This window comes from Mytilus californianus, unplaced genomic scaffold (genome assembly GCF_021869535.1).
Source record: "Mytilus californianus isolate M0D057914Y unplaced genomic scaffold, xbMytCali1.0.p SCAF_9, whole genome shotgun sequence".
In the NCBI taxonomy this organism is placed as follows: Eukaryota; Metazoa; Mollusca; class Bivalvia; order Mytilida; family Mytilidae; genus Mytilus; species Mytilus californianus.
This window is the reverse complement of record NW_026262745.1, coordinates 14,738,424-15,026,781: the sequence shown is the minus strand read 5'-3', so window position 1 is coordinate 15,026,781 and position 288,358 is coordinate 14,738,424. Positions and strand designations below refer to the sequence as shown.

General features: G+C 33.6%; 3 protein-coding genes across 12 annotated transcripts; 2 read left to right on the top strand and 1 right to left on the bottom strand.

The window, feature by feature from the left end:
* Positions 1-60,423: 60,423 nt before the first annotated feature.
* LOC127713928 (histidine N-acetyltransferase-like) lies at positions 60,424-216,622 on the bottom strand. 10 transcript variants are annotated; one of them, XM_052219879.1, is made up of 4 exons: positions 212,380-212,496; positions 210,526-210,743; positions 200,816-201,040; positions 60,424-61,181 (listed from the first exon to the last, which is right to left on the bottom strand). In XM_052219879.1, exons 2-4 carry the CDS (start codon positions 210,697-210,699, stop codon positions 60,621-60,623), a joined length of 960 nt encoding a protein of 319 aa, XP_052075839.1. In that variant the 5' UTR covers positions 210,700-210,743; positions 212,380-212,496; the 3' UTR covers positions 60,424-60,620. The 10 variants fall into 10 exon arrangements, 9 of the variants coding, with proteins under 9 accessions (XP_052075839.1, XP_052075837.1, XP_052075841.1 ...); XM_052219877.1 differs by lacking the exon at positions 200,816-201,040 and adding an exon at positions 61,613-61,837; XM_052219881.1 differs by lacking the exons at positions 200,816-201,040; positions 210,526-210,743 and adding exons at positions 61,613-61,837; positions 74,446-74,663.
* Positions 124,764-133,507, top strand: LOC127713929 (uncharacterized). The gene is made up of 5 exons (XM_052219885.1): positions 124,764-124,855; positions 127,087-127,262; positions 128,025-128,191; positions 131,055-131,221; positions 133,412-133,507. Exons 1-5 carry the CDS (start codon positions 124,801-124,803, stop codon positions 133,459-133,461), a joined length of 615 nt encoding a protein of 204 aa, XP_052075845.1. The 5' UTR covers positions 124,764-124,800; the 3' UTR covers positions 133,462-133,507.
* Positions 216,623-226,233: 9,611 nt separating the features above from the next.
* On the top strand, positions 226,234-253,284 carry LOC127714320 (uncharacterized). Its single transcript, XM_052220379.1, has 5 exons — positions 226,234-226,460; positions 249,104-249,279; positions 250,040-250,206; positions 252,188-252,354; positions 253,180-253,284. Exons 1-5 carry the CDS (start codon positions 226,424-226,426, stop codon positions 253,224-253,226), a joined length of 594 nt encoding a protein of 197 aa, XP_052076339.1. The 5' UTR covers positions 226,234-226,423; the 3' UTR covers positions 253,227-253,284.
* The last annotated feature ends 35,074 nt before the right edge of the window (positions 253,285-288,358 follow it).

Sequence of the window (288,358 nt, the reverse complement as noted above, 5' to 3'; positions counted from 1 at the left end):
AATCTGCAAATATTATTGATATGTTTAGTTAACAAAAAATACTGTTTATAGAACGATGAGTTATTCGGAACACTAAGAGGTTTTTTACCCCGAGCCATTGATTTGTCTTAACTGTTTTGGCACAACCTTATTGTTTTAATTTTAGCATCACTGATGAGTCTTGTTTAGACGAAACAAATCCTTTATGTTTTGAAATAGTATCTTGCTATTTTCGTAAAGTGTATCATTCAAAAAGAAGTAAACATGTTGTCAGTATTTTCGATTCTGTTTGATTGCCAATAAGATACGTACATTCTAGTTTTTTTAATGCACGCGTTTTTAAGCTTCAAATATAGCCTCATCGTTGATTATATAAAGCAAAATGTTCTTTGTCTTGAAGTACAAATTTAATTTTCGTAAGCGGCTTGCTTGATATTATGTAAATTAATATTGAGGTTCGTACGTTTTGTCCTATATATAATATCCGCAACATTTTATTATGTTTTTTGACTTGATATAAATATTCTTAATACTTTTCAGTTTGCCGAAATATCTTCCTTGTTCTGTTTTTTTGCAGGGTTGTGTTTCAAACGTAAGCGAGATAGCAAATCGATTTATAATATCGATATTGAAAAGAAATCATATACAATTGACAAAATGGTAACTGTATTATAATATCTTCCTCAGGACAGGTGCATATGGTAAATGATCAGTCCCTTTATCTATTCCAAACATTGATGGTTTTAACGCCCCGTATGCTTCTTACACTAACATTGCGCCAACATAATTATAAAGAAGAACGACTGATATATACACTTCATAAGTTTAACGGTCACCATCATAAATTGGTTTGAACAATAAGATATGTCTGTTTCTCTACTCACTAGCGGGATGTTTTCAAAGTCTTAGATCTAATCTGTAATCTAACTGAATGTGAACTATTCCCGATTGTGACATTTTGACTGAGTTTGAATTCGCAGGGAAGGTGATGCATAAAGGAGACTCTTACCCTGTTGGCGCACCCACTCGCACTCCTTTTTGGATTCGTGTGATTCCTTTAGTTTGTGTGCAACTTTGAATTGTTTTCTCGGTCATTTTATAAGATTTGAACATCAGTTAACTACTTTTGCCTTAATTCAAGATCATGTATCATATTTTCCACCTTTTTTAACAAATTAGTTGCGATAAGGAGAACTTCGTAGCTTTTTAAAGAAACAGAAGTATATCCAGAACAACTAATTGATATTGGAATCGAAAGGGCAAAATTTATACCCTTGACGGGACTCAGGGCCATAAAAACTCGAGATCAAAAAGATGGAATTGTACCATTCGTTAGAACACGTAACCATTGTAACCCGGATATATTTAATGTTATTAAAGCCAATTTACCGGCACTATACAAAGATTAAAACTTGAAGGATTTATTTCCCGAGATTATAAAAGTAATAGGCAACCGTTAAATATTTATAGAATTTTTTACTCGGGCTACATTTAATGGAGATAATCCCCTGTGTAATAAAATAAATGTGTGCAATGACTCAAGATGCGGCCAATTAAAAATATGTATTTGTTGGTTCGAGCGTAACTTTAAAGAACGACAAAATAATACACCAAATCAAGACTTAAATTGTAAAAGTCAAAACCTTATCTACTTCATCAAAGGCAATGGATGCTAGGAGTTTTTTATACTACAAACAGAAAATTATAATATATGCAAACGTGAACGTATTCACACACGTATAAAAATTGCGGTTTTTATCTAGCGCAATCATAGCTAGGTTTGAAAGTTGTTTTCAATTTAGACTTGTTTATATTTTTCGTTTGGGCTTGTATTATATTTGCCTTCGGGTTTACATGATCCGTTCATCCTATTTCGACTCTTTCAAAATCAAGAGTCTATCCTAAATTGAGGTAAATGATATGGCCTTCCAAATACCGTTTCGATTCCTAACATCACTGAAAAGACATTAATTGTCGAAATCCGGATATGGTGTACAAATTTTTGCACCTCATGTTTGCGGTATACAATCTTTTCCGCAAGTTTATTGTTTTCTGTTTGGTAATAAATTATTAATAAGATCCATTTTGTTACATCTTGTGATCTGTTTATTTGGCAATCGCCAATGGCAGTCAGCAGGGTTTAAGAACATGAGTTGTTCGACCTGCTAGTCAAATGCGTTTTGTTAAAATATACTTTTTCACTTTTTGGGCTTTTGGAAAATGTTGTTTGTGCTGTATTTAGACCCCACTACCAAGAAATTTGTTTTGCATGCATACGTATAAAAACTGCGGTTTTTACCCAACGCAATCATAGATTTGAACGTTGTTTTCAATTTAGACTTGTTTATATTTTTCGTTTGGGCTTGTATTATATTTGCCTTCGGGTTTATATGATCCGTTCATCCTATTTCGACTCTCTCAAAATTCAAGAGTCTATCCTAAATTGAGGTAAATTATATGGCCTTCCAAATACCGTTTCGATTCCTAACATCACTGAAGAGACATTATTTGTCGAAATCCGGATATGGTGTACAAATTTTTGCATCTCATGTTTGCGGTATACCATCTTTTCCGCAAGTTTATTGTTTTCTGTTTGGTAATAAATTAATAATAAGATCCATTTTGTTACATCTTGTGATCTGTTTATTTGGCAATCGCCAATGGCAGTCAGCACGATTTAAGAACATCAGTTGTTCGACCTGCTAGTCAAATGCGTTTTGTTTAAATATACTTTTTCACTTTTTTGGTCTTTTGGAAAATGTTGTTCGTGCTGTATTTAGACCCCAGTACCAAGAAATTTGTTTTGCATGCACACGTATAAAAATTGCGGTTTTTAATCAACGCAATCATAGGTTAAAACGTTGTTTTTAATTTAGACTTGAATATATATATATATATAAAACGTCTGAATAATAGTCAACGATTTTTCCCTAGAGGGCGCTGGATCGTTACGAGTAACGATACATGTACACAATAAATAAATTATATAAACGTCTAAAAAGTGTACACAACAACACCAATAACAAAAAATGAACTATAAATGTAATTATTTATAAATATTTCGGATAACAGATATCCTTCATCAGTAAATATAATTGTGATGTTGAATGAATCATATATCAGTCTACTTAGATTAAACTATAACAATCTTGAAATTTATACAATAAAAAGTCACACCGAACATCAGGTAAGACGCTTGCACAATTCTAAATATGTGTTAAACACGACATAGGTTATATGACTAATTACAACAGAGAGTTCAAATATATGCTTTTAATAAAAATAATAAGCAAGCCTTGCTTATATATATAAGTCTGAAAATTACACCCAACAGTGTAAGAATAAGACTTTTATGCTGACAAATTTTTGTCCCTCAACGGGATTCGAACTCACACCTTTGATACACTACAGCACCAATCACTATTATATATATATATAAAAGTCTAAATTGAAAACAACGTTCAAACCTATGATTGCGTTGGATAAAAACCGCAATTTGTTATACGTGTGCATGTAAAACAAATTTCTTGGTAGAGGGGTCTAAATACAGCACAAACAACAATTTCCAAAAGACCAAAAAAAAAAAGTGAAAAAGTCTATTTTAACAAAACGAATTTGACTAACACGTCGAACAACTGATGTTCTTAAACCCTGCTGACTGCCATTGGCGATTGCCAAATAAATTGATCACCAGATCTAACAAAATGGATCTTAATATTAATTTATTACCAAACAGAAAACAATAAACTTGTGGAAAAGATGGTATACCACAAACATGAGGTGCAAAAATTTGTACACCATATCCGGATTTCGACAATTAATGTCTCTTCAGTGATGTTAGGGATCGAAACGGTATTTGGAAGGCCATATAATTTAGCTCAATTTGGGAAAGACTCTTGAATTTTAAAGAGTCGAAATAGGATGAACGGATCATATAAACCCGAAGGAAAATATAATACAAGCCCAAACGAAAAAATATATAAAAGTCTAAATTGAAAACAACGTTCAAACCTATGATTGCGTTGGATAAAAACCGCAATTTTTATACGTATATATTATACACGTCTAAACATGTGACAACTTTATGACAGACATTCTCCATCGAATAACACGTAGTTATACAGGGCTCACAATATTATATATATAATTCGTCTCAAATTTAGCCCAACAATGTAAGATCTTCAAATTTGCAATAGCAAATTTGTGTTCTTCCCTCAGCGGGATTCGAACCCTTGCTTCTGTGACATCGTGGCAACACCGCCTGCACCGTGTTCGGTGCCCGAGACCACTCGACCACCTAAGCTACATAAAAATATAGCTTTCGATGGTCGATGTAATGCCTTTCTTCGTTGGCTTCTAGGGTTGTAACACAATACATGATGTATAGTGGCAAGTAGATGGTGTACCTTTCAGATCAGCTATTTTGACGGTTTTAAAGGATGATAATGTTAATTCCCATGCCACCACATCAAATTTTAATGTTATTATATACGTCTAAACATGTGACAACTATATGACAAACATTCTCCATCTATATACAATAGTTAATATATTTATGATTGTGTATGTCAAATATCAGGAATTCCCTATTATAAATATATTTCGCATTAATTTCATCCGTTTCTTCATCTCAGTGAAATAGTTTATTTATTAAATAACTGATCAAAGAATTCAAATATGGAAATATAAACAACAAGTGAACAAGCAACACATTAATTCACGAAGAATTTGTTTAACGCATGTGTTAATTATCAGTGTTGTTTGGTCAAGAGTTAAATACTTTTCAATATCATGAAATCTACGATTAGTTATTCTTTTTATTACATTGACCATTGGCTTTCTAATATGGATACAGTTTGAAATACAAGGAACGATATCTTTTTGCTACGTATTTCCAATTCGTTGTGATGCAACGTCATCGATACTGTCTTGAAAATACTCATTGTTGTATGACGTCAGCTGAGAAGTGAAGTTATTGGTTTTATTTTGCATGTGAAATTAATTGTTTTAACTCAGCTGAGAAATAACGTTATTTCATCAAAACCAATGTGATAAGTGCCTTTACATGTTAAACTATATTTCTAAAGTTAGACTTTACGAATACATGCATCAATGCTTGTTCATCTTGTTATGTTGTATAACATACGGTTAGATTTGAGCTTTTTGTCTGTCTTGTATTTATCATTGACTAACATCTTACTGTTTTAGATCACTTCGACATAAGAAAGTTATGTATTTTCCTGTGGACTGCCGAATTTCCTGACAGATACGAATTTAGACCTATGAATTGTGATTGTGATTTGAAAGGAGGACTTTGTCAAGGAAAAAGTATGTATTCTTTGCCATAACAAATATTCATATCATTACATAACAAAAGCTAGAATATCGTCGTCACCACTTCTCAAAAGCATTTATGAATAATTCATACACATGAAAAATGTCCATTTTGACCACTACACCTGGGATTAAATTACAGTGTTGACATTTTATCTGTTCTTTATTCTGGAATATATGCATGTAATATGTGTAAGTAGTAAAGTTTTTCTTTTCAAATTCGATACAATTGCTGAGTGATAAATTTCCTGCATAAAAAGATACAGTCAGGGTGGTTGAATTGTTGTTATTATTGTTTGGGTCATTAAAATTAGACTGGTTATCATCCATTATGTCCAATAATCTTTATCGTGTTTCATCAACAAGGATCAGTCCACAAAGAGTATGTTTAAAATTCATTTCACAATTTATTAGAGGCAGTACAATTCAGATCCTCTTGACAGCGGGCATCGGAGGCCGAGTTAGTAATGTTCAAGAAACTGATTATGGAAATTAAAATAGTTTGTAAAGACTTGTCAGCACTTGTTCATTACAATAATTAGCACTGACGATATCCTTCTATAAAATGGAAAGTAAGAACATTCAATGAAAATAATTAACAAAGAAAATATGCCATGTATACCACTAAGTAATTTAGATACCTTACGAAAGCTGTAGTATTTGACGAATGTTTCTTACGACATTTTTATTGAAATACCCGTTGATTTAATCTTTAAACGTTAAGAGCATCTCTAGAACTCGAAATTCTAAAATTGATCAAATTACAATCGTCTGATGCAAAGAATGTTATTTTTGTTAGAAGACAAGAATGAGTTCTTTAAAATAAAAGAATATAGCACATGGAGAGATTCACTTGATCGTTGCAAAACAAAAGGATCTTACCTGTTAGACATTTCTACTGTAACAGAAGCCAAGGGAATGATCAGTAGATCTACGTATACATTACAAGAGAAAACCAGTCTTTGGCATTGGATTGGTATAGCAAGACAAATTTATCTATCATCAGACACAGGTATTTAATTTGTTTGCATTAAGTTACCTTAGTACTTATCAACAGTTTTTTCGCGGATACCGATGATAATTTGCTTTACTGCGGATTCACTTATTTGCGTCGTTACACCTTTAAATTCGGGGTTTTCCAATACCAATTAAATTCACGAAAGATGGTATTCAACGAATAACAATAAAAAACACAGTAATTGACATAGTTGTTTTAATGCAGCAGAATGTTTATCTGACAAAAAATTTACTTGTAGAGGTAGTTGCTAACCGCTAGATATCATAAAGTCACCGTCGCCTTAAGGGCATACGATACAGTTACAAGGGAGATAATGACGTTGCTAACGTAAAATGTTGTTTTTCGCGACGTCAAACTAAGACTTATCGGGAAAAGATAAATTTTTCGACTGATTTTAAGCATTAGTTTGGAAACGAGTTCATGGACCCCTCAATTTGAAAATGATATTTGGCTTGTTTTTGTATGAAGATTATTTGTACCAATTTTCATGAATAATTCACCGATGGAATTTGTTTAAATTAGATAAATTTACGGCTAAAATACCGTTTTTATCTAAAATCTTAATAATTTGATAAAAATGAAATATATCAAAAGAATTGTTACACAAATTCGAAACATAATCACGTAAAGATGATATCCAAAATATTTTTACAAAAATCCGCTTGTGTTTATCTTTTGAAACAAAAAAGTTGGGTATGTTTATTCAAATGATAGAAATGTCCAGGAAACCTAAATTTTGAGTAAATCTCTAAAATTTTGACCCCATTCATCTCTAAAAGTAGCAGATGCAGGTATATTTTTGATTGCATATTTGAATTTTTTAGGTAAAAAATAGCGTTTATGCAAATTTTCGTCAAAAATTCACCGTTGGATCAAAACTGTATCGTATGCCCTTAATAAAATAATAAATTACAAACTACAATTTATATCGCAACTAGTTCGGCCTTTCCGCTACAAATTCTGTTTTGCTAATTAGCGCTTCTATTATCATTACTTACTATTGGCGTTAAAGAACACATTTTTGGTTTTTCATGGTAATTGAATAGCATTATAATACATGGAAATCGTGTTTTTTGAATTATTTGTATGATGGTACTTCCAGTGACGAATATTTCATGTATATTCAAGACGAGAAAAAAAAAATTCGAAATAAGCTATTTATCCGGGTTTTAACGAAATGTGGCATTTCCAAAACTCACTTTGTAGACAACATGTTTGTACAACAAACGATATGATTCATAGTATTACTAAACAATACTTTGATAAGAAATTCAATGCTTCACCTTAATGGGTTACATGTATGTATTAATGACGACTTCAGTATGTATACTAAAGAAATTTATCCTGTTGAACTTACTTTAAATAAAGCTTATACTAACAATGACCACTGCCCTTTCCTCGATCTTGATATCTATATCATTAACGGAAACCTTAATACTAAAATATATGATAAAAGAGATGATTTTTCATTTCTTATAGTTAATTATCCATTTTTAGATGGTTTTAGATTTTTACGAGAGAAATTTATGTATTACTGAAAAATTACACCAGGGTTTTCGATATCACAAACTAGTCAAAACATTTACTAAATTTTATCATCGGTATAAGGACATCATTCGTAAATATAGCTCAACATGCAGACTTCTTACACGTTCAGGTATTTCGCATCCAATTTTTTATGGAAATATTCTTTATAAAGCACAAAAATGTCAGTATTCACCTCTGAAGCTAACAAAACCTTTAAATAGACTTATTAAGAATGGATATAGTTATGATACTGTTGTCAGGTCATTAAAGATTGCATATGTTGGCGTTAATATTGATTCACTTATAGGGTCTTTGCATCGGCACTAAACACATTTATTTAAAAACCAGTTGTTGGCATGACACGGGTTATGTTCTTCTCATATATGTTATGATGGTATGATACTAAACCCCTAACGGGAAGGATTGTGCCTGATATTCATATGATGAAGACATAATCTTTCAATCAGTTTAATTGAAGTCTGGAGCTGGCATGTCAGTTAACTGCTAGTAGTCTGTTGTTATTTATGTATTATTGTCATTTTGTTTATTTTCTTTGGTTACATCTTCTGACATCAGACTCGGACTTCTCTTGAACTGAATTTTAATGTGCGTATTGTTATGCGTTTACTTTTCTACATTGGCTAGAGGTATAGGGGGAGGGTTGAGATCTCATAAACATGTTTAACCCCGCCGCATTTTTGCGCCTGTCCCAAGTCAGGAGCCTCTAGCCTTTGTTAGTCTTGTATTATTTTTAATTTTAGTTTCTTGTGTACAATTTGGAGTTTAGTAATGCGTTCATTATCACTACACTAGTATATATATTTGTTTAGGGGCCAGCTGAAGGACGCCTCCGGGTGCGGGAATTTCTCGCGACATTGAAGACCTGTTGGTGACCTTCTGCTGTTGTCTGTTCTATGGTCGGGTTGTTGTCTCTTTGACACATTCCCCATTTCCATTCTCAATTTTATTGATATCTTATTTCAAATATTCGTTGCAGTCGTATTTATGTAGGCCTATTTCTGAATTGTATAATAAAAATCTACAAAAAAAATAAGACTGTCTACTCACAATCTTATTGACATGTATTAAAACGTACAAGATTGTAAAAACATAAATGTGTAAACATAAATATCTTAATAACTGTATATTTTAAAAGAGCCATCAGTGTATAAATTCTGCTAAAATATCTGAACTGTGTTATATAAGACCATTTCTCTAATTCTTCGTCAATTTATCCCTTTCTGCACCCATTGTATAAAAAAAATTTAATCAAAGTGTGGTTCGTTTGATCTCAGTTCTTCATTGGTTAAAATCCGATTATGACGTCGAATTTTCTTGCTTTCCTCTGAATTTCCTATTGTGACGGCATGAAAAAAGGCGACCATGCCTGATGACGTCACAAAGAAAGAACACATCTTTTTGCAGATCATTCGAAAAGAAGGAATAAATTTGCCTGCGTATTGTTTGAAAATCATTAGAGAAACAGATTCCACCACCAAATCTCGTGTAATACGATATTTATCCACTCTCGGCAGTTAAATTTTAAATATTTAAAACGCTCGGCGAGCCTCGCGTTTTAAATTTGAAAATTTAACTGTCTCGAGTGGATAAATATCGTATCACACTCGATACAGTGGTAGAATCTATATATATATGTCATACATTGAACTGCGAATGATTGTTTTTGTTTCGTTAAAATTATAATTTGGAAGAGATTTTCTTATTAACTGTGTTCATTTACTATAAGTGTCTGTGTCTTATCAGGTTAATGTGTATCTTTATTGTAATTATTTGTTTTATACCTAAAAGTCGAAAAGTTAACAGTTAATAGATAATTTAATAGAAAAAAGGGCTGACATGTTTCCTTGCAGCAGGTCTGAAAATATTTAATGTAACGTTCCCGTTCCGACCGTGCGGGGCTGCCTGTTTATATTTCCCGTGCAGTTAAAGTGACTCTCCAACTTAAGCAATGGTTTAACTGCCGAACAAAGAAAGTCCAAGAAATAACGTCATTATTTAACCCCTAGTCATACCTTGGGATAAGTGTTTTTTTGGAAATCTTGGGTGAGCTCAGCTCCCTTGTCGAGGCCATTTTGGCTCTGTTAAATGTTATAAGTTCGTCCCCCACTAATCGAATTCGCCACACAACTTTGGCAGCCCTCAGTACTCTATAATAAGTTTTTGTTTCAGTAAATAATAATTTATCTTGATTATACATTTCCTTTCTATCTTAATTACATGAAAATACACTTGAAGGCCTTACGGTGAATTATAGTTGTTAATTTAGGTGTCATTTGGTATCTCGTGGAGAGTTGTCCTATTGGCAATCATACCACATCTTCCTATTTTTATCCTTATCAATTTTACAAATTATTAACATTCATTTTTCCATAATCAAGTAATATCTTTGTCTATAAAACAGCGCTGAATGATATCGTTTAATATATGCCTTTTTTGAGAGAAAACACGCACTATCACATGGCTATTAATGAGTTTTATATTCAACATTAGCTGAAGTCATCTCTTTAGTAGTATAATGGTAGCCGTCGCGTTTTGCACGATAATAATCAGATACGACAATCTATCAAATGAATGTAGACATATTATCCTATCATCTTCAAAGTGACCAGTACTTATGTAATGGAAGCATGAAATTTTGAAATAAAAATCCAAGAAAGAAATTTTGAAATAAAAATCCAAGAAAGAAATTTTAAATATAAAAATCCAAGAAAATAGAACTCATTACTTCATGAACTAACCTTTAGTATATATAATTATATGTAATTTAGATGATTAAAATCATTGATACAAATATGCAAATACATTTCTATCATATGAAAAAAACCGAGGAATAACATTATTACTTTTTGTTAATCTGTGACAGGAATATCCCTTGACAATCAGTCGGTAATTCGGTGTAAGAAGTGTGATGGTTCACATTGTAATTTAACGACTAATTGTGATAATGAGAATGAACAACTATTGGCTGTATGTAGCGGTGATAAGCGTCAACCACAAGACACCAAGGATGGTAGGAGTGTTAACAAAATCTTTTTATGTAGAAACTAATGTTACTTAAAGGAAGGTTGCTCGAATACGATGTAATAAAAAAAGCGGTTTTTATAGGTCTTATACACGTTTGTGTATAACATTTTAGCTTTGGGCATAGATTTATTGCTGACTTCAAGCAACTATAAACGTTTTCATACATTATTTTGATATCTGATTGAACCTAAGTTTGTTGGTCGAAAGACAAACTAAAAAAATAACTTATGAATTCGAATATAAATCGCTTCTAAAATGGTCTTATCTGTCATTCTTGTCTGTGTTTGTCATTTGCATTTAATAAATTTTATAAAAAATATTGTTTAAAAACTGTGTATTGATATTGATTGTGATTGCACAATATGAACTATATGTACATGTTTATCTACAATTTCTATATTAGTTTTAGAAACCAAGAATTACAACATAGTAATTCTCCTTTCTCTAATCGGATGTTGTATTGTCTTAAGCTTGGTAACGTTAGCAGTATGCTACATCAGGTAATATTTATATCCTACTAGCATTTTATTAATTTACGTCAATAATAAAAATCGTCATAAATATGTAAGATCTATCCTATACACATTTTGGTCACATAAAAACAAAAACAACAAACAACAACAAACATAAAGAAAAACAGATGATATAACGATAAGTAAAATAAAACGAAATCAATTAAAAAAGGAGGAATGAAAATTCTCCGTTAACGTCGAGTCTTACATGCTGTTTGTGCATTATTGTAAGAAATTTCATACAGAAAAAAAACGTCAATCAACATGATATTGACAGTTGACTAATTGATTGATTGATTGACTGTTGTTTAAAGCCACTGTCAGCACTATTGGCTATTTCGTGGTAGTCAGTTTTTATTAGCGGAGGAAGCAGGAGTGCCCGGAAAGTACCATCAACTTTCGGCAGGAAAACTGACAATCCCTGTCAATTACGATTAGGGTCCAGCGCACCTCACTAACTCAGTATTGACAAGCAAATGATACTGTAGTTGAACTACTTAGATCACTCGTCCACCGAGGCCCCCTGATATTGACAATGCTTCATTTATCATTTTTGTTAATGATTCGTTGCTACAATATTTTTTAAAAATGAATAAAATAAATTTATTCATTAAGCTAATTTTCAGAAGACGGAACGGGATGAAAGCAGAGAAAGACAGCAGCAGTATCAACAATTCATCACAATATACAAGTAGTCCTAGCAACTCTAGCAGTCTAAAGGCAATTATCACCAGCAAATTCAGTTTTTGGAATGACACCTCAAACTGTCAAGATAATTTTTCAGATGTATCGTCTGTTGTAACAGTCGTAAATTTGTTCAAAAATAGATCTTATGGAAGGGAATATAAATATTCGTAACTATGATTCGATTATAACGTGTACAGATGATTTCATGTTTATGGATCGACTATGCAACATCTTTCCTTGTTGTAATCTGAGAATATCAAGCCTATTCAGTTAAACGATACGTACATATTTTGAGTGTGTCATCATATACATCAGATCTAAACATATAAAATTGTACAAAGTGTGTAAATATAGACGTTGACAAATAACTGTATTAGTATTTCAATTATTTCTTTTGGTGCCGCATAACTGTCATTCAAGTCGTTTGCTTTGTAGATAATTATGTAACTATTTAGCTCTGAAATCTCAATTCATGGAAAATATTCAGATATCATTATTATGTATATTGTCTCTCGGAAGTAGTGTGTTGTGAAAAATTTATACAATTACTTTTTTAAGTGGATTCCAACGTTAGTAATTCATTCATGTACCTGTAAGCGAACATTATAGTCTTCGTACAGATGGATTTATGATGACATATGTTATGAAAATAAGTTACAAATAGGTAAAAAAAATACATGATAACTAAAAACGTAGCGAAGATACCGAGGGGACATTCAAAGCTCATAGTCGAATAGAAACTAACCACGCCACCATGACAAATTACGAAAGACGACAAAAAGACAAACAATTTAACAAATTGCTAAATAGAAAACTACGCCTGTGCAACACTAACCTCACAAAAATGGGGATAATATCAGTTGCTCTGGAAGAATAAGAAGATCCTGCTCCACAAGTTGCACCCGTCATGTGGCTCATGGGAAGAAATAATTATGTGACATGTCTCAAAGTGAACTTTGGGTACTAGTATTTGAAAAAAAGTAAATTTTAAGTAAGAAAACTATGTGAATCTTTTGGACACAATATTCAGAGTGAAGACATTTAGCATATCATACTATGTAACACGATTCCAAAGTTATATCGAGTTTTTGTATGCCAAATGCATATTTGTAAAAGCGGCTGTTTTGTCTGATTCATGTATGGTATATACACTGATATAAGCGGGATGAAATTGCAAACACGTCTGTATTATTACAGTGAGTTTGAACTAAAAACTATTGATTGAGAGAATGTTTCAGGTTTTTTTTTATATAAATTTCCTAAATTAAGCTAGATAATTAATATGAAAAAAATCACTTCAGAGATTTTATGAAATCCCAAATAAAAAAGCCATCACAGATACTAATCTTCCAAAAGACACATTAGTGGTGCTCTAATAAAACCGTTGGAAGGGCAACTTAAATACGAATTTGCAGTGCATTGAAAGCCAACGTTTCAGAAAAAGTGTTGGCAAAAACGACTTAGGTAGAAAAGGTGTAGAAAATAAAACTATTCAAAATTTTATAAACAGACATTTGACATAAAATTATTGTCTCATTGGTGGCTTCAGGTTAACACAGAAGTGCTGCCAACTTGGCTGGCGAAACAACTACCCAGCGGTGGTTTCGACCCAGTGGTTGTATAAACTCTTCCTAAGTATTTTTCGTCTTCATAAGACTGATCAGTGGCACTTGAATGAAATTAAGTGAAAGGCAAATTCCGATACAAAGTCCAAAAGTGGTGTAAACTTAAAATGTTATGCCTAGTAGTAGAACACAGGAAATGACTGTATCAGAGGTGCAAAAGATACCAAAGATATTCAAACACATTAGTCGAAAACAAACTGACAATGCCATTGCAAAACACAAAAAACGATCAAAAGACAAACAAGATTATACAAACAACAACATAGAAAAGTAAAGACTAATAAACTTGAACCCTACAAAAAGGGGTAGGGTGATATAAACTGCTACAGAAAGGTTATTAAATCCTCCTCCAAATCATTCAATTTGGGTGATCACGTCAATGCTGACTATAAAAATAAGGAGTGGTTTGATTACTATTGAGACAACTATCCACCAAAGTTCAAATGAAGTGGATGTAAGCAATTATAGGCAACCGTACGGCCTTCAACAATGAGAAAAACCCATACCGTATGGTCGGCTATAAAATGCCCCGACATGAAAAATATGAAACAATTCAATTGTAAAAACTAACGGCCTAATTTATAACAAAACAATTTACGAAATACAAATATGACAGACATGAACCAACGACAACCACTGAACTACAGGCTCCTGACTTGGGACAGGCACATAAATAAAGTTTAACATGTTTGTGAGCGCTCAACCCTCCCATAACCTGGAACAGTGGTTTAACAGTACAACATAAGAACAAACTATAAAAATCAGTTGAAAAAGGCTAACCTTATTAATGAATACAAATAGAAATACATCTTACAAAAACACAGAGTGGACGTGGACGGGTACTTATACATCCCAAAAACAAAAAGACACAAAGTACAGATCTGAGAGTACTCGCAGTTACTGACAGCTACTTCAAAGTCAAAAACAACTATTGAAAAAAATCATGTTTCTAAGACTTAATTATCAATCAGTACACATCTAACATCCAACGGATTTAGTGTAAAGATGTCATTAACATTATATTCAGAGAAGAACATGACCTTGTGCAATGCCAAACTATAGGTATCGACAGATTGTAGTACCGTGAAAGTACATATGTGTAATATTTAGTATGGTTTTAATTTACTGATAACAAAATCAATATTTATACCAATTTAAACAATATTCAAATATTTAATTACAGTATGGAATCGGTAACCTTTTAGAATAAGTTTATTTAAAGGATTGATAAGTTTACCTGGATCGTATCTAAATTTCCGGGCTCGGTTTACAACATCACCGTAAAATTTAGGATGTGCTATTCCGTTTGAAACAAGTTTTCTACAGGTATAGCCAATTTTGCAGACCAAAACTTTGTACCTATGAAAGAATTTATCAAAGGATATACTTGGTTTGTGAATGTGATACCCTTCGGGACAAAAAATCCACCATGAGTGGCATCGACCTAGTATTTACTTATCAAAGTTAACAGTCTTATAATTCAGGGGTAATATAGATTCAGTCATCAATTTAGTAATTATACAAAACTCCTGAAATTTCCAGGAAATAACAAAAAATAATATCAAATACACTAACTCATGGTAATGCATACGTTACTTGTAAAGTGGTGACTGTATGTAATCATCACTCATATCGTGATCGATATCCAAATAAGGAGATGTGGTATAATCGCCAGTGAGACAACTATCACTACAAACCAGTAAAAGTCTGAAATGGCCCATATCTGTACTCGACTGTACTGATTTTTACTCGACCAGTCTGAATTGGTCTGAAATTTACTTGATAATACTCGACAGTAGTCTGAACCATACTTAACAGTCTGAACTTGTACTCGACCCTTACTCGACCAGTACTTAACCATTTTATACGCGTCTGAACCATGCTCGATCTAGTCTGAACCATGCTCGACCTAGTCTGAACCATACTCGACCTAGTCTGAACCGTACTCGACCTAGTCTGAACCATACTCGACCAAGTCTTAACCAACCTAGACCTTTTTTTTGTATCTATCTATTGTATTTCATCAATTTAGGAACTGTTTTTAACAACAGCTATTTCCCCTGGCTAGAAATTTGAACAACAATTTGAAATTAAAAATATATTCAATATAACATTGAAACCAAAATTTCACAATAAACATAATATTACTTCATCACCATATTCATAAACACTTATATACATACATATATATATATCACCTTTAAAATAAAAATAAAACAAGCTGATCAAATAATCTCAAAACTGAATTGTGACTAATATTTTCAATGTTATTCAAAATTTTTTGAATGTTTCAGATATATTTTATGGTTACTGGACAATTTTCACCATTAACTTAAGCCTCGTATAGATTTATGGTGTCAGTTGAGTTTAGTAAATAATGCAGTGAACATTTTTTTGAATAAAATATATATAAAATAGCAACTTAATAAATTTAATAGAATGACACCTTTGTTTTGTTAAACCAAGAATTTAGTACAATCATGATAATAGAACTTCCATAGTAATCCTGTGATAAACTTTTAAAAAAGGAAATGTATTCCAAAGTAAACAGTAAAAATTTATTTCAATTAAATTTAAATAATTTTTGTCAAAATTAAAGACATGGCATACAAGAAGCACTTTAATAAGGTTTAATTACCTCAGTACATGTGTGCTTTACAGGTAAAAAGAAAGCCCTATTTTTCTTAAACTCGTGTATTACTTATCTAGTGAATTCAAAAGGCCTTGCGATTTAAGTTTCACAGGATGTTGCAATTTTGAATAAATGTTATTTAGAATTTAATACTCTCTGACCAGGTGAATCTTTTTCATGAGTTTGCCCCAAGCAGGAGGTATTACTTTATACTTCACCACTAATCAGAAGAACAATTTTATTAATTTCTTTAATTTTTATCCCTTTTTGATATATATTATATATAATATATCCCAAATTATAATAATAGATATATTTCTAAAATAAGGTTAAACAATTTCAGTGATTTTGTTGGCTGTTGTTACCTCATTAAAAAGATAATTATATAACTATTGTACATTTTTTGTATGTAAACATGAAACCTATGTAGTTTTTATTTAGGAATTTAGGAAAATTAATTAAAAAAAAAAACACATGTCAAACAAGAAGCACCTTAATAAGGTTTAATTACCCTCAGTATAGATGTGTTTTTTAGGTAAAAGAAAATCTTTTTTTAACAAAACTCTAAAACTTTAAAATTAATATAATTATATAAGATAATTTGATTTAACTATCTCTATTCGATAAATCTGAGAATCATGTAAGAATGTAAAAATCTGTTTTTATAATATATCTTAATTTTATTGTGGCTGTTGTCATGTCAGTTAAAAAGAAATTTATTTTAACAGTTAAAATTTAGAAAAGTAGAGGTTATTTGGTCAAGTATGGTTCAGACTGGTCGAGTATTGTTCAGACCTTTGGTCGAGTATGGTTTAGACTGAAAAAAATAGGTCGAGTACAGGTCGAGAATGGGTTAAGACTGTTTCAGACTGGTCGAGTAATAGTTCAGACTATTTTCAATGGCAAAGATAAGGGTCAAGTACAAATCAGTACAGTCGAGTATGGTTAAGACTGGGGTCGAGTAATGTCGAGTAAAATTCAGACCAATTCAGACTGGTCGAGTAAAAATCAGTACAGTCGAGTACAGATATAGGCCATTTCAGACTTTTACTAATTTGTAGTGTATCCTACAAAGTTCAAATGAAGTGGATGTAGGAAATTATAGGCAACCGTACGGCCTTCAACAATGAGAAAAACTCATACCGTATAGTCAGCCATAATAAAGGCTCTGACATGAAAAATAAGAAACAATTCACTTGAGAAAGCTAACGGTCTAATTTATAACAAAACAATTTACAAATATCAAATATGACAGACATGAAGCAACGACAACCACTAAACTACAGGCTCCTGACTTGGGACAGGTACAAATTGAATGTGGTGGGGTTAAACATGTCTGTGAGCGCTCAACACTCCCACGAACCTGGGATAGTCGTGTTACAGCATAACATAAAAACAACATCCAACGGATTTAGCGTTAAGACGTCATAAACAGTCTAATAAACGCATGACCTTGTGTAAAGCCAAAATATATGTAAACACTATCGACAAGATGTAGAATCATGAGTTCTCATAACTGAACACAAATAGAGACTACATATTTAGTTGTGTTTTTTTATTTTTCAAAAACAAAATCAATTTTAATACCAATAAAACAATATTTATAGATTTTTCTACTGTGTTAAATTGATTAACCTTTAAGAATAAGTTTATTCAAAGGATCAATTAGTTTACATATATCGTATTGAAATTTATGGACTTTATAAACAACATCGGGGAAAATATCAGATGATCCCGAAAGGTGAGCCCGATATTTGACCTTGATGAAATTACTATCATAAACAAAACGTAACAAGACAAATGGATAATCGCACAATTTTAAAATGTTCGTCTCCCCAACCCGCCCTAACATATCTACAAAATTGTAAGAATACAATGCAACATTTATCTTGAACGATGCTTCTCTTTGCGACCTGCATAGAAAAACTCTAAAAAAAAAAAACCCAAAACACTCGCAATTCTGTAAAAAGTTTTAACAAAAATTAAAAATATCCTGTCCTGATATGATTTTTCATCGAGAACAAGCTTTTTATTTTACAAATATACCATCAGCTGATCGTATGATTGCATTTCTTTCATTTCTTTATCTTAAATTTAAGATAAGTTATACGATCGAGCATTTCAGTCGTAAGATATTGTAAATATAATCAAAGACACTTTGTATTCAAATACAAATGTGATGGAACCGTACCTTCCCTTCATTTCAAAATATAACCATATATAACGTATATACACCATTCATGAGATTGTAAAATCAACAAATGCAATTTATCATCAGAAGTATATTTATCAAAAGTAAAATCACAGGTGTCACTAGTGAATTGGAATATGATCACTCTTCCGAAGCAAATGAGAACACAATAGATGTTTGGTGCAGTACGATTTGCTCAATCTAGATTTCCGTGAAATAAGTTGTATACTTCTGTTTTTTATTTTGTCTTTTTTTTCATTTTGGCCATGCTAATGTCTGATTTTCTTAGACTTGTTCCTCTGATATCTTTTTCCTCTTTTTTCAAAGGTAAAAAAAAATCCTTCATACATTAGTGTCGATATATGATAAAATGGCGTTTTTTTCTCGAATTTTATCATCGTAATGTTCGTTTCAATATCCCGATTTAATTCAAAAATGAGGGCTGTTGTAGTTTGATGATCTTCATTTGTTTAAAGGTGTGTTGGTTAAATAACTTTGTTCTTTTACATGTATCTGTCTCATTCCAGCATTTTAGACTTCTGAGTACAAACCCCAAGATCATATTGTCCCTCAAATGTTGGTTGATATCTATCGAGAAGGATGCAACTTTAAAAAAAACACGTTTTTGTTCACTTTAAACCATTAAACATGTATTGCTGTGATTGATCTTGAACTGTTTCACCAGTTGATCAGTTTGTGAAGGTGTTTCAAATTGCAATTAGGTAAAACGTTTTTAGCAATTGGTATTGTGATAGGACAAAGCCTTCTGAATAAGTACAGTAACATAGTGTAAAGGTGTTCTCTCTTGTGTAGTCGACTGGTAATATTTACCTGGCTTGAAAAAGAATTCACATTATAATAAAAATTGAATTTCTTACTTTGAAACCTCAATAACCGATGATGATACAATATTGATAAATACGGTTGATATACATGGTATACAATAAGTAAAACATTAGTTGTGCAATCTAAAATCAAATCAAATCAATAAAATTTGAAATCAAATCAATTATTCAAAAAGAAATCCTGAACTATCTCAGTTATGTTCTGTGTTCCTGCTGAAATAAATAAACAATGTGGAACTGGTCTTCTATCACTACACTGATAACCATCTTGCAAAACTGTCCTCCCAAACGATGCTATATTGCAGGTTCTGTAAAATTCTCCACTCAACATCTTTCCATATTATGAACATCTATTTCAAAAGCAAATCTGTTAAAATAACATACCCTTGGATCAATGTGAAAAGGTAGTTGATACTAGGATACTTAAAATCTGCAAAGAAATGTTGGATTACATACAATCAAAGTCTAGCCCTCATGCAATAATACAAAAAAAACTTTCTACTTCAAAAAAGAGTTACTCTAATACTAATATTTTTGATAGATCGACTGATTTGAAGCAATTTTATTCATTAAAAATCTAACCTTTGTGTTTGAATCATATCGGTTTTTACAAAGTGATTTTCGTTACCAAATTTTGAAGAATAAAATTGACCCAAATCTGTCGATCTGACATTGTGATGACTTTTTTCGACTTATGATTTTTGGTTGCCCCTTTGGTATATTTTTACTTTTGTAACTCTAACATAATGTCAATGATCGATAATAAAGATATGGGACATACAACAACGTGGCCAAACAGCTATAGAAAACATAAAAACGTTCAAATTACACCACTCTGAAAAACCGCCAATTTATCATTGATTGATAATTGCTAATCGTTGACCACTTAAACAGCTTAAAGTATTAACACGAATAAAAGCAGTTTTTGTTCCACTTTTTGAGACTTTTTCGTTTGGATAAGTTCCACTCATTCGTTGATAAGTCTCAAGGATTTAAATGATTATCACTAATAATATTAATTGAACATATTTATAATTTGAATTATTGATTAAAACAATCTCATATTTTCACAAATTGATAATTATCTCTTGATTTTTTAATGTCGTTGTGTTGATTTCACAAGAACATATATATATGTACTCTTAAGTGACGTTATTTAGAACTCTTACTACATACGAGAATTCATGATCACTAAGTAAAGAACAATATTAAACTAATAACATGAAACTTAAAAAGAATTTTGATGACTTACACAATATAAGAATTGTAATGTTTCCTAGTATTATTCAAACATATCTTAGTTATATGTACATTGACTATTAATAAATTATATTATAAAAAAGTGTTTTTTCGAAAAGAAATCATTTACTTTTGGTTTGAAACAATTAGAATTAAATAGAATATTCTGTTTCCGAATTAATTTCCTGAGAGCAAATTCCGTTCATTGTGTGAGAATTAATTTCATTTTAACGAATGGATACGTTGGTATTTAGGTTTGAAATTAAGATAAAATTTAATAACAATTTTGGTTGTTAAGTGCACTGTATTTTTAATATTGTTACATCTGTACAATTCGTATCTGGTTTTCTTCTGTGAATTATCGGTCGATTATATTCCAAAGGTTTTTATTTAATCGAGTTGAGTGATATGTTGCATTTAGGACAAACCACATGCATCTTTAAACCATGAAGTTGTTTCTAATAAGTATCAGTATACTTATAATCGTCAAAGAAGGTGAGTAAAATTCGGAAATTAAATTCATGCTCATAATGTAAAAAGACAATTGGTCTAAAACATTGATGGTGTGATGGATATCACAGAAAATGGCATAACAATATTTCTCGTCAATACTTTGGTTAAAATTTTTTTAAAAGTATAAATAAGACAAACACCAATATTTTATTAATACGTGGTATCTTTCCGGTTATAGTTGTGTATTAAATATCAGCATATTGATTTTTTTTAAATTTTATTTAATTGAATAAGTCAGCAAAAAACCAATTTATGTTTACTAAAATGTCAACTGTTAAGTGTAGTATTTGACAAAAGATGACACGTGAATGGGCATCAGAGTATGAACGCATATTGAAGACAGCATCATCGTACAGCAACGTTAGTTACATAGACGTTATCCCGAGTTTGAATATCGTTATAGAATACCTGTATCTTAGACGACCATGGGTATGTTCCAATTGTCGTAGCCACAATCCCGCCATAATTGCCTTAATGTGACATTTCAGAATGAGATTTATCAGCACATCTTTACTTCACAAACAGCACGATGTGTGGCACAAGTGGAGCTGCTCTTCTTATCTTGTCGTAGCCCCTGATATCCCCACAAGTTTTTAGTGGATTTGTGTTGCTCACTCTTCAGTTTTCTATTTAGTGTTTTGTTTAAACTTGTTTGTCTGTTCATCGTTTTTGATTTTAGCCGCTGCGTTGGAAGTTTGTATTCGACTTACGAGTTTGAATGTGCCTCTGGTATCTTTCAACTCCTTTTTTACAACTTCTTGATACAAAACTAATATGTCCACTAATTGAAAGTACTAGACAAGACAATCCTACAGGTTGTCTTCTTTCATAAACATTTAGGACCTGTCACACAGTCTTAAACAATACATATAGAAACATCCATGACGTTTACATGTCTTATACAGGTATACCTAACAACAAAACTATTTTCATTTACCTTTGTTTAAAGTTATTGCAAATGGATGGTATTTTTGTTCGAGCATATTGTTTTTCTTTAATTGTTTAACATTTCTTACCGATATAACATGTTACTTTTATTATTCTTCCCTTAGTTTATTTATTTTGTTTTACATTGTGTCATAGGTCAAATTTATTTGTTCAGTGTATGTTCAATGGTGTTAATATGTCCTTTGATTGAGTTAAGCTATTTCAGTTGATATTTTATAGTGTGTCTTTCTATGTTGTGATGTTACACTATTGTTTCAGAAAAAGGGTGAAGGTTTGGTACCATTAAAACGTTTAAACCCGCTGCATTTGTTTGCACCTGTCCTAAGTCAGGAATCTGATGTTCAGTAGTTGTCGTTTGTTGATGTGGTTCATAAGTGTTTCTCGTTTCTCGTTTTTTATATAGATTAGACCGTTGGTTTTCCCGTTTGAATGGTTTTACACTAGTAATTTTTTGGGGCCCTTTATAGCTTACTGTTCGGTGTGAGCCAAGGCTCCGTGTTGAAGACCGTACTGTGACCTATAATGGTTTACTTTTATAAATTTTGACTTGGATGGAGAGTTGTCTCATTGGCACTCATACCACATCTTCTTATATCTACTTATTATTCGTTATTTAACATCGCTAAAATAGTAGACAAGTTTAGCAATGATTAAATGAGGATAAGTAGATAATAGACACACACACACACCATTCCGAATGAATAAAATGCCAAAACATCGTCTTCTTTAAAGAAAGGTACAGGTATCTGCTACTTAGCAAACTCGAAGTTCTTAATTTGTTAAATCAATTAAGACAACAGTAGTTTAGTGATGTTTGAATCTTTAAAATAGATGAAGAGGATACAAACCACGGCAATAAACAAGACATGAAATGATAGTACGAACTCTAAAAGGAGCGAGACCGGATGCGTCGAAGGAGTATCCGTCTCCTGTTTTGCACACATCATCCGCCATGCAAATCCAGACGGAGCCAAAATGTGACGATTGGGAATAGGATGCAATTCGTAAAACTACAGATCAGAGATCAGTTTCAAAAAGTCCTACGACTAAAGTTGATCGTAAGTATACTTAATTGTTCATGACTTACGATCAACTTTAGTAATAAGATTGTTTTTCAATCTGATCACAGATGACTATTCTCACACTGCAAAAACATATCGCTAGTGAGATGAGACACAGAGCTATTGCATCGTATCGGTCAACTGATTTGTGTTGGTGACCTTAAGTATGTTGTATCGATGTTGTGTTAACAGGTACGAGCGGAGAGTATTCGTTAAGATATGTAAACGCCGTAGGAAGTAAGTCTTGTCGTTTTAGTACACAATGATAAATGGTTATAACATTGCTTATTATTGTTTATAAAAAGGTGTAAGTGAATGGACATCAGAATCTAGACTTACATGGAATGAAGCACAATTGTACTGTAGCGATAGTAACAGTTCCTTGATACAAGGACATTCACAACATACTCGCGGAAAGTACTGGACAGGAGAATACCAAAGGCTGTCTTCCTGGATGCATATCATAGGTACATGTTTTAATGAAACCGACATTTTGAATTGTTTTCATATAAACCATCAAAGAATTTAAGTAATCATTATAGGAAAATCACTTGTATTAAACTCTTTTATTTAAACTAAAGGAGATGTATTATGTTGCCTATCCAGCAGAGACCAAAGAACTGGAATGTAAACAACGACATGCCACTGAATTGGGGTACAGCAGTCAACATTGTGTTATAATCTTAATCACTATAAAACAAACAACTTATTGTATAAAAGGCTGGTATGAAAACATTCAATATAATTCAGAATAGAAAACCTACGATCTGATTCATGCTAAACACAATTTCACAAATAATGTATAGTTTTTTTTCCGAAAATGTTCGTAATGAATAATGCGTATCGTTAAAAAAGTCTATTTATTGCAAATGATAATTACCTGAAATCAGAATAAAATTTTAAAAAAAGAAATCAGTTTCGTTTAATAGTAACCAACAAAGTAAATATGTATCTTTTTTGTAAAGGATGCTACAGTTGGAACTACTTGAGCGAAAATACAGACGTACGGCGTACACTATATTTATCGACACCTTCTTTAGGAATATGCCAGGAACGCTGTTTGCCGGTCAACGTTTTTGCATTTTCAATAAAGGTAATTGTTTTCATTATCATTATACAATGAACTTTTAGATTAACTGAGATTTGATGGTTCCTCTTATGTGTAAGTATTACATTTTATACCTCATCAATATCATTTATAAAGCTGATCTTAAGCAAACCTTCTATTAACATATATCGGGGGCTGAAAACCACGTCAATTAGCAATAGGTCTATACATACAGATACATGGTTTATCTAAACATCAGAAGATGTGGTATGATTGCTAATGAGACAACTCTCCATCAGAGACCAAATGACATGGAAGTTACGGCCTCCAACAATGAGCAAAACCAATACCGCACAGTAAGTTATAAACGACCGCGACAATTGTAAAACAATTCAAACTAACGGCCTGATTTACTAGTATGTACAAAACAATGAACGAAAAGCAAATATAATATACGGCAACAAACGACAACCACTAAATAAGAAGCTCCTCTATTTTTGTAGAATAATAAGTGTTTGTGTTTGGGTAAAATCCCGGAAAGAAATGGCCTATCACCACAGACGTGTGATGGTAAATGTCATGAGTCGTCCCCTAATGATTGTGGAAGTAGCAGTGATCAAAACATTTACAATGTTTATACAACATCGCCTAACACGATGACAATAAGTGGTAGGTATGAACGGTATAGGTATAAAGTATTTTCTGACAGACGAATTGTGTTCCATTAATTCGTGTACTGTAAATTACTTATTTTTGCGATACTTTATTTCGTGTTTAGCCGTTCCTATTCGACTTCGCGGCAATTTATTTTCTAGATTTTCTTATTTCATTGATGTATTTATATAAGAGAAGATCAAATTTAACATATTAGCGACGATTTATATTCGCGTTATTTTTCTACTCGTGAAAGTCGCGAATATAAATCACTCGCGAGAATTAGTTGGTTTACAGTGATTGTAACCCATCATTATACTGCATTTGTGTTTTAAAAACATCTGCAAATTAAAAATCGTCGTATTGTTCGACTGCAATATGCATTACTGGCATATTTTTAGTGGCAAGTATGCTTAAACTCAAGCTACAATGAACAATGTTTGGTATGAAACTTAGTTTTCTTTAAAATAATGATGTAAAGTTTTCATATTATAGATCATATAAATGTAAAAAGAAGAAATTGACATAAAACATTTACAAAATATAAACATTGAGACTGATTAAGCCTAGTGAGACCCCAAACAACCGTAAACATTTTCATATTCATAACTTAATAAAACGTGATATTTCTAGAATCAAACCCTGCGTGACATGTTAAACCCATTGTGTCTTACAGAGTATTTCAATACGATTTTTATGCTTGGTATTCACCAGAAACCTAAAACAGATTGATTTGCACTAAGCATAATTTTATTTTAAAGACATTCGTTTTTGGTGTTGAAGACCGTACAAAGTGAAATCGTTATATCATTGTTAGTTAAAAAAATTATTTAAAATATAGAATTTGTCATAGGTGCATGATCGAGTAAATCCAGCGTAAAAGATCTTAAAAAAATATAGCGCTGGAAACGTTTAACTGAGAATATAAATAACTGTCACTTTATGACTCTGTTGTTTTATAGCAAACGTATGCTTACGTAACGAATAGTAATAAGATAAACTATTCGGATTCTGCCGACAGGCGGATTAACTGGATTCGACTTTTATATGTCATACATAAATACATTTTAATATTATTAAACATAATAAATACATTTCGACTGTCATGTATTTATTTCAAACATTTATTTTAATTTAGATAACTACAATGTAAAAAAGTTATGCCTGTTCCTTTACACTACTGACTTCCTTGATAGATACATATTTCGACCTTTTTCATGTGCATCAGCTAATAAAGGACTATGCCAAAGTAGTGGTATGTATTTTGTCCAATACCTCATCATTATCAGGTTAATATCTTTTCTATCGTCACTATCACTGCCAATGCATTAATTAATGATTCATATTTATGTTTATCTGATGATCTGCAATACATGTCTGAGTTTAATTTCGTACATGTAGACCTTAATTGAAATAGGAACGCACACAATAAATAGTAAGATTTCAAACTTAACAACCCTGAATTTCAGAAGAGTCAGTTACACTCCCAAAAAGTCTGTAACGTTAGTATATTTAGGATATTCAAAGGAGAAGGTGTAATAAGGCCACTATTTAGCCTTTGAATCCGGAAATCCGGAAATATTTTATTAGCCATTTTACTTTATAATGTTAATATCAATATGTATAATGTGTCCCAGTGACATCAATAATGAGGTTTCGGTACGAAAGTTTCCAAATGATGTAATCTTGTTCAATTATTGATATATCTAAATGATTTTGGGAAGATTGAGAAATTGAACTATTTTGCAATCTCAGGGGCAAATAATGGTTCTTATTAATCCTGCTCCTTTTGATATTCATTTTTGATTTTGCGGAGATTTACGTCATTTTTTAACCAAATGGTATTCACCTAGTAGGAAGTTTCTCTATTTGTATCGCTTGACGATGTTGTAGCTTCTGTCAAGAAGAACAGATCGGTCAATTTGCAAATCTTAACAAATGATTTTTGTTTTGAAAAATTATAAATATTTTTGTTTTTGACTTAAACATGATAACAAATATACCATGTTATAGATTTATTTCAGATAACCGTACAATGATCGAAATGAATTATGTCTTTAACAGATGATAAAGACGAACTGTTTAAAATAAATGACTATTCAAACTGGGAAAACGCCCTGAAAGAGTGCAAGAGAAATGGCTCGTACTTGTTTGGAAACATTACTAGTGAAGCAGACGCAAATGGTAAGATCAATGGATCTAAGTTGGAGGAAAAGACGAGCTTTTGGCATTGGCTTGGTATAGCAAGAAAAATATATCTAACAACAGACATAGGTAAAAACTTAGTTCATATTTCCTTTAGATTTAAACATTCACATTCGTATGTAGAAATTCGATATAGTTTATTCAGTTAATTAGAATTTGACATTGCTTCAAATTTTCTTAGTAACAGAATACATGTATTTATTAGACAAATACGTACTAATGTATACGTCGAATTACTTTTAAAATTTGATCGTTAATAAAATCGGTTCAACCGCAACTGTTTATAAAGCTTTTGAAAATCATAAGCTTTTACGTGTTTGTAACGACCTGTTTACGTGTTGTTACGAATAGTTAAGAGTGAGATACGAGTATTTACGAGTCCTTACGATTTGCAGCTTTTATACCTTTCCCCAAATCGTAAACAAAACATAAGAATACGTAACGTATTCGTATCTATTAGTAAAGTACCCATTACTACAAGGTAAGTGCTCGTACGTGTGTAATAGAGATTTCCAATAAAATGACATACGTACCTAACTCGACGTACGCACGTAACGGGACCGGTAATTGCTAACCTATTAATTTTGTTAAATGCGTCACTTAAGTTTTAACTTAGTATTCCTAAACTATTAAACCCATTCATGATAAATGTTATCAATATCAAGTATTTCTAAGATGATGAAAAACGAAAGAAATCATGATTTTTATATATCACGTGATTATTGAGATTCCCGCCAAAACTTCACTGTCATAAGACCACGTATATACACGTATCTTTACCTATCATACAATTGATTTGAGTCTTCTATCATGGTTTTGACCATGACTTTGTATTTCGATATAGTTAGCAAATGAACCTCTTATTATTTAATATTTGACATGCTTTTATTTTTCGTTATCAGATTGGTGTCCCTTTTTCCTTTCGTCTCTTAATGTTTTATAATATTTAATTTCCGTGGGTATTTATTATTAGACAGAGATTTTTCTAGCAATTTCAGAAATATCGAATTCAAAGTGTTAGTCAGAATTTGTCTCTGTTAAAGTTGATAACTGGGATTACATCATACTTTATTAAGCATCATTTCAACCGTTCTTTTCTTCTGCAGTTAATCTTGTTATTTTTTTACAATCTCCGATTTTTTTCCCAAGGAAAACATTCGACAAAGGGATGTATGTGTATATTTAAAGAAAATATTAACACAGTTCTTGTACTTCTTGAAATTTTAATAGTTAACATACACTTTTCTTTCAAATGAAAGTCAACATTAAAAAACGAGAATTTTGTAATCAATAATGATATATGTAAATAAATATGTACACCAATTCGTTATATAGATTTTAATTTGGAAGGTGTACTTGATTAGCAATTGATGACTAATCTGCATATAAACATTGACCGCTGTGGATAGTAAACTATCAATTTATAGTACATAGTAATTGGCTAAAAATGTCCTGTCCCCAAGTATCTCTGAAAAGTGGACGAGAATGCCAATTTGTATACTTGTTGCATTGTTAAGACAACTATAATGCCACTCCAGTCTTTACAGTAATTTTCTTTTTAAAATGTACTTTTAATTAGTAAGGCTTGATATTGTCATAGTTGTTTTTGGATTATGGATTCTAAAACTATCACACATTGATTGAGTTAAGCAAAACATTTTAGTTTCAATTTTTGTCTCGCCTTAGAGGTATATATTTATATATAAAAGTTAAACTCTACGACATATCCATGCATAGGATCACCAGTGAAGGTGATACACGGCTGAAAACACATTTTATATTAATAATTTCTTTAAATATGTATATAGTTATCAAAGGTACCAGGCTTATAATTTGATACGCCAAACGCGCGTTTTGTCTACATAAGACTCATCAGTGACGCTCAGATCAAAATAGTTAGAAAGCCATACAAGTATAAAATTGAAGAGCATTGAGGACCAAAAATTCCCTATGTAAACCAAGCTCTCTGAAGGAAGGTTTTTCCAGGTTGTTCTTATGTCGTGCTGTTGCACCACTGTCCCAGTCTTAGGGGGAGGGGTTTGAACACTCATTCCTTATGTGTCTGTCCCATGTCAGAAGCCTGTGATTCACTTGTTGACGTTGGTTCATATCTGTTATATTTGTTTTCCGTAAATTGTTTTGTTTTAAATCAGGCCGGTAGTTTTCTCAATTGAATTATTTCATATTTTTCAAGTTGGTTCCTTTTATAGTCGACTATACGGTATGGATTTTTCTCATTGATGAAGGCCGTACGGTTGCCAATCATTGCTTACATCCACTTCATTTCTTATTGGCAATCATACCATATCTCCTTATTTTTCTTATTTTTTTTTAACTAAATACGTTTGATATTCTCAGATAATTTAACATGTAAGAATTAGCTTTCAGTACCTGTGGGTACTTTAAGATCGGTACTCTTTGTGTTTCATTATAAAAATGTAATTGTTTTAGGCTTAGTTCAATAATGATTAGTTGAGCTGTTTCGAACTGAATTTTACAGGTTTTTTTCTTCTTATATTGTACTGTTACACCAGAGTGGTAAACGCGTTTAATCAGGCCAAATTCTATATTGGCTTTCCAAAGTCAGGAGCTTTCAATTCAGTGGATGTCGTTGGTAACTTTCTGTCATTTTGGGGTTAATTTTACTCTTGTAAAAATGTTTTTTTTCGTTTGACATGTTTACATTTTTCAAAGTCAATGCCTTATATACTATAGTATCTGATAATACGGTATGAGTATTTGCTTATTGTTGACGACAGCACGAGCCACTGTAGTCGTAATTCACGCCATTTGGACTCTGTTTGATAGTTGGACGCTCCAAACGCATCCAGGTATATACATGTCGGAGTGTAATGAATAAATCGAAAATAGAATGCATGCTAAGCATACTAATGCTTTTGAAGAGAAAATTGTAAATATTTGTTGAACCGGGATAGACTGGCGGACGGACAGACAGAGTGCTTGCAAAATGAGTGCAGGTACAATATTTTATCAGTGCATGTATCTTAGATGCTAGTGGTAAGGAAGTCTGGATAAAAACGGGGTAATATTTACTTGTTAAAAAATATTTTATACTATTTAGAATAATAATTGCATACCTACTGGATATTAATACAATAGCAAGTCACAAGGATAATGGAAACACCATTTTACAATAAAAACTAAGCTTTTTGATAAAAAGAAACAAGGAGAAAAACCAAACAAATTATGCAACAAAACAAGTGTTGCTAGAATAGTAATTTATGCACATAAAGCATGAAATATATAAACAGGTTTTTATTAGATATGGGATTGACTAGTAGCAGATTAGCCTCGATTACGGGTTCAATTATTTTGTTGGACCCCCTGATAGAATGATTTTAAAACTGGATTTTTCGGCTTCACCACCAAGCATGATGCATTCACAAGTAAGAGCAGGTGTTGGTTTAATCAAAGAAAGACAAGTGTGTCTTTGTATCGGGTACGCTAATTTACCTAGCATATAAAAATGCGCCTGTAAGTGTTGGTCATGTACAAAAAGGTATAATCATTTATCATTATCATTTCATCATCATTAATATATATGTAATATTAGTCGCTGGATATAAGACAAGCATCAGTATCATCATCATCATAAGTATTATAGCTTGAGGCTAAATATTCGTCGTATTCATTATAGCTTGTAAGTATCGTAGCTTGAGGCTAAATTCTTATCTGATATTTTAGCCAATTTATGTCGAGAACTTATTTTACGCATGCATCTCTTTTCTACATAGTTTTTATAAATGTCCAAGTTAAAGCTAATAGAGATCATAGAAGTATGTTTATTAAATGATCATGTCTACTCACAATTAAAACAGTTAGAAAGGGATTGACTCGTCCGACTAAAACGAAGCACAAAAACAGCAATTACAAGTATTTCCAAATAAACTCCATGTACCGATCTTAGAGTATATATTCACAGCTACTGAACACTATGATCTTAAAAACAACTACTACTAATAAATACAGAATAATTATCCAGTCTAGAATATTACTCAATTATTTCGTACTGTTACACCACTGTATTATGTAAGTGGGCCCGTTAACATGTTTAACTCTGCCACATTATGTATGGATGTGACTGTCCCAAGTAAGGAGCCTGTAATCCAGTGGTTATCGTTTGTTGCTGTGCTTTCGTTCATTTTTTTGTACATTATTTAGGCCGTTAGTTTTATACTTGTAGTTGTTTTACATTTGTCATTTTGTGGCCTCTTATAGCTGACTACTCGGTTTGGGCTTTGCTCATTGTTGAAGGTCGTACGGTGGCCAATAGTTGTTAATTTCTCTGTCATTTGGTCTCTTGTGAAGAGTTGTCGAATTGGAAATCATACTACATCTTCTTTTTTGTACACATCACAAATTAAGTAAAAAAGTACATAAACCTGTCCTAAGTCGGGAATCTGATTACAGTAGTTGTCGTCTGTTTATGTAGTTCATACGTGTTTCTCGTTTCTCGTTTTTATATAGATTAGACCGTTGGTTTTTCCGTTTGAATGGTTTTACACTAGTAATTTTTTGGGGCCTTTTATAACTTGCTGTTCGGTGTGAGCCAATGCTCCGTGTTGAAGGCCGTACCTTGACCTTTAATGGTTTACTTTTATAAATTGTAACTTGGATGGAGAGTTGTCTCATTGGCACTCATACCACATCTTCCTATATCTATAAACACTAGAAAAGCAAGACCTTGTGTCATGTCAAAAGCACAGAGTGCCTGTAGGACCATTAGTGTTCATAACTGTATAGCAGATTATATGTAGTTTCTATAAAATGTAATGATAATTTATCAGTAAAAGATACATGATTATTTGTTAGTGGAATTATATATAGCTAGATAAATGAATATTTATCTTAAAAGAAACATCAGAAACGAGAATATGTGTCCATTAGATTTCACGCCAGTATCACATTTCCGTGTTGAGTGAGCTCTAAATCTAGGAAAAAATCCAATTCAGTTTGTAGTCTTAAACTTTTAAATCTCGTGCGAGATGTCTAAATTAATGTTCAAACGTTGTTGTTTTTAAAACGTATTTATCAAAGTCAAACGACAATCATTTAATTTTTTTTTTGGTGCCATACAATTTGTGATTATAGCCGGATCCAAGATATTTGAATGAGGGCATAGTTCCCGATAATTGAATTTATACTGCCGAGCGGAGCAACGCGAAAAAGAATTAGACGATTTTATACTAAACATTTGTATAGATAACATGGAAAACGTGAGATTTTCCAAATTATTTAGCGATCGAAAGGGGGGAGTACGCCCTCTACCCCTGTATCTGTGAATGCACGTTTAGGTATACATGGACAAAAACCTCGTCCCATGCATTATTATAGTTGAAGACTAAAAAATACTATTTGATAAATGTATCAATGATATAAATTTCTGTCAAATTATCCTGAATTAAATTATAGAATTTTTATTTTTTTTTAAAGTTAGTCGCGTACACCTTTTACATTCGGGTGTGTTGGAATCTACTTTTTAAACGTTAAAACGTATAAAAAACAAAAAAAAGAGATAAACTTCTCGCTTCGAATTTCATTATTTTAATATTTTCATGCTAAATGTTTATTTGGTAGTTTTTAAAATTCACAATTTGAGAAGAACTGAAATATGGGTCAAGTGAAATGACAAGAAATGATGGGTGTATTTGATTACAAGTTGATAGCTTAAGTATTCCATTAAAATATTTTTGTCAATAAAATCATTCAAAATTTAATGACAAAATATTTAAAGATTAAAAAAAGTAGTTGGGATTGATTTTTACATTAAGTCTATATCAGTAAAAAATGCGTGTTCAAACAGCAAAAAGTGCATGCAGTGTATGCTCCCCTCCGTCATGCTTCAATGCAATAGGACGAAATACGTTGAGTTAGGTCGGTTATGTCGAGTAAAGTCATTTTATTGGAAATCTCTAATAACCCGTAACAATCCGTAAAGCCATCATAACCCGACCCGAATGAGATTGTAAACAACACGTAAGCACTCGCAATAATCCGTAAATATTCCGTAAACAAATCGTAAACTAATCGTAATATTCTTATTTTTTTGTCATGTACGGATTCTTGTGAGCAGTTTACGGATTGTAACTTGTTGTTGCGAAGGGTTTCGAGCGGTTTATGAAATCATTCGTGGACAATCTTGAGAAGATTTTGCACATTTTAAAATATTTACTTCTTCTTTCGCGGATCCTTAAGAATGTCTGCCAGTTGTTGCAAGTTGGGACGAGTAATTTACGGATACCAGCGAGGTATTTACGAATGCTTGCAATTGACCACGAGTTGGCGATCTGCAAGGACTCGTAAGAAAAATCAGTGTGTGTGAAGTGGGCATAACCAATTATGTCTTTTTGTGTTGCTCACACAATTTTGTCGTCAATATAGTACAAAGAAACTATATACAACTGTCTTACAAGGGTTCAACCAAGGAGGTACAACTAGCTATAAAACCATGTTTAATCCACCATTTTCATCGGAAATGTATGTACTAAGTCAGGAATATAACAGTTAATTTCTTGTCGTTCGGTTGGTTGATATGGGCGAGCGTTTGATTTTGTCAGGTTTTATGGACCTTCTCTTTTTAAATTTACTTTAGAATTTGTGTATTTTTGTGAATCAGTTTCTTATATTGAGTATTTTTAGACTTGAATAAACGTAAACTATATGTTGTTTCCTTTCCAAGTTCTGGTGTTTTATTTCTATATACGAGTACCCGACAACAAAGTTTGCAGTAAGACAATACTCAATATGATTTTCACTTAGTTCATTAGTGAATAAATAGTCTAAATAGTCTCATATAGTCATCAGGTTTTTGGTACAATACAAATAGAATTATGATTAACCATGCAAAAGATAAAGAGCCATTTAATTTTTACACCTGAATAAATGAATCCAAATTTGCTGTCGTGTTTAGGTCTATTAGAAAGGAACACAACGACACAAAAACAATCAAAGACAACAAAATTTCCATATAACAAGAATAAGGGGATGTGGTACATTTTAAAATAGGACAATCCAAAGGACAAGGATAAAACGATCATCTGTATTATTTAGTATATTTGCTTTGTAGAGTCCTTTAATATTTTTGCTTTGTATATTGTCAAGTTATTATCGTTTCAATTTGGAACTTATTAAATGTAGTTATCATCTCCAAATCAGTTTCTCGATGGCCACTGCGCATGGCTATGTGGAAAAAATCCATATACATATTATCCAACAATTTGACTTATTAACAAACTCTACAAATTGATTATTTGACGATAATTTCAAACGGAGCTCAAAATGTGGTGAATGTGAAGGGTATTGTACTAATGATAATTCAAATACCAGATATCCAGGTAAAAATACATATTTACAGGCTGAAAATATGCAGATTCGCATGAGCTCAGAACAGGTTGAGAACAAGGACATCCTAAACTCGCATAAATAATTAACTGTTATTCAAATCTTTCTCATATTCTGTTGATTCGCATATGAGTTGAACATCTATATGCACTTCAATCGCCTAGCGAGATAAACCGCAGCAACACGAGGTTAAATCAAAACACGAAAACTATTAAGTTTCAATCCAAACTTTTTTAAGTCTTTAAGTATATATTTTTGTAAATACTAGTAACTTGTCCAGAAATGTAAAGTCCCTAAACATCAGTTAGCCTTGTAAATACTCATGGCTGCTTAGATCACATTTTGGTTATGTCTTATGATGAAGACCATACATCATAATATACTTTGTAATCATACAAATTGCAAGAAGACGCATTTGTCATTTTATGTTACACAGGAATACCTACTAACACACGGTTGGTTATTCAGTGCAAAATGTATGATGGTTTAGTGGGGAATTTCGTGGATGATTGTAATAGTCAAGGTAGAAAACTACTAGCTGTATGCAGAGGTGATAAGCCTAAATCACTGACCATTCAGGTAAGAATGCTAACATACAAGAACGATTCTTCTGATACAAAATTGTTGTGAAGTCTGTTTGAAAATTTTTAAATATTAAAAATCAGATCTTTTGCGTATACAATTATTTACGTGATGTACGAACTAATTTACTTTCCTTTTTTTTTACTGAACTAAATTAAAAAGTTTTGAAATTTGAAATTATATTAAAAACCTATAACAAGATAGATGAAAGGCAAAGGAGTGAAAAAGTGATTCTGACAACTACAGGTGAGATGTTCAATATATAATTCTACACGACACAGTTTTAATATTAAAGCAGATCATCTTGTTCATATTGGTTTTTCATTTGTATTGGAGTGTATGGTACTGCTAATGACAGTTGAATTGTAGTTATGGTCCTAAACTAATTTTCTCTGCATTGGTTATATTGTGAAATACATATGTACTACAGAGACCTAAGGCACAATTTTTATTCATCGAATACCACATTCTGATATATATATATATATATTGTCTGAGTTATATTACAACGAAGAAAAGAGGAAGAAATGGGATGCAAATTGAGCCACAAATATTAGATTTAAATTTTAAATGATTTCTTATTTAAAATTTATAGAACTGAAATTAACTATAACCAAACATTACCAGTTACATTTAAAGAAATAAAAAAGTTATAGATATAGTTAAACATGATTATACATTAAATGCATAAGCTATATATAATTTATTTAATTTTGTTTGTTCTTTGTTAATAATTTTTTTAGTATTTTATTTTTATTTTAAGACCAAGATTTTATTCAAAAAAATAACAAAAAAAATCTAGTTAAATATCTGTGTTGTTCAGATGACTTTTACAAGTGAACTTCATGAAATCAATTCTCGGCAATAGCAACAAAACTTTTGAATAACGTTTCTGTGATACTTATTTCACATTTAAACCTGACGGCCAAATAAAATGTCAGGAAAAAGGACCAACATGTTAATATCAAGATAATTTTAAGGTAGAAAATAATCTTATGTTACAGAAGATCATTTAAATGAAATATAGTAATAAAGTGTTGTTTTTTTTATTGTCCTTTAACCGTTTGCTTGTTTATTTGTGATAATCAAAGAAGAAAGTCAACATAACTTCTGAATATAAAATGACGTGGATAGAAGCAAATCACTACTGCAAGAGTAAAAACAGCACCATGATACAACGTAAGATTGACAACATAACCAGTGATTATTGGAGAGGCGAATATAATAGACTATCCGATTGGATACATATCATAGGTAGATAAATATAAATTAAGAAGATACTTCACTTTATAAGGCAAACATTATTACAAAAATGCGTAATAAAGAGGCGAAAGATACCAAAGGGTAAAATAAACCGACAACGCTGTGGCAAAAAATTAAAAGACCAAAAGACAAACAACAGTATACAAAAAACAACATAGAAAACTAAGGACTGAGTAACACGAACCCCATCAAATACCGGGGGTGATCTCAGGTGCTCCGGAAGGATAAATAGATCCTGCTCCACATGAAGCACCAGTCGTGGTACTCATGCATGTACAAAGCCTTTACCCGTGAAAGGTCCAATATGGTAGGTCACTTTCAGTAAAAAGGAGAACAGGGTTGTGGTTACGACGATTAGTACATATCTGTCGTCATCTGTGAAATCACAGAACAATTAATGTCGAATGTTGTTCACATTACAAAGTAGTACTAGTACCTTACAAGTGTTAATTTAAAAAGGGAACACGCACTTATCTAAGATAGTTTTCTATTAAGACATTTAGTTTATGTAGAAGTTTGTATCACTGATATCTTGTAAAATAACTCTTTAAAACATGATTTCATTATTTTACTATTCGACAATAAGTTTACTTAGTTTATTTCAAAACTTATCGGGTGCTTTTATAACTATGATCCGATAAAAATCAGTTGAGTCTGCTATTCATTAAATATATCTTAAAGAAGATGAATAACTGAAAAACACGTTAAAATTCGGTCAGCTGTCTATACCCTATTGCAGGTTAAAGGTCTAAAAATAATAATATTAATCGCGTTTTTTTAAATGCTTTGAAACAATTGATTTTAACAATTTAAGAATGTTTCACTTGTCTGAGACACGAATACAGTGATTTTATCATTTTTGATCTCCAAAATAGTATTCAAAACTAGATTCAAGTTTTTCGTTTTTGTTTTGCGGTCTAATAACATCTTTACCTAAATATATCGTTCAAAACCTTACACAGTTATGGCTGTAAGAAACAAACAAAAAATGCATAGAGTATTAAAAGAGAGCTTATATGCGGACAATAAAGGTCAATTATCAATTTTATTTCTTCTTGAACGTGCCGACAAAATTCAAATATCAAATTCAATATGAGATGTCAACGCATGGTAAGGAATACGATACCGACCGTGCAAGACCCTCATGGGTAGTCAAGGACGTTTAACACCCACTAGTAGTTGGTAAAGAATAAAACCTATTCGCAACAAAAGATGTGTCACAAAAAATAGAAAAAGACAAAACCAATGTCAATATTTTCGGTCAAATAATTTTACTTGTAACGCGGAATTCATAATTAAAACATATAAAGGATAGAACACAGATGTTTAGTATACCATAAGGACAATGCAACAACTTTTGTACACATACCTTTGGTGAGATACAATCACCATAAATTAATGTAAGGCAATAGAAATATTCAAAGCACATATGGACGATTCAATGACCAACATCCTTCGTTTCGTTAAAGTTTGTGTTATTTATTAGCATTGTATAATATATATATATATCCCTAGGCTGTTATAATTGGAGTTACATAAGCTACCACACCGATCCTAGTAATACTTCGATGATTTTACCTCTGTCATCCCTAGGATTGTGCCAGGAGCTTTGTAAGCCTTTAACAACCTTTGCGTTTTCAATAAAGGTAAGTACCTCAGGAAACAACAATCGTTTCTTATGTGAGGTAATCTTATTGTAATACATGCTTTTATCAAATTAAAACAAATAGTCATATTTCTGCATTTTGACATATGAATGTCAAAGGCGATTTTATTGACTTTGGCATTGAGTGTAAATGTTTTACAGTTTGTATATGCTTTTTAGGTATACAAAAGAGGTTATATTATCACTTCTTCAATTGAAAAGTTTGGTATATGCATTATCAAAATAAATAACTATATACACGTCTGACACACAAAACATGCAGTTACTGGAATTCTGTATTAATCAACGAATAATTGCTTAAAAAATACGTTAAGTTTAAATACACAAAACGACAATGAAAATCGATTCTCATTTTGTTTCTGTTCAAATATTGTTTTAATTTTATTTTGTAGAAAAAGGAATGTGTTTGCTTGCGTCACATTCCTGAAGATAGTGGCATGTCACCGCATTTTTGCGATGGCAGATGTGAAACGTATCAACACCACTTCCAAACGTTTAACACTGTACCAAATGATTGCGGCAGTACATACGACTCGAGCATTTTTAATGTATATACATCGTCACCTAGAAATGTGACTCAGCATGGTATGCAATATAAAATCAACTACGATAACATAATGTAAAAGAAGTGTTCTGAGTATTCTGTTAGAATCGTCATTTTATCAATTATTTAAAAAACAGTATTCAGCAAATTTCGACTTTTTGTTCGATGTAATATTTTTGATAAGTGAAGAACATTTTATACATCTTCAGTATAAATATCGTCAAACAACATGTTGTGTTTCGGCAGTGGAATTCATAACTTATTTGCTGTATCCCAATTTTAGGCTCGAAATCAGGTACAGAATCAAAAATTTATACCAAACATTATTCAAAATCGTCCATGCATGTATCTACATATTGAAGTGAGACATAAATAAGATAATACTATTTGAAAATATCAATACCAAAATATTAGTTCATTAAGGTATATCGGGTGTCTTTTTCTGAGCATCCCTTCTGGACATGTTTCAAAAATACTTTTTTGTTTTTGGTTTAAAAATATTTACCAAGTATCATTCAATATACAACAAAGACATCTAATACTTGAATTTAAAAAAAAAACTTTCAAAAAACTTAGTGTCGTTAAATTTTTTTTAATTTTCGGAAACAAATCCATTAAAATAAAGGGCAGATATTTTTTAAAAGAAAATAGGGCCCAAGACCCCCTATTTTTTATTTGTTATTTCGAAATTATTCCTTAAAAGCAATTACCTCAATAAATTTTAACCAATTCTAAAGTTTGATGTTTCCTCAATAAGAAAAAAATAAGTGTCCCCTATATAGCAAGAATAATATTATTGAAATTTGAAAGTACATTAAACAAGAAGTTTATTTACAGAAAAAAGTAAAATAACAAAAATACCGCACTCCAAGGAAATTTCAAGACGGAAAGTCCCTTATCAAATTGCAAAAAGCTCAGACACATCAAACAAATGGAAAACAACTGTCATATTCCTGACTTGGTACAGGCATTTCCTTATGTAGAAAATGGTGGCTTTAACCTGATTTTATAGCTAGCTAAACCTCTCACTTGTATGACAGTCGCATAGAATTCCAGAAAAATCTATCGTCGAACATTTGGACACCCCAGTTACCCAAACGCTGGTTCCAAAATGCTAATTGAAAAAAAAATATGATGACAGCGTATCCTAGTCAGCACACAAAAATACCGTCAGAAAAGATTAGGAATTGCTTTTGGTTAATGTAAAACATCAACTACATCATTTAAAATTAGACAAGGCATGTGTAATGTTACCTTTCAATCTTTGAGAGGTTAAATTCCTGATTATTTTGAAAAATTAGATAATCTTTTTATTGAACTATCTCTCAAGATTTTCTTTGTAATATCAATCTAGAAGTACTGTGAACACTTCTCACTGGATATGCTACATTTCTTAATCAGTTGTTCGTTAAAGGATAATTTACATCACGCTATAATATTCAGATTTTACATGTCAATGTGTATTGATAAGCTTTAATGCACACCCATTGTACCTACTTTTACTACATAATCTTGCAGTTTCCTATCTCAGAGATACCTTTTAAAAAATGTTCAAGTGAAAATATTATATAATGTCAATATCCTGAAAATACCACCGGAAATTGTCATAGAACAATTAACCTGAATGGGTGTGCTCGACTTCTGGTATCAAAACATTAAGGTACTTTACAAAATTGCCACCAGGAAAACGCTGTAATATGAAATATGATATAAAGTAAGTTGCCTCTTTTTCTTCAACTTTCAATTTTGATTGTTCTTCACAGTACACCTTTATTAAAATTTCAAGAACAAAACATTCAGAAAAAAATGGCTGCAGATTATATCTTTAACATTCCTATCTTTCACATACAATCGTATTGTATCTCTCTTATGATAGCTGTAAATTATCTATGTACTTTCAACATTTTTGAGGTACGTGTAGCTTGATATCTAAACACTTTGAAATTCAGCTTGATATATTTGAATAAAGGCGATTAAGGTATTTCTTAACAGGAATCTTATACGGAGAACTTGAGCACACCCATACCTCTGGATAGGGTTTGTGTTCCTCAATAAATATTTTTCAAGTATTTTATGGACTTCTGTCTTTACCTAATTTTTTTTACGCCATGGTATGTTTATTTCTTGGACTTTCAATTCTTGACGGACCCATTGGTATCTTATCGCTATCTTTATACATGCATTCATATTTGTAACTTCTTGCTGTATTCTTGAAGTACAGTACGTACATAAAGAATCAAATCATTTGATGGATTTGGTCAAGCGCGCACTGTTCTTCTGTAAAAGCTTTTTGTGTATTTGTAGACAGATTTAATCTGTTGTGTATTTGTTGAGTGTGGTTTATAAGTATGAATATTAACATGAAGAGATGTGTTATAATTCCCAATGAAACCAAAGGATAAGGATTTAAACAACTACAGATCAATGTTCGACCTTCAACAATGAGCAAAACTCCTATCGTATAGTAAGCTATAAGAGGCCCTGACATGACAAAATATGAAATATTCAAAGAAGAGAACTTATGGCCAGATTTGTGCCAAAACATTTAATGTATTTTGTATTTGTAGACTGGTATAAGTTTTATGTTTAATTTGTAGACGGATATAAAGTTTGTTTTGTATTTGTAGATAGATATAATACAACTATGTTATGCCTTAGATTATGGTGTATGGATAAACTTAACGTTTGCAATCTAATTCCGTCCGCCTGTAGTCATCCATTTTGGAACCGAATTTGTGAAAACAAAGGTATGCATGTTAAATAATAAAGCAACGTATTGTGTGCAAGTTGTAAAATTGCATAAACTATAATTTGTACTGACTTTCTTTTAAAGTTTTGACACTTGCATTATTTTACCGGGTGATACATGTTTATCTTCGATAATCAACCCGCTTGATGGTTTACTCGCAAAGTTATATATTTCAGCATTTTTTAGAAATAGTACCCTTTTGCATAAAGCTGCTAATTAGAACACCATGTTGGGTTAGAGTCTATATCTAAAATTAAAACTGATAACCACGCAATATATTCATGTTCCAGTCCTTTGTTAGGAACTTTGTCAGTGGTAGTTCTCCCTCATATTCTTATGTTGTTTTTTTTAATTTTTTTTTTAATTTAAAGGACTTAATTTAGATTCTTTACGTCAGATCTTTCATATTTTCTTTTTGATTTATTCCCAACTTTTATAAACTGGGGACGATTGAGACCTTGATAAATTGTACAAACAACTGTTTATCATTTTTGTCAAATAATTGCAATTTCAACACAACCAAATGCCAAAAAGGCTTTTTCGTGCATTCCCATATATTCCGTTGAGAATTGAAAAATGAAATAACCCATACCACTTGTGGATTAGAGGGTAATTTCGACGTTCTGCCACTGAAGTCAAAGGTTTTATTAAAAAGATTATTAATCGTTTTAAATGTATGTGTCGTTCCTTTTTGTTAATAAAGTTATTTGCGTTCTTTGTCTTCGGGTTTAGTAAGCTTTTTAAGGAACAACAACAAGTGTAATCCCATTTACGTGTTGATACGCTGTGAAGCATTTTAATAATTTATACATGAGATTTGTATATTTTCTAAGGTAAAAACAAAGCAAAGACCTTATCATTATTTTGCACTACTGTGTTGTTAAATATTGACTCTATATGTTATATTGTCTTATTCCCCTGATTTAGGTCATAGTGATTAAGACGGCAAATACTCGCAAAGCTAGTTAAACCAATCACAATGTCTATAGCACGTGCTTGGTTTTAGTCATGACTGTCTCCAAGGTTTGCCGTAGAACAAGGAAAATTCAAATCCTGAATCAAAATGTGGTAGTAGGTGATTGCAATCCCTAATTTTACATATACTTTTGGGTTTCGTTCTGTTTTGAATTCCTGTCTTATCGTAAACGGTACACACATATACTTTATACCTTAATTAAATTAGGCATCTTGTTATTTATTCTTAATTTGCATATACTTCGAGATTTAATCAATCACAACGTGTGCACCATTCAGATAATTCCTCTTTCTATTTTATCATATATACTTTATGCGTCAATATACAATGTAGTTGTTATATTTTTTAATCAATTAACAGCGGACAAATATGTTCCACATCTCAGGGCTACTTGGGATGCCTCATTAGAAATTTGTAGAAACAATGGGAGCTATCTGTATGGTAATATGACATCGAATAGCCAGGCTATACAAACTATGAAGACATATAATTTGATGGAAAAGATTGAAGTGTGGTGGTTGGGTGCAGCCCGACAAGTCTACCCGACAGTGGATAGGGGTAACTGTAACATTCTGAATGTGGCGTTTTGTCATTTAATAATCACTTAATTACTTGTTATTGCAAAACAATATATGATTACAATCATAAATAATAATAATAAAATTAATAGACATTGTTTAATTGTTTGGAGCCAGCCTGTGTAAGCAGAAATAAACACGATTCGTCTATTTATTCATTAATAGGTAAAAGAAATCGGTATATTTCTATTAATCTAGTTTCTAAAGGCGTTTTATGGTGCGAGTTAACAAATTTCAAGACAAACCAAATTTGGAATCGTCAATCCAGGGCAGTTTTATTTTTTTGTTTCTTTCTGTGCGTTGACGAGACAGTCGCACAAAATTTGCATGATACATTTGCCGTTCATTGTATAGAATTATTTCCATATCATCGTCCTTTTTTTTACATAGGACGCGTCATTCATGGTTAATATATCAAATATATAAGATTGACTGACAGAATGCGTAAATTTTCAATTGAAAATACCAGTATACTAGCCCTACTCGTTCGTTATTGAAATCAAAGCAAATATATTGTCTGTCTCCATATTTGCGTATTTTTCTATAGGTCAGCTAGTTGAGACAAGGGAGGTCGTGCGATGCAACCTTTGCACTGTAAAATCTAGATGCGATTATACCACTGATTGTAATAATCGAGATACAACTGCATTTGCTGTATGCGAAGACAATAGAAACCAACCTAAGGTAATTAAGAATAACATTTACGGTACCAATTTTTCTGCACCAGATGCGCATTTCGACAATAATTGGCTCTTCAGTGATGATCGAGTCCAAAATATTTGAAAATGAAAAACTTATGAAAAGGAATAAGAGCTTATAATTCTAAAAGGACAAAAAGATATAGCCAAAGCCGGTCATTGAATCAGAGCATTGCATGGGGGAGATATATTCCTTATTAACAACAAATTTTAATAACACAATAATCGTATTTGCATGCCAGTACCAAAGTACTGGCTACTGGGATGGTGATACCCTCGGTGACTAACAGTCCACCAGCAGAGGTACCGACCCAGTGGTAGAAGTAACTTTAACGGTACCGATTTTCTGCACCAGGTGCGCATTTCGACAATTAATTCAGTGATGCTCGAGGCGAAAATACTTGAAAATCCAAATCTTATTAGAAAGATGAAGGGCTTATAAACCAAAAAAGACAAAAAGTAGAGCTAAAGCCTGTCAAGGAATCAAAGCTTTTCATGAGGGAGATATATTCCTTATTTCATAATGATTTCCAAACTTTTGTAACAGCAAAATGTTAATAATACAATATCCGTATTTTCATGCAAGTACCGAAGTACTGACTGCTGGGCTGGTGATACCCTCGGGGACTAACATTCTTCCAGCAGAGATATCGACCCAGTGGTAGTAATAACATTAAATGTACCCATTTTTCAGCACCATAAGCGCTTTTCGACAATTGCGCATTTCGACAATTGCGCATTTCGACAATTATCTCTTCAGTGATACTCGAGGTGAAAATATTTGAAAAACCCAAATTTTTTAAAAAGATGAAGATATAATAGACTAAAAAGGACAAAAAGTATAGCCAAGGCCGACCAAGGAATCAGAGCTTTGCATGAGGGAGATATATTCCTTATTTCATAATAATTTCTAAACTTTTGTAACTGCAAAGTATGATAACACAATATCCGTATTATCATGCCAGTACCGAAGTACGGGCTACTTGGATGAAACTGATTATTTAGTAAAAATGTAATATGTGTTGGTTTTTGTTTGTACATATGAAGACCATTGCATTTTGGAATTAGTTCATTTCACGACTTATGTAATAAACGCACCAATATTTAATTTTAATCTCTAAATGTTATTTTAGTATTTCATATCAGGAAATACATTTACATCAAATACCATATTTGATTTACATACTTAGAATAGTATATAAGGTCTTGTTTAGTTTACTGAGTTCAACATTAACATAAAGGACTTTTCTGACACATGTAAGTTTATTTTTCTTTGAATAGTTGATCGAACACTCCATTTCGACCTGGCAGACGTCTATGAGTGGTCACACAACTGCAAAAGGAACAGATCAAATCAATACAGCGATGACATCTACACCCCAACAGAAGTCTTCAAGATGGGCAACACCCAATAACATTGATAGTTTAACTATATCGAGAAAACCAGTACCTCAAACAAATTCAGAAGGTATGATATAAACAAAGCATTCCCATTTAGTAGAGAAATAGTTGGAAATATGTTTAGAGACAAATAAAAATAAGCAATGCTGTTTGTTTTTGAATCCCATTGATTATAATGTATTATCGTATAAAGTATAACTAGTTAATTGAGTAAAATAATTTTTATACGAAATATTGAAACAAAATAATTTGTTAAGAACATATTACAAAGGATTTCACATTTAGTGAAAAGCTAGTTCAAAGCAAATTACAAATTATAAACAAAATCATGTTTCCCAGACTGAAATATAAATCAGTACACATCCAATGAATTAAATATACAGACGTGAATATCGCATGTAACAGACTGAAAAAAAACACGACCTTGTGCAATGCCAAAATAAAAGCATCGAAAGAATGGTCTTTCAAATTTACGAAGGTTTTTCGCCGATTTTATGTGCTTTCTATACAAATGTTCACCTATTTTGAAAAAATTTAATCAGTAATATTTCAGATAATAAAAGAGATAAATGCATTTTTTTTTTCGATTTTCAGTTATAGTTTAACGATCCAAAGTTGTATGCAAAATTTTATCAAAATCTGTGACATAGCCCATTTACTGTAACTTGACCTTAAATGAAATAACAATATAAATATTGCGTCCGAAGCGTTTTCGAGATATACCTTAAATTATGAACGCTCAAACCTACACATTTTAAAGGCATGGATGTAGAAATACGTAGAAACGTTAGGAGCAAGTAGGACCTACAAAATATAGCCAAATTCATATAAAGTCAACCTTCCTGAGGGAGTTTCTTCGTGATTTTTTAATATATCAACGAGGAATTTTAGAAAAGTATGTTATAAATCACGACAGTTCCGAAGAACAGACTACTTGGGTGATGATCACCTTAGAGACTAACAGTCCACCAGCAGTGGTATCGAGCCACTGCTAGTAGATGAAAACAACACTTGATAAATTTCGTGCGTCAGAAGCGCTTTTTCTGTATTGAACTTCTTCAGCAATTCTCAAAACCAAACATTAGAAAATAAGGAATGTATAAATATGTAGAAACATTATGAGCTATATGACCAAAAGGGACCTAAAATAAAATAGTCAAATCATTCTACGGTAAAATTTGCCAGGACATTGTTGAAATATAGTGTTTCTCAGGTTTTACTTTAAATAAATTGCTTGACGTACCGAACAATTTGTGTTTCGCTTGAAAAAGTTATAATAAGTTATGAGTTCTTTCCTGAAAGCAATTTTTTATTTTTTTCAAGGACAATTTTTGTGAATTTAAAACCCATACCATATTTTCCCATCGGCATGCAATAATATTACATCATTTAAAACATAATTTAATTATATTGTTACAGTTATATCATACATTTAATGATGGGCTGTTTGATTTAAGAAAGCAATGGTCATTCCGTTCTAGATTTCATATTTGATTTGAAGCAACACTGATGGAATTTGCAACCGTATTTTTATATCTTGTATTACATACAATGGTTTTATGTCCCAGTTTGTTGTCTGTTAGTTAGAGTTTACTTAGTATCAATAATATTGACTGCATATTTTTATGCAGGCATGATATTACTTTATTTGTATACTGTCACCGGATATATACATTCAGTACAGTTGGCAATATGTATTTAGCATTTTGTGTTTTCTACGTTTCCATCATTATATGTTCATATCATTTTCATAATCCATATGCATAGTTCATTTGACGATTGACGGCAAATATATACTTATATCTATTTCCTAATTAGACTGACGACTTGTACGCTATATTTGTATACATGTAAGTGCTGAATATTTGAATAACAGCAATTGGTATTACAGAAGGTGAATGCACTGCTATATTATTATCTTTAGTGCATGGGCTATGCATGAACTTAAAGAACGGCAACACTAGCTTGATGTTTTCAATCTCATATAGCACTTTGTCAAGTGAGTTACGGGCAAGATGGACATCAGAATAGGCAGATGTTTAATTCTATCTTCTGCATATTTTTACGCTCCTCAGCTTGCGTTTGCATTGCATATTCGCTTTATGTGTAAAGTTGAATTATTCATCAGTACAGTTTTGTTTTATGAAAATGTTTTGCTTAAAAAACTTTACTGCAAACGGCTTGTACCATTCAATTTTACTCACAATGTAAATTGTTTGAAGGAATTACAAATTGTAATACGTTGTTTATGCAAAGAATTAGAATTAAATCCCGATGCAACATTCCTCAAGTTCAATACACTATCCTATTCCCCATGCACCTTACACCATACATCAAAACACCATACAGCTTAAATTGGAAAGTTTACATCATTCAAAGGTTGTGTCGTAAGTCCCGTTTGTTGTGGGGTTCGTTTTGCTCTGTCTTTAGGTACTTTGTAGTGTTTTGTAGGCTATTGCTTGTTATTTCGTTGTTTCTTGTTCATGGTCTTGTCGATCTCGCTTCGACTATTGAATTTTCATTACTCCGTTGGCATTTTCAACCTCTTTTTGAATTATTTTGAATTTTTGATACAAAAGGCAAAAAAACGCGGCCTTTACCGTGACCCCTTTCTTCTATTTTGGATATGCCATTTGACGTTTTAAAATCATACAACAACAAAATCGAGCCATCTATTTTGTTTGGTTTTATCTCGATTGTTTTGTTGTTGCCTATTATAAACTACATGTAAATATACAAATAATTTTGTAGAAAATGACAATGACAACATATTGATGTTGGAAATTATTCCTCTATCTCTACTAGGATGTACAATTGTTTTGGTTACAATGACAGTATTCTGTGTCAGGTAATATTTATCTAATGTAAGCATTTTAGTAATGAAAAAAAAAGACAATATGGTATGATTGCAACAGAGAGGCGAAAGATATCAAAGGGACATTCTAACTCATAAGTCGAAAATAAACTGACAACGTCATGGTGAAAAAAAAAAAAAAAAGAAAAAGAACAGTATACAAAACGTAACATAGAAAACTAAAGACGGAGCAACACGAACCCCACCAAAAACCTGTGGTGATCAAATGAGACAACTATCTAATAATTACAATTAATTTTTTTCTATGTACTTTCAGAAATTAATTGATAACATCTTTTAATACTATTTTCAGAAGACGAAAAGAAATGAAAGCAGAGATAGATTGCAGTAAGAATGTTCCAACAAAATATACAAGTAGTCAACTTGACAGTGAACCTTTTATGTCAGTTATCACGAGAACATTCGGTTTGAAGAATGACAGCTCACATTGCAATGATAATTTTTCAGATGCATCATCTGTTGTTACAGTCTTGAATTTTGTCAAAAAGTAAATTTCTTCAGAGAGGGAGTATTATATGTTATTCAGGTCTCAGACATGATATATAATGTGACATTCCCGGCTTAGAGTTTATATCCCCTCCGCCGACATTCCCGGCTAATTTGTTAGTCCCTGAGCCGACGTTACATGTATAAGACTTTGATTGATTTTGGAACGTTCAAATACACGTACGAAATTTTGGTCTGTTTTGTAAGGTTCTTATAACAACTCATTTTTTAAACAGGTACAGACTTTCCATAGAGAATTTTTCAACCCGAAATAGGTAACAGATGTATCTCTGATATTCATTTGCATAAGGTCGATTTCTATCCGACGCATTATTATTGTTATTAGATTGATCTTAATTTATGTCATCTGTATCGTTTTGTCTTTATGTAAAGCTGTTTTAAGAAACTTATTGTCTTTATACATTACAAATCGCAATGACTTAGTAGACTTATGAGAAGAATGAACAAAGTCAGTTACATCTCTTCCCAAAGAATCAACTAAAACAAAATAAAAGGACTAACATCGATAAATGACAACAAGACAAGGTCAACCACTGATATCTTATAACTTATACATGCATATTAATGTTTATCTTGATAGAAGTTTATACAATCGGTCTACGTTGTCGTATATTAATCATATCCATATTAATAAATGACATGTGATTACACGTCAATGAGAAAACAACCCAACGACAAAGAAAACCAAACGACATCCAGAGGACAACATTCAATCTTCAACAATAGACAAAATAAAGAAGTACAGTAAATTGTTTTTAGAGTATTGTAATTCAGACTCTGTAAGATATATTTCAACAAATTTCTGAGTTTTACACCTGGAGTGAAACATATACAAAGGAAATGGGCATTGTGTTTTATGTTGTGCTGTTACACAACTGTTCCAGGTATGGGGAGGGTTAAGCGCTCACAAACATGTTTAACCCCACCACATTCTTTATGTGCCTCAGTGTCCCAATGCAGGCGCCTGTAGCTCAGTGGTTGTCGTTGGTTTATGTCTGTCATATTTGTTTTTTTTTCGGAATTGTTTTGTTATAAATAAGGCCGTTAGTTTTCTAGTTTGAATTGTTTTACATTTTTTATGTCGGGGCCTTGTATAGCCTAATTTACGGTATATGTTTTATCATTGTTGAAGGCCGTACAGTAATTTTATTGTGACGTCAGATTTGGACGTCAATCTGAGTCTTACATATATACCTTGTATGGTTATTCAATATTGTACAAAGTGTGTGAGTACAGTTCATGGACAAAATTACCAAGTGTTTTGATTCCTGTTTAAAATACCAAAAAAAAAACATTGGAAAACCACGTGGTCTAAATCTCGGAATTAACCCTTTGCGTTGGAAATCTTTTTCACCACATACAGTACAGTAAATAAACGCATAGTCATGATCATAGATACCAGGATAAAATTTTGTATGCCAGACGCGCGTTTCGTCTACAAAAGACACATCAATGTAGCTCGAATAAAACAAGCTAATCTCCCTTAAAGTGAAGGTGTTAGGTCAATAGTGCTGAAAGTGGCGTTAAACAACAACAACAATCAATCAATCCATCACTCAAAAACAAAATAGAAATTGATTGTTTTTGTCACTATCTAGCGGCAAATATATTTAATGCATATTTAATGCAAACAACTAAAAAGATCTAAATGGATCATGTCTTAAATTAAAAAGGAAGCGAGAAAACAAATGTACATTTTCTTTTCGAATGAAATCACATTAGAGTAATTCAATCATTTATAAATTTAGTGATGTCCTTTGATTAAGAGACGAGTCATTTGACGATCCGCTTCTATATGAAGGTTTATCACCACATATAAATCATCAACAAATTTAACATAACCAGTGTCACTACTAGAGACGAAACTGCTTACCAGTCTTGGGCACCTACTTTCACGCCCTTTTTAGTAGGTTTCGCCTTGCCCAATCTTCTATTTTATGTGTAGTGTTTTGTCGACTGTTTTTGTCTTTTCATGAATTGTGATATTTGTTTGTCTGAGAATTACGGATTTTAAATGCTCCTTTGAGTATTCCTCTTTTCTTTTCACTAAATCGGTTAAAAGTGTGTTTGAGATTTTCTACTAAGTACTATGTTCCTACTCAAAAAGTCGTAGGAGTCTACAATTTGTATCCTAAAAGTGGAATCTCTTATATCCTCATTGAGATCCCTTGTCGAATATATTGAAACCCTATCAGAATAGAAAATAAATTTTATTTCAGAAATTCCATAACTTTCGATCATTATGTTTGCAAAACGTATCTTATAAAAAAAACGAGGTCAAACAACTTTTCTTTACTAAATAAGGGGATAACATTTCTTTTGCTTTTTCACCTTTTAACATCTGCATAGAAAAAAAGATTTCCCTGAAGTACGATCTATTCTTTGTTGACATACGGCAGCAATTTCCGAACATTGCGAATATAAACATTGCAAAGAATCATTCAAAAAGGACTTTAACCGGTATTCTACCGTATGAAGATAGTAGAAGATAACCCTTAAAATAGTGTTTTTCGATTAATATTCTTTTTAATGTGATTGATTTAGGGAACGTCCGTCTGATTTAATGTCTGTAGGAACAACTGATTGTCTAATTTTGACTTATATCTCAGATATAACGCTAGTTACTACAAAGTAAACTATGAAAGATTTTTTTTTTATAGTTTAAAGGGTCTTTTTGTGTTTTTTTTTATGTTTAGATTGGTATTCATTGATTTAGATGTTCAATGAAGTCTTGAGTGTCACGTACTTTTGTGAGATTTTCCTGACTTGTCAATATCATAAGTCTTTGGATTGACATTGTGTGGTAAAAATTTAGGAATTTGTCAACACTTTTTTGGGTTACCAGTTTTCAAACCGTAAGACATGACAAATTTTAATTTTTTTCTTGTAGTCCAGTACCATGTGATTTTTCAAAAAAAAAAAAATAATTTAGACGTCCGACTCAAATTCCATTTATATTAATTATTCATATATGCTATACTTTTACGTTAATGAGACGATTCACTTAGTCGAATATATGCAAAAGACAATTATTCCAAAATTAGATTTATATGCAATCCTTATAGATGTAACATCGCATACCATATCAATGGTTTCAGCGAGTCTTTAGAAAAAATGTAAAAACACATGAAAGAGATACCAGGTATACTTTGGGTAAGGTTGTCCTGCAAAGAAAATGTTTTTTGATGGTTAATTTGTCCTGCTCTGTGCTGTTTGGTACTGATTCTGTCCTAGTGGGTTTGTTTATTTGGTACAACGGCTACAAAACAACAATAATGTTGCTTTGTGTTTCATTAATACGTTATACGGTCCCATCGAAGTATATTACAATGATTTTTTATTTTCAAAATTTGTGCAAATTCTTAAAACGAATTTATCCTGATGATGTACTGTTGATGAGCAAAATGTCCTCGTTCAGTGCACCTATGTGTTGGCTATGTGCTCTTGGGTTTGAAAAAAAGTCTCTTGAGCTTTAAAAAAAAGTGGCTCAAATTCAAGATCATTGATGAAGGAAATGTGTGTAAATGACAGAAAAGATATCTAGCATACATTTTATGGCTGGATTATTTCAGATTAGCAAAATTAAGTCTACTTTTTACATTTTCAATTTTGATAAGAAAACATGCTTATGGTATAGGGGGAGGGTTGAGATCTCAAAAAACATGTTTAACCCCGCCGCATTTTTGCGCTTGTCCCAAGTCAGGAGCCTCTGGCCTTTGTTAGTCTTGTATAATTTTTAATTTTAGTTTCTTGTGTATAATTTGGAGTTTAATATGACGTCCATTATCACTGAACTAGTATACCTATTTGTTTAGGGGCCAGCTGAAGGAGGACGCCTCCGGGTGCGGGAGTTTCTCGCTGCATTGAAGACCCATTGGTGGCCTTCGGCTGTTGTATGCTCTATGGTCGGGTTATTGTCTCTTTGACACATTCCCCATTTCCATTCTCAATTTTATTATTCTTAGCAGGTGCATGATCACCAAATAAAAAAAACCAAAAAAAAACCACACACACCAAATTTATCCTATGGCTACATGCCCTGTCGTCATAAAAAAATATAGAAGCATCCAGCTAATACAAATAAAAACCACCCTTTAATTAACTTTGTTAATGGCTGGAGGTTGAACATTCTAAAGGCTTTTATGTCTATTAGATCTAAAATGGTACGATTACAATAACAAATAAAGACTAAACATTGGAGCAAGATGTCATCTTTAGAATGGTTCAATACGATTTTGAAAAGCCTTACTCTATACAAAACTTAAGGCAATAAATGAGATGAGCCATTCATAAACTGGATCTCGTTTCTCCGTCAAAGATACAAATTACGTGATGAACTCTTCATAATTTTTTTTATATTTCTTCATATAAATAAATTTCAACGTCTTAATTCCATGCATAAGCAATTCGTGCTCCGCATCTCTAATCTGATTTATTTGTAGCAATGTATTGATAAAAAAGAAACGACAATAATATTGTTCGGAGTAAAAAGTGGAGGTAGAACACCTAATCAAACCCATATACCATATATTAAAATAGATTCATACAGCATTATCATGTTTATCTTCTGCTGCAGTTGTTACACTGCAGTTGTTACACTGCAAAAGATTAACAGGCATTTTTTTAATTCACCTTATTCAATATGACTTGTAAGCTATGTTTATTATTTGGCGTCCGTCGTCGTCGTCTATCGTCATAAACATTAAACAAAACTTCTGACACTACTCAGCTAAATGTGATTAAACTTTACCTGAATGCTCCTCAGTATAGGGGGGGGGGGGGGGGGGGGGGCTGGGGCGATGAAACTTTACCTGAATGCTCCTTAGTAAATCTAGTTTAAATGTTATAGCCGGGGGGGGTTGGGGCGGGGGGGAGGGGGGTTGGGTTGATCCATCTGTAAACATTGCGTTTGTTGGTAAACTAGAACATAGGGATAAAACTGCAATTTTTGGCTTATATCTCAAATGCTGATGCAGTTAGAGAAATGAAGATTTCAAAAATTATTAACAGATCATATAGTTATCTAGCTTACAATTTTCAGATAAAATATGCAATCCATTATTACCCTTTAAATGTCAACGTTTTGCAAATTTCACAGTTTTTGGTTTTCATCTTGAAAATTTTCAAAGAAAGAAAGAAACATTAGCTACTAATATTTACCAGCAAAGTAGGATCTACTAATAAATCAACATGTCCTAAATCGTCAGTTGACTCCTTCTTGAAGTTATTGCCCATGAACGACGATTTGTATTTAATTATTTTATTTCTCTGCAAAAACTATAAAACATGGCGAGAAACTGTTATCTTAAAAACTATAAAAGATAATTGTCGCTAATATTTTTCTTCTTGTCGCTTCTTGGTGCTTCTTGTCGCTTCTTGACGCTTCTTGTCGCTTAATAGTGAGACCGGAAAAATACTTCAAGCAGCACAAATAATAAGTTATCAAAGATCTTCAAAGAAGTAAATATTTCCAGAACATCAGTGAACTCTTTATAGGAGTAATAGATCGACTGAAACCTGAATAGTAAAACTGATTCTCCAAACCATATCTACAAATAAGTCAAAATGGATTAAACTGTCAGTCGACATCGACGCCTTACAGTTGTTGTCCCTAGATCACAACTTAAACCAGTTTTTCAATTTTTGCTTTTTTATGTTTAAAACCAAATGATATATCGAAACTTGGCACAGCAATAATTAACAGCAATACAAAATGTTGACCAACACAGTTCCCATTCAACACCAATACTTTTGCTGCTTTGAATCATTTATTTTAACAGTATCCGTTTAGCAATACGTGCTCATTGAATTGGAGCCTCTTATTTTTTTTTCTTCAGTGCAAATATGAAGGGTAGCGACGAGTGAAATCCATGACATTTCGAGTGAACACTAAACATAGAAATAGGCATATAATTGCTACCTATTAAGAATGGGACTTAAAGTGATTTATAACTTTGCTTGTATTCCAATTTTGTCATACTGGGGCCTTTAATAGTTTTTACGGTCTGCATGTTGCTTATTGTTGAAGCCCATATGAGACATGTCGGTTTTTATCAGTCATGTATGAAAAGGAAGTTTAGAATTAGATCAGTTAATTGCAATACTCATAGAAGAAGACCCTAAAATAATACTGATCGAATAACAATAAGATGAAGAAAAACCATCAAGAGTTGTTGTCTTTTTTTCTTAACTATGCTGAACTATTTTCTTTAATCACAAAGTGATTACAATTATTATACAGTTGTCTCTCTTTGCTTGTTGTTATTGTAATTCACAGATACCAAGATTAAGATACTACAGGCTTTCTGTATACTATACTCAGTTGTGTAGAGGTTCCACCCTCTGTTATGCATTGATAACCTTTACCACTTAAACAAAAAACAATCATTCAAAGTAAACATACATTTTATTACACCAACTTGTATTTACATTTTCATGACTAGAATATACATTTTAACTATGTGGCATTACTTTGGCTACAGAGTATTCTATAATATTTTGTTGAGGCGCCAGGGTGACTACCGATTACCTATACACAATGGCTATCAGCTGACCTATGTTGACATAATGTCATAAAACACCTGGTAGTTTAACACGGTTACACCACCACCTACCATGGGGAGTGAACGGGGAAAACACTCGTATTACCAATGCTCCAGTTATTAGTGCGCCATCTGTTGGTAGGTGTAGGCCTCCCCTCTAAACGATGAGATGGAGGAGGTCCCAGAGTTACCCATCTGTAGACCCAACCGTTACCACTAAACACATTTTCCAAACCTGCAAACTGTAGAACTTGTCAGAACCAGAGCAAGGGCCGAGTGAAATAATCCCCCAATCACTACCAGTTTCCTGGACCGCCACATGAGAGCCCAAGTCAGCTACCAAATGATCTGACTTGGTTTGTCACCTCCACAAAATTTTAATTATTGAAGCATTGTGGAAAAGTTGATTTTGTTGTGCTTAGAAAAGACTTACCCCCCACCCCCCTTTGTATATTATTTAAGAAACCTGATTTCCAGTTTGAGATAAATGAGTTCCATCTGTTCTGTATAAAGACACTTCCCTTGCCCTAATGTTCTCATGTAATATAGCTTTTCCCCCATTTTCCATTACAAAGTTTTTGACCACTGAATTAACACTTTTCCTCTTCTGTTCGATTATTGGACCAGCATTTAAGGGTGCAAAATGCAAGTATCTGCGCTGTAGCATTGACGACCAGATTATTATAAAATTTTTGAATAAAGCCTGGTAACGTAGGATAGAATATTTTACATTTTCAATTAAACCCTTCCCTGTCAATTCTAAATCTGTCAAATCGTTAGCTCCACAGTGAATAATCATCAAATTAGGAGAAGGTAAAAATTTCCTTTTCGCATCCAGTAGGGAGTCCAAATCTTTTTACTGTAAACCAGGTTGACCAATCCAGTATAATTGTGACTCCTTTGGACTCCAGTCCAAGGTTGGTCCTACCATATTTCTTTGCCTCTACATTGGCCCAATGAACAAGGGAACTTCCAACAATCCATAAAATCTTGGGACCTGTGAAAACTTGTAGCTTGTTAGCCTTTTTTGTTACTAGAAAAGTTGCAACCTAATATAGCGAGAATAAGCATACGATTTCCATCTGCCTCATTTCATAATTACCTCCTTTAATACCCCCTGCCTGGTCAGTTCAGTGGCATCCCCAATTCTAAAACTCTGTGACATAAAATGACCTTTACTGATATGAAGAAAATTTAAAGCCTTTTCCAGTATACTGCTGAATTTGTATCTAGTTAAAGGCATACCATTATAATGTATAAAAAAATCTTTATTGTTACAGCTAGGTCGTACCTTTAAGTAGTCGTTAGTGAGTCGTAGCGGACAGTAGTTTTTTCTGTTCAGGGAAGCAATAAAGTAACGGACTTTCCCTTTTGGTCAGTTTTTGACCACCTTACTCTCAGCTCAGCTTACCCTAAGCAAATCAAAAAAATCAACTGAAAAAACTGCTGAAAATAAAGCTTCATATTTATTCTTACATACTTTATCTAAACAACTTATCACATCTGTAATTGGTGCTTTAATGTCATTGCGTTTTTCTCCTTGAGTTCTTTTTATTCCCTCTAATGCCTTGCCAATTATAAAGATTTTTGTAGTATCCTGTATGCCTTGTATTTTATGATTATATGAAACTCCTGATATATAAGATGATATGGTACCCCCTGAAAGACCTTGTACTGACAAAAAAGCTATAAAATTTAGCAAATCATTGACTGGAACTGGCCATAGCTGTTTCAATTTGGAAGATGATCTAAAATTACAAAGTTTTGACAGAGCCAAATTGTATGATTTTTGTGTATTTTTTTACACACCTTGGTAGACAATATAATCCGCCACCTGACTTAAATGTTCCAGATCTGTGTTGGAATTTTGGTTTGCCTCTGGTCTGCTTCTGGTGCTAGGCTTCTGAACTTTCCCCACTAAGAACGGGATAAACAATCAGCAATTTAGTTTTGTTTTGAAGGAACATAAATTGCCTTAACTGAGGCATTATTTTTTAAGTTCATTAAAACCATTTGTTTTACTTAAGTCATAACTCTACTTGATTTGCTAGTTTTCATATTAAAGATTTGAGCAACCGCCTGATTATCAACATGAAAAATAACTGTTTTTGTTAACAGAATGTGATTCCCAGGACATAAGTGCTGTTACAACTGGAAACAACTCTAAAAGTGTCTTATCCCTGGTGATTCCAGTTTCAACCCAATGTTTTGGCCGTATGCCTTGGGCCCACTGACCTGCGAAATAGATTCCATACCCACCTTTGGACCTCCCTGCACTATCCGTGAACAACACTAATTTTTCGTTTGAAACCCATACATTGTCGGTTATTACAGTCACACCATTGTATTGTTTTAAAAAGTCTAACGAAACTTCCAAATCTGCTTTCATCTGCTTGTTTACTCGAATTTTGAATTATGATTTCCCTACCCCCATTGTTGAATTTATGAGTCTGCTGCAGAAGGTGCGACCTGGAGCAACCACCTTGCAAGCAAAATTCATGAGCCCAAGAAGAGATTGCATGTCCTTAAGAGTAAGTTTAGAACTGTCTAAGGTATCTCTAATTTTTTGTGCGAGTTTGACAAGTTTTTCATTTGGAAGTCGCATGATTAAATTTTGCGTATCAAATTCTATACCCCAAAAAGTGAGTAATGTAGTAGGCAAAGTAGTCTTGTCACTATCGCATACCTCTTGGAATATCTTCAAAGTATTGCCAAATTCTGATGTTTCGCTCGACTCGACAAAAAGAAAATCAACTTAATAATGGAGGATATCATCATTTCCACTTTTTTGCTGTATTATCCAATGCACAACTTTTGCAAATTTCTCCCAAAGTGCACAACTGATTGAAGCTCCCCATTGGAAGCATTTTATTAAGATAATATTTACCCTGAAATTTTATCCCCAACAAGTCAAAATCCTGCGGGGCAATAGGCAATAAGCGAAAAGCCGCCTTTACATCACACTGGCTTAAACGGGCAAATGTTTTGTGTCTTTTGATCAAACATGCTGCTTCGTCCACTGAACTGAACTGCACTGAACAATGGTTTTTATCAATGAAATCATTTATTGAATTATTCTAGAGTAGGATAAATGTTGAATAAGTCTAAAATCCCCACCCTTTTTTGGCACTAGCACCATTTGTGATATTTGAAGTGTGGGAAAAGGCGGGAATCTGAAAGGACCAGCAATGCGACCAAGTTTAACTTCCTTTATTAATTTTCTTTAAAAACGTTGGATAGCTGTATTGCACTTTTTAAATTGGAACTTTCCCTTGGTTCCCTGGAGCCAACATATTTTAATGAAAAACCATATTTGAAACCAGATATAATTTCGTGTGCTACATTTTTATGTGGAAAAAATTCTAAATAATTTTGCAAGACAGATATTTTAACAGGAGTATTTCCTAATGAATAAAAATTTATACTTTTTGTAACTTCTTCCTTGGGCCCGGCTATTACATTGGGCCTTTCTGTGTTTGGCACTGCATATTTCACATACATGTTTAAACCTACAACGAGGGAGGTAGGGACAGTCATTACCATTATTATAGTATTTACAGGACATATTTATACTACCACTAGTAACCAGTGATTGCTGGTTTGTTCTCGTGTAAGTGTTGGAAAGTGTAACTGCATTTGAATTATAATGACCACGATTTTGTGTATTTGTTCTATAACCCTGTGATTGCATTGAAGTCTTGTTTTGTACTGTAGGAAATGTGATGTGTAATAGCCAATATTCACCGTGTATGTTTCCCCAAGATAAATTTGGATTCTTTTCTATGACCTCGTTGCAGCTAATCTAATATCACGCATATTATTATATTTTAACAATTCCTGTGCCCGAGTCCTGTATTTCTCAATGTAAACACTCATAAAACCTATGATTGCTGAAGTCCATTCTTTTAATGACAAATCAATACCCGACGATCTTTTTTCAATACAAATTTTCCCCCTTTTTTATTTCAAATCGCCTTCGTCACTCTCCTCCATTTCTATTTGCGTTCTCAAAAGAATATGTAGCTCAATAAACTTTCCCTTCCAAATTTTTCCTTAATTTTAAAAGGCACGTGTTCCCCCACTGTGTCATGAATGGTAGTCTCTTGTGTCGGGGTGAAATCAATTGTATTATATGCCTTTTCAAAATTTGTTGCATAAAAGGGAGGAATGCAAATGCATCCTCCTCCGACTCATTACCTGATAATATTTCAGCTTCTTCTTGTCCTTGTGTCTCCACGTGTTCCATCTTGGTCTCCTGTCTTTTCCTGCATATTCTTTTACGTCCAACTCAGACCATCTTTTGTGTCATGTCCACGGTCCTAACTCCCTGTCCATCTTCCCTGCTGGTCGTCTTCCTTTTCTTTCCAATGGCCCTTGATGGCGATCCCCTGGCATTTCTTTTGTTTGGCATCTTTTCCATTTTAATTAAATAAACTATTTCCTGCAGCACCTGCTTCATTGTTGACAACAAATTAACAAGTGCCAGATACAGGAATTCAAAATTCCATGTGAGAGCGCCATCTATGCCATATATGGGAATGAGCTACACAGTGCAACACCCACACACATATATGATTGAATTAAACCAGATTATTAAAAATATAAAAGTTTGCTAATCTCTATTATCTTGCCATATTTAGTGAAGACAACGTACATATTTAGAGGGAAATTAGAGACAACAGTAATTAGATTATCTAAACTCATTTGGAATATACCAATCAAACAAATCGATGCACTCTGTTCGGGGGGGGGGGGGGGGGGGGGGGTGGGTAGATATAGATAAAGCATATCCCGGGGTTCCCGCATCGAAAGATCTAATACCAAGAAAAAGTATCTAATTAGATAAGACACAGATCAAAGTATTAAGTGAAAAAGTTCAGTGTCGTTTAAACTGTTGTTTAAACTTGAGTACTTTCAAAATACGTTTCAGTAAGCATTTTATATGTTGATTAAAATTGGGTATTTGATAGGCTTACAATGCGGCCAAATATGTTCATTGTTAGAGGCCGTACATTAGTTGTAAACTTCTACGTCATTTCGTCTCTGTTTGGGAGTTGTCTTCTTGGCAATCATACTATACCTTCTTATTTTTATATTCTAATTTAATATGTTTTCATCTGATATTGACTTGATGATGCTGCCATTTTAAATAATATGTCGTTTCGATTATTTGAAAAAAGCTAGTTATACAGTCAAACAGATGTCCAAATTTAAAATAGGTGTCACAAGTCAGATTTAATGAAATTATTTACCGAATATAATTCCATTGATTCTACAGCGATGGTTTTGAAATAAGAATAACGTCTTGTCAAAATCATCAGCAACGTATCAAATCAACAACAGCACAGAATCAGGACATGTCAGAACAGTAAAAATGCACAAGAAATTAGTATGGTTTTTCCCCGAATTATTATATTTTTTCGGATTTTAGTACAGAAAGAGGACTCCATTTTTGTTTATTTTTTGTCCATTCCAGATGTACTAAAGATGAGATCTTGTACATGTGTTACGCATACTAGAGCCGCATAGAGGACCATTTTTTTAAAGCAGTTCGTCTAGAAACCAATGAGAAAAACAAAAAAAAATAAAACATTTGAAATATTTTTTCTCAAAAATCATCATTTTCATCTTTATTTACATATGTTTAACAATCGTCAGTACCGATAAATACCAACTCACCAACACAGACAATTCTTTGGCAGAACAGCATTACCTACCATGAGCTAAGAAAGATTAATTATGTTTGTCAAAGTATTAGAATAGCATTTAGCTAAAAAAAAAATGAGCATCGAATAATCAGTTGTTTGAAACTATTCACAATCTGGATTGTCCAGCATTTGGGTAAAATGAATTTTCAACGCATACAAGTTCTTTTCGGACAAATTTACCAACTGGGGCCAATATGAGTCCATTTTCTATCATTGCCGAATCAATAGTTGGCGATGATTCGTGACAGCGAACTTCAATCGTGAAAATATCCTTAATGTGCTCAACAAAATTTTGAATATGAATGTAAATATGGTGGGCCAATGCCTTTCCTACATCTCCATAGATATCCAAATTACAAAATATTTCACCATTGCTAAGCTTGAAATAACTTACGAAGGTTACAATACTTTTCTTATTGTCGTCGAGGTATGATGCGACAGCTTTTGTTCTTTCCATGAGTATCATCGGAATGTTCGATTCCATAAGTCGGTATGGAACAGTGTCTATAATAATTCGGTTATCTTTAAATATCTGTGAATACAAGTTTTGCTGTTTTATGATTTGTATTAAATCATTTTGATTCAGAACTTTAGTTTTTTCAAGTGTTTCCATCTCAGGTAAAGGTTCTGTTAATGAATATTTATTAGCTTGGTAATACAAACAAACCTAAAAGTAAAATACATGTAAACTTTAATAAAAAAAAAAATATACTCGGAACGGTATCGGTCACATCAAGTGACAATTACATTATCGACAGTATCGGTCACATCAAGTGACAATGACATTATCGACAGTATCAGTCACATCAAGTGACAATTACATTATCGACATTATCGGTCACATCAAGTGACAATTACATTATCGACAGTATCGGTTACATCAATCGACTATTACCTCCTGGACAATATCCGCCACAACAAGCGAATCTTATTTTCTAGACAGTAATAGCCACACTTATCGCTTTTACCTACTGGACAGGATCGGTTACATCAACAGACAATAACATACTTAACAGTATCGGCCACATCATTTTATGAATATGCTATTTAAATTTAAGATGCACAAAATAAAAGGAATTTGATATAACATAAAATTACCCTTTTTGCAACAAATCGATATATTCCTTTTCTTATATTCTGATATATAGTTGGTACATTTGTGCCAGTAGCAAATACAACATGTGTCAAGCTTGGATTGTGTTCCATAATGAATCCTCCAAATTTGCCCACTACACCTTTGCCTCGTGTGTCTTTTCGTACACGACCACTTCTCAGTACCCCAGTTATTCCACCGTCTACCAGGTAAAGACCCTGAAAGCCCGCCTTAAAAGAAAACATTACAGATAACAAACATCGAACGTTCATACAGGAAAACTAAGTACTTTAAATTACTAGCCTAAGGTTTTGCATATAAGGAAACAAGATAACAGGGGCTAGGGGAAATATGGCTTCCTGAGATAATCAATACAATTTATGGATTTAACTTGATATAATAATAAGGAGATGGGTATGATTGCCAATGAACTATCCACCAGAGTTCAAATGACGTGGATATAAGCATTTCCATTCTCAATTTTATAATACTGGCAACTGTTTTTCAAATAAGACGCCGATTGATATATTTTCAATCTTGATTTGCTAATGTGACATCTAATGGGAATCCAATTTTAGGAACGGACGTCAATTTGAGTTGAAAACAAAACAAAACATCTCCAACATAATCTTTCGATCAGTTTAATTGAGGTCTGGAGCTGGCATGTCAGTAACTGCTAGTAGTCCTTTGATAATCTATGTATCATTGTCATTTTGCTTAGTTTCTTTTGTTAACTATTCTGACATCGAACTCGGACATCTTTTAAACTGAGTTTTACCGTGGTATTGCTGTGTGTTTCTTTATTCTACATTTCCTAGAGGTATAGGGGGAGGGTTGAGATCTCACAAAACATGTTTAACCCAGCCACATTGTTGCGCCTATCCCAAGTCAGGAGCCTCTGGCCTTGGTTAGTCTCGTATGTCTTTTTTAATTTTAGTTCATTTAAATGTTTTGGAGTTTAGTATGACGTCCATTTTCACTGAACTAGTACACATTTTTATTTAGGGGCCAGCTGAGGCCCGCCTCCAGGTGCGGATTTTTCTTGCTGCGTTGAAGACCCATTGATGGCCTTCGGCTGTTATCTGCTCTTTGGTCGGGTTGTTGTCTCTTTGACATATCCCCATTTCCATTCTCAATTTTATCTCATTTTGTTCATTGATTTGTTGACAAAGGGTAACATGACCAAATTACTTGTATTGGGTTTTGAATTTAAATGGACAAGGCATCATCTAAAAGTTCTGCAAATTTAAAAATAAAATGATAAAATAGGGAATATAGTGTGTGGTCACATCAATATAAAACTCAGTACACATGTTCAATAAGTAGACATTTTAATTCATATGCCAAAAAGAGGCTGAAAACACAAATTTCAGCAACAACTGGGGGTGAAATTAAGTGCTACAGACTATTAGGGTTTTGAAAGATATATTTGGCTTCGTTTCACTGAACACGAACATGTGATATTGCAAGCGCGGCCTGATGTCATGTGTTTTAAGATATACCAGTATGAATATTTACTTTTTTTGGTTTAGAAACGGTGCTTAAATTCCAAACTGTGATTTATTTCATGAATTTGAAAATTATGTACGCAATGAAACTTTGTGTTAGTTTTTATGTCTATAATGCATCTGTTTGATACGGAAACGTATTAGGGCTATCCTTTTTTATATTTTTTTTTCCAATAGTCGACTTTAATCTTGGAATTATCAATTTTAATCTTGGAATTTCCAACTTGAATCTTGGAATTATCAACTTTAATCTTGGAATTATCAACATTAAACTTGGAAATTTTATACTTTAAGTATACGGAGAAACACAATAAATTATGGGCTAGAGGTAAAATATCAGTCATTTCCAAGATTAACGTTTATAACTCCAAGTTTTAAGTTTTAAGTTGGAATTTCAAAGCTTAAATGTTGATAATTCCAAGATTGAAGTTGGAAATTCCAAGATTAAAGTTGGAATTTCCAAGTTTAATGTTGATAATTCCAAGATTAAAGTTGATAATTCCAAGATTAAAGTTGGAATTTGTAAGTTTAATGTTGATAGTTCCAGGATAAAGGTTGATAATTCCAAGATTAAAGTTGGAATTTCTAAGTTTGATGTTGATAATTCCAAGATTAAAGTTGATTTTTCCAAGATTAAAGTCGACAATTTAAAAAAAAGGATGACTTTAATAAGCTTCCGTACAATTCAGATATTCGCTTGATTAATGAAAGTCGGAAAAAATCAGTGTCGGAGTAATGAGGGTCGGAAGATTAAAGTTGGAATTTCGAAGTTTAATGTTGATAATTCGAAGATTAAAGTTGATAATTCGAAGATTAAAGTTGATAATTTCAAGATTAAAGTTAGAATTTCCAAGTTTAATGTTGATAATTCCAAGATTAAAGATGATAATTCCAAGATTAAAGTTGGAATTCCCAAGTTTAATGTTGATAGTTCCAAGATTAAAGTCGATAATTCCAAGATTAAAGTTGGAAATTCCAAGATTAAAGTTGGAAATTCCAAGATTAACGTTGATAATTCCAAGACGAAAGTCGACAATTTGAAAAAAAAGGGATGGCCCTAATTCGTTTCCGTAGTTTGATTTCAAGTTAACTTTTTTATTACGGGTTCTATCGTCAGCTTCATATTGATAGTTAAACTTGTTTCTTAATTAAGTACCAGGCAGATTGCGATATACATGATATATGAGGGTTTCAATTTTTTCTGTGAATTGCCTGGTAAAAGTAGTAATTGAATACTGCTCAAAAATCAATTCAGAGCCTGATTATGAATAGAATCAAACTTTATCAATTTTCATATATAACATTAATATAACTTGGTTTAAGCCTCTCTTTAGTTAAGATTGCAGTTAAACAAAATATGTAGATTTTTTGTTAAAATATACTAAACAATGCATATTGTCAACTTTTATGAATCATGGATTTTGGTGAAATTATCAAATGTTCTGCCGTGTTTTTCTGAAAAGTGCAAATGTGTATAGCATAGAGAGCATTGTAGTAATTAAGTTTGAATACTACTTTACCAAATTAAATAGAAACAGTCTTGAGACACTCATTAATTTTATCACCATAGCAACCTATTTTTCCTTGGAAACGGAATTATTATTTGCAGAATTCTGCAGTTTAAGATCTTTAATGTCTTCAATTGTTTCCAAACCTTTAAGAAAATACATAAAATCATACATTAACTCTAAATACCATCGTTAAGTGTTGCTGACTACAATGGAAACTAACATTATCATCAACATCCATTCGAAAGATGTAAAAATGGAACTTTATGTAAAAAATTACATATGTAGATGATGTTTAATTTTCTAATGGGAATAAAACTGCATTGTTTCACTCACATTCTTATCTGTGCTTTTTAAGAAGGTTCAACAAAATTGAATATACAATGTAGCATTATGGTTGGAGGGTTGGGGGGTTGGGGGTTCCGGATCTCCGATATAGACGAAGAGATAAGTCTGCTAAGTTTGAATTGCGCTTATCCCGGAAATATAATTATGCTATTACCGCCACAATTATATCAAACAAATAAATTATATCAATTATACATTATTCCTATTTATGCACCGTACTACATATACCTTACAATTTCATGATTCCGGCAGCATTAGATCTTTTTTTGCGGGGGAGGAGGGGTTTAACTGAATCCCAAATTTAATCCCTCTGAAATTTTCACTGACCTGTTGTTTGCATAGTGAAAGAAAAATGTATACAGCTAGATACATAAATCAGATATAATCAAGTGCTGCCCCCGCCCCTCCTCCTCCTTTTGATCGTAAAAATGTATCATTTTTTTTTTATCTTTTCGTGAATTACGGCCCTCTTTCCTCGGACCCTGGATCCCCCTCTGTAACTTTAATAAAAGATTTTGATTTAATCCCAAGATTTGGAATTAAACCACTAAGCTGCGAATGTGTGCATATATACAAGATTAACGGTTAATTCGAAGACAAATTACATACTTGGTTATATTTCATTGATTGCAACACTAGAGAGAACGCAGTACATACTAATCTTATTTTACTTTGTAATTGTCAATGCTGTCTAGTCCCATCAAGTTGTAATCGTTCATGAATACAACACTTTAGTGTCCCAAGTGCACATATTTTATCTATCCAAGGTACAAGGGCAATAACTAAATTAAACACTTTTTTTTTGTTCTTTAAAACTTTTATAGAGAAATGAAGGCTTCAGAGCAAATACAATGCGATTTGTTATAATTAATATTTCAAAGGGACATAACTCTTTTAAAAATAACTAAACGGCACTGATTTTCGAACTCGTCCAAGACATTGCTGATATAAACCTATGATATAAGTTACATAAAAAACAAAAAAAAAAGAATAGTACACGTGAAAGCACTAACAAGACCAGAAGGACGGACGGACGCCCGGTATTTTTATGTCCCCGCAACGCGCGGGGGACAATAACTATATCTAAAACATGTAAATGGTATGTACACTTTGCCACCACTTAAGAGAGTAAGATCCGAATGTCTTAGTTGGATGCAGTGTTTGAAGAATTGTTGCCTACTTGATATTCACTCAATATATGGCACCAACATGGTCAAATCCGACCTGCGACCTTAGGCGTTTGGTGGGCCACTTTGCGACCAGATGTCTCATTTGAAAGTACCTGTGACTTTAAAAATGTTCAAAATCGAGAACCAGATCAGTTTAGAAATGTATACTTTGCCTATAACTTGGGAATGTTACCAGTAATTATACATATGCATATTGTCTATATAGAAATCTGTGGTAATCCTACAGTCAAGGTAGGGATAGTTCAGAAATTTAGTGTTAGTTCGGGGCATATAAACGTTGAAAATATGCCGCACAACTTTGAAAAAAAATGTAGTGCATATGAACTTTCCATTCTAGGATATGTTTTTTTTTCAAAACTTCATAGTAAAGGTGGTACAGTTTTAGCCGTAAAAGGAGTTCCTATGGGGAATTGCATTGTCAATATTAACAGAAATGCAACCTATAGTGATCTGGTTAACTGAGGAAATTTCAAAAAGTGACCATGTGACCTTAGGGGTACCCTTCTGGAGTTCTCACTTTTCCTTTGACTTATACCATATAATATGTTCGACTCTTCATGTTCTAATTTATTTTTTAAACTAACCCGGCAAAAGCAAATATATCATTGTATTTGTTATTTGCCATTTATCTTGACAGACTCGCGTTACTGGTTTATATCTATCACATAAGTGTAGCTATGAAGTACATATATAGTATCTCCATAAAGTTGAAGTTTGTGGTATGTGTTGTAAGTATTTTTCAAAGATTAATATGAATTGAACTGATAACCGAGATTATGTTTTGCCTGCTTTGCAACAAAATAAAAAACAAGAATGTAATGGACTGCCATAATAATAAAAAAAAAACAACTCCGAAACAAAAAGAAACGAATAAAAACAAGTTTTTGTATTTTATGAAAAATTCAAAGTTAATTCTATTACAGTATGGACAGTGCGAAGAACAAATCGACGAACGCACAAACCGAAATCACAATGCCCCAAATAATCGTAAGCGAATCAAAATGACCAAAACCAAACTGCAAGATTTACCTACTCAGACATGCAAGCTGTGTGAATACTAAAGCAACAGAAAATTAAATAACATGGTAAATGGTAAAATTGAGAATGGAAATGGGGAATATGTCAAAGAGACAACAACCCGACCAAAGAGCAGATAACAGCCGAAGGCCACCAATGGGTCTTCAACGCAGCGAAAAAATCCCGCACCGGGAGGTGGACCTCAGCTGGCCCCGAAATACAATTTTGTACTGGTTCAGTGAAAATGGATGTCACACTAAACTCCAAAACATATAAAGGAACTAAAATTAAAAAAAAAATACAAGACTAACAAAGGCCAGAGCCCCTGACTTGGGACAGGCGCAAAAATGTGGCGGGGTTAAACATGTTTTGTGAGATCTCAACCCTCCCTCTATACCTCTAGCCAATGTAGAATAAAGAAACACATAGCAATTTCAAGTTATTCATCATAAACATGTGACATCTGCTTATAAGTTCAACATCTTACCAAATAAACAATCATATGTGGCCATAAATAAAGGCATCAGTAGTATACCGCTGTTCGAAATTCATAAATCGATTGAGAAAAAACAAATCCGGGTTACAAACTAAAACTGAGGGAAACACATCAAATATAAGAGGAGAACAAAGACACAACAGAAAGACTAAAAGAAGGACGAAAGATACCAGAGGGACAGTCAAACTCACAGATCGAAAACAAACTGACAATCCCATGGCCAAAAATAAAAAGACAAACGGACAAATAAAAGTACAGATGACACAACATAGAAAACTTAAGACTAAGCAACACAAACCCCACCAAAAACTGGGGGTGATCTCAGGTGCTCCGGAAGGGTAAGCACACCCTGCTCCACATGTGACACCCGTCGTGTTGCTTATGCTATCACAAATCCGGTAAATAGTCTAATTCGGTAGGTCACATTTGTGAAAAGGGAAGGGTATTGTAGTTACGACATAAGGAACATATCCCATATCATCTGTGAAATGGTTATTCCATAACTTTCAGCCAACCCGTGATGGCGTCCGTAAAATTTACGAAGGGATGATTTCAACTTCACCATTTGGAACTCTTGGTTTTATAGCTTCCTTGTGAGCAGCAATCCTCTATCAAGGAAATCATGATAGGAAATACAAGCCCAGGAATATCATATCAATTGGGAGATATATACTCCGTATGCAGGCGCTGCTGGAATGTTGCTACATAGAAATGGAAAGTTCACAATTGGGAAGCTGAAATCATCTCTTTTGTCGTAAAGTTTTGTTTTCAACCGACCCTCATTGTCAATTTCTAGATGTAAGTCAAGATATGAGGCAGACTTTACTGTATCTGTAGTATCCTTTATCTCTAGTTTGATGGGATAGATTCGTTCAACATAGTCACCAAATTTTGTATTATTTAGTGAGAGAACATCATCTATATAGCGGAACGTAAAGTTAAAGGATACTGCTAACTTCTTATCTTTCTTCCTAAGAAGTTCCTGTATGAAGTCAGCCTCGTAATAATAAAGAAACAAGTCGGCAAGAAGAGGGGCACAATTGGTTCCCATTGGAATTCCGACAGTCTGTTGAAAACACGTCCCCCAAACGTAACAAATATGTTGTCAATCAAGAAATCAAGCATCTTGATAATGTCAGTTTCAGAGAATTTTTTGTTTGAATCAGAGTGATTTTTTACAAAGTAGGATTTATCCCTCCCCAAGACAAGATACTTGTATCTACGTTCGCCAATATTTTTTAATGAAACAGATTTTTACCAACACTTTCAACTTGTCTTTTAGTTTGGAATGGGGAATACTTGTGTAAAGTGTAGAAAAGTCAAATGTTTTAATACTATTGCAAGATGAGAGAGTCTTAGATTGTATGTACTCTAAAAGATCTTTGGAATTGTTTATTATCCACATCTGATTCACACCACCTCTAGAATAGACAGTTTCACAATAACCTTGGAGCCCTAAAGTGCAACACACACAGAAACGAACTATAAGATAACAGTAGCCATTTTCCTGACTTGGTACAGGACATTTTAAGAAACACCATGTTTCGCTGAAACAATCATATGTCCATATTCGTTAAATCCAGGTTAAAATCGTAATTTGGCATCAACTTTATTTTAAAGGATCACATGTCTATGTTCAGTGAACCATAATTTGTTATATAATTTTTTAAAAGTAGACACCATAATGAACATGTGTACCCAGTTTCAATTTGATGTGACCACAACTACCTTAACAAAAAGTTTAACCTGGTATTGAACGGACTGACGGACTAACGGACAGGGGCGCAGACCAGGAAACATAATGCCCCACTACCATAGACGGGGCATGTAAATCCTAGTAAAAAAGTAAAGAATGGCCAATTCTGTTTGGAACTGATATTCAGACGAGCCACAGTAACATCTATTTTGATTGCAATGTTCCTTCATTTGTACACCCCAAGGGTGACTTGGGAACAGAAATATGGTCATTTTTGGTCTTCTTCCGACCGTCAGAAAACCGTTGCCAAAGTGGAGAGTGCGTTTGATTGTGCGGGATGTATAAATACGCAGCCACGTCCGCTCAGAATTGGAATGTAAAACCCGAGATACCAAGATAAGAATAAGGAAATGTGGTATGATTGCCAATGAGACAACTATACAAACGAAAAAGATGTAAGCAATTTTAGGTTATTGTATGGCCTTCAACATTGAGAAAACCCATACCATATTGTCAGCTATGGGAGGACCCAACACGATAAAATGTGAAACAATTCAAAGTAAACTATTAGCCAAATTCATATCAATACAATTTACTTAAAAATATACAAATATGACATACATGAACCAACGACAACCACTTAATCACATGCACCTGATTTGAATTTGGTACAGGCACATACAGAATGTGGCGGGGTTAAAAATGTTTGTGAACGCTCAACCCTCCTCTAACCTGGGACAGTAGATTTGGTTTAGCAATTATAGTAGTCTAGGATTACCAACGGACACCCTGTTTCTGACAAGAATCCAGATGGAATTGTATTAACTGATGAATGAATAGTATTTCGTGTTTGATTAAGAATCGCCATCTAGAATTAGAGAAAGATGAATGACGGAAAAGTTATTTTTCTTAAGGTTGAATATCCACATGTATCATTGTTGTCTCAATGTTATATATTGCTGTGGAGGAGGGGCGGGGCAGCACTGGATTATATCTGATTTAAGAATCTAATGCTGTGTTTTCTTTCACTACACAAACAACAGGTCAGTGAAAATTTCAGAGGAATTAAATTTGTGCTTTAGCTAAACCCCCTCCTCCTCCTGAACAAAAATCTAATGCTGCCGGAATCATGAAACTATAAGAAATATGTAGTCGGTGCATAGTTAAGAATAATGCAGAATTAATACAATTTATTTGTTTGATATAATTTTGCCGGTAATAGCATAATTATTTTTCCGGGATAAGCGCAATTCCAACATAGCATATTTATCGCTTTGTCTTTCTCGGAGATCCGGAATTCCAATTGCGGAATAGCAGTACAACACACAAGTTGTTTATGATATGATAATACAAAATCAACACAATTCCATTGACTTCTGATATTAACCATGTCCAATTGACTATTCATTTCTATGTTTTTTTAAGTCCCCAACCAACTTTACAGGTTGTAACTTGGTCTGTCCGTTCATCCGTCCGTCCGTCACACTTCAGTTTCAATTTGGAAATGCTTTGGCCAAATATCTATTTTTGGTATATAATCTTATAGTTATAAGTTACATATCAAGTTTGAGTTTCTTGCTGGTGGGATTCAATTTGTGAGAGTAATTGCCCTAGGAAATTGAGAATTTTGCCAATGATTTTAATTTCTTACAACTTGTAAAGGACATTATATTGCCAGAGCAATACTTTCAATAATTATATAGACCTTGCCACAAGCAAGGATGGGCTATTGCAATCCGCATGAAGTCCATCATCTGTTAACTTGTTTATGAATTGATTATCAGATTGAAAACTCTGAACAAAACCTAACCAAACGTTGCAGCAATTTTCCTTACAAGGATCTATGGAAGATTCACACCCCCCTCCCAAATGCCACATTGTATATATTCAATGTTGATGAACATTCCCAAAAAGCACAGACAAGACTGTGAGTGAAACAAAGCATAGCATGCAGTTATATTCCCATTAGAAAATTCAACATCATTTACATATGTATTTCTTTTTTACATAAAATGCCATTTATATATCTTTTGAATGGATGTTGTTATGGGAAATATTTGTTTCCATGATAACTGTTGTTGAGTATATACGCATCTATGTATTTTCTTACAGGTTTGGAAGCAACTTAAGACATAAAAGTCCTTATACTGCAGAATTCTACAAATATTAACTCCGTTTCGAAGGAAAAAATAGGTTGCTATGGTGATAAAACTAATGAGAGTCCCACGCAATATTCTATTTATTTTGGTACAGTAGTATTCAAAATTATTTACTATAATGCTAACTATGCTGTACACATTTGAACTTTCAAAAAAACACACGAGACAACTTGATAATTTCACAAAAATCCATGAGTCAGAAATGTTAAAAATATGCAAATTTTGGTTGAACTGCAATCTTAAGTAAAGTGAAGCTAAAACCAAGTTATGTCAATGTTAAATATGAAAATTTCTGAAAAGGTTTGATTCTATTCATAATCAGGCTCTAAATTGTAGTGATTTAGCCGATTTTTAAAAGATTTTACCACGCTTAACTACCAAAAAATAGAGTGTGCGTTACCATGGCAACCACTCATATTTTCCCAGTGAAATTTAATTTTTGAGCAGTATTCAATTACTGCTTCTACCGGGCTATTTATGGAAAAAAATTGAAACCCTCATATATCGCACTCTGCCTGGTTCTTATAAAGAGTTGTCCTTAAATGTCTTTTCTGCTCTTAATAGATGACCACTTTGCATTTCACCTGAACCATCCTTTAATTTCCTCCGATCAGCATGGATAATGATGAATAGATACGAAAAATCAATAACATATTATATTAATATCTATGCATACATATATCTGTTTACCTGTCGCCACCACATGGTCCAGGTAGATAATGTTAATTGACGTAGTATACCCTGTAAAATGAACAAGATAAACCATCTTCTGTTCTGGTAACGACAAATTTCCAGAGAGAGAGAGAGAAAAAAAAACAAAAAAATATGTTTACCAGAACTGCAAATCAGTCTCGAAACACAAACATTGCAGTGCCCATAAAAATTAATCTGAAAATTTATGAACGGTCAGATGCATTCACAAGGAGGTATCTACATATATAAAGCTTTACACAGATGTGCAACAAATATGTTTTTTTTTTGGATGGTTGAATAATGAAAAGATTAAAATTGGTAGCAATTTTGATGTCAATAGATCATAAATGGTCATATTCAGATAAGATATCTGTTAAAAATGTGTACTGATCTTTTCTATCTTATTAATATGAATGATCCCATGTGGTTACCATCTAATACGGATATCGTAAATTGTATGTCTGATAGCTGGACAATATATAGGTCGGTTTTGATTTCTTGTGAAAAACGTGAATGGGTAGGAATTTTCCCAAATGTTAACATATAAATGAAGTGGGTGTGGTTAAATCGATGCCAAACATCCGTACCGAAATAGTTATGTTGAAATCCCGTCCCACCCATGCCCCTCCCCTGTTTGGTGCATCATATACATTTTACTCCAAGTATATTAGTAATTTGCCTTTCAAAAACTAGCAGAGGTAAGTCGTAGTTTACAGAATTTCTTTCAAAAAATTTGGACTGACATCCTTGTCTTTATCACGGGGTGAACTATAATACGGGTTCCGTAGATTTCATGATGACGTAAATATAACTTATATTTAAAGGACTAAAATTTGTTATAGATTTGTTAAGCAATTATATTCAGCTTACTTTTTTGAAAATTTAAGAAGATGTGGTATGATTCCCAATGAGAAAACAAACTCTCCACCAGAGACCAAATGACAAAAGTTAACAACAATAGGTTACCGTACGACCTTCAGGAACGAACAAAACCCATACCGCATAGTCAGCTATAAATGGCCCCGAAATGACAAATGTAAAACAATTCAATCGAGAAAACTAACAGCCTGATTTGTGTAAAAAACAATGAATGAAAAACAAATATGATACACAGAAACAAACGACAACCTCTGAATTACACGCTCCTGACTTGTGGCAGGTACATACAGATTGTGGCTGGGTTTAACTAGTTTGATGACGCCAAACCCTCCCCCTTACCTGGTGTAACAGTACAACATAAGAACAAATTATACAACGGCTTAATGCATCAGATCGATACAAAGCAGAAAAAACATTTAACAAAAACACAGACCGAACAAGGCAGGGTATTTATACATCGCCACTCAAAAAAGACACTGAAACAGATCTGAGAGTACTCGCAGTTACTGACAGCTACTTCAAAGTCAATAACAACTAATACAAATATCATGCATCTAAGACTTAAATATCAATCAGTAATCATCCAACATCCAAGGGATTCAGTGTAAAGACGTTATTAACAGTCGAAGAAAAACATGACTTTGTGCAATGCCAAGATACAGGTGTCGACAGATTGTAGAGCCATGAACGTGCATATGTATATAACATAATATTTAGTTGGATTTTAATTTACTGATAACAAAATCAATATTTGTACCAATAAAAACAATATTCAAAGATCTAATTACATTGTTGAATTCGTAACCTTTTATAATAAGTTTATTTGAAGGATTGATCAGTTTACCTGGATTGTATCTAAATTTCCGGGCACGGTAAACAACATCTTGGAGTCCTTAAAAATTTGGATGTGCTATACCGTTTGAAATACGAAGGTACATCCAAATTTTCAAACGAAATTTTTGTATCTATGGAAGAATTTATCAAAGGTTTTAAGTAATTTGTGGTAACGAAATCCTTGACCTAAAAATGTATCAGTGATACATAGATCACATTCACTGAAATCCAAAACATCAATACAGAGATAGCGAACGAGTTGTGAAAGATAAACACCGTTACTAAGTTGGTGCTCAAGGAACATCACGGCCCAAAAAAGGAAAATTAACAATAGGGAACGGGTCTTTACTCTTTTGCTTGTTTGTTCATTCATTCATTCTTTTTACAACTCATCATTTTTTAATGTTTAGATGATCTTGTTTTATGACCGAACGATACAGGATCCGAGCTGCATGGTCAATCCTCAATACAAGAAAGTCCAAATATATATATATATATATATTAACATACTATTTTGCCATCCAGGATGTACACATAAGCTTTATAGCACGGATTTCTCATTAACATGTGAAAGTAATCCGGCAGATAATCACCATCATAGTCTTTCCCGGGTAAAATTGAGATGACTGCATCGTAATCCTCAATCGTTGCTCTTCGTATTACTTCATTTTCCTTCAGCGACATTTTCGTGTCGTTATTTCACGTCTGTCTTAATAATCAATATATACCTGAAAGGGAGAGTGCACGTTTTCTATCATACAAAACATAAAATTGACAATTATGTAACGGTAAATTACAGCTAAATTCTCAGAATTATGCTATTTGACATGCGGTGGTTACAGATTCCGTTTTTTTACATGTGGATGAATCATAAGCCAACGTACAGACTATTATTGTGACTGACATAATTTTATCTTCTAACCAGATCATATTTCTAGTGGTAATTATTGTTTTGAATCTCCACATAGAAATTTACAATAACAATCCGACTCGGAGTCCAAATAAGAATAAGACTACATATCATACAGGCTAACTATAGGGGAGATATCAAAATAATGATGATGCTCAAAATATATACTTGTTCAATTTCTGTCTCGGAACAGAATCGTTGGTGTGAAAGACAGGACCATACATTCAGTATTTTGTAACGCGATTGGTGGATTTTAGGGTTTTGGGAAGCTTTATATCGTTGACGCGCGCAAAAAGATTTTTCAGCATTTTACAACATTGTTGTCGCCAATATTTTGAAAAAAAGAAAATAACATAACCCTCCATTTCGGATTAAATTGTCCCTTCCTTATAATGCCTGTTTGGTATTTTAAAAGGGATGCGAGGATATGATTCCATTCTTTTGGGGTTAGTACATTTGCATTGTACATGTACCTCCAAGTGAACTTTTGTTATTTCCCTGTTTACAGATTTTATTCGATCAGATAGAATCATTTCTACGGACTATAAACTTTGTTTAACACATATATATGCATGCTAATGATCACTCCGGTCAGGCTAGCTTCCAACTGGTTTGAATATTGATTTGATGAAATATTATTTAACATACACCTCATAAAGTTCAATGGCAATTCTGACTCTTCGGCTGTTATTGGTATGTCTTTTTTGTTCATAAAGTACACTGTTTTTGGTACTAATACATCCTTGGCATTCAAATATTTGGCTTTGAGCATCCCTGATGAATGTAAATCAAGAAAAGCGTTTAGGACGTATACAAAGTATTATTTTCATTTTTATAGCATTGGGTGGATACCGCTGCTATAGGAAAAGTATAATAAAAATACCGAACTCCAAGGCAAAGTCAAAAAGGGGAAATCTATAAAAACTGACAAAATCAATCAACGGAGCAAGTGAAAAACAACTGCCATATTACTAGTTCTGGGCTCCGGTACTGACATTTTCTATAGGATACCGTTCTTAAATTGTCAGTTTATAAAAATCAGATATTCAAGAAACTAAGGTTCCAACTACATTTGTACTTCAGAAAAAGTCGAGGTTAGATGTACTGTATTTGGCTGTTATTGGTATGTCTTTTTTGTTCATAAAGTACACTGTTTTTGGTACTAATACATCCTTGGCATTCAAATATTTGGCTTTGAGTGTATATGATGAATATAAAACCAGAAAAGAGCGTCAGACGCAATTAATTTATAAAATGCTATTTTAATTTTTGTCCATAAGATATACGAAATTTCAGCCAATCAGTTCGCAGTAACATCTTGAACTTTTAAAGCACAAATACAAGTATAGGGTGTACGATATGAGCATTGTTGTCAAGTTTTAAATATTAAAACAATTTCAGAAGAAAAAGTTTAAACTGTGAAGCAAACATTACAAATTACGACTGACGCAAAGAGATGACAATAGCTCACCTGGTACTCAGAATGAGACGTTTAAAACGGGAAAAGACAAACCTTTGATTCCTACTGGGACGGGCAGCTAAAAAGGTGTGAGCAAATATTACGTAAGTTAAAAAAGCTATTTCAATATAACATAATATATTTTACCTTGATACAAAGGCTACACAATATTACCTTTTAAATGTATGTGTGTTATACCAGATTATCAAAGTACAAAGTTGAATAGTGTATACAAATGACAAGTCTATAAATAGGTCACACAATCTACACTAGCGTTCATAAAAGGTTGATAAGAGCATTTAAGAAGACACTTTATAAATATTATATAGGTTACACATATATGATATTAACACTGTATAGCTTTTATCCACTAAAACAATTCTATTGGTAGACTTGAATTTTTTTTAATTTGTCTAAATATGATGTAATGCATTACATTTTTACCAGAAATTGTCTAAGTAGTTTCAGATAAGATAAGAAAATTCAACTTATTTACTCTAAATAAATACAAAGTGTTCACTATAAACAAAAGTAGTCATAATCTTTCAAAATAATTCTAAAAAGGGGGTATATATAGTATATATGCTTATAGAGCTAATATGAGCTAATTCAGCTGTGCATTTTGTCCTTGACAACATAAATTTATAATATTTTGTAAATAAAGTGTATCAACAGTCTGTATGTATTCCTATGGGCACACATTGCACCACTTAAATAGCAGCTTGTTCCTGTATTGTTATGAATCAGTAGTGCAAAGTTCGGTCTACATTTAAGTTAATTGATAACACTAATTATTATTATTTGAGGTAAATTTTCCTTTAAATAATCAAGAATTTTGTGACGGGTGGCACATGTGGAGCAGGATCTGCTTACCCTTCCGGAGCACCTGAGATGACCCCCAGTTTTTGGTGGGGTTCGTGTTGCTCAAACATTAGTTTTCTTTGTTGTGTTTTGTGTACTGTTGTTTGTCTGTTTGTCTTTTTCTTTTTTTAGCCATGGCGTTGTAAGTTTATTTTCTTCTTATGCGTTTAAATGTCCCTTTGGTATCTTTCGCCTCTCTTTTCTAATTATACAGCACAAATTACCCACGGGAACTTACTTAAAATTAATCTAATTTCAACAGAAATAATTGTATTTTTCTAGATTTGGGTATTTCAGTTGCACACGGGAAAATCAAAACAAATGATTACGAATAGAGACGATTCTCTACTGTTTATTTTCCTTTTTAGGACTGTGACTTTGTCATTCCTAGGCCTTCTATAACTAATTATAATGTATGAATGTCTTTTTGAAGTCCATATTGGACTATTAATTGTTCACATTTGTGTCCTATACGAGTCAGTTTTTATCCATCATGTATAAAAAAGTGAAATAAAAAAATATCGAACTCCAAAGAAAATTTAAAATGGGAAGGCCCTTCTCAATTGGCAAAATCAAAAGCTCAGACACATCAAACGAATGGAAAACAACAGTCATATTCCTGATTTGGTACAGAAATTTCCTTATGTAGAAAATGCTAGCTACACCTCTCACTTTTATGACAGTCGCATAGAATTTCATTGTTATAAAAATGTGTGAGAAAAACAAACAATAGTTTTAGACATGTTTACTGTTTAGACATGTAAGTAAGACAGTCAAGATCGGTCATTTTATCTTATCATGTCTATTGTAATTAAATTATCGAAACTCGGACGGCCATTTAGAATAGACCAATCAAATGAATCGTTGTACTTCGAACGGAGCGCCACCAGTTCATCGATAGGATAAGCGTATCCTGTGATTCCTTCTTCGAAAGATCTTTTACCTAGAAAATATCTCTGGTTAGATGAGACACGTGCACAGATCAAAGTAAAAAGAGCAAAAATTTAATGTCGTTGAAACTGTCACTTAATCTTGTGTACTTTTACAATACGTTTTAGTGAGCATTCCATATGTTGATGAAACTAACCATTTTAAGGGCATTTTGTAGCTTTAATAAAAATATTCAACTTAAATATGTTTTAATCAGATATTGAACTGACGATGCGGCCCTTTTAAGTACAACATGTACAATGAAATATGTAGTTTCAATTATTTCAAAAGGTTGATTACATTCAAATTCAAATGGATGTCAATAGTTAAAAAAGGTTGCGCAAATCGGATTGAATAGAATTATTTACCCAATAATATTGATTCAACGTCTTGTCAAAATCAGCAGCACAAAATCAGGACATGTCTTAACAATAAAAATTATCAATCTTAAGAAATTATTACGGTTTTCACAGAGTTATTATGTTTGTTGAGTTTGGTATAGAAAGAGGATTCCAGGAGCATTTTTGTTTATTTTTGTCCATTCCAGATGATCTAAACTCGAGTACTTGTGTGTTACGCACACTGAAGCAGTATAGAGGGCCACATTTTTCAGTTGTTCACCTTGGAACCAATAGAAACAAATAAATGTAAAACATCTGAACTATGATTTCTTTTTATCTGTTGTTCAAGGAAACTTCAAAATCGTCATTTTCAAATTTATTTACCAATTTTCGACGATCATCAGAACCAAACAGGACTAAATCACTTACATAGAAAATTCTCTCACAGAGCAGCCTTATTCACTGTGAGGTAAGAAAGATTGATGATGTTTGTCTATGTAAGCCTCGAAGAATTAGTTGTATGAAACTGTCCAGCATTTGGATAATATGATTTTTCAACACATATAAGTTCTTTTCTGGCAAATTTACCAACAGGTACTAACATGAGTCCATTTTCTGACATCATCTATGGTTTGTGGTGATTCGTGACAGCGAACTTCAATCGTGAAAATATCCTTAATGTACTCAACAAAATTTTGAATATGAATGTAAATATGATGGGCCAATGCCTTTCCTAGATATCCAATTACAAAATATTTCACCATTGCTAAGCTTGAAATAACTTCCAAAGGTTACAATACTTTTCTTATTGTCGTCGAGATACGATGCGACAGCTTTTGTTCTTTCCATTAGTATCATCGGAATGTTCGATTCCATAAGTCGGTATAATAGTTCGGTTATCTTTAAACATCTGTGAGTAAAAGTCTTGCTCTTTTATGGTTTGAATTAAGTCATGTTGAGTCAGAACTTTAGTTTTTTCAAGTGTTTCTATCTCAGGTAAAGGTTCTATTAATGAATGTTTATAAGCCTGGTAATACAAACAAACCTAAAAAAAAAACCAATTACATGTAAAATTTAATAATAAAATAAAAGCACGGTCAGTTGAAAATGTAGACTAGTCGTTTGTTTCTGTGTCATGAAATAAAAGTTCCTTCGTGATATAAGTCCCAAACGGAGAAATATGCTGTAATATTATTTCCACTGGAACAAATATTACAGTATTTGTTCCTAACGGAATACAGGCTATAGAATAGTTGGTCCAATAGGAACAGATATTTTGGCATTGTTTATAACAACATTTCCACGGGAACTTCTGTTCGGTGGAACAAATTTACGCTGACAACTGTATATTATATTCGTTTTTCGTTTATTGTTTTGTACACAAATCAAGCCGTTAGTTTTCTCGTTTGAATCGTTTTACAATTGGCATTTCTGAGCATTTATAGCTTGCTTTGGGGTATTGGTTTATTACTGTTGAAGGCCATACGGTGACATATAGTTGGTAACTTCTATGTCATTTGGTCTCTGCTGGAGAGTTGCCTCATGGGAAATCATACCACATCTTCTGATTTATATATTAATATAATATAAAAATACCCTTTTCGCAACAAATTGATATTCTCAATTTCATATATACTTGCCAGTAGAAAATACAACATGTGTCCAGCATTGATTTTGTTCCTTAATGAATTCTCCAATTTTTCTCAATACACCATTGCCTTGTGTGTCTTTTCGTATACGACCACTTCTCATAACCCCAGTTGTCCCACCGTCTAACAGGTAAACAGTTTGGAAGCAAGTCTTAAAAGAAAGCATTGCAGATTACAAACAAGGAACGTTCGTACGGAAATAATTAGCGCTTTCAATCACTAGCATAATGTTTTACATTTAAATGAACACGATAGAAGGGGTTAGGGTAGATGTGACTTCATAAGTTAATGCAATTCAAATATAAGCATCGTTTTCCTTTAAATGAAATGTAAGACTCGTTTGATTTAATTTAATATAAAAATACTAAGGAGATGTGGTATGAATGCCAAAGTAACAACTACCAAGCAAAGTTCAAATCACGTCAATATACGCATATTGTCAACTTGTTTTAAAATAAGAAACACATTTAACAATGAAACAGGATATTGATACAAGTTTAAAGCGCAATAAATGGAAAAAAATACTAGGAGACATCCTTCTTTAAACAAGCTATTTCAAAGACTTATACAACTAAAGTATCAACCAGTTCACTTCCAACGAATATAGTGAAATACATCATTTGCACTTATTTTTATTCGAACATCACTGGCGAGTCTGTTGTACACGAAACGCGCGCCTTGCGTACATAATTTTAAGTCTGGTATCTATGTTGAGTTTATATTTAAAATTTTAATATTAGATTTATTGAGTCTATGAATGATTCCATGTAGTTAACATCTTCTTCAGATATCAAAAATGGTATGTCTGATTGCTGGAAAATTTATGAATATGTTTTTATTTTCCTATAAAATATATGAATGGGTAGGTATTTTCCTAAAAGTAATATGTGAATGGGGTAGGGGTAGCTAAATCGAAAACAAACACCCCTTCCATTTTACTCCACGAATGTCAGTATATAGCGTTTCCAAAACCAGCTGAGGAAAATCGAGGTTTAAAGAATTCCTTTTTTACATTTTGGACTGACATCTTTGTCAATATTTCGGGGTGACCTATAATAAGGATTACTTAAATTTCATTATATCATTTACAAATCTTATATTTAAAGGACTCAAATTTATACATTTGTGAAGCATTTATATTCGCTTACTTTTTTGTTTGTTCATTTATTCATTTTCTTAACTACACCGATTTCAATGTTTAGATGGACTTGTTTCATGACCGAACGAATCGGGTTCCATACAACATGGTTACACCTCAATAAAAGAAAATCCAAATATATATTTAGAATATTTATATAATTACATACTATTTTGCCATCAAGGATGTACACATAAGCTTTAATGCATGGATTGTTTATCAAAATGTGAAAGTAATCCGGTAGGTAATCGCCATCATAGTCTTTCCCGGGTAAAATCGAGATGACTGCATCGTAATCCTCAATCGTCGCTCTTCGTATAATTTCAGTTTCCTTCAGTGACATTTTTGTGTCGGTATTTCACGTCTGTCTTAATATTCAATATATCTGAAAGGGAGAGTGGTGTTTTCTTTCATCAAGAACTGAAAGTTGACAAATTATGTAACAGGAAAGAACAGCTAAATTCTAAAAAAAATATGATATTTCAGCATACGGTGGTTATATTTTTCAATAGTTTTATTTAGATCTTAGGTGCTCCATATGGAAATTTGCAATAACAATCGGACACGTAGTCCGAATTAGAATAAGACTACTATCAAAAACTCAGATTGCCTATAGGGGGATCTCAAAATAAGGATAATACTAAAATATAAACTTGTTCAATTTCTGTCCAGAAACAGAATCTTTTTTGTAAAAGATAGGAACCAAATTGAATTTTATGTTCCGTTTGGTAATATAGCTCTGCACGTGTTCCAGTAGTAAAACATCCATGGCTTACATATATTTGGATTTAACGTCCCGGACGAATGTAAATCAAGAAAATCGCGGAAGTACGTGATACTAAAAATGTGTACACGAGTAAAGCTTTTACAGCCCTATAAAAATACCAAAAAAAAAATTGTTACATGTATAATTACTTTTACATGTTTCAAACATGAAATAACTAGTTATATCAAGCTTGTTTTCCTGTGTATTGTTCTGGTGTTGCCATGGTAAGCACATAGAAGGATATACATATTTCACAATGAGGTTTCCATCTTATCTCAATGTATTCATATATAAAAACGAAATTATGTGCATAATGTCATGTTGGCTATGCAAAAAATAGTTGAAACAAATAAAATATTCATTGAAATATTGATATAATAGTCAACAAAGAGGTGTGTATATGTCGTGTACATGTTGCGATTTCGTACATGTTAAAACATGTACAGAAATATTGTACATGTTGTAACTTGTACTGTGCAATAATACAAGTTATAACATGTACAAACGTACCTCGTATATGTTCGAAGTTGTACAAAATATTGCTTACTGGTACTAGTACAAAATGTAAGAATAAAGATATATTTCTATCATTACAATACATTTCGTTAACCTCAATACAATATTTTCATAATTTGTTTTATTGTTAAAACCTATAAGTGTTTTGTCCTTTTTTGGTACAGTTAATGACCGGACTGGATTGCCCATAATCACTTTAAAGGCTTCTATTAACTAATAGACTATTAAGTGACTATTAATCAATTTTAAAAGAAACCACAAAATTGGGACATACACGGACCAGTTGGACACAATAATAAAGGGTACAATCTAACGACCATTATGACTAAATTTGGTTCCAATTGGCCAATTTGTTTCAGAAGAGAAGATCTTTGAATGCGTTTTCCCATAGAGTCCAATGTCAAACTATGTTCCCCCTGGTGGACATCATAGATGGGTGTGGACCTGCCGGATACAATTTTTAAAGAAGCCACTCAAGGACTGTTGTGGCCAAATTAGGTTCCAATTGGCTCAGAAGTTTCAGAGGAGAAGATCTTTCAATAAAAAGTATACAACAGACGACGGACGCATGGAAGGACGCAAAGTAAGGGCAAAAGCTCTAGTCAAGGGAGCTAAATCATGTAACACTGCTTGCGCTTTAGTTTTGTTGTGTTCATGTTAAATTCTGTTTTGTCCTTGTTATTTCTATTGTCTCATTTTGTGAAATCTCAGTATCGCCATGTTTGGGACCTATGATTTCCACGGCTATTCTTTCGGCTTGTTGCTTTGGTACTCGTTTGCCGTTGGTTTTGTGTACCAATGATTGGCTGGGTGCTCTTTTTAAATCTCATGCTTGTTCAGCAGCACTTAGGTCCAAAGATTTAGGAACTCGAATAAAATACTAGTATTTGGCACAACCGTATAAAATCAGGAAAATATTAAGCTCCCATGAGAGCAATTTAGATACTACAATGTAGTAATATACAAGAAATTGCATGTGTCATTGAAAAGGATAGTAGAAAAGTCTCGAAAAAAAAAAAAAACGAGGAGGGGGGATAAAGAATCATACGTCCAAAAAAACCATAAAACACCATGACCCAAATGACGCGACAAAAAAACAAACAGCAATAACAAAATATAAAAACAGGTAACTACAGATTAAGCACAAACCCCTCACCCGGTCTACCACAAAACCCGGAAAAAACAAAAATATAAAAATATCCCATATATATTTTATTCATAGAAAGCAGCCATTTTTGTGTTCGGTTGTAACATAATCTCACTCTATTTTAAAAGACGCCACCAAATAAACAACTGATCCTTGTATACAGTGTTATATTATTATGAACCCTATCCCATGTGAATATCAAATATTCAAGTTATTTGAAGTTACCCAAGATAAACCAAAGTGTCGGATAGTTTTGTTTCATCTTTACAGTTTTCATTTGTAAAAAAAAATTGTTCTATGCATTGGTTATAAACGTTACGGACAATATACACAATTCCCTCTTCAATAAAAAAAAATCATTGAAAAGCTTCTCTAAATTAAACCACTGTGTAATATATTAAAATTATCACGTAGTTTTTCTTATGTCTTACGAATTACGATGTATGTTATTGTTCACTGTTCTGTTATTTATTTCTCTAATATGTAGTAATCATGTAAAATATTAACTTGGCATACCATACTTGATAAAAATGCGGACGTGAAAGAAAGCACTCTTCACCAAAGCGTCAACGGAGATTACATTACACGGATGTTACATCGACGATTTCTTCATTTATACAACAAAATAAGTGTATTTGAAGGAAAATGTGTCTTAAATTTTAATGTTGACACCAATATCGATCTGATGGATGCAGAATTTTACGGAGAAAATCTACGGCTCTTAATTAAAACTGCCCTATTTTTGTTTGCATAGCAAAGACCATGTGAATTATCGTTATTAGACGGTGCAGTCCGGTGTATCCGCGCACCTTGATACTTTTGGCTCCACTTTGGTAAACTTATAAAAACCAATAATCTGATAATATATTTTGAACAAATGCATGATACACATTAACTTCACGAAATCTTCTTAATGTATTAGTTCGCCCACAAGATTAAGTGTAATATGTTTCCAAAATAAGGCCGGAAATCCCCTGTTTTGAAAGGTGTTCAAATGTCCAATGATATTGCGCATGCCTTCTAAAAATAGTTAATTTTGAAGGAAGGATATTATACAACAAAATACAGTTCAATTTGAACCAAACAGACTTCCAAGGATGCGAGCAAAAGTTTTTTTTTCTCAGTTTAATAAAATTTGCTGTAAAATGAAACCGTTTTTTCTTTCAATAAATGCATAATGACTGGTTAATCATAGGATTGCAATTATATTTTATTTATTCTTGAACTTATCAATTTTTATCTTTGCTGTCTCCTCGGAAGACCAAAACAATTACAAGAACTATTCTTTTTTCTGTAACATTGCGGATATGACGAAATCAGGTAATGCGCGATATCACCGGGCGCACGGACACAGGGAATTAAGCACCTCACACTAGACCACGATCACACTACGCTCACCGCGATCTAAAATAAGTTCAGATCGTGGTGAGGTCGCGGTATGAGCGGCATGAAAATGTAAATTTTCGTTGTTTTCACGATGCTTCTACGTCCTCATAATTTAAGCTAGGTTCACACTGCCGATCAGATTAACTCGATGATCCCGATTGCCCAAATTCCCATGATCAAGCGTAACAAAACTTTTGATCGGGCCTGTTTACGACTTCTACCCGACTGCTATCCGACTGTACACGACTTTAACTCGACAATTCACGACTTCTTAAGGACTCCTTCACGACCATTTATTGAATACATATTCAACTATTCCGACCAACTCACGATCTCCACAAGATCTTTACTCTACTAGCTAGACCAAATAAACAATGATCGATCTCAGTCCGATCTCGAACAGACCAGATCGACTTGATCGTATAGTGGTCTTAGGGATAGCCCGGAATTGGTCAAGTATGTACATTTTCATTAACAAAACGTCTGATCGTTTTATGCCCCGCCGCAGCAGAGGTGGCATTTAGTGTTACCTTCGTCCGTCCGTTCCTTCGTCCGTCCTAAAAATTAGTATCCGTTTTCTTACTTTGGCTTGCTTCAACCAAATGTTATGAAACTCATACAAATTGCTTATTATCATAAAACACAGATCAAATTCGAATTTGTGTGGCGTTATTTTTTACCGTTCTTGAGTTATGGCCCTTTATAACGTTTTATGTAAGCGGGGGCATTATCTGTGTCCCATGGACACATTCTCCATTTATTTGGTTATCATTCAGTATTTGGCAGTGGATGATGGATACGGCGACCACTATATGGGCAGTATAAGAGACTGTTACAGGAGCTCAACTCAGAGGACCCAAATGGTTATAAAATCTTCCTTGGAGTGGACGTTGATATGTTATGGGAGTTTTTAAAACGTATCTCACACAACCCACAAAATGATATATATATATATATGTATCACGAATTTTAGGTAAATTGATATGTTTATGCATGACTGATATTTTCATCCGAATGAAATCGGGGTAACTTATTCATATTTCAGAAAACCTTCGAGCTTGGACTTAAATTGGCTGTCACCCTTCGATAATGGCGCTTTTTATGCAGAGCTCACGTTTTCATCTCTAAGTGGCTGAAACACCATTATCTTGTTCATTTCGAAAGTATTGGCATACGTGAGTACTCGGAAGATGTGACGTCAGCCGTCGGGACATACGATCAGTGGCAACAGATTGCCGATGTCCTCCAAGCAAAGGGGAACTTTCCCAATGCATGTGGAGCACTGGATGGCAAGCACGTAAGGATAAAGTGCTCAAAGGTCTCTGGTACACTGACTGCAACTACAAAGGATTTTTCTCAATCACACTACTGGCCCTCGTCGACGCAGACTACAAGTTCATATGGGTCAGTGTTGGTGGAAGTGCGTCCGACGCTCAACTCTTCAACCATTCTGAACTAAGGACTTGGATTGAGGAAAACACTCACTGCCCGGCAATAAGAAGAACACTCATACCTCATGATTGAATATGATGCATTCCAATTGAGAACCTGGATGAAGCCATACTCCAGACGTAACTAAATCGAAACTATCTTAAGTAGTATTTCAATTCACCAGCAGGTTCAGTTGAGTGGCAAGAGAGCGTGATTTAGTTCATCCATGTTATTATACAGCTACGTGTACATGGTATAGTTTCATCGTAAAACTGCTGATGTAGTTATTTTAGTATGACATCTTGTTCTCATGTGTTATAAAATTGTCTACTGTTTTAAAATAAAGGCAATTATGTTTTGTTTTGTTTAAAGTTGTATATGTATTGCCTTTTGTCTGCGTTTCAAAAATAATTCGAAACGTTCGTATTTTCTTATTCATTAATTTTACTGCTCTTTTCTTGAAAATGACACCACCAAATGAGACTTGTCACCTGATTGGTTTATACGTTAAGCAATTCGACGGGAAGTTTTTAGTTTTCTATGATGTGTTATGTGGACTGCTGTTTGTCTTGTCGTTTTCCGTTTTATCCATGGCTGTGTCGGTTTGTTTTCGACCTTTGGGTTTGATTTTTCCTTTGGTATTTTTAGCATCTCTTTAAATTTTGTAAAAGAAACATCTAAGTACTGTACACGGAGGAATTTTTGCGGAGTTGATCTATTGTACAGTTTAAAAAAAACAAGCACAATTTAGCCTTGCAGAAGAAAGTTACAAATGAGATTTCAGATCTGCAACCCTTTTATAGAAACTTGTAGTAGGCATGTATACTCGTGTATAACCAAGAAGAGGTCGAAAAGTGGTCGAATTTGGTCGAGTAGAGATCGAGTATTGGTCGAGTTGGTCTGGGATCAAAATTAGTAGTAGTCGCAGTGATCGGGAAGCGAGTTAATCTGGATTACAGATTGAACAAGATGGCGTTAATCGAAAAACGATCGGATATTAGTCGAGCAAAGGTCGAGATGATCAAGAACTGATCGGTAAAATATTTGTATTCCGACCAAACTCGTTCTCTACACGATCCTTTCTCGATCAATCCGATCGCTATATGTCAAAAATTCTCGGGTAGAAAGTCAGATCGATGACGAGCAAGGTAGACCACCCCGAACATTCTTGTCGAACGATTCAGACCAGTCTCAGCAATAACGTGAACATCCGTATAAATACTGTTCCATTCCTTCTGTTTCTCATTAATACGTAGACTTCTCGGTAACACCACAGTCATGCCACCAACATCTTCCAGAACTAGAAGGCGTGGTGATAGGGGTAGAGGTAGAGGCAGAGGGGCCTTTGATATGAATTATGATCCAGTAGAGATGTCGGACCGACCAATCCAAAGTGAATCACAATCTGTTGCTGGTCCATCAAGATCAAATGACAATATTTTAATGAACGATAGTGGGGATGACACAGATGTATCTGTGTTAATGATTGTAGAAGCATTACTACATGCACATGGTCTTGTGTTTCCATGGTTCAATTCAGTGAAATTGATGTTTCAAACAAAACCTGGAGAGCTTTTATATAGTTTATGTGACAATGACAATGAGCATGACTAGAGCTCGAAATGGTCGTAGTATGAACGTTGTCAGGTCGTAAGAAGAGCGTGCTAGAATCGTACTATGGTCTTTAACAGCGCGGTATAAACGTGGTATAGTCGAAGTAGATGCGTGGTTGGGTCGCGTTGAGAACGTGATGGTCGTAGTGAGGTCGTAGTATCGTCGCTGTGAGATCTTAGCGCAGTCTCTTCGACTGCAATCGCGCTTTTGCTACGCTCTCGTTTTTTAGTTTTTATGATTACTTAATAACTTGACAGTATGATGACCTCTTTATGAATATTTATAGCAAGTTCGCTAACATGGCTGATGAAGCAAGTATAGTATGACACCTAGAGGAATAATTCTTCGTAAGAGGTCACTTAATTTCTGATTGTGATATTTCTCATGTCAATACTAGTCGAGGTTTGTCTGAAATATTAGTTATTGACATCAAGCGTGCATAAATGATTGTCCTTTCTGGCCAACAGGTACAAGCTTATGCCTTGACAAAAACAATAAAAACTAGATTAAATGTTTATATATAATGTTATATCATTCAAATTCCGCCTTGCCGACGACGGAAACATAAAAGGCATTGTGATGAATGTGAATGAAAATGGGGGCTACGAAATTGGAACTGAAATTTGGACAAATGAAGGGATAATTGAGTAGAACTTGGTTCAATTTATTTCAAATGCAACGTAAGATGTTTCAAGTTAAGACCATTTCTAATTAATATTTTGTACATGTTATAACATGTACGAGGTACTTTTATACATGGTATAACTTGGCTTTTTTTTTGCATTTTGCAAGTTATAACATGTACAAGACATATACAATGCTCACAAAAGTATAACTAAGAAATCCATCAATAGATCAAAATATTAATATTGATTAAGTTAATATTATATAAGTGTGCGCAAATAAATAGTATCTTTTGTCTACTGTACAGTAAATTACATAAATCAAAAACATATTTTAAAATAATATAAACTATTTTACCTTGTTACAAAGGCTACTAAATGCTACCTTTTAAACATGCATATGGGTGTTGTTACAGACTGACCAAAGTTATAGGTTGAAAATTGTGTACAAATGACCAGTCTATAAAAGGTAAATAGGTCACACATATTTGACAACGATATCAACACTAACTTTCATACTGACCATAATTATAAGGTTGATAAAAGGATTTAAGTGACCACTGTATAAATAATACATAGGTAACATATGTCACACATTATTTTGGTACTTAATTTTCTATTTCAAACTGTCTTATTATATCGATTTCTATTGTGTACATTTTGTATGCAGCATGCATATTTTATTTATTCAATTGTAACGATCTCGAAATTCGCTATGACTTTATATGTCCGAAATATTTGTTAACATTTGAAACATGTAAGATTATACATTTATATTTGTCAATAACCTTTTAAACTCTAAGCTTATGCAAACATCTTACAAGTTCGTTATGCAACTTTTATTCGGTCATATCAAATACACACATAATTCAATTGATTGATGGATTGATCACCTATCGTAATTCTCTTTGATGAATTAAATCACTTAATTATATAATTTCTGTTTACAACATGACCCCAACAAACTGTGTTGTTATAGCAACTTTATTTGGTATTTAAAGAAAGATAAATTTATATTCAGGGACTCCGTTTGGATATGCCAACGAGAGCACATGAGCTGCGTTCGGATTTTCCATCGCAATCATATATATTTTTTTTGGCTGAAAATAACTAATTTGTAACACTGATATTTTATATTTGGACTTTACCAATTCGTTTATGTTTATTGTATTGAACTGCCGACTTGTGTGTGAATAAAGAGCTAGTACCCAGCATTGTGAATCGTTCCCATAGACGGAATCCCACTCAAAGCCATTCCGGCAATATTTATCAGGGAAAGTGATAAATACTTTCTCATAAATTGGTGGAGTATCGAATCGATCTGAAGAACCTCTTGCAATACAACAAGCGAGTGGCATAGTAGGTTCGGGCGCCTACTCGTTGTAACAATGGACTTTTTTTTATCAAATATCAAGACCAAGATGTTCACATAACATGCACACGTCGGCATGCTGCAGGAACATTAAACCGTGGCCACCCCACCGAGAATTTCAGAAAGTGAGATCTGTGGAATATGGGAATACATCCAAATCAAAGGAACATAACCAATCTAGAAATCGTCGTCACAAATCTAAAGCACAGAAACTTCGGGATATGAAACGACTTGATCAGTATCGACAACAAAGGGAAATTATAAACGAATTACCGTTTTCTTCGATAACCAATAATGATCTAGATAAATCAGTTCCAAAATGTGATACTAAAACAGAACAGATGAACAAGTTAAAAAGAGAAAATGAGGATTTGAAGAAGACAATATTGGCATTGACACCTGCAAACGGGAATATTACAGGAAACATCCTTGGCACTGATTCAAATTCAGATAACCAAAAATTAGAACTCGAAAGACTTTCAATTGCACTACAACATCACAAAGATATCGTTGATCAGTATAAAGTGTATGCTTTAGACATGGAGGAATTAACTTCAAGCTTAAAGGATAAAAATGAAATATTAAAACAAAATCAAGGAAACCTTTCTTCGTTGGGACATTCGTCTTTCCAAAATCAGCATCTCCAAAATGACTTACAAAGTGTAACAGCGGAACTGAATAAAGCTATTCGAGATACAAACTTTTGGAAAGATAATGCATTCCGGAAAAGTAAGCAGTGTAGTGATAAGTACACAGAAATATATGAACTTGAACAAGAAATAAAACAACTAAAAAGTGACAAGTGTGGATTAACTAATGAACTCGCTACGTGGAAAATAACAAGATACAAATGATACAACAGAAACTATAAAGCCGAAGAAGTAACAACCATCAACATTTTCACCCGAGACAAGGACGATATCCACGATATTGAACTCTTAGTGAACATTTCATTTTACTATTACTCATTCAATGACTCAAATTTATAAATTCGGGACGAGTTTTCTTGAAAAAGGGAATAGTTGTCACACATTATTTTGGTACTTAATTTTCTATTTCAAACTGTCTTATTATATCGATTTCTATTGTGTACATTTCGTATGCAGCATGCATATTTTATTTATTCAATTGTAACGATCTCGAAATTCGCTATGACTTTAAATGTCCGAAATATTTGTTAACATTTGAAACATGTAAGATTACAAATTTATATTTGTCAATAACCTTTTAAACTCTAAGCTTATGCAAACATCTTACAAGTTCGTTATGCAACTTTTATTCGGTCATATCAAATACACACATAATTCAATTGATTGATGGATTGATCACCTATCGTAATTCTCTTTGATGAATTAAATCACTTAATTATATAATTCATGTTAACAACATGACCCCAACAAACTGTGTTGTTATAGCAACTTTATTTGGTATTTAAAGAAAGATAAATTTATATTTAAGGACTCCGTTTGGATATGCCAACGAGAGCACATGAACTGCGTTCGGATTTTCCATCGCAATCATATATATTGTTTTTGGCTTAAAATAACTAATTTGTAACACTGATATTTTATATTTGGACTTTACCAATTTGTTTATGTTTATTGTATTGAACTGCCGACTTGTGTGTGAATAAAGAGCAAGTACCCCGCATTGTGAATCGTCCCATAGACGGGATCCCACTCAAAGCCATTCCGGCAATATTTATCTGGAAACGTATCAAAATACTTTTTCATACATATATATAATGTAAAAACTATGTGTAGCTTGTATCCAATAACGCAAGAATAATGGCAGACTTGAATTGTATGTCCCCATCGTGGCGGAGTGGGGCATTAAATTTACCCTTCACCCGGACATCCTAAAATTGGTTTCCGTTCTCTTACTTTTCCTCAACCAAATGTTATAAAACTTATACACAACGCTTATTATCAACGAACACAGATCAAGTTTGAACTTGGGTGACGTCATGTTTAATGTTCTTGAGTCATGTCTCTTTATGAATTTTTTTTTTCAAATTAGTGTTTTCTTGTTCAAAGAAAAACATTCTTAAAACTGAATTTTTGTCCTGTGACTTTTTGTCCGTGACTTTTTGTCTGTGACTTTTTGTCCTGTGACTTTCTGTCCTTCATTCGAAAATACTCGTCAGTCATGAACATTTTAGTATTTATAACTTAAATTACGATCAATTTTAATCGAAAGATAATTTGTCAAATGAGCCCCTGGGCATGGTTCATAGACTTAGTGCAGCGTTAAATACCAGTTAAAAGTGCCGGAATTTGAGCTTTCGAGAGCTTAATATTTTATCGTATTAATGTCTGTTACAGTGAATTTATTATTTATAACAAAAAAGCTAATATTGATTTTTTTAAATATGAAGACCCCCCCCCCCCCCCCCCCCTCCTCCAGCTTATCTGATTTATTTACGATAACTCTGACTAAAGAAAGTCAGTAAGTCACAGTTGCTTATATCAGGTATTTTGAATTCTGGTTGATAGTTGTCTCATTACCAATCATACTACATCTCCTTTTTTTTATAAGAAAGCTTTATTTAAATTCGGTATATTGATGAATGTGTAAAAATGCAGCATGCTTGTAAATTAATGTTATAATACAGCACAAAAGATGCAGAATATATCAAACTTGAGTCAAAGACATGTCAAACTGACAACGCCATGTCAAAAACTTAAAACAACCGACCAAATGACAAATTATAGTCTATAAAACACAACTATAGCATACAAAAATATATAATGTGTAAAGATGTGCATGCAACTAGGCCTAAAGCAAAATTTTCTTATAGATCTCATAACGCAATTTTAGCAAACATTGGTGTCTTGTATTTTATGATAAAAATGTGTTTCAACAATTGCTTTTAGTTAGTTTATTTTCATGCAAACCAAGTTTCTTGAATACAAAAAGATCTATACTCCAACCTTGCGATTAAAAATGAGATTATGTGTGTGTAAGTTTATTAGAAAATTCAACGAGACACGTTCTTTTCACGACAGGTTAAATACAATATACCAATTTACAAATTCAGATCCACTACCTGCTGTATATTGCTAACTTTGATTGTATATTGCCAAACCCCAACATCGTGAATATGCCATGTATGTGCAGGTGTTGGCTATGTTTGTTACGGGGTGGCGGATTCGAAGCGGAGACAAAAAGTCCCAGGTAAATGAAAGTGTAGAATTTGGTTGTTGAGAATTTTGAGTACTTAGATTCATATTTCAGAATTTGAATATAGCATCTCGTTTCCTTTAGATAAATTGCTAGCTAAAGCTGCTCATTATAAGTATTCGAAAAACATGAAGTTAATGAGCAATGAATATGAAAACTTAATTCACAAAGTAGAAGTATTGGTAAACAGACAGCAAGTCACAGGACAAAAGTTCAAATAAATCAGTTTACAATAATTATAACTAAAGGTTATGAGAGAAATCTTGATGGATTTATTTTTATTAGATACATTTATTTTTTACACCATGGAGCCAGTTAATTAACAAACCAAGTTTGTTTTCTTTACAATCATTGGTTATTATCAATATTTATGAATAACTTTTTTTTAACAAATTCGTTTCATAAATGATGGTTCAAGAAAAAGAATGTAGGACAGAAATGCGCAGGACAAAAGTCACGGATAAAAAGTCACGACCAAAAAGTCACAGGATAAAAAGTCACAATTCAGTTTTCAGATGATTTTTCTTTGAACAAGAAAACCATTTATAAAAAAAAACATTTTTGTATTCTTTTTGAACTATTATATATAAAACAACTTTTATAATTAAAATTTATCTAATGAATATCAATAACAACCAAATAATTGTTAAGAAAACAAAATGTCAAAGTGGTTTGGTACTTACAAACAGCTTTATTGTGTCAAGAAATATATCCTTTGCATGATTAAAATTTAATAAATTTTCATTTATCAGGGCTAATGAAAAATATTTGTAATGAAAATAGAGTATTTCAAGATCTTTCTCTTATATATCCAAATAATTGTCAACAAATTATTTGTGACTTTTTGTCCTGTCACTTTTTGTCCTATTAAATTTGTGACTTTCTGTTCTGTGACTTTTTGTCCGTTTACCCAAGAAAAATACTTCAACGTTTTTGAAAAAAGGTCTTTTGGTATGAAAGAAAAAAATATCCCCAAAACTGAACTGTGAATTTGTAATCGTTACGGTTTTTGTACGTTTTAAGTGTTAATCCCAGCAAAGACCAATTTGGTGATACAAATCGATTCGTTGGTTTTTCTCGTAAAATTAAAAAAAACACGTCACACTGTAATTTTATAAAGGGGAGAGTGGAATGGAAGAAATTCAATATTGGTCCTCCAAGAGACAAGTGAATGTGGGAGATATTCGTTCCCTATTGTTAGATATTGATTATTGGTTGCTTAACGTCCAGTGGCAAATTTTTAATGTATGTTCAGGGCGAAAACAAATTAACAATAAATACGGTACGTAGGTCTTGTAATTGAGGCCGTCCGGGATAAAATCAGGAAAATTCGACTGCCACTGAAAAATGAGGGACAGACATTTGGCCTAACACCAGGCACCTACAGTCCTTTCAAAGAGTTGTTGCAGGGGTTCTTCGTGTCGAAAAAGCATTGCACTCTCGCTACACGAGTCATCGGATTCAACGTCCCCATTCTGAACGGACGCGGCTGAGTATACTTGATACATCCCGCACAGCCCAATGGACGTCCCACTTCTGCTAGTGTGTTATTGCCGGGCAGAAGAAGACCTGAAACGACCATATTTCTATTCCTTAAGTCACCCGTGGGGCTCCTATTGTTTTGTTGTTATTTTTTTTTTACCCTATTGTAAAAAATTATGTTTCACGGCATATAGGACGTTACTCTAGTTCTCTAACGAACTCACTTTGAATATAAAGAAAACAGTTATCTAAAATATATATATTTTTTTCTTGAACTACTATATATAAAATAATTTATTTAAAAATTTATTCTAAAAAGTCAATAATGAGCAATTAATTGTTAAGAAAATAATTAGTCAAAATGGCTTGGTACATACATGGCTTCTTGGCTAATAAACAATTTCCTAAACTGAAAAAAATGTAATAAATAGAAATCTTTTTAAGAAATTTTTCTTATATATTTGAACAATTATAAACAAATCATTTTTGACTTTTTGTCCACTTACCAAAAAGGTATGGCCGATTTCCCTTTATTTGTTTCGCTCACATGTTAAAATTTAGAAAATTGTTGAATTTAACAATTTATTAATGGCAGTGGTTATTTTGCCGGCTCTGATTAAAACATCTAAATTCAAGCCGGCAAAATAGCATATTTCTATTGAAATGGATATTTTACCGGCGCCAGCAATATAGGGAGTTTGTTATTTTGCCGGTTGTTTGTAAAGAGTGAAATTTAATATTTACTTTTGAAAAGTACTATGAAAATGTGCACTGTCAACATTAAAGAATCAAATAATTACTGATATACTAGTATTTATTTAAATAAGAAAACAGCTAACAATATTTGAGACACATATAATCGTTTAAAACATTTATCAGTCAAAGTGTAAATAACTATTAATTAAGAATTTATAACAAGAAAAAAGCAAAATAAAAATATTGATCATCCATTTGTTGCAATGAAATCATATCTAAACATGTAGTTGAAATTATTTCTAAAATCAGTCAGTCTAATGCTGCATGTATGCATAAGAATAAAATCTCAGATTATTTAACTGTATGTTATAAAAAAAATAAAAGTAAAAAATCTCATTGTATCATAAATTTGATAAAACATTATACAAAGTCAATCACATAGCTTCAAAAATCAAAAATGTTACATCAAACGTGCTTTTAAAATAATAGTCAGTTATTTGAATTGCATTTGTGTAAACAAAATAGTTTTTAACTTGGCTTCCGCTTACCTGATGCCAGCAAAATAACATATTTTTTATTTTTCCAACGCCGGCAAAACATTCACTATATTGATGGTGCCGGTAAAATAGCCATTTCTATAGAAATAGGCTATTTTGCCGGCTTGAATTAAGATATTTTAATTAGAGCCGACAAAATAGCCACTGCCTTTATTAATACCAAGGATTTGTATAATCCTACTATACAAATCCTTGTTAATATATTTACTTCGGTGGAAAAGAAAGTTCTCATCTGGGGCCTGTTTATCGAAGCAGTCTTAGGATTAGGACGGGTCCTAAGACCAACTTAGGACATATCTTAGTCCTTTATATGTGGGTTTATCAAACATGTCGTAACTTATGAAAATCCTAGGAATTGTCCTAACTTTAGGACACCAATTTAGGTGTCTTTAGATGGTCTTAGGATGGTCCTAACTTTAGGATATATTTAGGATGGTTATTTTATAAACAAATATTGTCGATGTGCATGCTGAGACATGACTTTTTTTTTACATACATGTAAATTGTCATCCTGCTTTTGTTTTGGCAAAGTTTCTCATCCTGCATTTTTTTTTACTTCCAAACTCCTGTCCTGCCTTTATTTTATCCTGACTTTTTTTTACATAAATTGTCATCTTGCTTTTTTTTTGCTAAGTTGCTCATCCTGCCTTTTTTTTACTCCGAACTCCTGTCCTGCTTTTTTTCAAATTTAAACCTAGTCATCCCTATCCCTCTTTTCAGCACCATTTGTTGCAACATTTGACAATTTACCAAAAAGCAAAGTGTTACTTTTGTCCACGTCGTCCAGGAGAGTCTGTAGTTTTGCATCGGTAGATATATATGGAAGTTTTTATCGACCTTGACTGGCTGTACAGCCCTTGCACGGTCGGGCATCGGTAGAATTCGAATTTCGTCTCTTATATTCACACCTATCATCGCATGTTATTTGCAGTAATAAAATAGTTGAAGTACTCAGTACTTATATGAAAGATGCACGAGATTTGCCTTTGAACTTTTAAGTATGAAACCGTGACACTTCGAATCAGCTCACTCAAAGCATATAATGATTTTACCGATTATATATTTTATTTAAACTATTTACAATTCGTTTGTTTCAATTCTTATATAAAACGTACTTATATTTTTTGTCTTATGTTTTGTTTTATGAGTTTAAATGTACAGTTATAATATAAAAAGTATTTATCACCTTTAACTTAAAACTAATAATTATTTTCTAATTATTTATCTTTTTTTTATATCATAGTTATTGGTTAAATTTGATACAATATTTTCATTTTTTCATTTATAATTTGTTATTTTCTTTAACGCCAATACTTAGGACAGCGGTTAGGACATCCTAGCTAAGATAATCCTAAGATAGCTTCGATGTGCATGCTGAGACATGTCGTAAGTCGGTCCTAACTTTATCCTAATTTCTGTCCTAAGAAATTCTTAGGACCGATCTTAGGACAGTTTCGATAAACAGGCCCCAGGGGACTTTAATCTGTATATCCATTCTCTATTTTGGGATTGAAAAATATATCTTTAAAAAATGCGGTTTTGAGCCTTCTTTCTGCATTTCAATTTGGTTACACGTTCAGCAATACGTGATACAAATGGTATATCTCCAATGTTTAGTCCATATTTTTGAAGCTGTTAAAAATTTTGTACATTATAGGTTCATGTATCAGATCGGAAGTTTTTTTTTATTGACCTATATAATAGTTAATTATCTCAGGTCAGTTATCTAGTATGAAATATGTCCACTGGAAATTAGCACTTTAAAACACAAATCTGCGTTAACTCAATGCAAAGTTTATTTGCTAGACAAGTGTTTTTTTTTTAATCTTTTTTTTTAATGATTTTATTATATTATCTTTTTTTGTGAAAATTTTGCCTGGTTGAATATGAAATGGACAAATATACTACATTTAACAGAAGACAATTTGTGTAATGTCATCAGTTTCAATATATATTAAGTATTACACGTGGACAGGATGTTCACCCGAAAATTACGGTATTCAAAATAATTTATACACACCCCAGGGTACACGCTACAGTCATATTGAAAATAACTGTTTCAACTGCAAAATGGTAACCAACCATGTAACTAATAAGATGACTGACCATGCCACTACAATTTAAAAAGTTTTTCGTTAGATCAAAATGAAAATATACATTTTAATTTAAAAAAATGTACAACTAAAAAGGATTTAATTTATCATTATTATGAAGTGAAATAATTTAACATGACAGTTTAGAGACTAAGAGACAAGTACTTATTGGCCACCTGTGTAGAAGTTACTGTTATCTAAACAATAAACAATTATAATACCCTAAAAATGTTAAGGATTGTTGCCACATAATCTTCATCAACAGAAACTGATATTTAACACATGTTTACAGTCACTGAGTTATAAATAATGAAATATAATCCAAACATCATAACTGATAAGGAATGTACACATAAAAAATGTTTTGTTTTCCATATCTAAGCAGTGTATTAGTCTTTTGTCATGTCATCAAATTTCTTCTATTATCTTTCCTGAAAAATAAATATAAAACTTTTGAAAATATGAATTAGAAATTTACAGCAGGGCAAAAATGATTTTGTTCTACAAGTTCTGATTATTTTAAATGTATTGGCCTCAAGCATCACTGAAGATTCTTTAACTGTCTAAATTAATGCACATCTATTGCAGTAAAATGTGTACGATACACACAATGCGCATCTTGATTCGGTTTATTATGCTGTTAATTCCTATGTTCTTCTTTATTGTTTATTTCATTTTTTACTTAAATTAAAAACAATTCAATTGAAATTAAGGGTCTTAAATCCTTGTAACTATAGCAAATTTATACCATAAAAATGAAACAATTAGTAACCTCTTTTTTGATCATTTAAGCATGTTGAATGGAATTGATTTGAATGATTAATGAAAAGGAATTCTAGTTTATTATATTGGAATATTTACTGAAATTAGAGTTAAAACTTAGTATGGTGATCAATAAACAATTACAAAAATATACCTTGGAGTAGACATCTTTGGTCTACACTTAGACTTTCTCAGTTTAGTTGGTGTTCCATGATTTGATCGAGGTCTCTTCATGGCATTCTTCATCAAAGATTTAATGGCATCATCAGACAATTCCAATATTTCCTTAGGGTCATTAACTTTGATATTTTCACCAAAATTATATGCTACATTTCCATCAGAGTCTTTAACTAAACACCCCTTTTCTAGAAAATTAGGGAGATTGGCATCATGCTTCCAAACTGTTGCAAGATATTGAAGTTGGCATTCAACCAGTTTAGCCATTTTTTTAAGAGCACACTATGGTGGCATCCAGCTTTTGGGAATACGCATCCCTTTTCCTGGTCTTTTAAGAGACATTTGTTGAACTTCTTGCATTGTCACTGATGTTGGGTTGATATTAGTGGGACAGTACAATGTTTTCACAATATCCAAATAAATGTCTGTTTCAATTGATGCTGATGTTATGAAGCTTGTTGTCTCATCATTTTCATACTTTGCAATATTTTGTAGGTAATGCGAGTTTTCAAGGATGGTAGTTATCCATTTCTCATGTGAAATTAAATGAAATTTTGGTATGAAATCATTTCCTCCCATTCCCAGAGAAAGTGCAATATTTTTTGTAAATTTTCCAAATCTTTTCTCCAAACGTGATATAATTTCAGAAATATTGTAAAGGTCCGGTTTAGCTTTCTGCAACAAAATGTAGACGGGTGTCTTAAATGAATCATCTTCGTTTCTTGGCCAGTACTGTGATAGAGCAAACGTATGTATAACTACACTATCAATGTCGCCTGATTTCACTATGCTTATGACTGATTCTCCTTCCCTGATCAACTTCCGAACTTCCAAATACCAATCAACTTGGGCCATTTCTGCCTCTCCCTTCTTCTGTTTTATTTCGTTAAGCTGCAGTTGTTGTTCAAAGCCAAATTCTTTTTGAAAGGTGCATCTTATTTGAATGCAATATTGTCCACACTCACATGCCCCATGGCAATCGCATGTTCCTAGAAAAGCTTCGCTGTCAATATCTATTGTTAAATTTTTTGCTAGAAAATTGCTGATAATATTTTTGCCCTCACTTGTGCCTCGAACAGCTGATTTTGAGATTTTGTCTGCGCTAACAATATCCTCTTGTTGTTTAAGATGAGCAATTGAAATATTGGAAGTCTTTTGTCGTTTTGCTCTTGTTTCTGCTTTCAAGTCGTCTGGAGTAAAGCCATATTTTTCCTCACAAACAATCATATGCCTTATACTTGGAAAAAGTTGCATAGCCTTTTCTATAACAGCATTTGCTACATAAGCTAGGTAGTCTTTTCCTGATGATACCGGGGCTTGAAATTTAACTCCTGCAAATTTAAAGACGGCAAATTTTATATGTTTGCTTATATCAGGTTGAATGTTTTTTATATCATTGCATAAGAGGCCAAGACTATTCAGCTGCTCCTCAACATCCTGTAATTGGATATCTCAAATGTATACCAAAGAGTTTTTATCAATGCCTTTTTGATGCCTGTAGACTTTTGTAATCCACTCTTAGAGCAGTCTGGTTTAACTAATGCCTGACAAGTGTTCATGTTAGAGCTCATGCAATCAACTAAATTTTGTTGTTTTTTTACTAATGACTTTCTCTTCTTCTCGCTTTCCTCTGCTTTTGATTTTGGAATTATTTTCTTTATTGTTGAAATTCGAATTGTTGTCCCTTTTGATGATTTCAGTTTACTTTTGACTTCTTTAATGCAATGTACTGACGAAAGATCTGGACATTCTTCTTTGTTAAATCCAAAAAGCCCTTCTTGACAAACATATTTTTTTTTATCAAATAATCACCTGCTGATATGGAATATTTCTCAAGAATAGCATCAGGCAGACTAGAACTTTGCGGATCATAGATGTTTCGAACATCTCCATCTGTTTCCAATGACAGAGCCCCAATTCGTATGATCAGTTTTGAAACAGGTACTACAAATTTCAGGTCTTTCTCTGATAGCTCAATCTGTAGTTTTTTGACTTCATTGCCCTCTCCTTGAAATCTTGATCCAGACTTAGCGCTAGTGTTGATGGATGCAAACCAATTTCTGTTCTTTAAAATAGAAGAATCAGTCTGTTCTAGCCTGCTATCGAATTCGTGTGTTCTGCTTTCAGAATCTTCTAGTTTGTTCTCAGAATCCTGTAACCTGCTTTCAGATTTACTGTCTTTTTTAAAAGATGACTGGTTTTTCCTATTCTTATTCAACAAGCGTGAGCGAACTCCTTCAACTCCAGAAAAATGATCTACAAATGACATTCTAGGTATAAAAGATTCCATTGTAGACCTTGGTCTAAACCCTTTTAGAGCATCTCTGTGATCCATTTCGCGCTGTGTATCAAGAGCTAGGTTTACTTTGCTGTCCTTGTGAGGCGTTGAAAATAAAGTCTCTTTTAATCTCTGGTGAAAAGTTCCTGCTGAGTAGTGGGCATGTAGTAGCTCAACACAGAAGGATGCATATGATGTTGCCCCATTCAGAAATGAAAACGGCAAGCATGATTTAACAGCTGCTAAAAGAAGACTGTATCCATCTTTACCACCAACACGTTCTGCCACAGATATAGCTATAATTTCATCACAATGTTTTGCAATGTCAACATGTAAGCAGAAAACAAGATTTTTACTGCAGCCTTCCTCTACAAAATTGTTTAGTGGTCCGCCCCATTCTTTTGCCAATGTGTCCATACAACCCAGCGAGTATGAAGTGAGAAAGCTTTCTTGCTGCTTTTTAGTCAGTGTAGAGTAAAACTGCATCAATAATGCCAAATGTAATGCTGCAGATAAGCGTCTAATGTATCTAATAGCTGAATCAATGTTGTTCATCGTTAACAATTTGGTCCATTCTTGTGTGTCCTCTTCATCTTTCATGTATTTAAGCAGATGTAGGATCCCTGCATTTTTAAAGGCACTGATAAGGTTGGTAATTTTTGATTTTCTTAAATGAAGTACAGGAAACTCAGGTAAAAATTGTTGAAAATATTTGTCTTCCTTGATCAACTTGATCAGATTTTTTGCAATTTTGTGATTAGGATAAAAAAGAATCCTATCTGATCGTTTAACCCCAGGTAAGCGACCAAGTTTTACAAGTACACCATACAGTATCTGCTTCAAATTTGTCAGATCGTCATCCCTCCCTGTAGCTGGTTCAGGATGTTTGCAGAGTAATGGAGGTACTTGAAACTGTGTGATCTCACATGAAATGTATTCATTAGATTTCATGTTATATCTGTCAATCTCTATTTATTCTGGTGGTACTACAATTGAAACAGAAAGATCATCAGTGTCTGAGGGTAGATCTAAATCATCATAAAAAAATGTGGGTATTTCTATATCTACTTCAATTGTTAAATATAACCTCTCGATTCCCTCTATAAAATTTATCTTAGAAGCGATGGCGTCCTCTACATCTGAGTCAGATACTTCTTCAAGGTCTTATTCCTCAAAATCTACCATATTTTGCAGTAAATCATGCCTATGCGGTTCTTCAATGGTAAATGACTGCATTGACTTGTTGAGTTCATCTATGTCTTGGTCATTCGTATCAACAAAGTCGTGTTCATTTGTATCTGTTGTCTTCAAAATGGGAGATTGAAATAACAACTTCGTTATTAGATTTTCTGAGTGTAAGGAGGATGCCCAATTCAGTTGACTTTTGAGCTTGTAAATCATTTCACTCTCTTCATCCGTCATGTTTAGCAGGAGATGTACATGTTCTTTTGATAGTGCACTGCGATTGAAGCAATTGCAGTTCAAATCATTGTCACAGTCATTTGACTGCCAAAGTTTTGTGATGCCTGAATCTATAGGAAGACCTTTGAGTGTTATTGGTAATGTGCATATTTGAGACGTTCGATTTTCTCCTGGATCTGGATCCTCATGTGTACGCAATCTTACTAAATTATCCATGAAAAGGATGGTATGACAATCTCTCATTGCAATTTTGTGCTCTCTTGGTTCCTCGTCCTCTGTAGATATGTATGGAAGAGGGTGCTTCTTTATATATGCATTGTAATAAACCTTGTTAGGATCTGCTTCATTTTAAAGCCATCGATCTGCTGTCTTTAAACTTTGACTTGTTCCACTGTGTGATGTTATGTCAAATACTGTCTTGACTGAGTGGTAATTTATAACAAGTTCTACAGTGTTCATAAGCTGTAATGAATCTGTGTAGTTTTTATTCAAAATATTAAGTCCAGTCTCAGGTAACTGAAAGAGCCTGGTAATCTTATTTACTAAAAATTTTTCAACATTATGTAGGTCGGTTTTTCTCAGACGCTTGGAGTTGAAAAATGAGGACGTTAAGATCTATTGCATTTGTAAAGGTTCGGTAAGAAACCACTCTTGAAGCAACTGGAAATTCGTCCAATGCAAGGGTTTATAGATAAATTCCTGTATATGTTGGTAACATTGAAAACAATAATTGTAATCATCTGTTTTAATCTCTTGAACTGGAAAGCATTCACCAGGTATCCCTTCCTTTGAAACAGATTCTACTGAATTGGAGAGTTTCCTAGTGAAATATTCATCACGTAAATGAAAACGATGACAGGAGCTGTCTTCACAGTTTTTACAGGAGTACCTTTGGAGTGATCCAGGTGACAAAAATATTATCTCGGGAATATACAATGAATGTTGATTTTCAAATTCTCTTCTTATAATGGTACATATTTCATCATGATCCAAATTTCCTTTCTCAACAAATACATGGACTCCATAATCATGTTGACATACTGATGGCAAACAGTCTACCGTTGCTATAGAAAATTCATTTTCTGTTGGGACAAGATCTCGTATGACCGTATTGATAGAATTATCTAGTCGGACATAACTATGATTAGTTCCATCATATTCAAAACTTTCTTTCATCAGCTCATCGTATGCCTTCTTCCTATCGCAATTCAAGTTTACATTTTTTTAAACATGCTCCTAATAAATCTTTACAAACTTGTTTGGTCTTCTGTAAATTTTCCCAGTACATGAACTTAGATTGTAGAATATTTTCGTAATCAAGTGAAGTGTCATTGTTTTCCTGCCAATGATGCTCAAATAGGCAAATTTTCATCTACTCTACTTCTGAAAATTCATGCTTTTGGTTTGTTTTCAGTGTATACAGATCATTTTCTTTTATGTCTATTTGTAAAAGACATGGTTCAAAATTTTTCAAAAAGTTGCTCTTGGAAATTTCTTTCAAATAGGGTGAAAGTTGACTTATCAGAATTCACTTTATTTGGAATAAGTAGATTTTCAATAATTTCATCAAATGTTGTTCTGCAGACTTTATAATTTTCATAATTGTCACTGATGAAACGGATTAGAGATTCAAAGGGAATAAACACACATCCATTATCTTCAATTAATGCATTTTTGGTTTTCAATTGCCTCTTTATGTTGAATTTTTTCACATCAGAATCACCGTCTTTTCTATTTTTTGTCAGGAATTGAATTAAGTTGTCAAATTCTATCAAAAGTTTCTTTTCAGATGAAATGAATACAAGTTCTCTCAGTATGGCAACATTGGTCATTTTTTAAATCATGAGTACCTACAAAATTAAATATCTTTTTGTTATTTGTGTCGATGGGATGGTGTCTAATTTTCTTACACCCATATTTTTTCAGACCAGAATGGGAATATTGGTCGACTCTGGTTCAAAGGCGTGTTTCAACAATACAATTGAAGAAATATGTCTTCTCCGTTACTTCTTGAACTTGTAGGATAGCTGACATTGAAATTTATTTTTTTTCAAAATCAGATCCCTATAATGATCCTAAATGGTAGCTGCAGTTTTACTGTATGGGGACACACTTATAAATTTATAAACAATTTTATAATACCGGTAATTATAAAGAATGAAAAAACGGCCCACATATTAGATTCTTTAAAAAAAAAATCATTAACAAATGAGTTTTTGATTTGATTGTCTATCGATTTGTTTTATAAAATAGTACACATGTCTATTTATTTTATAAATATGTATATTTGAAGGCCGTACTTTGACCTTTAATTATTTACTTTTTTCACATTGTGACTTGAATGGAGAGTTGTGTCATTAACACTCATACCACATCTTTTTATTTCTATATATCTAATCTGCCAATGTGACTTTGAAAAATAGAAAAATGGGCGCTCTTGGTCTTCGACGGTTCAAAATTTTTCAAACAGTCAGTGAAACCCATACCACGCTCTCTGTACGTTTAGAACACTTGCAATAACTCTTTGAGGGGTCTTTAGGGGACTGTTGCAAGGTCAAATTTATGTCATTCTCCAATATATCCTAATTTACAAGTGGCAGTCATAATTTTCCCAATCTTTATCCTCGATGGCATCCATTACAGGACCTACCATTTATTATTTATCTAATCTCATCCTGAACATGCATGAAGTATTTGCCACTAGACATTAAACAACCAACAGTCAATCAATCAATATATATCTTAAACAAATCCCAATCCAATTATTTTTGTGCGGATTTTGTTGTGGTTTTCTAAGGATTAATTAAGCAATACAACAAACAGATTTTTCTATCTTGAGAAAATTATCCTAAATATGTATTATTATATTTGTATATATGATTAATTTTTTCACTTACCAATATAATATTGCATTTTCTTTCTTCAAACTTTTCTTCTTTTTTTTCTCTTTGTTTTTATTTTCATCAGGAAATTGATCTTTTGCGAATCATATACACATAACATGCTTCTTATCATGATATGACCAGTTACATATGGTGGTAATCATTATTAACTTTGACAGTCATTATATTGCATACTTAGTGGATTATCAGCAGGAGAGATAGCAAGTTTCTCAATTTGAGCTGAATTTTTCCCTTAGTCGCTAAACTGCACAGACCTATGGTCCAGGGGTTGGGTTTAAAGGGTAAGCGTTTAGCTTTGAAGAATTCGCGTCCGTTTTTGAGGGTGTAGCGTCTGCGTCCCGATTTAAGGGCTGACTGGTCCAACATTAGGGTGTGCTGTCCGCGTCCCGATTTAAGGGTTGAATGGTCCAACATTAGGGTGTGACGTTGGCGTCCCGATTCAAGGGTCAAATGGTCCAACACTAGGGTATGGCGTCTGCGTCTCGATTTAAGGGTTGACTGGTCCAACACTTGGGTATGGCGTCCTTGTCCCGATTAAGGGGTTGAATGGTTCAACATTAGGGTGTGAGTTCCGCGTCCCGATCCAAGGGTCAAATTGTCCAACACAAGGGTATGACGTCGGCGATATAGCGTCGGCGTCCAGTGTCTAGGGTTTTGGGCTTGTACAGGGCATCCTACACTACTTACAGCCTAAATTTAACCTTAAATAGTTTTCTGTCTTTCATTTCCTAGGACCTTGTTTTACTAATACGGTATGCTATAAGTAACTTTTCTTTCCATTTAAAATACATTAAATATATATGGAAGAATTATTTATAGAAAAATTACTTCACAAATTAAAAATTTGTTTGAAAAAATAACAATTTTATAATAGCCTCCTCCCCCTTCAATTGAAAATCTCTATTTTCAGGCACAGGCTCATATAAATTTGACTTTTGAAGAATTGTAATAAATCTGAGACAGCAAATGAGTGTTCAGCTGCTTTAAATACATGTAAAATTATATATTAAGGCATTTGATAAACATTTTTTGCAATATTTAAATTATGTAGGCCCAAATTTTGATAGTTGAAATTGTTTGATTTAAACGTAAAAAATAAACACCCAAAGTTCAAACACAAGAATGACCATATAGTCTTTAATGTATATGCTATTGCCATTAAACTAGGTAAACTGTCTTATAATTCCCTAATCTTAGTTCATGCTAATTTTGATTACAATTAGTCAAGTATTTCTAATTACTCTATTAGGTCCCTTGAATGTGGATAGTACCTAACTTGCAAATTTTTTGCATACTCCTTCCAAATTTATTTCTTTATATTTTACGGATAATATAATGTAAGGAGATAAAATTACATTAATTGGAAGAAAAAAAATGCTGCCATTTTTTAGCTCACCTGGCCCAAAAGGACCAAGTGAGGTTTTCTCATCACTTGGTGTCCGTCGTCCGTCGTTGTCGTCGTCGTCGTTGTCCGTTAACTTTTACAAAAATCTTATCCTCTGAAACTACTGAGCCAAATAAAACCAAACTTGGCCTAAATTATCCTTTGGGTATCTAGTTTAACAAATGTATCCGATGACTAAGCCCATCAACCAAGAAGGCCGCCATGGCTTGAAATAGAACATGGGGGCAAAATGCAGTTTTTGGCTTATGTCTCAGAAACTAAAGCATTTAGAGCAAATCTGACATGGGGTAAAAATGTTTATCAGGTCAAGATCTAGCTAATCTGAAATTTAACACGAATCAGACTACCCGTTATTGGGTTGCTGCCTCTGAATTGGTGATTTTAAGGCAATTTTGCAGTTTTTGGTTCTTATCTTGATAATTATAATAGATAGAGATAAACTGTAAACAGCAAAACTGTTCAGCAAGGAAAGATCTACAAATAAGTCAACATGACCAAAATTGTCAATTGACCCCTTAAAGAGTTTTTGTCCTTTAAAGTCATTTTTTTCACAATTTTTCGTAAATTTTTGTAATCTTTTACAAAAATCTTCTCCTCTGAAACAACTGGGCCAAATAAACCAAACTTAAAATCATTCTTAGAGTATCTATTTCAGAAAATGTATCTGATGACCCCGCCCATCAACCAGGATGTCCGCCATGGCTAAAAATAGAACATGGTGTAAAACAAAGTTTTTGGTTTATATCTCTGAAACTAAAGCATTTAGAGTAAATCTGACATTGGGTAAACATGTTCATCAGGTCAAGATCTATCTGTCCCATAATTTTCACACGCATCAGACAACCTGTTGTTGTGTTGCTGCCTCTGAATTGGTAATTTAAAGGAAATTTTGCAGTTTTTGGTTAATTTCCTGAATATTATAATAGATAGAGATAAACTGTATTAAAACAGCAAAATATTCAGCAAAGTAAGATCTACAAATAAGTCAACATGATCAAAATTGTCAATTGACCCCTTCAGGAGTTATTGCCCTTTGAAGTCAATTTTTCACAATTTTTCGTAAATTTTTGTAATCTTTTTACAAAAATCTTTTCATCTGAAACTACTGGGTCAGGGTCATTATAGGTAGAGATAACTGTAAACAGCAAGAATGTAAAGTAAGATCTACAAACAAGTCACCATCACCAAAACAGAGAATTTTGTCATGAATTCTACTCTTGTCTTTAATGTTGTAGAGTGTCCTTTGTTTAATATGCACTGCAGACCAAGGTGAGCGACACAGGCTCTTTAGAGCCTCTAGTTTTGGTAAAGTAGTGATTTGGAGTAGTTTGAAAAGGTAAAAAATTAGTATGTCTGAAGTTGTCAATCTGAATTATAGACCCCCTAAACATAAAATTGTCCATATTTTGAGTTATAGCTAATAGACTTGATATGATCTGTCCCAAAAGTAGTACACTACACTGTAAAATTCTTTTCTGGATAGAGCCAGTGCAATTTTTAAATTTGCCTTTTTTGTCTAAAAGAAATGCACAACCTAACAACTGTGTTCTTTGGCCTGTTACCTATTTCTTTGGTAAAAACTGTAATAGGTAAAAAAAAAAATTAAAATTGAACAGCAAAAATCATAAGAAGACTGATCATCAATTGAGTCAACATTGCCAAAATTGTCAGTTGACTACTCATAGTAGTTATTGTCATTAAATGATAATTTGTACCCTTTTTATGTTTAGGGCAAGATATATAAGATAAAGAAACATATAAACAGTAGAAATAATTGGCAATAAAAGATTAACAGAAGACAACAAGGCCTAAATGGTTAGGCCACTTCCATAAAAGTTATTGCCCTTGAATAATGACTATTATAAAAAAAAACAAAAGTGGTATGGTAAATGAGAAAACTATCCACCAGAGTTCAATGAAGTGGATGCAAGCAATTATAGGCCAATGACGGCCTTCGATAATGAGAAAACCCATACCTTATAAGTCAGCCAATAAAGGCCAAAACAGGAAAAGATTTAAACAATCAAAACCTTAAACTAACTGCCTCGTATATAACAAAATAATTTACAAAAACCAAATATTTGACAGACATGAAGCTCAAAACCAACAACAACCAATGAACATTAGACTCCTGACTATGGACAGGCACATTAAGAATATGGCGTAGTTAATATAACAATAAGAATATGTGGCATGATTGCCAATGAGACAACTATCCAACAGAGATCAAAAGACATAGAAACAACAACTATGGTTCTCCGTACAGCCTTCAATAATGAGCAAATCTGATATCGTACAGTAAGCTATAAAAGGCCACGACATGACAAATGTAAAACAATTCATCGGATAAAGCTAACAGCCTGCTTTATGAACAAAACAATAAACGAAAAATAAATATGATATACAGCAACAAAGGACAACTACTGAATTACAGGCACAAACAAAATATGTTTTCTGACTGCATGGACTTGGCAGGAAATTTATACATGCACTATAACAGAAAAGACAAAAAGTAAAGATCTGTTAGTGCTCGCAGTTACTGACAGATAGTTCAAATAGATATAGGAAGATGTGGTACGAGTGCCAATGAGACAACTCTCCATCCAAGTTACAATTTATAAAAGTAAACCATTATAGGTCAAGGTACGGCCTTCAACACGGAGCATTGGCTCACACCGAAGAGCAAGCTGTAAAGGGCCCCAAAAATTTACTAGTGTAAAACCATTCAAACGGAAAAACCAACGGTCTAATCTATATAGAAACGAGAAACGAGAAACACGTATGAACTACATAAACAGATGACAACTACTGTAATCAGATTCCTGACTTAGGACAGGTGCAAACATTTGCAGCGGTATTAAAGCCAATAACAATTAATAAGAAAAATCATGTCGGTGAGCACTCAATCTTACCCTAATCTGGGACAGTGGTTCTAATAGCACAAATTCGAACAAACTTTAAAAACTGTTGCAAGTGGCTCAACTAAATATATCACTGCAAGGCACTAAAACGACTAATATTAAACCACCTGGACACAAAGCACTGAAAAAAGAGAACTCACAAGTAAGAATATCAAAAGAAATTTCTCAAAATGTTCATAAACATGATAAAATAAGCTTATTTTATATTGCTGTTCTTTTCTCCATTTACTACTTTTTTTTAATTTCGTGTATTAATTGGTCAGACATCTTGGTTTTCATGATCATCAACAGGTTAATACTGAAGAAGAAACTTAAAGTTGATATTTTTCTACATTGTGTGCTAATTGGATTAATGTGAAATGGAATGTGTGCTTTCCTGCAAAAAGAAATAGGAAATTTCAACAAAATGGCTATAAACAACATGGAGTACTATCATAGATGCACAAGAACACAAGTATATAAATGGAACAACCTAAATATTCATTGAAGGAAGGGAGAATGAAGAAAAAAAGTATTCTGTTGTCGAAATGAACACCTTTATCCACTCATTTACTTCGCTCCGTCATATCAAATATACAGAGGAACATGTTTGAGGAACAAATTGTAAAAATGTTTTCTCTACCAGTTGAAGGAAACTGTCTAGTGGATGGACTTATTTATGCTCTGAACTCTTATGTAGTGGGTTGAATATTTGTACACAGCAGCTGAAACAGAAGAAAATTTAAATTAACAACAAAAGTGTTTATTTTATTTAATTTGCAAATATGAGGACAATATTAAGAACATCATAAATGGTATGATATTCATATCGGTTTGCTTATTATTGTATTGCAATGAAACAATAACAAAGAAAACAAAAAACAAAAAAGTTTGCTACAAAACATATTTTATGAATCAAAATTTAAGTCATATAAAGTATGTACAATACAAGGACCCAAACAGCCAGACTATTGTTTTTGTATTTCATGTTACTCATCAGTAAAACATTTATTAAAATTTTAATTGTCTTTTGTATCATTTATTCAGTCTAGTAAAAATTATATTCATACTGTTTGTATTGTTTCCACAGAGGCAAAATAGGGGAAAACATTTCCTTCGGGGAAATTTGATATACAGAAATTTCCATAGAGGAAATTTGGAGAACAATATTTTCTTTAGAGGAAATTTGCTGTCTTGAATTTTCCCTCAAGGAAAAATGTTTGGCAAAAATTTCCTCAAAGGAAATGGTAGTTGACAAAATTTCCCCACAGGAAAAAATTTGATGCAGCAAATTTCCTCATAGGAAATAGAATTTCCTCAAAGGAAAAATGTATGCAGCAAATTTCCAAAGGAATTTTGAGGAAGAAAAAATTTTCCTTGAGGAAAAATCTTTTTCCATTAGGGAAATTTGATTTCCCTTGAGGAAAACAACTTTTCCTCTGAGCAAATTTGTAAAAAAAACAAAGGGGGCATAACTTTTTTCAACAGTGGTGCTAGAGCGAAATATTTTTAGGACAAATATCAGGGAACCAATACCAGCCAAGTTATAAACTTCATTTGACCTTACTCCAAAAATTAAGGTGACAGCTTTTGCACTCAACGGAATTGCAAACTTGTCCCAGAAACTGTTATTGTCCCAAATATGTTTCAAGAACTGCTACATTTGGTTGGTCCGAGGATTATGAAGAACACCACCTGGTACAAACAGACAGATAAATAATTTATTAAACAAAACAAAACAAATCTATAATTCATTGCCATAAAGAAATTATAAGTCACAAGCTTAATTGGAAATGATTAACGCTTTTAGAAAATATGGCGGTTCGTACTATTCAGTATCAGACCGTTCTCATTGGTACTAACCCTTACTTAGACCGTAACAAACCGCTGTTTATCCGCAGTACATACGCCCCGACACGTATTGATACGTACTAAACCGTGTCATTTCCGTATTAAACCGTGTCTTACCGTAAGAACCTGTATCACTCATGTTGCCAAATGACCCCTTTCCTTCATTACCCGTAGTAGTTACGTCAAAACCCGTAGTCATGCCGTTGTGCATCCGTATCTGATCCGTATCGGACTAGGGAAACTGCATTTCCGGGATCATCTGTGATATTTAATGCGTAGTGGAACCGGTGAGGTGTGTGACCGAGGCATAAGATACGAGATGTAAAAAAATTAAAATATGATTTTTCTTGTAATTCAATCATTATTGATAGAGAAATAGAGAAATGATAATTCGCTTTTATTAGCGGATTTGGTTCAATTTTGTCAAAATAAGCTAAGAAATATCACTTGTAAGTGAATTATTCGGCCTCACTGAATCCGTATTCGTGTGACATTCAGTTTAAGCCCTTAGTTGGAGATGGGTTACGCATGAAGTCAGCTATTAAAAGTGAAAAAAAATATCAACATAAAAAGACAAAAATACACACGAAATGTTGATACATAATATCGAATCCATGAGTGGTTTATTGTTCATTTTAGACTTTTTGTAATTTGGATGAACGTTGAAGTATGTCATAAACCAAATATGAGAATTTGAGTCGAATCGGTGAACATGAATTTGACAGTTTATGCCTCTTTTTATACATTGATAGGTTTAATAATACTTATTGTAAATAAAAAAATGCAGAAAATAAATCTAATATGACCTTTTGAATGTTTGTATTTATACCTTTGATAAAATTAAAAATAAATATAAAAGTCATGATGAGATAGACCGCGTTTTTGGATATATTTGTCATAGGTTGCATCTTATAATCATAATGCCGTAACTATAAATCTGACCTCTTTTCCTTGAGATCAACAAATGTAATTAGCAATATCACTGGAGCAACACGTGGAACAATAACTACTTTGCCGTCCAGGGTGCCACCATTCATATTAAACAAAACAAATATTCCTGTAACTCAATCTATAGTTTTCTGTGTTTTTCTTGTTGTGGCCCTTGTGTTGTCGGTTTTACTGTGCCTAAGATTTTGATTGCTCCAAAACAATTATTCTTTTTCTCCCTTTCCAAATAACGGTATAACAAAATGCATGTGTCGTCACAACACAAATGCCACCGACAGCAGTCCTATCGCAAAGATGGGTCAACCGGTACAAAACATAATCTCCATCTGTTAGTCATCATTTTACACACATGTACAATTGAATCTCGTTCACATCAACAGTCATTTAAAAACCTGGACATGTACAATTTTCATGCAATTCTTTTAAAGGAGCATCTGCTACGAAATGAACAACAAAAAATAGATATGATTTTTTTTTGTTTCACACATTAATCAAAGTGGAATATAGAAGTAATAAATAGCTAGTAGCTGTCAGTTTGGTTCAATATGTCAACATAAGCTAAACAACCTCGCTGACTTATCATTGACTTTTAAGTCGTTAATTCAACCTTATTCAAATCCGTATTCATGCAACCTTTACTTAGATACACCAAGAATAATCATGTCTTTGTCTGCTTCGGCCCACAAAAACATATTCTTATAGAGGTAAAATTATATTTCTGATCTATAACCTAAAATCAAACAGACCTAAAACAAATCATTATTTTACGTTGCACGTGCTTTTCTGTCTCTTTATATTTTTGTTTATGTTAAAATCGGGTTATATAACCGACGGCAGTCGGATGGCGTCTGATCTAAATACGCACGAAATGCTGATACATTATAACGAATCCATGCAATTTTAATTGCTTCCTTTGGACATTATGTAAATTGAATATACATTTTAGTATCTTAAAAGTTAAAAATAAGAATTTTGGTCAAATCAGTGAACTTGAATTAGACAGATGATGCCCCAATAAAGTACAGCACATTATTCGGCAAAAGTGTGTAAAGCGAAACAAAACGTTAGCGTTAACTTGACTAGAAAAGCCATTTGTGGTTAGTCCAGAAATATTCAGTAAACTGGAGAAAGTGCAATCTCTCTTTTTACACTGCTATATACATAGGTTACAGAACTTTATGGACGATTTCATCAATCAACAATAAACAGAAAAACATGCACGTGTCTAATGTTTGAAATGAACTGTACAATTTCGACACCAATAATATCAATTACAATACTTATCAATAAATCTATAAGCTAGTGAAACAGAGAGTTTTACAATACATGTTCCTGAACTTGTTAACTTTATAATCTATAAACTAGAGCAACAGAGAGAGTTATTAAAGTGGAATATAGAAGCAATAAAGTTTGTAAATTAAAAGGTACGAAGATTTAGTATGTAATTGGGAGTGGCCTTTATCTAAGTATATAACTTACTTAGCTTTATATTGTGTAAAATTTTAACGAAAAACAATTATAGGAAAACTTGTTAAAAACCTGTTCGATCTATTCATATCTTTTTATATGACAACTTCGTTAATTTTCAGTTCTTAACGAATATTTGTATAACTGTTGTTTTGTAAGACATGCTATGTGAATAAATAAATTTTGCATTGTTGCTATTGATTATTAAAAGTTTACATATGGAGGTATTTTATTGGTTGTAAAAAATGCAGCTTAACTTTTTTTGCTTGATTGGCGTGGGAAAAACGAAATTAATTATGAAACCAAAATACCATAAAGCGTAGTTGCTGACATAAATCACTCAGAACAGTGCTGATATTTATTTGAATCAAGGCACAGGACAATTTTAAATGTTTTGTTGCGGATTTTACATTTTGACAAGTTCAGTTTCCTTTTCAGTTGCTCTTAACCAAATAAATTTTCATGTAATAAATAATAAACGACTACTTTCTGGTAGTAAAACAACTGAATCAGTAAGGTCAGCTTTGGTTTGTGCAGCTTTGTGTACCTTTGATCAAAGATGTTGTTCCTCAAACTACGAAGAAGGATCGAGGCTGTGTAGATTGGAGACTAGTTGTACACAAGGAATGGAACAATTTCAGAATTCACAAGTAATGATAAAAGGTACGTGTAGTTTTAATTATAATAGTTTTGTTTACATCATATTTGAATGTTTAAAAACAAACGTTTGCCAAAGATCTTTTTAGATATAAGCACAATTGATTCTGTAGCTTATAAAGAAACGACATTTTACAATACATGATTTTAAAGATTAACATGCAGCAACAAGAGCTGGATACATAGCAAAAGTGTCGAGCTACAGAGAAAAACAGATATATTACGGCATACACAATAGACAGAAATCATAGTTTTGCAGGAAATCACGGTCATTTGAATAACGAGAAAATTGGAAAACATACTGACAAAAGTGAATAAAATGTCATAAATGGAATCATTTTGCCGTAGTTTGCATATCAAAATAAAAACCGGAATGAATCAGACAATAATTTTTTTTGGAAGAACTGTGATCAACTTTATAGCAGTTACAATATTATACGTACATAAAAAGTAAAATCACAAAAATATCGAACGCCGAGGAAATTTCAAAACGGAAAGTCCGTAATCAAATGGCAATTTCAAAAGCTCAAACACATTAAACGAATGGATAACAACTGTCATATTCCTGACTTGGTACAGGCATTTTCTAATGTAAAAATTGGTGGATTAAACCTGGTTTTATAGCTAGCTAAACCTCTCACTTGTATGACAGTCGCATAAAATTCCATTATATTGACAACGATGTGCGAACAAAACAAACAGACACAATTGGTAAAAAATGTCAAAAATTGGGATACAGCAGTCAACATTGTTATACAAAGAAAACCCGAATAACATATGAAACTTCTAATCTAAAAAAAAGTTGAATATGTTACTTGAATGGCTAAGTTTTACTCTAAAAGAAGTGAACGTGATCTTTTTTTAAAAGAAAATCCTTTATATTATCAAAATCTTCATAAATGTACAGATGGCTTCCCAGACACTAATTCGTCGTGCTTTGTTTTTATTGTTTATCAATGTCACTATCCGGTTAACTTCAGCAACAAACTCGAAAGTTAATTAGCTTGCGACAAATAACCACTGAATGAACAATTATTTCTCGATAAAACGTTATAAATGTGTGAGAAATAAAACAAAAAAACGTGCATGCAAGACTTAGTTTAGTATATATGCATGCATTAGTTCAATAATTTCGATAACATTAAAATTTCAAGAAACGCGTTTTATGACATTAATGTCTATTTAAATTTTCTTGCAAGTCAGATTTTCACAAGAACTGTTTCCTTTATTGTGTAATTCATATATTTCACATTTCAAAACTGTAAATTTCATCTCTTTTACAGACGTTTTTTTTCCCCATTCTGAGTATTGATTTACACATGTTAAAGAAAGACTTTACCTGACAGTCAGCAGTTAACATTCGTATTTACTTGAGAACACATAAGACTGTAAAAACTCATCTTTAGGCGTCCATAAAACAAAAGCAAATGAACGATTGATACACGTAATGTCAAACCTGTTATAGTATTCAATCAAATTACAATACAACCTTCCTGTTTATGATTAATCCTTTCTCTAATTATGTGGCAATTAAACCCTTTCCGGACCCGTTGTATACAAAAATTTAATCAACGTGTGGTTGCCGGTGATCTTAAAAGATGATTGGATGAGTTTACGGGTCATAACCTTTACCATCTCGATAATTCAATAATCAAGTTTAAAGTCCTCGCCGACAATTCGATGATTTTACTATCTTGATTGGAGAAATCCGATAATCCACTGGTACCAATGTAAGAATTTATATTTACATCCTATGGCTTCACGTTGGGTGTGTTATGGAAAAAGAAAAGGAATGGTATATTAATTCATGACACAAAATATATCAAAGCATTTAAGAAGGTAACTATCAGCGGTTTGAGTGGAAATATTTGCAAGATGTCAATTATCTACACCAGTCACGCATAAGATATCAAAATACTTTGCGATATTTTGATTTTCCTTGTCCAAACAGTTTTCTTAGTCTCCGTTGTTAGTTATTGTCGTATCCAAACAAATAAACAAATTAACCATATCTTATTCCAAATCCAGAAAAAAATTGATTAAATCATTATAAAAAGTGAGACCAAATATTCTGTTGTTGAAGATGCCTGATGTAAATGCGTCACGTCCACTTTTGACCTTAATAAACTATGTTTGCAAATATTTTAAGTATATTCGAAACCAAAACAAATTAACTATTACATTAACTCAATAGAATATATAAAAACAATGCTTAAAAAAGATGAAAAACACAGTCAAAATCATGTAAGGTCAATTTTGCTTGATGGAATGGTACCGTTTATTTCTTTATAATTTTCGCTTTATCAACAGCGAACTTAGGAAATTAGAATCAACTTATGGGTTATTGGTTCCTGGTTTGGTACATGCACATACGGAATGTGGCGGGGTTTAATATTGTTTCTTAGCGCATAACCCTTCTTTAACATTGGACAGTGGTGTAACAATTGTCAATTTAGTTGATAAAGGGCTTGACTTATTTTACCTGTATTAAGCATAATCACACATACCAAAAATGACAAAGTGCAGATATAAGAATACCCTAATTCAAAATGAAAATTGAACTACATTTTTGTAATAAATAAACTATGTTCAGAATAAATACTTATCAGTACACCTCGATGAAACAAAAGTAACAACGTAATAGCAGGTCGTGAAAAGCATGAACATATGCTATGTGAAATGAAAGTATCGACAGAACGAATGAGTGTAAATGTTACAAAATAAATTAAATATCTATATAAAAAGTAGAGTTTAGTTATGCATTAAACTATCAAGAATAAAATTAATTTTAGTACTCATGAAAAATATTCAAAGGTCTTACAACGAAGCCAACTTGTTTACATTTTGATGACTTTATTCAGAGGACTAATAAGTATATACGGATCAAATACTGATCAAACAAATATTAATAAAACAAATCTAAAGTAGAAAACAATAATGTACTTTGTCTGCAGCGAAAGCAAAAAGACAAAGCTAGAAAAATTTCTAAAGATTAAACAGTTTTTTCCAAATCCAAAGATATCAGAAATAATTTATTTTTTCTTAACCTTCGCACAAAAGTTTTAAGCGGATTTGATTCGTCTTCTTTCTTTCTAAATACATATGATAATAAAAAGTTATTAAAGAACGGAGAAAGTCTGGAGAGTGAAAATAACGAGTTATTTCACACTTAAGATTATCGGATTATATATCAACGGAAATTCATATAAATCACCATCCTCTATATAATAAATGTAAATAGTCTTATTATATTATCATACAAAATTCCATTTACGCTTACACGCAAAATTGTCCTTTAATTAGTGGCTTAATAAACATCAAAAACTATATTTTTGTTAGAAGTGTATGACACATACAATAAAAAGTGCGAACGCAACAACAAACAACTCAGAAATTGAATAAAGTTGGAAGTCCCGGTCATTACATTTCCTATGACTTCTAACTATTTACTTAATATTCATAATATACAGCTTCATTACAACAAGGATATGTCTTCTACAAACAACTGGAAGTTACATTACTCCAACTGATATAAATTCGAAATGTTTTTTTCTGATAACATTACTGATCGAATTCGTCATGAAGACGGCAATAAACACTAAGAAGTATTTTTTCTGTTCCCTTTGACAAATTTTCGGTGACAGAAATTTAGCAAATAATGCGTTATTGCAGTTACATTAGATTTTACGCCTCTTTTTTTTCTGCACTAAGTGAGCGCGTTTTACAACAATACCTAGATTTTCGGCATCATTCGGTTATACTTCAATGTGAATTGGAATTAATCTCTGTGGAAAACATCAAGAATTAAACACTTATGGAAATAATGAAAATAACTACTCTACTAAGTCAAACATCAACACAATGTATTCTTATTATAAAAAATAACGTTATTAAACAATTAAATTCATTCTCAACATTACTTGAGTCATGAGTCGGAGTAAAATGAAAGAAAATGAACAGTGGTTCTTATACATTCTAGGCTTTCAAATATTAGGTTATGAGTGTTCCTGATGAGAGTGAACCCCCCAAAAACAAAAAAGGCGTAGAACGAAAGTATTTTTTTAACCTTTATATACACGTCTATTAATGTATTTCATTATATATAAATGTCTTTTATTACGTATGTGTTTACTAATAAGCGGAAACAGCTTAGTACGGTCATAGTGGTCATATGGTCATTTAAACCTGTAATGATACACTTACACTCATATAGTGGACTGAAATACGATATTGTATCCGTTTTGTTTAATGTTACATGTATGTAGTACACTAATTGATGTTCACTCTATTTGATAATGAATAAAATCCCCCTTTTAACTATAGCTAAGAGATCATGAAGTGTCAAATTGCTTCGATACTGATTTTTTGTCATGGTTTATACGTTTAACAAGAGACCTATGATCACGCTGTTTTCTATCAGCAATATCCTTAATATTAATAGAAGAAGTTTAAGATAGATAGGTTCCCCTATCCCATAATATTGTCTTTTAGACCGAGAGGATTTGATCACTGTAGTTGATAAATCCGAACATGTTATAAATTTTACAGGAATCTTCCAACTGTTTAAGTGATTTTCCTGGTGGTTTATGAACAGTTTCGAGAGGCTGCAACTTAATGCATTTAATATTGTGCCCAAGTTTATCTTAATATCTTAATATCTTAATTAAAAGGATAGCGGTATCGTTAAAATTATGATTACTAAATACAAATATTGTGTACTTTTCATATATATATATATATATATATATTTATATATATTTTTCGTTTGGGCTTGTATTATATTTGCCTTCGGGTTTATATGATCCGTTCATCCTATTTCGACTCTTCAAAATTCAAGATTCTATCCTAAATTGAGGTAAATTATATGGCCTTCCAAATACAGCTTCGATTCCTAACATCACTGAAGAGACATTAATTGTCGAAATCCGGATATGGTGTACTAATTTTTGCACCTTTTGTTTGCGGTATACCATCTTTTCCGCAAGTTTATTATTTTCTGTTTGGTACTAAATTAATAGTTAAGACCCATTTTGTTACATATGGTGATCCGTTTGTTTAGCAATCGCAAATGGCAGTCAGCAGGTTTTAAGAACATCCGTTGTTAAAATATACTTTTTCACTTTTTTAGTCTTTTTGGAAAATGTTGCTTGTGCTGTATTTAGATCCCTCTACCAGGAAATTTGTTTCAAATCTATGCCCAGTCTCAAATCTGTGTTCTTGTAGCAAATCTATTTTCTATCCTATACTGCATCAAAGATGTTTGAATCAATGTCCTTTCTTTTTTCAAACCTCTGCCCTTTCTACTAAGTCATCCCCTGTACAATTTTGCGTCACAAACATTACCGTTCTAATAAAGTCTTGCTTGGCAATGATACTTTTCAACTGCCAATGTTTACCAGGTTCATTTTTTAATGCAGTCATTACAGTTGTGGTAGAACTAAAATATGGGTCATGTGTTGCCTTGTGTATGTTCAGCTCTAAATGTTTCACTCAACTTTATTATTCTCTCAGTTGATAATAGTTAAAGGTGTGCTTGCTTATAAAAATGGGTTTATATTGGGTAATCCACCAGTAAAAACTTGCTGAACTATCACATTATATAGATAAATATGCATGTAGGTCATTGCGTGGTCATTTTGATAAGTACAGTAACTGATACCATTTAGTAAGTTCAAAATGACTCGATGAAAGGAGGCAGAACTAAACAATGTTCTAAAAAAAAAATAGTTTTGTGTAAAATATTCCAGCACTGCTCCTTCGCTTTTTCAATGTTCCTTATATTAGTAATGAAACCTACGGATGTCATGTTTGTTCAATATTCAACATTCAACATTAATATTTTAGTTAAATCTTTTGTTTTTAATATTCATTTTCAAAATTCAACATCCGATTTCAACATTCAACATTTAAAATATTTTTTTTTCTTTTTTTTTTTCAATATTCGATTTCAACATTCAACATTCAACATTCGTTTTCAACATTAATTTTTTTTTTCCAAAATTAATTATTTTCAACATTCGATTTTCAACATTCAACATTCGATTTTCAACATTCAGCAATCTTTTATTTTTTGAACATTCGATTTCAACATTCAACATTTGTTTTTCAATATTCAACATTTGTTTTCAACATACAACATTCGATTTCAACCTTCAACATTCGTTTTCAACATTCAACATTCAATTTTTTTTTTCAATTTTTTTTTCAAAATTCAAGTTGGTTTAATATTCAACATTCACCATTCGATTTTTCTTTGTAAAACCTGTTTGTTTTTTCAACATTCATTTTCTATATTCATTTTCAACATTCAACAATCCGATTTGAACATTCAACATTAAAAAAAAACTCAAAACACTTTTTTTTCATTTGTTTTTCTATTTCAAATTCAACAATCAACATTCGTTTTCCACATTCAACATTCAAAATTTGTGTTTTCCAAATTTTTTTTTTTCATTTTTTTTCTATCAACATTTGATTTTTACATTGAACATTCAAAATTTGTTTTCCAAAGTATTTTTTTTCCATTTTTTTTTTCAACATTTGATTATAACATTCATTTTTCAACATTCAACATTCAACATTCGATTTTGAACATTCAACATTCGTTTTCAACATTCAAAATTCGATTTCAACATTCAACATTCGATTTTCAACATTCTACATTCGTTTTCAACATTCAACATTCGATTTCAACATTTAACATTCGTTTTCAACATTCAAATTGTTTTTTTTTTCATATTTTTTTTGCAAAATTCGATTTCAACATTCAATATTCGATTTCAACTTTCAACATTCGTTTTCAACATTCAACATTCAACATTTTTTTTCCAAAATATTTTTTTTTAAATTTTTTTTCAACATTTGATTTCAATATTCGATTTCAACATTTCCTTTATTAACATTCAACATTCAAAATTGTTTTTCCGAAATATTTTTGTTTTCCATTTTGTTTTTCAACATTCGATTTCAATATTCGTTTTTAGCATTCAACATAACATTCGTTTTTTAACATTCAGCATTCGTTTTTCGACATTCAACAATCGTTTTCAACATTCAACATAACATTCGTTTTTTAACATTCAGCATTCGTTTTTCAACATTCAACAATCGTTTTCAACATTCAACATTCGATTTGCAACATTCAGCAATCTTTTATTTTTTGAACATTCGATTTCAACATTCAACATTTGTTTTTCAATATTCAACATTTGTTTTCAACATACAACATTCGATTTCAACCTTCAACATTCGTTTTCAACATTCAACATTCAATTTTTTTTTTCAATTTTTTTTTCAAAATTCAAGTTGGTTTAATATCCAACATTCACCATTCGATTTTTCTTTGTAAAACCTGTTTGTATTTTCAACATTCATTTTCTTTATTCATTTTCAACATTCAACAATCCGATTTGAACATTCAACATTAAAAAAAAAATTCTCAAAACACTTTTTTTTTCATTTGTTTTTCTATTTCAAATTCAACAATCAACATTCGTTTTCCACATTCAACATTCAAAATTTGTTTTCCAAATTTTTTTTTTTTCATTTCTTTTTTATCAACATTTGATTTCAACATACGTTTTCAACATTGAACATTCAAAATTTGTTTTCCAAATTATTTTTTTTTCCATTTTTTTTCAACATTTGATAATAACATTCATTTTTCAACATTCAACATTCAACATTCGATTTTGAACATTCAACATTCGTTTTCAACATTCAAAATTCGATTTCAACATTCAACATTCCATTTTCAACATTCTACATTCGTTTTCAACATTCAACATTCGTTTTCAACATTCAAAATTCGATTTCAACATTCAACATTCGATTTTCAACATTCTACATTCGTTTTCAACATTCAACATTCGATTTCAATATTCAACATTCGATTTCAACTTTCAGCTATCAAAATTCGATTTCATTTTTCAACATTCGTTTTCAACATTTAACATTCAACTTTTTTTTTCATTTTTTGTTCAACATTCGATTTCAACATTCGTTTATTAACATTCAACATTTTTTGTTCATTTTTTTCAACATTCAACATTCGTTTTCAACATTCACAATTCAAAATTTTTTTTCCAAAATTTTGTTTTCATTTTTTTTTTTTTTTTTCAACATTCGATTTCAACATTAAAAATTCGTTCTCAACATTCGTTTTTTAACATTCAGCATTCGTTTTTCAACATTCAACAATCGTTTTCAACATTCAACATTCAAAATTTTGTTTTCCTTTTTTTTTTCAACTTTGGATTTCAACATTCGATTTTTTAACACTCAGCATTCATTTTTCAACATTCAACATTCGATTTTTTAACACTCAGCATTCATTTTTCAACATTCAACATTCGTATTCAACATTCAACATTCGATTTTCAACATTCAACATTCGTTTTCAACATTCAACATTCAATTTTCAACATTCAACATTTGTTTTCAAAATTCAATCTTCGATTTTAACATTCAACATTCAAAATTTTTATCACCAATTTTTTTTTAACATTTTTTTTTTTTAACATTCGATTTCAACATTCAACATTTGTTTTTCAACATTCAATATTCGTTTTTCAACATACAAAATTCGATTTTCAACAATCATTTTCAACAAACGATTTTCAACATTCAACATTTGTTTTCAATATTCAACTTTCGATTTCAACATTCAACATTCGTTTTCAACATTCAACATTCACTTTTTTTCAACATTCGATTTCGCCAATGATACAGGTAAATAAAGGTAAATAGTATAAAAATTTGTTTTATTCAAAAGATACTTTTAATAATAACTTATAAACACAGTTGTTGATTGCATAATAAAATTGTTCATCCCAAACTTGTCATCATAACCATAATGAAAGCTCGATACACTGATACGTTATTAAAACGAAATTTTTCATATTATTAATGTTAAATTTCTGTTATAAATTAACGTGATCATAAAACCTAAAAGAAAGCACTATACAGTAACACTGGAGTAAAACCAAAAGTTTTTTTCTGACACAAGACGCGTAAGCAACATGAAAAATATGGAACAATTCAATTGAAAAAACTAACGGCCTGTTTGTCTCAGAATTTACAATGTCCATCTTGACACCTCAAACATGTGAACACTATATAATTCTAAACCTTAGTGACTCTCAGTGTTATATTAGAAATGAGCATGAATTCACTTAGTTACCCAGGAGGGATACTCTGAAAAAAATCTTATTCACGATATAGCAATGTTCTTTTCCGTTATATGTAAGCCGTAAAATGGCGCAAATGAAATATAACCTAATGGCACAAATGAAAGATTGTATTACCGTCTGTAGTCTCCGGAGGTTAATTAGGTTAACCTTGATGGTTAATTAGACGGCGTCAAGACTAAAATACACACGAAATGTTGATACATATTATCGAACCCATGCGTTATAAATTGTTTATTTAAGACTTTTTATAATTTGAATATACGGTTTAGTATGTTATAAATCAAATATTAAAATTTGAGTTAAATCGGTGAACATTAATTTGACAGCTAATGCACCTTTAAACTGATATAGGCTATTAATTGTAAAAGACAAACATGTGTAAGATTTGCTACTCCAAAGATCTGTGACCAAACGTATAAATGTTTAGCAAGGTGGTAAATATATTATAATCTAATCCATGTAGCTCAGTGTTAAACAAATTTTACCTCCCCCCAAAAAAAACCTATAAAAAAGGAAAAAATTACAAGCTGATCCTTATATATATCAAAAACGGTTCTATAAATCTTTACATATCACAATATAAAATTGTAATATGTGTATCTGTATTTTATACAAATACATTATTTTAACAGAAATGCTCCGTTTTCTGTATCTGTAAGTGGTCCGTCATCGTCCTGGATATTCGAGTCAAAACATTTTCTACCGGGTCAGTTTAGACACAGTACTGAAGTCGAAACATGTCGTTCATTAATGTGCACATGGTACGCAATATCTTTTAAACTGATCATTTGTTTGACAGTCACAGGTAAATTGTTAGTGTATACTGGGATAAGTAGAACGAATCATAATTTATTATAAATAGAACATGAGTTATTCAATATTTGAATCCCGTACCCAACGTAATTTTTACACTAAAACTGAAATAAAAAATTTGTTGTCAACTAACAAATTTTTCAGGGATTTGCGTATTAAATATAGAGTGGTCGGTAACTGGTACAGTACTAAAACTCGGTTCAGTGACAGTAACAGTTACGACGTTAAATCCATAGACTGTCAGTTGTTTATTAGATACTTTAAAGATAGTTTTTTTTTAAATCAAAAAGCATACAAGTACTTATAATATCTTACGTATGGCCGATATATTGCTATCAATAATCGTGTGTTGTCGACCATTGTTGTCCAACGTAATCATCAAGGTTATTATCACGTACACTCAAGCAAAATAGAAAAAAAACGTCGTCTCAAATTATCAGGACGTCATGCTTTGCCGTTCTCTCAAGTTGTTACAACTGCCAATCAATTTTTTTTAAGGTATCGTCTAGTAGCTATTTGTATCCACTTTTTGGGTTTTTTTTAGTTTTATTTTTATAATCAACTTTAAAAGTTTAATAGATATTTAGAAACTGTATACAACAAAAATGATCAACAGGACAAAATGAGATGTACCAATTATCAGGTTGTCTGCATATTGATATTGTAAAATATCAGCTGCGAGTCATAATATGAAGCTTTTTGTCGAGTGAGCACAGCAAACGAGTTCGAAAATGCTTCATATTGTGCAAGGGAATTAACCATACAAGGCCTTTTGGTTGTGATGCGAAGATATGGGTATCTTCCCCTTCACTGCCTCAAGTCAATTTGTGGGGCTTTACAATCTGATGAATGAAGGTGACCGCAGTTTACTGATGTTAAATTCTCGAAGCTCAAGAATAGGCTATTAATTTATTAATGTAATCGTGAAACAAATCCTGAATGAATCGCATGAACTCAAATAATACAAGAATCCGTGCTTCGACAGGATTACCGTCACCTGCTTTGCATTCATCACCAGCCATGCAAAGATTTGCTTCAGCATGTAGAATGCTCTGATAAGCCAAAAGATATACATTTGTAAATCAACCTACTCATACCATGAAAGCATTATATTAAACACCTGGTGGGAGAGATTGTTGTTGATTTTAATATGATGAAAACAAAATCTTTCAAACATTTTAATTGAAGTCTGGAGCTGGCATGTCTGTAACTGCTAGTAGTCCTTTGTCAATTTATGTATATCAATGCATTTTGCTTAGTTTCTTCTGTTACCTACTAGTATTCTAACTTCGGACTCGGACTTGAAATGAGTTTAACAATATTTTTTTATTTATTCCACTGGCAAGGGGTTCATGTGGGAGGGGGAAGATCTCACAAAACATGTTTAACCAAGCCTTTGTTAGTCTTGTGTTTTCTTTTAAATTTGGTTCATTTGTATGTTAAGTGTGGTGTCTATTTCGCTCAATTAGTACGCATTAGTGTTTAGGGAGCAGCTGCAGCATGCCTCTGTGTGCCGGATTGTCTCACTGTGTTGAAGACATATTGGTGGCCTTGTGTTGTTTTCTGCTCTTTGGTCGGGTTGTTGTCTCTTTTACAAATTCCACGTTTTCCATTCTCTATTCAAATGTTACTGTGAATTTTATGGGAACACATAACAAACAAAAATCATGTGTGTGCTGTTTACAAAATCACATAATTTTTGTAATAATAGTGTTGTATCAGACAAAGTATTGACATATCTGAATGTGTCATGATCCGGGTTTCACCAAATATGGTTGAAGTAGTCAAACTTTGTAGCATGTATTTGCCAAAAAACGGCAGGACAGCTGAATTACAAACCCTGGCGTCCAAACACATGATTGTCTAGTTAAGTGCTTATGTAAACTGTAAATAATTCAGTTAAATTCATTTTAAATCATTAAAACTCTAAACTGCAGGCATTAAAATTCAGTATTTATCATAGATGAAACTGCTCTGTTTTTCAATACTTTCAATACCTTAGTTTTTGCGAACATTTCATTCTATTAAACAATATCAGGCATTTTGTAAAATGCATTTCAATTTTTCCAGGCATTTTACACAATACCTGAAAAAATAGTCAATTTGTAAAATGCCTGAATCTTTACAAAATTCATAATAGTTTTTAGACATTTTACAAAATGCCTAAATATAGAAAATGCCTGTAACATATATATATATATGTCTTTATTAAATTGTATTTAGTTATCAATTGGATACCTGTGTTTGTTGCATTCAGCGGAAATAAAAAGCCTATTTACCCAGCATGGACAAACCAGACACATTGTAGTGACCTTCCAACACCACTGGATATAGCAGTTACTACTCGACATCTTAGAAATCCACTTATAGATAGGTGGAGTGATGTTGGAATAAAGAAGGTAAGCCTTTCTTGGCTAACAGTATTTACGTTAATTCTTTAAATATTTTTTTCTAGCATAAAATGTTATATTAGCTTCTTGTTAGCTGAAATCCACTTAAATATTACAGATCTATACATATGCAATATAAGAGGACAATATGTAATCTATGTGTACAAGCTTTTGAAATCAGAAGAAAAGCGACTCTCCGATATTTCCACCTGTTTCGTAGTGGGAAGAAATAAATCTTATGTGTTTCTGGCAACGTGTAAGTATACAATTTGTCATTGACTCTTATACGTTTATTTATACATTTTTTTTAATTTCCAACTGTTGTCTATGGCTTTTATAGGAATCGACATGCTGATACGCGGACCGCATGAGGACCCTAACATGAACTATGCAGTCAACAGTAATTTAGACATTACCGTTCGCTCAACATAAAATCAGGATAATGTCGGGAAATATTTCAGTTTGAAAGGAAGTAGAATCACATATGTCGTGACAATTGAACTTTTTGTTTATCTCATCTTGGTCTTGAAAGCCATGTGTGATATTGTCATCACTTGACTCCGTTATCGTCGTCTTTTTTTTGGGAAAAAATCCTGTCCAATAAAAATCCAAGACCATTTCAACAAAATTTGGATTGAATGATTCTTACAGTTTTAGTACATTTTTTGTTCTAGTCCGTCTGATACCTTACCACAGTAAAGGTCAGGTGCGCGATACAGGATCCTCTGATCCTGTTGTTGTCTATTACATTTTTGCTTTTATACAATTTAGGTTGAAGTTCAACTGTTTACGAATGACGTACCAGTTGTGTGGATGATATTCAATGGCGAGAATACAAATGTAATGAACTGGTTCAGTAAAGAAAACCTACTGAACAGCAGTTTTAATGATCTAACAACAAATTCTACAACTAACTTCTTCGGAATAGAGGGTGAAAGGTAGTGTAGGAAATATTTTTTTCATAAACGTAAAACAGTATTTAGTTTAAATTTAATGCATTGAAATTTGCTTCGTCTTAAGACATGCTGTTATTCAGATACAATTGTCAATGGAATTGTCGAACAGGTGTTTTAAAAAGTAATCTTTTTCAATAAAATTTGAGCTAAAATGGAATTTAATTCAAAACTTAAAGAAAACAAATGTTAAATGCCAGTGAACACAAGTCAGGAACATGACAGTTGTTTTCCATTCGTTTTGGTGTGTTTGAGCTATTGATTTTGCCAATTGTTAAGGAAATTTCCGTTTTAAATTTTCCTTGGAGTTCAGTATTTTTGTTGTTCTACATTTTTCTGCAGATATCATTGTAAAACAAATATAATTTGAAGATAAATATTCAATGGTTTATATGAAATAGGTGTATTTTTTAGTCGTACTTATTTCGTCTATTGATTAGTATCATAAGATGAATTAAAAAAAAAAACAAACGCGTATTTTAGCACCATTCGATTTTATTAAGTTTTTCTTTCTGTTGATTTTTATTTTTGCAATTTCGTACGTCAAAAATTCATTGCTAAGGTCAAACCATCATATAAAAAGATGACATCGCAATCAATGTTTAGAAATGCAATTGTTATATTTTTATAATTAATACGCTGGGAAATAAGCTGAAAGGTATTTGATTGGTTGATATGATTGTTTCACAAAGTATTGACGATTATTAGATTTCTATTTTTAAATATTTTAAAATAGCTTTAAAATATCACTTTTCATTTTGTACAGTTGAACAATTCCAAATAAGTATGACGTCTTGAAATGATATTTTTTTTTTATTTGCTGTGACGCCTATAAAAATCTAAAAATTTAAATCTAAAAAACCTTAATACTTTGTTGTCCTCTTTCTGAACAAATTAATTCAGTTAGAAAATACAAAATAAATATCTAGATATACAAACAATAATAGTGTTCCATATTTGGATCCAAGGCTAGCATCAGATTGAATCCGGCTGATATCCTTGCTTTTTCAAATATATTGGAAATTATATCTAGAAGCGAACACCAATTCACCAGGCTTTTAGATAAGGAGAACTACAAAAGAACCATGAGTACATAAGCCGAGTTGGGACCTTACTGAATTTTTAGTGGTAGAACAGTTTTTGAATTAGGTTATGTATTCTAAGTGATGAAGACTGTAAAGTCTGCTAAAAATTTAACTTAAGTCCAAAATTTTGTTAGATATCAAATGTTTGTCCAAATGATGGTTGAAAATTAAATGTCTGTCCTAATAATGGTTATTGCCGGCATGCAGCTTCAAAAATAGATACATAGATACTGTCCGGTAAAAAACTTTACCTATTGTTTTTTTTTTCTCTTCCCAAAATGCCAGTCTTTTGAAAGACAGTTGATCCTGATCTTTGTCAAAGTTACTCCAAAGTCAATAGGAGTCTTGTGTTTTCTATTTTTTATAATTTATACATTAAGCTATGTTTGGTGAAGGTTGTACATATGATTCATAAGATCTCATCCGGTAACCAAACTTAAGTCACAATATCAGTCTACCAAATGCTGTCATGACCTTGTCCTTAGAACTAGTGAAATCAAGATCAATAGGGGCTCCATTACATGTAGCCCATTAAGCATAATCAAATCAAGTTTAATTTGTTCAAGATATCGATAATACAACCAAAATAAATTGCCCGCAACCGGATATAGTGACGACATTCACTGCATTTTTAGTCGTATTCAACTGCGTCGTTTTGTTGCAATTTGAAAATTATTTACGAAGGAAAGCCGCTGTGGACAAAGAGAATGAGAGTTTTTAACTACTGAAATGTAGAAGGTATGATAGGCGACTTTTAGTCCATGAATTCGAAAATAAAAAATTATTATAAATCTATCTGATAACATTCTTTATATATTCATGAGACATTAGTCTGTTGGACATCAGTATTCCTATTTTTGAATTTAAACTTACAGATTAACATTAAGGGTTCAAACATATTACACTTAGTTCGAAACAACATTTTGATATCATGACATTAGTATTTAGATCTGATTTGGGTGAAGCTGTTGTTCATATATATTTGATCAAAAACAATGCATGAAATGGCCCTTTTACGTCAAAAATGCAAATGTCGACATTTTTATGACGTCATATCGACATCACAATTAACTTGTATAAGATGAAGTGTCCAGAGTATATTAACCTCTTCATTTATCAATCTGATTATCATAATTTTGAAAGGCTTAAATATGTTTACCTGTTTGCAATTTCCGGTGCTAATGCACCTTTCTTTGTACATTTATTGTGGCAAGTCACTGTGAAATTCATATTATATGAAACAACTTAGTAATTATTGTATAAGGAACACTGTGTTCAGTAGTCATCACTTCAGTGTTGAAATGATTTATCATTGATATGGTTTGTTTATTTTTGCAAAACCTTTCGCAATTTTGGGTCCTCGATGCTCTTCAACTTCGTACTTAATTTGACTTTTTTGACTTTTGTTTTATTCCAGCGTCACTGATCAGTCTTTTGTAGACGAAAATTCTAATCCTTGTATCTATGATGAGTTTATTTACCACCACTGGGTAGATGCTAATGGTGGTAGAGGTTTATTCCCCGAGGGTATCACCAGCCTTGTCTTTAGCACATCAGTTGTGGCATAAACAATCATTGATATGGTCATAATTATAAATCGATTGTTTACAAACTTTGTTTTTTTTTTTTTCAAATACTAAGGATTTTCTATGATGCTTTTATTGATAATGTATGCATATATCGATGCACTATATTTTACTTACATTATCTGTGTACTAAGCACATTCTAATACGTATTACTAATTCCTGAAAGTTTTTAACAGGGATATTCAAAGACGTTTTTTCATCAATCGGAATTATGGTGATTGTACTACGGATCGTGGATGGTTTGTTGTAGAAGGGGAATTTCAAGCGTGTGCATGGGAGCAAAAAGGAGTTTCCCCGGTTTTTCTTTATACCAAAAATGACTTATTCAGAAATTGGCATGCTGGTAAGTTAATTTATCAAATCTAAATATAAATGAAATAAGTTGTGGGTTTACTTTAATAAGACACCAATCAAAAAATAAAAAAGTACCCATCTGTATGGCAACTAACAATTTCTAACGTTAGACAGATGTCTATACAATATGACAAGCTCAACATTGTCTCTCGTCTATATATGTTGTGCATAAATTGTGTGTAAGTGCCTGCTTAGGGAGTATATATCTCCCACTTGATACGATATTCCTAGGCTTGTATTTCCTATCATGATTTCCTTGATAGAGGTTGCTGCTCACAAGGAAGCTATTAAACCATGAGTTCTAAATGATGAAGTTGAAATCATCCCTTCGTAAATGTTACGGACACCATCACGAGTTGGTTGACCGTTATGGAATATCCGTTTCACAGATGATAGCGGATATGTTCCTAATGTCGTAATTACAATACCGTCTCGTTTTCACGAAATGACCTATCGAATTAGACTAATTATCGGGTTTGTACTAAATTGAGCAACACGACGGGTGCAACATGTGGAGCAGGATCTGCTAACCCTTCCGAAGCACCTGAGATCACCTTCAGTTTTGGTTGGGTTTGTTTTGCTTAATCTTTAGTTTTCCATGTTGTGTTTTGTGTACTATTGTTTGTCTGTTTGTCTTTATTTTTTAGCCATGGCGTTATCAGTCTATTTTCGATTGATGAGTTTAAATGTTTCTCTAGAACCTTTCGTCCCTCTTTTAAACCGAAGAAAACAAATATCTTCCATCACATATCACTGCCAGGAAACTGCGTAACAAGCATGGATTTTTCTTATCGAAAAACGGTTCTCCTCAATGTAAATTGATACAACTAGTTAAGGAAAACAGTTTCCTCTCGCCCTAAACACCATCAAATATCTATGTTTCTTGCATTACAGAAACTACAGACATAAAATCATTTAACATTATCAAAACAGTACTAACCAATATTGTATAATGCTCGCATACAACGTAAAATGTTCTTTGTGATATAAACATTGTATAAATCATAAAATGATGCAGGTTACACTCTATCCATTAAGGGTATACATTTCACTTTTCAGATTGGGGATGTTAAATCTGATGGCTCGTACAGGGACAGTATAACGCTCTCTCGCATTCACATTAAATCAATTTGCAACAACTCTTTGAGTGGTCCGAAGATAGCATGTTGTAATATAAATTTTTTCACATATCCAGCAATGTTTTACCATAATTTTCAGTGAAAGTCGAAATTATCGCCCTACATTCCGATAGACCGACTATGCAAAACATATACCTTGTGGATTGATTGTTAACTTTTTCTCGTTCTAAATATGCATGAAATAAACCCTCTTTTAAAATAACACATATATTCAAACCGAGGACAGCATCAAACAAGACACAGGAACAAGTCAAATGATGCGTCTATTTTTAAAAGTAAAAAATGAAATGTGTGTTACAAGTAAGGAATTTTTGGGACATTTCCTTAAATTTTTTATTTTCATATTAACTTTTTTATCTTTTGGCATAGAAATCATCCCGGGAAGGAATCCAACAACATATATATTTAAGCGGGGGCAAAGTATAGGCATAACAAAAAAGAATATTACTGAGTTGAATCTTAACTGTTGTGTTGATATATTTAACAATTTACAATAAAACGGGCAGGGCACGCCCACTAGGAGCAAAACCTTTGAATCGATGTAAAGGTCATGCTATAAAAATTGAAAATATATAGGATTAATGGGAATCAAAGCAGTTGTCAAAATTCAAAATTTGTAACAACTAAAGATACATGGGGGTGTTACCCTATGAAGCACTAAAAAGGTCCTCTAATTGCAATTATTGATTAGGGTTGAGACTTATAAAATTTTAACAAAAAAGGGGTTAACATGATTATGTTATGCGGAACGGGACAGACCTTCTAGACCAAATCCTTAGGTGCACGGACAAGGTCTTGCAATGGAAAGTAAGAATATGATAATCATATATTGTTTTGGGTTGGACATGCAAATCTTCGTAAAATCAATTACTTTACCTTTAGGACAAACATCAGTGGTCATCTTCATTGTCTTGAAGTGAATCAGATATACATAGGTGTTAAATATCAAAATCTTATGTAAGAATGGAAGGCAACTGTTTCAGTAGTTCCAGCCATTTCAGTTTTGAATTTGTTTATCTGTTTATTTTGTTTTATTGTAGACTGCGCAGAACCTGCAGACAGGATGATTATTTCAGTTGGAGTTATATAGCTAAATATAGATGAAATTAGGAACATTTCCTGTTTGAAGTTGTATATATAATATATTGATATTGAATTAACGACTAAATTGGAATCTTCAACCATAAAATAATTTTCATATTCGTCTGGTTTTATATCGTCAATAGACAATTACAGTTTGATATATTTTTACACAACATTTTATTCAATGCAGACACACGTCTTTTCTAATTTTACAATTTTAAGTATTTGTGTTCAACTGTATTTAAAATGATTGTTTAAAAGTTGATAATTTGGAGAACTTTTAACTAGCATACTTCACGATAGTTTAGGTTTGCTGCATTGTAGCAGGTTTCAGTTTTGCAAAACATAATTTAAAGTACAGACAGGTGTGATCATGTTTAACCCTCCACATCCTGTATGTGTCTGTCGCAAGTCAGGAACCTGTAATTCAGTGTTTGTCTTTTGTTGTATATCATACTTGTTTTGTGTTTATTGTTTCGTACAGTTTCTTCTTGTGTTATGTTGTTGTACCACTGTCTCGGGATAAGAAAAGGGGTTGGGCGCCGCCAAACTTGTTTAACCCCTCCACATTCTGTTTGTGCATGTCCCGGGTAAAGAGACTGTTAGTGAGTGGTTGTCGTTCTTCTAGAGAGAGGTATTATAGAAATAAAAGTGAAGCTATTTTTGCTTTCAGGACAAGAACCAACTGAATAATGTTTTTACCTATTTGTCTGTTTGAGCAACACCGTTCTTACAAATAATTTGATAGCTCATACATGCACTCGATATTTTGCACATACCAATCAAAACTATCAACTATTTACCAATGTGTAATACTACTTTTGCGGTGGAAGTGGATCAATTAAGGCTAATGCTCCTTCATATTTTATATTACATGTACAACACTACATAAAAAAGAAAAAACAATTACAATACAATACACTATATGAAATGTGTTTATTCCAATTAAGGTTCCTAGTAGATCATTGTAGATCCCTGGCCTGTATACAATAGAACGCATAGTATAATACTGGTGCAATAATAACATAAACAATAGACGATGATTTTAAATGCTCAGTTCTCTGAAGTAGGGTTGCTGTTTGCAGCAGTGCGACCAAAGGGAGACAAAAATGTTGATTAACTGATTGCTTAAGTAACAGAAACACCAGGGAATGGTGCGTAAAGGATTCATACAAATATTCCCGAGTCTAACATAGCAAATCAAGCGTTCACGAAATATATATGTCGATTACGAGGAGGGCTTTAAGTTGATTGCTTTGCTTGAGGAAACACTAGGGACGAAGCTTTAGAATCGTGTCAATATGATCCTCCCCGTGTTTAAACCAGCTAAGCAAGCTATTATCGAATCAGGAATTTAATACATTTGTTTAAGCAATTAAGATTAAAGTGTGTGATTCAATAATCAAACTATCAACGGCGTGTTTAAACAAAAATACTTCAATCTTTTAACACTTATATTTATGCCCTCGCATTTCATTAACCAAAAGAGGACTAATGCTAGCTAAGTTATTACATGACTGAGAAATAGTGCCAGTCGCGAAGTTTGTCGCTCCTCGTAAAATCTGTTGCAATAAAGGAGAAAATGCGTCTCATCCACTACCTCGTCTCACTTTCGGCCCACAAAATCTAAGGTGTTGATGGGTAACCTGGTATCTACCAGTTTGTATTTGCCAACGATGTGCTGAAATTCTCAGTTTCGTCAGACTCTTCTAATAATCGAACTCGAATAGAAAAAAAAAATAATTTTCAAATCCAAAATTTACTTTAAAGGTTGATAAAAAACAAAGTTTCCCTTCTGAAAGTTTACTTTTATCTACTTTTTCTATAGATCCAAAAAATCTTCTCTTACATAATTTTTAGTATGTTTCTTTAAATTTCTTTCCCTGCATTTCGCTTACACTCGAAAAATAATTGTAGTATACGTTGAAGTGATCCATACGAAGACAATTTGCCATGAATATATAATTTTTTGGTTTGTGCATAAGCATTCTGAATCCAGGGAACTGTATCTAAATGATAAAGTCTGTTCCAATATAAAGTAAAAAGTGGGAAACGACCAAGATCTGTCAATACAGCAAAGCTGGTATTTTTTTTTTTATTTACTTCTTACATAGATTTACGAATTTGAACATGTAGTTTTTCAATAATAAGATGTGAGAATATTTTGTCTAGTGATTTAACAGTGCCTTATTTTATTGATTTTGTATTAACATTGTGTCATAGATCAAATTTATTCGTTCGGTGTATGTTCAATTGTGTTAATATGTCTTTTGATTGAATGAAGCCATTTCAATTGATATTTTATAGTGTGTCTTTTTTATGTTGTGATGTTACAATATTGTTTCAGATAATGGCGAAGTTTGGTACCTATTAAAGTGTTTCAACCGGCTGCATTTGTTTGCACCTGTCCTTAGTCAGGAATCTGATGTTCAGTAGTTGTCGTTTGTTGATGTAGTTCATAAGTGTTTCTCGTTTCTCGTTTTTTATATATATTAGACCGTTGGTTTTCCCGTTTGAAGGGTTTTACACATGTCATTTTTGGGGCCCTTTATAGCTTGCTGTTCGGTGTGAGCCAAGGCTCCGTGTTGAAGACCGTACTTTGACCAATAATGCTTTACTTTTACAAATTGTGACTTGGATGGAGAGTTGTCTCTTTGGCACTCATACCAAATCTTCTTATATCTAGTCTCAAAGTTTGGATTTAACGAAATAAAACCTTTCGGATGCTTACAATATTTTTTAGGCTTTTCTTGTAAAGTTCATTCAAAGGAAAAGGAGTCTATAGTGCACTAAGTCCTAAGCATAAGTAGTGGTGTTCACATTTTTAAAAGTTCGTATAATTTATAATGAAATATGTACACCTTAATATTAAATTATTGATTGGTAAAATTTTTATGTCGTATTTGGTCAGTGTATTTATATTAAGTAAGGTACATAACGAGGGTGCAATACAAGCGCGACCATGTTTACGATGGTATAAATTAGGCTTAAAATTTTGGAGTCAAGTTTACATTTGAGCTAATTCATTTTTTCTACCAATATAGGTACATTACAGGTAAAAGGAGTAGGTTCGATAAGGCCCTAAAATGGCCTCTATTTCTAGCTAAAATTTAAAATTATAATTAATTGACCAATATCACAATGAACCATAGCTAATACAATGACTAGATAGAAAGTATGTCTTTTTGTTGAACATTTACGTACTTTTGTTCTATTCATGACGTCACAAATAGCACTCATTTTGATTTTTCACGAAAATTCAATGAAAACGGGTAAATTTCCATTGATTTCTAAGACAGGAAACATGAGCGCAGGCGTCGACAAAAGAGATCTTTTAACATAATCTTTGTTATGACATTTTACATAATGGACTTAAATATTTAGTTTGTCGAAGCCTGCGCTCTTTGTTTCCTAGGCCTTAATTTAGTTGAAATCAGTACGATTTTGTCCAATTTCGCAAAAATCTCTATTTTTGATCTATTTAGGATGTACAAATCAACGCCTCAAAATAGAACTTTGACAAAAATAGTTCTATTTAACTTTCTCACATGTCTTTTCGTCAATTTTTTTTTATAATGAATTTTCTTTATTGTAACAAATAGACTAGCACAACATGTATGAACAAAGGTATACAGAATGGCATATTCACACAAAGGAAGTATTAAATAATAAAACAACAATTGAATATATAATGGTGCAACAATAGGTTGAACATAAATAATTATCTAAAAACAATGGAATCTAATTCGTTCTTGCAATATCTATTTGTGGTGTTTAAATCAAAATTCGACATTTATTAATTATTCTATAATAGGGGCCCAGGGACTCCAGTATTTGTTATATTCCTCTACAGAGAGGTTTTTAAATGAAATATATTTTTCTAAGTTCAAGTGTTCATTTAAATAGTTTTTTAAAGCATTTAAATTTGGTAATACCTCTTGTAATTTTGTTCGGCAATTAAACACATTTTTTATCTTGAAACATTGAACTTAATAATCGGGGCCAAATTTGGCCCTTACCGAACTTACTCCTTTATCTTTATCAATATTTGATATGAAATATATAAAATATTTATTCAAAAGTGATCTTTCTGTCATTTTCAAGATACAAGATACCACCTACATAAAAATCCAATCACTGAATGCTTTTGAAAAGGAAAGAACTAATGTCTTAAATAAATATAAGGAGATGTGGTATGAGTGCCACTGAGACAGCTCTTCATCCAAGTCACAATTTGTAAAAGTAAATCATTATAGGTCAAAGTACGGTCTTCAACACAGAGCGTTAGCTCACACCGAAAAGCAAGCTATAATAGGCCCCAAAAATGACTAGTGTAAAACAAAACCGATGTTCTAATCTATATAAAAAACGAAGAACGAAAAACACTCATGAAACTCCATTTATAGCATCACAAGATTACAGACACTGTCAGATGAATGGAAGGGCTACATAAAACAAGAACATATCATAAATAGAATGTCATTTATAACCTATCAAATATTATAGACATTTACTTGTACATGGGAGGATCAGCCCTAAAGTAGACTTTAACGTTTACCCCAAATGTGGACTTGACATAGGTTTACACGTAACATTGTAAAGCCCATGTCTTGAACCAATTAGCCTAGGTAAACTTACATATCCCCATTATAAGTATTATTGCTTGCTACTGACCCACTACAGATCCATAGAGGGTTAGTAAAATCCAGGGGGGAAAGGGGGGGGGGGGAGGTGGGGTGTAATCTGTTTATGGATTTTACTAACCCTCTATGGATCCGTAGGGGTCAGTAGTTAACTGTATAACGATTTTATAGCACTCGGAACTTTTCGAGTCAAGTTTTGTAAAAAAAGAAAACAATGAAATATAATAGCATTATTAGATGACGTCACCATTAATAGTATATGTGACGTCATGAACCCCATATGAAATCTGCTGACTCCATATGAACCCATAGGGGTCACACCGTGACGGCGTTAGACCAATCATAACGTCACTAATTTATCCGTGGTACGATAAAACAATTTTGGGGTTAAATGAATAGAAACTGATACCGTAGAACTTACGACTAGATATATGAAATGATTAATAAAATATAGAGATTAGGTAGATATTAAGACGGGTATCAAAATCAAAAATTGGAAGAAAACCACAACATCAGCTCCAAAAAAAAAAAAAAAACTTAAAAAAAATGATTCACAAAACTCTACATTAAAACACTATACGAACCCAAGCAAAAACACTGGTGTTTGGAAAAAAGTATGAGGAAAAGAAAGTAAAAGAATTGACAACGGGAGTATGGACCTAAAATGGGGACAGTTAACTAACATGAAATAATGTAATGGTGTTTAACCTAAGTTTATAACTCTCTCAGGCGAAATTTTTGCTGTTTTATTAAAGCACTTTTAGTGTTTAGGCTCTCAAAAGGGCAACCAAGTGGGCACTCAAAAACTGTTAGTCGAAGAAAAACAGACAGTACTATGGTCAAACGTTAAAAGACAATTAACAGTATAAACAATATAAGTGTGGTAGACTGTATTTTATAGGTTTTACAGTAATTGTGTATATTATATTAGAACACACCCGCAACATCGCAGTCCGTCACTGAATTAAAGTACCTTCGCCTTATGTTTGTCATTTTTCGTATTTTAGACTTGTGTATATAATATAAGTCGCTAAGTGCATATGGACTCACCAATATAAGCATATTGTTGAAAACACACGCAGAACAGATTTATTTATATTCTTAATAGTAAAGCAGCCGTTTATCATACTACATAGATAGAAACCTATGTACTAAATTATTTACTTGATAAATGGTCAGAATCTTATTATTGTATTTATTTTGTAGGGTATTTATGATTATTTAGTTATTGTTTATCATCCTGATTTTGTCCACATATAATAACGAATCCATCTCAAAGGTATTGTTGTGTTTTATAAGCACAGAAAGTGCTACTACAATATGGTGGAAAGACCTTCAATTGTTCTCTGAATTTTTAATTGTGTTTGAATTTGTGTTTCTTCTTCAGCTCAATTGCAAAGACCAAGTGTATTAATATATAGGAACATATAAATTAAATATATAATTTTAATTCATATATGGGTGCGGGATTTTCTCGCTGCGTATGAAGACCCATTGGTGGCCTTCGGCTGTTATCAAGGTCCCTTGGAAGATTTGCTGCATCTGCATCTACTGAGATTGTGACATAGGCAATAGTGTCATCAGCAAGTAGTTGGTTGCATCACATGGGCATGGCGTTTATATGAAACTGAAAAAGACAAGGTCCCAGCACAGATCATTGTGGTGCGCTGGACTCTAGATGAATGGGAGTTGATGTTTCACCCTCCACCACAAATACTACTGTGACTGTGTTCTATCCTTGAGGAAGTTGTTTATACACTCATTTGGTTTACCTGATATTCCATAATATTTCAGTTTGATAGGTTTGGATAAGAATGCTAAGACTAACCTTAAGGAAAGTATGCTAGATACACTTACTGGAAATGAAACGAAATGATTGAAGCTTTAAATTTCTCCTTGACAACATATATGTATGTTTAGGCGACAGTGTGTAGTATGTATTCCTATGTGCACCATTTTCACCCCTTTAATAGCATATTGATTCCTATATTGCTATAAATCACAGTATATGGCCAAATTCAGTAAAGACACATTATTGTTACATTTTGTTGACACATTCAACAATACCTACCGTTATCTTGATGATATTTTTTTGTTAAATAATCCAATGTTCTTTAAATATACTACCGAAATTTACCCAAAAGAATTTACTTTAAATAAATCTAACATAAACAGCAGTATTTGTACTTTTCTAGATTTAGACATTTCAATTTCTATAGGGAAACTCCATTCTAAGATTTACGACAAGAGAGACGATTTTTCATTTCCTATTGTTAATTTTCCTTTTTTAGACGGCGATGTGCCTTTGGCTTCATCATACGGTGTTTGTATATCCCAACTCGTTCGTTATGTCCGTGTGTGTAGTGATGTCATAAGTTTAAACGAACGTAATCAATGCATTTCTGGTAAATTATTAAGTCAGGACTAAATTCTTTCATAGATTCAAAAATTTGATCAGTAATACTTACTGTTTTTGAAGTATAATCTAGGCATTGTGAGATGAGGGAGGGTTCCCTCCTCTTACTCATTGTGAGACTATATGATGTGTGAATAAACGTTACATGTAAAAGCAAATCATTATTCTATCCATCTTGTATAAAAAGGATTTAGGCTGAGCCTTTGTCACGAATTACTTTGGGAACACATAAGGTTCTAGTTCATAATGAAACATAAATGACACTTTTATTTAAAGTTTACAACATGTTGAAAGAAGAAGTCGTGTACTTTAACATATATACAAGCGAAAAAGATTTAATCTAGTAATACCTTGCTTGTCACATTTAGTTGGACATGATATATCCGCCGCAACCGTGACCGAAATAAAAAAGAAGTCCCCCTTTTCCATCCTCTTTGAATCCTTAATGCCACTTAAATAAACATAATTATATCAAATTTTGTATATTTGTAAGGCAACTTTGATTACTCAACAGACTTAAGAATAAATATTAGTGTAAAAAAATGGTATACAAGAAGCCTACATTTTTTCGAGAAAGGGTGAGAGAGAGATATAAAAGACATTGAGATTTTTAGGAATTTCATTTGTTTTGCTTCATCTGTCTTCTTATTGAATTATTTGATATTATTTAAATGTTTTAGTAGACTTGAGATTTTAAATCTTTACCATTTTTCCTCTAGTTTTCATCATTATTTCTCGTATGCATATAGACTGTATCATTATATTGAACTGTCCTTGGGATTCTTATGACAAGAAATATGTTCAACCCGCTGTCGAACCATGATGTAATCCGCATCGGCTTCCCATTTAAAATCGGATACGCTTTACAAAAATCATTTCCGACGAGCCTGTGACTTAACATAACTGACTTCCCAGGATGAGCATAGAAGCATATCGTAAGATTGGTTTGATGTGACTATAATAGTGTATGCATGTGCGTAAGTGCTGTACAGTGGAATAATTATAGATAAGTTCTATCCTGGCCAATATTTTAATCCAAAAGTACAAAAAGTATGAACAGTCAACTTCCTATTGAACTCAAACGTGAAAAAATAGCGCGTTGAAAATCTTATATATTAGATGAAACTTATCTTTTAAATGTTGAAAACAATGAGTTTAAATGAGATCAACTGGTAACACGCATTGACAATCAATATCAGCAAGACATTAGAACTATTTATTACATTGGTAGCAATGAATTACATTGATTTCCCATTCCAATAAAAACCGATAATTTCACAGGTGAAATAAACGTGGTTATTTCACTCTCTGACGTCATACAATAATAGGCGTTGTCAAGACGTCGATAACGTCGGATCAAAACAAATTGTGAATGCGTAGAAAAAAGATATAGTTCCTTACATTTTCTACATTAATTTCATTAAAAAAAAAGCCATTTGCCAATGTAATAAAAAGAATAACTAATCAAAGAATTCAAATATCGAAAAATATTCAACTCGTGACCGAACAACACTGATAATTAACTCATGCGCTACGCGCATTCGTGAATTAATCTGTTGTTCGGTCACTCGTTGAATATTTTTCTCTATTTGAATTCTTCGATTAGTTATTCTATAAATATTTTTGCATTTTATAGGCACATGTTTGTATTCGTCAATTTTGGGTTAGATGTATTCAACACATATTTGTTAGACGACAAACCGTCATAATGGGGTTGACCTTTATGGGATACCTGTGTCACAGATTATTTCGTTAATGTTGCACATGTCGTAGCCTATAACAATCCCCTTTGTCTCCACTGCAGGATTACCAAAATACGACTTGGCAATGCATTTTGACTAGCCACGAACAACACAAATGGGGTAATAAGTGACATAGGAACTGCTTAATCGTCCGGAGCACTTCCGTTCAGTCCCGCTTTTGATGACACTCCTCTTGTTCAATATGTTCAATATATATTTTACTGTGTAGTGTTTTATTGACTATTTGTCTTTTCACCTTTTTCATTCGGACATAGTGTTGTGGGCTTTTCATCATCTAAGGTTTAGATTGTACATTTATTTTTCTCCCCTTCAGAATACAGACCAGTAGCTATAGACCAGCACAAACGAAACGGAAAAGTACCCAACTTAAATCTTAAGAATAACAGTACAGTAGACAAGAACAAAACATAAGGACAATACCTGAACTTGAAAGCTTTGTAAATTCAGTTATGATAAAATGCCTGATGCAACATATTCTGAAATGATAATCAAATCTTTGTTTTATATCAACATAACTTAATTAGGTCTACGTTGTAATAGTATATTACATTTTTAACGAAAAATCCCAAAAGAAAATCTTGCTAAATACTGTTTGGCCTATTCATAACTTTTTAAAATACAACTAGATAAATTTCCATTCATTTTGTATTTATTGCGTTTCTATAACTGTCGTTTTGTAATTCACGATAAATGGTTAATAAATCATATATCTAAGATTGACTGTCAGAATGCGCAAATTCCATATGAAAAATACCTACTTTACTAACCTAAATAGTTAGTTATTGAAATAAAATCAAATATGCTGTCTGTTATATTTTGCTCATTTTTTCTATAGGTCAACATGTTGAGACAAGGGAGGTTGTGCAATGCAAACTTTGCACTGTAAAAGCTAGATGCGATTATACCACTGATTGTAATAGTCGGGATACAACGGCGTTTGCTGTATGCGAAGACAATAGAAACCAAGCTAAGGTAATTAAGAATAACATTTACGGTACCAATTTTTCTACACCAGATGCGCATTTCGTCAATTATTGTCTCTACAGTGATGATCGAGGCCACAATATTTGAAAATCCAAAACGTATTAAAAAGATGAAAAGCTTACAAACCTAAAAGGACAAGAAGTGTAGCCAAAGCCGGCCATTGAATCAGAGCTTTGCATGAGGGAGATGTATTCCTTATGTTATAATAATTTTCAAACTTTAGTAACAGTAAATTTTAATAACACAATAATCGTATTTTCATGTCTGTACCGAAGTACTGACTGCTGGGCTGGTGATACCCTCGGAGACTAATAGTCCACCAGGTATCGACCCAGTGGAGTAGTAACATTAACGGTACCAACTTTTCTTCACCAGATGTGCATTTCGACAATTAATTCAGTGATGTTCGAGGCTAAAATACTTGAAAATCCAAAACGTATTAATAAGATGAAGGGCTTATAAACCAAAAAAGACAAAAAGTAGAGCTAAAGCCTGCCAAGGAATCAGAGATAAGGAGATATATTCCTTATGTTATAATAATTTCCAAACTTTTGTAACAGCAACATGTTAATAACACAATATCCGTAGTACTGACTGCAGGGCTGGTGATACCCTCGGGGACTAACAGTCCACCACTAGAGATATAGACCCAGTGGTAGTAATAACAATAACTGTACCAATGTTCTGCTCCAAATGCGCATTTCGACAATTAATGTCGCTTCAGTAATTGTCGAGGCCAAAATATTTGAATATCCAAAACTTTTTAAAAAGATGAAGATTTAATAAACTAAAAAGGACAAAAGGTATAGCCAAAGCCGACCAAGGAATCAGAGTTTTGCATTAGGGAGATACATTCCTTATTTTATAATAATTTCCAAACTTTTGCAACAGGAAATTTTGATAACACAATATCCGTATTATCATGCCAGTACCGAAGTACGGGCTACTGGGCTAAAACTGATTATTTAGTAAAAATGTTACATGTGTTGTTTTTTTTTAATGTACATATGAAGACCATTGCATTTTGAAATTAGTTCTTTTCACGACTTATGTAATAAACGCACAAATTCTTGATTTTATCTCTAAATGCCTAAAAGGAAATACATTTACGTCAAAAACCGTATTTGTTTTACATAATTAAAAAAGTATATAAGCTCTTGTTTAGTTTACTGAGTTCAAAGTTAACATAATAGACTTTTCTGACAGTAAGTTTATTTTTCTTTGAATAGGTGATAGAACACTCGATTTCGACTAGAAAGACATATGTGAGTGGTCACACAACTGCACAAGGAACAGGCCAAATCTATACAGCGACGACATCTACACACCAACAGAAGTCGTCAAGAAGGGCAACACCCAATAACAACCATAACTTAATCATATCGAGAAAACCAGTACCTCAAACAAATAAAGAAGGTATGATATAAACAAAGCATTCCCATATAGTAGATAAATAGTTGGAAATATGTTTAGAGACAAATGAAAATAAGCAATGCTGTTTGCTTCTGGATCCTCTTGATTTTAATATATTATTTTATATAGTATTACTAGTTTACTGAGAAAAATAATTTTTATCCGAAATATTGAAATAAAATAATTTTTTAAGGAACATATCAATACTCTCAGATACGTGATATATATCCTTTTGAGTGCATTTAAGATGTCAAAATCCTTTGAAAAAAGGGTTAACTATGTTACACAATATACTTCTGAATAAATGATGTTAAATGATGTAATTGTCCCTGAAGATAAAAAAAGAAATGATTACAATATCAAAATATCAACAGGTCCTCTTCTGACCGTTAACAATTGAAAAAAGGCGTGTTAGTCAAACTAACCTGTAAAAAACCGAAACAAATATTTAAGACATTTAGAAGAGTGAACCAATGGTACATTTCTATTACAAAGGATTTCCCATGAATTGAAAAGCTAGTTCAAAGCAAATTACAACTAATTAACAAAATTATGTTTCCCAGACTGAAATATAAATAAGTACACATCCAATGAATTTAATGTACAGACGTGAATAACAGTCTGAGAAAAACACGAACTGGTGCAATGCCAAAATATAAGTATCGAAAGAATGGTCTTTCGAACATGTTAAGACTCATATTTTCACGTTTATATTGAAGACTTTAACGATATCAGTATTATAATCAGCAATTCAGACAAATAGAACAGTAAGTAAGTTAATTTCAATCAACACTGAAAGCGCAACAAAAGCTTAGCTATCTGTTGAAAAGATATTAAATACGTCTGAACTGATTTCAATCAGAACTTTGAACAAAATAAAACAGTTGTTTATTCTTCTGACCTTTTATATGAAGCTTCAAAGAACGGCAAATCTCGATTTTTTTCAAACTCTTAAAGCACTTTTTCAAGTGATTTACCGGTCAAGATTGACATTATAATAATAGAAATAGGCAAATGCTTAATTCTATCTTCTTCTGCACATTTTAGCTTGCGCTTGCATTGCATCTTCGCTGTATGTGTACGTTTGGTTTATTTCATCAGTACAGTTTTGTTTTATAAAATTTGTTTGCTTAAAAAACTTAATGCAAACGGCTTGTACCATTCAATTTTACTCACAATGTAAGTTGTTTGAAGGAAAGCATTTTTTTTTTTTTTTTTTTATTCAACATGGAAATGCAAATTTGTATACGTTGCTTATGCAAATAATTAAAATTAAAAGCCTATGCAACATTCCTCATGTTCAATACACTATTCCCCATGCACCTTACACCATACATCAAAACACTATACAGCTAAAATTGAAGTTTCAAAGGTTATATCGTAAGAAACACCACGGGTGACACATCTGGAGTAGATTATGCATATCCTTACTTTTTAGTGCTTTGTAGGCTATTGCTTGTCTTTTCGTTGTTTTTTGTTCATGGTCTTCGACTATTGAATTTTTATTGGCCCGTTGGCATTTTCCACCTCTTTTTGAATTATTTCGAAGTTTCAATACACAAGGCAAAAACGCGGCCTTTATCGTGATCATTTTCTTCTATTTTGGATATGCCACTTGACGTTAATCAACCAACAAACATATTGAGCCATCTATTTTGTTTGGTCTTTATCTCGACTGTTTTGTTGTTGCCTATTATAAACTACATGTAAATATACAAATGATTTTGTAGAAAATGACAATGACAACATATTGATGTTGGAAATTATTCCTCTATCTCTACTAGGATTTGCAATTGTTTTGGTTACAATGGCAGTATTCTGTGTCAGGTAATGATTATCTAATGTAAGCATTTTAGTAATGAAAAAAAGACAATATGGCATGGTTGCAACAGAGAGGCGGAATATACCAACGGAACATTCTAACTCATAAGTCGAAAATAAACTGACAACGTAATGGTGAAAAAAAAAGAAAAAAGACTAAAAGACAAAGAACAGTATACAAAACACAACATAGAAAACTAAAGACTAAGCAACACGAACCCCACAAAAAACCAATGGTGATCAAATGAGACAACTATCTACAAATTACAAAATGACGTAGATTTTAGCAACTATAGATCACCGTAACGCCTTCGACAATACGCAACACCAATATCGTATAGTAAGCTATAAAGACTACGACATGGCAAAATGTAAAATAATTCAACTGAGAAACCTTAGATTTATGTAAAAAATACGAAAATCTTTTGTATTTTCACCTTAATCAGTGAGCATGTCCTTTTGAGCTAAGTAAGATAACTATTTAACGAATAATGCATTTCAATAGATGTTTTTTCAATGTACTTTCAGAAATTAATTGATAACATCTTTTAATACTATTTTCAGAAGACGAAAAGAAATGAAAGCAGAGATAGATTGCAGTAAGAATGATCCAACACAATATACAAGTAGTCATCTTGACAGTGAATCTTTTATGTCAGTTATCACGAGAACATTCGGTTTGAAGAATGACAGCTCACAATGGAAATATAATTTTTTTCAGATGCATCATCTGTTGTTACAGTTTTGAATTTTGTCAAAAAGTAAATTTCTTCAGAGAGGAAATATTATATGTTATTCAGGTCTCAGACATGATATATAACGTGACATTCCCGGCTTAGAGTTTATAACCCCTCCGCCGACATTCCCGGCTTAGAGTTTATATTCCTTGAGCCGACGTAACATGTATAAGACTTTGATTGCTTTTGGAAAATTCAAATACGAAATTTTGGTCTGTTTTGTAAGGTTTCTATAAAAACTCAATTTTTAAACAGTTACAGACTTTCCTTAGAGAATTTTTCAATCCGACATAGATAACAGATGTATCTATGATTCCATTTGCATTAGATTTCTATCCAACGCATTTATATTGTTATTAGATTAATCTTTATTTATATCATCTGTATCGTTTTTTCTTTATGTAAAGCTGTTTTAAGAAACTAATTGTCTTTATACATCACGAATCGTAATGACTTAGTAGACGTATGAGAAGGAACAACAAAGTCAGTTACAGCTCTTCCCAAAGAATCAAATTAAACAAAATTAAAGGACCAACATCGATAAATAAAAACAAGACAACCACCGACATCTTATTACATATACATGCATATTAATGTTTATCTTGATAGAAATTAATACAATCGGTCTACGTTGTCGTATATTAATCATATCTATATTAATAAATGACATGTGAGTACACGTCAATGAGAAAACAACCCAACGACAAAGAAAACCAAACGACATCCAGAGGACAATATTCAGTCTTTAACAATAGACAAAATAAAGAAGTACAGTCAATTGTTTTCAGAGTATTGTAATTCGGACTCTGTAAGATATATTTCAACAAATTTCTGAGTTTTACACCTGGAGTGAAACATATACAAAAGAAACGGGCATTATGTTTTATGTTGTGCTGTTACACCACTGTACCCGGGAATCATAGTCTTTTCGTACCATAACCATTTCGTATCCCCCATTTCGTACCATAACAAAACCATTTCGTACCATAACCATTTCGTACCATTACCATTTCGTACCATATGGAAGATTATAATGTATACCATTTCATACCATATGGAAGTAATAATGCATACCATTTCGTACCAAATGAGAGATTATAATGTTTACCATTTCGTACCATATGGGAGATTATTATGTATACCATTTCGTACCATTGTATGCTATTTTTAGATGAATTCATAATTTAGTACTGGAGGTAAGTCTTCCTATGTTTAATTGCCTACCATTTGATGGAATGTGCGTACAGGGAATTTCTTGATTGAATATGAGAAAAGATCCCTAATTTAGTTAAAACTTTCGATACCCTTTTTCTTTGGTCATATGATTGATTGGATGTAATTACTGTCTAAATGGTGTATACTTCAGATGTTCTTTTATTCATTTATTTCATGAATATCAATTAAAAAAAAGAAAACAGATATTACATTTATTTCATTATTTATTTGTGAACAAATATGTAAGACTCAGATCGACGTCCGGTCTCTAATCGACGTCCGTTCCTCAAATTTACGTCTAAATCTGACGTCATAATAAAATAACATACCAAATCGACGGCCTATTTCATGCCCCTCTAATAGACACTTATTTGTTGTTCTCAAATCAAAGTCCAAGTTTTGACTTCTCTTTGTTGCAGTGATATCACAACTTTATTAAAAGGTGAGTTGAACCTAAAACTCAAAAAGTTGTTGGAAATATAAGTCCAAATAAAACTACTTTTCAACAATTGGCTGTAAGTTTTTATTCTTTCTATTGTTTGAGTCTGTGTACTGCCCTCTAGAAGTCTTTGATTATCTTTGTTTTTATGTTGTTGTCCCATTGTCGTACAATGTATTTCCACATGTCATTTAGTTATAAGAAAAAGAAAGGAAAACGACAACGTAGGTCGAGAATATGAACGTCTTTTGTCAAATTATTATCATGCATGTTCATGTTATAGTAATATGCATGTACATGTTATAGTAATATGCATGTACATGTTATAGTAATATGCATGTACATGTTATAGTAATATGCATGTACATGTTATAGTAATATGCATGTACATGTTATAGTAATATGCATGTTCATGTTATAGTAATATGCATGTACATGTTATAGTAATATGCATGTACATGTTATAGTAATATGCATGTACATGTTATAGTAATATGCATGTACATGTTATAGTAATATGCATGTACATGTTATAGTAATATGCATGTACATGTTATAGTAATATGCATGTACATGTTATAGTAATATGCATGTACATGTTATAGTAATATGCATGTACATGTTATAGTAATATGCATGTACATGTTATAGTAATATGCATGTACATGTTATAGTAATATGCATGTACATGTTATAGTAATATGCATGTACATGTTATAGTAATATGCATGTACATGTTATAGTAATATGCATGTACATGTTATAGTAATATGCATGTACATGTTATAGTAATATGATGTTGGTGATTGTCTTATCGTCATTTTCTAAAGTTTGTCCTTTTGTTTTGATAACAATATAAGAAAACAGTTATAGTTTCTGTAAGCTACTTCACAAAAAGACAAAACAATACAGATAATATAAACAAAGATAAATTGAAAATAAATAAATGATTGAATGAAATGAAACATCGCAATAAGAGTCTGCACATCGATCGGACGTCTTTTTTGTGATTCATTACGTCACATTGGACGTCGATTAGAGGGTTGATATATTGAACACTGATTTGAGAACGTGACGTCGGATTTGGATGTCGATTTGAGAAACGGACGTAAATTAGAGGTCGGACGTCAATCTCAGTCTAACATATATACATAACAATAACAATAGAAAGAACAATAACAAATTGCATTAAATTGAAACTGGACACGGAGTCAACTCAAAATAAAAAAAGACAAGTCTTTTAACTACACTAAATTGTATACTCAAAAGGCAGTCAAATCAAATTAATGATTAGTCCCTTAATTGCAATAACGTGTAACCTTCTAATTAAGCTGTACTAAAATAAATTATCGAACATTCTAACTCATTATTTTATTGCACATAATTTTAGCATTAAATTTAATATACACACAAAACAAAAAGGGAGAAGTCCTATATTTGCACTAAATAGAAACACACTCAAACTACGACTGAGTTGCTTAGAGTTGAAGAAGCAAAATTATTCTTAAAAATATGTAAAGTTAAACCACGTTAGTGCATCATTAGTCGATTTGGCTTGCTGAATCATAATGGTTATACAGTTTGTGCGTTACATTGTAAATATTTTTATCATATGCCACTATTTCATTGGCAATCGTACCACAACTTCGTACTTTTTTATGTAAAAATAACAAATTATTGGTCTAATAATACATATTTATTGTAATGCATGTAATACTCACTCTTCCAAGTGAATTTCTGGTACAATAAACGACCGTCTGGTGATGTTAAAAGAAATGTTGGTACGAAATGGTATAAAGCATTTTTCCATATGGTACGAAATGGTAAATCTTTTTTTTTTCCCCATATGGTACGAAATGGTTTCTTATGGTACGAAATGAAGGTATGGGGAGAGTTAAGCGCTCACAAACATGTTTAATCCAACCACATACTTTATGTGCCTCAGTGTCCCAATGCAGGCGCCTGTAGGTCAGTGGTTGTCGTTGGTTTATGTTTGTCATATTTGTTTTTCGGAATTGTTTTGTTATAAATAAGGCCGTTAGTTTTCTAGTTTGAATAGTTTTACATTTTTTTTTATGTCTAATTCATATATAGATCAAAATCAGTATATTCAAAATGCAAATTTTACACAGAAAGAATTTGAAATTGCTATGAATAAAGAAGATACAAAGATAAACGTTTTACAGTCATGTGATCATAAAAATACATTGTGTGAACCTAGTTCAAATATAGATCAGTTTCAAATAGAGGAGAATATGCTTAATACCAAAAGACTTAAACTAATTTCAGATATTGACTCTAAACTTCACTTTGATATGAATATAAATGAAAATATTACTATAGGTTATGTAAAACTGGTACGTTGTAATTGGCTTGCTAATCACATATACTGTTTCGCTGATTCAAAATTAAGAAAGAAAAGAAAGTATAGGCAAGTTAGTATTCCATCTGAAAAACAAAAGTAAATGAAATGAGCACTACAATGCATGTAAATGAAGAGGAAGATTTACTACCATTTCTTCATGAAAATATAGGTAGAATAGAGACGGTATTAAATATTATTTACCAATTATTCTAAGGAGACGGTATTGGAAATTGATAATAAAAAATATCAAGATCCCATTTATATGTGTAAGATAGAATCTGTTCCAGAGTTTGTTTGTTATTATTGCCAAAAAAAAAATTATTCAGTAAACAAACAAGAATTATTGTTTCTGACAATCCCATGCTGAAGGTTACACAAGTCGCAGTAAATGATATTGTTTTGCAATTTCTGCTTTAGCAAATTGAAACAATAACAACCAGAGGAGGGTAGTCCTGGACCAACCCATACTGGGTAGGGGTATCACTGTGGAGAGGGGGGATGCTACATACTGCTATCAGTCAGGAACCGGACGGGGATACGGATTTGTCCTAGTGTCTTCATTGGAGGAAGTTAAGAAGTAATCATGTTATTCCTATTGTTTTATGTTGTGACTGTTCTGTATGGAATTCTAGACAACACAAGATTTCATCATTACCTGAACTTTGTAAATGCCATATACGTTCTTCTGAAAGAGGGATCTACTGATGAAGACCTAAGAGGGAGAGAGTATGCTTTTTTTTTATTGTTTTGAAAACTTTGGAATAATGTATAGTGAGTATTGTATGACTCTGGACATGTATCAAATTCTACTCTTGGGTTCTATTTTAGAGAACTTGGTCGCTTTTATACACCCAGTTGTTTGTTGTTTGAAAATAAAAATGTACACATGTTGATATTAAAACGGGGGAGTCACAATATCGGTAATCAGATAATAAATGGAGTTTCATTTGTGCAGAAACTACCCGGGATTAAACATAAATGTATTCAACATTGTTCTGAAGGAGAAAATGTTTATAAATCAATCTTTCAGTCCCAATTGCTGTGAAAAAAGCAAGACAAATTGACAACACGTATGTACAACATTTCAGAAAACTTTCAGACAGACAGAACTTACTGCACGATGTTATTGGATATTATTCACAGATTAACATATTTTCTTGTTATAATAGAATCCTTTTTAAAAACATTAATATATAGCTCCGAATATGGTAGAGTTATCAACAGAAACAATTCTACAAATAAATTTAGAGTTGGGGATAATATACGTTTTAGCCAAGTCGTCTCAGTCTGTTTTGTAGAATTATTTGGCTGTTTTGTTGGAATTGAGGAAATTTTCAATGTCGAAATTACACACAAAGTAGTAATATTTTAAGTGTCCTGAAAACATACTCCTTGTGTGCTGTGACACTTGTGGATATCATATCAAGTTGTTTATAATGCAAAAAATAGGAGGAAATGTAAGAGTTACATAATGTACCTCTAGCATGTCTAGATAAGAAGATGCTGAGACAAAATGATGGCGAAAGACTTGTAATAATGTGGCGTTTTGACATTTGAAATTTGCGTTCAATAACCATGTCAAATACAAACTCTTGGCATTTAAATTACATGCTCAGTTATGAGCAATTCTGCCTCCAAAACAAGCCTTTCAGCTAAAAAAAAAAAAACTACCGAAGTGTTAACATACATGGTGAAAAGGGAACTAAAGTACTAGGAGACCTCGCTCCTGGGTACATGAACATATGGGCAAAAGACATTTTAAACTCACTCAGAGGTAACATGACAAGATCGTCTATTGAAAGGTGTGGGAAAAACCTCCAAGGCTGCAATGACATTATTGATTTCTATTCTACTGGATTAAAACTTTTTTTAGGAAAGCCTTCTAACACCAAGCCATCCATTCACTAATATATCGACATTCTAGTTAAACAATTACAACCAGAACAAGTGTTTCTAACATTATTCTAGGAAGATGTCACCGCACATTAAACAGTATCTACTCCAAATGCTTGACTAAGTTGAATGAACACAAGTTAAACTCTTGGCTTACCATTAAAAAGGGAAGACTTTTCAAAAACTCAGACCAAGGTCTTATTTACTTCGACAAATTCAGTGCTTTAAGGTAAAATAGTGCTACTGTACATACTTTAGTAGTGTTTTCTTTCTTTTTTTTTAAATGAAAAGCACTGTTTAGACAAGATCTGCAATCACGGTAGAATTTAATAAGCACCTGAAATGTTCCATTAAGTATTATGAAGATTTCAAAGGTTTAAAATTTGTTTTTGGTTCTTTTACAATATATTTGCTTTGAATACATGGTACAAAAATTTGCTAATCATTGTTAGTATTGATGTGTGCTGCCTCTTATTTATGACTACAAGTCTTCAATTCATAGGTTTATGTTAAACGTATATAGCTTTCTTTTTAATTAAAGTATAGTTATAAATAGATGCATATCGAATCATGATTATAGCCGTTTTATTGTTATGTTTCCCGAGGGAACAAAATTAAAATTTTCATATATACTTTAGTTATGAATTTAATTTTCGTATTTGATATATGTAAATATTCTGTTTTTCTAACTATAATAGTTCCTATGATTGATTGATTGTTGGTTGCTTAACGTCCAGTGGCAAGTATATCATGCATATTCAAGAAGAAAACAAATTTACAATAAATGCAATAGGTAGGTCCGGTTATAGAGGTCAACTGGTCGGAAAAATTTGGACTGCCACGGGAAAATGAGGGTATATTGTATAGGGACAGAAATTTAGCCTGCAACAGGCTACCTACGTACCCCTCAAAGAGGTGTTACAATGGTTCTTTACGTGCAGTGAGCGTGACACTCTCTCAACACGAGGCATCGGATTTAACGTCCCCATTTTGACCGGACGTGCCTGAGTACTTAATACATCCCGCACAGCCAGACGGACGCCCCACTGTGGCAAGGGTTTTACTGCCGGCCAGAAGAAGACCTGAAGTGCCCATATTTCTTTTTTCCAGTCACCCTTTGTGTTATTAGTTTAAAACAATGCCAGAGGTACAGGTCGGCGTCGTCGACAGGAACAGGTAGGAGGACTGGAACAATTGGCACAACGGGTTAGGAGGGCTCTTCGGGAAGCAGCACAACAACAAACAGTAAGTGTTGATAGAAGGAGTCCTATTGATGTAGAAGAAGCACCCGGAGGCGGGCTTCAGCTGGCCCCTAAACAAAATGTGTACTAGTTCAATGAAAATGGACTTCAAACTAAACTCCAAAACATATAAATGAACTAAAATAAAAAAAAAACATACAAGACTAACAAAGGCCAGAGGCTCCTGACTTGGGATAGGCGCAAAACTGCGGCGGGCTTAAACATGTTTTAGGAGATCTCAACCCTCCCCCCATACCTCTAGCCAATGTAGAATAAACAAACACACAGCAATACGCACAGTAAAACTCAGTTTAAAAGAAGTCCCGAGTCCGATGTCAGAATTGGTAACAAGAGAAACTAAGCAAAATGACGATACATAAATTAACAAGGGACTACTAGCAGTTACTGACATGCCAGCTCCGGACCTCAATTAAACTGATTGAAAGATTATGTTGATTGATTGTTTTTTTGTTGGTTGCTTAACGTCCAGTGGAAAATATTTCATGCATGTTCAGGACGAGAACAAATTAACAATAAATACATGATGTCTTCATCATATGAAAATCAAGCACAATCTCTCCCGTTAGTCGTTTAGTACTATATCATCATAAAATATATGGTGTGATATATAATAACCATAAAATATATGGTTGCTTAACTTCCAGTGGCAAATATTTCATTCATGTTCAGGAACAATAAATACAATATCTAGGTTCTGTAATTGAGGCCGTCCTGGATGAAGGTCGGGGAACACACCTAAAGATAGAGAGATAAATATTATGTACAGAATTATGTTAATAAAACTCAAAAATGAGGCATAATGACTCCTCTCCATCTTACAAATCAAATCAATCAATATGGCTATTTACTATGCAAACTAGTTTATTATGCTTCCTTATATTTTCTTGAAAACACGTATTTCCAGTTGTCATTACCATTGGTATCGGATTGATGTGTACTACTTTGTCGTGACTACCTGATGAATCCCATTGCAATCTTGACTCAATTTCACAAACTCGGTCTTTCATAGAAGCAGCCTTTAATAAAATCCAATTATTAGACAAAACAAGATAAGATTTTGTAACCGATACTGTTTAGTTTCTTTTCAGAGAATACATATAATATGATAAACAGTTCAAAAAACAAAAAATGAAAAAAATTGGTGGAATATTAGTTTACAATAGCTGATACATTGGGATCAGTTTTAGGCTTTCTTAAAACCTGACAGCAACTCTCATGAGAACAGTTCTAGAACACCCCAAAGAGTTCTCTAAAACAGTCTGACAGCTTATCTATTTAGATATTTATATATCTATTTTATCTCTTCAATAATCTCATCAATGTTTTGCTTTATTTGTTTAATTTGTTCGATTATTATTTTTTTTTTTCTTGCTTTATATTTTTTGGTTAATTAATGCATTGTTTTCTCATAAATTTGATTTAACATATTTCAAACAAATGTGATATTTGTTTTTTCAAGATTTAACATAATCATTTAGTACTTTTCATAATTGTTTCTTTCTTAAAAGAACTTGGAATATATTCCAAAATATGAATTTGTTGTATTACTTTAAAACGGTTTTAAATTTTTATCATGGTATCTTATTGATGAGTTTTTATTTGTAAATAAGTACTTTCGCATTAAACTAAAGTTTTAGTTAATTGAAAGACTTTTTGTCTGATTTTAAAAAAAAACGTCTTGTTATTATATTTGAAATAGCTCTCGCCGCGGTATGGCCTTTTAGTGCTAATACGGCGTAAAGTTAAGTCATTGATGACTTTTAAAGGTGTAGACGATATGGCAAAGGACATATTTAATTCTTCAATTATGTACAAAGCACTCACATTAAAATGTCCGATGTTAAAGTTTGACGCCGGAACAGGACATATCACGTCATACTTGTATGTGCAAAAGACTAGATCAACTATTCGCGGAATCTTTAATTTAACACAAAGAAAGTGTTGAGAAATAGGTTTAGCAACTTGTGAGAGCTGATATCAAGCGATATCCTATTCTCACTCGTTATAAAACCTATAATTATCTTTATATTGAGAATATGTTACTAAATTGATTAATTGATTGTTGGTGGCTTAACGCCCAGTGGCAAATATTTCATGCATATTCAGGACGAGAACAAATTAACAATAAATACAATAGGTAGGTTCTGTAATAGAGGCGTCCGCGGTTAAGGTCGGAGAAATTTAGACTGCCACGGGAATGGAGGTTATATTGAATATATGTTACTAGAATAATAATGGACATTTAGGAAGTAGATTCCCTCAACTTACTGTTTATGAAATATTATATACAAATAAAACATATTTTTGATTAAAGATTAACTTTAAACATGGGAAAATATCAAAACTAAAACAAGCAGCTTAACTGTAATTATATTAACTATGTAATCCTTTTTTACGAAAAGGTGACAGCCCCTGTTTTGAATCATGACAAGAGAGAATCTCTGAGGTACGTAATTTAGAATTGGTCTAACCCGGAGCTGATTCGATAGTTCTACTCTACAATATATTTGGACAGTTCTACTCCATAAATTAATCTGGCAGTATTATTCATGAATTGAGTCTGACAATTCTACCTAGAACAGTTGTGTGGTAGTACTGATCAAAAAATGTTTGAACTTCTAAAACTCTCTCTCAAAAGCATGCGTTGCTTCTTATCTATGCTATATATTAACTATAAAGCTGTATACCACTTTCAAAGGTAAAACAATGAACATCAATACAATAAATTTACAAACAAAAGAGAGAAAAAAATAAGGTAAAAATACTGAAAAATGGTCAACGATTACTTTTATATTACTTTACGAAAGTGCTAAATAAATGCAAATTTATAATAGGAATATTACTTAAACATGACTAAAATCAAATATATTAAGTTTGGTTAATCCAAGTTTATTCAAAGTTAATGGCTGTCAATATTAAAACTTTCCGGTTATGTGTATGGCTTTTTCACTGAAACTTGAAAATCAATAGTATCTATAAGATTCTGCTGCATGTTTGCTTATTACATTGTACGTTTAAATGAATTTTCAAAATATTTGATTGTCTCTAAAGTGATGTTAAAATACATGGAGTAGATTTATCATTTATACAAATATAACCAAAGCAAAATTTCAGTCTGACAATTTACGCACCGCATTACGCAACTGTCATTCAGACGAAATAGTTCAATTCGCTAAATAGAAATAACTGTATATGAAATAACTGCATTTATGGGAACTTTTGAAACAAGAAAAAGGCTTTAAATAAAGGCAATAAATTTTAAAATGATCTTTAGAATACTTATGAAAACATTTATAGTGTGGCAATTTGCAATTTTGCATGGCTGCGTATTAGGAAATGTCGTATTTACATTTATACCAGGGGCGATAAGATATTTACTAGAACATTCCGTTTACAATGTGATAGAACCGTCCTTACTGTCTGATTGTGCGGTGCATTGTTTACATGATGAGTTTAATAACTGCTACAGATATTTATTCGAGTCTGGTACACAGAGATGTATGTTACAATCGGATTATAATTCGTCTGATGTTCCAACAACAATTGTCGATATACAACGATCAATGCTGTATTTTCAGACCCATGATGGTAAGAACACAAACATAAACAATTCATTATGTATTTTATCGTTGCGTCTTAACGAACTGTTTCCGAGTTTCGAACTTAGTAACCGACTTTGATTGCCTTAGCAGTATTTGGCACAACTATTAGGAATTTGTGATGTTCAATGATCTTCAACTGCGTATATGGATTGGGCGCCACTGATAGGTCGTATGTAGACTAAACGCGCGTCTGGCGTACCGAATTATTAGCCTGGTATCTTTGAATAGTTTTGCAACTATTATTATTCTAGATTTGATGACGTATCCATGTAAGACGACATAAAATATTCTCGACAAATTATAATCGTGCGAATGAATCTCTCTCGAATATAAGTTGGTTGACACTACCAGTGAAACATTATTTGATCAAGAATTTTTACTGTAGTTTTCCTCATCTAATGGCGGCCAATCGGTAAGACAGATGGAAAAGTCATCAACTAAGTTTCATAAAATAGATTTAGGATATGTTCGATGTTCTTATAAATAAAGAAATTTGATCTACAATTTTAAAAAAAATTCACAATTTATAGTTGCTGTTTATAGTTGCTGTTTTTAGTTACAATAATCTTTTAATGATCGCAAGAACACCAGTCATTAAAATCAAAGCTCACCGTTTTACATGTTTACCATGGTATCTCTAGCAAACATGAACTATTTACATCACTGTATGATTTTGTATTTATTTAATTTAAAAGAGAGGCGAAAGATACCAAAGGGACATTCAAACTCATTAGTCAAAAATAAACTGATAACGCAATGGTTAAAAAAGAAAAAGACAAACAAAAGTACACAAAACACAACATAAAACATAAGACTAAGCAACCAGTGCTTAATATAGACCTTATCGTGATTTTGGAATCTGTGACATTTCACACGAAATTTTGTGACATTGAACAATCACCTTCAAATCAGTCACTTCTTTTATTGATGTCAACATCTTCGGGAAACAACTTTTGCATACAGTAATGGTGATTACAAAGCAAACTACATAGTTAAACTTTCAACGGTATATTTAGACACGGTGTATGGGTGTGCACCACTTTTTTAATTAACCTTCATTATTCCCCTCATAGTTTTTGCTTTAGATTGTACCGCTGGCTACGATTACGATAGACAAACCAAATTGTGTTTAAAAGTCTTCTCAGATTATTTGAACTGGACGGATTCACGCGTGAGATGCCAACAAGATGGTGGAGATCTAATTTCCATTCCTTCGCTCTCTAGCGATGGCGATTTGTTGTTAATTATTTAGAAGGTATTAGGTTTTTCACTTCTTAAACTTTAAATATCTATATCAAAAGTTTTAAAACTCACTCTTAAATAAGAAATAATGTTATCGATATGTATTTTTATAAATTTATCCTGCAATTAAGTGTCCTATGATTCATTAAGTTTGTCACTTAAGGCTCCGCCCACTGGAGGACTATTTGTGTGTATTGCTTTCCAAGGACGCTTTGTGTGACCTATAGATTTGTGTATTGCATATACATTCCAAAGACGCATTGTTTGACCTTACGTGAACTATCGTTTACTTTATAAACGCGCGTCTGGCGAACACAATTTTTATCCTGGTTATTAATATTTACCACACCTTTTTTGTGGGCGTCTTTGATAGATTAATTTTAAATTCAGTTGTGTCGTATGTCTGTGATGTATGTTAACAGAGTTTTGCTGGGTCCCAATTTCTAGTATTGTCACATTAACCTATTATGTCTGGTTGTGATGCTTAACATTTTTTTTTTCTCAATTTAACAGAACTATAAACAGCTGTCATACAATTGAGAGGTTTAGCTAGCTTTAAAACTAAGTTTAACTCACCATTTTCTTCGGAAAAATGCATGTGCCAAGTCAGGAATATAGCAGTTGTTTTAACTGGTTCCGTCGATTAATAGAGATTGATTTTGTCAGTTTTCATGGACCTACCCGTTTTGAATTTGCCTTGGAGTTCGATAATTTTGTTTCACTTTTTACTGTTATTTTCAAATATTTCATTAAAGCTGGGACATAATATGTGGTCAGTATATTAAACATAAGTGTAACACACTGACAACAATCCATAATCCATTTAGTTCTATGTCGTCATATATTTCAAGTTGTGCAATGTTTTGTTATTATAAATGACTGTTTAAATCACTTATTTTATAATAAATAATAAGTCACCTATGGCGGCTGCGTTTTTTTTCTTTTCGGCGTAACGGTCATCAGCTGATTGTATTAATTCCCCAAAACACTAAACCGAGGCCACATAGGCATGAAAGGGGAAACAAAATATGATATTTTTTAATGCGAAAATTACTGTAATTAGTATGAAAATTTCCATCTGTTTATGCAAAAACATTCGACAAAGCAAATTGCAGAATAAATACAATAAGTGTTTAATATCTTTAATTATCTGCTGTATTTGTACTCTGCTCGGAACGAGAGAAATGCTCGCTGAAGCTTGCATGTCTCATGTTTTTAAGCCTTGTATATATATATAGGTGATATTAAAAGACAAGAAACACTTGTTGTCTATATAAGTGCCGCAAAAATGACATTTCAAGAGCAACATGACAATACCAAAACACAAAAAAAAAACATTTATAACGCCCATCATCATACTTTATTTCCTCCTATAGGAGATTGACATAAGACAAAATGTATATATTATGTACAATTATAAAGTTTTGAAATCACAAAATTAGAAATGTCACTTAATATTTTGAATGGAAAAATATTTACAGTTTACAGTTTTTAAGGGAGAAAAATCCTTCGTTAAGGACTTCCAAACGATGCTCTGGTGTTAAAATGTCACAGAGATCTTCCTGATTGCCAAGCAGAAGATCTGAGAAGCTCTCGTCCGATTTTGAAACCATTGTGTACACGAAATTGTAACTAGTCAATTCTGTTAATCGGTTATATAGTGAAAGTCTATGTGATTGAAGTTCTGTGCACATACATATTTGGTGGTTCAGTATATCTAGAACAACGTGTCCACACAGTTTGCAATTTCCGCTAGTACGGGGAGTAGTCCAGAGTTTAGCTATATGTTTCGCGGTTAAACGTCTGCCACTAATTTTTGCCACAGGAAATCATAGTTTACTTATTGTTTTCAGACAATCTTAGAAATTTGACAAAATCGTTGTCCCTTCGCATTCGCTCTTCCTTTTGAAGTCTTTCAATTAGGTTAATAGCACTATTGACAATGTTTTTCCACTGAAACTTGGTCGGGAATGTGCCTGTAAACATATAGTTTGTCAAAAATTTCAAAAGGGAGTATTTTGATAAAATGTTAATTACATCTGGGATGAATCCATATTGTTTTCTAAAGGTATCTCCGAAAGACTGGTAAAGTCTGTAAATAAAAATTTGTTTTGTAAGAGTTTCCGCCTTCATTTCACAAAGTTTACATAGGAACATCAGTTTCCGTTTTTTCACTAGTATTGGTAGTCTCTCGAGGTTGGTCATCGATTCACACATATCTGACCGTGTTCGTCTAGGAAAGCCTTGAATATGTTGGAAAGTTTCAAGAGACGTTATGTCCTTCAGTTTTAACCCATTCCAAAGCTCACATCCATAAAGTACCGCAGGTATAACGATTTTATTGTAAAGGCTACACACAGTTAAGGGATTTAGCAAACAAGTTCCAGTGCCGGCTATAGCAAAATACGCATTTCGGCCAAAAATAGACAAGAAACACTTGTTGTCTATATAAATGCCGCGAAAATGACATTTCAAGAGCAACATGACAATACCAAAAACACAAAAAAAAAGACATTTATAATGCCCAATACGCTACCCTGAACTACAAATAAGCACAAAAGGTATCACTTGAATATATATACGGTTATTGTTGTAAAATGAACCATCGCATATAGTTTTCTTATATCTAATTATTAAATAAATTGTAGGTTTCAAGGATCGTGGCCATTGGATTGGACTAACAACGAAGAATGGATAACTGGTGAATCTTTCAAGAATATATATGGAATATCGAATAACCTTATCAACCTTAACGCCACTAATGATGCCTCTTGTGGTCGCTTGCGTTTCCGAAACGTTGAACAATATAAATTGTTCAAAAGTCAATCATGTCATTACTTGAGACGATTTGTTTGTGAAATACAAGTTATTTAATGTTTCGCTTAAGTATTTGAGTAATTGATTAAAATAATATAGACACAAAACTTTAAATTAATCATTCAAATTTTATGTTATTTATTTAGCATGTTTTTAGATGTTTTAAGATAATTTTCTACTCAAGATGAGTTCTTAAAAACAATTGTGTATGTTCCTATTTCCTTTTTCTTAACACGAGAGAATCTATTGTTATACAATGAGGCATTTATTCGTATGTCATGGTATGACACTATCTTAGGTTCCTTGCAATATTTCATATGAAAAGAAAAGATTGGGAGGAGCTTAGACCATTAGTTATTGTACTGTGTAACTATATGGAATTTAACAAGGACCGAATTCAACAATGGATTTAAGCTAGAACCATTCTCTTCAGATACAAAATACCTTTCACTACTAAAGGAGGGGAAAAACGATTGAAATGTCAGTCGGGCTATCCGTTACCAGTAACAGCCGCCTTACTGATTTTAGTTGAAAACTATGGATACTTTGAATAACCGAGAATAGACAAATAAAGATGTAACACGAAAATTACCATGTAAATACTACTAATCATAGATAACTGTTTGTTTATTGTGTACTCACTTCTCTCATTTGTACTATTGTGTGTTTTACTAATTAATACAACATGTAAAAACAAATAATCGAAATCGGACAACTGTATTGATCAATATCTTTTGTTTCTTCTCAAATCAGGTAGAATATGGAAAAGAAACATGGCTGTAACATACCTAACAAGAAAACAGTAACTAATCCTCACATATATATTTTCCATACACAAAATAATAAACTGAATAACTATTATCGAATACAAAACAAAGAAAAACAATAAATCATAATAAAAAAAGATGCATCTACATTCTCCTTCACTATATGTACAAGTCACATCTAAATCACCACAAATTATGATATACATAGAAAAGGATAAAAGCAAAAAACAAAGAATGTTTAAACATATTATAAACTACATATATACACTAACCCAAAAGGAATAAATAATATAAATAAGAAATAGTTATATAAACAATAAATTATAAGGCATGATATTTCCGTAAACATTTTTACAACATATTTTGTGTTTTTGTCCAAATGCTCTCGTTGTTACTATATCATTTACATCTTTTGTCATCAAAAAGAAACTAGCGAGTTTTTATTAATACTTTTAGTATATAATACATGTTATTTACTTCTCATTACATTCATTTCAGAAAGTGTTACAGTTTGATCGAAAAGGGAATTTTAGAACATTTTGTGTTTCAGTTTTCTCAATGCAGATCTTGTAACTCTTTAGGCTGATTTTTTTTCGCCCTCAAATAAAAAGTAATACATCTTTGATCTTAATCCAACATATTCACTTATTGGAATTTCACTCGTTTATTCCCTGAATTTACCTACTGCTTTTTTAACTCTCTGGAGGGTAATCACTCGTATCAAACATGCATTGGTATTGCTACATATCTTCATAGACATCTTCCGTTTCAACGTGATCTAAAATGCTATCCGTATCTGAAAAACACACTCGAACGTTATCACCATAAAGATACATTGATTCCAGTACAATGAATTTTTAACCGGTATGGGACTATGCATTGCCATGCAATACTCTCAGAATGCTTGTTAAGATTATCAGCCAATGTTCTCCATGATTGAATATTGAGTACTTCATGTTCATTGCTACTGCCTGAATTGGGATTTGAAATAACTGTAACTGGTTTTTTTTTCTCCAAACCAATATGATAGCTGTAACTAAGGCTAGAACTGTAAAAGAAGGTGAACAAATTGCTTTACACTCCCCCTTAATTGTGATTGTAGCGTATCATGGTCATGACTTGGAATAACTTGCATAGGAATAAACCCCTCCTCAATGCTATGACCTGTCATATGACCACCCTTTTTACATCTATTTTTATATAAGATGACAGTTCAAAGAAAAATTAAAAAAAATATGTTTAAATATTATGTATGAAATGTATCAATCTCAATGTCACTGGTGTTTAGATGAGAATAATGACTTGAATGTTGCTTTGAACTCTTTTGAATGAATATAAGATAAAACAATAAACCAAGAAGTATAACACTTATGAAAATTATTACTATTAATATTGTTTCTGCATTATCATTAATATAAGTATGTGAAGATTTAATACCTCCAAGTCCCACAACTCGCTACCTTATCAACGAGACCCATTTCGGCAGTTCAGTTCATTTTTCAAAGCAGATGTATGATTGGTAATTAGTGAGTATTTTTTTGTAATTTGGTTAACCACGATGGGTTCCTCTCTTTTTGTTATAAACAGATGTAAATCTTGAATTAAGTCCATTAGATGGTTGGCAGAGTCGTACCTATTTTCAATGGTCGTTGGAATAAGAATGATTATTTGATTGTAAGTTACTTACTTGACATCCAGTGGCAAATATTTCATGCATGTTCAGCATATATATACATGTTTTTACCTCTGTAATTGTTTTTTTTTTCTTATAAAATGTACATTCCCTTTATTCTGCTTCAGATCTGATTAATCCATATATGTATGTGCTGTTGTAGTCTCTTTACTTCTTCTTTATACCAGGTATAAATAAACTGTTACCCAATTTTTGCTGCATATTGATAAAAAAAAATGGAAAAAATCATGTACATACAAAATCGAAAGATCTCTCGAGTCACCAATTTTCGGAGCGTTACAAAAAGTCCTTAGCATGTTACAATTTCCCAATGTATGCTTATTTTTTTACACCTAAGTTATTGAGCACAACGGTCTGCTCTCGTCACATGAATATTCAAGAGAGAAATATAATAATTGTCTTTTCGTGAATATAAAAATTTAAAAGTCTGTGCAGGTTAGGAAATTAAAGATATTAACTATTTTTTTATAAAGTAGATATCAATCTACTATTTTGTTCACAATTTTAAGAAAAGGTCGTCTCGAGTTTTTTCTCCATGTATTTGCGGTCTTCTCCATCTATTCACATTCAATGTTTACAAGGTCTGTTTGAATTTGCTTAGTAACTTAATTTCAAAAGTGCCAATCTTTGCTACACATCAATCGATTCCTTTTGAATTTTTTCCCCGACTTGCTCTGATCTAACTGTATATATATACAAAAATTTAGCATGTTCCAGTGATGTATACAGACAATAAAAAAATAAATTGAAGTTGGTAATCCAGGAATTTTCTAGCATAGCAACATTTTAAATCAATTCCACACCAAACTTCTATATATAAAAAAAGTAGATGTGGTATGATTGCAAATGAGACAATTCTCCACAAGAGACCAAACCACACAGAAATTAACAGTTATAGGTCACTGCACGGCCTTCAACAATGAGCAAAGCCCATACCGCATAGGCCCCGAAATCACATATGTAAAACAATTCAAACGAGAAAACTAACGACCTAATTGATGTACAAAAACAGAGAATCACTGAATGGAATAAAACCAAACATGGCATGAATGTTACTTATGAGGTGCTGATCAAGTGTTGTTACTTTGAAGCTGATCCATCATCCAAGAAGGCCACCAGAGAGGGACTTAGTTTAATCAACGACCCTATGGGAAATACATACAAATGTCTTCTTTTAGGGAACCACTGAATGGAATGAAATAAAACATGGCAAGAATGTTCCTTATGGCGTGCTGACCAAGAGTTGTTACTTTGTAGCAAATTCATTAACCAAGATGGCTGCCAATGGGGGACTTAGTTTAACAAAGGACCCTATGGGAAATATATACAAATGTATTTTTCTAGGAATATACGAACCTGGAAGCTGGGTATGCAAACTGGTACACAATTTGAACTCTTTGTTTCTGGCATGTTTTGTAAGATTAGTATGATTCTTAATTCGTGACATGTTTATTTAAATATTTTGATTGTATTATCATGTTGTAAAAATCAAGAAATATTATTTTTAAAAGATCAATAAATAAAAGCAAATATCATGCAAAACAAAATAAAACAAAGTTTAGCCTATCAAATATTGAACATGTGTGATGCAACACTGGTTTATTAATAGCGTTCTGAAGTCATAGTAGTTTGGCTAGGATTGTACAGCGTATATTGTATAAAAACTGTACTGGATAACTATTGGCGTTTTGTTTACATTGTTATATAAGATACATCCCGAGGTGCCAAAAGTACTGTTGTTTAATGCCGGTTTTATATGATTTTCAAAATAGAAGAAATAATGACACTCCTTTTGTTCCATTTTATATAGGTACAGGAATGCTATTTTTAATCTCTCGCCAGTTATATTTGAATGCAATAATGATTACTTATATACTGCACAAACTTTGCAAAATGCCAGTAGCTTGACAAGTTTAAGAGGATTGTCGTCAAAATATTACCTTGAAACAACCTGTAACAAGTAATGAGAATACTTTAACTTTTATTTCAGAGGCTATTTATAGCAAGTTTACATATATGCAATTGATCACAATTATGTTATTGATAAGAATAACATATTTGAAAAATGCAATATCAGAAAGAATTTGAGCATATGCAAGAGTTTCATAGAATTGCAAATAAATGTTGTCCTTAATTGTCAGAGAAAGAACATATAATTCTTATAATTTTTTTATGTCGGGGCCTTTTATAGCCTACTTTACGGTATAGGTTTTTATCATTGTCGAAGACCGTACGGTAATTTTATTGTGACGTCAGATTTGGACTTCAATCTGAGTCTTACATATATACCTAATCTGCTTATTCAATATTGTAAAGCGTGTGAGTACAGTTCATGGACTCTGGTTATTCAATATTGTACAAAGTGTGTGAGTACAGTTCATGGACTCTGGTTATTCAATATTGTACAAAGCGTGTGAGTACAGATCATGGACTCTGGTTATTCAATATTGTACAAAGTGTGTGAGTCTTACATATATACCTAGTCTGGTTATTCAATATTGTAAAGCGTGTGAGTACAGTTCATGGACTCTGGTTATTCAATATTGTACAAAGTGTGTGAGTACAGTTCATGGACTCTGGTTATTCAATATTGTACAAAGTGTGTGAGTACAGTTCATGGGCTCTGGTTATTCAATATTGTACAAAGCGTGTGAGTACAGTTCATGGACTCTGGTTATTCAATATTGTACAAAGTGTGTGAGTACAGTTCATGGACTCTTGTTATTCAATATTGTACAAAGCGTGTGAGTACAGTTCATGGACTCTGGTTATTCAATATTGTACAAAGTGTGTGAGTACAGTTCACGGACAAAATTAGCAAGTGTTTTGATTCCTGTTTAAAATGCAAAAAATAAAAACATTGGAAAACCACGTGGTCTAAATCTTGGAATTAACCGTTTGCGTTGGAAATCTATTTCACCACATACAGTACAGTAAATAAACGCATAGTCATGATCATAGATACCAGGATAAAATTTTGTTCGCCAGACGCACGTTTCGTCTACAAAAGACATATCAATGAAGATCGAATAAAACAAGCTGATCTCCCTTAAAATGAAGGTGTTAGGTCAATAGTACTGAAAGTGGCGTTAAACAACAACAACAATCAATCAATCAGTCCATCGCTCAAAAACAAAATAGAAGTTGATTGTTTTTTGTCACCATCTAGGCGCAAATATATTTAATAGATATAGGAAGATGTGGTATGAGCGCCAATGAGACAACTCTCCATCCAAGTTACAATTTATAAAAGTAAACCATTATAGGTCAAGGTACAGCCTTCAACACGGAGAATTGGCTCACACCGAACAGCAAGCTATAAAGGGCCCCAAAAAAATACTAGTAAATGCATATTTAACGCAAAAACTTAAAAGATCACAATGGAACATGTCTTGAAATAAAAAGGAAACGAGAAAACAAATTGTACATTTTCTTTTCGAATAAATTTAATCATTAATGAATTTAGTGATGTCTTTTGATTAAGAGACGAGTCATTTGACGATCCGCTTCTATATGAAGCCTTATCACCACATATGAATCATCAACAAATTTAACATAAGTAGTGTCACTACTAGAGAAGAAGCTGCTTACCAGTCTTGGGCACCTACTTTCACGCCCTCTTGAATAGGTTTCGCCTTGCCCAATCTTCTATTTTATGTGTAGTGTTTTGTCGACTGTTTTTGTCTTTTCGTCAATTGTGACATTTGTTTGTCTGATAATTACGGATTTTAAATGCTCCTTTGAGTATTCCTCTTTTCTTTTCACTAAATCGGTTAAAAGTGTGTTTGAGATTTTCAACTACTATGTTCCTACTCAAAAAGTCGTAGGAGTCTACAATTTGTATCCTAAAAGTGGAATCTCTTATATCCTCATTGAGATCCCTTGTCGAATATAGAGAAACCCTATCATAATAGAAAATAAATTTTATTTCAGAATTTCCATAACTTTCGTTCATTATGTTTGCAAAACGTATTTTATAAAAATAAACGAGGTCAAACAACTTTTCTTTACTAAATAAGGGAATAACATTTCTTTTGCTTTTTCATCTTTTAACATCTGCATAGAAAAAAAGATTTCCCTGAAGTACAATCTATTATTTGTTGACATACGGCAGCAATTTCCGAACATTGCGAATATAAACATTGCAAAGAATCATTCAAAAAGGACTTTACCCGGTATTCTACCGTATAAAGATAGTAGAAGCTAACCCTTAAAATATTGCTTTTCGACTAATATTCTTTTTAATATGATTGATTTAGGGAACGTCCATCTGATTTAATGCCTGTAGGAACAACTGATTGTCCAATTTTGACTTATATCTCAGATATAACGCTAGTTACTACAAAGTCGTTTATAAGAAAGAAGATTTTTGTTTTGGGTGATTTAAAGGGTCTTTTTGTGGTGTTTTTATGTTTAGATTGGTATTCATTGATTTAGATGTTCAATGAAGTCTTGAGTGTTACGTACTTTCGTGAGATTTTCCTGACTTGTCAATATCATAAGTCTTTGGATTGACATTGTGTGGTAAAAATTTAAGAATTTGTCAACACTTTTTTGGGTTACCAGTTTTCAAACCGTAAGACATGACAAATTTTAAGTGTTTTTCTTGAATACACTTCCTGTACTCTCTATTTGTAGTCCAGTACCATGTGATTTGTCAAAAAAAAAAAAAGAAAACTTAGACGACCGACTCAAATTTCATTCATATTAATTATTCATATATGCTATACTTTTACGTTAATGAGACGATTCACTTTGTCGAATATATGCAAAAGACAATTATTCCAAAATTAGATTTATATGTAATTCCTTATAGATGTAACATCGCATACCATATCAATGGTTTCAGCGAGTCTTTAGAAAAAATGTAAAAACACATGAAAGAGATACCAGGTATACTTTAGGTAAGGTTGTCCTGCGAAGAAAATGTTCTTTGATGGTTAATTTGTCCTGCTCTGTGCTGTTTCGTACTAATTCTGTCCTGGTGGGTTTGTTTACTTGGTACAACGGCTACAAAACAATAATAATGCTGCTTTGTGTTTCATTAATACGTTATACGGTCCCATCGAAGTATATTACAATGATTTTTTATTTTCAAAATTTGTGCAAATTCTTAAAACGAAATTATCCTGATAATGTACTGTTGATGAGCAAAATGTCCTCGTTAAGTGCACCTATGTTTTGGCTCTGTGCTCTTGAGTTTTGAATAAAAAGTCTCTTGAGTTTTGAATAAAAAGTGGCTCAAATTCAAAATCATTGATGAAGAAAATATGTGTAAATGGCAGAAAAGATACCTAGCATACATTTGATGGCTGGATTATTTCAGATAAGCAAAGTTTAGTCTACTTTGTACATTTTCAATTTTGATAAGAAAACATGCTTATTCTTAGCAGGTGCATGATCACCAAAAAACAAAAAACAAAAAAAACCACACAAAATTTACCCTATGGCTACATTCCCTGTCGTCATAAAAAAATATAGAAGCATCCAGTTAATACAAATCAAAATTACCCTTTAGATAATTTTGTCAATGGCTGGAAGTTGAACATGCGAAAGGCTTTTATGTCTATTAGATCTAAACTGGTACGATTACAATGACAAATAAAGACTAAACACTGGAGAAAGATGTCATCTTTAGAATGGTTCAGTACGATTCTGAAAAGCCTTACTCTATACAAAACTTAAGGCAATAAATTAGATGAGCTATTCATATACTGGATCTCGTTTCTCCGTCAAAGATACAAATTACGTGATGAACTCTTCATAATTTTTTTTATATTTCTTCATATAAATGAATTTCAACGTCTTAATTCCGTGCATAAGCAATTCGTGCTCCGCATCTCTAATCTGATTATTTTGTAACAATGTATTGATAAAAAAGAAACGACAATAATATTGTTCGTTGTAAAAAGTCGAGGTAGAACACTTAATCAAACCAATATACCATATATTAAAATAGATTCATACAGCATTATCATGTTTATCTTCTGCTGCAGTTGTTACACTGAAAAAGATTAACAGGCATTTTTTTAATTCACCTTATTCAATAGGACTTGTAAGCTATAGATAGATATAGGAAGATGTAGTATGAGTGCCAATGAGACAACTCTCCATCCAAGTTACAATTTATAAAAGTAAACCATTATAGGTCAAGGTAGGGCCTTCAACACGGAGCATTGGCTCACACCGAACAGCAAGCTATAAAGGGCCCCAAAACATTACTAGTGTAAAACCATTCAAACGGAAAAACCAACGGTCTAATCTATATAAAAACGAGAAACAAGAAACACGTATGAACTACATAAACAGACGACAACTACTGTAATCAGATTCCTGACTTAGGACAGGTGCAAACATTTGCAGCGGGATTAAACGTTTTAATGGTACCAAACCTTCTCCCTTTTCTGAAACAATAGTATAACATCACAACATAGAAAAACACACTATAAAATATCAATTGGAAGGCTTAACTCAATCAAAAAACGTAAATTAACACACAATAAACGAATAAATTTTACCTGTGACACCTGAATGCAAATACACAGTTAATAAAAAATTACAAGGGATAAATAATTAAAGTCAAAAATATGTTTATTATTTGGCGTCTGTCGTCGTCGTCGTCTATCGTCATCAACATTAAACAAAACTTCTGACACTTCTCAGCTAAATGTGATTACACTTTACCTGAAAGCTCCTCAGTAAATCTAGTTTAAATGTTATAGCCGGGGGGGGAGGGGGGGGGGGGGTGTTGATCCATCCATAAACATTGCGTTTGTTGGTAAACATTGAACATAGGGATAAAACTGCAGTTTTTGGCTTATATCTCAAATGCTGATGCAGCTGGAGCAGTGAACATTTCAAAAATTATTAACAAATCATATATTTATCTAGCTTACAATTTTCAGATAAAATATGCAATCCATTATTACCCTTTAAATGTCAACGTTTTGCAAATTTCGCAGTTTTTGGTTTTCATCTTGAAAATTTGTAAAGAAAGAGAGAGAAACATTAGCTACTAATATTTACCAGCAAAGTAGGATCTACAAATAAATCAACATGTCCTAAATCGTCAGTTGACTCCTTTTTGAAGTAATTGCCCACAAACGACGATTTGTATTTAATTATTTTATTTCTCTGCAAAAACTATAAAACATGGCTGGCGAGAAACTGTAATCTTAAAAACTATAAAACATAATTGTCGCTAATATTTTTATTCTTGTCGCTTCTTGACGCTTCTTGTCGCTTAAATTCTTCTTGTTGCTAAAAAGTAAGACCGGAAAAATACTTTAAGCAGCACAAATAATAAGTTATCAAAGATCTACAAAGAAGTAAATATTTCCAAAAACATCAGTGAACTCTTTATAGGAGTAATAGATCGACTGAAACCTGAATAGTAAAACTGATTCTCCAAACCATATCTACAAATAAGTCAAAATGGATTAAACTGTCAGTCGACATCGACGCCTTACAGTTGTTGTCCCTAGATCACAACTTAAACCAGTTTTTCAATTTTTGCTTTTTTATGTTTAAAACTAAATGATATATCGAAACTTGGCACAGCAGAAATTAACAGCAATACAAAATGTTGACCAACACGGTTCCCATTCAACACCAATACTTTTCTGCTTTGAATCATTTTATTTTAAAAGTATCCGTTTAGCAATACATGCTCATTGAATTGGTGCCTCTAATTTGTTTTTCTTAAGTGCAAATATGAAGGGTAGCGGGGAGTGAAATCCATGACATTTCGAATGAACACTAACCATAGAAATAGGCATATTATTGCTACCTTTTAAGAATGGAACTTTAAGTGATTTATAACTTTTCTTGTATTCCAATTTTGTCATACTGGGGCCTTTAATAGCTATTTTTATTGTCTGCATGTTGCGTATTGTTGAAGCCCATATAAGACATGTCAGTTTTTATCAATCATGTATGAAAAGGAAGTTTAGAATTAGATCAGTTAATTGCAATACTCATAGAAGAAGACCCTAAAATAATACTGATCGAATAACAATAAGATGAAGAACAACGATCAAGAGTTGTTGTCGTTTTTTCTAAACTATGATGAACTATTTTCTTTAATCACAAAGTGATTAAAATTATTATAGAGTTATCTCTCTTTGCTTGTTGTTATTGTAATTCACAGATACCAAGATTAAAATACTACAGGCTTTCTGTATACTATACTCAGTTGTGTAGAGGTTCCATCCTCTGTTATGCATTGATAACCTTTTCCACTTATACAAAAAACAATCATTCAAATTAAACATACATTTTTTTACACCAACTTGTATTTACATTTTCATGACTAGAATATACATTTTTACTTTGTGGCATTACTTTGGCTACAGAGTATTCTATAATATTTTGTTGAGGCGCCAGGGTGACTACCGATTACCTATACACAATGGCTATCAGCTGACCTATGTTGACATAGTGTCATAAAACCCCTGATAGTTAAACACAGTTACACCACAACCTACCATGGGGAGTGACCGGGGAAAACACTCATATTACCAATGCTCCAGTTATTAGTGCCCCACCTGTTGGCAAGTGTAGGCCTCCCCTCTAAAAGATGAGGTGGAGAAGGTCCCAGATTTACCCATCTGTAGACCCCACCGTTACCTCTAACCACATTTTCCAAACCTGCAAATTGTAGAACTTGACTACCCCCTTGTATATTATTTAAGAAAACCTGATTTCCAGTTTGTGATTAATGAATTCCATCTGTTTTGTATAAAGAGACTTCCCTTGCCCTAATGTTCTCATGTAAAATAGCTTTCCCCCATTTTCTATTACAAAGTTTTTGACCACTGAATTAACTCTTTTCCTCTTCTGTTCGATTATTGGACCAGCATTTAAGGGTGCAAAATACCAGTATCTGCGCTGTAGCATTGAAGACCAGATTATAATAACATTTTTGAATAAAGCCTGGTAACGTAGGATAGAACATTTTACATTTTCAATTAAACCCTTCCCTGTCAATTCTAAATCTGTCAAATCATTAGCTCCATTGTGAATAATCATGAAATTAGGGAATGGTAAAAATTTCCTGTTCGCATCCAGTAGGGAGTCCAAATCTTTTAACTGTAAACCAGGTTGACCAATCCAGTATGTTGTGACTCCTTTGGACTCCAGTCCAATGTTGGTCCTACCATATTCCTTTGCCTCTACATTGGTCCAATGAACAAGGGAACTTCCAAAAATCCATAAAATCTTGGGACCTGTGAAAACTTGTAGCTTGTTAGCCTTTTTGTAATTAGAAAAAATGCAACCTAATATAGCGAGAATAAGCATGCGATTTCCCTCTGCCTAATTTCATAATTACCTCCTCTGAGACCCCCTGCCTGGTCAGTTCAGTGGCACCCCCAAATCTAAAACTATGTGACCTAAAATGACCTTTACTGATATGAAAATTTAAAGCCTTTTCCAGTATACTACTGAATTGGTATCTAGTTAAAGGCATACCATTATCATGTATAAAAAAATCTTTATTGTTACAGCTAGGTTGTACCTCTAAGTAGTCGTTAGTAAGTCGTAGCGGACAGTAGTTTTTTTTTCTGTTCCCGGGTATCAATAAAGTAACTTTCCCTTTTGGTCAGTTTTTGCCCACCTTATTCTCATAGGCGAGTGACAATTTTCAAAAAGACGCTTAGTTAACGACTTTAATGCACCCACCTAACATACGGCTATATTATATATCATTCGAAAGCTTATTACCTGTACTTTCATTTTTGCCCGGTCGTCAATAATTCGTACGGTGCAATTTTCGTTAAATCAAGGTCAAAGGTCTAAACTGAGCATTCGAAATGTTTGCTATAATTACACAAAATGCCATTTTCAGGTACTTGTATGGCATTTTATTTCCTAAAATTGATCTAAACCTTATAAAACAAATTACCATGATTTCAAATCAAGTGCAAACTTAAATGTTGATTGCGCTATATTTACAAAAAATTGCATTTCTTGAAAAAACTTCCAAAAAAGATAAAAATTGCAATAAAATCTAAATGTTTTCTGAAATTTGATTATTTGTATGTCAAAAATAGAATAGATTTATTGTTTATGGACCGAGGGAATTTTTTCATCATTTTAAACTGCAATTAATATGATGTAGGTCCAGATGGAGCCTTCTAATGAAGCTTTTGTAGTTGCCCTAAGAGACACCATCTGCAAATAGGGATCATTTAGTTTTTTGTTTGCTAGATAATATTGCTAATATCGGCAGATAATGATCAACCATATTTAAAAAAAAAGGTTATGGAAGAATTTTAAGGAACAAAAGAAGTATATTTGGTAAAAATTAGTTTCCCGATGTGGAAAGACATGTTACGAAGATTATGCTCGTTCAATGTTCGAAAGAAAACTGTCTGTACCATGCGCTTTTCAATGTAAAATTGGGCGACTTCCTTTTAATGTTAACCCATTATGATATACTTTGTTAGTTGTTTTATTAAATATGACTGAAAGTTAATAATTCAGATTAATTAAGATTGAATAACCTTCATGAACAACTGTAATCACCATACTGGTTTATGTATTGTTCACACAATTCGGTATAGTGTTTTAAGAAGATTTGTTTGTCTGTCCTAGTTTTTCGCCATGGTCATGCTGTCATCTGTTTTTCGTCGACCATGGTTTGAGACTGCCTTATTTTATCCCTTCTTTCAATCAAAGAAAAGAAACCATAAATTTCAAAGCTGAGCGAAAAAAGACAACAGAACTTAAAACTCAGATATTGATGCAAAAAATAAGTTATTTAAACAACATAAATTACCGAACTCCAAGTGAAATTTCAAAACAGAAAGTCTCTTATCACATATCAAAGCCAAAAGCTGAAACACATCAAACGATTGGAAAACAGTTGTGATAGACCTCGTAGTTCTCTCTCCATCTCTATCTATCTTTATATGATATAGCGGAAATGTAGGAATCATCTTGTCCTTACGTCCTTTTTTCTTTTGTTCTTTCCATTCACATATCCATATGTTAGTCTCAAAATTGTAATGAGCAATATTCCTTCGACATTGCTTGGCAGAATTATTGAAGTTCAAAGTGCACATGTGGAGGTTATACGTAAAGGGATTTGTTTCATAATAGACATATTCAAATAGCGCTAAAAACAGTAATCGCTTTAAATTTACCAGAACATACCTGTTTTCAAGCTATCTCATTAAGTTAACCCTAATCTTATTAAAATGTAGTTCTCTGATTTCGTTATTCTCATGCAATATATGAGCAGGCGAGTCGTAATTGATCTTAATTTTAGTCAGATTGTTTTAACCCATGCTTTTAACACTTATACATAACATTTTGTACGTTTTTTTTTTCATGTCAACTTATATCACTTATTATTGTTGTGAGATCTTCGCACCATTAGAAACTTGAACCAAAAAATATGAAAATAAAGTGGGAAAATCGCAAAAAGTCGCTGTCAGATCAATATCAGAGGGCTCAGTGCACAATAAATATCCACGAACATAATTTAAGATCAGATGACATAAAACCAATTAAAAAAACTGGATAAATTCAACCACAATTTTTTTATTTCTCACAATTGTATAGATATTTTAGAATAAAATAACTTCATTTTAACCATATGTATTCTTAATATACATTTACTATCTTTAATATGCCAATGATCAACCAATGCTAAATAGATGATCTACTAAAATAGTAGATCGTGCTCTTCTTTTTAAATGCCTAAAATGAAAATATTATGTGGCAAATCTACATTGAAATTTTAATGCAAAATCATGGCCAATTAAATTTTAAATAAAAGTGGTTCAAATGCATTTATATTTTTGTATCTATTAGGAAACTTTACTTGTAACATTTAGCTGAAGTAAACATCAACATTAACACTGCTGTGTTTGGTAAGAGGTTGCCTATTTTTACAAAAGGTGATCAATGCTGATTGGTATATTTGTGTTGTGACACCTACACAGTAACTTCGTCCTTGATACTAATAGCTATAACTAATGTATTGTTGATGGGGATTGCCAGTTTTCCTTCCGAAGGTCGGTGGTTCTTTGGGCATTCCATGGGCCTAAACCATTTCAAACTGATCGCCGCAAAATACTTTAGAAGCCAAAAGTGCTAAACCGAAAATTGCGTCAAACACCAACAATCAATCAATCATCTTTATATTAAAATGTGTTTATATGTAAACTATTCAGGGAGTAAATTTGATTAATGGAAATGTTAATGCGAATTGCTAGATTTCCCAATTCAAAAATTAATGTAAGTAAATATAATTGCGAGGGTCTCAATTTATTTACAATAAATTACGTAGTTGGATAGGATTAAACATATTGGCCAGGCATGAAGAACATTTCTGTGGCTAGCTTATAATAGTTTTTACTTCCTCATTCAATGCAAGATGCAGTATAAGCAACCAAGAAAACATACAAATATTGAAATATTGAATTATCAAAGTTTCGCTCCCAAAATTTTCCCTAAATGCACGAATTTTCTTTGTATTCTATCCTTTAACATTTTTGCACTTTTAAAATTTGTGTTTTTCAACATAATATCGACTACATACAAATTGTTTTAACAAAGAACAGCTAAAAAAGCTATTTTCTTGTAGATGGCGGTATTTCGGGCAACTGCATGGTTGTTTATAATTGGCTGTTTAATTAACAAGATGCGTAATTGCAGTAATTTAATGATGTCAAAAACATCCTAAGCACTAACTAAAATATGTTATTTGGTTTTATGGTGAATAACAGTTGAATCACAGACATAAAATTTGATTTTCATGCATTTTTGTCATTTTCAATGGAATTTCTGGAAAACAGCGCTATTTATTAAAAATTCGACATTAATATTTCAAAGTGCTATTGATAAGTTACTATTAACATCTGTTCTAACAGATTTCCATATGTCCATACAAAATATCATTATTCAGAAGACAGAATATGCAAACAATGCTGACTTCTTGTAAAATTAGAAGTTGTCTGTCCTTTACCTTTCGTTGTGATTTGACAGAAACTGCACCATACGAATTTTTGACGACCGGGCAAAAAAGGTAGTGCAGCTGATGTGCTTTCGAATGGTATATGATTTAGCCGTATGTTAGGTGGGTGCATTAAAAATAAAATTTTATGGTTTATGTCACTCGTCTATCAGATCCAAGACTTTTTTCTTAACAAAAATATCAGCAATTGTTAAGTTGGAGCCATTTATAACAGACTTATTTTTTGAAGTAGTGATTTCCCTTACTCTAAGCAAATCAAAAAAGGCAACTGAAAAAACTGCTGAAAATAAAGCAGATTCATATTTATTCTTACATACTTTATCTTAACAACTTATCATATCTGATAACAATTGCACTGTAATTGGTGCTCTAATGTCATTGCGTTTTCCTCCTTGAATACTTTTTATTCCCTCTAATGCCTTGCCAATTATAAGGAATTTTGTAGTATCCTATATGCCTTGTATTTTATGATGATCTGAAACTCCTGATATATGAGATGATATGGTACCCCCTGAATGACCTTGTACTGACAAAAAAGCTATAAAATTTAGCAAATCATTAACTGGCACTGCGCAGATACTGGCATTTTGCACCCTTAAATGCTGGTCCAATAATCGAACAGAAGAGGAAAAGAGTTAATTCAGTGGTCAAAAACTTTGTAATAGAAAATGGGGGAAAAGCTATTTTACATGAGAACATTAGGGCAATCTGTAAGATGATCTAAAATTACAAAGTTTTGACAGAGCCAAATTGTATGATTTTTGTGTATTTTTTGACACACCTTGGTTGACAATATAATCCGCCACCTGACTTAAATATCCAGATCTGTGTTGGACTTTTGGTTTGTCACTGGTCTGTTTCTGGAGCTAGGCTTCTGAACTTTCCCCACTGAGAACGGGAAAGACAATCAGCAATTTGGTTTTGTTTTGAAGGGATATAAATTGCCTTAACTGACGTATTATTTTTTAAGTTCATTAAAACCCTTTGTCTTACTAAAATCATAACTCTACTTGATTTGCTAATTTTCATATTAATGATTTGAACAACCGCCTGATTATCAACATGAAAAATAACTTTTTTGTTAACAAAATATGATTCCGAGGACATATAAGTGCTGCTACAACTGGAAACAACACTAACAGTGTCATATCCCTGGTGATTCCAGTTTCAACCCAATGTTTTGGCCATATGCCTTGGGCCCACTGACCTGCGAAATAGATTCGATACCCACCTTTGGACCCCCCTGCACTATCCGTAAACAACTAAATGATTTCGTTTGAAACCAATACATTGTCGGTTATTACAGTCACACCATTGTATTGTTTTAAAAAGTCTAACCAAACTTCCAAATCTGCTTTCATCTGCTTGTTTACTCGAATTTTGTCATATGATTTCCTTACCCCCATTGTTGAATTTATGAGTCTGCGGCAGAAAGTGCGGCCTGGAGCAACCACCTTGCAAGTAAAATTCAGGAGCACAAGAAGAGATTGCATGTCCTTAAGAGTAATTTTAGAACTGTCTAAGGTATCTCTGATTTTTTGTGCGAGCTTGACAAGTTTCTCATTTGGAAGCCGCATAATTAAATTTTGCGTATCAAATTCTATACCCAAAAAAGTGATTAATGTAGTAAGCAAAGTCTTGTCACTAGCAAGAGGAATACCTATTTTTTCGCATACTTCTTGGAATATCTTCAAAGTATTGCCAACTTCTGATGTTTCGCTCGACTCGACAAAAAGAAAATCATCTAAATAATGGAGGATATTATCATTTCCACTTTTTTGCTGTATTATCCAATGCAAACCTGTTGCAAATTTCTCCCAAAGGGCACAACTGATTGAAGCCCCCATTGGAAACATTTCATTAAGATAATATTTACCCTGAAATTTTATCCCCAACAAGTCAAAATCCTGCGGGGCAACAGGCAATAATCGAAAAGCCGCCTTTACATCACACTGGCTTAAACGGGCAAATATTTTGTGTCTGTTAATCAAACATGCTGCTTCGTCCACTGAACTGTACTGCACTGAACAATGGTTTTTATCAATGAAATCATTTATTGAATTATTCTCAGGGTAGAATAAATGTTGAATAATTCTAAACTTCCCATCCTTTTTTGACACTAGCCCCATTGGTGATACCTGAAGTGTGGAAAAAGGCGGGAATCTGAAAGGACCAGCAATGCGACCAAGTTTAACTTCCTTCATTACTTTTTCTTTTAAAATGTTTGGTAGCTGTATTGCACTTTTTAAATTGGAACTTTCCCTTGGTTCCCTGGAGCCAAAATATTTTAATGAAAAACCGTATTTGAAACCAGATATAATTTCGTGTGCTACATTTTTATGTGGGTAAAATTCTAAATAATTTTCAAAGACAGATACTTTAACAGGAGTTTTTCCTAATGAATAATAAAATGCTTCGCTGGGCGCAGCTTGATACAACCGCAGAGGTCGAACCCTGAACAGATGGGGCAAGTATGGACACAACATTCAAGCTTGATACAGCTCTGAATTTGGATTGTGATTAAATATTTGACACAGCATAGGTTTCTGACACAGAAAGAATGTGGTCTAAGAACTTGATTTTTTTTAATTTACCTATTATGGTCCAATGTCCAAAATCAAAATACATGGTTAGATTCAGCATATCAAAGAACCCCATATGTTCAATTTTTGTTGAAATAAAACAAAGTTTAATTTTGGACCCCAACTTGGACAAACTTGAAAACTGGGCCCATAATCAAAAATCTAAACACATGTTTAGATTCAGCATATCAAAGAACCCCAAGAATTCAATTTTTGTTAAAATCAAACTAAGTTTGATTTTGGACCCTTTGGACATTAATGTAGACCAATTTAAAAAACGGGACCCAAAATTAAAAATCTAAATACATGGTTAGATTCAGCATATCAAAGAACCCTATATATTCAATTTTTATTGAAATCGAACAAAGTTTAATTTTGGACCCCAATTTGGACCAACTTGAAAACTGGGCCAAAAATCTAAAATCTAAATGCATGTTTAGATTCAGCATATCAAAGAACCCCATATATTCAATTTTTGCTGAAATCAAACAAAGTTTAATTTTGGACCCCAATTTGGACCAACTTGAAAACTGGGCCAAAAATCAAAAATCGAAATACATGTATAGATTCAACATATCAAAGAACCCCATATATTCAATTTTTGTAAAAATCAAACAAAGTTTAATTTTGGACCCTTTGGACCTTAATGTAGACCAATTTGAAAACTGGACCCAAAATTAAAAATCTAAATACAGATGGGTGCGGTCCTAACCTGTACAAAAGTTAACTTTGAGCAGACTTGTTGACTGCTTTTCAAGTTAACTTGGGAAATTTTAAGCAGACAAGCAAGTTAACTTTGTCGTTGGTAGACCAGACCTACAGTCTGCTTTTTAGGACTGCTGCAGACCTATTGACAGGTCTGCTCCAGACCAGTCCTGAGGACAGGTCTGCCCCAAACCAGACCTGTGGACAGGTCTGCTCCAGACCAGACCTGTGGACAGGTCTGCTCCTGACCAGACCTGTGGACAAGTCTGCTTTTGACCAGTCCTGAGGACAGGTCTGCCCCAGACCAGACCTGTGGACAGGTCTGCTCCAGACCAGACCTGTGGACAGGTCTGCTCCTGACCAGACCTGTGGACAAGTCTGCTATTGACCAGACCTGGGAACAGGTCTGCTTATGACAGATTACCGTGTTTATGACTTTTGATATCAGACCTGAGCTTTTAATATGTAAACAATAATCGCATCGTTCTTTTTTCCCTGTATAGCAAATTGCTTTACTCGTTAGACTCTATCGATATTATACACATTAAAAAAAAATCTTTTTTTCATTTCATGTATTGTTATATACATTAAACAATGGCTATAAAATTACACACTTGTGATCACATACAGCTGTCGTTAAAGAAAGGAAAGATTTATTTACTCAGAAGGCGGATAGAAAGGTTATCCAACGCATCGGAAAAATATTTTTATGTCATGGGATATCAACATCATTGTCGACGTTGCTTCGTTCCCCATTTTTTACAGTCTCTTCCTAAATTAAACTTTATGCATTACATGGATATTTCATCGTAATTCACCTTGTTTACCTTGGATTTACGATTCTGTTTTCGACAAAATATTCTAACGAAAATTGTACAGTGTCCGGATACATAAGGTGTTGAATAATTGTGAACAATCTCGTCAATTTCGTCAGATTTGTCTTTACGGATTAAAAATGATGATATGGGACTTCCAAAACAATATACTCGTTGTGCACATGAATGAAATAGTTGCCACTTGAGGTTTGGCTACAAACAAAATCAATCAACCGACATAATGTACAAACAGTATACTATTCCCAGAAGAGAACTTCTTATACTTTTCATTATAAAGTAAAAATGAAATCAGACATGTCAGTGTTGGATGATGCAGTCAAATAGTTTTGTTATACACACCATCCTGAACTACTAACTTTAGTGATGGCCTAATATTATTAATACAAAAATGAAATGCTGACAATCTAAAATGATACGGAAAAGATATTGCATCCATTGTTTTCCAATATTGCTGTCATTTGTATTATACACTGTAATACAATACACCCTGACATAAAAAAAAACTTCTGATTAAATATAATGCAGCCATATAGATTTACATACTAAAGTGCAAATATGGTCAGTTTTAGTTGATACGGTCATAACATTTTGCTATACCAGTCAGCCTGAGGTATCAAAAGTACTGAAATTTTGTTACATATCAATATATTGAGCAACAGGAGGACATGCTGGCACTCTAAATTTATGCGGACAAAAATTTGTAGTTGTTGTGTTCCAATATTGCTGTCATTTGTATTATACATTAAATCCTGACATAAATTTGCTATACAAGTCAGCCTGGGGTATCAAAACTACTGAAATTTAGTTACGTATCAATATATCATGTATATTGACCAAAAGGAGGACATACTGGCACTCTAAATTAATGCGGACAAAAATTTGTAGTTGTTGTGTTCCAATATTGCTGTCATTTGTCTTATACATTAAATCCTGACATAAAAATAGTTACCCCGGTACTGATTTACTATGGGGCTATATAGATTTACAAAATAAAGTGCAAATATGGTCAGTTTTGGTTAATGCGGTCAAATAATTTTGCTATACAAGTCAGCCTGAGGTATCAAAACTACTGAAATTTTGTTACGAATCAATATATTGAACAAAAGGAGGACATGCTGGCACTCTAAATTTATGCGAACAAAAATTTGTAGTTGTTGTGTTCCAATATTGCTGTCATTTGTATTATACATTGAATCCTGACATAAAAATAGTTGCTGATTTACTATGCGGCTATATAGATTTACAAAATAAAGTGCAAATATGGTCAGTTTTGGTTGATACGGTCAAATAATTTTGTTATAGGAGTCAGCCTGGGGTATCAAAACTACTGAAATTTTGTTACGTATCAATATATTGAACAAAAAGAGGACATGCTGGCACTCTAAATTCATGCAGACAAAAATTTGTAGTTGTTGTGTTCCAATATTGCTGTCATTTGTATTATACATTGAATCCTGACATAAAAATAGTTGCTGATTTACTATGCAGCTATATAGATTTACAAAATAAAGTGCAAATATGGTCAGTTTTGGTTAATGCGGTCAAATAATTTTGCTATACAAGTCAGCCTGAGGTATCAAAACTACTGAAATTTAGTTACGTATCAATATATCATGTATATTGAACAAAAGGAGGACATGCTGGCACTCTAAATTTATGCGGACAAAATTTTGTAGTTGTGTTCCAATCACTACAAAAGTCAAAAAGTCTGAAAAGACCAGTTTTTGTCTGAATTTGCATGAATTTTTACTCGACATTCTTAATTTGTCTGAATAATTTTTAAAAATTCTTGACATAGTATGAATTTGTCTAATAAGGTTCTTGATTTTTCTTGACAAGTGTCTTGACAGTATGAACATTGTCTTAAAATTTCTCGACACTTCCTGTATCATCTGATAAGAGTCTGGATTAGTCTCGACCAATTCTTGACTGTCTTAAATTTGTCTCGATCTGTCTTGACATATTCTTGACATTCTTAATAATGTCTGAATATGTCTCGACATATTCTTGACATTCTAAATAATGTCTGAATATGTCTCGACACATTCTTGACAGTCTTAAATATGTCTTGACACTATCTCAACAGTATAAATTTCGCCTGAAATGTGAACAGACTTATTCTGCACTGTTTATGACATTCTATTGCTGTTATATACTCCTTTTTATTATGGCTAAACTAAACTTTGAAGAATCAAGGATTAATTTGGTATAGTAAGATACCATTTTGGTGCAACTAAGTTGGAATACCCTGAATAATCCCCCATGTAGTTTAATTTTGATTTATTTTTATTAAACATTTAAATAATTGTTTTCACTTGGAATATAAGTCGAAGGTATTGACAAACAGCATTTAGATTTTTGCCGTTTGCAAAACTGCCAGTCAAATTTGCTTTACTAAAATAGGGGTCTTGTATCTCTTTTGGACCCCACAATTCATCTTTTGGGTTTGTGTGGCTAAAACAAGAGGGGGGGGGGGGGGCTTTCGTTTAAGTCAAAGAATTTGTTCCCATCTTGATTCAAAAACCTTATTCATTTTTTAGAACAACCCAAAAACATTTTTTATTCAAATTTGAGTGTTGAATTTTATAATTTTTTCTGAAAAGAAAAAAATGTTTAGATCTATATTATGCATGTCTGTTTGAGAACCATTTCATAAGACCGATGATTTCTATAGAAATCATAGATGGGACCCATTATAAATACATTTTTTTTTTATTATTCCTGGAGTAGATAATAATTTTCTTTTAATCTTTGATGAAGAAAATCCATTTCAATTCAATTTTTTTTCATCAAAATGATGATTTTCATTTTCATCTATCAACAAAATTTTTAAATTGTAGTGGAATGGTCGGTCAACTGATAAGTTGTATGGCTGATTACAGGTAAAGCAATAACTTCTATTTGACAGTTACGTGTACTCTGGGGTGTGGAATACCTTAATTTTATGGGGAACATCCTGTCCCTGTGTAATACTTAATATATTCCAACAGATGACATTACACAAATTTTTCTTCTGTTAAATGAATGATTTGTAGATCATCATAATTTACTATTTATATAAACCACATTTTGGTATAATAATTATTGAATTTAGGACAGAAAGTCACAGGACAAAAAGTCACAGACAAAAAGTCACGGACAAAAAGTCACAGTCAGGACAAAAAGTCACAATTCAGTTTTTAAATTATTTTTCTTTAAACAAGAAAACACTAATTTAAAAAATAAAATTTTTGTTTTTTTCTTGAACTATTATATACGAAGCAACTTTGTAATTAACATTTATTCAATAAATATCAATAATGATCAAATAGTTGTTATGAAAACAAAATGTCAAAGTGGCTTGGTACTTAAATGGCTTCATTGTGCCAAGAAATATATCCTTTGCATGATTAAAATTTAATAAATTTTCATTTATCAAGGCTTATGAACAATTTCCTAAACTTAAAAATGAATATATGTAATAAAAAGAAAATATTTCAAGATCTTTCTCTTATATATTCAAACAATTGTCAACAAATTATTTGTGACTTTTTGTCCTGTGACTTTTTGTCCTGTGACTTTTTGTCCTATCAAATTTGTGACTTTATGTCCTGTGACTTTTTGTCCTGTGACTTTCTGTCCATTTACCTAATTATTTACCATATCAACATTGAATATTATGAATGTAGAATGAAATATGTCTACAGTATGATTGGTTTGAATCATTTAATTTATAAGATTTAGGAATCAAAATTTGTAATTATTTAAAAACCCACATTGAAATTGTTTTATATCAACACACCCACATTTGAATTATTTTATACTTTAGATTTTATAGCCATATTTGCATTTGTAAAAATATTTATATACCCAAATTTTCAGTTATTTTACATGCCCAACTTTTATTTTTGTTGTAAAGAAGTGTAACTTGAAACAACAGTATATCATATAAAGAGAAATAAAGATTAAAGTTATATCATGAATATTGGTCATGATTTGTAAAACTCATAACTGTCAAGTAAATTTAAGACACGATTCAAAATGTCCAGAATATGTCAAGCCATACTGAGAAAAAATAAGAATGTCGAGAATATGTCGAGAAATTTCAAGACAGTATTCAAATGTCAAGAAATTTTAAGACCATATTCAGAATGTCGAGAATATGTCGAGTAAATTTCATACAAATTTGATATAAATGAGAATTTGTCAAGAAAAATTAAGACACAAGTCATACTTTTGGAGAATGTCGAGTAAAAGTTCATGCAAATTAAGACAAAAACTGGTCTTTTCAGACTTTTAGACTTTTGTAGTGAATATTGCTGTCATTTGTTTTATACATTAAATCCTGACATAAAAATAGTTACTGATTTACTATGTGGCTATATAGATTTACAAAATAAAGTGCAAATATGGTCAGTTTTGGTTGATACAGTAAAATAATTTTGTTATAGGAGTCAGCCTGGGGTATCAAAACTACTGAAATTTTGTTACGTAATTATCAATATATTGAACAAAAGGAGGACATGCTGGCACTCTAAATTTATGCGGACAAAAATTTGTAGTTGTTGTGTTCCAATATTGCTGTCATTTGTATTATACATTGAATCCTGACATAAAAATAGTTGCTGATTTACTATGCGGCTATATAGATTTACAAAATAAAGTGCAAATATGGTCAGTTTTGGTTATTGCGGTCAAATAAATTTCCTATACAAGTCAGCCTGAGGTATCAAAACTACTGAAATTTAGTTATGTATCAATATATCATGTATATTGAACAAAAGGAGGACATGCTGGCACTCTTAATTTATGCGAACAAAATTTTGTAATTGTTGTGTTCCAATATTACTGTCATTTGTATTATACATTGAATCCTGACATAAAAATAGTTGCTGATTTACTATGCGGCTATATAGATTTACAAAATAAAGTGCAAATATTGTCAGTTTTGGTTGATACAGTCAAATAATTCTGTTAGAGGAGTCAGCCTGGGGTATCAAAACTACTGAAATTTTGTTACATATCAATATATTGAACAAAAGGAGGACATGCTGGCACTCTAAATTTATGCGGACAAAAAATTGTAGTTGTTGTGTTCCAATATTGCTGTCATTTGTATTATACATTAAATCCTGACATAAAAATATTACTGAATTATTATGCAGCTATAAAGATTTACATAATAAAGTGCAAATATGGTCAGTTTTGGTTGATGCGGTCTAATAATTTTGCTATACAAGTCAGCCTGGGGTATCAAAACTACTGAAATTTAGTTACGTATCAATATATCATGTATATTGACCAAAAGGAGGACATGCTGGCACTCTAAATTAATGCGGACAAAAATTTGTAGTTGTTGTGTTCCAATATTGCTGTCATTTGTATTATACATTAAATCCTGACATAAAAATAGTTACTGATTTACTATGGGGCTATATAGATTTACAAAATAAAGTGCAAATATGGTCAGTTTTGGTTAATGCGGTCAAATAATTTTGCTATACAAGTCAGCCTGAGGTATAAAAACTACTGAAATTTTGTTACGAATCAATATATTGAACAAAAGGAGGACATGCTGGCACTCTAAATTTATGCCGACAAAAATTTGTAGTTGTTGTGTTCCAATATCGCTGTCATTTGTATTATACATTGAATCCTGACATAAAAATAGTTGCTGATATACTATGCGGCTATATAGATTTACATAATAAAGTGCAAATATGGTCAGTTTTGGTTAATGCGGTCAAATAATTTTGTTATAGGAGTCAGCTTGAGGTATCAAAACTACTGAAATTTTGTTGTGAGACAATATTTTGATTAAAAAGAGGACATGCTGGCAATCTAGATTTATACTGACAAAATTTTGTTTTCACATTATGTTCCAATATTGCTGTCATTTGTATTATACAATACATCCTGACATAAAATATTACTGAATTATTTTGCGGCTATATAGATTTACATGATAAAGTGCAAATTTGGTAAGTTTTGGTTGATACGGTCTTATAATTTTGCTATACGAGTCAGCCTGGGGTATCAAAACTACTGAAATTTGGTTACGTATCAATATATTGAACAAAAGGAGGACATGCTGGCACTCTTAATTTATGCGGGTAAAATTTTGTAGTGATTGTGTTCCAATATTGCTGTCATTTGTATTATATATTCTATCCTGACATAAAAATATTTCTGATTTACTTTACGGCTATATAGATTTACATTATAAAGTGCAAATATGGTTAATACGATTTCAAGTATTTGATATGTATTGGAATATATATTCAGCTCGTTAGCATTGTAACCATTATCGTTTTTTTAATATATAGAACGGCAGATCACAGATATATTTGTATATAAACAAGCAAAGTTTTATGCGTACTTTATTTACAAATAGATCACTTCAACACGGAACTACATGTATTTAATCATGTTTATATCACGGAAGTATTAAATTGACTTTATTTTTTTATGTTTATACCAAGAAACAAAGACATTAAAAGATATTAAAAAAAATCGATGTAGAGCGGTCCTGGTTACAAGTTAACTTAGTGTTGAGCAGACCAGGCCAAAAGTTAACTTGAGATCAGGTCTGGTTCGAACGGAGTTGTCAAAATCAAAGTTAACTTGTGTTAACTTATGACAGAACTGGTTTCGAAGTTAACTTTTATCAATAGCGGACCTGTTTCCTAGTTAACTTTTTCGGCAGATATAAAAACAGTCCTAGGACCAAGTCCGCTTTTCAAGTTAACTAGATTGTGGTCCTAGGACTGGTCAGAGCAGTCCTAAATCCTGTCACAGGTTAACTTTGACCAGTCCAAATGACTGGTTATCTAATCTAATCTAACTTTTCTTTAAACCCCCTTTGTAGAGGAACCATATTTTCATATGTAGAACAGGTGCTCTCTTTATATATACAGTGCTGCTTCTCCTTCCACCATTGGGCATCTAACCATATTTACATGCTCAGCTCAAGTGCTCTCTATATACAGTGCTGTTGCTCCCTCCACCATTCAACATCTGATGTGCTCATATTTACAGTGACGTCCTACCCCCACACAATTTGCATAAATTCCTTTATTTTACAGTTTAATTCACTTGATTCCAGTAATTTGTGTGGTTCCCCCAACCACGCCCTTATCGATGTTGAGATAACGGAATCGCTTGTCTTATTGTCACTTCGCACTAGTTTTATTACTGTCCACATACCATCTTGTAACGGGCTATATGAAGTTGATATAGCAGGCGTCGAGTAAGGCGTTCTATTTGTACTACACTGACTGGAGAGAGTTTCTTTGCTTTCGCTATCGGCGTTAAGTCCAGAATATGTTGTAGTTTTCGTTCGTTGATAGTTCATCAAATTGAATTCCCATTGCGTTCAGCGTTGTAGTTATTTCTTGAAGTATGGCGTTCCTCACTATTCTCAAGCTTTCACATTTCAAAATAAAGTGTTCTATATTTTCTTCTTCCTTTGCACATAACAGACATTTCGGATCAGTCTCATCTTTGTACATTCTGATCCTTTTGATCTGAAGGATATACGAGCCTGTAAGTAGCTTTAATTTTACTGGCAATCTTGCTGTATCAATAGTAGAGTGGCAGTTGATTTTGAATAGAGGGTGTACATTTCCGGTTCTCAAATTTTCAGTTGTTAAGAAATTGAGTCCTTTATATAATGGCTGTAACTGAACTATTGACCTATTCCAGTGATTGTATATTGTCTTCTTGATAGTTGAGGTCCATACGGTCTTTTTAACGGGGTTGTTCAGATACCAGCTTGCCTCTTGCAGGTCATACTTTCGTAGCATATGCTTAATAGCAATAAACCAGCTAGAACTTTCATCATTTTTTATAATAAGTTGGCGTTTTGCAAGTGATTTTTCTACACTGTCGTCAGGCTGGTTGCAGATGTTGTTAAATAGGCCCAATGCTCGGATGTGTACTTGTGCCTCAATAGGTAGTATTCCTGTTAGGATGTTAACAGTTATGTCTGCTACACAGATTGGTAGAGAAAGTATTTGCTTTAGAAGTTTCTTCTGGAAGTTTTCAAGAAGTGTTAATGAGCTTGTTGTTGGTAGTATAAGCTCTAATCCATATAGTAGTACTGGAGAGATGTAAATTTTGTACAGGTGCACCATTGTCTCTACGTCAAGACCGTTGTGGCCATGGAATCCTCCCCCAAGCAGGCTATAAGCACTTCGTCTTGCTTTTTTAATATTTTCTTCCACATTTGCTATCATGTTGCCCTTAATTGAGTGATGTAGTTCTAATGATTCCTAGATGTGTGGCTTTCTCAATTGATGGCATATCGTTTGGTCCCATTTTAAAGGTCTGGTTGTTAGATTCCTGTTTTCGCTGTTTATGGGAGATGTTCAGGACTACACTTTTTGTTGGTTGTAGTTCATAGCCTTCCATATATGCATAGTCATAAGCCATATTAATGAGTATTTGTGCTTGGATAGAGTCTTGACTGATTAGTGCGATATCGTCTGCACATGCTGTACTGTTAACACTAATATTTCCTATTTTATAGCCAGCTCCAGTTGTTTCGTACATATTAAGAAGTTGATTGATATAAAGTTTATACAGGTTAGTGCTGAGTATACCTCCTTGTCTGACTCCTTGGTTAACTTGAAATGGTTGAGAGATATTTCCTTCCCATTTGACTACACTTTTGGCGTTCTCGTGTAGGTCTTTAATCAGCCCCCAATGTCCATCATCAATCCCTGCCATGAATACCCTTCGAAGCATGTGGCTATGTATAACTGTGTCAAATGCTGCTTTTGCATCTAGGAGTACGAGGTAGAAGTTATATTGTTGTCTTTTGATTCTCTATAGCTTTCTTCTATTGGTAATGCTGAATTCAGTGGCGATGACCCTGCTGTAAAACCTCTTTGCTTTTTGTTTTGTGTTTCCAGGACACGGTCATTTGTACGTTCTTTGATGATAGTTTCTACAATCTTTCCTATGACTGGCAGTACAGTAATCCCTCTGTAGTTGATAGCTTGCTGCCTTGTTCCTTTGTTTTTAAATACTGGTGTTACAAGGCCCATCTTGAGTGTTTCTGATATGCTCCCATGTTTGAATATGCATTGTACCAGGGGAACGAGAAGTTTCTCCGTATCAGATCCTGCGTAAATGATATGCTCTATTGTTATAGTTTTACCATGGTAGTCTGCCGATTTTCCTTTGTTTATAGAACGGATAGCTTTTGTTATTTCTTCAGATGTTACGTTTTTGGTGTTATTTTGTAGTACAAGCTTGTTTATTGGTTGAATATCCTCTTCAACTAATTTATGATACTGGCTGTCTATACTTGTTTTCTCATTGAATGTTGCCAAACTGCTAAAATGTTCTTGAAATCCATTGATAATATTATCGTTCTCAACATATTTTTTCCCATTGACTTCTAGTTCCATGATCGCATCATTTCCTTTTTTCCTGTTGCTACGGACCAATTTATGAAACATTTTCGCATCTTTTGTCCTTGTTTCCAGGATAGTTTCCTTCTCCTTGCTTTTTTGTTTAGCTAGCTCAATTCGTACTGCACGTCTGAAGTCCTTTTTAGATTGCTTCTTCTCCATAAGCATTTTATTATTTTTGTTGTTGGGTTTTCCATGATTTTTCCATACTTTATATTTTTTCCTCGCTGTTTTTAGTGCTTCTTGGATTTCTGGTGTCCACACTTTCAGTTTTGGTTTGGCATTGAATATTGCCTTTGATGATGAGGTTAGGTCGGCTGTTTCCCTAAGTAGTTCACACAATTTTAGTATGGCTTCCTCTACTGCTGTTTCTTCCATATTTTCGTTTATTTGGAGACTGTCAATATGTGTATCAATGTGGGCAGAGTACCATTCTTTGTCAACCTTATCCCAGTTGACCTTCTTTTTTATCACGCTGTTGTTTTGCTTACGATTAACTTCTGCACTTTTGTACTTGAATTTAATGCTCATACGGATAGGATGGTGGTCTGATGTATTTTCTATCAGTTCGTTCAGGACTTGTTTTGCTTGAAAGTCTTGATCCGCAAGGTTATGCATAAAATAATCAATTTCTGAGGATTCTTGTCCTATTGAGTTAACGAAAGTTTTTGCCTTGTTGTCATATTTTAAGCCGCATTCGTTTATGAAGTCTCGCAGGTATAAATTACGTTTTGTGCCTGTTTGCACATTCAGATCCTCGTTTGTATCTCCTCCTATAATAATTTTATGGGTTTTATGGTATTTTTGGTAGAGCTCATATAATTGATCAATTACGTCTTGGTATTCTGATAGATGGTTTTTACTCCCTTTTGCTGGTAGGTATACTGATGTTAAGAGTATATTGGAGTTGGAGTTTTCCTTGATTTCTATACACTGTATTCTTTCTGAACCTAGGTCTATTGGTTTTATCATGTGCTCAAATTTTTTCTTCCATAGGATGGCTACTCCTCCGTATCCTCGAGGCATACATATTGGTAATAGCGGATCATTCATATCAACCCCCTTGCCTATATAGTTTATATGTTCATTGAGTTCACCGAGTAGATGTAGCTGCGTTTGGAACAACCAATGCTCCTGAATAAGAATTATATCATTATTTTGTAAAAGTTTATGTATTATTGGTCCACACGTTTTATGTTTTTACAGTTGAATGAGACAAGTTGTAGTTGAGAACTCTCTGATTTTTCGACGCCTGTTTCTTCTGTTACATACGGTTCAGGTTGAGGCTTTGTTGTGCTAAAAAAGACTGTTGTGCTGAAGTTGGTATCCTATTTCTATTGCCATTAAGTTCTTGTTTGTTTTGCATTGCAGAGTTTGACGCAGTCTTTGGCCACAGATGGCGAGCAGTATGATAGTCTATATTTGGCTTATTGCCTGCATATGTCGGTATTTGTATTGGCGTTGGGATATTATAATGTGTATCCTCTGTTTTGGCAAATTCTGGTCTGCTGATTTTTTGTAGCTCAGTGGTTGCCCAGTAAGATGTTGTACTGTGGTTTGCGTTATTGTAGATATATTTTCTTTTTGCGTATGGTTTATGGCTTTTTCTGTTTGCCTACTACTGTCCGTCTTTGGTGATTCTGTAGCTGCTTGCTGATTGCCATCAAAGAGCTTAATCTTGTCGAGCTGTCTATCCATTTCGTCTAGTACGATGTTTGATAATTTTGTATGGAGATTTGCTAATTTTTTATCAAGCTCTTGTTTCATCTTATGGTAGACGTCCTGACTACTTGTTGGGTCTTCACATGTGTTGGGTGAAGCAGGCATAGCTAGGTGGCTGTCAGATTCAATCCTTCTTTTGAGTAGTTTAACAGTTTGTTCTAATTCGAAATTCCTGGCTTCTAGCTGTTGACATCTTGATTCTAGCAATATTTTCTCATTTCGTATCTCATTTAGTGATGTTTCCTTAATTTTAAGTTGCTCTTCTACTTTTTTAATTTTAATTTCTCTTGCTCTTAGTTCACTTAGTTTAGGTAGTGTTGGATCATCAAGGTTTTGTTGTTTCATTTTGGGTTTTCTAGGTTTAGGTATTGGCTTTGTGGTAGCTAGTGGTGTTGACTCATTGAGCAATGTTGTTTCTTGGTTCTTCTCTTCAATGTTCCTGTGAGGGGTTACAATAGCTAGATCTTTGTTGATGTTTTCTTGTTGCTTAAGTTCTTCTTGTAGTATGATACAGGGTATGCATACGTATGTTCCTTTTATTTCGGTCATACATTTGATGTGGCATTTGTTGTTGCAATCTTCGCATATGTCCCAAGCTGGATCTATGAGCATAATGTCACATACTGCGCAATTCTCCTCTGGTTGGGAGTTTGCTGATGTTTCATCTTTATTGCAAACTTTCAATAATTCGGTTTCTTCTTCAAGTAGTTGTTGGGCATGGGTGTTACTCTGTGCGCACCTCTTTAATGTTAGGAGGCTAGATTTTGCTTCACAGCACAGCTTGCATTCATAGTAGTCCTCGCCGTTTGAGTTTTCTGCTAATTGTATCTCTTGTTGTGTTAGTTTCTGGCATTTGTAGTGTACCCAGTGATTTCCAGTATCACAGTAAGTGCTTCTAGTTCTACACTTTTTGTTACATTTGGTACAAGTTTCATTGCTATCTGTATTTAGTTGTTCATTCATCCTTCTTCCTTTGGCAAGGTCGTTGTTGTCCAGGAGATTTTGAAGTTGGTTGCCTAGTTGCCTGTTTAATTCTTCAGTGTTCAGTCCTTTAACACCTTGTTCTTGCAGCCCCTTGAGGATAATCTCGAGTATGCTGTTGATATCATTGGCTAAGAATTGTTTAGCATCGGTTCCATTTATTAGAAGACGACTGGTTGTGTTATATATGTTAATAGTGTAGCTAGTGCTGTTCAGGGCAACTTTGATTATATGCTGCACTATTGTTGTTTGCGATTTATCGGTTATTTTCCTTATATTTGCTTGTCCTTTGATCTCAGGAAGGTTTTCAAAATAGTTTAGAGTTGCCAGTCGAAGTAATTCAAATGTTACTGCATCTGCTGTTAATACAATTCCACCAGCTGTATGTTTATATTCTATACTAAGATTTCTTTTAGTCGCTTCAAGCTTTTTGTATAATGCCTTTGTGATATTCAGTGTGTAGTTTTTCACATGGGTCTCTTCATTGCCCTCAATTCTAGATCTCTCACGGGATTTACTTGTTGGTACAAGGGAAGACATGGTTATAAATGTTTGGTTCACTTCTGCCTATTGACAATGGTAAGTTCACTTCTGTCTGTTGACAATGTTCAGATAGATTTAGTGTTTCAACAGCGTGGCTTGGTCATCCCATGCCTTCTGATCCACACCAAATTTTCTCTGGTTGTTTAGTGCCAACAGTCTAACCGGATTTGAGTTGACAGTTCTGCTAACCACGCTTTGGCCAATATTGGTTTAGGGTGTATACCGTCTAAGTAGAGCTGGTAGTTTATATATTGTTTGCGTGGCTTGTTCTTCCCCCTTTTTACTTGTTTGCTTGCTTTAAGATGTAGGTTGAGCAAGGGAGATCTTTCATGAAGAGAGGAGTTTAATTCCTGTATTTTTGAATTTAAATTGACAATTTGTGTGTGTAGCTCTTGGTCCTGGTTGATTCGGTCTTCGGATGGTGACTTCTTGTTATGATTGTTCCATTTAGTTATAGAATAGTGAGGAATTTCGATAAAAGTTATTTTAGAATCAGGATATGGCTGTAGCAGTAGTTTGAATTTCTTTAAATTTTCAAATAAATTTTTTGAAGTATCTGGGTGTTGACTGGCTAAGGATATTGTGCGGTCTTTGTTCTTGGTTGTAAGGTCACAGGTTCCGAGCCAAATATAGAGATGAATATTTCCTAACTCATTTATTTTGCTTTTGATGTTTTTCTCCAGCCAGTGTAGGGAGTTTTGTATGTTGGTACCTCTTTTGTTCCACCAGATAATTTGGCGGTCCTCTGGATGACGGACTTGGTCTTTTAGGTAGACCCCTTTGCTGTCGGATAGTACGACAGGTCTCAAGTACCTTTTCCCTACTGTTAAAGATCTTGGGGTTTGAAGGTAATCTCGGACTTTCTTCTCAGACATGTACAATAGTTGTTAATTACGTTGGGGCTGGGGTTGGGGGATGAAGATAAATATGTTCTTTATAATACAAGTTTTAAAGATATACTATATGTTGCCGGTTGAATTTATATTGTTCCGGTAAAAAAAAAAATATTAACTTGGATTGGCCTTTTTCCAAGATGGCGGCGGCCCACCTCCGTGGTCAATCTGTTGACGATCGCTGAATATACTAATTACAGTTTGTGTGGGGGCAATTTTTGCAAATTAAACAATGACAGTGTTCTAGTGCTTTTAACCACTACTTATTGGACGATAAAGTCCCCTTTCACCACAATAAACTTTGACTTTTTTTTTTACAGAGCTCCAAAACCAACTTCCACCATTGAATACGAAACTATATTTTAAGTTAACTTGCTGTACAGTTTGGAACTGCACCCATCTGTACACGGTGAGATTCGGCATAACAAATAAATAAATGTGGTCAAAGATTTTACAAATCTAATGCGCCATACTGTGCAATTAAAGATTACTTTTTGAAATTTTTCAATATTTGAAATTTGAAAAAAAAAATAATATTCGAAGAATAATTCTTTTTAATTTCTGAAATCTGAAATGAGAAAAAATTGACCCCCCACAATTTCTTTTTACCCCCCCCCCCCCCCCTCCTTTTTTTCCCCCAAAAATTCTTTCCCTCAAGATATGGTCATAATCTCAATTCAAATTTCCAATGGAGTTTACAACCATAATTACCCATTTAAATTTACCATAGTGCTAACTTAATCTATTTTATAATAGAATTTAAAATATAGTGTCAAATCTTTCATCTGGATTTTTTTGTAAAAAAAAAGATGCAACATTTGCAGATATTTTTACTGGTCTTCCTTTATAAATATGCATTTCTTTATACATAATTTAAAAGCAGTGTAAGGGAAGTAACCAAAACGTTGTATTTGGATTACCTCCCTTACACTGTTTTAAATTATCTTATTTGTTCATTAACCATTACTTTATACATAATTTAAAAGCAGTGTAAGGGAGATAATTTCCATGATGTATTTGATTTATCTCCCTTACACTGCTTTAGATTATGTTTTATACTAAAGTATTTGTCCATTAACCAGGACAACCTTGTTTTTCCCCCTTTTTTGCCCCTAATTCCTAAACGGTTTGAGCCATAACCCCCCAAAGCAAATCCTAACCATCCCTTTGTGGTATGGAAACTTGTAGTATAATTTCAGAGAGATCCATACACCGTTCAACCGTTATTGTCTGGAAACTAGAAAATGCTTATTTTTGGCCCTATTTTGGCCCCTAATTCCTTAACTGTTGGTACCATAACCCCCAAAATCAATCCCCACCTTCCGTTTGTGGTATTGAACCTTTTGGTAAAATTTCAAAGAGATCCATTCACTTAAACTAAAGTTAGAGTGCGAAAACCAATGTGTCTTCGGACGACGACGACGACGACGACGACGACGACGCCAACGTCATACCAATATACGACCGCAAAAATTTGTTGCGGTCGTATAAAAATTAATACTTTGTGTTACTATCTTCTTTAGGCCCTGTTATTTCATTGGGCTCTTCTGTGTTTGCCACTGCATATTTCACATACATGTTTAAACCTACAACGAGGGAAGTAGGGACAGTCATTACCATTATTATAGTATTTACAGGACATATTTGTACTACCACTAGTTACCAGTGATTGCTGATTTGTTCTCGTGTAAGTGTTGGAAAGTGTAACTGCATTTGAATTATAATGACCACGATTTTGTGTACTTGTTCTATAACCCTGTGATTGCATTGAAGTCTTATTTTGTTCTGTGGGAGATGTGATGTGTAATAGACAATATTCACCGTGTATGTTTCCCCAAGATAAATTTGGATTCTTTTCTATTTTTAGCCTAAATTGCTCGTCATAGGTGGTCCAATTTTCTGACCTCGTTGCAGCTAATCTAATATCACGCAAAATAAGATATTTTAACAATTCCTGTGCCCGAGTCCTGTAGTTTTCAATGTAAACACTCATAAAAACCATGATTGCTGAAGTCAATAAGTTTATTGACAAATCAATACCCAACGATCTTTTTTCAATACAAATTTTCCCCCTTTTTAATTTTAAATCGCCTTCGTCTACCTCCTCCATTTCTATTTGCGTTCTCAAAAGAATATGTAGCTCAATAAACTTTCCCTTCCAAATCTTTTCCTTAATGTTAAAAGGCACGTGTTCTCCAACTGTGTCATGAATGCTAGTCTTGTGTCGGGGTGAAATCAATTGTATTATGTGCCATTTCAAAATTTGTGTGGGACAGGTCGTGCACAAAAGGGAGGAATTGTTTCTGCATCCTCCTCCGACTCATTATCTGATAATATGTCAGCTTCTTCTTGTCCTTGTGTCTCCACGTGTTCCACCTCGGCCTCCTGTCTTTTTCTGTCCATTCTTTTACGTCCAACTTTGACCTTCTTTTGTGTCATGTCCACGGTCCTAACTCCCTGTCCATCTTCCCTGCTGGCATTTCTTTTGTTTGGCAATCTTTCGATTTTAATTAAATAAACTATTTCCTTCAGCACCTGCTTCGTTGTCGACAACAAATTAACAAGTGCCAGATACAAGAATTCCAAAATTTAAATTCCATGTGGGAGCGCCATATATGGCAATGAGCTAAACAGTGCAAAACCATCAATAATAAATATAAAATTCTGCTAATCTCTATTATCTTGTCATATTTAGTGAAGACAACGTACATATTTAGAGGGAAATTAGAGACAACAATAATTAGATTATGTAAACTCGTAAAGTCATTTGGCATATACCAATCAAACGAATCGTTGCACTCTGACCGGGGGGAGAGAGGAGGGCACAGATTCATAGATATAAGCGTATCCCATGATTCCCGCATCGAAAGATCTTATACCAAGAAAAAGTATCTAATTAGATAAGACACAGATCAAAGTATTGAATGAAAAAATTCAGTGTCGTTAAAACTGTTGTTTAAACTTGTGTACTTTCAAAATACGTTTCAGTAAGCATTTTATATGTTGATTAAAATAACTATTTTTGGGGTATTTGATAGGCCTACAATGCGGCCAAATATGTTCATTGTTAGAGGCCGTACGGTGAACATTAGTTGTAAATGTTATTTCGTCTCTGTTTGGGAGTTGTCTTCTTGGTAAGCATCCTATATCTTCTTATTTTTATATTCTAATTTAATATGTTTTCATCTGATATTGACTTGAAGATGCTGCCATTTTAAGTAATATGTCGTTTCGATTATTTGAAAAAAGCTAGTTATACAGTCAAACAGATGTCCAAATTTAAAATAGGTGTCACAAGTCAGATTGAATGAAATTATTTACCGAATATAATTATATTGATTCTGCAGCGATGGTTTTGAAATAATAATAACGTCTGTCAAAATCCGTAAAAAAAACGTATCAAAACCCACCGGCACAGAATCAGGACATGTCAGAACAGTACAAAAACAAGAAATCAGTATGGTTTTTCACAGAATTATTATCTTTTTCGGATTTTGGTATAGAAAGAGGATTCCATGAGCATTTTAGTTTATTTTTTTTTCATTCCAGATGTTCTAAAGATATGATCTTGTACATGTGTTACGCATACTGGAGCCACATGGAGGACCATTTATTGTTAAAGCTGTTCGTCTAGAAACCAATGAGAAACAAAAAAATAAAACATTTGAAATATTTTTTTTCAAAAATCATCATTTTCATCTTTATTTACATATGTTTAACAATCGTCAGTACCGATAAGGACCAACTCACCAACACAGACAATTCTTTGGCAGAACAGCATTACCAACCATGAGCTAAGAAAGATTAATCATGTTTGTCAAAGTATAAGAAAAGCATTTAGCTAAAAAAAAAATGAGCATCGAATAATCAGTTGTTTGAAACTATTCACAATCTGGATTGTCCAGCATTTGGGTAAAATGAATTTTCAACGCAAACAAGTTCTTTTCGGGCAAATTTACAAGCAGGTGCCAAAATGAGTCCATTTTCTGACATTGCCTTATCAATGGTTGGCGATGATTCGTGACAGCGAACTTCAATCGTGAAAAAATCCTTAATGTGCTCAACAAAATTTTGAATATGAATGTAAATATGGTGGGCCAATGCCTTTCCTACATCTCCATAGATATCCAAATTACAAAATATTTCACCATTGCTAAGCTTGAAATAACTTCCGAAGGTTACAATACTTTTCTTTTTGTCGTCGAGATACGATGCGACAGCTTTTGTTCTTTCCATGAGTATCATCGGAATGTTCGATTCCATACGTCGGTATGGAACACCGTCTATAATAATTCGGTTATCTTTAAACATCTGTGAATACAAGTTTTGCTGTTTTATGATTTGTATTAAGTCATTTTGATTCAGAACTTTAGTTTTTTCAAGTGTTTCCATCTCAGGTAAAGGTTCTATTAATGAATGTTTATTAGCCTGGTAATACAAACAAACCTAAAAGTAAAATACATGTAAAATTTAATAAAAACAATAAAAAATATACTCGGAACGGTATCGATTACATCAAGTGACAATTACATTATCGACAGTATCGGTCACATTAAGTGACAATTAAATTATCGACAGTATCGGTCACATCAAAAAGTTAAATCACAAAAATACTGAACTCCGAGGAAAATTCAAAACGGAAAGTCCCTAATCAAATGTCAAAATCTAAAGCACAAACCATCAAACGAATGGACAACAACTGTCATATTCCTGACTTGGTACAGGCATTTTCTTATGTAGAAAAATCAAGTGACAATTACATTATGGACATTATCGGTCACATCAATCGACTATAACATCCTGGACAATATCCGCCACAACAAGCGAATCTTATTTTCTAGACAGTAATAGCCACACTTATCGCTTTTACCTAGTATCAGTAATATCGTATAATAACATGTATCTATAATTTCATACGTATTAATCCTGGAGACTTATGGTGCAATCTTTTAATTATATTACAGTAACGCTGAAGACTACCCATTTTCAATATTAATATATAAAAGAAATCGACAATCAAAATCATGACCAAAAAAAAAAAGACCAACAATAGTCCAAAAAACTAACATTGAGTAACAAGAACCCGATCAAAAACCGGGGTGAGGCTGATACTGATCCGGAAGGGAAAGCAGTTGCTGCTCTACTAGCGGCACACGTCGTGTTACGCAATGTTATAAATAGAATGTAACAAATTCGAGGATATAGATAGGGATGTATGTGATACGTTACGTATCTACATGTGCCATTACCATTTCTCTCAATATATTAAATATAAAATCATATTTAAAAATGTTTTATGGTTTTTTTATTGCCAACCAAGATTCTTTTCATCTTCTTTTTTAAAAATCGTTTTCACAAAGATGTTTCTCTCTCGAGCTCCTTATTTCATATAAAATTATATTTGAAAAATATGCATTCTTATATTGGATCTATTTTAAAGTAATTTCCGAGACTATAATTGAAATAATATAATGATAAAACAAAACAACAATTAGTAAGTCTGTTTTACCTAAGTTTATGAAAATATGCTAAAACTATATCAATTCACGTTTTGTAGTTTTGTATTTTTTCTTTGTTTTAATGAATATTCTATTTCAGTTTAAGATGCACAAAATAAAAGGAATTTGATATAACATAGAATTACCCTTTTGGCAACAAATCGATATACTCCTTTTCTTATATTCTGATATATAGTTGGTACATTTGTGCCAGTAGTAAATACAAAATGTGTCAAGCTTGGATTTTGTTCCACAATGAATCCTCCAAATTTGCTCAATACACCTTTGCCTTGTGTGTCTTTTCGTACTCGACCACTTCTCATTACCCCAGTTATTCCACCGTCTACCAGGTATACAGATTGAAAGCCCGTCTTAAAAGAAAGCATTACAGATAACAAACATCGAACGTTCGTACAGGAAAACTAAGCACTTTAAATTACTAGCCTAAGGTTTTGCATAGTAAACAAGATAACAGGGGCTAGGGGAAATATGGCTTCATAAGATAATTAATACAATTTAAATACAAGCATCGTTTATCCTTTAAATGAAAAAGTTGACTGGTTGGATTAATCGTGATATAATAATAAGGAGATGGGCATGATTGTCAATGAACTATCCACCAGAGTTCAAATGACGTGGATAAAAGCATTTCCATTCTCAATTTTATAACATTGGCAACTGTTTTCAAATAAGACGCCGATTGATATATTTTCAATCTTGGTTTGCTAATGTGACATCTAATGGGAATCCAATTTTAGGAACGGACGTCAATTTGAGTCGAAAATAAAAAAAAAAAAATATCTCCAACAACAAAAGATATGCATGTAGAATCTATTTAATCTTTATTTATTTACCAAAATGCTATTTGTTGGTAAAACTATAATGACCATAAATGTCATGAATCGATGAAAATGGAGTTATTGGACGTTACTGCTCAGTGCTCTACGATGGTCCGCAATTTGAAATTCAATTCTAATTCAAACTACATGTAGGTCCATTAAATAATAATATGGTTTCTCGTTTTGAAATATGTAGTTGTAGCAATAAAATTGAGAGTGAAAATGGGGAATGTGTCAAAGAGACAACAACCCGACCAAAGAGCAGAAAACAATGTCAATTATATTGAAAAAGTAACCAAATTAAACATTTCTGATAATATATGGTTGATTTTGAAATTTTGAGTATAAATAGGAAAAACCTTTTAAAGTTATATCGGGATTATAGTATAGTCGTTCTTTATGAGTTATTGTATGATACTAAACCCCTAACGGGAGGGATTGTAGTTGATTTTCATATAATGAAAACATAATCTTTCAATCAGTTTAATTGAGGTCTGGAGCTGGCATGTCAGTAACTGCTAGTAGTCCTTTGTTAATTTGTGTATCATTGTCATTTTGCTTAGTTTTTTTGTTAACTATTCTGACATCGGACTCGGACTTCTTTTAAACTGAGTTTTACTGTGCGTATTGCTGTGTGTTTCTTTAATCTACATTGGCTAGAGGTATAGGAGGAGGTTTGAGATCTCACAAAACATGTTTAACCCCGCCGCATTTTTGCGCCTGTCCCCAGTCAGGATCCTCTGGCCTTTGTTAGTCTTGTATGTTTTTTAATTTTAGTTCATTTATATGTTTTGGAGTTTAGTATGACGTCCATTTTCACTGAACTAGTACACTTTTATATTTAGGGGCCAGCTGAGGCCCGCCTCCGGATGCGGGTTTTTCTCGCTGCGTTGAAGCCCCATTGTTGGCCTTCGGCTGTTATCTGCTCTTTGGTCTTTAGATTCAGCATATTAAAGAACCCCAAGAATTCAAGAATAAAACCCCATTGAAATTGGTCAAGAAATAAGCAATTTATACGAAGTATCTTCTTTTGCACAATACTGTGCAATTAAATATTTCTTGCTATTGCGCAATACTGTACAATTGACAATTTCTTGCTATTGCGCAATATTGTGCTATTGGATATTTCTTGCTATTGCGCAATACTGTGCAATTGAAGATTTCTTGCTATTGCGCAATACTGTGCAATTGAAGATTTCTTGCTATTGCGCAATACTGTGCAATTGAAGATTTCTTGCTATTGTGCAATACTGTGCAATTGAAAATTTCTTGCTATTGCACAATACTTATTATATAATAATTTACACATCCTGTTTGGTGCGTATCTCCTACCATATCATTATTATTTGCTTTTAAATATAAATCAAAAATAACCAACTTAAAATGGAAAATTTTAAAAGAAAAAAAAAAAGGAAAAAAGAAAAAAAAGGAAAAAAAAAAAATCCCCCCCCCAATTTTTTGAACCCCCTTATGATTCATCACCCCCAAACTCAATCCCAGCCTTCCCTTTGTGGTATGGTACCTTGCAGTACAATTTCAGAGAGATCCATACACTTGAACACAAGTTATTGTCTGGAAACTAGAAAAATGCTTGTTTTTTGCCCCTTTTTTGGCCCCCAATTCCTAAACGTTACAGCAATTACCCCCAAACTCAATTCCAGCTTTCCCTTTGTGATATGGAACCTTGTAGTACAATTTCAGAAAGATTCATACACTTACACACAAGTTATTGTCATGAAACTAGAAAAATGCTTGTTTTTTGCCCCTTTTTTGGCCCCTAATTCCTAGAATTTTGAGGCAATTACCCCCAAAATCAATCCCAGCATTCCTTTTGTGATATGAAAACTTGTGGTACAATGTCAGAGAGATCCATACACTTACACACAAGTTATGTCTGGAAGTTACAAAAATGCTTATTTTTGGCCCCTTTTTGGCCCCTAATTCCTTAACTATTAGTACCATAACCCCCAAAATCAATCCAAACCTTCCTTTTGTGGTATTGAACTTTGTGGTAAAATTTCATAGAAATCCATTAACTTAAACTAAAGTTAGAGTGCGAAAACCAATGTGTCTTCGGACGACGCCGGACGACGCCGGACGACGACGACGACGACAACGACGACGACGACGACGACGCCAACGTCATACCAATATACGACCACAAAAATTTTTTTGCGGTCTTATAAAAAGAGGCTGAAAACACAAATCTCAGCAAAAACCGGGTTGAACTTAAATGCTACAGACTATTAGGGTTTAGACAGATATATTTGGCTTCGTTTCACTGAACACGAATATGTGATATTGCAAGCGCGGCCTTATGTCATATGGACACATATTCTTGTTTCTATTAAATGTTTTAAGTGTTTTAAGATGTACCAGTATGAATATTTACTGTTTTTGGTTTAGAAACGGTGCTTAAATTCCAAACTGTGATTTATTTCTTGAATTTGAACATTATGTACGCAATGAAACTTTGATGTTGGAATTATCAACTTTAATCTTGGAATTAGCAGCATTAATCTTGGAATTATTAACATTAAATTTGGAAATTCCAACTTTATTCTTGGAATTAGCAACATTAATCTTGGAATTATTAACATTAAATTTAGAAATTCCAACTTTATTCTTGAAAATTCCAACTTTAATCTCTTTAATCTTGGAATTATCAACTTTAATCTTGGAATTATCAACATTAAACTTGGAAATTCCGACTTTAATCTTGGAAATTCCAATTTTAATCTTGGAATTTCCATCTTTAATCTTGGAATTATCAACGTTAATCTTGGAAATGACTGATATTTTACTTCTAGCCCATAGTAGAAAAATAGACGTGCATCTAAAATCTTGTATAGCTTCACGTAGCTTGGTCATAATTTTGCGAGATTTTATATAAATATGACACTACTTTTTAATGACATACTATATTGATATGCATTGTTCTTTCATAAGTTTATATTGATTTGTGGTATTTGTATTACGGGTTCTATCGTCGGCTTCACAATGATAGTTAAACTTGTTTCTTAATTAAGTACCAGGCAGTGTGTGATATACATGCTATATGAGGGTTTCAATTTTTTTCTATAAATTGCCTGGTAGAAGCAGTAATTGAATACTGCTCAAAAATCAAATTTGAGTGGGAAAATATGAGTGGTTGCAATGGAAACGGGCACTCTATTTTTAGGAAGTTAAGCGTGGTAAAATCTTTTTTAAGAATCAGCTAAGTCACTACAATTCAGAGCCTGATTATGAATAGAATCAAACTTTTTTTCAGATATTTTCATATATAACATTGATATAACTTGGTTTAGGCCTCACTTCAATTAAGATTGCAGTTCAACAAAATATGTAGACTTTTTGTTAAAATATACTAAAAAATGCATATTTTCAACTATTCTGAATCATGGATTTTTTTGTGAAATTATCAAATTTTATGCCGTGTTTTTCTAAAAAGTGCAAATGTGTATAGGATAGAGAGCATTGTAGTAATTAAGTTTGAATACTACTTTACCAAATTAAATAGAAAAATTCGTGAGACACTCATTAATTTTATCACCATAGCAACCTATTTTTTCCTTGGAAACGGAATTATTATTTGCAGAATTCCGCAGTTTAAGAACTTCAATGTCCTCAATTGTTTCCAAACCTTTAAGAAAATACAAAAAATCATACATTAACTCTAAATTACCATCGTTAAGTGTTGCTGACTACAATGGAGATAAACATTATCATCAACATCCATTCAAAAGATGTATAAATGGAACTTTATGTAAAAAATTACATATGTAGATGGTGTTTAATTTTCTAATGGGAATATAACTGCATTGTTTCACTCACAGTCTTGTCTGTGCTTTTTGAGAAGGTTCAACAAAATTGAATATACAATGTAGCATTAGGTTTGGAGGGATGGAGGGTTGGGGGTTCCGGATCTCAAATTTTTAAGGTTTCCGAGATGTTGTCTTCCGAGCCAGGAAATTTAGATACGAACCAAGTAAACTGACCAATCCTTCAACTAAACTTATTCCAAAAGGTTACGAATTCAATAATGTAATTAGATCTTTGAATATTGTTTTTATTGGTACAAATATTGATTTTTTTTATCAGTAAATTAAAATCAAACTAAATATTATTTTATATACATATGCACGTTCGTGGCTCTACAATCTGTCGACACCTGTATCTTGGCATTGCACAAAGTCATGTTTTTCTTCGACTGTTAATGACGTCTTTACACTGAATCCCTTGGATGTTGGATGACTACTGATTGATATTTAAGTCTTAGATGCATGATATTTGTATTAGTTGTTATTGAATTTGAACTAGGTGTCAGTAACTGCGAGTACTCTCAGATCTGTTTTTAGTGTCTTTTTTTAGTGGAGATGTATAAATACCCTGCCTTGTCCGGTCTGTGTTTTTGTAAATGTTTTTTCTGCTTTGTATCGATCTGATGAATTAAGCCGTTTCCAACTGATTTGTATAGTTTGTTCTTATGTTGTACTGTTACACCAGGTTCGGGGAGGGTTTGGCGTCAGCAAACTAGTTAAACCCAGCCATAATCTGTGTGTACCTGCTACAAGTCAGGAGCGTGTAATTCAGTGGTTGTCGTTTGTTTCTGTGTATCATATTTTTTTTTCGTACATTGTTTTGTACATAAATCAGGCCGTTAGTTTTCTCGATTGAATTGTTTTACATTTGTCATTTCGGGACCTTTTATAGCTGACTATGCGGTATGGGTTTTGTTCGTTCCTGAAGGTCGTACGGTAACCATATGTTGTTAACTTTTGTCATTTGGTCTCCGGTGGAGAGTTTTCTCATTGGCAATCATACCACATCTTTTTAATTTTACAAAAAAGTAAGCTGAATATAATTGCTCAACAAATCTATAACAAATTTGAGTCCTTTAGATATAAGTTATATTTACGTCATCATGAAATCTACGGAATCCGTATTATAGTTCACCCCGCGATATAGACAAGGATGTCAGTCCAAATCTTTTGAAAGAAATTCTGTAAACTACGACTTACCTCTGCTAGTTTTTGAAACGGTAAATTACTAATATACTTGGAGTAAAATGTATATGATGCACCAAACGTGGGAGGGGCAATGGTGGGACGGGGTTTGAACATAAAAATTTCGGTACGGATGTTTGGCATCGATTTAACCACACCCACTTCATTTATATGTTAACATTTGGGAAAAATTCCTACCCATTCACATATTTCACAAGAAATCAAAACCGATCTATATATTGTCCAGCTATCAGACATACAATTTACGATATCCATATTAGATTGTAACCACATGGGATCATTCATATTAATCAGATAGAAAAGATCAGTACACAGTTTTAACAGATATCTTATCTGAAGATGACCATTTATGACCTATTGACATCAATTTTAATCTGTTCATTAATCAATCATCCCAAAAAATAACACATATTAGCTGCACATCAGTGTAAAGCTTTATATAGGTAGATACCTCCTTGTGAATGCATCTCACCGGTCAAAAAATTTCAGATTAAATTTTATGGGCACTACAATGTTTGTGTTTCGAGACTGATTTGCAGTTCTGGTAAACATATTTTCTGGGGTTTTTTTTCTCGAAACTTGACATTTCAAAACAGAAGGTTATCTTGTTCATTTTACAGGGTATAATACGTCAATTAACATTATCTACCTGGACCCTGTGGTGGAGACTGGTAAACAGATATATGTATGCATAGATATTAAGATAATATTTTATTGATTTTTCGTATCTATTCTTCATATTCCATGCTGATCGGAGGAAATTAAACGATGGTTCAGGTGAAATGCAAAGTGGTCATCTATTAAGAGCAGAAAAGACATTTAAGAACAGCTCTTTATAAGAACCAGGCAGAGTGCGATATATGAGGGTTTCAAATTTGATCTATAAATTTCCTAGTAGAAGCAGTAATTGAATTCTGCTAAAAAATTAAATTTCAGTTGGAAAATTTGAGTGGTTACCATGGTAACGCACACTCTATTTTTTGGTAGTTAAGCGTAAAAAACTTATGCTGAGTATATATGCGTCTATGTATTTTCTTACAGGTTTGGAAGCAATTGAAGACATTACAGTCCTTATACTGCAGAATTATACAAATAATAACTCCGTTTCGAAGGAAAACATAGGTTGCTATGGTGATAAAATGCAATATAGTATTTATTTTGGTACAGTAGTATTCAAATTTTTTTACTATAATGCTGACTATGCTGTACACATTTGCACTTTTCAGAAAAACACACGAAACAATTTGATAATTTCACAAAAAATCCATGATTCAGAAAAGTTGAAAATATGCATTTTCTAGTATATTTTTAAAAAAAATGTACAAATTTGGTTGAAATGCAATCTTAAGAAAAGTGAAGCTTAAACCAAGTTATGTCAATGTTGTATATGAAAATTTCAGAAAAAGTTTGATTCTATTCATAATCAGGCTCTGAATTGTAGTGATTTAGCTGATTTTTGAAAGATTTTATCACGCTTAACTACCAAAAAATTGAGTGTGCGTTACCATAGCAACCACTCATATTTTCCCACTGAAATTTAATTTTTGAGCAGCTAGGCAGTTTATAGAAAACAATTGAAACCCTCATATATCGCACTCTGCCTGGTTCTTATAAAGAGCTGTTCTTAAATGTCTTTTCTGCTCTTAATAGATGACCACTCTGCATTTCACCTGAACCATCGTTTAATTTCCTCCGATCAGCATGGAATATGAAGAATAGATACGAAAAATCAATAAAATATTATCTTAATATCTATGCATACATATATCTGTTTACCTGTCGCCACCACAGGGTCCAGGTAGATAATGTTAATTGACGTATTATACCCTGTAAAATGAACAAGATAACCATCTTTTCTTCTGATAACGACAAATTTCGAGAGAGAAAAAAACAGAAAATATGTTTACCAGAACTGCAAATCAGTCTCGAAACACAAACATTGCAGTGCCCATAAAAATTCATTTGAAAATTTATGACCGGTCAGATGCATTCACAAGGAGGTATCTACCTATATAAAGCTTCACACTGATGTGCAGCTTATATGTGTTATTTTTGGGGATGGTTGATTAATGGAAAGATTAAAATTGATGTCAATCGGTCATAAATGGTCATCTTCAGACAAGATATCTGGTAAAACTGTGTACTGATCTTTTCTATCTTATTAATATGAATGATCCCATGTGATTACAATCTAATACGGATATCGTAAATTGTATGTCTGATAGCTGGACAATATATAGATCGGTTTTGATTTCTTGTGAAATATGTGAATGGGTGGGAATTTTCCCAAATTTTAACATATAAATGAAGTGGGTGTGGTTAAATAGATGCCAAACAACCGTACCGAAATTTTTATGTTCAAACCCCGTCCCACCATTGCCCCACCCCCGTTTGGTGCATCATATACATTTTACTCCAAGTATATTAGTAATTTACCGTTTCAAAAACTAGCAGAGGTAAGTCGTAGTTTACAGAATTTCTTTCAAAAAATTTGGACTGACATCCTTGTCTATATCGCGGGGTGAACTATAATGCGGAATCCGTAGATTTCATGATGACGTAAATATAACTTATATCTAAAGGACTCAAATTTGTTATAGATTTGTTAAGCAATTATATTCAGCTTACTCTTTTAAAATTAAGAAGATGTGGTATGATTCCAAATGATAAAACTCTCCATCAGAGACCAAATGACAATTTAAAAGTTAACAACAATAGGTTACCGTACGACCTTCAGGAACGAATAAAACCCATACCGCATAGTCAGCTATAAAAGGCCCGGAAATGACAAATGTTAAACAATTCAATCGAGAAAAATAACGGCCTGATTTATGTACAAAACAATGAACGAAAAACAAATATGATACACAGAAACAAACGACAACCACTGAATTACACCATTCTGACTTGTAGCAGGTACATACAGATTGTGGCGGGTTTAACTAGTTTGCTGACGCCAAACCCTACCCCTAACCTGGTGTAACAGTACAACATAAGAACAAACTATACAAATCAGTTGGAAACGGCTTAATTCATCAGATCGATACAAATCAGAAAAAAACATTTAATAAAAACACAGACCGGACAAGGCAGGGCATTTATACATCTCCACTCAAGAAAAACACTAAAACAGATCTGAGAGTACTCGCAGTTACTGACACCTAGTTCAAAGTCAATAACAACTAATACAAATATCATGCATCTAAGACTTAAATATCAATCAGTAGTCATCCAACATCCAAGGGATTCAGTGTAAAGACGTCATTAACAGTCGAAGAAAAACATGACTTTGTGCAATGCCAAGATACAGGTGTCAACAGATTGTAGAGCCACGAACGCGCATATGCATATACTATAATATTTAGTTTGATTTTAATTTACTGATAACAAAATCAATATTTGTACCAATAAAAACAATTTTCAAAGATCTAATTACACTGTTGAATTCGTAACCTTTTAGAATAAGTTTATTTGAAGGATTGGTCAGTTTACTAAATATCGTATCTAAATTTCCTGGCTCGGTAAACAACATCTCGGAGTCCTTAAAAATTTGGATGTGCTATCCCGTTTGAAATACGAAGGTTCATCCAATCTTTCAAACGAAAGTTTTGTATCTATGGAAGAATGTATCAAAGGTTTTAAGTAATTTGTGGTAACGAAATCTTTGACCTAATAATTTATCATGCAGTGATTCACTGAAATCCAAAACATCAATACAGACACGGGCATAACGAACGAGTTGTGAAAGATAAATACCGTTACTAAGTTGGTGTTCAAGGAACATCACGGTCCAAAAAAGGAAAATTAACAATAGGGAACGGGTCTTTACTATTTTGCTTGTTTGTTCATTCATTTATTCTTTTTACAACTCATCTTTTTTTAATGTTTAGATGATCTTGTTTTATGACCGAACGATACAGGATCCGAGCTGCATGGTCAATCCTCAATACAAGAAAGTCCAAATATATATATATATATATATTAACATACTATTTTGCCATCCAGGATGTACACATAAGCTTTATAGCACGGATTGTTCATTAACATGTGAAAGTAATCCGGCAGATAATCACCATCATAGTCTTTCCCGGGTAAAATTGAGATGACTGCATCGTAATCCTCAATCGTTGATCTTCGTATCACTTCATTTTCCTTCAGCGACATTTTCGTGCCTGTATTTCACGTCTGTCTTAATAATCAATATATACCTGAAAGGGAGAGTGCTGATTTTCTTTCATACAGAACATAAAATTGACAATAATGTAACGGTAAATAACAGCTAAATTCTAAGAATTATGCTATTTAACATACGGTGGTTACAGATTTCGATTTTTTACATGTGGATGAATCATAAGCCAACGTGCAGACTTTTATTGTGACTGACATAATTTTATCATCTAACCAGATCATATTTCTAGTGGTAATTATTGTTTTGAATCTCCACATAAAAATTTACAATAACAATCCGACTAGGAGTCCAAATAAGAATAAGACTACATATCATAGAGGCTAACTATAGGGGAGATCTAAAAAATAATGATTATGCTAAAAATATATACTTGTTCAATTTCTGTCTCGGAACGGAATTGTTTGTGTGAAAGACAAGACCATACATTCAGTATTTTGTAACGCGATTGGTGGATTTTAGGGTTTGGGGAAGCTTTATATCGTTGACACGCGGAAACAGATTTTTCAGCTTTTACAACATTGTTGTCGCCAATATTTTGAAAAAAGAAAATAACATAACCATTTCGGATTAAATTGTCCTTTCCTTATAATGTCTGTTTGACATTTTAAAAGGGATGCGAGGATATGATTGCTCATTCCATTCTTTTGGGTTTATTACATTTGCATTGTACATGTACCTTCTAGTGAACTTTTGTTATTTCTCTGTTTACAGATTTTATTCGGTCAGAAAGAATCAATCGTCCCAGCAATCAATTGAATATCTAATCACCTAAATTTCTCCGGACTATAAACTTTGTTAAACACATATATATATATGCGTGCTAATGATCATCCCGGTCAGGCTAGCTTCCAACTGGTTTGAATATTGATTTGATGAAATTTATTTAACATACACCTCATAAAGTTCAATGGCAAATCTGGCTCTTCGGAGAAGACATCCTCGGTTATCAAATATTTGACTTTGAGCATCCCTGATGTATGTAAATCAAGAAAAGCTTTTAGGACGTATACAATTTATTAAGTATTGTTTTAATTTTTTATAGCATTGGGTGGATACCGCTGCAATTGGAAAAGTATAATAAAAATACCGAACTCCAAGGCAAAGTCAAAAAGGGGAAATCTATAAAAACTGACAAAATCAATCAACGGAACAAGTGAAAAACAACTGCCATATTACTAGTTCTGGGCTCCGGTACTGACATGTTCTATAGCTAATACATCCTTGGCATTCAAATATTTGGCTTTGAGTGTTTCTGATGAAGGTAAAAGCAGAAAAGAGCGTCAGATATTATATTATAAAATACTATTTTCATTTTTGTCCATAAGATATACGAAATTTCAGCCAATCAGTACGCAGTAACTTCTTGAATTTTTAAAGCACAAATACAATTATAAGGTGTACGATATGAACATTGTTGTCAAGTTTCAAATATTAAAACAATTTCAGAAGAAAAAGTTTAAACTGTGAAGCAAACATTACAATTTACGACTGACGCAAAGAGATGATAATAGCTCACCTGGTACTAAGAATGAGACGTTTAGAACGGGAAAAGACAAACCATTGATTCCTACGGGGACGGGCAGCTAAAAAAGTGTGAGCAAATAAATATTACATAAGTTAAAAAAGCTAATTCAATATAATATAATATACTTTACCTTGATTCAAAGGCTACACAATATTACATAATAAATGTAGGTGTGTTATACCAGATTATCAAAGTACAAGGTTGAATAGTGTATTCAAATGAAAGGTCTATAGATAGGTCACACATACGTGACAATGATATCAACACTAACGTTCATAAAAGGTTGATAAGAGCATTTAAGTGGACACTTTATAAATATTATATAGGTTACACATATATGATATTAAAACTGTCTAGCTTTTATCCACTAAAACAAGTCTATTGTTAGACTTGATTTTTTTTTACTTTGTCTAAATATGATGTAATGCAATACATATTTATTAGAAAGTGTCTAAGTAGTTTCAGATAAGATAAGAAAATTCAATGAATATACTCTAAATAATACAAGGTGTTCACCATAAACAAAAGCAGTCATAATCTTTCAACATAATTCTAAAAAAAGGGGGGGGGGGGGTATATATGGTATATATGCTTATGGAGCTGTCATGAGCTAATTAAGCTGTACATTTTGTCCTTGACAACATAAATTTATAATGTTTTGTAAATAAAGTGTATCAACAGTCTGTATGTATTCCTATGGGCACTCATTGCACCACTTTAATAGCAGCTTTTTCCTGTATTGTTATGAATCAGTTGTTCAAAGTTCGGTCTACATTTAAGTTAATTGATAACACTAATTATTATTATTTGAGGTAAATTTTCCTTTAAATAATCAAGAATTTTGTGACGGGTGCCACATGTGGAGCAGGATCTGCTTACCCTTCCGGAGCACCTGAGATCACCCCAAGTTTTTGGTGGGTTTCGTGTTGCTCAAACATTAGTTTTCTATGTTGTGTTTTGTGTTCTGTTGTTTGTCTGTTTGTCTTTTTCTTTTTTTAGCCATGGCGTTGTCAGTTTATTTTCTACTTATGCGTTCAAATGTCCCTTTGGTATCTTTCGCCTCTCTTTTCTAATTATACAGCAAAAGTTTACCCTCGGGAACTTACTTAGAATAAATCTAATTTCAACAGCAATAATTGTCTTTTTCTAGATTTGGGTATTTGATTTGCACACGGGAAAATCAAAACAAATGATTACGACAAGAGACGATTCTCTATTGTTTATTTTCCTTTTTAGGACTGTGAATTTGTCATTCCTAGACCTTCTATAACTAATCATACTGTATGAGTGTCTTTTTGAAGTCCATATTGGACATATAATTGTTCACATTTTTGTCCCATACGAGCCAGTCTTTATCCATCATGCATGAAAAAAGTGAAATAAAAAAATATCGAACTCCAAAGAAAATTTAAAATGGGAAGGCCCTTCTCAATTGGCAAAATCAAAAGCTCAAACACATCAAACGAATGGAAAACAACAGTCATATTCCTGATTTGGTACAGGCATTTCCATATGTAGAAAATGGTGGATTAAACCTGGTTGTATAGCTAGCTACACCTCTCACTTTTATGACAGTCGCATAGAATTTCAAGCCCTTTTAAGTACAATGTTATATGTAGTTTCAATTATTTGAAAACGTTGATTACATTCAAATGAATGTCAATAGTTAAAAAAGGTGTCACAAATAAGATTGAATAGAATAATTTACCCAGCAATATTGAGTCAACGTCTTGTCAAAATCAGCAGCACAAAATAAATCAGGACAAACAATTAAAATTATCAACTTTAAGAAATTATTACGGTTTTCACAGAATTATTATGTTTGTTGATTTTGGTATAAAAAAGGGATTCGAGGAGAAATTTTGTTTATTTTTGTCCATTCCAGATGATCTAAACTCGAGTACTTGTGTGTTACGCATACTGAAGCAGCATAGAGGGCCACATTTTAAAGTTGTTCATCTTGGAACCAATAGAAACAAATAAACGTAAAACATCTGAACTATGATTTCTTTTAATCTGTTATTCAAGGAAACGTCAAAAATCGTCAATTTCAACTTTATTTACCAATTTTCGACGCTCATCAGAACCAAACAAGACTAAATCACTTACACAGAAAATTCTCTCACAGAGCAGCCTTATTCACTGTGAGGTAAGAAAGATTGATGATGTTTGTCTATGTAAGCCTCGAAGAATCACTTGTATGAAACCATTCACAACCTAGCTTGTCCAGCATTTGGATAATATGATTTTTCAACACATATAAGTTCTTTTCGGGAAAATTTACCAACAGGTACTAACATAAGTCCATTTTCTGACATTGCCTCGTCTATGGTTGGCGGTGATTCGTGACAACGAACTTCAATCGTGAAAATATCCTTAATGTGCTCAACAAAATTTTGAATATGAATGTAAATATAGTGGCCAATGCCTTTCCTACATCTCCATAGATATCCAAATTACAAAATATTTCACCATTGCTAAGCTTGAAATAACTTCCAAGGGTTACAATACTTTTCTTGTTGTCGTCGAGATACGATGTGACAGCTTTTGTTCTTTCCATGAGTATCATCGGAACGTTCGAATCCATAAGTCGGTATGGAACAGTGTCCATAATAATTCGGTTATCTTTAAACATCAGTGAGTAAAAGTCTTGATCTTTTATAGTTTGAATTTAGTCGTGTTAATTCAGAACTTTAGTTTTTTCAAGTGTTTCTATCTCAGATAAAGGTTCTATTAATGAATGTTTATTAGCCTGATAATACAAACAAACATAACAAAACAAAATTACATGTATAATTAAATAATAAAAAAAAGCACGGTCAGTTGAAAATGTAGACTAGTCGTTTGTTTCTGTGTCATGAAATAAAAGTTCCTTCATAATATAAGTCCCAAACGGAAGAAATATGCTGTATTATTTCCAATATAACAGTATTTGTTCCTAACGGAATACAGGGTATAGAATAGTTGGTCCAATAGGAACAGATATTTTGGCATTGTTTATAACAAAATTTTCATGGGAACTTCTGTTCGGTGGAACAATTTACGCTGACAACTGTATATCATATTTGTTTTTCGTTAATTGTTTTGTACATAAATCAGGCCGTTAGATTTTGCCATCTAAGATGTATACATAAGCTTTATTGCACGGATTGTTCATCAACATGTGAAAGTAATCCGGCAGATAATCACCATCATAGTCTTTCCCGGGTAAAATTGAGATGACTGCATCGTAATCCTCAATCGACACTCTTCGTATCATTGCATTTTCTTTCAGCGACATTTTTGCGTCTGTCAAAAATCAATATATTTGAAACGGAGAGTGGCGTTTTCTTTCAGTTAGAACTGAAAATTGACAAAGTTATGTAACCGTAGATAACAGCTAAATTCTAAGAATTATGATAATTAAGCATACAGTGGTTATATATTTTAATACAAATTTCGATATTTAACATGTTGATGAATCATAAGCCAACGTGCAGACTATTATTGTGACTGACAAATCTGTATGATCTAACCAGTTATTATTTTTGGTAATTATTGTTGTAAATCTCCACATAAAAATTTATTATAACTATCGGACTTGGAGTCCGAATGAGAATAAGACTACAATCATACAAGTTTACTATAGGGGTGATCTCAAAATAATGATGATACTAAAATATAAACTTGTTCAATTTCTGTCCAGGAACAGAATCGTTGGTGTGAAAGATAGGACCATAACTGAATTTTATGTTCCGTTTGGTCATATAGTTCTGCACGTGTTTCGGTAGTAATACATCCTTGGCTTTCAAATAATTGGCTTTGAGCGTCCCCGATGAATGTAAATCAGGAAAAGCGCGGAAGCACGTCATAATAAAAATGTGCGCACGAGTAAAGCTTTTACAGCCCTTTAAAATTACAAAAAAAAGCATTCTTACATGTATAATTACATTTACATGTTTCAATTATGAAATAATTAGTTATATCAAGGTTGTTTTTGTCTGTTTTCCTATGTATAGTTCTGATGTTGCCATGGGAAGCACGTGGAAGGATATACATATTTCACAATGAGGTTTTCATCATATCTCAATGTATTCATATATAAAAACAAAATGATGTGCATAATGTCATGTTGCCTATGCGAAAAATAGTTTAAACAAATAAAATATTCATTGAAATATAAATATGATAGTCAACAAAAAGGTGTCTATACAATGTTCAAAAAAGGACAAATAACAAATAATCAATAGATTAAAATATAAATATATTGATTAAGTTGATATTATATAAGTGTGCGCAAATAAATATTATCTTTTGTCTATTGTCCAGTATATTACATTAATCAAAAAGATATTTCAATATAATATAAACTATTTTACCTTGATACAAAGGCTATTAAATTCTACCTTTTAAATATAGGTCTTGTTACAGACTGACCAAGGTAGTAGGTTGAAAAGTGTATACAAATTATAAGTCTGTAAAAGGTAAATATGTCACACATATGTGACAATGATATCAACACTAACTTTCATACTAACCATACAAGGTTGATACGAGTATTTAAGTGACCACTGTATAAATAGTACATAGGTAACATATATATAATATAAAAACTATGTCTAGCTTGTATCCACTAAAGCAAGAATAATGGCAGAGTAGGGCATTAAATTTACCCTTCACCATCTGTACGTCCGTCCGTACATCCCAAAATTAGTTTCCGTTCTCTAACTTTAGTTTTCCTCAACCAAATGTTATAAAACTTATACACAATGCTTATTATCACCGAACACAGATCAAGTTTGAATTTGGGTGGCGTCATTTTTAATGTTCTTGAGTTATGCCTCTTTATAAATGGAAGAATTGCTAAATTTGTCGTTTCCGCACTTTAACTTTAGTTTGCCTCCACCAAATGTAATAAAACTTATCCACAATACTTATTACCACCAAACACAGATCAAGTTCCAATTTGGGTGGCGTCACATTCGCCGTTCTCGAAATATGTCCCTTTGTAAATTGAAAAATTGCAGAATTTGCCGTTTATTTTCAAGCGGAGGCATCAGTGTCCCATGGACACATTCTTCATTTATTTTACTTTGTCTACATCATATGTAGTGAAATCAATCTTTGTTAAAAATTGTCTAGTAGTTTCAGATAAGATACGAAATTCAATGAATTAATTTAATATACAAGGTGGTCAACATTGACAAAAGCAGTCATGATCTTTCAACATAATTTTCAAAAGGTATGTTTACATATGACACGGGTTATGTTCTTCTCATATATGTTATGATGGTATGATACTAAACCCCTAACGGGAAGGATTGTGCCTGATATTCATATGATGAAGACATAATCTTTCAATCAGTTTAATTGAAGTCTGGAGCTGGCATGTCAGTTAACTGCTAGTAGTCTGTTGTTATTTATGTATTATTGTCATTTTGTTTATTTTCTTTGGTTACATCTTCTGACATCAGACTCGGACTTCTCTTGAACTGAATTTTAATGTGCGTATTGTTATGCGTTTACTTTTCTACATTGGCTAGAGGTATAGGGGGAGGGTTGAGATCTCATAAACATGTTTAACCCCGCCGCATTTTTGCGCCTGTCCCAAGTCAGGAGCCTCTAGCCTTTGTTAGTCTTGTATTATTTTTAATTTTAGTTTCTTGTGTACAATTTGGAGTTTAGTATGGCGTTCATTATCACTGAACTAGTATATATATTTGTTTAGGGGCCAGCTGAAGGACGCCTCCGGGTGCGGGAATTTCTCGCTGCATTGAAGACCTGTTGGTGGCCTTCTGCTGTTGTCTGTTCTGTGATCGGGTTGTTGTCTCTTTGACACATTCCCCATTTCCATTCTCAATTTTATATATGCTTATGCAACTGTCATCAGATGATTAAAGTTGTACATTTTGTCCTTGACATCATGAATGTATAATGTTTTGCAAACAAAGTTTATCGGCAGGTTGTAGGTATTCCTATGGGTACAAATTGCGTCCCTTTAATAGCAGACTTGTTCCTGTATTGTTATGAATAACAGTTGATGGTCATACAAAGTTCCGTCTTAGTTCCATTTAAAGGTGCATTAGCTACTTGATATAATGATATAAAAAAAAAATTTATTCAATCATTAATGAAAGTGAAATAGTGAAATGATAATTCGCTTTTAGCAGCCAATTTGGTTCAATTTTGTCAAAATAAGCTAAGAAATATCGATAATAAATTACTCACTTGCAAGTGAATAATTCGACCTCATTGAATCCATATTCATGTGACCTTCAACTTAACCGCTTAGCTGGAGAAGGGTTATGCATGTTATCAACTATAAAAAGGAAAAGAATGTCAACATTGAAAGTGAAACAAGGATGAATCATTTCGTTTACTGAAAATACACACGAAATGTTGATACATATTATCGAGTCCATGTATTTTTAATTGTTTATTTTAGATTTTTTGTAATTTGGATATACGTTTTAGTATGTTATAAATTAAAATATGAGAATTTGAGTCAAATCGGTGAACATTAATTTGACAGCTAATGCCCCTTTAATTAATTGATAAGTTTAATAGCACTTACTGTACATGAGGATAATTTTTTTTCCGATAATGAAAAATGATCTACACTGCAGAAATTTTCAAAAGAGAACTTTCTTTAAATAAATCTAATATGTCCTTTTGAAGATTTGGATATAAGAGTTGCACACGTGAAAATCAAAAGAAATATTAACTACAAAAGACGATTCCTTATTGTTATTTCTCTATTTAAGGACTGTGACGTTCCTATTGTCCCTTCTTGCGATGTGTGTATTTCCCTACTCGTTCGCTTTTCTCGTGTCTGTAGTGACGTTTTAAATTTCAAGGAAAGTTATCTTTGTATTACTGGTAAATGATTGACAAAATAACTATCATTAAAAGACAGTTCTATAACAAAATTAATGTACATTTTTACATTTGATTTATATTCTTAAGTACAGATAAACAAAATCACTGTAATGATTGATATGTTCTTCTTCAAGTAAGCGGCCGATGTCAACTGTTTGACTATCCTGCTACATTTTTGGAGTGTGCGCATGAAAAGTTTTTGAAATTCAATAACAAAAACAGAAACTGGGGGAAATGTATATCAGGTGTAAGTAAAAGCATATCATTTAAATCTAAGTCGTTCAAATTCAAGATTCAGGACTTTGGGCAGAGACAGTACAGTTAAGCAAGGTGTTCCACTCTCTGATCGTTCTAGGATAGACCGACTCCTTCCGTACAGTTGTTTTGCATGGTGGAATTCTGAATGCCCAGTCATTGTTATTTCTGGAAGGGCGTTCATTTGGATCAGCTTATTAGATGTATCAATTTTCACATTGTTGTTTTTAAGCTTATACATCATTTGCATTGTAGATCGGGTGAAATGGTACATCCCAGGTATTTAGCTGACGTGTTTATGGTTATGGCCCTGTAGTGTTTATTTGTATTTTGCTGGAGTCCGCTTGTTGTAGATGGTGTGTACGTATCATTTATCAGACTGGAACTGCATGAGCCATGTCCTTCCAATTCAGCCAGTTTGTCAAAGTTCCTTTGTAGGTTTGCTGCATCTGCATCTGATAAGATTGTGACATAGGCAATAGTGTCATTATCAAATAGTTGATTGGTCCCCTGAGTCATGTCATTTATATAAAACAGAAATAGACTAGGTCCCAGGATAGATCTTTGTGGTACGCCGGACTCTACAGGTATGGAAGTTGATGTTTCACCCTCCACCACTATATATATATACTAGTATATGGCTAGTACTACTGACTGTGTTCTATCACTGAGGAAGTTTCAACTGTTATCCAATAATGTTTTAGTTTGTGGCTGTGAAGGCTATGACTTACCTTATCAAATGCCTCGGAGAAGTCCATTATGAGGCAATCAGTTTGTTTTCCTTGATCCAAGTGGTTAGTTACGTCATCGATGAATTCAATTAGTTGTGATTCACATGATAAGCCCCTCTGAAACCTGAGTTGAAGTTGATACATGTTGTTTTGTGTATCAGCATGATATATGCTCTATTAGTTTACATGATATACAGATGAGAGAAACTGGTCTATAATTTATTGGGTTGTATTTCTTCCCTTTCTTGTACACTGGACAGATGTTAGATGATTCAAGATACTTGACACTTCACCTGTAAGATAAGAGCAGCAGAATATAGTTTCTCGTTTTTTTATATAGATTAGACCGTTGGTTTTCCCGTTTGAATGGTTTTACACTAGTAATTTTTTGGGGCCCTTTATAGCTTACTGTTCGGTGTGAGCCATGGCTCCGTGTTGAAGACCGTACTGTGACCTATAATGGTTTACTTTTATAAATTTTGACTTGGATGGAGAGTTGTCTCATTGGCACTCATACCACATCTTCTTATATCTATTGTCAGGATTGGTGCTTTGTTTGATTCAAGTTCATTAAAGATTCATGGTGTTATATTATCTGGACCAGCTGCCTTGTTTGAATTAAGGGTTTTTTCAGAAGTTTGTACACACAATTTTCTGTTATATTAATGTCGGAGATGGTTTTAAAGTTTCCGGACATGTTACACTGTTTTTTGGAATTCTTTGTTTGAAATGTTGGTTTTGTCTGTAAAGACTTTCTAAAATTGTCTGTTTTTTTCTGTTTGCTCTGAGTGTAAAGTTTCATTTGATGTTAGTAAGCAACAAAGGCTTTAGACTGCACAGTTTAATATTGAAAAAAACACCACACACATGATAAAAAAAAAACTAAAGGTGATGGAGATTTGTTGTACTAACGTTAACGGTTTGAGGAACGCATCTTTCTCGAATAAGTAACATAGTAGCCTAACTATGAAAAAAACTTCCTACAAACCGCTTTTATTTAGGGTCTCCTCATACATTCTCATCCTATTTGGAAAGTGTATTTCAAATCAATAAACATTTATTTTAGAACAACGGAAAGTATGAACAGTCAACTTTCTTTTGAACTCAAACGTGAAAACAATTGCGCGTTGAAAGTCTTAGATTGTAGATGAAACTTCTCTTTTTAATGTGAAAACAATCATTGAACAATGAGTTCAAGATATGGTCACTTAATGTGAAGATATATATGGCAAGCCGTTTTACTATTTATTCGAACTTCAAGATATCTAATAAACTTTATATTATTAAGATATCTCATATAGCTTATAAGATATCTTATATAGTTTAGAAGGTATCTTATATAGTTGAGAAGATATCTCATATAATTTTCTGTACAAGATATCGGATAAATTATATGAGATATCTTATAAAATATATGAGATATCTTATAAGGTATATAAGATATCTTATAAGGTATATAAGATATCTTATATAAAAAAATGTTATAAGATATCGTATATACTTTATAAGATATCTTATAAACTTTAGAAGATATCTTATAAAGTATATTAGATATCTTATAAAAACAAGATTATGTAAGATATCTTATATATTATATAAGATATCTCATATAGTTTATAAGATATCTTGTATACTATCTTATATACTTAATACGATATCTTATAAAGTTTAGACGATATTTTATGTAGTTTATGAGATATCTTATTTAGTTTCTAAGATATCTCATATAATTTATAAGATATCTTATATAATTTTCTTTATAAGATATCTTATAAAATATATAGATATCTTATAAACTATATGAGATATCTTATAAACTATATAAGATATCTTATAAACTTTATTAGATATCGTATATAAAAAAATATTCATAAGATATCTTATATTTTTTATAAAGTATATCTTATAGAATTAAGAAGATATCTAATAAATTTTTCAAAGTTTTTACCGTCATAATGGGGTTGATCGTTATGAAATACCCGTCTTTGTTTAAAATTAACAAACTTTTAAGGATCGTAGGTTTATGTGGTATCTAGAAACAAGAAAATATACTTTTTAAAGTGTCTTTTATTTTCATGTTGTGTACAGTTCGTCGTCATTACACTTTTTTATACTGTACGCTTCGTTGCAAAAATATTGTATTTGTCAATGAATTTTGCATGTATGAAAGTATGCTTTGATATGATTTAAACCAATATACATGTTTAAAAAAGTAAATTTACCACCATAACATGCATACAGCAACCTATAATATCCGTTGTATTGTCGAAACACTAATGGAGTTATTTTGTACATGTAAAAAAAAATCATTATCCATAGGAAAGTGTAAATTGGTAAGAAAAACAATTACTCGACAAATGCAAATATCACTGGCTGAGTATACGGATACACGCGCCCGATTTCCGATTTGATAGCATTTTTTAAAACGTTTACCATATGACATTCAATGAACTGTTACACTACTGTCCCAGGTTAGGGGAGGGTTGGGTGCCCGTAAACATGTTTAACCCCACCACATTCTGTATGTGCCTGTCCGAAGTCAGGAGCGTGTAATTCAGTGGTTATATATTTGTTTTTCGTTCATTATTTTGTACATAAATTAGGCCATTCGTTTTCTCGTTTGAATTGTTTTACATTTGCTCTTTTTTCATTGTTGAAGGCCATACGGTGACCTATAGTTGTTCATTTCTGTGTCGTTTGGTCTCTTGTGAAGAGTTGTCTCATTGCCAATCATACCACATCTTTGTTTTGATCCAGACAGCAATCATAACAATCAACGGATTATAGGCTCTTGGCCTGAATCTCATATGCATATCCAACACATACTACAGGTATTTCATGGAAGGAGGCAGTCCGGAATTACGTCGGGGAATTTTGAACTGCCACTGGATAAATTGAGGTATATTGGATAAGGAAAAAAGAATTGCCTTGCAATAGGCCAATTTATGGACCCCTCATAGAGTTTTGCAAGGGTTCGTAAAGTGCTTGGTGCTCTGTCTACTAAAGGCATTGGATCTAATAATCCCATTCTGACTGGACGTGGCTGCGTACTTGCACATCCCACACAGCTAAACGGGTGCCCCACTTCGGCGAGGGTTTTACTGCCGGTCGAAAAAAGACCAAAGTGACCATATTTATATTCCCCAGTCACCCTTTGGGGTTAGTTTAAACATGTTTGCAAGTCCATCAACTAATACAGTGGTGTAAAATTCAAGATGAGAATAGACTTTACCAAATTCTTTCATAGATTAAAAAATATTTGGCTAGAAAATTTCTGCTGTACCTGTCAAGTTATTATTTAAATCGAGATATCATATCCTAATTTTTACGTTGATGTTGTTTAAATAGCCATTGAATTTTGTTTTTGAAAAGTCAAAGCATTACTTAATATAATTACCATATATGCACACTTATGAGAACTCATGAAATCGTACATCTCGATACTGCTTACTTATATTTGCCATTGAACAAGTTCATGCGTTTTTATTACGTCTTTACTCCAAATCCGTTGGATATATACTGACTGATACTTTAGTCTTGAATAACATGATTTACCTTTTAGTTGTAATTGGCTTTGAAATAACTATCAGTTACTACAATTACTTTTATTTCGGTACTTTATGTGTATCGGTTTTGTGCCTTTTACCGATATTTTGAGTTGAGCCAATTGCAACTGTACTGGGTTTTTTATCATGTTGTGCAGTTATAACAGTGTCCAAGGTTAGATAGACGGTTGAGGAGTCAAATGTATAATCCCGCCGCATTCTTTATGTGCCTGTCCAACGTCAGGAGTCTGTAGTACATTGGTTATATAGATCTGTCATATTTGTATTTCGTTAATAAATAATTCATTAGTTATAAGTTAGGCCATTAGTTTTCTCGTTTTAAATTTTTCACATTTTTTTTTTATATCGGGGCCATTTATAGCCGACTATACGGTATATTAGGTTTTCTTTGGGGTTGAATGCCGTACGTTGGACTATAATAATTGCTTACAACCACTTCATTTTAACTTTGGTGGATAGTTGTATCATTAGCCATCATACAAAATCTACCAAGTTTTATATGTAAAAAAAAAAAAAAAAAAAAAATCCCAATTGGAATGCCATCTAATGCATTCGGCAAACAAAGTTCAGCGAGCTCCTATTGCTGCTTTTGTTTAGGCGAACTTGGACCAAGATCGACATTTTGAAGAGCCTTAAACTGTGAAAAGTAAGAGTCATTGAAGTTTTATTGGCTGTACTACTACATACTATATTTTTTTTTAAACTTTATTGCATCCGGAATATATTTATTAACAGTTTATTTCATCTGGAATAACGTTGAAAGTCCTAATTTTCAATAGAAAAAATTCTGTCAGATGTACGCTGGTTAAAACATTGCAATTTTGGCTTTGGATGACTGATATTTTATGGTCTTCGACTAAGTTTACAGATAAAAATTTACAAGAAAATACAGAAAAAATGTCGCCGATGCCATCTCGAATACCTTAAAAAGAAATGTATTTTTGACGGTTTTTGTCAACGAACTGTACAGTGATTATTTAAAAACGAGCAACGAACTCGACACATTTGGTGGAACGAACGGTACAGTAAGAGAAAAGTTAATAAGTATGATATATGATATTCTGAGTTCTAGGGAACATTTGAAGTCACGTAGTAATTCAACGTATAGTTAATTATTATTGCTTAAAGTATTGATACTCAAAAGTTTATGTACGAAAAGATATTCAGCATTGTTTACCTCATAAAACGTGTTAAATTGCACCATGTCTGTGCGTTTTGCATCTAGCAATTTTATCAAACGTTCTATACAATATATTAAACTTGCAACAACTGTATAATTGAATAAATAAACTAACACGCACATTGACATATTAATATATACTCAAATAAGTTCTAGAGAGGCATTCAAAATTGTTGTCATCCCAAATGTTGTCCTGATTATCCCTTCGAACGCGTCAACGTCCGGATTCATTTGTATCGGGGTTATATGGGGTGTTTATTGACTATTTGTCTTTTCACTGTTTTTCTTTCGGACAGGGAGATTTGGGCTTTTCTTCGCCTGATGTTTAGATTGTAACCGGAACATCTTCTTTAAAAAAAGTTCTTTCCTTCAAAATTCAGACCAGTAGAGCAACACAAGTCGCACAAATGAACATACAATTATAATCGGACAACGAAACGGAAAAGTACCCAACTAAAAACTTTAAAATACCAGTACAGTAGACAAGAACAAAAACACAAGCACCAAGAAAACTAAATGTGTCGTTACAACACGTATGCCTTCGACTTAACTCTAATCGCAAAAAAATTGTACAACAGTTCAAAAGTAAGTATTGCTCCAAATAAAATTGAGAATGGAAATGGGGAATATGTAAAAGAGACAACAACCCGACCAAAGAGCAGACAACAGCCGAAGGCCACCAATGGGTCTTCAATGCAGCGAGAACATCCCGCACCAGGAGGTGGTCCTCAGCTGGCCCCTAACTAAAATTGTGTGCTAGTTCAGTGAAAATGGACGTCACACTAAGCTCCAAAACATATAAATGAACTAAAATTAAAAAACATACTAGACTAACAAAGGCCAGAGGCTCCTGGCTTGGGACAGGCGCAAAAATGCGGCGGGGTTAAACATGTTTTGTGAGATTTCAACCCTCCCCTATACCTCTAGCCAATATAGAATAAAGAAACACATAGCAATACGCACAGTAAAACTCAGTTTGAATTAGCTATTTTTTTGTAGCCAAAAATACAAGTATATTAGACGCAGTGTTTTCGCATCAACAGTATTAATTTAAACCTTTATCAATAAATCTAAGACTTAAGTCACAGAGTGAGTTATAAGGGACAATACCTGAACTTCCAAGCTTTATAAATTAAGGTGGTACAAAACACCTGGGCTAAAATCAATTTGGCTCGTTTAATTTTCATAAAATTTTGACCAAATATTTACTTTGACCCTTTGACAAAAATATAAAAATTTTAAAAAACTTGAACCACACACTTTATCGGAAAAATTTCATTGGATATGTAGCAGTTTGACAAACACTAATTGTGATCATTGAGAAAATTTAAAATGTTTCTTTTTTGCTGCGCATTTTTCTTTTTAAAAAGTTCAGTTTCATTTTCTGTCGCTCTACAACAAATCAACCAAAGGAATTTTGACGTATTGAATGATAAACGACTACTTTCTGGTAGCATGACTACTGTATCAGTAAGGTCAGCTTTAGCTTGTGCAACCTTGTGTACCAGTGACCAAAGATGTTGTTCCTTAAACTACGAATAAGGATCGAGGCTGTGTAGATTGGAAACTAGTTGTAGTCCAGTAATGGAACAGTTTCAAAATTCAACAGTAATGATAAAAGGTCTGTGTAGTTTTACAATATACTAGTACTTTAACAATGTACACATTAAAAAGAATAGATAACCAGTAACTTTAAATTCAAATCATAACTGGTTTATTGACAATCTAATTTTAAAAATTGTTACATGGGCAGGTTTCATATATAACGTAGAAATGGCAAAAATGGTAATTTTAGTTTTATGTAAGCGGGACAACAACTCAATCGCTCTTCTTGAAAATGAAGTTTTTTGTTTGTTTGTTGTTACACGATTGTTATTAATAAAAGGAGATATATGTCGATTATTCAGCAAACAAACGGCACAAATATACAAATGACATCTAGAGATTCATAGACACTATTTCCATTGAATTCATTTCACAATAAAGCCATTTTGAAAAAGTTAATTCATCCTGACTAAACTACATTTACATCACAACCTTTTTTAAATTCCTTTCAGGTTTTCACAACCCAAATAAGAATTTCTGAAGATAAGATTACTTTTAAATAGTTTCATCATAGAAAAAAATATAGATGCTTAAAGATGACTGAAAGATTTGGTCAAATTGAATACGTATCATAAAACGTATACCATAAACTCATGTTCATGTCCAATCTAATTAAAAACCGATCTCTCATCGCTTCCGTTTTCTGATATGTCCAACGCAAAATAAAGTACTCAGTTGAAGAGCATAGAGGACCGAAAATTCCAAAAGATTTTGCTAAATACAATTAAGGTAATCGAATCTTTGGGTAGAAAATCCTTAGCATTTCGAAAAAAGTTTGGTAAACAGTTAATTTATAAAATCATATCAATGATAATTCATTTCAGCACTGAAGTGCTGACTACTGGGCGAGTGATGCCGACGGGGACGAAACCTCCACCAGCAGTGTCATCGACCCAGTGGTTGTAAATACACTCATCATAGATGAATGGAATTTAATAATTCAAATATTTAAACAAGGGACATCCCAAACCAGCCCAAACTTTTACAGTGTGATTTGTACATGACGTAGTCGTACAGATACAAGACAAATTATTTTTTTCGGATGCCCTTCGGTGCAAATTAAAATGTATGTAAGAGTTGTCTTATCGAATTAAAATTGTATTCGACAATTAGTGAATTTAGTGAAAGACAGTAACATATATTCATTCAAAGATCCCTAAAACATATACCTAAACTGTTCGTCATTTTAACCCTCTTTTAATGTAAAGCCAACTTTTTGTACATTTTACCAAAACGTTGCAGTTTTATTGAACCATAACGGTCAATAGGACTAAGGACAAGGTACTCATAATTTTGTATGCTTGCCTTTTTTATTTTTTTGTTTTGCTTGAATTAATTATGTTTCTTATATATTGTTTAATTGTAACAAAACTCAAATGAAAACCGTTATCATTAGACGTATTGTAATACACCTTATCGCTATTTAGTCCGTTCCGGAAAAACAATCATTAAGACAACTTCTTGTTTGGGTCAAAACATTGGAAAGTGAACATTTTAAAATTTTGTTAGTTTATAAAGCAATTTTTATAAGACAAATTAGAGTCATTAACATGCATTGTTTGATGTGTTTACGATGGTTTAAACATGTACAGTATATTGTTTGAATATAGCTTCATCAGGTTTGTAAAAGTTGTGTTATTTTAGAACTTATCCGGATTGGCATAAATAGGTATCAAGGCTGATATGCATAAAACCACTTAAGTTAAGATATCCAATAGTAATACTCATTTTTCGTAGGACATGTAGAAAAATCCGTCCGTTAGGAACAAATCTTAACTTAAGTAGCTTTATGCATACGGGCCCAGACCACCAATTCACTCCCTCCTATTTAGAACGTATGTAAAAGTAGCCCTACTCTGACACAAAATAGTGCTTTTGATGTCATTGTTTACTTAAACTAACCAACAAAGGAGTAGGTCCGGTAAGGGCCGATTTTGGCCTCAAACTTCAAGTTTATCTGATAAAAGATTTTGGACACTTTTTAAACACTTAAGTGTCTACTTTATTAGATTCAATTAGTTTATGTGAAAGATTTGGACTGATTTAGTCATTAAAGACGCTCAAATTCAAGCTTAAATATTAAAATTCTATCAAATATGCCATAATATGTCCCTTTTCAGATGGTTTTTGTCAAAAATGAAAGTGACCGCATCCGTGTTCATCCTCAATCTTTATATATGTTATGTATTATCATCAAATACAACTTACATTTAAATATTAAGAATGAACACAAATGCGGCCACTTCCATTTAAGACGAAAACAGTCTAAAAATTCACTCAAATGCCCAAATTGTGAAGATTTCAGTAATTAAGCATGACTTATCGATGCTAGTACCCGATACATGTGCATTGTATTGTCAAAAACAGCCCATATTTATGTAACAGAAGTATTCTTCTTTCCAATAAGTAGCTAAAAGTTAACATTTTAACAATTTTGTAAAACTGCTATATTTAAGGGCCAAAAAGGGGTCTTAGTGGACCTACTTCTTTGCAGAAATAAAACTTTTGGTGAAAGAGAAATATATTTAGACTATTTTGAGCCAAAATGTACTTGTCTATGAGTTTGCATTAAAACTTGAGGATTAATGCGCTCAATAGTATACTAATTTAAGATTTCCAGAAAACCAGGAGTTATTTTAGTAGTACTTGTCTTCCGAAAGGCTTTAAACATGGGTTGAAAATTGACATGTAGAAAGGTGATACATGTACAATTCAAACCAAAAAATCAGAAAACAATTGATTATTTTTGTCTTAACTGATCATTTGAAATGCAAGTAGTCACATTTCAACCTTTTTTTTGCACATATTGCAAAATTAGATCCTTAAACATGAAATTGTACTAACTTTAGCTTTTCCCACTCTTACAAAATGCATTCTTATAAAAAAAGGTCTGAAATTGGTATGAATGCACAGTAAGTTGTTTCTGTGGTATTAAACATTAAAACATAGGTTGTTTATCACCAAAAAAAAAATTGTCGTCATGAAGATTTTATGAAATTATTTGAATTTCACCCGTTATATCTTTGCGTCATTCCATGTATTTGGCAGATAGCACAACACTGCATAAACTCACTCCAATCCCATAAATTGTCTCAGATGAAGTTTTCTACCTTAAATTTTATTGACTAATAGTAAATAAAAATTGTTTCATGACCATAATTGCATTATTGATCAATTAATAGTCCATTACTGACACCTGATGAAATAAGGGGGGGGGTTCAATATTCCTTGTCACTTCAATATCTTTGATTTTTTTACTAAATTCATTGTATAAATTTTGGAAAGTCTTTAGAGCAGTAGGATAAACAAGGCAAAATCAAACAAAAGTGATCTTGATATTGAAGGTGTATGTTCCTGTAGTCTGAAATTAATTTTTTTAGTATTTTCTATTTAAAGTCATACATTACAGTCAGTTTAAACTGAGCTGTGAACGTTGCAATATAAGTCGCAAGTAGTCACATTTCAACTTTTTTTTTTGGCAAAAAAGTCACATATTACAAAATTAGAGCCTTAAACATGAAATTGTGCTATTTTTAGCTTTTCCCACCCTTACAATATGCATTCTTATAAAAAAAGGTCTGAATTGGTATGAATAAAATTGAGAATGGAAATGGGGAATATGTCAAAGAGACAACAACCCGACCAAAGAGCAGACAACAGCCGAAGGCCACCGATGGGTATTCAGAAGCGAGAAAATCCCGCTCCCGGAGGTGGTCCTCAGCTGGCCCCTAAATAAAATTGTGTACTAGTTCAGTGAAAATGGACGTCACACTAAATTCAAAAACATATAAATGAACTAAAATTAAAAAACATACAAGACTAATAAAGGCCAGAGGCTCCTGGCTTGGGACAGGCGCAAAAATGCGGCGGGGTTAAACATGTTTTGTGAGATCTCAACCCTCCCCCTATACCTCTAGCCAATAAAATGTATGTACATTAAGTTGAATGCACAGTAAGTTGTTTCTGTGGTATTAAACATTAAAACATAGGTTGTTTACCACAAAAAAAAAATTGTCGTCTTGAAGATTTTATGAAATTATTTGAATTTTACCCGTCATATCATTGAATCATTCCATGTATTTGGCAGATAGCACGACACTGCATAAACTCACCCCAATCCCATAAATTGTCTCAGATGAAGTTTTCTACCTTAAATTTTATTGACTAATAGTAAATAATAAACTGCTTCGCTGAGCCCAGCTGGATACGCCCGCAGAGGTCCAACCCTGAACAGTTTGGGCAAAAATGGACACAATATTCAAGCTTGATACAGGTCTGAATTTGGATTGTAATTAAATATTTGACATATTATAGATTTCTGAATAAATGTAGTCAAAGAACTTGAAATTGGTTATATGAATTGAATTTATATTCAATTAAAGATTTCTTGCTGTTGTGCAATACACTGTGCTGTTGCGCAATACTTAGTAAATCTGTTGTCAGACTATAAACAAATAAAGTTCAATTTCTTCTCAATGTCATATTTGAAATTTATGAAAATCAATAGGGAGATTACATCAATAGCTATAAATAATTCACAAAAGTTTCATGAGAACTGCTGAAAGGATTTTTTTAGTTATTGTCCGAAAACTGGAAAATCACCCTTTTTTATGAATAAAACCCTATAACTCGGAAACGTAAAATCTAAAACTAATAAAAATCAAAAGGGAGCTCAAGTCAATAGATATAAACAATTCACCAAAATTTCTTGCAAGTTGGTGAAAGCATTCTTGAGTTATTGTCGGAAAACTGGAAAATCACCCCTTTTTTAATGAATAAAACCCCAAAACTCAGATACAGTAAATCTGAAATTTATAAAAACGAAAGGGAGCTCACATCAATAGATATGAACAATTCACCAAAGTTTCATGCATATTGGTTAAAGCTTTTTTGAGTTAATGTCCGACATGTTGACAGTAGTGTGAAAAGGCCGATTCTACACCACTTTCCATTTTCAAGGGGAAATCTAGCACAAATCCAACTCTAGATTTTTACAATGTAAACGGACCAGCATCCCAATTAGTCTTAAGGTAGAAACAAGAATATGGCTTTTTTTTTATTTTGTCTTTTTTGTAAACAATGGTAGAGACACCTTAAAGGGGATGTAATCCTAGTGTAGATACAAAAATATGGCTTTCGTACAAAAGATGGCGGAACTCAGAAGTCCAAAAATCAAAGACGACGACTTTATCAACGATAATGTTTTCGAGTAAAAGGCAAAGGACCAGAGCCTGGAAACCCTGAAATGAAAGGAACTCCCAATCGGAGTGATTTATAAAATCCTGGAAGTAGTAGAAGTAGATGGGAAGTTTGGGAGGAGTAAGATTCTCACCTTGAAAATAGAGAAGGAGAAACGACCAGGGTGTGGGCCTGCGGTATACTAAACAGAGAAAAGGAACCATTGGAAGGAGCCTTCGTGAGAAGTACAGGCTTAGAAGTCAGCAAAAAGACCAAGCAGGAGTACTTTTCTTGCAACCTTGTGAGAAAGTAAGTCCAAAAAAAAAAAAAAAAAAAAATAATGGGGCGGGTGTGGTACAAACAAATTTTTTCAATTCGACATTTCTGCCGGATTGAAATTTTTTTTTTTTTATGCTTGAAACGGAGCACATCGTGAAGTGAAGCGAAATGGAACACATCGTGAAACGATGTGTGTAGTGAAGCGTAACGGAACGATGTGTGACTTTTTTTTTTTTTACGGCGCATGCGCATTAAGGTCCTCACTAAAAGTGGTGGAAGGTTGTCGCAGCTGATCTTTCTCATCATAGTAGTTTTTGAGGCATGTTGCGATCTTCCCAAACTCCGCATCATCAATTTGTTCATCATCAGCCAAAGCAGTACTAATACATTGTTCAACCAAGGATTTTGTGGACTGCGCCAATCGCAAGGTGTCGCGGTGTTTTTTCTTCTTTTTCATGATACGCCTTGAGATCAGTGTGAGTACCATCACGCCAGTGGCACTCAAGCAAGCAAGGGATCCTAGGGGAAGGGAGGCTATAATACCTATACCGGTCAAAGCTGAACCCATGGTGCAGCTGGTTAACACCAAACTGCCCACAGAACAAGCACCCAGTGCTGCAGATACAACTTTGTCCAGACGTTTGTAGATCTTCAAGGTACGTTGATACTTATGAATATCCGCGTTGAGTTGGTCTTCCATACATTCGACTCTGGTCTGTCGGTATCCAGAATCTAAATCATCCATTTATTTATAGGAGCATACCGAGGAGGGGAATATTTTTGAAGAGGCTGTTAGCACCTAAGATCAGACCGTCTCCGTCGTGGAATTGCTGACCACGCTTCAAGTAGAGTCCATCACCATAGGTGATCCGGGCGTTTGAGGGTTTGAGGTAGAGACCGTTGCCACTAGGTTTCACTGTGCAAACGCATCCACCACGTTTCAGGTACAATCTAGACCCTAAGGCCTTGTTGACGGCTACACCACTCAGACCACTCAAGGCTCCCAACACCCAAGGCGGGTAGAATGGTTTTCGCTAACATGGGGAGTGCCCTCATTGCAAGCCCCGCCAGCATGGGTAGGAAGCCACCCACCTTCTGCATGTTTTCCTTCAATTGGGTCGCACTCAACTCTAGGACCATGCCACCAGCACCCATTTGTAGGAGCTTGGCGATCTTTTGAACCTGGCGGGTGGTGAGCAACATCTTGTGTTCACCTTGCAGGTTTGCGTGGGACAAACGTATGGAGACCGGACAACCTTTCTTAGTCGCCCGCTGTAGTTTATCAGCTTGACCTTTCGTCAAAATGAAACCATGTTCGTGATAAGTCATTTATTTATACCTCGCGAAGATGAAGGCGGATGGTGAGATTTTCGCGGCGGAGATCGATGGGCCTGCCGTCTTGATCGTTGAGGTACGTATGCATGCGATTGATGGTTCGCAAGGTCACGGGCAAGTACACCAAATTCTTGGGGGTTTCAATGATCTTCTCACCAGCTGGGTCGACTGCGGGGAAGAAACTGTAGATGGTAGACTGCTGGGTACCATTCACGTAACTCCCATGGATGATGTCATTGTTCACCAGGATGCTGCTGATGCTCATGATGTTCACAGTGTGTTCACCCTCTGTGTAGCCGTTCGTGGCCAGGTCGAAAGTGTAGAGCCGACGCTCGAATCCCAACACGGTATTAATGCTGTTTTCGACATCAAAGTCCACTTGGTAGTTTTTGGCTAGGGTAAGGGTTGCTCTCAGAGTCGATTAGTTGGCGCTGATGATGATCTTAGTTTTTTTGTGCTGGTTGAGACGAATCTGTCGCTGGACCTCATCGTTGATTTCGTCGATGCCATAAGAGCCGGTGCTCAGCGCGATGTGAAACCAGTGGGCGCCTTTGTCGGGAGAGTAGCGGAAGGAATTGTTGCCCGCGTGAATGTTGGGGATGGAGTAATAGGTCTCCAGGTTTATTAATGCCATCTCGAAGGTCTTCTTTTCCTCGAGTTGTATTGGGGGATGGAACTGGGTATGGATTTGGCTACCGACCCCAGTGATGATGAGGGAAAACCCATGCTTGGGGTCGGTGTTATTAGCAATTTGCTGCAACAATGTGTTATCCATTTATTTATGGTACACCATTGTTAAATATTTTTGCTTCCACTCTTCGATACCGTCATAGTACTCCTTGAGTTGTTTTCTGGCCTTCACCACGATTGCATAGACTTCGGCGGGGCGACTGGCAAAGAGGAGTTGTAAGTGAATTCTATCCATTTTTTTTTTACTTTTAGTACACAACGTTCATCTTCTGACCATCGGATTCAAACTGCAGGATTCTGTCGGAAATGACAAGTGCAAACGCTTTGGTGTTGGCTGGAACATTGCGGGCGAATTCGGCTCGGATCTGAATATCCACCATAGATTCACTGATGACTCATATCAATCACAAACAAGGGGTACAAGTCGATGAAATCGGAGGGACTAATACCACCATTACTGAGGAGAGTGTCCATGTTATGGAATTTCTTTCTGAAGTCGGAGGCCTCCTTAAATACTCTGGCGATCCTATTTTCGTTGAATGCTGCATTATAGTCGACTGCTGGATAACGTTCAGCGTTGAGGGTGACATGGATATTTCGCAATCGACAGTGATCGAACACAGAATCATTATGGGTTTGGTCACCACTTCTGTTGGTTTGGAAGGCAATGATGATATATCTAGGCTTTTCACGACCACTCTTGGCAGCTAGGCGCCAGTTAAACTGTGAGGCTTGGGGAACGGCTATGGAATCGCACTGTCTCATGCGAAATCCACAGCGGATCTTGGATTTACTCTGGATGGTTTTGTACAGTTGCATCTTATTTTCATCTGAGGGAGTGACGTGAGGGACGAACCACGATAGTTTACTCAGGACGATCTTTGCCGGATCGTTGACGGCAGCTGCTCTCAGAATGGCATTGGTATTTGAATCGCGAATGAGTGAGAGTTCGTGCCTGAACCCGTACACTATTTTGTTGTAATCATCTGCGAATCCAAAAATATGTTTTAGGGGGATGGCAAATGAAAACGATCCTTTGTTGGTGGGCTTGGTGATAATGTATCGATGGCGAGCTGCAAATCCAGTGTTCTCAGCCTCAGCATCAGTGGAAGAACCCTCATACCACAGTTGGTTGAGACCCTGCGATTTGGAGAAGTCGTCGGGGTAGGTTAACATTCCCAGCATAGTGGTGGTGATGCCGGGGTCGTTAATATGTTCGATCTGCTGACCGGAAAGCCTGTAACTGATGTTCTTGAAGAGATACATGATACCATTATGGGTGAGCGACACAAGATCGCCATCGGCATATGCTGTGTCATCATTCTTGAGAAGTCGACCTTCCACCACGAGATAACTCTCGGCGGGGTGTAGGAACAAATCCTGGGTTTCGATGTTGATTCGGATTTCAGCACCGGCATTGTTCAGCTGGGCACCGGCTTGTGGTTCGTATTCTCGAACCTGATATTCCTGGAGACTTTTGTCGAAGGTCAACCCTTCGGTGATTGTAAGGATGTCAGACATAATGTATTTATTTATAGCGTTGGACGAAGTCGTGGATGGTTTTGATACCAGAGCCGGAGATAAGATTGTTCAACCGAACTTGCTCTGGCTTCTTGCGTTGAACACTAGGCTGTTGAGGGGTTTTACTTCGTTTCCTGGGGCGGGCCACTTTATCAACCACATGGTCGACGGCTTTGGGGGCCCCTTTTTTAACACCTTTCAAGGCTGCATTGGTGGCAGCGCTAGCACTCGCGGCCTTACTTTCTATGGTTTTGGCGGCAGAGGAAGTAAACATGCGTCCAGCCAAACTGGCGATTGTGTCAAATAAACCTCTACCACCGTAGACTTACTTTCGAGCGTAACCTTTCTTGATTTGCAACATTTTATAGGATGCTACGATGAAGCGCCTTATATTAATCGATGCTGATATATGTCTACCCTTCTTCATAGCATCGATAATCGACACAATTTCGTTGCGCACACCATTATTTCCTGCTCGGTATGCTGCGGCACACAGTTCCAAGTGATCGAGAAGCTGCCTGAAGTTGGAAGGAAGAAACACGGTTAACAGCCATGTTTATTTTTCTTATATATATACGACACGATGCCCTTCCATTTGTAGCCCCCGCTTGATTTGGGCCCAGACGCTGGATCATAATTTTTATACATTGCATTTGACATGTTTAGGATCTCTTCATAGGCGTTCAAGTCCTCTGGCTCGTATGTTTTAGGACGTTTCTGGATCATGAGTTCCCACAATACAAATGTCATCTCTTTCAATGGTAATGGGTGCATTCCCAATGTAAAATTTACCGTTTTCAGATCTTAGCCCAAAAACTTGGTCAGCATCTTTTGTTGTCATGATGTGAAGATACTTCCCCGCTTGAGGCATATAGGTAGCAACTTGAGCCTGGTTGATAGGTAATGGATCGGCAAACTCAGGCAGTGGAGGAGGGAGGGCTGGCACTGATGCAGGAAGGTCTGCAATCGTTTTGGTGATCTGTGAAGCTGCCTCTCGCTGAGCCTCAACCACAGCTGGCTTGTATACCTTGGAAAGGTCTCTGCTGAATCCAATCTTGTCGAGGCGATGCTGCATATTACTGGCTTGAATCTTCCGCTTGGTGTCTTGCAACTCCTTGGCAAGCGCCTCACGCTGCTTAGGGTCGGTAATCTTGATAAACGTCATTTATTTATAGGATCGAACTCTGTTGAACGCCCCATAGCGTTGGTGTAAACGCCCCATAGCGTTGGTGTAAACGCCCCATAGCTTTGGTGTAAACGCCCCATAGCGTTGGTGTAAACGCCCCATAGCGTTGGTGTAAACGCCCCATAGCGTTGGTGTAAACACCCCATAGTGTTGGTGTAAACGCCCCATAGCGTTGGTGTAAACACCCCATAGCGTTATGTAAAACGCTCCCAAGAGCCTGGGGGAAGGTTCAGACGCCTTTCCCAATTGCTAGAGGTATCGTCCGTATCCGCTGCAGCCCCCTTTTCTTTACAAGATTGAAGTGTCTGCGGCATAGGTCTTTACCAGGGTGGCATGGGTGTGTACACTGATGACCTCGAATCGTCTTGATGGGGCATTAGGGTTGAGAAAATCGCTACACCTTACCATACTGACGGCCAGAGTTCCATGCGTCGAAATCACCTCCACCACTATAGATCGGGTGGGTGATCATGAGACCACACTTCCAACACATACTCCTCATATCGATTGGGTCCTACTCGAACTTACATTTGCGGGGCTGGGGTTCCTCTGTGTCTTCATACTCCAGTTCTAGAAAAAAATCTTCGAACTGATCCATTCTTTATCTTAAACCTCATAGAACTCATCTAATTTGTATCGGTATTTCCCTGCTGACTTGGGGCTTGTGAGATCGATGGTTACAAATCCATAGGGTTGGGACCAGCAATGGTTACACAGAGTGTCAAATTGTTCCTTGGTAAGATCGTTGCAGTTGTCACGCCGAATATGATCGAGATTCTTAGCATCTTGCTGAAAGAGACAGATAAAGTTTGCATTCTCACGGATCGATTGTCGGGGCAGTTTGAAATAGTTTTGGCACAGGTAAAAACAGTCAACATTATTGTGACGACCGCGAACATAGTAGTCGTCACACGTATTTTGCTTGATCAGCATCAAATCATCAAACACCATAAGATTTTTGTGGGCGGGGTCCAACTCTCGAGGATCTAGCACATCGCTCCCTTGCTCGAAGAAAAAAATATCGATTCCACTGGGGCGTGGTGGTGGTGGTAAGAGATCAACCACATCGGTCAATGAATAGGGTGATTTACACTGCAGCAGGTTTAGGATATCTTCCTTCGAGATTCCTTTTCCCAGGGCTCGCTGCAGGAGCTGGTAGATGGGTTGGTGAAGCGATTTTCCAAACACATACAACCGATTGTAGTCAAGCCATCCATCTCGCAGGAGAAGATTGTTGAGCAGGTTCGTTTTACCACAATCCGATTTTCCTATGATCAACCCTCGGATCGATCGCTGTGGTAGGAGATAGGGGTTGCTTCTCTTGGGGGTATTATCGCTGTAAGAAAGGTTTTCAACGTCAATTTCTTTAAAGAAAGCAATGTGTTTTGTGTGAAATGTCGAAGGAAGACGGACACTGTGAATCTAGGCGAGGCAGTGACCAGCAACGGACATCGGAGGAAGGTTGGTCACTGTAAGGTTTGAGGTGCCAAAAAGTTCCAGTTTATCGCTGCCACAGGTTCTGGGTTCATGAACAAGATGATTAACCGGTTGCCTGTAGAAATGCATCTGCCCGGACACAACTTCACCGGACCAGGGACTAAACTTAGCAAGCGCCTACTCCCCGATGGCACCCCGAAGGCTTGGTCAAAACCCATTAATCGAGTTGACCAGGCTGCATATCACCACGATCTCTGTTATGACCAGCACAAGGATACAGCCGCTCGCAACTCCATCTGTGACAAAGCTATGCTAGCCTCGTTTAACACCATTCCCAACCCTACCACACGCGAACGCATGGACCGCAGCATCGTCGGACCAATCATCGGTACCAAAGCTCGATTCGGTCTTGGTATTAAAAAAAAAAGTTCGCTCGACCGATGATTTAACTGAGGAGTTGCACAAACCTGTTCGACGCAAGTTTCAGAAACGCCGTGTGGTAGTGGGCGGTGTGGATGAGACCTGGGCGGCCGACCTTGTTGATATGAGTGCCTTTTCAAGGGATATCAAGGGAAATAAATTCATCCTGAGCATTATCGATGTCTTCTCCAAATATGGCTGGCTGATACCACTCAAAAACAAGAAGGGGTGACGGTACGGGATGCCTTTCAAGCGGTGTTCAAGGAGCGTGTGCCCAAGAAGCTTTGGACAGACAAAGGCACTGAGTTTTACAACAAGGATGTAAAGCAGCTGCTTCAAAAGCATGATATTGAGCTCTACTCCACTGGGAATGAGAAAAAGTCGAGTGTTGTCGAGCGCTGGAATCGCACCATGAAAGAGAAGATGTTCAAATATTTCTCGGCCAACTCTACACGCACCTTCATCAATGTTTTGGATGATCTTGTTCACCAGTACAACACCGCCAAACATAGATCCATTAAAATGACTCCTGTGATTGTAAGCCTTAAGAAACATGAAAACAAGGTGTATTGTAATTTGTATGGAGACCTCCCTCCCATGCAGCAGACGCGGTTTTGTATAGGTGATAAGGTTCGAATTACCAAGAAGAAAGGCACATTTGAGACGGGTTACACACCCCGGTGGACTGAAGAGGTGTTCACCGTCTCCCAAGTTTTGGGTACGCAGCCGCCCACCTATCGCCTCGAAGATTTCAATGAGGAAGAAATCCAGGGAACCTTTTACGAGCCTGAGCTTCAAAAGACTGATCAAAACATCTACCGCATCGAAAAGGTCTTGCGCCGGAGAATCCAGGGTGGGGTCAAAGAGCTCTACGTAAAGTGGAGGGGGTACCCTGCGGAATTCAACTCTTGGGTCAAAGCCGCGGATGTGCAATAGACTAGTCAAGTTTTCTTGTCCTAATTCATAAGACAGGAAAGCTCTGCTGTGTTACCCTATATTTTCATGAGTTCCGCCGTGCGCAGGTGTTCCTCAGATATGGGATTTGATTCACGCCGGCTCCTGTCCGTCGTGTGATAAGACTTCATCTTCCGTTCGATGGTGTTGATTTTCTCTTGAACCGCCATGATTAGATACGCATAGTTCTTTGCATACCATCCTTTGGTCACCGGTTCATGTGCCACCACCCCTTCTGGAAGATTGACGATCGAGTGTCCCTGCATATCCAGAACACCACTCATCATACCGCCGGCCATAGGCAAACACTTCGCCACTTTTTTCTCGATACCGTCCAGGTGTTTTTTCATCGCCTTAAACTCTTTCGAGATTGCTTCGAGCGCAGCCTCTAGCTCATTGATGTCTTTTATACCATCTTCCAACTGTTGAGTCACCCACCCTTTTGTCACAGCATCCGAGCTGTCCTCGGGATGTCCTAAGCTAGTAATGCGATTGTCGTTCATATCCAAATCCTGCAACATTCGCCGAAGGGATGCGCGCTTTCTTGCATGAGATCCAAACTTATCCATTTATTTATAGAGTGAGACGATTGTATCTTCCAGCGATTTTCCAGTCGCCAAAACTTTCAACACGAATAGGCAAAAGTGACAATACACCACCGAGCCTCGCTGCTGTAATTCATCGGTGCTATATCGAATTTCAGGCTGTAAGTAGTCTACCATCTCGTCAGGCGGTGGCAATCCATAAGAGTCAAAGTAATACTTTACCAGCCCACGTTTATACCAGCAAGTCCAATGCGTTCCAGGACCCTCCCAGCTATCGTGATTCAAGATTCCACATTCGATGCGGTGCGGGCTGTGTGGTAGGGTATCTCGCATGAACACCCCTCTGAAACTTTGGATTCCTAGGGCTTGGACGGCTCTCACCAATTCCTTATTCGACAGGGGCTTGTGGGGGAGAATTATGCTGTGAATTCTCATTTTGTCCATGGGTTAGGGTGCTAATTCCGTCGGGGAGAATGTGTCGCTTGGTATCTTTGGCCGAGAGAGCGACTTTGTTAATTTCCTGGGTGTAGATCTGATGGCGGTGACTGCGGACAATATTCATCGATTTGTAAATCTCTTGTTGGGTGTCCAGACATCTTTTATACTCATCGAATGTGATGTTACGTTCAATCACATTCCTCTTGACCCCCTTTGCTCTCTTGGTGGTGTCACCATTATCCATCTTGTAAGAGTATAACTTACTCAGTCATACTCTTACCACCACAATCATCCTTGAACATACCGATCACCTTCTTGTTCACACCGACTGGAATTCCAGAGGAGTGACCGGCTGGGTAGTTTGAGGTGTCAAATTTCTCCCGAATGTGTAGGGTGATGTCCTTGTAGAAATCAGCTGTTGTGATCTCATAGGTCAAACTGTCAGTGTCTGTGAATAGTAGGCGCGCGTTGTCACCGTACGTCTTCTGCATGAAATCGTAGTGGAAGTCGTACATCAGGATCTTTGAGATGTCCAAGATGCACGCCCCCAAGTATATGGGTTTGTCGAACTTGAGCTTGGTCCTCTTCATGTTGACGGCTGCCAGGTTCTCGTGAAACACACCCCTTCGATCGAAGTTGGGTTTGGCTACAAGCTTCAGTGCTTGTTTCTCGGTGGTGACAAGTCGGACATCGATCCTCTTGCGGATATTCTCCATGGTTTTGCCAAACACTGAATTATTCATCAGCTTGAAGAAATTCTTTTCGGCGTCGTTCTTGGCCACGGCCCTGAGTCCGGTGTTTTTGTCGATGTACGGTTTGAGCCATGCTGATTGTCTGAATCCAATGATGCGATGGACCTTGGTAAGCTTCATCCCCCGCGCCATGTACATCTTGAGGTTTCGATGGTGGAGGGTGTACTTGACGCGCTTGTTCAGATAAGGTGTCAGTATGTGCACTTTCTCAATCTCCACATTTTTCGGCGCCAGAGGGTAGTCGTTGTGATCATCGTGGAGCTCCTCTTGGGGATAATCTAGGTCACATTCCACCATAGCCCCATGCTCGTGATCGTCTGATTAGTTTAGGATTTGGTCGATCTCCTCAAGCTTCATCCATTCAAAATCTCCCGTGGGCAAGGGTTCTATAATGGCACAGCCGTACACTTGGTTGGCGTCCAGGTAGGTCAGGTACTTGATGGGTTGCGCCGCATCGTAGTTGGTCATGTATGGATTGTTGGCCTTTCCATATCGGTGGGAGATCATAGCCACGCCTCCCCTAGTCGCATTCTCAAACATCGTCAGCATGCCTGGGTCTGAAAGGAGTTCCAGTCGGACCCTGGAAAATTTAGCGCCGCGTCGTAAGCGAGTCCTGGGGCTGTAAAGTAGTGTGCGGGATTGATCTTGTAGTTTACCATACACATATCTCTAAAATTCTCGAAGACATCCTCCAGTATGGCTACATCACTTTCCAGGTAGAGATTGTGATAGTCCCGCATCGTCTGGCAGCTGAACTCCTGGAACACCCGCTGGGCGAGCTCATAGTCATCGTCACTGATATAATTGCCGTTGAGTTTGTTGAAGAACTCCTCCTTGGGTAGTAGTTGTGTTTCCACCAGCTTGGTAGGTCCATCCATGTAATCGTAGGGGTACACTCCCTTCCTGATCATCAGTTCTGAGCGTTCACCAAAGCATTTCTGTGTTGCCTTCAACTTACCCGTCGTAAGATTTCCCGCCAAGGTTTCGAGGGAGTTGGGCATAAACCTACACGATTCGATGAACCTCATCTCCAGGGTCTTATCCACCTTCTTTGAGAAGCTGATGTAGGTTTCATCTGTGCTTGGGATGCAGTTGAGCTTCCCTTCCCCAAATCCTAATTCCTTCACAAACAAATGAGCATCATACTTGCTGAGATTATGAAACACGATGGGAATGAAGTTGGGAAGTTTGAATGCTAGGTTGCACTCACTGTGCGCTGCACCGCGATACTTACCCGTGAGATGGTCGTGATCTCGAACTTTATCCCCATTCAATGCCTCATTGCAAATGTGACAGTGTGTGCTCGCTGTAAAATTCTCCTTGTCGGTGTCGGTCATCACCATCGTATGCTCTTTACCATAGATTTTACCGATTTCCCGGACTTCCTTCTCCATGCAGTCTACAAAGTGTTTGGCCGCATCCTCCCCACAGTAGACGACTGAATCTTTGTAGTCACCGTGGACGTATTTCACACGGTAGCAGAACCTGATGGTCGGTGTAGGTGGTACGCCTTCGTGTAGGCTCTCGATGGATTAGGCTGGCAGGTGTTCATCTTTTCAGTAAAGCACTCGAAGTCTGCGTAGATGGTGAATGGTACCCTCATCTGACGTTTGTGGCTTTGGAAGCCGATGGAGGTTCCTTCTTCCGGCATCTCGATTCTGACCGCCTTCTTCTGACTGCAGTATTCCATATGCTCTGGAAAAGTGGCACAGACACCTGCGACAAAAGAAGAGCTCATGACCATGCTCTGTGACTTGTGAGCTCAAGAGTCGTGATATGCTCTTGATCCAGCAGTAGTGCTGTTTGTCGGTGCCGGTAAAGAACAGGAGGTTTACATGTTGCGCGCCGGTGTTTTTCGATATTCTTAGGGGATATAGTTGGAGATCCTCCTCTTCATCTTCACCTTTCTTCACGCCATCGAAGCCAAAGACGATGATGTTGAGGTTTGCATTCCGAGTTTCGAATTTGTCGATCCCCTTGAGAGAAACCGGGAACTCAATGCCGTGAAAGTTGAGCTCGTTTTCCCACTTCTTGTATTGCTTCAGGCAGAAAGCATGATTCTTATCCACTTCCTGGTGATGTAGGGCTGAAAGAGTAATAGCCCAGCGAAAGCATTGATCATCCTTGTTTTGCACATTGATGATTGCTTTCCTCCTGGCAAGCTCCGATGGGAGTGGTATGTAGGAGCTGCCGGCGTGTGGTTTACATTTGTTCAGGTGGATTTCAAGTTGCTCGATGTGATTAAATACCCACCCGCTACCCTCACACATGTATTTTGCCATACTCTCCTTGATCTTCGCCACCATGACCGCAATCTCGAAGTCCAGGTCCGTTGATTCGGTGATTGCTACCATCCATGAATTGAAGTGGGGGGTGGCGTAAAGGTTCTTTCCGGTCGCAGGGTTCGTTTTGACCAATTCCAAGCTAACCACTAGCTGTACCTTCAACCCCTTCGTTTGGGTTAGGGCATCGTCGATTGTTCTGGTGATGGTGATGGTGTTGCGACTTACCTGCTTGAGTGGTTCAATGGTGATTGTGCCAAATACACCTTTCAATGCATCGCGTCGGTCAACAATTATGATTTCCTCTTCGACGGGGGCATTTTCAATGTCCTTCTTCACCAGTTCGGTCAGGTCAGCTCTCCCAAGTCGGGAATAGTTGATGATTCCCCGTCTTTTGGCTATGGTCTTCAGTTCCTTTTTGGTGAAAACCTCTTCGCGAGTAAATTTGTGGGTGGTTTTGGTCTCAATTAACTTTACCAATTCCCCCTTGGATTTCCTACTGTATCCCTTTAGACCCCCCTTTTTCGCGATTTCTCGAAGTTCTTTCATGGTGGTTTTCACAACGATCTTCCCTACAACTGGGGTATCCTCCTCCTCCTGCTGGCGTGGTTCTTGACTGTGTCTCCAGCAGAGCCTCTAAATCGGCATGCTTAATCGATAAAATTGCAATAACATTACATCAAACATAAATTTTCCAGATATAAGGGGGCGAAAAAATGTTAGTATATATATGTCTTGTCTCGCCTCTATGACGTTATGGAGGCGTGCTCTTTCCAGTGGCGTCGGCGGCGTCAACATTTTTCATATATTTCATTACCTCATTTTATCTCCACTTTATTCATAAGAGGTCCGTTGTATTCATTTGTTTTGCTAAAAATAAATGTCGCTTATACTAGTTGTTCTCTCACTTAATAATACAAAATTTGGTGACTATGTTGAACGAATCTGTCCCATCGAACTAGAGATAAAGGATATAAATTGACAATGAGGGTCAGTTGAAAACAAAACTTTACGACAAAAGAGATGATTTCAGCTTCCCAATTGTGAACCTTCCATTTCCATGTAGCAACATTCCAGCAGCGGCTGCATACGGAGTATATATCTCCCAATTGATACGATATCCCCGGGCTTGTATATTTCCTATCATGATTTTCTTGATAGAGGATTGCTGCTCACAAGGAAGTTATTAAACCAAGAGTTCCAAATGGTGAAGTTGAAATCATCCCTTCGTAAATTTTACGGACGCCATCACGAGTTGGTTGACCTTTATGAAATAACCGTTTCACAGATGATATCGGATATGTTCCTTATGTCGTAACTACCATACCCGTCCCTTTTCACGAATGTGACCTACCGAATTAGACTATTTACCGTATTTGTAATAACATAAGCAACACGACGGATGCCACATGTGGAGCAGGATCTGCTTACCCTTCCGGAGCACCTGAGATCACTCCCAATTTTTGGTGGGGTTCGTGTTGGTTAGTCTTTAGATTTCTTTGTTGTGTCATCTGTACTATTATTTGTCTGTTTGTCTTTTCATTTTTGGCCATGGCGTTGTCAGTTTGTTTTCGATCTGTGAGTTTGACTGTCCCTCTGGTATCTTTCGTCCCTCTTTTATAATTCATATTTCATATATTATCGGTTTAAATCGAAGAATCATCATCATATGCGTATTAAATGACGATTTTGACATCAATCACGATTTTGTGAAAATTGTTTAAAATTGGATTTTTTTTAATTTTTTTTTGATAAATTCATTACGAAAAACTTCATAAAATATGCATCACGTTTGAAATAGAAATACGTGTTCTTGTGCTGCCATTGTTGATTTTTAATATTTGAAGGTAGAACGGGGTCTAAATTATTAATTGTTTATTGCAGAATGCTGCAAATGATCGATTCAAAATTTTTACTATTATTGTTAGTAAGACTGAATGATGTTTAAAAGAAATTAATTTGTGAAATTTTCATTAAAAAAAGAATAAATAATGAGCTTTTCTTATGGTTATATCTTTTTCATTAAAAGAAAAAGGTTTCATTGATTAAAATTTTTAAATCATGATTGTTTTATAAGGCAAATAATCCAGAATGTTTATAATTTATTTTATAAAGGAATTTACAATACATTTACCTATTTTGTGATGAAGTAAGAAAACGAGAATGGGGATTCCGTTTTGTTATTTTGCTTTCGGAGAGCACATTATAAGAGCTGTCCTCTCATATATATATATCATTTAAAACTCTATCTTTTAGTTTTCTTTATATTCGCCTAAATGTACATTTCCCTGTATAATCCTTTCAAAATCAGAACATTTTTCCCAAACGTTTAAAAGTTCTAAAAAAAGGTCGGCGATCCATATTTTTTAATATGTTTTTGAAATTAAAGCATTTTGGCAAAGTATGAAAAACTCTACCCCTTTTTATATAGACCTAAATAAAGCTACATCAACTGATATTTGACCAACCGCAGACTGAAACCGATTTTAAAAAATATACTCATTTTGTTGTGACAAGATATACATTATTTTAATAACTACTTTCGTAAATATACATGGATCAATGTTTTCTGAAAGGAAGTACTATGGACCAGGAGTTCATTTCATGTACGTTTTATACTATGAATTGTTTTTTTAGCGCTTCCAATTTTAAAATATAACTGGGTTTTGGTTAACACTAAATGTTCTTTGACATTTTTAGACCGTTTTCAAACGGGTTATTTTCGGGTTTCGGGTTTCGGGTTTCGGTTTGAGTGTTTTTGATTTTTTAACAAGTATAAAAAGCAATATTCAAGCCATTTTTGTGACGTTCTGCGAAGAGAAAAAATAAATCTACTATACACAAAAATGAACTTTTCCACACAATAGATTGGTTGATTGATTTATTTGTGTTTAACGCCAAATTCAGCACGATTGGCTATTTCGTGGCGGTAAATTTTTATTGTTGAAGGAAGCCGAAGTGCTCAGAGAGAACCACCGATACACACAGCAGACATTTTGTAGTTGATTGAGTGGTAAAAAAGGAAACTATGGTGTCAATTTGTTACAAATACAGAGTGTTTAATGCAGTATATTTATTGTATTTAATATTCTTTCTTTAGTTTTTCTATAAATTGGTTATGCATGCAAACAATGATGTACTTCCGAAAAAATATACGCTTTCAAAAAATATGGATAATAATTGTTTTTTTGGAAGATGTGGGGTAGAGCGCATGGTGACTTTTTTCTAAATGGAGCTTAAACTAGGTTAAAATGTACTTGAAAGTGTCTTTAAATTATTACACTGGACCTGCAACATACATAGTTGCGTGCTATCCATCATATGTATCGGACAGCTATTACCCTAACACTCAAATTAATGTAAAAGACAACTTTCAATTAATATTTTAATACTCGTCCATCGCATGCTTATGTAGCAGTAAAATCTGTCGGAGATTCTAGACAACAAACTCCATTATGCCACACATTACTTCTAGAAGTAACATCCTTCTTCTTCATACATATGTTGCTAAGTAGATGATAAGAGATTGTTCTACTCACAGTAAACATTTATATATTTATACTACTACATGGAGCTAAGAATACAAGTACAGAAACAAAATCCCGGCTCTGCAAACTGGCTAGTAAAATTGATTCACATATATAGTTCCGATTCTTTAATTGCAACGTTAGGAATTAAGGTCAGGGTGTATAGCTTGGGTTTGAGTCGTTTATAATCTGGCTAAGGGAAAACAATAAGATGAGCTCATTTTTGAATGCATTTCATTTTTACTGTATGTTCTTTTACTAAAAGTGAGACTGTGATCGTAGGTGAACTTGTCTCACATTTTTGGCCTCGGAGCCTGGTCTTTGTCAAGCATCCGAGTTAAATATTTTGTCGTGTTTAAATTATTTATACAATGTAGATCTAATTGGATGCATATTTAAACAAGAACTTTATTTAATATAGATCAGATCATTTCATAAAATTAATTGTATGCCAAATATGCAAAAAATATATAGTTTAGCGTTATCATGACGTGAACGTCAAATTACAGTTATGGGGATTTGTTATTGGACATCTTAGATCGTTTCGTATTTTATACCTGCAGCTCAAACAAAAATATATATCACATCATTTTAGAAGAAATGAAATGTATTTTCCGTTCATATCGGTTAAAGGGTGTTCAAAATTGGGGATCAAATAAAATTTCGTTTAATAAACAGCCTCTGGGTTATTCTATGCGTCATTTTATCCATCGGGACATTTTATTGGACACGGGTTATGGATACCTATAACATAGAAAACAACAACCAACGTCTTAAAACACATCCAGTATATACCAGTATAGATCGTAGTTATGCCGATTGTCCGACGAATATCACTTCAAACAACTAAAACCGACGAAAAATAGAAATCGTCTCAACCCTTCTGACCATATCTTTTTATAACTTTTATGACGGTTTGAATATGATTCAACATGTATCTTAAACACTGCTTCTCTATGCGCGCTTAATATGAAACCTTACACGCACATCGTTAAAAGTTAGATACAATTTCTATTTGCATGCGGGAAAAAAAAAGAAGGTATGATAAGCCATTTGTCATACTGTTTGACGGATACAGCCAAATAGCCAAACTTCAAACCAAAGCTTAGAAATGTGGATTCACTAACTTTCGTGTGTATCAATTTTCGTGGATTAAAAAAATATGTATACCTGTGTATACTTGATTTCGTGGTTTTGCCAACGTTTTCAAACAATAATATTAGAATTTATGATTCATTGATCATCTGAATGCGTTTGACACGAAATCCTGGACAATTTGACGAAATCAATAATAGTGAATACACAATATCTATGAATGAATTTAGCAAACTAATGTTTAAATAATTAGTGGTAGCGAAATCCCTGACTTAATATTTTTAGCTATATAATGTTATAAACGCGAAACATTCATTAAACCCTAAAACATCACTACATACATGGACATAGCGAATGAGCTGGGAAATATATACAACTTCAGAAGGGGTCAAAGGAAAATCACCGTCCAAGAAAGAAAAATTAACAATAGGGAAAAACATCATCTTTTTTATGTAAACTTTTGTATAGAGTTTATCGTATCCTGATATCAACAAAGAAGATATTTTACATATTCTCCTCTGTTATAATACATCAATTTGTCTTTTAGACCAAGAGGATATAATTTCTGAAGTTGTTTAAACCTATAGCGGATTCTTCTGTCTCTATATTGCAGATATTTCCTGATCTTCATTTGCTTTTTACTCTTTTTTTGACTTTTTTCAATTTATTTTTTCTGTCGCAAAAATCAGAAACTAACAATAAATAGAAAAAGCAAAATAAAAATTAAAAGACAATAAAGATTAGTAAATATCTGCAGTATAGGAACAGCAGAATTTGGTCTTGCCTAAAGCTGGACAGCCTACAGATTTTACAGTGATCTTCAAATTATTAATGTGTTTGTACTGGTTGTTTATGAACGTTTCAAAGAGACAGGCACTTAATCAATTCAATATTGTGCCAAAGTTGTTCTAGATGCTGGTAAATAAACATTATGAAACAGGAAGCGTTTAAATTATTTGTCTAAATATACATATGTCGTACCTTATATATATATATTTATATATGTTATATTGTTTTTAGTTATCAATTGGTTACCTGTCTTTGTTGCATACAGCGGAAATGAAATGTCTGTTTACACAGCGTGGGCAAACCAGGAGGAATGTAATGACCTTCTAACACCACTGAATGTAGCAGTAACTACACGACATCTTAGAAATCCACTTATAGATAGGTGGAGTGATGTAAGAATACGAAAGGTGAGCCATAATTCTTTGCAAACAACAATAAATGTTGATTCTTCAAATATTTTGCCAGTATACAATTTCCATTCTCAATTTTAATGTTGTATCAGCTGCTTGTTATTTGCTATCATTTGGAATATTGCATTTAGATATGCAATACATGTACATTGTAGGAAATATGAGATTTATTTGTAAAAGCTTTAGAAACAGGAAGAAAAGAGAGACTATCCAATCTTTTCTCCTGTATTGTTGTGAATACAAATATTTTATTCTGGCTATGTGTACGTATTTTGTTTTTGTTATCTTTCATTGACGTCTAAATGTTTAGTGTTTTATTCTTAACCATTGTCTAACTTTTTGATAGAATGGATAAAACGCGGACTGCGAAGAGTAACATAAAATGATAAGATGAACTTTGAGGTAGTAAAGCACTTCGGACGGATAAAATTTATAAAATGTTGTTTTCATTTAACATTACCGTTCGCTCAACATAGAAACAGGGTATACCATGAAACTTTATGTTGGTCTATATTATTATCAAACAAACAAGAAATTGAACAGAATTGTTTTCGTTAAAAACTTATCTTAGTTTCTTTATATCTTTTGGCTCTTTCATTAATGGTACATGTAAACATACCTAATCCAACGAATTTGACCTTTGGTCTACAGAATAATATCGGGAAGGATTTCAGTTTAGAAAAAGAAGATGTCGTATATGTCGTGACATCTAAACTCTTATGTCGTATTTACATATTGTGCTTTTTGTTTAACTTAGGTTAAAGTTGAACTGTTTAAGAATAACACAGCAGTTGTATGGATGATATTCAACGGTGAGAATACAAATGAAGTAAACTGGTTCATGAAAGAGAACCTACTGAGCAGCAGTTTTAACGATCTGACAACAAGTTCTACAACTATCTTCTTCGACATAAAGGGTGACTGGTAATGTAGGAAATGTTTTTTGCATAGAATATTTAAACCGTATTTAGTTTTAGTGAATAATGATTCTCGGTTTTATAACATGGTGTTATTCATACAGTTGTGATTGGATATGCAGATAAGGTATTTTGGCCGCTAATATCGTTTCAATAAAAGTTGAGTTGAAATTGAAATTCAGTGAAAAATTTGAAAATAACATTTTTTTTTAAATGACACTGAAAACTGCAAATATCTCTGTAAAAACGAATTAATCTGAAAATAAATATTATTGGTTTCTAGCCGAAATGTGTGTATTTAATTTATCGTAATGGTAGCGCCTATCAAAAAGTATACTGATTTATTTAAATTAAAACAGGACTTTAATTAGCATCATAGGAAGTACTTATTTATTTCATTGTGTCGATTTACCTGACTTACCTGAATGGTCGTTAGGCAAAGTCGCTTGTTGATTTGTATCTGGAAGCCCTTGTTATCCACTTGTCTTGGAGTACATAAGTCAATTTCGACAGTGAGTCCTGTTCTTGAATAAAAGTTGAAATAACCTAGCAAACATCCCAGCTTGGAGCTTTCCTTGTGGTACGGTAAATCGGACAAGGTCATTCAGAAATTGTTCTTATTAATAAGCCTCTTGAAATTGGAAAGATTATTCAAAAGTGATTCCTCCATTATTTCTAGAGCAGCAAACCTCTTATCAAGTCTCGTTTGGTATTCTGTGTTCGATGTCCCTATGCTGATGTTTAGAGGACTCTGGACTTAGCTACTTATTACATCTACCTGATTGGAGTCGGAAACTCCAATTCGTCAATTATGCCTTTAAAAAGCTTTTAAAACAGGCCTTCCATGTGTAGAAAGTTGGATAGCCATGAGGGCATAAGCCGAGTTTGAACTTTAAATTGTGCTGCATTTGTAGTAGGAGAAATAGTTTTTGTGTAGGAACTTTATTTTTGGTGATGAAAATTTGTAGTCTGCTGGAAAAAAAAATGTTCAAATGATGGTTGAAAATAAAATTGATGTCCAGATGATGGTTATTGATGACATTAGGATTTATAGGCACACAACTTCAAGAATATATTTGGATATGTTGTCATCTTTCTCTTCACATGGGTTATCATCCGATCAAATTTACTTTGGTAATCATTAGATGTCTATAGTTCAAAAGATATTATCCGAAATCCTACATTTCAGTCTTTTAATTGCTAGTGTGACCTTGACCCGTGGTCTAATTACATCAAAATCAATAGTGGTCTACTTCACACAAAGTTGCATTATCAAGTAGCGATGTGATTTTTGAATCAAAATATATTGTTCAACTTCAAAAACAAAACTTTTCCCAAAGTTATTGGTTATTGATAGACAGTGTTACCTTGATCTTTGATGCACTTATTCCAAAATTAATAGGGATGATGTTTCTTCTAATAGACATTGTCAAGGTAAATTTTGCGAAGGTTGGATATATGGTTCAGAAGATGTCATCCGGAAACCAAATTTCAGTGTACCAAATGCTGTCGTGACCTTAAACTTAGATCTAGTGACCCCAAAATCAATAGATGTCTCTTTTACTTTACCTCATTAGGCATTTCAATCCAAGTTTAGTTAAAATGTGAAATTACAAGTAAGAACAAAACATTTTTTATCCGGAAACGGAAATAGTAACGGCATTTATCATTTGATAAGCCGACTCCGACTGCGTTGTTTTGTTCCAATTAAGTGTGTACGACGAAAGGCTCCTACGGACCTAAAGGATGAACAATTTTAACGTCCGGACATTTGTTAATTTATTGTGACATATATATCGCTTTGAACGTCATTCTTCGTGAAACAACTTATAAGACTTAGTGTACATTATATACCGTGAAGCAAAAATGTTGATAATGTTAAATAGACGCACTCTATTTGATTTTTTTTATTTAAACACATTCGTGTTTGCATCAAAAATATTCATAATCATTTGCAAAATTAATCCCTGAAAATGTGAATTTTACAGGGGTCTTGAAAGACAATTTTTCATCAATCGTTACTATGATAGTTGTGTTACGGATGGTGGATGGTTTGTTGTGTGTGGGAAGAAACAAGCGTGTGCATGGGAGAAGAAAGGAGTTTTCCCAGTTTTTCTTTATACCAAAAATGGCTTTAGCAGAACTTGGCATACTTGTATGTTTATTCAGTTTATTCAAATATGAATAAAAGTAGATAAACGTCAATGAGATGACAACCCAACGATAAAATTAGCCAAAAGATATCTAAAGGGTAATATACAGTCTTCAACAATAGACAGGTGTATACACGATATGACAAGCTCTAAAGTGTCCAGGGTTTGTAAAGGCTGTGACTAAACCAACGATCAATAAAACATAAAAGCATACATAAATGAAAATGACAGTATTTTATGCTTTAGTGCGTTATACCTAAATAATTCGTTTCTTTTTGCCATTAGGAAGATAAAATGTGATACATGAATTAACACCCCATCTCCCTCCCCATAGTCCTCCTTGATATGACATAGTTCTAGCGATAATAATAATAATAATATATATGTATCATCCCAAGACGATTTATCATAAAGAAAACTTGTTCAAATTCCCACCCTTCTCGTCATTATGGTACCTTTTTAGTGCTTCACGGGGTCATACACCTCCACCTTGGCATTATTAATTGTTCAAAATATTGAAAATGTTTTTTAACATATATATTCGTTCTTTTCATAACAAGACCTTTCCGGAGCTTCACAAATTTGGTACCTAGTTGTCGTGACCAGCCCCTTGTATTGTATATTGTTTTAAAAATATATAAACACAACAGTTAAGATCACACTCATTAATATTTTTATTTGCCATGTCTATACATTCCCAGTACTAGAATGTGTATGTTATGCCTTTCCTTTACTAATGTGACTAATCTATATAAATTTCAATAGTTCCACCGTGTACCGTTCTGAATTCGATATTTTGTTCATCTGTTTATTTTGTTTTTTTATAGACTCCGCAGAACCAGCAGACAGGATGGTTATTTCAGTTGGAATATAGCTGAACATATTTGATTTTTCGTATCATTTGTAAATGTGAAATAAAAAGTAAAATCACAGATTTTGACAGTATTCATTCTCTTTAATCAGATAAGTTTGATAATGCCAGGACAAGGTTAGATAATGGTCTTACTTTTCACTGAACTTTTAGTATTTTATACAAAATTTCCATTGATGTTTTTTTTTTAAAGTTTAGATAATATCAAAGAGTAAAAAGGTATCGATAACGATCCATTGCGTTTCAATTTAAGCAGTTTACGTGATAGAACGCTCAATCTTTAGCGTTTTCGTAAAACTACATTAGATTTTGGTAGATTTTCGTGAATATTAGGTAAATATACAAGAACCAACTGAATAATTTATTGAACTATTTGTCTGGTTGAGCAACACCTTTCAACATATAAGCTGATATCTCTTGCATGCGTGCGATATTTTGCAAATACCTATCAAAACTATCAAATAATCTACAGATTATGTAGTACTTCGTTTCCGGGGGGAATGGACAACTAACATAGGCTTATAATCCTTCAGTACAAACGAGACAGAAGACATAACAAAAAGTGTAGAAAAACTACAATACAATGGCAAAAATCGACGAAAACAACGAAAAGCGAAATAAGTTCATTAAACAATACATGTATCAATGCGCGAATGCTCTGTAAAGGCAGTTACCTACAGGTTTTGTGATTTTATAGTCCAGATTGAATATAATCAAACATACTTATATTACTTTTCAGGAAAGGCTAACAATATCAAGATATTTAGGCATTTTTCAATTATTATTGCATGGAAATTGTAAGGGTACAATGCATTTCCAAAGAACATATTATTGCACGAGTATATTAATGCACGAATAGCTTTTAATTTAAATTTGTACCAGCTACAAAGCAACTTAGAATTGACTTTTTTGAAGAACCAACCAGGTTGTTTTTTATTTATAGAAAAAAAAGTGCATTTTAATATTTAGGGTCAATTTTGGTTTTCATTATTTGTGGTTATTCATATCTCCAGTTTAAAAAAAAAACATTCCAGTTCACCACGATGTCTTTGTGAGAAATTTAACTCAAAACATTGAGTTATATAATGCCTCTCGAAGTGTCCACTCTTGCCAAGAAAATCCTTATTTTTCAAAAAATTACTCTGAGCAAAAAAATTACTGACCATGCCAGGTCACCATATATTGTCTGTGATTGTCAATGTCCAACTCCGAGAAAAAAAATTATACTACCATATTTTTGTTACGTATGTAAATATAAATAAGAAGATGTGTAATGAGTGCCAATGAGACGACTATCCATCCAAGTCACAATGTGTAAAAAGTAAACAATCATAGGTCAAAGTACGGCCTTCAACAGGGAACCTTGGCTCACACCGAACAGCAAGCTATAAAGGGCCCCAAAATGACTAGTGTAAAACAATTCAAACAGGAAAACCAACGGTCTAATCTATATAAAAGAAAGAAACGAGAAACACTTATGAACCTCACCAACAAACGACAACCACTGAACAACAGGCTCCTGACTTATGACAGGTGCATAAAAATGCAGCGGGTTTAAACGTTTTAACAGGCGCCAACCTTCACCCAAACCTGAAACAGTGGTATAACATTACAACATAAAAAGACACACAATAAAATAAGTCTAGTAGAAGGATGTCAACTTGCTTCAGATAGTGATTCAAAGTATGGTTGGATTATAAAAAGTCCTATATCTAAGCACTAATAAAGTCATTTTTCTTTTGAAAAATAAAAAAACTTAAGACTGCCACGGTTTAAAATACTTTAAAATATTTTAGCTATAAACTGTCTATATTACACTGAACAATGTTATTTAATAACTAAAGCATTTGTCTTGGAACACTTGGTCATGTAAGAAGTACAAGCTTGACACTGTACTAAAGTAATCCTTATCACTGTAACAGTTGGTGTAGTTGCTAATCTAAACACTGAGGAGGCTGTGAATTTTCTTTGAGTCATTGTTAATTTGCTGCCAGTTCGGAACTTCTTGAGCATGTTAAAGGTCGCTAAATTAGTCTTCTTGTCGCTTAATAATTCTTCTTGTCACTATATTATTCTTCTTGTCGATAATTAGTGAGACCCTCGTTTTTCACTGATTCCCGGATGTCAACTTTGGCACTGTTCGTTTCGGTTTTAACAAAACACTTTTATCGGACCTAATAGATCCAAATTGTTTACCTTACAAAGGGTCTGACATGATATCTATGTCAGATGGTCAGACAATTTTCAACAGCTCTGGTTTTCGATAAATTCCAGATGGATATTGATAGTTTAGGCAGATTTCGGCAATCAATTGTACCAAATGTTCGGCTGAGAAAAAGAAAAAAATCGGATTCCTGAGAAAGCGTTATTATTGACATGTGGCGACTAAGCATAGGTCAGTCGACTTTTCATTGTTATATCAACGACTGAAACGTTCTTAAACGCAACTATAGATTAAAATACCAGCCGAAATAAACGCACACTTTTTCACAAGGATTTTTGAGTAATTCTGGTATGTCAATCGGTTGACTGCTCATAATGCAAAACGCAACTCTATCGTAAATTTTGAAAACTTACAAAAAACACCGTTTGATTCTTTATTGCACAATGTCAATGAGTTACAATAAAACACAGAATATCACAAATAAGATGAAAAAGAATTCCACTTTTCGGGATTTTAATGATGACGTATTTACCCCCACGTAGAAATAAAATTGTTATTGCGTGACACCATTAAAGACACTAGAGCACTGCCTTTAAAAACTGAAGACTGAACGACACAAACCCATCTCTAAATCAGGGGTGATCTCCGGTGTTCTTGGAAAGCAGATATTCATACCCTTCAACATGCGTCACCCGTGGTGCATCACATGGCAAGTACAAATACAATGAACAGTCTCATTTGATTACGGTTTAATAGTTAATCAACCTTATGTTGTACTAGTGCACATGTATTGTTCTTGCACCTGCAGGATTTTCGTTTCTAATCAATAGCTATAGGATTATCGTTATATATTTTGCAATCAAAGTTAGTTATCTTCCAATAAACAAAATGAATACTATGAATAAGTGATAGATAGCATACTTGAACACTTAAATTCGACTGCATAAATCATGATGTTTCAATTTTAGATCAACTGGTCTAAAAGGCCCGTCCATCATCCGTCGTCGTCGTCCGTTAACTTTTACTAAAGTATTCTCCTCTGAAACTACTGGGCCGTTTTAACCAAACTTAGCCACTATCATCATTAGAGTTTATAGTTTAAAAAATGTGTCCGCAGACCCCGCCTACCAACCAACATGGCCGCCATGGCTTAAAATAGAACATAGGGGTAAAATGCAAGTTTTATCTTTAATCTTAAAACGAAAACTTCTGTAAAAAGAGAAAATCTAATGTTGAGAATGTTGAGATCTACCTTGTGTCTCTTTACATCAAATCAAAACTGTCCCACTGCTTCTTGTAGGAGTGATTGCCCTTTAATGACAAATTTTACCAACTTTTCTTTTCATTTTTGCAAAGTATCTTGAAAATTATAACAGATAGAGAAAAACTTTAATTAGCAAAACTTATCAGCAAGACAAGATCTACAAAGAAGTCAACATGGCCGAAATGGTCAGATGACCCTTTATTGCGGTAACTGTCCTTTAATAATGATTTTTACCAATTGTTTGCGTGTTTGCCTTGTATCTTAAAACCACAATAGATAAAGAGAAACACTGTAAAAAGCAAAATTGAGCAAGATCTACAAATAAGTCAAATCATGCCGAAATCTTTAGTAGACTCTTTTTATGAGTGATTGCCCTTAAATGACGATTTATTTTACCCTTTTTTGTGTTTTGTGCAGAAAACAAAGCAGGTCGAGAGAAACTGTGACCAGAAAAAAGGATCAACAAAAAAGATTTTTTTTCATAAATTCTATTCTAGTCTACAATGTTGGAGAGTGTCCATTATTAAAGATGTACACATACCTAGGTTTGCGACACAGGTTCTTTATCGCCTTTCGTTTAAAAACTCCCGCGCTTTTCTTCGGAATTGACATGTGATCGTCCCAAAAAGAGGGCAATGATACCAAAGGAATATCCAAAACTCATAAGTCGAAGAGAAACTGACAAGGCCATGGCAAAAAAAAACGACAAATAGACAAAGAAGTCCACAAACATAGAAAACTAAAGACTTAGCAACACGAAACCAACCAAAAACTAGGAGTAATTAAGTGCTCCGTAAGTGTGAGCTGGTCCTGTTCCACATGTGTCATCCATCATTTTGCTCATGAATCCAAAATTCTCACGGTTGACAGGTCTTTGGAAATTTTACATGTTTTAGGTTATTAAATAGTAAGGTACATCACGATTAGATTGATGAATTGACGGAGATTCATGATAAAAAATTAAAAAATTGCAAAAGATAGAGATATTCAGATAGGAATCATAGACAAAAAAATCGAAGAAAATCACAACAGTATGACCAAACAAATCAAGACGTTGGTGTACATGTAAAACCAAAGGTTGCAACTCCCTCATGCAACGTTTTTATCGTTCTATTAAAGCCTTTTTGTTTTTTATGCTGTCAGAAAGGGAGAAAGGATACCAATGGGGCACTCTAAACCTGAATTCCGCGACGAAAAGCAGAAAATATCATGGACAAAAGAAAAATGCAAACAACAGTTGCAAAATCTTAATTTGAAGAAAAACCAAAGGGGAGCAACACGACCCCACCTAAAATCGGGGTTGAACTCAGATGTTCCGGGAGGGACAGTAGTTACTACTCTACTAGTGACACCTGCCGTAGTACTCCTATTTGAATACGTTAATGATTCATTGTCAGTCATGATACTAATACAATTTTTGAATGGAAAAGTCTCTTATCTATTCCTTATACATAAGAAAATTAATACACCATCGGTAATGTATATTTTACAACACTTACACTTGACCAAATGTGAAACATGATTTTACAGCATGATTACAATTACGAATACTTTATCAAACCAATTATCGGCCAATAAAGTGCATGTTACATATAATGATTACAAATAGACATAAGTAAAAAACAAAAAAAAACCAAACAATAACGATAATGCTTTTGCATGTGGAGATAACATTGTTACATGATTGCACAACACAGACAACACTAAAAAATAAAAAATAAACAAATTAAAACACAGAACACAAACCTCTTCAAACGAAAACAAGGGTTGTATAACACGAAGAACATAAAATAGTTTAATTTGGAAATTTAGAAAAAAACAGGAAATAATAAACCAAAAAAAGAAACTTATACATACTCTTGACCAAATTCTTAATTAAGAGAACAAACATTGTGAAAATCAAGTCAATTTTACAGGACTCAAAATTATCACAGAAAAAATATAATACTAGAAAAGAATATATTTTTTTTTAAATTAAGCCTCTTCACATGGCCACAATCTCTACCGGGACCCCTTGCTTTCAATACTAGAACTAATTTTTACTAAAGAAACTTTAACTTACTATGTATACGTTAGCCTTATCCACACCATTATATTTGTTAATAAATATATATTATATTGGTATATGCTTTTCTCTTATTTTTTTGTATTTGTTTTATTCTTATTACCACGTGTATGCTTAAATAATTGTTTGTGTTTGTATGACAAAAGGAATTCATCCTTTTCCTGTATACTGTGGATTCATTTATTTTCGTGGGTACCAATTTTCGTGGATTGCGGAAACCTTGCATATTCGTGGATATGTGATTTCGTGGTTCTGCAAAAGTCTGGATACAACTTTATAGAAATTTGTATTTCGTTGAATATTTAAATTCGTGGTTCTCCTGTATCCACGAAATCCACGAAAATTGGTATCCAACGAATATTAATGAATCCACAGTATGTAATGCTATATTCAAGACATTTTTTCGATGTAAATACAAAACAGTTGCCAAATGTCAAAATTTCTGTGATTCTTTTATTAATCTTTTGTTACTTTTTTCCCTCTTCTTCTTTCTCTAAAATATAGGTGGTACTTTATTAAACGATACTATGGAAATAATGGATATATAATAATTTTAAAAAAGAGAGGCGAACGATGCAAAAGGGACAATCAACCTCATAAGACAAAAACAAACTGGCAACGCCATTGCAAAAAACCATAAACCACCAAAACAAACAAATAACTGTATAAAACACACAATACAGAAAACTTGAAACTGAGCAACAGGAACCCCACATTAAACTACGCTTTGATTGCTGATAAAATTGATGTTAATAATTTAGAAAGAGGTTTCGTAGAGCACTTGGAAAACCAAGCAAAAAAACTTTGTTTGCAAGGACACTTATGTAATTTCGGTATCCAATACAGTGAAAGAAGATCCAGTTTTTCATCTTTTGTTGACATTCAAAGGGACCTAGAACAGACCTATATATATGATTATTCAGAATTCCCTCTTTGGAAAAGGTCGTTTTAGGTATATGTTTAGTTTCCAAGTGAATTGTGAATACCTAATTCATTAATAAAGTAGTAAATGAAATGTGATTTACACACAAAAATGATGTTGTTTGGGGATTTATCTGCGGGACAATAACATATTTGTCATGGATGTAGGACAGGTGCTTTGCTACATTTGGGCTTTAAAGATCGATGTACCGTGTGTTTTCGTAGATTCATTCAGCTGTTTAATTCTAATTTATATCAACGACTTCGCAGGCTTAACTCATTCATAAAGAGTATTTACGTCTTCTTTCTCACTTTAAGTGCCTGGCACAATCATCGACTGAATCATTCAATATTCGAAGTGGTGTTTCCAATTGATGGATGTAGGTAGTAATGTTTATTTCAAATTTAAGTTACTAACAAAAACTATGCAGTTCTTTGAAATTATTTCCGTCTCCCAGGAGTTAGATATTAAGAGTTGAGCGATGCAGTCTTCGATTGAATGAGGGGCCTCGGTGGCCGAGTGGTCTTAGGAGTCGAACTACTATATCACAAGCCTTTCAACAGTGAGGTTGTGAGTTCGAATCCCTTACGGGGCAGGTGCACTTGACTGCAATCTTAATTGATTAGAATTTTCAGTTTTCTTACCGAAGCCGGTGGTTCTCTCCGGGCATTCCGGCTTCCTCCACCAATAAAAACTGACCGCCATGAAATAGCACAATAGTGTTGAAAGTAGCTTTAAACACCAATCAATAAATTAATCAGTCGAGTCAAATGATGAATGCTACTTGATTAGAAGATATCACTGACTCAAGTACGTTGATAGGTTGAGACAATTTTACACCTAGTAAGTGTTTTCCAATTCTACATGATATCGGGGTTTGAGCTCATCAATTTAAGTACTTAATATACTAGTATTTGAAAAAACTCAATTAACGCGATTTTAAAATTTCGTAGATTTATAAAATCTATCTAAAAAAATAGTAAAATGTTTGGAATTCGAAATCTACGTTTAGAAGCTTAACCATATAAAACAGTTTTGTCCTATATATCAATTCTTCAAAACCGCTCAAGATCTCTATATTTTTACAGATAGAACTCCGATTATTTGTTTAATCATTGGTTCAATACTGTCTCGCATTACAATATTGGTTTTCATTTTAACGTTTGAGTGTCAAATATGATAGCATTAAGTATTAATTGAAAAATTTGTTTTTGTAATATGTTTAATCGGAAACAAATTGTTGGAAAAAATAAACATTTCAAATCAAATCAATATATACATCTATTATACTTGTTTAAAACTTCACAAACATTGTATATATCCTGACATTGTTGTTGTGCCTACTGATGTGGGTCGAATCTGTTGTCCAATTGTGTCAAACGATGACTTACACAGTTTGTACCGTTTGAACAAATCGCTTTAGACGCACGGAATTAACAAAGTGTTTTATGTTTGTCATTCCACAAATCTGACGCAAGCGTGACCAATATATAACAAACATACCCCTTTTTTTAAATTCCAATTCTACTTTAATAAACATTATTGTACCATTTTTTTCTGTATTTATACTTTTTTTTACTCAACAAAATTAAAAATAAATATAAAAGTCATGATGGGGTTGACCGCGTTTTGGGGTATCTATGTCATAGGTGGCCTCGGATAATGTTCCACTTATCGTAGCTACAAATCCGACCTCTTTTCCTCGAGATCAACAAATATAATGAGTTTTGTCTTGCCATAAGCAACATCACTGAATCAACACGTTGAACAAGTACTGCTTTGCCGTCCAGAGTGCCTGCATGCAGCCCCGGTTTTGTTATATTATAGTTCGTTTCTGTGTGTGTTGCATTTTAGTGTTGTGTTTCTGTTGTGTCGTTGTTCTCCTCTTATACTTGAAGTGTTTCCCTCAGTTTTAGTTTGTAACCCGGATTTGTTTTTTTTTTCTCAATCGATTTATGAATTTCAAATAGCGGTATACTACTGTTGCCTTTATTTGATGATATTCCTGTTTCTCAATCTATAGTTTTCTGTGCTGTGTTTAATTTTGTTGTGGCCCTTGTGTTGTCGGTTTTGCATCGCCTAAGGCTTTGATTGCTCAAAACCAATTATTTTTTTCTCCCTTTCCAAATAACGGCATAACAGATAACAACAAAATAACACGTGTCTTCGCAACACGAATGCCATCGACTGCAGTCCTATCGCAAAAAGTAGGTCAACCGGTACAATACCTAAACTCCATCTGTTAGTCAGCATTTTACACACATGTGCAATAGAATCTGGTTCACATCAGCAGTCATTTAAAAATCAGGACATATACAGAGCATATTGTTTTTCTTAAATTGTTTAACATTTCATAGCGGTATAACATGTTACTTTTATTATTCTTCCCTTAGTTTATTTATTTTGTATTTAAATTGTATCATAGGTCAAATTTATTTGTTCAGTGTATGTTCACTGGTGTTAATATGTCCTTTGATTGAGTTAAGCTATTTCAGTTGATATTTTATAGTGTGTCTATCTATGTTGTGATGTTACACTATTGTTTCAGAAAAAAGGTGAAGGTTTGGTACCATTAAAACGTTTAAACCCGCTGCATTTGTTTTCACCTGTCTTAAGTCAGGAATCTGATGTTCAGTAGTTGTCATTTGTTGATGTGGTTGTTAAGTGTTTCTCGTTTCTCATTTTTTATATAGATTAGACCGTTGGTTTTCCCGTTTGAATGGTTTTACACTAGTAATTTTTGGGGCCCTTAATAGCTTGCTGTTCGGTGTGAGCCAAGGCTCCGTGTTGAAGACCGTACTTTGACCTATAATGATTTACTTTTATAAATTTTGACTTGGATGGAGAATTGTCTCATTGGCACTCATACCACAATTGTATTAAAGGAGCATAAGCTACGAAATAGACAAAAAAAATTAAATATGATTTTTTTTTGTTTCACACATTTATTAAATCAAATCAAATCAAATCAAATATTTTATTGTCTTATAAACTTTACAGTTTGTGACCAACATGTATTAACACAATAAACATATATACATACATATCAAACAAACACAATAAAAACAGCATCAAAATTTATAAAAACAAACAAGTTGTTAAGAGTCCCCTTTAAAACGGAATATAGAAGCAATAGTTAGCTAGTAGCAGTAAGTTTGGTTCAATATTTCAAAATAAGCTAAAGAACATCGCTGACGTATCATTGACTTGCAAGTCAATAATTTAACCTCATTTAAATCCGTATTCATGCAACCTTTAGTTTGCCCTTTAGTAGAGACGAGAACGAATGTGTTCAGCATGTGGTTCATTCACTAAAAAGAAAAGAATGTCAACATTGATAAATGAACAAAAGACACACCAGGAATAATCATTTCTTTGGCTGCTCCGGCCAACAAAAACATATTCTTATAAAGGTAAAACTATCTTTCTAATCTATAACCTGAAATCAAACAGAGCTAGAAAAATCGTTATTATACGTTGCACGTGCTTGACTGTCTATTTATATGTTTGTTTATGTTTATATCGGGTTAAATGACCGTCGGCAAAAAAGTAAAATAACAAAAATACCGAACGCCAGAGAAAATTCAAATCGGAAAGTCCCTCATCGAATGGCAAAATCAAAAGCTCAAACACATCAAACGAATGGAAAACAACTATCATATTCCTGACTTGGTACAGGCATTTCTTTATGTAGAAAATGGTGGATTAAACCTGGTTTTATAGCTAGCTAAACATCTCACTTGCATGACAGTTGCATAAAATTCCATTATATTGCCAACAATGTATGAACAAAACAAACGGACATAATATGTTAAAAAGTCAAAGGGTACAGCAGTCAACATTGTGTTATAATCTTAATCACTATAAAAACAAACAAATATGTCAACAAAGAAAAAAAATTGTTAATTGTTTCTTTTGGAAATCATGTAATTTGAATATACATTTTAGTATCTTAAAAATTAAGTATATTAATTTGGGTCAAATCTGTGAACTTGAATTTGACGGATAATGCCCCTTTAAAGTCCAAGGCTCGTTATTCGGCAAAAGTAGGTCAAACGAAACAAAACGTAAGCTACAACTTGTACAGAAATGCCATTGGCGGTTATAACAGAAATATTAAGTAACCCGGAAAAAGTGCAAACTCTCTTTCTACGCTGTTATATGGGCTATTGAACTTCATGGACGATTTCATAAATCAACAATATACAAAACAACATGCACTTGTGTAATGTCCTAAATAAACTGAACAGTTTCTACACCAACAGTATCAATTACAATACCTATCAATAAATCTATAAACTAGAGTCACAGAGAGAGTTTTAAAGTACAATACATGTTCCTTAACTTGTTAGCTTTATGAACTGTAAAGTCTTGATGCTGAATATATTTTATTATTGCCAGCACATGATACTGCCTTTTAAGTATGCTTCTCTTGAATGATAATAAACTTTGTCCAGAACTGGGCAGAATTTATTCATAGCTGAAACGATTACACAATTCTTTTGAAAGCCCCTCCAAATTGATTCATAGTTCGTTGGATTCGCCCGCTCCAAAAGTTTTGTAAACATCAAAATTAAATTAACCACCACATGAAAACTTTCTGAATTATCGCCCTATTCAAATGAAATCAACAATTTCAATTTTAAAAATATCATTACTCGCCCAACAATTTACAGACAACTTACAATTGTTTTAATGTATAAAAATTATTTATTGCTCCTGAAACAGATTTTTGTAGAATAAAGGTCAAAATACGCCTTTCTCTCACCAATCTTCAGGTATCGCTCACTAAGATATTCATTCCGTAAAAACATTTTAAAATTAATTATACAACTAACATATCATAATGCATAGTTGCCTAAATTAATCACACAGAACACTACTCATAAGTCAAGGCTCTGCAAAATTTTAAATGTTTCTTTTTTGTTGTGGATTTTACATTTTGACAAGTTCAGTTTCATTTTCTGTCGCTCTGCGACAGATCAACCAAAGGAATTTTGAGGTATTGAATGATAAACGACTACTTTCTGGTAGCATAACTACGGTATCAGTAAGGTCAGCTATAGTTTGTGCAACCTTGTGTACCAGTGACCAAAGATGTTGTTCCTTAAACAACGAACAAGGATTGAAGCTGTGTAGATTGGAGACTAGTTGTAGACAAGGAATGGAACAGTTTCAGAATTCAGAAGTAATGATAAAAGGTACGTGTAGTTTTAATTTTAATAGTTTTTTACATTATATTTGAATGTGTGTTTTATAAACAAACGTTTAACAAAGTTCTTTTAGACATAATCACAATTTATTAACTTATAAAGAAACTTGTTTTTTTTATTAATTCAATTGTTTTATTCTTATTTTGGTTATATCTGCATAGAGATTTCAAATAAAAATGATTTATCTAACTCTAAATGCATTTATTTATTTATTTTGAATGTTTTCCCTAGTTTTGTAGGAGTAATTTTCATTTGGTTTAAAAAACTGACTGCATCAGTTTAGTAATAGGTACGTGTAGTTTTAATTTTAATAGTTTTCTTACATTATATTTGAATGTGTGGTTTAAAAACAAACGTTTAACAAAGTTCTTTCAGACATAATCACAATTGATTCTGTAACTTATAAAGAAACTTGCTTTTTTATAAATTCAATTGTTTTATTCTCATTTTGGTTATATCTGCATAGAGATTTCAAATAAAAATGATTTATCTAACTCTAAATGCATTTATTTATTTATTTTTGATGTTTTCCCTAGTTTTGTAGGAGTAATTTTCATTTGGTTTAAAAAACTGACTGCATCAGTTTATCTGCATTTAAGTGCTTATTATTGTGGCAACAACCACTGTTGATGACACCATATTGAATACCATAAAATGAAATTTTCGTCTGATTTTTAGCAAGAACCAATTCAAAGCAAAAACAATATCATCAAGTCAATAGTGTTACTATGTAGTGAGTGAAGTACACAACATTGTTTAGTAAGGAACACATTCATACTAAAAAAGGTAGGAAGAACAACGAATAGACGAAGATATAAATCGTTAATATAAATATAGATCGATGAATGTCATGATGACAAGTAAAACGTTAGTTTAGAAGAAGAATGTCATAAAGATAGACATATGAGAAAATTAAAATGAATATATATAAGAATATAAAAAACGCCACAAAAATTATAATCATTGTCATTTTAGTGCCATTACTCCCATAAAATTTCGAACAATGATTTTGGCAAAATTGATTTGTATGTACAAGAGCTGCCAAAGATACAGAGAGACATACATAGTCATAAGACGAAAATAAACAGACAACGCCATGGCTAAAAAAGACCAACAGACAAACAATAGTACACAAAACACAACATAGAAAACTAAAGACTGAGCTACACGAACAAAAACTGGGGATGATCTCAGATGCTCCGGAATGGTAAGCAGATCCTGCTCCACATGTGGCACCCGTCTTGTCTTGTTTTCGTTTTTTGCTATTTTAAGTTCTATTTTACTATTTATGTTACCTAGATAATAGGCAAACATGAAAACATGGTAAATATCGACATTTAAGGGCAGATAATCTAAGAAATCAAATAAAAGAGTGTCGTTTGACGAATTCGGTCAAGTTAATTAGATCTTGTATTTCTAGTATTTCTCTATCTTTGGTATGTTTCAAGATAATAGGCAAAAGTGAAAAAATGGAAACATTCGTCAATTAAGGTCAATAACTTTTATAAAAATCTGTCATTTTTTGTGGAAATGAACAGTAGGTAGATCTTAACATTATGATAGATATAAGAAGATGTGGTATGAGTGCCAATGAGACAACTCTTCATCCTTTTTTATTGCACAATGACTTCAGGGCACGCAAACTTGTTCGGTTGAAGTCAAGTAAAAAGGTTACCTAACGGATTTTTTTTATATGTAATATTACATTCAACAGTGCATACAGAATTGTACATCACGAGTAAATATATACTTTTTTATTTCCTAAATATATTATATGACTTTTAATGGTCTTTGCTCAAAAACCTGTCATACAAATATTTTCTTTCAAATGACATGTTATAGCCAAGGAATCTCCGGAGAACAAATATTTGTATTTTAAATAAAGTTGGTGACAACATGATTTTAACGAAGTTGGGATGGGGCGGAATTTCTTGCTCAGCTTTTCAAAATGTCCAATCAAAATACGACACGATAATAGTGAAAATACATTTTCACGTATAATTTATCAGTTATCAAAAAAATAAGCATTGTAATGTTTATTTTTCTGCATTTATCTTATCGGTCTCGCTTAACAAAATATTTCAAAATTACAAAAAGATCAATGAAATACAAAACTGTATCAACTACCCTTAACCACTACAGATTTATGGAAGCGATCGAAGAAACACTCAATATTAAGTAAACACACTAACTATAACATGGTATGCTGATAATCAAAAGGTGTCTTGTATTGCGTAAGTGTTTTAGGGAATTATTTTGTTTCCGTTCCATAGTTTTAAATGCAAGCGATAAATTCATTATCAAGTGTACAAAGTAAACAAAATTCACTTAAAATTTAATCTAAAATGAGGAATATAATATCCAGAAAAATCATTTTAAAATGTAAAATCATTAAACATAGGATATTTAATAAAAAATAACCAAATGTCGAACAAAAAGCAATCAATGAATTTACGTAACCACATTAATGATTATTTTGGCCCACTCAGACGTTTCCTATGGTAACCAAATGCGAGCTAAATGGAAAACTAACCCTAAAATCTGTATACTGATAGAAGTATTAATATTTAACTAATTTTTACCAATTATTATAATGTTGCACTGACTGTTCAAAGTTAGGCGGAGCATTTACACGCCTGCTACCTTTCTAGTCAATTTTCGTACCAATATTCTATATCATGAAATATAGAAATGACCGCTGTGTGGTTTGCAAGAAGTAAGACCTACTTACACTTCCTGAATTCACCCAAAATTCTAAAGGATGTCAATTATTATGGCACCCTCAACGGAGTTGAGTGACATATTGTTATTCTACGTTTATTTTATTTTCTTATTATGGCACCCTCAACGGAGTTGGGGTGGCGTATTGTTATTCTACATTTCTTTTTTTCCTTATTATGTCACCCGTTCGACAATATCGGGTGACATATTGCTTTTCCTCAGTTTCTTTATTATTATGGCACCCTCAACGGAGTTGGGGTGACATATTGTTAATCTACGTTTCTTTTTTTTTCTTCTTCTTATTATTATTATTTTTCTTCCACACATTTTGTCCGCGCGATTTCTCGAAATCCAATGGACCAATGTTGATGGAACTCTATTATATTGAGGAGTCCCCCATGTGAAGTTGTGCACGAAGCATGGAATGGTTCAAGATGGCTGCCGTTACCAAGTTTTTGGTTTTGGTAAACTGTTTGGATATGCTTAAACTCAGAATCATTATATTTTAATACAATGTAGGTGCCAAGTATATACTAGTGTTGGATGATTTTGGCAATCATTGGAACTACTTTGTTGCCATGGAAACTACACCAAAAATTTCAAAAATATCAAAATGTTCCAAACTTAATGAAACTTCACAGTAACGATGAGCAACATTGGAAGATGTGGCATTTGGAGTTGGAATTTCCAAAATGGCTGTTGTTACCATGGAAACCATGCAAAAAGGTCAAAATGCTACAAAAACTTCAGGGTTTGGTGAATTATTTCGGTATGCTTTAACTTAAAATCATCAAATTTTTATACAATATAGTTGTCCATTATATTCAGGTTTTGAATGATTTTGACAATCATTGGAACTATTATGTTACCATGGATACAGGAGCAAAAATTTCAAAATTTTCAGAATGCTTCAAACTTAATGAAACTTCTTAATAATGTTGCCTGTCATGTGTGGAAACGGCAATTAGCGTTGGAATTTCCAAAATGGCTGCCGTTACCATGGAAACAAGGCAAAAAAAGGAAAAATTATGCGTAAAATTTGTAAATCCGCTAAATGTATTAAAAAATAACAGAATGACTTATAGACATCAGTATATATGTGCAGTCACTGTTTAACATTTTTAAACTGGCTGCAATCTAGTGGCAATAGGGGAAGGGTGCTATCCGCAATTGCTTGCAATGGCAATTCTAGTTATTATGTCACCCGATCGACAATGTCGGATGACATATTGCTTTTCCTCTGTTTTTTTATTATTATTATTATTCCACCTTTTTTGCCCGTCCGTTTTCTCAAAGATTAGTGGACCTAATTTAATGAATAGGTACCACAATGAGAACCACCAACTCTAGTTGTGCAGGAACACTTTGGAATTTTTTAAATGGCCACCGTTACCATGGAAACTGCAAAAATGTAAAAAAAATCCAAAAAGCTAAATCTTTCATTGATGGACCAATCCAAATGAAACTTTATGGAAATGTTGCCTGTAATGTGTGGAACCACTGACAATATTAAGAAGTTCCAAAATGGCTGCCATTGCCATGGAAACAGGCCAAAATTTTAACATTGATCCAATTGGAAAATACATTAAAGTAGCATTTTCTTAAAGAATATAAGATCAAACCAAATGGAACTTCACTCATATGTAACATGCCATCAGTCAATGTGGCAAGTGTCTTTGGAATTTTGGAAATGGTCAGCGTTACCATGGAAACATCAAAAGTTTAAAAAAATTTCAAAATGCTCCGAACTTAATGAAAATTAATATAAATGTTAACTGGGAGGTAATGATTAACTTTTAGAATTTAGAATTTCCAAAATGGTTGCCGTTGCCATGGAAACAGCAAAAATGAGAAAAATTTCAAATTTCTTCAAACTTACTTAAACTTTACAGAAATATTAACTGGCATGTATACATCTGGCATTCAACTTTGGAATTTTCAAAATGGCTGCCGTTTAGTGGTAATGGGGGGGGAGGGTGACATCCGCTATTGCTTGCAATAGCAATTCTAGTTATTATTATTATTCCACCTTCTTTGTCCTAGAGTTTTCTCATAGATGAATGGACCAATTATAATGAATGAGTACCATAATGAGGACCACCAACTCTAGTTATGCAGGACACCTTTGGAATGTTCTAAATGGCCACCGTTTCCATGGAAACTGCAACAATGTTAAAAAATTTCAAAAAAAGCCAATTCTTTTATTATTAGTCAAAACCAAATGAAACTTTAGGGAAATGTTGCCTGGTATGTGTGGAAGCACCGACTATATTAAGAAATTCCACAATGGCTGCCATTGCCATTGAAACTGGGCAAAAATTTAACATTGACCGTATGGGAAAACATATTAAAGGAGCATTTTCTTAAAGAATATAAGATTTAACCCAATGAAACTGCAATCATATGTAACATGTCATCATTCAGTGTGGCATGTGTCTTTGGAATTTTCGAATTAATCACCGTAAATAGTGGCAACAGTAGTATACCGCTGTTCCAAATTCATAAATCGATTGAGAAAAAACAAATCCGGGTTACAAACTGAAACTGAGGGAAACACATTAAATATAAGAGGGGAACTACGACACAACAGAAACACAACATTAAAATGTAACACACACAGAAACGAACTATAATATAACAATGGCCATTTTCCTGACTTGGTACAGGACATTTTAAGAAAAAAAGGGTGGGTTGAACCTGGTTTTGTGGCTAGCCAAACCTCCCGCTTTTATGGCAATGTTAAATACAACATTAAAATGACAACATTACATGACAGGACTACAATACAAACAAATGGGAGAACATGTAGGACAGAGAAACATACGAATAATAGCTAACAAAAGGTACCAGGTTTAAAATTAAATACGCAAGACGCGCGTTTCGTCCACAAAAGACTAACCAGTGACGCTCAGATCAAAAAAGTTCGAAAGCCAAAACAAGTACAAAGTTGAAGAGCATTGAAGACCAAAAGTTCCAAAAAGTTGTGCCAAATACGGCTAAGGTTATATGTCTGGGATAAGAAAATCCTTAGTATTAAGAATAATTCATACTTTTGTAAGCAGTAAATTTATAATAGATATAGATGATAACACCGAAGTGGTGACTAATTACAGAATAAAAACGGATACATAAAACAACATAAACCAGCACATAAAAATTCACAGCCGAGTTAGCCAAAGAGATCGACGCAAAAAAAGGTGACGTCACATTTGAATTTCTGAAACCATGGAAACAATGCGAAAAATTCAAAAATTTCAAGCTAGTATAAAGCAATTGTTATGGAACTATACCATAATGTTAACCAGCATGTGCAGATTTGCAATCGGAGTATGGCATCATCAAGATGGCTGCCGTTGCCATGGAAACTGATAAAATGTGAAAAAAAATACAAATTCTAAATCTTTCATTATAAGACCCAACTGGATGAATTTATGGAAATGTTGCCTGGTATTCCTAGATGTGCATGCAATATTAGGAAGTTCCAAAATGGCCGCCATTGTCATGGAAACAGGGTGAAAGTATTGACCCTATGGGAAAACACGTTGAAGCTGCATTTTCTGCAAGAATATTAGATCAAATCTTATAAAACTGAATCGATATGTAACATGGCATGTCTCAAAGTGGCACCTGTTTTTGGAATTTTGAAAAATGTACCCTTTACCATGGAAATAGAAAAAATTTCAAAAATTTCAAAATGCTTCAAAATTGATGAAACTTTACAACAATGTTAACAGACATCTGTAGATGCGCTCTTTGACTTTGGGTTTTTCAAAATGGCTGCCGCTCACCTGGCAATGGGGGAAGGGTGCCATCCGTTTTTGCTAGCAATTACAAATCTAGTTCTTATTATGTCACCCGATCGACAATGTCGGGTGACATATTGCTTTTCCGCTGTTTCTTTTCCCCTATTATTATTATTATTATTATTATTTTTCTTCCACCTAAGTTTTCTCAGAGCCAAAGGAACCATTATAAATGATAGTTCACTATAACAAGGAACCCTGACTTTCGAGTTGCATTGCAACTTTGGAACTAAAAAATGGCTGCCATCACCATGGAAACTGAAAAAAGGTGAAAAAATAAAATTTGAGAGTTTGGTGAATAATTTTAGAATGCTTAATTTTAAAATCATTGAATTTTAATACAAAAATTTCAAAAATATCAAAATGCTCCAAACTTAATGACACTTTGCAGTAACGATGAGCAACATTTGAAGACGTGGCGTTTGGCGTTGGAATTTCCAAAATGGCTGCTGTTACCATGGAAACAATGCAAAAAAGGTCGAAATGATGCAAAAACCGTAAAGTAGCATTTCTTCTCTAAAAATGGTAGGTCAAATCCATTGAAACTTTGATGGTATCTTCTCTCCCATGTACCAATGTGGCATCTGTCCTTAAAATTTTTGGAATGGTCTCTGTTACCATGGAAACCAGCAAAAATGTCAAAAATTTCAAAATGCTCCAAACTTAATGAAACTTCATATAAAATTGAGAATGGAAATGGGGAATGTGTCAAAGAGACAACAACCCGACCATAGAACAGACAACAGCAGAAGGTCACCAACAGGTCTTCAATGCAGCGAGAAATTCCCGCACCCGGAGGCGTCCTTCAGCTGGCCCCTAAACAAATATATATACTAGTTCAGTGATAATGAACGCCATACTAAACTCCAAATTGTACACAAGAAACTAAAATTAAAAATAATACAAGACTGACAAAGGCTAGAGGCTCCTGACTTGGGACAGGCGCAAAAATGCGGCGGGGTTATACATGTTTATCAGATCTCAACCCTCCCCCTATACCTCTAGCCAATGTAGAAAAGTAAACGCATAACAATACGCACATTAAAATTCAGTTCAAGAGAAGTCCGAGTCTGATGTCAGAAGATGTAACCAAAGAAAATAAACAAAATGACAATAATACATAAATAACAACAGACTACTAGCAGTTAACTGACATGCCAGCTCCAGACTTCAATTAAACTGATTGAAAGATTATGTCTTCATCATATGAATATCAGGCACAATCCTTCCCGTTAGGGGTTTAGTATCATATAAATGTTAACTGGCAAGTGTAGATGAGACTTTTGACTTTTGAATTTCCAAAATGGCCACCGTTGCCATGGAAACTGCAAAAATGTGAAAAATTTCAAAATGCTCCAAACTTACTGAAACTTTACAGAAATGTTAACTGGCATACATATATCTGGCTTTCGACTTTGGAATTTTCAAAATGGCTGCCGTAACTGTGGCAATGGGGGTGGGTGACATCCGCTATTGCTTGCAATAGCAATTCTAGTTATGATGTCACCCGACCGACAATGTCGGGTGACATATTCCTTTTCCTCTGTTTCTTTTTCCCTATTATTATTATTATTATGGCACCCTCAACGGAGTTGGGGTGACATACTGTTATTCTACGTTTCTTTTTTTTCTTATTTTTCTTCCACACATTTTGTCCGCGCGAGTTCTTGGAATCCAATGGACCAATGTTGATGGAACTCTACTATAATGCGGACCCCCATGTAAAGTTGTGCACCTTGCTATGGAATGGTAAAAAATGGCCGCCGTTTCCATGGAAACAGCAAAAATGCGAAAAAAATCAAAGATTTCCAAACTGGAAGAAACTCCACAGGAATGGTAACTGGCATATGCTGATTTGCAGTTTGACTTCGGAATTTTCAAAATGGCTGCTGTTACCATGGAAACAGCTAAACTATCAAAAATTCTAACTCTTTCGTTATAAGACCCAACTGGATGAAACTTTATGAAAATGTAACCCAGTATGCTAAGATGTCAAGACAATATTTGGATAGTCCAAAATGGCCGCCGTTGTCATGGAAACATGGGGCAAGTTTTACATTGACCCTATGGGAAAATGCATAAAATCAGCATTTTCTTAAAGAGTATTTCATCAAAGTCAGTGAAACTGTATTGATATATAACATGAAATGTGGCAATAACATGTCTGCTTTTAGAATTTTGGAATTATCCACTGTAACCATGGAAACAGCAAAAATGTCCAAAATTTAAAAAAAATCAAAATGCTGCAAACTGGATGAAACTTTACAGAAATGGTAACTGGCATAGGCAGAGTTGCATTTTGCAGTTGGAATTTTCAAAATGGCCGCCGTAACCACGGAAACAGCAAAACTGTCCAAAATTTCAAAATGCTCCAAACCTTTACAAAAATGATAATTTGCATGTGTAGATGCCCACTTTGACTTTGGAATTTTCTAAATGGCTGCCGCTCGCCTGACAATGGGGGAAGGGTGCCATCCGCTATTGCTTGCAATGGGAAATCTAGTTATTATTATTTTTCTTCCACCTACTTTTGTCCGGGATTTTTCTCAGGGCCAATGGAACCAATATTAATGATTGTTAACTATAAAAAGGACCACTGACTTAAGAGTTGCAGTGCAACTTTGGAACTAAAAAATGGCTGCCGTTACTATGGAAACCGAAAAAATATGAAAAAACAATCAAAGTTGCAAATCCACTTAATCTTTCATTATGAGACCCAACTGGATGAAACTTTAGTGGAATATAGCCTGGCATGCCAAGATGTGTTGATCATATTTAGAAATTCCAAAATGGCTGCCATTACCACGGAAACTTGAGAAACATTTACCATTAGACCCTATGGGAAATTCTTAAAAGTAGCATTTACTCACTTATAATGGTAGGTCAAATTCCATGATTCTTTCATGGTATATTCCTGGTCATCTGCCAAAGTGGCATCTGTCTTTAAAATTTTAGAATCGGTCACTGTTACCATGGAAACAGCACAAATTCAAAAATGTTCAAAAATTTCAAAATGCTCCAAACTTGATAAAACTACACAGAAATGTCAACTGAGATGTGCAGAGTTGCTATTTGTCTTTGGAATTTTCAAAATGGCCGCCGTTGCCATGGAAACAAAAAAAAAACAACATAAAACACCTCGTAAATTTGAGGCAAAATTGTGTAATCAAGAGTATGTGCATACGATAAAATACAAATCTGTACTGCAAAACATCTTTTAGAATATGCTAGAAGAGAAAAAAATATATAATTTAACGTGCTTCTATTCTATACAAAAATCGTGCTTTCATACCACATCTTCCTATATCTATTTGAAGAGAAAATTGCCACCGAGAGAGAGAGAAACACTAAGAGTACATATTAGTGACATTTCTGTACTTGCATTAAAGTACACATCCGTGAATCACACACCTGCTAAAATATACACATTAGCTGAAATCAATCGATGAACGTGTAATTTAATTGTACAAGATAAGACACATGTATCGTGTGATACGCGAGCTATTAAAGAACAACAATGAACAGTTAGTATGCCGCTCCGTCAATATATACACATGTTGTCTGTCCAAGGTCCCCTCTAAAAAGAATATAAATGTGCTAAGTCCACGATAATATACTTGCGCATCACGTGACGCCACGTTCTTCCTCGCGCGTGGGTCTATTTTTAGGTTATAAAGAATTCCCAAACTATGTATAGAACTCAAACTTATTCTACGGGAAGAGAAAAAGGGGGGGTCAAAGATATGCCAATTCCAGCATGTATAATAGATGTGCAATTTGATTTTGGTACACTCAAAATAGTTGCGGCTACTGTGACAATGTCCAGTACAGGGTGACATCCACCGCTATTGCTTTCAATAGCAAATCTAGTTAAGTCGCCAAAACGGAGTTTTGGGGACTTTATGTTTTTGCCCCGTTTCTTCTTCTTATTATTATTGTTATGTCACCCGATCGACAATGTCGGGTGACATATTGCTTTTCCTCTGTTTCTGTTTACCCTATTATTATGTCACCCGATCGACAATGTCGGGTGACATATTGCTTTTCCTCCGTTTCTTTTTTTTATTATTAAGTCGCCAAAACGGAGTTTTGGGGACTTTATGTTTTTGTCCCGTTATTTATTATTATTATTATTATTATTATTATTCTTCTTAACCCTAATTTGTCCGACCATTTTCTTCCAAGCCTTAAATGATGGAAACTTTATATTTGGTATGATGTTGGGGTAGTATCCCTAGGGGTGCATTCACTATTTTTTATTTCAAATGGGGGTCAACTTGGCACTATTTGGGGGCCGGAACATGGGTGGGGTCATTTTTCGACTATTGATTCGCTACTGGTAGAACCTTAAAGTTTTGTGTAATACAAGAGACCGATGTTCAGGTGTCCATTCCACATTTTTTATTTTAGCCCGGGGTCATCTTGGCATTATTTTAGGGGGTCAATTTTCATGGAACATTCTAGAACAATAGTCATGTGATTAGTCATGTGATAGTGTTGAATTATTCATATGTACTTTTTATGTTATATAATGATAGATTATTACAGGTAGCACCACATGTAGCTGTAATTCGACTTTGGAATTTTTAGAATGGCCGCCGTTACCATGGAAACTGCAAAAATGTGAATTTTTTTTAAAATGCTTCAAATTTAATGAAATTTTACAGAGATGTTAACAAGTGTATGTAGATTTGTAATTTGACTTTGGAATTTCCAAAATGGCCGCCGTTGCCATGGAAACAACAAAAATGCGAAAAATCTAGATTTGGTCCAATCTTTATGAAACTTGACAGTAATGTGACCTGTCATGTGTAGATGTGCCATCCGACTTTGAAATTTTCAAAATGGCTGCCGTTACCATGGAAACTGCAAAAATGTCAAAAAATTCAAAATGCTTCAAATTTAATGAAACTTTACACAAATGTTGACTGTCTTATGTAGATGTGACATTTGACTTTGGAATTTCCAAAATGGCCACCATAACCATGGAAACACGAATGCCTAAATTTGAAAATTGGTCCAATTTTTATGAAACTTGTAAGTAATGTGACCTGTCACGTGTAGATGTGATATCCGACTTTGAAATTTCAAAATGGCTGCCGTTACCATGGAAACAGCAGAACAATGGTTGGGGGCCGTTTTGGCGACTTTTGTGTTAGCATCCTAACACAGGATTACTTGTGATTATTATTATTATTATTATTATTCCACCTAATTTTGTCCTGCAGTTTTCTCAGAGCCTAATGCACCAATCTTAATGGTTGTTCACTATAACAAGGAACCCTGACTTGCGAGTTGCAGTGCAACTTTGGCACTAAAAAATGGATGCTATCACCATGGAAACCAAAGAAAGGTGAAAAAATAAAATTTTAGAGTTTGGTGGATTATTTGGATATGCATAAACTTAGAATCATGATATTTTCATACAATGTAGGTGCCAACTATATACTAGTTTTGGATGATTTTGGCAATCACTGGAACTACTATGTTGCCATGGAAACTACACCAAAAATTACAAAAATTATCAAAATGCTCAAAATTTAATGATGAAACTTCACAGTAATGATGAGCAACATTGGTAGATGTGGAATTTGGTGTTGGAATTTCAAAAATGTGTGCCTTTACCATGGAAACAATGCAAAACAGGTCAAAATGATCCAAAAACCTAAAAGTGGAATTTACTTTCTTAAAATGGTTTGTCAAATCCATTGAAATTGTAATGGTATGTTCCCTCCCATGTACCAATGTAGAACCTGTCATCATATTTTGGGAATGGTCTCTGTTACCATGGAAACCAGCAAAAATGTCAAAAATTTCCAAAAATTACAAAATGCTCCAAACTTAATGAAACTTAATATGATTCTTAACTGGCAAGTCAAGATGAGACTTTTGACTTTGGAATTTCCGAAATGGCCACCGTTGCCATGGAAACTGCAAAAATGACAAAAAATTTTAAATGATCAAAAATGCTCTAAATGTTCTGAAAATTTACAGAAACATGTATAGCCATGCATATATAAGCATCCCGGTTTAAAATTTTTGAAATGGCTGCCACTTAGTGGCAATGGGGGGAAGGGTGACATCCGCTATTGCTTGCAATGGCAAATCTAGTTATTATTATTATTCTTCTTAACCCTAATTTGTCCGACCATTTTCTTCCAAGCCTTAAATGATGGAAACTTTATATTTGGTATGATGATGGGGTAGTATCCCTAGGGATGCATTCACTATTTTTTATTCAAATGAGGGTCAACTTGGCACTATTTGGGGGCCGGAACATGGGTGGGGTCATTTTTCGACTATTGATTCGCTACTGGTAGAACCTTTAAGTTTTGTGTAATACAAGAGACCGATGTCCAGGTGTCCATTCCACATTTTTTATTTCAGCCCGGGGTCATCTTGGCATTATTTTAGGGGGTCAATTTTCATGGAACATTCTTGAACAATAGTCATGTGATTAGTCATGTGATAGTGTTGAATTATTCCTATGTACTTTTAATGCAATATAATGATAGATTGTTACAGGTAGCACCATATGTAGCTGTAATTCGACTTTGGAATTTTTAAAATGGCCGCCGTTACCATGGAAACTGCAAAAATGTGAATTTTTTTTAAAATGCTTCAAATTTAATGAAATTTTACAGAGATGTTAACGAGTGTATGTAGATTTGGAATTTGACTTTGAAATTTCCAAAATGGCCGCCGTTGCAATGGAAACAACAAAAATGCGAAAAATCTAGATTTGGTCCAATCTTTATGAAACTTGACAGTAATGTGACTTGTCATGTGTAGATGTGCCATCCGACTTTGGAATTTTCAAAATGGCTGCCGTTACCATGGAAACTGCAAAAATGTCAAAAAATTCAAAATACTTTAAACTAAATGAAAGTCTACACAAATGTTGACTGTCTTATGTAGATGTGGCATTTGACTTTGGAATTTCTGAAATGGCCACCGTCACCATGGAAACACGAATGCCTAAATTTGAAAATTGGTCCAATTTTTATGAAACTTGTAAGTAATGTGACCTGTCACGTGTAGATGTGATATCCGACTTTGAAATTTCAAAATGGCTGCCGTTACCATGGAAACAGAAGAACAATGGTTGGGGGCCGTTTTGGCGACTTTTGTGTTAGCATCCTAACACAGGATTACTTGTTAGTATTATTTTTTTTTTCCACTTTTTTTGTCCAGCTTATATCTCGGAATTTTATGAACCAATGTTGATGGAACTATACAATAATGTTAACCAGCATGTGCAGATTTGCAATCGGGGTATGGAATTTTCAAGATGGCCGCCGTTACCATGGAAACAGCAAAAATGTCCAAAAAATCAATATGCTCCAAACTCAATAAACCTTTACAATAATGTTAATTGGCATGTGTAGATGCCCTCTTTGACTTTGGAATTTTCGAAATGGCTGCCGTTAACCTGGCAATGAGGGACGAGGGTGCCATCCGTTATTGCTAGCAATTACAAATCTAGTTATTATTTTTTTTCTTCCACTTTTTTTGTCCAGCTTATATCTTGGAATTGTATGAAGCAATTGTTATGGAACTATACCATAATGTTAACCAGCATGTGCAGATTTGCAATCGGGGTATGGCATCATCAAGATGGCTGCCGTTGCCATGGAAACTGATATAATGTGAAAAAAATGCAAATTCTAAATCTTTCATTATAAGACCCAACTGGATTAAACTTTATGGAAATGTTACTTGGTACAATGTATCCCTCAATGTGCATGCAATATTAGAAAGTTCCTAAATGGCCGCCATTGTCATGGAAACACATTGAAGCTGCATTTTCTGCAAGAATATTAGATCAAATCTTATAAAACTGAAAGGATATGTAACATGGCATGTCTCAAAGTGACACCTGTTTTGAGTGTTGAAAAATGTACCCGTTACCATGGAAATAGCAAACATTTCAAAAATTTCAAAATGCTTCAAAATTGATGAAACTTTACAACAATGTTAATAGACATCTGTAGATGCGCTCTTTGACTTTGGATTTTTCAAAATGGCTGCCGCTCACCTGGCAATGGGGGAAGGGTGCCATCCGTTATTGCTAGCAATTACAAATAAAGTTCTTATTATGTCACCCGATCGACAATGTCGGGTGACATATTGCTTTTCCTCTGTTTCTTTTTCCCTATTATTATTATTATTATTTTTCTTCCACCTAATTTTTTCCGCCAGTTTTCTCAGAGCCAAAGGAACCATTCTAAATGATAGTTCACTATAACAAGGAACCCTGACTTTCGAGTTGCAGTGCAACTTTGGAACTAAAAAATGGCTGCCATCACCATGGAAACTGAAAAAAGGTGAAAAAATAAAATTTTAGAGTTTGGTGAATAATTTTAGAATGCTTAATTTTAAAATCATTGAATTTTAATACTATGTAGTTGCCCACTATATACTGGTTTTGGATGATTTTGGCAATCATTGGAACTACTATGTTGCAATGGAAACTACTACAAAAATTTCAAAAATATCAAAATGCTCCAAACTTAATGACACTTTGCAGTAACGATGAGCAACATTTGAAGACGTGGCGTTTGGCGTTGGAATTTCCAAAATGGCTGCCGTTACCATGGAAACAATGCAAAAAAGGTCAAAATGATGCAAAAACCATAAAGTAGCATTTCTTCTCTAAAAATGGTAGATAAAATCCATTGAAACTTTGATGGTATCTTCTCTCCCATGTACCAATGTGGCATCTGTCCTTAAAATTTTTGGAATGGTCTCTGTTACCATGGAAACCAGCAAAAATGTCAAAAATTTCAAAATGCTCCAAAGTTACTGAAACTTCATATAAATGTTAACTGGCAAGAGTAGATGAGACTTTTGACTTTTGAATTTCCAAAATGGCCACCGTTGCCATGGAAACTGCAAAAATGTGAAAAATTTCAAAATGCTCCAAACTTACTGAAACTTTACAGAAATGTTAACTGGCATACATATATCTGGCTTTCGACTTTGGAATTTTCAAAATGGCTGCCGTAACTGTGGCAATGGGGGAGGGTGACATCCGCTATTGCTTGCAATAGCAATTCTAGTTATTATGTCACCCGATCGACCATGTCGGGTGACATATTGCTTTTCCTCTGTTTCTTTTTCCCTATTATTATTATTTTTCTTCCACCTAATTTTGTCCGGCAGTTTTCTCGGAGGCAATGGAACCAATCTTCATGATTGTTGAGCATGATGAGAACCATCATCAGTGGAGTTGCAGTGAAACTTTGGAACTATAAAATGGTCGCCGTTTCCATGGAAACAGCAAAAATGTGAAAAATATTTTTTTTGTTTTTGATAACTAATTTGAGAATGCAAGAAAACTAAAAATCATCAAATTTTCATACAACATTGGTATCCGCTATATACAGGTTTTGGATGATTTTAAGAATCATTGGAACTACCGTATTGCCATGGAAACTGGGGAAAGGTTTCCCTTATAACCCTATAGGAAAAACCTTAAAGTAGCATTTTCTCTCTTAAAATGGTAGGTCAAATCCATTGAAACTGTGATGGTATGTTCCCTCCCATGTACCAATGTGGCATCTGTCATCACAATTTTGGGAATGGTCTTTGTTACGATGGAAATCAACAAAAATGTCAAAAATTTCAAAATGCACCAAACTTAATATAACTTTATTCTAATGCTAACTGGCATGTATAGATAAGACTTTTGACTGGAATTTCCAAAATGGTCGCCGTTGCCATGGAAACAGCAAAAATGTGAAAATTTCAAAATGCTCCAAATGTTCTTAAAATTTACAGAAAGATGTATTGCCATGCATATATGCGCATTCACTGTTTAAATTTTTTGAAATGGCTGCCACTTAGTGGCAATGGGAGGAAGGGTGACATCCGCTATTGCTTGCAATGGCAAATCTAGTTATTTATTTTTTTTCTTCCACTTTTTTTGTCCAGCTTATATCTCGGAATTTAATGAACCAATGTTGATGGAACTATACAATAATGTTAACCAGCATGTGCAAATTTGCAATCGGGTATGGAATTTTCAAGATGGCTGCAGTTACCATGGAAACAGCAAAAATGTCCAAAGAATCAATATGCTCCAAACTCAATAAACCTTTACAATAATGTTAATTGGCATGTGTAGATGCCCTCTTTGACTTTGAAATTTTCGAAATGGCTGCTGTTACCCTGGCAATGGGGGGACGAGGGTGCCATCCGTTATTGCTAGCAATTACAAATGTAGTTATTATTTTTTTTCTTCCACTTTTTTTGTCCAGCTTATATCTTGGAATTGTATGAAGCAATTGTGATGGAACTATACCATAATGTTAACCAGCATGTGCAGATTTGCAATCGGGGTATGGCATCATCAAGATGGCTGCCGTTGCCATGGAAACTGATAAAATGTGAAAAAAAATTCAAATTCTAAATCTTTCATTATAAGACCCAACTGGATAAAACTTTATGGAAATGTTACTTGGCATCCCTCGATGTGCATGCAATATTAGAAAGTTCCTAAATGGCCGCCATTGTCATGGAAACAGGGCGAAAAATTAACATTGATCCAAGGGGAAAACACATTGAAGCTGCATTTTCTGCAAGAATATTAGATCAAACCTTATAAAAATTTATGCGTATGTACCATAGCATGTCCAAAAGTGGCACCTCTTTTTTTGAATTTTGGAAATTGTACCCGTTACCATGGAAATAGCAAAAATTTCAAAATGTTCCAAAATTTATGGAACTTTACAACAATGTTAAAAGACATCTGTGATGCGCTCTATGACTTTGGAATTTTCAAAATGACTGACGCTCACCTGGCAATAGGGGGAAGGGTGCCATCCGTTATTGCTAGCAATTACAAATCTAGTTATGGCACCCTCAACGGAGTTGGGGTGACATATTGTTATTGTACGTTTCTTTTTTTATTATTATGGCACCCTCAACGGAGTTGGGGTGACGTATTGTTATTCTCCGTTTCTTTGTTTTTCCTTATTTTTCCTATTTTTCTTCATGTTCTTCCACACATTTTGTCCGTCGTGTTTCTCGAAATTTAATTGACAAATGTTGATGGAACTTAACTATAATGAGGACCCCCATGTAAAGTTGTGCACCTTGGTATGGAATGGTTCAAGATGGCCGCCGTTTCCATGGAAACTGCAAAAATGCGAAAAAAATCAAAGTGTCCCAAATGGAAAGAAACTTCACAGAAATGGTAACTGGCATGCGCTGATTTGCAGTTTGAATTAGGAATTTTCAAAATGGCCGCCGTTACCATGGAAACTGCTAAAATGTCAAAAATTTCAAAATGCTCAAAACTTATTGAAACTTTACAAAAATGTTAATCAGCATGTGTAGATGCACTCTTTGACTTTGGAATTTTCAAAATGGCTGCCGTTACCCTGGCAATGGGGGAAGGGTGCCATCCGTTATTGCTAGCAATTACAAATCTAGTTATTATATCTATTCTTCCACACTTTTTTGTCCATGCTATTTCTCGGAATTGTGTAGACCAATGTTGATGGAACTTTACCATAATGTGGACCACTATGTGAAGTTGTGCAATCGGGGTATGGCATTTTCAAAATGGCCACCGTTACCATGGAAACAGAATAAATGAGAAAAATTATTTTTTTGTTTTTTTTCCCAATTATTTGAGTATGCCTGAACTTAGAATCATCAAATTTTTAAAAATTTCAAAATGCTCCAAACTTTAAGAAACTTTATATCAATGTTGACTGGTAAGTAAAGATAAGACTTTTGACTTTGGAATTTCCAAAATGGCCGCGGTTGCCATAGAAAGTGCAAAAATGTGAAAAAATGAAAAATGTTCCAAACTTCCTGAAAATTAACCGACAAATATGTTATGATATATTTACGTGCATTGACTGTTTTAAATTTAGAAATGGCTGCAGGTTAGTGGCAATGTGGGAAGGGTGCCATCCGCTATTGCTTGCAATGGCAAATCTAGTTATGGCACCCTCAACGGAGTTGGGGTGACATACTGTTATTCTACGTTTCTATTTTTTCATATTTTTCTTCCACACATTTTGTCCGCGCGAGTTATTGGAATCCAACGGACCAATGTTGATGGAACTCTACTATAATGAGGACCCCCATGTAAAGTTGTGCACCTTGCTATGGAATGGTAAAAAATGGCCGCCGTTTCCATGGAAACAGCAAAAATGCGAAAAAATCAAAGTGTTCCAAATTGGAAGAAACTCCACAGGAATGTTAACTGGCATGTGCTGATTTGCAGTTTGACTTTGGAATTTTCAAAATGGCTGCCTTTACCATGGAAACAGCTAAAATATCAAAAATTCTAAATCTTTCGTTATAAGACCAAACTGGATGAAACTTTATGAAAATGTTACCCAGTATGCTAAGATGTCAAGACAATATTTGGATAGTCCAAAATGGGCGCCGTTGTCATGGAAACTGGGGGCAAGTTTTACATTGACCCTATAGGAAAATGCATAAAATCAGCATTTTCTTAAAGAGTATTTGACCAAAGTCAATGAAACTGTATTGATATATAACATGACATGTGGCAATGAGATGTCTGCTTTTAGAATTTTGGAATTATCCACTGTAACCATGGAAACAGCAAAAATGTTCAAAATTTCCAAAAAAAATCAAAATGCTGCAAACTGGATGAAACTTAAAAGAAATGGTAACTGGCATGGGCAGAGTTGCATTTTGAAGTTGGAATTTTCAAAACGGCTGCCGTAACCATGAAAACAGCAAAAAAGTTCAAAATTTCAAAATTCTCCAAACTTAATGAAACTTTACAAAAATGATAATTTGCATGTGTAGATGCACTCTTTGACTTTGGAATTTGCTAAATGGCTGCCGCTCACCTGGCAATGGGGGAAGGGTGCCATCGGCTATTGCTTGCAATGGCAAATCTAGTTATTTTTATTATATTTCCACACATTTTGTCCACGCTGTTTCTCAGAATTGAATGATCCAATGTTGATGGAACTATACTATAATGGGAACCCCTATGTGAAGTTGTGCATCTGACTCTGGAATTTTTTAAGATGGCTGCCGTTTCCATGGAAACTGCAAAAAAGTGAAAAATTGTGAAAATTCTAAATCTTTCATTATAAGACCTTGCTGGATGAAACTTAATGGAAATGTTCCTTGGTATGCCTAGATGTTTTAAAAGACAATATAAGAAAAGTCCAAAATGGCCGCCATTGTCATGGAAACAGGGCAAACGTTTAACATTGGGCCAATGGAAAAATACATTAAAGCTTCATTTTCTTAAAGAGTATTGCATCAAAACCAATACAAATATATGGATATGTAATATGGCATGTGCTCATGTGGCATCTGTCTTTGGAATTTTGGAAATGGTCATCGTTACCATGGAAATAACAAAAATTTCAAAAAAATCTAAATGCTCCAAAATTTATGAAACTTCACACAAATTTTGACTGGCATATGCAGATATTACATTTGACTTTGGAATTTTCAAAATGGCCGCCGTAACCATGGAAACAGCAAAATTTTTCAAAAATTTCAAATTGCTCCAAACTGAATGAAACTTTACAAAAATGATAATGTGCATGTGTAAATTCGCTCTTTGACTTTGGAATTTTCAAATTGGCTGCCGTTACCCTGGCAATAGGGGAAGGGTGCCATCCGTTATTGCTAGCAATTACAAATCTAGTTATGTCACCCTGACGGAGGTCGGGTGACATATCGTTATTGTTCCATTTTTTTTTTTATTTATAATTATGGCACCCTCAACGGACTTGGGGTGACATATTGTTATTCTACGTTTCTTTTTTTCTTATTATTTTTTTTCTTCCACTATTTTTGTCCAGCTTATATCTTGGAATTGTATGAAGCAATTGTGATGGAACTATACCATAATGTTAACCAGCATGTGCAGATTTGCAATCGGGGTATGGCATCATCAAGATGGCTGCCGTTGCCATGGAAACTGATAAAATGTGAAAAAAAATGCAAATTCTAAATCTTTCATTTTAAGACCCAACTGGTTGAAACTTTATGGAAATGCTGCCTGGTATCCCTAGATGTGCATGCAATATTAGGAAGTTCCAAAATGGCCGCCATTGTCATGGAAACAGGGCGAAAGTTTAACATTGACCCTATGGAAAAAACACATTGAAGCTGCATTTTCTGCAAGAATTATAGATCAAACCTTATAAAACTGAATGGATATGTAACATGGGATGTCTCAAAGTGGCACCTGTTTTGGAATTTTGAAAAATGTACCCGTTACCATGGAAATAGCAAAAATTTCAAAAAAATTCAAAATGCTCCAAAATTGATGAAACTTTACAACAATGTTAATAGACATCTGTAGATGCGCTCTTTGACTTTGGATTTTTCAAAATGGCTGCCGCTCACCTGGCAATGGGGGAAGGGTGCCATCCGTTATTGCTAGCAATTACAAATCTAGTTATTATTATTATTCCACACTTTTTTGTCCAGACTATTTCTCTGAACTGAATGGACCAATGATGATGGACATTTACCATAATGTTAACCCCCATGTGTAGATGTGCAATCGGGGATTGGCATTTCCAAGATGGCTGCCGTTGTCATGGAAACAGAAAGAATGTGAAAAATCGGAAAGTCTCACAAATTGAATGAAACTTTATAGAAATGTTCCTTGGCATGTAAAGATATGCTATCCATCTTTTGAATTTTCAAAATGGCGGGCGTTGCCATGGAAACATAACAAATGAACAATATTTCAAAATCCTTTGAACTTTCTAAAAATTTGAAAAAACCATTGAAAGATGTATTGTGATGCATATATGTACATTCAATGTTAAAAAAATCAAAATAGCTGCCGTTTAGTGGCAATTGGCGGACCAGGGTGACATCCGCTATTGTTCGCGATGGCAATTCTAGTTATGGCACCCTCAACGGAGTTGGGGTGACATATTGTTATTCTACGTTTCTTTTTTTTTTTCTTATTTTTCTTATTCTTCTTCCACACATTTTGTCCGCGCTAGTTCTCGGAATTTAATGGACCAATGTTGAAGGAACTTTTCTATAATGAGGACCCCTATGTGAAGTTGTGCACCTTTGTATGGAATGGTCCAAGATGGCCGCCGTTTCCATGGAAACAGCAAAAATACGAAAAAAATCAAAGTGTTCCAAACTGAATGAAACTTTACAGAAATGGTAACTGGCATATGTAGAGTTGTAGTTTGACTTTGGAAATTTGAAAATGGCTGCCGTTACCTTGGCAACGGGGGGGACGAGGGTGCCATCCGTTATTGCTCGCAATTACAAATCTAGTTATGTCACCCTGACGGAGGTCGGGTGACATATTGTTATTGTTCCATTTTTTTTTTTTATTATTATTATTATTATTCCACACTTTTTGTCCATACTATTTCTCGGAATCGTATGGACCAATTTTTATGGAACTATACAATAATGTTAATAACCATTGGCAGAAGTTCAGTCGAAGTTGGCACTTCCAAGATGGCCACTGTTACCATGGAAACAGAAAAAGAGTGAAAAAATGAAGTTTTAGTTTTGGTAAATAATTTGACTATGACAGAACATTAAATCATCATATTTTTATACAATGTAGCTGTCCTCTATATACATGTTCTGGATGTTTTTGTGATTCATTGGAACTACGATGTTGCCATAGAAACTGATAAAAAATCTCAAAAATTTGAAAATTCTTTAAAAGTGTATAAAACTTTACAGAAATGTCTGACAAATCTAGATGTGGCATTTCACTTTGGAATTTCCAAAATGGCTGCCGTTACCATGGAAACGAGGCCAAAATATCAAAATGCTCAAAACTTGATGAACCCTTACAAAAATGTTAAACACCATTTAAAGTTGTGGGCTTTGACTTTTGAATTTTCAAAATGGCCGCCGTTGCAATGGAAACAGCACAATTGTTAAAAATTGAAAAAAGTGCCTTACGCTATCAAAATCAACAAAACTATCTGTTGTAATGCATTTATCTGAATTTACTGTGTGAAAATTTCGAAATGGCTGATGTTTAGTGGCAATTGGCGGACCAGGGTGACATCCGCTATTGCTGGCAATGCAATTCTAGTTATGACACCCTCAACGGAGTTGGGGTGACATACTGTTATTCTACGTTTTTTTTTATGGCACCCTCAACGGAGTTGGAGTGACATACTGTTATTGTTCGTTTCTTTTTTTTCTTTTTCTTTTTATTCTTCCACACATTTTATCCATGCTATTTCTCGAGATTGGTCAGACCCATGTTGATGGAACTATACCATAATATGAACCGCCAGGTGAAGTTGTGCAAGAGACATTGGAATGGTTCAAAAGGCCGCTGTTACCATGGAAACTGCAAAAATGTAAAAAAATATTCAAATTCTAAATCTTTCGTTATAAGAGGCAACCTCTTGAAAGTTTATGTAAATGTTGGCAGAGGTGCCCTGAGGTACCAACAGTTTTTGGAATTTTCAAAATGGCTGCCATTGCCATGGAAACTTGAGAAATATAAGATCAAACTAAAACAAATTTCATGAATATATAACATAGCATAATAGTCAATGTTGAAACTGTTGTTGGAATTTTCAAAATGGACACCGTTACCATAGAAACAGCAAAAATGTCGAAAAATCTCAAACTGCTCTAAACTTAATGAAACTCATTATAAATGGTAAATGGTAAGTAAAGATAAGACTTTGGACTTTGGAATTTCCAAAATGGCCACCGTTGCCATGGACACTGAAAAATGTGAAAAATTGAAAAAATGCTCAAAACTGTCTACAAAATTTACAAACAAATATGTTGTAATGTATTTATGTGTAAATACTGTTTCAAATTTTCAAAATGGCTGCAGTTTAGTGGCAATGTGGGAAGGGTGCCATCTGCTATTGCTTGCAATGGCAAATCTAGTCATGTCACCCTCAACGGAGTTGGGGTGACGTATTGTTATTCTACGTTTCTTTTATTTTCTTATTTTTCTTATTCTTCTTCCACACATTTTGTCTGTCGTTTAGT

Excerpts from the sequence above, each read along its gene's own strand:
- LOC127713929 (XM_052219885.1), top strand. The coding sequence starts at position 124,801 with ATGTGCACATGGTACGCAATATCTTTTAAACTGATCATTTGTTTGACA. Across the intron at positions 127,263-128,024 it reads GTGATGTTGGAATAAAGAAG|GTTGAAGTTCAACTGTTTAC; the intron begins GTAAGCCTTTCT and ends TATACAATTTAG. Across the intron at positions 131,222-133,411 it reads ATTCAGAAATTGGCATGCTG|ACTGCGCAGAACCTGCAGAC; the intron begins GTAAGTTAATTT and ends GTTTTATTGTAG.
- LOC127713928 (XM_052219878.1), bottom strand. The coding sequence starts at position 210,699 with ATGTCGCTGAAGGAAAATGAAGTGATACGAAGATCAACGATTGAGGAT. Across the intron at positions 201,041-210,525 it reads ACATCCTGGATGGCAAAATA|ACGGGCTTTCAATCTGTATA; the intron begins GTATGTTAATAT and ends CTTTCTTTTAAG. Across the intron at positions 199,618-200,815 it reads ATCGATTTGTTGCCAAAAGG|GTTTGTTTGTATTACCAGGC; the intron begins GTAATTCTATGT and ends TTTTACTTTTAG.
- LOC127714320 (XM_052220379.1), top strand. The coding sequence starts at position 226,424 with ATGGAACAGTTTCAAAATTCAACAGTAATGATAAAAG. Across the intron at positions 226,461-249,103 it reads TTCAACAGTAATGATAAAAG|TTATCAATTGGTTACCTGTC; the intron begins GTCTGTGTAGTT and ends TATTGTTTTTAG. Across the intron at positions 252,355-253,179 it reads TAGCAGAACTTGGCATACTT|ACTCCGCAGAACCAGCAGAC; the intron begins GTATGTTTATTC and ends GTTTTTTTATAG.